Source organism: Onychomys torridus, chromosome 1, assembly GCF_903995425.1.
Source record: "Onychomys torridus chromosome 1, mOncTor1.1, whole genome shotgun sequence".
Taxonomy (NCBI): domain Eukaryota; kingdom Metazoa; phylum Chordata; class Mammalia; order Rodentia; family Cricetidae; genus Onychomys; species Onychomys torridus.
Window position 1 is genome coordinate 147,872,033 of NC_050443.1, and position 263,472 is coordinate 148,135,504.

At 41.6% G+C, this 263,472-nt stretch overlaps 4 protein-coding genes across 6 annotated transcripts; 2 read left to right on the forward strand and 2 right to left on the reverse strand.

Moving 5' to 3' along the window:
• The first annotated feature begins 48,897 nt into the window (after window positions 1–48,897).
• On the forward strand, window positions 48,898–138,040 carry Ric1 (RIC1 homolog, RAB6A GEF complex partner 1). Of its 3 annotated transcripts, none has more exons than XM_036209103.1 (26): window positions 48,898–49,289; window positions 64,705–64,812; window positions 75,533–75,612; window positions 89,248–89,355; window positions 99,132–99,274; window positions 99,395–99,528; window positions 102,025–102,116; window positions 103,236–103,324; window positions 107,255–107,399; window positions 108,667–108,715; window positions 110,615–110,767; window positions 112,880–113,083; window positions 117,644–117,682; window positions 117,966–118,076; window positions 119,295–119,384; window positions 120,101–120,261; window positions 121,183–121,321; window positions 126,046–126,174; window positions 126,631–127,359; window positions 129,202–129,360; window positions 129,448–129,584; window positions 131,233–131,519; window positions 132,217–132,408; window positions 133,791–133,968; window positions 134,119–134,307; window positions 135,262–138,040. In XM_036209103.1, the coding sequence occupies exons 1-26, from the start codon at window positions 49,146–49,148 to the stop codon at window positions 135,548–135,550; spliced, it is 4,278 nt and encodes a 1,425-aa protein (XP_036064996.1). In that variant the 5' UTR covers window positions 48,898–49,145; the 3' UTR covers window positions 135,551–138,040. The 3 variants fall into 3 exon arrangements, with proteins under 3 accessions (XP_036064996.1, XP_036064987.1, XP_036065003.1); XM_036209094.1 differs by having other exon boundaries at window positions 48,899–49,289; window positions 99,392–99,528; XM_036209110.1 differs by having other exon boundaries at window positions 48,899–49,289; window positions 99,392–99,528; window positions 126,046–126,162.
• LOC118597503 (UPF0461 protein C5orf24 homolog) lies at window positions 89,983–91,122 on the forward strand. The gene has a single exon (XM_036209120.1). It carries the CDS (start codon window positions 90,083–90,085, stop codon window positions 90,599–90,601), a length of 519 nt encoding a protein of 172 aa, XP_036065013.1. The 5' UTR covers window positions 89,983–90,082; the 3' UTR covers window positions 90,602–91,122.
• LOC118597510 (60S ribosomal protein L30-like) lies at window positions 94,921–95,358 on the reverse strand. The gene has a single exon (XM_036209134.1). It carries the CDS (start codon window positions 95,311–95,313, stop codon window positions 94,966–94,968), a length of 348 nt encoding a protein of 115 aa, XP_036065027.1. The 5' UTR covers window positions 95,314–95,358; the 3' UTR covers window positions 94,921–94,965.
• Window positions 138,041–140,830: 2,790 nt separating the features above from the next.
• Ermp1 (endoplasmic reticulum metallopeptidase 1) lies at window positions 140,831–187,829 on the reverse strand. Its single transcript, XM_036209138.1, has 15 exons — window positions 187,423–187,829; window positions 185,755–186,056; window positions 178,878–179,005; window positions 177,927–178,032; window positions 173,350–173,496; window positions 172,676–172,768; window positions 169,607–169,819; window positions 168,929–169,149; window positions 160,671–160,845; window positions 160,138–160,328; window positions 154,028–154,180; window positions 151,902–152,104; window positions 151,031–151,146; window positions 143,456–143,619; window positions 140,831–143,366 (listed from the first exon to the last, which is right to left on the reverse strand). Exons 1-15 carry the CDS (start codon window positions 187,746–187,748, stop codon window positions 143,202–143,204), a joined length of 2,703 nt encoding a protein of 900 aa, XP_036065031.1. The 5' UTR covers window positions 187,749–187,829; the 3' UTR covers window positions 140,831–143,201.
• Between the last annotated feature and the right edge of the window lie 75,643 nt (window positions 187,830–263,472).

A 263,472-nucleotide genomic window follows, 5' to 3' on the forward strand; every position in this document is an offset into this window, starting at 1 on the left:
CTAAATATGTTAATATATTAGACTATTTAAAACAGGTAGTCTCATAAATTGTTGATAGTGGAATAAATTGTCACAATGCAGCATTTATAGTATTTATAGTGTGGAGGCCAGGCCATTTGTCCTACAGTTTGCTCAAATAATTCTATTGCTCAAAATCTCTCCAAGGAAATAATACAAAGTATAGAGGAAGCCACAGGTATAGAAAGGTTCCCCCCCTCTCTCTGTGTGTGTGTATGTGTGTGTGTGTGTATGTGTGTGTGTGTGTGTGTGTGTGTGTGTGTGTGTGTACTTTGTTACAATATTGAATGAAATAGGCAAAATATAAAACTTTTACTTAGATTACTCAAGGTTAATGACTCTACTTAGAAATACTATTCCAAGAATTCTTCTAAAGAAAAGAAATAGAAGAGAGGGGAAGAACATGCTTTAGTTACAACATGTTTTCACTACAGTACTGTGGCCCCAAACTGGAAATCACCTGTCAGGCTCAGGGGAAATAGATTAGTCATAGTGAGTAGTGTTTGTGTGTTACAGGTTATCATGTAATCATGGAAATGTGGAAATGTCAGGCACTACAACTACCTAGAAATGTGAAGTCATTGTCAAATGTCATTTTTTAAAGATTTATTTATTCATATATTTTTATGTATACACCAGAAGGAATCTGATTCCATTACAGATGGTTGTGAGCCACCATGTGGTTGCTGGGAATTGAACTCAGGACCTCTGAAAGATCAGTCAAGTGCTCTTAAGCACTGAACCGTCTCTCCAGCCCAAATGTTATTTTAAGTCTCTGTATGTTGAGCACTTACTATGAAATCAGCACACAATTTGCATATCTCTCCATCCTTATAGGACCCTATGGGAGGAGAGGGTTCAAGCCTTACACAGATGAAAAAATGGGGACTAGGTTGCCAAGTAACTTTCCCAAGTTTACACACTTAGTGAGCCAGGACTCAAATGTAAGCTCACTGATACCAAAATCCCAGCTAAGAGACAAAGTTGTGTGTGCAGAAGGGGTGTGTATGAGAGACGGGGTGAGGGGTGGGTGGAGCAGTGGCTCAGTGGTCTGACAACTAACTATACTTGAGCAGCATTCTGGGTGCAATGCCAAGCCCAACAACTAGCATAAGAAATGCTGGAAAGGAGTACACCACACCATCAGGAGGGTTTTGTTCAAACGTAAGGGTGCATGTCTTCCTCTAGAGAAGTGATGCACATAATTTCTTATATTGCAGCTGCTGGCCTTCGTGCAAACTCTCATTTTCTCTAGAATATGTTCTCTAGAGTGTACTGACCACTGAAATGCTGTGGTTTTCAAAGACAACAGAATTACTCCCACAACGTTGTTATTATTGGGATGTTTCTCTGTCTTTTTTTTTTTTTTTTTTACAAAATTTGAGGGAAATTCCTCTATAAAATCCTTTGTAAAGATTGGTGGGGGAGGGGTGTTAAAATCTCAATTCCTTTCATTTCTCTTTCTTCTCTCTGCTTTCTCAGCTGCCTCACAAGACTAGTGACAGTGAATAGCTTTGTCCATGCCAGGAGACTGAGCTATACTTATTTTCCTACATTCTTCCTGTATTTGAGAGGATACACACACACACACACACACACACACACACACACACACACACACATAATTAACATTCAAAATTCAAACATTTAAATTTAAACATTCTTTACTCAGAAGGTACAGATATACTGGAGTTTTGGCAAAATTTTTACATGCCCAACTTGTGTTTCCCTCATGTGAAGAGCGAACTTGTGTTTTTCTGAGAATCTAAAGAGAAACTAAAAGATAAGCTGATTAAGTGAAAGTGTGAGCAGGCCCTGGGCTTGCCAGCATCCTTCAGCCTCAGAAGATGTCACAAGGGCCAGAGCACACATGCATGACTGAGCTGTGGCTGAGCATATGAGGCACATGTGACAGGAGTCGCATGCACCCCTCCCTTCCAAGTAATGCCAGGGGAAGCTGTCTTCAAGAACTGCCTCATGGTGGGGAATACAAGGGACCTTTCCACAAACACACAAATGTGTTTTTTTAGTGTTTTCAGAATGTAAAGAAGGGTAGGGTGACTCCCACAGGTGTCTGCTACGTGGCAGAAGTGATGTTTAAGGGCTGTTGGGGAGGCAATGCAGGCCCCGAGGGACAGTTGAAAGCCAGGTCAACAGAGCTCTTCTTTTCTGACTGAGCATCAGTGTGACAGGCAGGGTCAGCCACTGGACCATCTCAGCAACACTTTCTTTTCAAGGGTGTATAGGGCACACCTAATCCCCAGGGCCTATTACATTCTATCTTGTCATTTGAATTCTCCGTCAGCTATGTGTCATGGAGAATACAAAACATTGCCTTAGGTATGTTTCACACTGGGAACTTTAAAACAAACTACAGAAATGCATCACACACTGAGAAAGTTATATAAAAACCAAGACTGCATACAGTTGCGTGTCTGGTGAGTGGAAAGAGCCTCCATGGAATTCAAAACAGATGGGCGATCCTCACGGGAGTCAGTAACACAAGAAGCAGGGAGGGATGGAGAAATGTGCTGAGACTGGATGCTTTCCAGTGATGTGTGCAGAGCAAGTATTGAGAGCAGGATCAGCACTCCAAAAATTCATCCAGCTGCCCAGCCACATCCCTGGCCATTCGGAAATGCCAGAGAAGCATCCCAGAAATTCTTTGCTGAGGCAAGAGTTACTCTTGTGGTTGTTGATTATGAGGGCTTCTGAGGGATCCAGAGGAGAGATAAGTCCCAGAGGGGTGGTCGGGGCAGCAGGAGAAACTCAGGGTGCTTGGGAAAGTGGGCATTTTTCCATCCAGTTCTGTCTGTTACAATGGTGTAGCCACAGCCCTGGGCACTTGCTGGAATTCAGCCATGAACATGGAAGCTAGAGCACTGTAAACTTGGTTTTATACATGGTACTTCATTTGACCTTGCCTCTCTTTCCATCTGTTGGTGTAACTGTCTATCTTTTGTCCACAGAAGAACGAAAACTTCAGATGAAGGTGCAGGAGAGTTTGGTGTGTGTGGAGGGGCGGGTGGCAATAACTTCCTTCTTTCACTTAGTCCCAGCCCTCTAGGAAACTAGGAGCCCTCACTTTTATCTGATCCTGTCAGGGTTAGTGCAGGGCCACAGTGAAATTCTGAGCTTTGCTTTGAGCCACTAACCAGGGCAGGGAAAGGGAGATGGGCAGCTGCTTCAAATAAGCACCTATGAACAGACTCAGACTGCATAGAAAAGAAAGTGTGAGCATGTCAGGAAGTGTACTCATAAGTCCCAGCCTCCCCTGCACACTTCCCTGTTCCTCTGTCTTCCTGCCTCATCATTCACTGTTGGGGATCATTTCTTTTAAGCTTCCAAGACTGTTTTAGGTTTTAAGAAGCTCCATTCCTTAACTCCACTAGGGCAGTGTTGTATGAGGCCTTGGGGAAGGAGCCATTTTTTCTGAGATAGACACCAGGACTATTCAGAGAAATTTCGAACATGGGAAAGTCAACCTGTTGTCCTTTTTCATTTATCAAACCATTCGTTGGATGCTAAACAAAGTAGTAAACAGCATGGAACCAGAGAGAGTAAACAGCATCTCTGTCATGAGGGGCGTAGGTCCACCGCTGAGTATTCTCAGATGCCCGAATTGAGCTTTAGGCTGGAGAATGCAGAAACAGAGGAAAAAAAGGTTCTTTCCAACACACAGCTTCTAGCTGTGTCCACAAGAAAATAGATGAACCTGTTCTGCATCCCTTTCCAGTGTACCCTGACCCTGAGTCACCAAGAAGAGTGGTCAGAAACAGCTACTGGGCCACCAAAACCCACCGATGAACACCACAGGGGCTTCTTGGGAGCTGTGTGACCTAGTTTTGGATCAGCATATGGGTGCTTGTCCAGTGGGTGTCTGGGAGGCAAAGCCAGTAGGAGACGGGTCTCTCACTAGGCAAGGACCAGGAGACCATGGGACAGCATGGAACACTGCTGAGTCCACGTGGTCTGCACACTCTCTTCTCTCATACTGACGATTCTCATGGCGGTTTTTAGTTTTGTCAGTCACTCATGGGACAGATAAAGTTAATGGGCACGTGTAAGGAAGCAACACAGGGGCCATTAGCTATGTCTCCCAATGCTGGGACAGAACACTGAGAACAGTGTGGCAAAATGGAAAGAATGCCTTACAAAGTTCGCCCTTTATAAAGAGGCTTAGGCCAATGGCTCCTTTGTAGGACAGGGGAACAGTCAGAGAAAGTACAAGCTAACTGCATACAAGCAGCTGGTGGCAAATCACCGTTTCTACAAATATGCTTTGTTAAGTTTTGAACAATATTGTTGTTTCTGCGGATGTGTGCCTATGTCTATCACCTTTTTTTTTTTTACTTTTATTGATTCTTTATGGATTTCACAACATGCATTCCAATCCACTTATCTCCCTTCCCGTCACACCCACCCTCTGCCCTTGTACCTCCCTGACAAAACCAAACAAACTAAAAAGAAAAACAAACAAACAAACAAAATAAACCAAATAAAACTAAGAAACAAAAACAAAACAAGAAAGCAAAGAGAGAGAGAAGAATCTTGTCCTGGAAGCTGTAGCATCACACAGTTCACCCTTTAGTCTTCATCTTTATTTGCAAGTGTTCATTACCCTGAGCATTGGTCTGGCTCGAGGCCTCTGACTTCTGCTACGACACTGATAATGGGCTCTCACTGTGGCTCCTCTTGGATATCCTGTTCACCTTTTAACTTTATAAGGACAGGATGTGCCTGGCTCAACATTTAGCCAAGTTAGCAAAACAATAAGCATTGTTTTTGGTTTAAAAGATGTTTTGATGTAAGAGTTGGGATAAAACATATTTGACATAACTGTTTTTGCAAGAGGTTGGCATTGGAGGGTGGTAAAAACATGTTTGTTATTATAGAAAAACATGCTTGTTTTTGAAGTCTAAACAGAGACAGCTAGAGCTACTCAGAGCTGGCGGCTTGTGTGAAACCCATCTTGTGGTCGACAGCTCTTCTTGCACCAATGCCCCTTCCTTGTCTCAGAACCTGAAGCCAGGCTTCGGGAGGACCGAAGCAAGTTGAACGTTCCAACCAAGTGCCATGCATTTTTCTGGAACTCTCTATTTTCTGGAGGTCATTTACAGAAGTAAGCAGGAGTCACCAGAACAAAACTGGCAATGAGCTATATTTTCTCAGAACTTTTTTTTTGAGGCTTAGACAGGGAAGAGACATGAGAGAAGAGGTATGCTGTAGTAGTCCTCAAATGCTTAGTACCTCAGGGCACTGTAGAATCAGAGTTCCAACATCATTCAACCAACATTTGTGAGCACTTGCTGTATTCATAAAAGGCAGTGGTTATGTAAAAAGGATGTCTCTACTGTAAGTACAGTTTACGCCCTTAAACTCTTCTCTGGCATCTGAGACAGGGAGGCACAGCCTCACACTCGATGTTTGTCAGGGGCTAGGTCCCTGCCACACAGCAGAGGGAGGGGGCTGACGAGCAAGCCAAAGAATGGCCCAGGGAGATTTTTTTCTCCACTGATACTTTTTTCTCATTATGCCCACATCTCCTTCAATAGAATTTTGTTAAATATTAGGGTCTGTTTGGTGTCTAGGGATATTACAACCTGTGATTCCAATGGTCAGTGGTGGTTAGCTATAAGCAGGCAATTCCTGGAGAATTCCCTGAAATCCTTGGGGAAAAGTCAGAGGGACCTTATCACAGTTACACATGGAGATGGGGCTCAAGGTTTTTTGGACAATGATTAGAACTGTGGCCTCTTGAAACCTGGTCAACTTTAACAGGTGTCACACAGGTATCTGTGGGCGAGCTGAGCAATCCTCACAAAGCAGCAGGGCATGCTCATGTCACTGGGTGTTAAAAATCCAAATGACGCCGGGCGGTGGTGGCACACGTCTTTAATCCCAGCACTTGGGAGGCAGAGGCAGGCGCATCTCTGTGAGTTCGAGGCCAGCCTGGACTACCAAGTGAGTTCCAGGAAAGGCGCAAAGCTACACAGAGAAACCCTGTCTCCAAAAACAAAACAAACAAACAAAAAATCCTAATGACATCATTTGCTGGGAGACGACATCCTGAACACGTGAATTTGAAAGGCCAAAGTGATAGCCTTTAAACTCCTCATTGCTATTTTTCTTTAAAAAAATTAAAAATTACATGTGCATTTGTGTCTGTCTATATGTTGGTGTATATGCACGTGAGTGCAGGTACTTGCGGAGTCCAGAAGAGCCTATCAGATCCCCTGATGCTGGAGTTACAGGCAGTTGTAAGTTGCCTGATATGGGTGCTGGGATTCAAAGTTGTGCCCTTTGCAAGTGTAGTTCACTCTTAGCCACTGAGCCATCTCTCCAGCCATTATGCCTCCCTTTACCAGTCAGCTCTCTTCAACTCTTTTTTTGTTTTTGTTTTTGTTTTTGGTTTTTCGAGACAGGGTTTCTCTGTAGCTTTGGTGGCTGTCCTGGAACTCGCTTTGTAGACCAGGCTGGCCTCGAACTCACAGAGATGCGCCTGCCTCTGCCTCCCGAGTGCTGGGATTACAGGCATGCGCCACCACTGCCCAGCCCTCTAACACTCTTTTTGCAACCTATCACCCAAAATTGAGGAAGTTATCAAATATGAAATGTGGTCTGCTGAACACTGATTAGATGTTCTTCATGAATTATTTCATTTTATCCTTTGCACCAACAAGGCAAAACAGGTATAACTATCCTTATTTACTAGTGAGAAATGGATACTGAGGGGGCTATGTAACCCAGCTAGTAGGTAGCTAACAGTCCACACAAACACAGGTTTATCAAACACTAGAGCTCTCCACAAATCACATAAAGGATCTTAGGATTCTCCTAAGCAAAACATAATTAAGAAGAAAAGGGTGTTTGGAGAAATGTTTACTGTTTCTAAAGGTAGACTGCTGCCTGTCCACAGACACTGACCTTTGTCTGTAATGAAGACACTCAGATCTCAATGTTCCCTCTCCACTTAGGAAACTGCCAAAGGGTACAAGAGGTGGGGTAAGGCAGTTTCAGCCAGGTCATGACAGAGTCAAAAAAACCTTCTTGGATGATGTGCACAGAGAAGTGATATCTATTTGGAGGGGGTGTTTTCCTAAAAGATTAATAAAAACATGAGGTTTCAAACACAAGTTGTTTTATATATCTGATATCTAAGAGTTTATGTTCGTAAATATCCCTTGCCCATTCAAAATCCCATTAACAGACAATGGTGTATGTATGGCCCATAGGTAGGACACAATAGACATGATATGAAGTCAGGGCCACTGGATACAAGAGGGTGTGCTCTGATAAGTCCAGAAAGCAACTGCTAATGCCACTAACAGGCTAGAGTAGAACTTGTGTTCTGTTTTGAGACAGAGTCTCACTATCTGGTTTAAGTTCCATGGAATTCATGATCCTCCTGCTTTGTGTCCTGTGTGATGAGAGGTTAGGCCTATACCATCAGGCCGAGCCACACACCAAGAGTTTCATGAACCACAATAAAAATTAGAAAAGAAATAAAATAAGCAAAGAGGTTTCAAATAGCAACCTGGAGCATTTTTAACTAGTAGGCCCAACAGACCCAAAATTACTCTATCACGTTTCTCTCAAGAGTTTCTGAGCTCTGTGTCTGACCTCAGATCTCTGTAGAGCTGTAAGTGATGCCTGAGTGAAGATGTGCAAACCACACTTGCAAACAAACGCCAAGTCTCTTTCACTTCCATCCTTTGCACCACTTCCTCTAAGAAACACTTAGCCACCAGGCCGTGTGTGATCGCCATCTACCAGATAATTACATAAGATGTCTTCTCTTTCTTTTGTTTTTAGATTTTACTTTTAAAATATAACTCAAGTAGTATACAGGCCTGTTCAAACAAGTCTTCACTCACTGAAGACTTTCTAAAGTAAATAGAGATTTGGAGAGACTACATTGTATTTCTGATACTTGATGTGGACCTAAAACTGTTAGCTTTATTATAATAAAGATAATTAAATTTGCCTGGTGTTGTTTTAACTTCAGCACAGTAGCTGTACTGAAATCTACCGCTGTCCCAGCCAGAAATTGCAACTTTGCTTCTCAGGCCACAGCCTGGCAGGAATTCTGTTCCCACAGGCACCAGCTCTGTGGCTGCCCCTAAAGGGAGCTTTAACTAAATCTTTATCGTTTTATTTATGAATAAGACTCGTGATTCAAAGGCTGGGGTGGAAACGTGCTAGCTCAGAGAGGCTGAGTAGCAACCAGCAAACCCTATTCTCCTTGCTGGCATCTCTGAAAGACTCATGCTTCTGCCTCACCAAACCAGATAGGCTGTCCCACTCCAAGTCCCTCCCTGATTATTTTCTGTGTCTCTCTATCGCTCCCAGATGCCCTCTGATGTTCTATGGTTACTTCCTGTCAACTAGTTGCTAATGCAGGCTCCTGACCCAACGTTAATTTTATTTAATTAATGCAAATGCAAATTCGGAGTTCATGCTGAATATCCCCCAACAGCCTGAGGACAAGGTGGGGACAAAAATAGGTATTTTCATGTTTCTTCTCTAATTTCCCCTCTCCCTAGATATGCAACCACACTTTCAGATGAACATGATAGCTAAGGTGAAATGTGGAATGTGGGTGCAGAGCTATCAACTTGTGGTGAGCACCCAAATTGTGTTTTGTGTAGTTTCTTAGCAGAATTTGATTTTAAAACCCAAACAGGCACCACAAAACACCCTTTTTGTTACCTTTCTGTTACCATCCCTCTTTTGTGCTGACATGACCCTGTCATTGGTTGATGATACATTTGTAACCTGGGTTTTCTTCCCTAATTTCCCAGAGACTGTTTGAGATAGCAGAATTGTTTTCCTTTTGTGCCTCCTTCCCCAGAGCTCCTCCTTTGTGCACCTCAAACTTACCCTTCAACATAAACTTCTTGATTTCATATTTTTAGTCTGGAGCTTGCTATGAAGCTGAGGGTGACCTTGAACTCCTGATCCTCCTACAACTGGGATTACATGCCTGCACCACCATGCCCTGATTATCAGCTTCTGAGAGAAAATGCTGCTTTGTAGGGGTGCACTGGTCTTGGATTTCAGAGACCCATCAAATCAGACCTAACCCCTCAGTCAACTCCAACCACAGTATCACACAGGTGTTAAAGTCCTCACTGGATCCTAGATATTTTGTCTTTCAGTATTTCCTATGGAGAAAAACAATGAGACATCTACATGCAGAAGGTAAAGCCTTCTAGCTCAATTGATTTGAGTTTTCTGAGCTACCTGGGGCCAGGAAGGAAGGCCAAGCTTCAACAGTGGGGGTGGGGTGGGGGCCCTCAGGGTGGGCTCGGGTCTTTGAAAAAGTCTAGATGGTCCTGCAGGCACTCAAAGAAGCAGGTCTGAGCCTGACAAGTGGAATACACATGTAGGCACACACAGACCAAGTGTGAACAGTTGAGTAGTTGCATGCCAGTGAAGCTGGGCCAGTGGGAACAGGCATTCACCTTTCTTCCTAGCATGTACTTTAGGGCTGTGCTTGCTTTATCTTTGTTTTAGGTCACCCCCATCCCCACCCCAGCCTGATGCTCAGACACCACCTTCAGGCTGAACCGTTGTCAATCATTCCTCCTTCCGACTTTAGCACTTGCTGGAGTAAGAGGACAGAGCCTCGGAGGTGGGGATCCAGGCTACACAGGCTTGAGTACTAAGAACAAAGACTTCCGTTTTAATTAGCTGGTTGCTAAAGGCAAGTTAATGTATCTGTTTTCCCCAACTGGGAACTTTGGTTAATGTTACTGAGGTGCCCTGAAGATAAATCCACTCACAGGAGGCCTGTGGAAACAAAGCTAAGGAAAATACAGAGCTGCCAGTATCTAAAGAAAATCAGAGAAGCAAACCTTGAGTTCTCGTTGGCTCTCCCCCAAGACAGTGTGCTACTTGGTGTTTAATGAGCACATGAACTGCTGAGTATCTTAAAATGTACAGGATAATTCAGTGAGTCTTGGGTGAGCTCAGGATTCCGCAATTCTAACATGTTTCTTGGTAAAATAAGTTGCATGTGGAAGACCACACGAATCAGCAAGAACCTACAGTCTGGTCCTTGATCATGGCTATAGTGTCTCCCACCTCCAGCCTTCCACTCTGCACATGGCATTCTGGCCCTCATCAATGACTTGAAGAGCTCATAAAACATCATGTAAAACACCATACTGTTTTACAGCTGTGTGGTGCTGTGTATCTCCCATCTGCCCTTCACTCTCCTCTCTCTTTAGTTGGCAAGCTCCTTCATGTCTCAGCTCATGTGAAACCTCTGCCATTAAACCTCCTCAGGTTCTCTGTCTTCCCAGGTGGGCTCTTTCCTTGATGTTCACCACACTGTGGTTCTATGCTGTTTGTGTACCTGGGGCCATAACACAGTGTTGCTCACTTTGCACCCTATGTAAAGTCTCCCAGCCAAAGAGGCAAGAAAGGGCTGGCTTCCTCTCCCTTGCCAAGCCTTAGTCCTACTGAGATCTGTCCATCGGGATGGTGAGTGCTTTCTAACACACACAGACACACATGCGCACTGGTTGTCTGTATTTTTCTAGCAGTTCTATGTGAAGTCCTTGAGGAAAGACCAAGACTCACCTTTTCTTAGGACAGTGCCTGTCACAATGAAGTTTCATTGAAATGAAATGTTCATTGAATGAATGAATGAAAAGTGAGAGAAAGAAATGGAAAAGTACCGAGATGATGCGTAGAGAACAATTCCGTTTCATCCTAAAGGTAAACCAGCTGAGTGGTAAGTGAGACTTAGGGATTTATTAACATACAATAGAGAGTGGGTTGGGGATTTAGCTCAGTGGTAGAGCACTTGCCTAGCAAGCACAAGGCCCTGGGTTCAGTCCTCAGCTAAAAAAACAAACAAACAAACAAACAAAAAACATACAACAGAGAAAGCAAGATCACCAGAGCCCCATTTTGCTAAAAGGACTTTACTGGGAGCCAATGAAAAGAAGTAAAAATGACTATTCAGAATCTTAGGTGGACTCAAAACTAACATAGAAACCCAACATCAACCACAATTTTTCACATCTCTTTGGATCTAAGGGACGATGAGGGAGACTTGAGGTTTTAATTTGGGTGTTAGAGTCCACTGGGAGCAATTTCTACAGTAGAAAATGTGTAGCAGATGAGAAGAGTGTTCAGAGTAGAATCCTTAATTTCTTCATTGAAATTGAATATGTAGTTTTCCTTCACTTAGAAGGCTGCGTAACCAAAGCAGCAGCGGACAGTTGGTTTCTGCTCTCAGTTCCTGATTCGGAGGTCCTAACACCCTGGTTGTGAGCTGCCATGTGGGTACTAGAAATCAAACCTGGGTCCTCTGGAAGAGCAGCCAGTGCTTTTACTTGCTGAGCCATCTCTCCAGTCCTGCATCTGTTATTCTAATGAGGCACCTCCTAATGGTCACCTGGATACTTCACAATGGGAGCTGGTCCAGCCATGACTAGAAGCATGGCATTTCCAGTGGACCCCGATCTCTGAAAAGGGAAGTTGGGCAGGAGGTACAGTTATGAATCAGCCATACCCTAGACTGTGGAGTTTGGAGAGCTCTGGGTGATAAACACACCTACAAGCCAAAGGGTGGCGCAGCTCAGTTCTGCAGAGCAGAAGGTCCTGTCCTCGGCATTCTTGGAGAGTTTGTTCTTTCAGTTTATCTAGAGTCTTTATCGTACCTCATAAGACAAGCCAGTGGGAGCCCTGCACTGTTTCCCTCAGTTCTGTGAGCCACTGTAGCAGGTTACTGAACCTTGGGGGTAGGACTGTGGGAGTCCCATTTGTCATCTGAAGTTGATCCAGAATGCTAGAGGCCTGAATGCAGCATTTGCATCAGAAATGAAGTGAGTCCTGTGTGCATGCTAGATCCCAGAACTGTCATGAACTGCATTTTAAGATGCCCAGTTGGTATCTGCAGAGTTGGTCAGGTGGTAGCTGACAGAAGAAAACTACATACTTGATGTCAGGCATGTCGGGGGAGCAATGCAGTTTTTATTTTAGGTTAAATTTGGACACAAAATAAAGAATATATTGAACCATAATTGATGCAGTTGACCTAACTGCTGAGGTCCTTGGCTTTTTCAAGAGATGCACAAACCAGATGAATAAGAACTGTAATATAATTTTTTTTTTTTAAGAGAAAGAGGATTTCTCAGTGTAGCCCAGACTAACTTGTAGTTTATAATCCCATTGCCTCAGCCTTGGAGGATTACAGGTATACCCCACCATCCTGGCTTACTAGACTTCAAAAGGTTTACAAGATCTGCTTTGATGATCTTCTAACAAGACTTATATCTCTTATAAGTTTGGACCAAGATGTAGGCACTGTGTACGTACCTGGGACTTGCAGAAGGTACTGGATTTGCAGGGAGTTTACAGCTGTCAATGACATTGTTAAAAAATGAGGAAGTGCAAAGGGCTAATACCCCCTCAGCCAAAAATATCCAGAATTTTAGTCTGGGGCTGTGAAAGAGATTCCTCTGATAAATGAAGTGACATCTTGCAAAACCCCAGCCCAGGCTTCACTTTCTTCCAATGTCACATTCTCCTTCAGACCTGTTTCTGATGATGTGGTTGTGGTTTTCAGTAAGAGGAACTGAGAATGTTGAATACTGTATTTTACCATGCGTCTTCAGGATAAAATATCATTCAAATCAGAACCTTAATTAAACATACTCACATATAGAGAGAAGAATTTTGGGGTAAAATGTAAGAATTACCTTTTTTCCCCCTTCAAAGTTTAATCCCAGGTCTCTATAATTTTAAAACCAGTGGAGCAAATAGTGGAGAAGCTATGGGGCAGCCTTCAGCTCCTCGTGGTATCTCTTAGATCCGTGTATAACTCTTAGAGATTTGCATCTCAGGGACTCTCTAGTCTACTTTTCTAGGGCTTGATGTGTGGTCTGAGTGATATAAAATTATTGAGAAGAACAGAAATGAGGTCTCCAAGGTGTCACGCATTTTGGTACTATGACTTCCAAGAGCCCACTATGCCAAAGTCCAGACCTGAGGAATTGCAGTTTCCTCTTTTAAAGGCAATACAACATGCTGACTTCATCTGTTTTATTCTCTGGGCTATTTCTAGAAGGCAATGAACTAGTCAGTTTCTTTTTGCTTTATGAAAATAAGTGAAGGAACTGGGAAGATGCCTCAGCAGTTAAGAACACTTGCTGCTCCTGTTGAAAATTGGAGTTCAGTTCCTAGCACCCATGCCAGGCAATGCATACCTGCCTGTAAATCTAGCTCCAAGGGCTACAATACCTTCTCCTGGCTCCTGTAGGCACCAACAATCACATGTATATGCCCCCCCACACACACCCATAGTTGAAAAAATACCATTTTTATAAAAAGAAAATAAGTGGAATAGCAAATACTAATTTTAAAGAGCTTTAATTCTTTTTAATTACTTTAAGAATTATGTGTTGGGGAGGGCTGTGCTTGTGAGCACAGGTGTCCACTGAGGTCGGAGGCATCAGATCCCTGGAATGGAATTACAGGCAGTTGTGAGCTTGCTGACTGGGACACTGAGAACCAAAACCATGTCTTCTACAGAAGCAGTGTATGTTCTTAACCTCTGAGCCATCTTTCCAGTACTGGGGTTTCAATTCTTTAAAAAACACTTTGTTCATTTTGGAAATTTTAGGAAGCATAAGAGCATTTAAAAAAAAAAAAAAAAAAAAAGATCCCCAGAAATGTCATCACTAGGCCAAACTTACCAATGTCTTGCTGTGGCTTTTGAGATTACAGAGAAAATCAACACTGTATTCAGGATTTTCTAAGGGACCACTATTCTCAACACACTGAGGATCAGTGGGGTACTATGAGGAAAAATGATGCAGAACCTTTATGTCAAATGGAATTTAAGAAAATTAAAGAAATTTAAGAAAATATGACTGCTCACAATTACCCTCAATGGAGGTTCAAATTTCACCATGTGTCACTTCCTCTATATTTCTAAGCAGGTTAGAAATGTTGATGTATTTATTTATTGTTCTATATCTTGGAAAAAAAAGTAAAAGCACTCCCCTTAAATACTAGTACACACACACACACACACCCCCAAAATCCATTTGGGAAAGTTAAATTCTAGAACGATGTTTTTAATAGCTTTTTAAATTAGCATATAAAACAACGGGCTTCAGGCCTGGAGAGATGGTTCAGCAGTAAAGAGCACTGGCTGCTCTTCCAGAGATCCTGAGTTCATTTCCCAGCAACCACATGGTGGCTCACAACTATCTATATTGAGATCTGGTGCCCTCTTTTGGTGTGCAGGCACACATGCAGGGAGATCACTGTATACATAATAAATAAATAAATAAATCTTAAACCTCCCCCCCACAAACCAAAACAATGGGCTTTGTTATGCTGTGGGATGTCACTCTGTATGCTGTGAATGTATGTTGCTCCAATTGGTTGATAAATAAAATGCTGATTGGCCAGTGGCCAAGCAGGAAATATAGGGGGGAGAAGCAGACAAGGGGAATTCTGGGAAGAGGAAGGCTGAGTGAGGAGATGCCAGCCCACCATCCAGGGAACACACAGGTAAAGCCACAAAACATGTGGCGACATATAGATTAACAGAAACGGGCTAAATTTAAGTATAAGGGCTAGTCAGTAATAAGCCTGAGCTAATGGCCAAGCAGTTATAATTAATATAAGCTTCTGAGTGATTATTTTATAAGCAGCTGTAGGACCACAGGTGAGAGATTTCTCCTAACTGCTGGCTAGCTGGGACACAGAAAAACTTTCAGCTACAAATGGCACCAAAATATGAGGCAAGAGTTTCTACCTAAAACCCAAGAAACCTTTAAAAAAAAAAAAAGATTCTAAAACAGAGCTTAAAACAGCTCCCTAGTGTGTCTCTCAGGCCAGCCACAGCCTGCAGGCTTGAGCTATGGTATGGCAGGTTTGCAGCATGTGGGCTTGACCTGCAGCATGGCGTATTCCTGCCACTGTACACAGTGGCATCTGCAAGTCGTACAGCATGATGCAAGGTGGATATAGCTTTTGCTAGTACAGACAAAAAAAAAAAAAAAGGAAAGAAAAAAATTTGTTGGGCTACATGCTGCTGGATGAAAGCATAAACCCACTGCTTCCAAGAGTTGGTGGTACACATGGGTCCCAGAAGAAAGTGGGATATGATATGGAAATATAGGATACAGATATGATAGGATAAAAGGGTGGATTGTTGAATCTACTTTTAAAAAGCAACAACTTGCTTAAACTATTTTACAATGCTATGAATTTTAGTTTATTGATACAAATTTAAAGTTAATTTTGTTATACTGTATGTATATTTCTGCTCTTGTTTAAAGTATTTTGTTTGTGCAACTCATTTGAAATTGTAATGTATAATTAAGAAATGCAGATTATTTGATTATCATCTTTGATTATCAAACTTATAGTCATATTAGTTAAGTCTTCTAGGTATACATAGATATATTTCAATTAGGCAGGTAATCTTCAAACACTTCAAAGACCTACATAAAATGGCATTTAAAATGTTTTAAAAACTTGGACTTTTCTGGACAGTGAGACATGTCTGCTCCTGGCAGCACTGATTTACTTCAAAGAGAAAGATCGGCATTGAAGACACTCTATATGGAGTTTATCTTCTTCTTGACAAAAATAGCCATTTGGCCAGGTGGTGGTGGCACATGCCTTTAATCCCAGCACTTGGGAAGCAGAGCCAGGAGGATCTCTGTGAGTTCGAGGTCAGCCTGGTCTACAGAGCAAGATCCAGGATAGGCACAAAAGCTACACAGAGAAACCCTGTCTCAAACAAAAAACAAAAATAAAAGCCATTTGGGCAAGAAACTGTTCTTGCCTGGACTGCTTGACAAAATGTTGTATCAACATGCAGGAGCCATAGGAAGGTGAGCACTGAACTTTGCAAAGTGAGATGGCCCCTCTGGTTCCTGCTTCGCAGTGGAGACTGCCAGATATTCTACAGGACACATGGAGACGTGACTAAAAAACTCTAGGCCTGTAGGCTGAAGATGGATGTCCCAACGTTACAGAGGAACTTTGGATGACTGTCCATGTAGCCAGCTGTCTCTGTCATTTTAGATTTTTAGAAGTTGCTTACAATTCTCTTCCTATTTATATTATATCCTTTTGAGGTCTTTGATATAGTTGAAGACTAGATAGTTATAATTAAGGTTTTCCTTGGTTATGATAACAGATAAGGTAGATATGAAACCTTAGACTCACAAATATAGGATAGATAGGATATCTTCTTTAATTTTGCCAAATACAAATAGACTAGATATTATAACTATAATTCTTGTTTGATAACTATTTTGTTATATGAAATTTTACTATGTTAAAGTTAAATCCTTCCTTTTTGATTAGACAGAGAGGGGGAAGTGCTGTGGAATGTCGCTCTGCATGCTGGGAATGTGTGTTGCTCTGATCGGTTGTTAAATGCTGATTGGCCAGTAGCTAGGCAGGAAGTATAGGTGGGATAAGCAGACAAGGAGAATTCTGGGAAGAGGAAGGCTGAGAGAGGAGATGCCAGCCCTCTGTTCAGGGAACAGCATATAATGGCACACAGGTAAAGCCACAGAACATAGGGCAACATATAGATTAACAGAAATGGGCTGAGTTTAAGTGTAAGAACTAGTCAGTAATAAGCCTGAGCTAATGGCCAAGCAGTTATAATTAATATAAGTTTCTGAGTGATTATTTTATAAGCAGCTGCGGGACCATGGGTGAGAGAGATTTGTCCCAACTGTCAGCCAGAAAAACTTTCAGTTACATTGTTATGGCATTTTCATCCATAGTTTTTGGATCCTACTCCTTGTCCCCCCCCCCCCTTCCCGTCCTGTTCCTTACCCCAGTTCCCTCCAGTTCGGCTTTCATATCACATGTATTCTCTTACCCTCTTCTGTTCCCCATCATCAACTCTCCCCTAAAACCTGTTTTCTCCTTCTTATGGTCCCTTTCTAGGTTCATGAGTTTTCTACAAACACACAAAAAGTTAAATCTAGGGGCTGGAGAGATGTCTCAGTGGTTAAGAACAGTGGCTGCTCTTTGAGAGAACTTAGGTCCTATTTCCAGCATCCACAGGATGTCTTACAATCATCTGTATTCCCGTCCCAGGAGATCTGACTCTTTCTTCTGACCTCTTCAGGCACCAGGCATGCACGTGATACATAAACATACATGCATACAAAACACTCATACATGTGAAATAAAATTGAAAAAAAATCTAAATTAAAATCTAGGAGCCACATTTGAGAGAAAACATTGTTATTTGTCTTTCTGAGTCTGTGGGACTTCACTTAACATACAAATTTACAGTTGCAGGGCTGGAGGGATGGGTCAGTGGTTAAGAGCGCTAACTGCTCTTCTAGAGGATCCAGGTATAATTCCCAGCACCCACATGGCAGGTCATAACTGTCTGCAAGTCCAAGATCTGGAATACATACAGGCAAAACACCAATGTACATAAAATAAAAATAAAAATTATAAAATTTACAGTTGTATCCATTTTTCTTGTAAATGTTATGATTTTATTTTTTATAGATAAATAAAATCCTGTTGTATACATGTACGACATTTTCCTTATCCATTCATCTTACTGGTTCTGTTTCTCAGCTACTTAGTGTTGCAGTAAGAAACATAGGCATGCAAGTCTCTCCTGTGTGCCGGCTTGGAGTCCTTCAAGTGCACACGAGAAGTGGTATACCTGGACAATTGTGGTCCTATTTCTGTTTCCTGAGGAACCTCTGAACTAATTTCCCATCAGCAGTGAATAAGGCTCTTTCCCTACATCCCCACTGACATTTGTTGTCATTTGCATCCTTGGTATTAACCATTCCAGAATGTCATTTAACAAGCAATCCTAATCTGTGTTTTTAAAGATTTGGTTGGAAATATATTATTTATCAAACAAGTTAAGACCTTGTTCTAATGGTCCTGACCATCAGAAAAGTCCCCGTGATGTAGCTCCTCTCTATTGGCTGATTTACCTGGACCTCAGAAGACATTGGAAGTGATCTCTTTTGGATGGCTGAATAACAACTGCTGTGGATATCACTCTGTGTAAATAAAGTTCTGATTGGCCAGTGGCCAGGCAGGAAGTATAGGTGGGACAAGAGAGAAGAGAATTCTGGGAAGTAGAAGGTTGGAGAGAGACACCGCCAGCTGCCACCAGGAGAATCAACATGTAAAGACACTGGTAAGCCACAAGCCATGTGGCAAAGTATAGACTAACAGAGATGGTTTAATTTAAGATAGAAGAAGCAGATAACAAGAAGCCTGCCACAGCCATACAGTTTCTAAACAATGTAAGTTTCTGTGTGCTTTCTTGGTTGGGTCTGAGCGACTGTGGTGAGAGAGATTTGTCCTGACTGGGCCAGGCAGGAAAACTCCAACTACAAATGGCGCCCAACATGGAGCCTTGTGAGCCCTAGCTCAGGCCCAACCTACACTCAGCCGGCTGTGGTGGCACATGCTGGTAGCATTTACTGAAGAAGGCAGAGGCAGGAGGATCCCGAGTTGAGACCGTGTAGGAGAAGCTTCGGCTGGGGCAGAGACTCAAACAGTGTCGGTGTGACCATGGAGGCAGTGGCTGCTGCTTCGAGTTACCGGCTGCTTCTCATCGTGTTGGTGACTTTGGTGATACTGCTACCTGGAACAAAGAATTTACTGCTGCTTCTTCAGAGAAGAATTGCCAGGACCAGCATGTTAGAAGAAAGCATCGGCAAAGGTCAGTTTGGAAAAGGTTGGCAAGAGAAATGCTGGGGAGAAATTTCTGTGAAGATTTTCTCTTCTAGGGAAGAACGTTCATGGTTCCGAAAGATAGACAGACATGAGATTGTGATTGCTCCAAACCACAGAGGAAGCACCAAAAAAAAAAAAAAAAAAAAAAAATCTAAAGGGAACCATGATCATGCCTAACAGTGACTTTGAAATCTTCAAAAGGATGATGGGACTCCACAATGGACTATGATGCCACATGGACTATGGTAAAGCCATTAACACCATGGAAAGATCGACTCTGGACTACAAACTGCTCAGGACAATTTCGAGATGACTGGCTGAGATGATACAGCCTGACAGACTACCTGAACAAGGACTTGAAACAAGCCCTGCACTTTCTCACTATGCAGCGGCGGGACAAATGATACAGGACTTGACAATTAACCCAAAAATTTTCTTTTCAGGATCCCCTAAAGATGGAAGTAATTTTAAGAAGACGATGTCCACATCCCCAAAAGGTGGGATGGGAGGTTTTCGGTCGTTTAATGAGTTTTGGATATTGTCATTGTTTATGATGATTGGTTGCAAGTTGTTAATTGTTAATGGTCAGGAAAAAAGCTGAACATGAAGATTAGATTCAGAGGTTTTGTTAAAAAAAGAAAAGGAAAAAGAGAAAATAGATATGAGGTAGATCACTGAATCTACCCTGAGAAAAAAGATAAAGAAATAATAAGATAAATGGGTAGATCACTGAATCTACTCTAAAAAGAAAAAGGAGAAGATATAAAAATGACAAAAGGTAGACTACTGAATCTATTATGAAAAGAAAAGATAGGATAAGTAATGAAAAAATTTTGTCTGAGTTTATCAAATGTTACTGGACTGGACATTATAGATAATGGAGTTTTTCACCTGAATCTGTCAAATGTTAATGGACTAGACATCATTAATGTAATCTTGACTGTGTATATCGTATATACTTATTGGATATGATTTTTCTTGTATTAGTTATAACCTTTTTTTAATTTTAGACAAAAACAGGGGAAATGTGGTGGGTATTGTGTTCCCTGAAATATTGTGTGTTCCTCAAAATAAACATATCTGGGGTCAGAGAACAGACAGCCACTAGAACAGAGCCAGAAATGATGGCTAGAAAATGGGAAGAGTAAACCATAACAGAAGTTGGGCGGTGGTGGTACACACCTTTAATCCCAGCACTTGGGAGGCAGAGCTAGCTGGATCTCTGAGTTCAAGGCCACTTTAGAAACAGCTAAGCATGGTGACCCAAGCCTTTAATCCCAGAAACATAACCTTTAACCCCAGGGAGTGGGGGCAGAAAGAGAAAGGTATATAAGGCGTGAGGGCCAGGAACTAAGGAGAAAAAAGCATGTAGTGAGTAAAGCATTGGGCTGGTTAAGCATTCAGGCTTTCGAGCACAGTTCAGCTGAGAGCCACTGGGATGAGGATTCAGAAGCTTGCAGTCTGAGAAAACAAGACCAGCTGAGGAACTAGTGAGGTGAGAAAACTGTGGCTTGTTCTGCTTCTCTGATCTTCCAGCATTCACCCCAATAATCTGCCTCAGGTTTGATTTCATTAATAAGAACTTTTAAGATTCCTACTACAAACAACAGATAGCCAAATTTCTTACTGTACATCGTGAAATTGCCTCAGACCAATTATAGCTCTAAAGTTTATAGCTTTATTTAACACCAAAAATGTTTACATCGATACATGTGGCTTGCATGTAAAAACAGCAGCAGCCACCAAAGACTTAAGTTCTCCCCTTGTATCAGCATGAGTCTATGTATGATTCTTTTTCTCTATAACATCTTCTCCCTATGTGCCATATACCACTGTTGTTCCATTTTAAAATATATTTTTTGTTATTATTACTTTTAGTCATGTGTATGTGGGGGAAGGGGTATGTGTACATATATTCGGGTGGGCATAGGTGCCCCTGGAGGTCAGAAGAGGTTATTGGATTCTCTGAACTAGAATGAGAGGCAGTTGTGAGCTGACCAGCATAGGTACTGGGAATCAATCTGGACCACTTCAAGAGCAGTTATGCACTCTTAACTGCTGAGCCATCTTTCTAGCCCTGCTGTTTCCATTTTATATATGAGGCACAGAGAATGATGTGCTCAAAGTCACAGCTAATTAGCAGGCTTAGAACACCATCTCCAGAGTCCATACGTATTTGATCATCTTGGCTAGCAATTGATTTCCCCAGTTGGAAAATCATAGTTTCTTCCTTCTCAATAGCCTCCTTCAATATATCTGCTTGTGTAATAGAATGCTACATTCAATTGTGGTATTATGTTCCTAAAAATATTGTACAGGTAATAAACTTATCTGGGGTCAGAGAACAGACAGCCACTAGATACAGAGCCACAAATGGTGGCTAGAAAATGGGAAGAGTAAGCCATAGCAGAAGTTGGGTGGTGGTGGTGCACGCCTTTAATCCCAGCACTTGGGAGGCAGGGCCAGGTAGATCTCTGTGAGTTCAAGGCCACATTGGAAACAGCCAGGCATGATGACTCATGCCTTTAATCCCAGGGAGTGGAGGCAGAAAGGAAAAGATTATATAAGGCGTGAAGACCAGAAACTAGAAGCATTTTGGCTGGTTAAGCTTTTAGGCTTTGGAGCAACACAGTTCAGCTGAGACCCATTCTGGATGAGGACTCAGAAGCTTGCAGTCTGAGGAAACAAGACCAGCTGAGGAACTGGTGAGGTGAGGTAGCTGTGGCTTTTTCTGCTTCTCTGATCTTCCAGCATTCACCCCAATAACTGGCTACAGGTTTGTTCTTATTAATAAGACCTTTTAAGATTCCTGCTACATTCAATAGTGTGTTCTCATACAGCTCCCTTTCCCAAAGTCCATGAGAGAAGCTGGCTGTTAGCCCATGAAGTCTTGTGCACTCCTGACTGGAAGTGGCCTGTGGAGACTAACCCTTGTGTGTTAACAGGGAGGAGTCTCTCTGTTCACTTAGCATGAAGCATCTTTAGGTCGTGGCCTTCCCTTCCTCCAGCCTCAAGCGAGGAGATCTGAATATCAATTTCACACGATTTGTCTCCAAGAGAAGTCATGTGCTCCAAATGCAGGAAGATCTGGCCCCAGCCTTGATGCTGATTGTATTTTCACTGATAGGCATTTAAGGAAACAACTGACGATAAATTATAAGAAATTGTGTACTTGCTGATGCAGATAAACCTTCTCGGTTTTCATTTCTTCTGCTGGGAGTATGACCAATATTCAAAAAAAAAAAAAAAAAAAGCCTTCAGGTCATTGTATTGGCAATCCTGTTCTGTGGATGAGATGATATCAAATCTTGGGGTAGTAAAGCTGGAGCAGAAATTCAAACCCATACAGGTTTGTGTCATACAGGCAAGAAAACCACCTTGTCATGCCATGCTCATGATGACACAACTGATTTGTGATATATAATGTCATATTCTTGGAAGAACAAAGAGGAAGAAGAGGAGGAAGATGAGGGAAGTGGGGTGGAGAGAGAATAGAAACTAAGTAGTTGTCTGGTAGAAACAGCTCCTGGTATAAGACTCATGGCTTAGAGTGAACTTTAGACAGAGGAAACTTTAATTACTCACCCACCCCAATTCTAGGGCATTGGGCTCACATGGTGCCTTAAAAAGAGAGGTGGATTTGGTCTTTGGTCCCTAACCTGCTATGCTGCCATCTGTTTGTCCTTCAGTGGCTGAAGGGACCTTTTATCTTGGCAAGCTTCTTAATACGCTCATGAAATTCCTGTCTTTGCTCACAGATCCACCACAAGGACTCTTGCTATGATGTTTGGGTCTATAGCACTCAGGCCACGCCCACATAGACTCCAGCATTGCACTCAGGCCACGCCCACATAGACTCCAGCATTGCACTCAGGCCACGCCCACATAGACTCCAGCATTGCACTCAGGCCACGCTCACATAGACTCCCATCACAGAACTCGGGCCATGTCCCCATAGGCTCCATCATTGCACTCGGGCCACGCCCACATAGACTCCATCACTGCACTCGGGCCACCCCCACATAGACTCCATCACTGCACTCAGGCCACACCCCCACAGGCTCCATCACAGAACTCCGGCCATGTCCCCACAGGCTTCATCTGGGCTCTTACTGCTTGAAGTCTCAAGCTGTCTGTAGAATTGTGAAAAGTGAGACCAGTTCCCCAGCTCACAGAATCTGTTTCAAAGCTGTCTTCCTACCCTGACTCTCGATCCACACAGCTGTCACCCATTCAAGCCCTTCTTAGGGTTAGGCTGCCTTTTCCCCTCTTCTCCAAAAACCCAGTTCTCAGCACTTTTGTCCTAGTTAGTGTTTCTGTTGCTGTGATGAAACAATCTAACCAAAGCCATTTGGGGAGGAAAGGGTTGGTTTGACTTATACCTCGAGGTAACAGTCCATCACTGAGGGAAGTTAGGGCAGAAACGAGGCCGGAGCTGAAACAGAGAGCATGAAGGAACACTGTTTACTAGCTTACTCCTCTAGATTGCTTATACAGCCCAGGCCCCACCTGCCTAGGGATGGTGCCGCCTGCAGGGGGCTAGGCCCTCTTACATCCATCATCAGTCAAGACAATTAAAGCCCTTCTGATGGAGGCATTCTTCAACTTTACTTCCTTCTCCCCAGATGACGCTACAGTGGTCCCTGGAAAATGAAAATTAGATGTAAGGCAGTCTTAGAGGAGGCAGAAAGGGGAAGGTTGAAGCTGAGGACTACTCAAAAGAAATACTTCATAGGATTTAAGAACAAGTGCAATATGACATCTGGGAAAGAGATCAGTGAAGGTTGATGCTGAGATGGTTTTTAATCAACTCAGCGGGGTGTGGTGTGGATGTCTGAAGCAAGATGCTCCTAGTTTATTGGTGGTATTGATGGTGGAGCCTTATGAACCACAAGTCTAGTTTGAAAATGGTGAGAAGGATATTCTCTTGAAAGGATGCCCAACTAGCTAAGCAAGTAGGTGAATGTGTGGGTCTCACTGTTTTAAGTACACGTGATCAGGGAAATCAAAACAAAATTATAATGCAGGAAAGGTATCTCCAAAAACTCTCTTCCTCTCTAGGACCCATTTCAAGTATCCAGTTCCCTAATTTTTGGCTATACTTTGCTTTCAAGAATATCTATATCATTTACATGAAAGGCAAGGCACCAATGAGACAGCAGTGCATACCTCTGGTTCTCTGTGTGAGTGCCCACTGGTTGGCAGCGCTGCAGGAATCTGACAGTGCTGAAGTGGCTTTTACCCGTGCCAGACATTACTCCAAGCACTGAGCATTCCCATCCAACTATGAGAAATGAATCATTTTATATATGGAGAAACTGAGACACCAAGAAGCTATGACTTGCCCAGGGTCACACAGATCATAACCAATGGAGCAGAAAGCATACTCTAACACCGTGGCTCTGTGTTCATAGCCACTAAACTGCAAAAAAATGGGTGGAACTTTATGTGAATGGAATTTGGGGCTGGAGAGATGGCTCAGAGGTTAAGAGCACCAACTGCTCTTCCAGAGGTCCTGAGTTCAATTCCCAGCAATCACATGGTGGCTCACAACCATCTGTAATGAGATCTGGTGCTCTCTTCTGTATACATAATAAATAAATGAATCTTTAAAAAAAAAAAAAAAAGAATGGAATTTGGAACCAGATATAGTAGCACACACGTGGAGTCTCAGCTGCTCAAAAGGCAGAGGAAGGAAAATCACAAGTTCAAGACCAACCTGGGCAATACAGCCAAACCCTATTTTTAAAAGAAAAAGAGAGCTCGGTGGAGAGAGAAAGGAAGTGAGAGAGAGGAGGGGAGTGGAAATAGATAGTCCATGTGGGGTAATATCCTGAAAATTTTAGATCACAGATGTTAACCTACTACTTCTGAATATTGTAACATGGGCTTTGACAAGAATTAACCTGAGGAAATTTACTCAATCTCATACATTTCCTCAGACACACAAATGTCAGAGGACAGTGGTCTTTATACAGTGTACTCCTTATGACATTTATAACAACAGCCGTCTGGAAATAACTTACATCTCTACTCATATGGAGCTGGTTAAAAAGTAATCGTATTCCTACAAAGTAGAATATAATTCAGCCATAAATTGGTATAAGGAAGCTCTCTGTGTGCAGCTGTAGAGAGACCTTTAGAGTATCTTATGTGGAAATAAATCAAGGCGCAGCACTCAAGTATGCCATAATTTGAGTAAATAGTTGAAAGGAACATGTGTATATCTATGTGGTTGTATGGTTATAAATATAGGAAACCAGAAGAATTGGTTTCTTAGAAAGAACTGGGTAGGTGTGGAACAGGGAACTGAGGAAGGACATAGAACCTGGGAGCATCCTGGGCTCTTTTCAAAGGTGTGGTCAGGGCTAACAACAAAAGACAGGAACATGGTGGGTAAGTTTCGGAAGAGAATCTCTGCTGTCCAAAGGCCTGAGAAACAAGGAGAAGCAGGTATTCGTGAACCCAAATCCAAAGAAAGCTTTTAAAGAAGAACCCTAGCCACTGTGGGCCCCATAAGCAGAGAAGGCGCTGGGAGAGAGACCCACGCCACCCTTCCCTGCTCGCATATCTACCAGTGCCTCCTAGTGGGCAAACCATGATGTCGCGGGGGTGCGAGGAGCAGCCCGGGTTGTCTCAGCCTCTTTCCGCTGAGCCTCTGGAGCTGCAGTACAGGGGACAGAGGGCACACTGGGAACAGCCTCCAGCGCTTTCTCTGTTCACAAATACGAAGTAAGAAAAGTAGCCAGCTTTTGAATAGCAGGGTTGGGGATTTTGCTCAGTGGTAGAGTGCTTGCCTAGCGCGCACAAGGACCTGGGTTCGGTCCTCAGCTCAACAAACAAACAAACAAATAGATGATGATGATGATGATGATGATGATGATGATGATGATGATGATGATGATGATGATGATGATGATGATGATAAATTAATACTAAACAACAATAATATTTTTAAAACCCGCACGTGAAGAATTGGAGTTTCCAAGACCTCTCTCCCCGTCTAACATTTCTTTGAAGCACGGTTCGCCAAGTCTCAGTCCACGGCGCCACCTAGCGTCCAGGAGAAGCTTCACAGGCTCAGTCCCACTGCCCGTCTCCAAGCCTCTGGGCTGTGAGCAGTTTTCAATGCCAGGTAGACGCAGCTGGGAACGATCTTCTCCCCTAAACGGGGAAAATATTTTGAAATTTAAAGTACTTGGAGTTTTTTTTTCTTTTAAAACAACAGTGGAAAATTATCTACATTCAATTTTGGACTGGTTCAATATGATTTCTCTGGCGGGATATATTTCAAACTGCTTCTAAGATTTGAAGCACCTGTGACCCACCACTAACCATTCTGTGAGCCGCTTCGGAATCTGCCCTTCCCCACTTAGTTGGGTTTTTGTTTTTGTTTTGTTTTGCTTTAAGATTTATTTATTATGTATAGTGTTCTACCTGCATGTCTGCCTGCATGCCAGAAGAGGGCATCAGATTTCATTATAGATGGTTGTGAGCCTCTTGTTCTTAATACAGCGATTCTCAATCCTGGCTGCAAAATACTCGCGTGACAAGCTCCTACAGGAAACTTCATTCTTACTAGTTTGTGGATGGGCTGTTTAAAGCTAAAATGCCATAGTAGCTTTAGTGAGCCAGGAGCCTTGCTTGTGCTAAGGGGCCTCAAGTTAAGTAGGCACCATGCAGCTGGGAAGTACTGGCTCCCAGACTGGGAGGCTCCTGTAAAATGGTGTTCTAGCCCCATGCTCATGTTCCTGAGGCACCCTAGGCTCCCTACCAACTCTTCTCATTATCCCTGGGCCTGTCTCAGGGCTCCCTCCTCATTCTCAACGTTAGAATCTCTGACAACTTTAAAAACAACTTCTGTGATTCTTTTTCATAATAGAAAACTAAATGACAGCTTTTGTTTTGTTTCGGCATAGGGTCTCACTACGTGCCCAGGCTAGTCTGAAATTCTCCATCTTTTTACCCCAGATTCCATGAGTTCTGGGATTGTAGACCACCGTGCCTAGTGTAGACTATTCCTTTTAACTCACCAGTTTTTAGCAGTCAAAAAGTATATTTCTGTGTGGTATAAATTAAACACTCTTCAATATAGGGAGTGTGACTGCAGTGAAGAGACAGCCTGCAAAACGGGGGAAAATCTTTACCAGCTATGCATGTGGTAAAGGATTATTATCTAGATTACACAAAGAACAGCAAAAATTAAATACCCCATAAAACTAACTGCCAATGAATAAATAAATGGGCCAATGAACTGAACAGGAAATTTATGAAAAAAAAAAGAAAAAATAGCCAATAAAATTTTAAATATAACATTTTATAAAATATTTCATATCAAGCCATATTACAGGGATATAGAAACAAAAACAATATGGTACTGGCACAAAAACAGATATGTAAACCAATGGGAAAAAAACCAGAAGATCCAAATACAAATGCACATAATTACAGCCATCTTATATTTGACAGTGATGCCAAAAATACACACTGGAGAAAAGACAGCATCTTCAACAAGTAGGTGCAGGGAAAATTGGATATCCACGTGCAGAAGAATGAAGTGAGACACGTAATGGATCAAAGATTTTTTTTTCCGAGACAGAGTTTCTCTGTGTAGCTTTGGTGCCTGTTCTGGAACTCACTCTGTAGACCAGGCTGGCCTCGAACTCACAGAGATCCGCCTGGCTCTGCCTCCCGAGTGCTGGGATTACAGGCGTGCGCCACCGCTGCCCGGCCTGGATCAAAGATCTTAATGTGAAGCCTCAAATTCTTAAACAGCTCAAAGAAAACTGTCCTGCAAACTATAGGTAAAGGAAATGATTTTCGGAATTCAACTTTATTTGCTCAGAATTTAAGGCCAGCAGTTGTCAAACAAAACCTCAAAAAACTAAAAAGCTTCAGTACATCAAAGGAAATAATCCACCAAGTTAGAAGAAAGTCCACAGAAGGGGAGGCGAGTGTTGCCAGCCATACCTCCTAACGAGCATTAGAATATACAAAGAACTCAAAAAAACAAAACAAAACAAAAACCGAACATCAAGGAACAACTCACTTTAAAACTGGGCTATGGGGCTGAACAGAAAGTTCTCAAAAGAAATACAAATGGCTACTGGCCATGTGAAAAATCAGCATCCTTGGCTGCCAGGGAAACACGGATTTAACCTCCTGAGGATGCCATCTCACCCCCAGGCGTGCCTCTGATCAGGAAGGCAAATGACAACAGATCTGCTGTGGCTGTGGGGACATGGGACACTTCCATGCTGCTGGTGAAGCGCACACCGGTACAGCCACGCCAGAAATCAGTACGGGAGTTACTCCAAAGACTAGGAGAACATGACCCAGACATGCCCCTCTGGGCACATATCCAAAGGACTTTATATCCTGTTTCAGAAGCACTTGACCATCCGTCCGTCTGTCCGTCCATGTTCACTGGCACTTTGTTCATAATAATAAAGAAATAGGATCAACTAGATGTCTGCAGGCTGATGGATGGATAAGGAAAACATGGTGCATTTACTCTGGGGAATATTATTCCGTTGTAAAGAACAAAAGGAATCATGAAATTTTCAGCTAATGGGTGGAATCAGAAAAATTATGTTAAGAGAGATCACTTAGGCCCAGAAAGACAAATACTGCATGTTCTCTCTCATATGAGGATCCCAGCTTCAAATCTTTTGTCTTGTGTGTTTACCTTGGAGAGCAAGTGATCTAGAAAACTAGAGATGGGCCACTGAGGGTGGACATGGGAGGGGAGGTGGGGATAAGAAAATATGGTTAAAAGTAGAGAGGAAGAAGAATGGAGGCTGCCAGGTTAAGCATGGAGTGGGCAGAGCGATGGGGCAGTGCGTAAGCAAAGGAAGGATGTGTGAAAACGCTGTATGGAAACCCGTGATCTTCAAGTCCCAGGGCAAAACACAATTAGAGGGGCTAGTAGAACACATGTGACATAAGAGAACAGGAAGGAATGCTGGGGGTTAAAGCTTAAGTGTGGATGGAGGCAGGGGGATGAGAAAGAGGGAGTGGACAACATGTGAGTTAACCAAAACCGAGGACATACGAAAAAGATTTATGGAAAACCACAAGGATGTATGCTAATTTAAGCTTTTTTTTTTTTTTTTTTAAACAAACAGTCTGAACAGTGGTACTCTGCATCAGTGGATGAAGCTGCCCCCAAAAGAAAATGGGTTCTTAAATAAAAACCTCAGTGCCAAGCATAGACTATTATATTACCCTTTAAGTTATTGGTCAGAGAGGCCACAAACACCACAAGCTATTGCCACTGCTATTGGTTGCCACCAGAACCAGATGGTAAGACCATATTGCTGAGGACACCACACACTTTGTTTGCGGGACATAGAGAAATTAATCTTGACCAGGCAACTCTCTACCTACTGGCTAGCTTTCACAGTGATGGAAGATGCTATGTAGGCTGTTGGGGGAGAAAAGACAGCAACAGTCTTACCCAACACTGGATCCTGCACACTGCAATACCAACCTTCCAGATAAGACACACCCACTGCTGCAATAGTGACCTGGTTTTGAGGGGAGTGTGGGAGTTTGAATAAGAAATGTCCTATATAAGCTTGGACATTTGAATACTTGGTCCCCAGGTGGTGGTGATATTGGGAAGGTTTAGGAGGTATGGCCTTGCTGGATGAAGTATGTCACTGGGGGCAGGCACTGAGAGTTTATAACTTCATTCCATTTCCAGTCCCCACCACCACCACCGCCTTCACCCCTCTGCCACGCTTGCCTGCTACCACACCTCCCCACCATGATGGACTCTCATGCCTCTGGAACTGTAAGCCCAAATAACTCTTCTATAAGCTGCCTGAAAGGACCAAGCAGATGCCATAACAGGCTGCTCAGTCTTCTCTCAGAGACCAGGCCTCAATTTCAGTTTCCTGAGACTTGAGCAAGCAGTTTCTGGGAGGGCCTTGAACAAAAGACACAGTCCTTGCAGTAGCTCCCTTTCCACACGTACTCTGACTGCTCAAGGTTCAGCCAGTTGTTTGCTGTCTGGGGCCCCTCTCTATGTCCATGGTAGCTCAAGGACAGAGCCCAGACCACTGAGCCAGCCCCCATGGCAGCTCAAGGACAAAGCCTGGGACTTGTCCCAGACAGCCCCCAAAATGATAAATGTGACCCTCCAACCAATAAATTCAAAGGTTACATACCCTCACCCAATTAAAAGAGAACAGAGATAAAAATAAACCTCCCAGAAACACCCAAGCCAACCCCCCAACAGCCCTGAAGGGCTTGCAGTTTTCGCCTTTAAATAGCTAGCCACACAAAGAAAGCAACTCCTCCCTGCCTCACCGTATTGGGTGTAAGAACGAGTTCCCTGTCTAGACTTGTAAACTTAAACAATAAACCTTGCTGTTGCATTCTGGACATCCATGGTCTTCGGTGGTTTCTTTGGGGTCATGATCTGGGCATAACACTGCCTTGGTCATGTGTTTCGTCCCAGCAAAGAAAAGTAACTAATACAAGGGGGTAACCAATGACCTTCTAAATGGATTTGAGGCCTGCTTCACAAGAGGGATTTTGTGCCTGGTAGTGTGAAGCTGACGAGAAGCCCATGTCTAAGGAGGTCATAGGCCCTAGAAGTGAACCTAGCTGTTGTTTTCTAAATGGTCATGTTGTCAAACTGCCTTCTAAATATTTATATTTACACTCATAACTCTGTGCTGTTCTCAGCCCTGGCTGGAGAAGCTTCTTTTTGCAGTGGGCAGTGGTCAATGAAGAGAATCAAGACTGGTTAGAGAGCTAAGTGACTGAGTGGTCAGCCTCAGATGGGACATTGACATCAACCCCCCCCCCCCAATCCAAGGCTTAGGGAACACCAAGGAAGTGGGGGAGCAGAAGGATTGTGAGAGCTGAAGGATGAGAATAACTGGGTTGGGGCACTCATAAACTTATAGCAGATGTGATGACCTGCATAAGACCCACACGAGATTGGCCAGTCAGAACTCCAGCATGACGGGGCTCCTGAGACCACAACCCAGTTGGAAGCATAATTGGTAGTTGATGGATGATGAGGGAGGGGAAGTTGCTTTTCTGTGGGAATGTGGTTAGCGGCAGGTTGGCCACGCACCAGTAGATGGCCCTACACCCTTGAGCATATGGGCAGCACTAACTGTATTCAGTGGGTTATTAAATAGAAAAAAGGACATGGAGTTGGAAGTAAATATGGTGGGGGTGCATGGGAAAAACTAGAGGAATGGAGGTGGTAAGGGTGGATATGTTCAAAATATGTTGTATATACCCATGAACATTTCAATGATTAAATAAAAACAGTATTAAAAAAGAATATCACAATATGCAACTTGAGCTGACTTCACTAACTAAAAGCATAAGAATCAAAAGAAATTTCATATTACATCCTCTTGCAAGCCACAAGAATATATTATAGAGATCCAGCTGGATATTAAAGCTATACCTAGAAATTTCAAGGTATTTTTCTAGAGGCAAGCCATTTATTACGAAATATTTGGTGTTATAGTTTTTAATATTTCAGCTGTCTTCTGCTATGAAATTCTTGTGTGCCCAAATACTGTAGACCATTTGGCAAACAGCTAAACTTCTCAAATCTGCTTAACTTCTAGGTAACTAACTCCCCTGCTGTGCCCAGGCGGCAAGCAGGCTCCTAGATGCACAGCTTTGCTTCATGTGCAAATGAAGCTCAGACCATCCCCCTTCTCTCAGGCCTAGGGGCATGGCAGAGAGAGACTGACTGAGAACAATAGGACTTTTTGCAATAAGGACTGGAGCAGAATTCCATAAGCAGACACAGAACTCATGGCCAGAGAGAAGAGAGGAAGACAGAGGTTCAGTAGAGGGTAAAGCAGATCTCTTGGGGGGTTTATCAGGGCTAGGGGTAAGGAGTCAGGAAGAATACAGATGGATGATAAAGGAACAGAGGGCGAAGATCAGGTAAAAACATAGGCGCTTACTAAAAAACTATGAGGACAGGAAAACTGGGCACAGGGAGGAGCTGAATGTGAGGACGGGCTAAAACTGTGTAGATAGAATTGACTTAGAAGAACGAAGTGAATGGACTAAAGAACTCAGTGTGCTTAGATTCATTTGATATCCCTCAGATTAGTATCCTTAGCTGCTTTGTAGCATCTGTTCTAGACCCTGATAGAAATCTCCTCAAGGCAGCACTTGGGGGGAATTCCTTAACATGCTTTTTTGTGGTGTTTAGATTATTTAGCAATAAATGCTTTATAATGGGGGCTGGAGAGATGGATCAGAGGTTAAGAGCACTGCTTGCTCTTCCAAAGGTCCTGAGTTCAATTCCCAGCAACCACATGGTGGCTCACAACCATCTGTAATGAGATCTGGTGTCCTCTTCTGGCTTGCAGGGATATGTGCACTGTATACATAATAAATAAATAAATTAAAGAAAATAAATGCTTTATACTAAATCAGATCAATAAAAAAATCTAGTTTCATAAAATAACAAATTAGAAAACTATTGTTTAAAATTGCAATTTTTTTCACAGTGAAAATGATTTGCCACAAAAATCATTAAATGAGTAGCTCCACTACTGCTTTAATAGTTTAATAATTTAATATAAGTCGTGGTCAGCTTTCTAAGAACGTGGTTTCTTTTTAAATGAGTAGCTCCACTACTGCTTTAATAGTTTAATAATTTAATATAAGTCGTGGTCAGCTTTCTAAGAACGTGGTTTCTTTTTAAGATTCATTTTATTTTTGTGACTCTATGGGGGTATGGGTCCCAAGATTCATTTTATTTTTGTGACTCTATGGGGGTATGGGTCCTGAGTGCTGTCACCAGCAGAAGCTGGAGGAAGGTGTCACATTCTCTGGAGCTGGAGCTCCAAGCCATTGAGAGCTGCTCCACCAGGGTCCTCTGCAAAAGCAGTAAGTGTTCTTAACTGCTAAGGCCTGTGATTGCTAATGCACCCCCCCCACCCCCCCACCCCCCCACCCCCCACCCCCCACCCCCACCCCCCCCCCACCCCCCTTCCCCACCTCCCCCCCCCCCCCCCCGCCTTCTCTCCATCTTTGGTCTCTTTCTCTGTGTTTACAGAAATGATTTACTACTTTTTTCATTTTTAAAAGTTTTGTCACGTTTGAATTGATTTTGACCCGATTTTTAAGATGACTTACAATAAAATGACTTCACAGTCCTACTTTTATGAATACTGTACTCAGTGAGTTATCCTCTAGTACCACTTTTTAGCGCAGACCTCTCAACAGAGACACAAACTTCCCCTGCAAAGCGACATCAGTGCTGCCCATCAGCAGAGTTCCACAGGACTGCTTTCATTTCCTGCCCTCAGCCTTTGGAGTAGAGACCTGTGGACTCACTCACTGAGATCTGTGTATGTATGCGCAAAGCTAACATAACAGATCAGCTCTTAGAAAATGCTGTTTATGGTGGAGGGCAGTTTGTCAGGGATCAGATCAGTCTATGTATGGCCAGTGCTTAGGAAGTCACGCCCTCCAGTCTGTGCTAGGGGTAGACAAATCTAGGGAGATGTAAGATCCAGATCCTTTACATGAGCAACTTTCTTTCTAGTGCCAACTTTGGAAAAGAGTTTATTTTTTATTAAGAAAGACTACTCCAGGTGGTGGCGGCAGCGGCGGCGGCGGCGCACGCCTTTAATTCTAGCACTGGGGAGGCAGAGGCAGGCGGATCTCTGTGAGTTTGAGGGCCAGCCCGGGCTACCAAGTGAGGCGCAAAACTACACAGAAAAACCCTGCCTCAAAAAAGAAAAAGAAAAAGAAAGAAAGACTTCATGACCAGCCCTGGAAAAATGTTAACTTGAAGTCCCAACACTTAAGGGGCAGAAAGAAGAGGATCAGGTTCAAAGTCACGTAGCCACAAGAGGCCCAAAATAAGAAAGAAAAGCTGCAGTTAGAATCTTCATGATTGTGACAGGGATATAAAAATACCCCCATTGCACAGACATATATTACTCAATGTATTATGTAAACATTTACTTCAGACACTGTCTTTGAAGGGCTCTGGTGGACCCAAGCATGGCAAACATAGTGCCAACAGGTTTTGCTTTTTACCCTTCTCCCCTTGCTAAACAGTCAGATTAGATTCCTAAATTCCAACATCTATTCCCTATTTGCCCACTGACTTATTCCTGAGACTGATCACCAAGGTCCAACTATCAAAACATCAAGGTCCAGCAATCAAAATTCCTTATTTTGACTAACCAAATCAAAATACCCAAGCAGAAGTTACCAACGGGTCGTAGCCCATTCTTACAGACTTCTTTTCCCTCTCTAAAATCAACCCTTGCAAAGCTATTTGCCGCTGTTTCTGCCTGAGTCAGGTCCAGGCACTTTATCCCTTGGCCTTGTTTAATAAAGGATCTCTTTGTGTTTGGTTTGTGCTTGGAAAATGGTGTTTAGGTGTGGTCTGTGCCTAATCGGGGTCCAGAGTGGAGTACCCCGAAATATTGGGTCCCTTCAGTCTTAGGAGATTGAAAAGTCAGGGCTTTCTTCTTTTTTAAAATAACTTGCCCTCACCAAGTTTTGTTTAGTTTTATGTGGCATCATGAGGGTTTTTCCTACATTTTATAACCTCCTTCCAAATCTATTCCAGTGGTTGGATAAGCAGATGTTCAACAGCAGAACAAAACCTAACCAAACCTACCCTGCTTTCATATTGTGGCTTGAGTTTTCCCAAGTCTGGCCTTTGCTGACTGAGCATTGGGGGGAAAATGCCTTGAGTGTGTGAACAGTGTAATTTCATTTCAATTGAGGAATTTTAAATTCTTACTTATTGAAAGAGTGGTTATGGCTGGAGAGATATCTCAGAGGTTAAGAGCACTGGCTGCTCTTCCTAAAGGTCCTGAGTTCAATTCCCAGAAACTACATGGTGGCTCACAATCATCTGTAATGAGATCTGGCACCCTCTTCTGGCCAGCAGGCATACATGCGGACAGAACACTGTATACATAATAAATAAATAAATCTTAAAAATAAAAAAAGAAAGAAAGAAAGAAAGAAACTTTGTCTTGGAACCCCCCCCCCCAAAAAAAAAGAAAGAAAAAGAAAGGGTGGTTATGTTAGTGTTGGGCTGTTACAGAGGATGAAGTACAGCTTCTGTCTTCCCCTTCCTCTCTCTCACAAACATAAAACAAAAATAAAAACTCTCTGAATGGAGAGGTAAGTTGGCTCGGTGAATGGAGCTACCCAGAAGCTATTCCATCCTTGGAAGATCTGGGTAACTGTAGAGTCTCGTAAGGCTTGGGGCCACTGTCTGCTCTGCTGGTAATAATTCAATAACAATAATTCTAGCCACTAATTTGAGACAATTTCCTTGGACCAAGACCCAGGGATGCCATAAGTTCTGCTCACTGATGCCACCATAAATACTGTGCCAGTGGCAGGATTCCATCTTCTGACCCCTCGGGGTGCAGTGTGGCCAAGCACAAACATGGTAGGTCCTCTTCAGCTTTATGTTTCTGTGAGGTGACATGTTAAAATAATATGATAATAATTTGTAGTGGTACCATTCACAATTCCAAGTACCTTTACATGAATTACATTGTTTAAGCCCTACAAAAATTATTTATGGAACTTTGAACCTTAGATTAAAAATCTAGATTTTTGTTGCTGTTGTTGCTTTTGGTTTTTGTTTACTAAGCTGGGGATCAACCTCAGGGCCTCCTACAGGCTAGGCAATTGCTCTACCACTGAACAATAGGTCCAAGAACCTAGGCTATGGAACAAATCAGTATGTCCCTAGAGTTCACAAACCCTGGCTTTTGATAATGGGTCTCAGTGTACTTGATGTCAAACCAGTGTATTAGATATTGTTGGTGCCTTATCCATGCCTCCTGGGGCCTTTTCAGGGGCCAGCAGCACACCACCTTTCCTAATGGCTTTATGGGTTAACTAGAGCTCCAGCTGTGAGCAAGTGTGGAGATCTAAGGCCTCCCCAAAGCACCCTCCAACCAATGACCAGTGATCAGTTGGTACATTGATAGTCTAATGAGTTCTACACTGGTACCCAGCTCTCCAGAGTGACTGAGCCTCAGGTAGCCATAGCAGTAACATGCTTGCTTTTTTTTTTTTTTTTTTTTTTTTTTTTTTTTGGACTACATATATTAGCCACAAGAGGGAACTGCATCAGAAATAATAGGCTATCTTGACATAGTCCTCTGAGTATCTAATCCCCATTCCTGCAGTCTAGAATGCTCACAGTATGCTTGCCACATTTTATGCAATCAGTGTTTTCACTTGAAAAAAAAAACTAAGATAATTATTTGCTGTTTTTAAACAATCATTAAAGGGCGAACTGATCTTATCTGCTTGATCACTAGGGGACATGGACTTAATGACAAACTTATATTGGCAATGGCCAAGTTCTTTTTCTAGTTCACACATGGCTGGTCTGAACCTATGTGTTTCCCCTTTCCTGGTCAAGATAAAACCATGGAAGCAGTCTTGCCATCCTTACTCAGTTTTTTTTGTTGTTGTAACAACAGAAGAATCCAGAGAAAACTTAAAACACTGTGTTTGCATGGAGCTGGGGACCAGTAGGATGCAGAGGCTAGGATACTGTCCTTCCTGCCTCAGGATCCTGCAGATGGTGGCCCTCTGATTTGGAATTAAAGGCAGTGGTGGCACAAGACAAGACCAGGATCAAGTCCCAGGAAAGTGGGGCAGAAAAGGGGGAGCGTGTAATGAACTACATTGGCATCTTTAGGCTGTGCCTAGAACAGGGGACACTCCTGTGATGTTGTGTATGTTAAATGATCTGCATGAGCTAGAGTTAAAAGGTGATTCTACTGTTCAATGTTAATTTCTTGATTTCATTTGTAGTTTTCAACATCACGTCTGCATGATGTATTTACTCTTCCCTCTCATCCTTCCACATTCAAGTATGCTCACCACAGAAAGTTCTAGAGAAATTGCTAATTTTCAATAATCCACAAGACCCTTTGTTTTGCTAAGCATTAAAAGACACTATTTCCCAAGTGAATGTAAAAAATATGATTTCATTTGTTTCCTTACTGGAAGAATTAAGAGAAAAACATATTTAGGAATTGGAAAAACTAGTAAATCAAGTTGACATAAATTATTATGCAAGAAAAGAGTTTGTTAAATTGCTAAAAATTTAGACCCTGTATTCAAGTATAATCTTCCTCTGTAATTCTGTAAACTCCTATCTATTTTAAGCCTCAGTTTCTTCATCAGTGAAATGGGCTATAGCATTTATCTCCTATCATAAAAAGGATGAAAATTAAAGTGTATAGGGTGGACCTTAACACGTAATACAGACTGAACATATGCTAGTTATTATTATTTGTGCATCTACACCAATACACAAGCACAATACACAAAGGCTTTTTCGTGAGTGGGTATGTGTTTAAAATCCCAGTTCTCTGATCACATGGCCAAGATGTTCTGATTCGAGAAGTCTGGCATTTAGCTAGGGAACCTGCACATTTAACCTATCTGCAGGCATCAAAGATGCGGTGACTGCATGACTATTCCTTGAAAGGATCTCCTTGACAGGAAACAGAAGTCATCTTTAAATAATATTTACTATCCTTCTGATTGAAAAACACATAGGAGATACTCCAAATACAAAGTTAAAAATCATATCAATACTTTTTAGAAATGTGATTATAAATATTTTGATAGTAGTCTCTTAATATTATAAAAAAATGCCACTGAGGACAAGAACGATGCCTTTGGGGGGGCACTGTCAACCATTTGGCCACATTTTTAGGTACTTATAGATACACTGGGCATTCAGTTTTAGAGATATATTCCACTTATGTCAATTCTTTGGATTTTCTAAATGATTCTTTTATGCATGAAGTGCATATAAATTGACTCTGATATTCAATATCTGTTCTAAGAAGTCACATTTGTAAGATTCACTCAACTCTTTGGTTATAAACAACAACTATCTTTGGCACATGCCTTATAATCCTAATGCTCCAAAGGCAGACAGACAGGCAGATCTCTGTGAGTTGGAGCCAGCCTGGTCTACATAGCAAGTTCTGGGCTAGTCAGGACTACATAGTAAGACCCTGTCTCAGAAAGTAAGGTATAAAGCAACAGAGGATGGTAACTATATGATTATTATTATAAGATATTAAATAATTTTTACTATCTTCAAACTTGATGAAGAATCTAAAATTATATCCTCTAGAAACTCAGAGATTATCTCATGATCTATGACATTTTGTGCAGGTTTCTTGATGTCACAGCCTATCAGAGATAATAGCCATGGTTCACATTGTTTCGGGAACATTGTGGAATGTGTTTACATTAACATAGATGGTACAGGTTATTCCGTTCATGTAACCTTTTGATAAAATCAAAAGGCATGGTAAACAGAAGACATGTGAGGCTGCTGTGGGCAGAACACAGCATAATATTTTGTAGAATCTGTTTAATAAGCAGAAGGGGTATATGCTAATGAAAGAAGAAAGTATGGTAAGTGTGGTGGTTTGAAAGGAAATGGCCCCTAAAGGGAGTGGTATTATTAGGATGTGTGGCCTTGTTGGAGTGGGTCTGGCCTTGATAGAGGGAATGTGACACTCAGTCCACTTCCTATTACCTTCTGATCAAGATGTAGCTAGCACCATGTCTATCTGCATGCCACCATGCTCCCTGCCATGTTGATAATGGACTGAACCTCTGAACTGTAAGCTGCCACCTCTACTAAATGTTTTCCTTCCTAGGAGTTGCCGTGGTCATGGTGTCTCTTCACAGCAACAGAAACCCTAAGACAGCAAGTAATAAATAAACAAGGAACATTGTTGCTATAATTACTAAGATCATACTTGATGCATAATACATATGCTATACTTTTATAAGCAACTGTGAACACAAATTTGTTTACACCAGCATCACAGACACTGCAGTAAACACTGCATACACAATGATTACCATGCCACTACTTGATAGGAACTCTTCAGCTCTACCATCATCCTGTAGGACCACTGTTGTGGCTTAATTTTTTAATAAACCATTATTTATGCTGTAACTCTAATAACATTTCTCTAAAGTGTCCAACAAACACGTAAAACGATGTTCAACATCAGTAACCATCCGAGAGTCACAAATAAAAACAAGGATACTATGTTATGCTAGTAGGATGGCTGGGAAGATGGCTCAGTGGTAAGGTGCCTGCTGAGCAGCTTGAGGATCTGACTCTGATTCCCAACGCCCACGTAAAAACTGGGTATGGTGAGCTCCAAGTTCAGTGAGAGACCCTGTCTTGGAAAATAAGAGCAATAGAACATGACTCTGACTCTGTCCTCTTTCTGCATGTGCACACACACACACATACACACACACACACACACACACACACACACACACACACACACATGCGCACGTGAGGGAGGGAGGGAGAGACAGAGAGAGACAGAGAGAGACAGAGAGAGAGAACCTGATGAGAATGTGGAAAATTTTAACACCTCTCCCCACCAGCACTGTTGCTGGGACTGTAAAACAATGCAATGCTATGAAAAACAGAAAGGTGGATCCTTAAAAATATAAAGGTAGAACCATCCATATGGTCTGGGTATATGTCCAAAGGACATGAAATCAGAATCTCAAAGGTATTTGCATATCTGTTCATGGCATTCCACCTCCCAGTAGCCAGAGGTGGAAGGAACGCAAACATCCAGAGATGGATGGATGTGTTAATAGAATGTGGCATTAATACAGAATGGAATATTCTTAGATTTTAAAAAGCAAAAGATAACTTGTCACAGGCTACAGGGCTGGGACATTATGTTGAGTGAAATAAGCTAGTTTAAAAAGGCAAATACTGTAGTATTCTATTTATATAAAGTATCTAAGTAGACAAATTCATGGAAACAGAAAACAGAATGGTGGTTGTCACAGTCTTGGGAAGGAGGAAAATTAGACTTTTGTTTAGTGAGTATGGTTTTGTTTTGTAAGATGAAAAAGTTCTGGAGATGTTTCACAGTGTAAACATATTTGCACTACTGAGCTATACACTTAAAATGTAGGGTTGTAAATGTATTTATTACTATCATTATTATTTTGGAGACAGGATCTGGCCTGGAATTTCTGATCCTCTTGCCCAAGCCTCTAAAGTGCTGAATTACAGGCATGTAGCACTATATCCATCCTCTTAAGTATTTTTTAGTTTATTTACAATAAAACAATAAAAGTGGTCATGATAAAAGAACACAGTAGTCACTTTACAACATCTTGGATGTTATAAAACATGACATACAATTAATATTATGTGTTGGTCTATTTTAATTTTTTTCATGAGAACCATATATTTCTAGAATTATACTTCTTGGGATTTATAATACCTGAATAATCATATTAAACCTAGTGATAACAATAAGAGAAAGAATCTTGCTAGGTAGTTAAGGGAAAGAGACCTTGCAAACAAGCCATTCTGCTATGGCCAGAAGCATCTTTGGTTCTGTTGACAGTTCTGCCCCGTTCAAGAGCCAGACATGTATTGGCCATACACACTGCTTTGTGTCCTTGGATTTTTGTTTGTCCTTCTTCTTTAGTACAGCAACCTAATGAGCTGCCTGAAAACTCTGGATATCAGATACTTCATTAGTCCTTAGAGGTGTTCACAAGAACCCCAGTCCAGTTACTGGGACAGAGAGGCACATAGACACCTAGTGGGGATCTATGATTAGATAATCTGGCTGACCAGCTTACCTCCCCCCATCTCAGTCCAGTCATTTTTGAAAGCCAGTTGACTTCCTCCATGAGATGCCATGTTAACCTCTAGACAAAGCCTCTTAGCGGCTAACCTTCTCGTGGACTCCCTCCACCACACACGAGCTCTGTACACGTGCTCTCTGCAGTAATTCTGTTTTTAAGCTTTCTCTCTATAACTCCCCCTTTCAAAATTTACCCCGTGAAATTCAATCTTTGAGTTCTCAAAACAAAAGACTCTGAGTCACTGACTCATGGAAGCTTTGGGGACCATAAAAGCCTAGCACCCTAGTCCCCAAATTCAGCACAGCTGAGACAAGAATGTCTGTAATTCTCAAAGGCCCATTTCCTCTCATTTCATTCCTAGAAAACAAAAACTGACTGGAGCAGGACCCGTAACATCACAGAATGGTTTGTTACAAGAAAATATTGTATTTACCCCACGTGACACAGGGATAACACAACACATACAAAATTTTGGCTGAATAAAGAGGCAGAGAGGAGACTGAGAGAGGTGGGATGTGGTGGTTTGGATAAGAATGGCCCCGCAGGCTCATAAGCTTGGTCCCCAGTTGGTCAGACTATTTGAGAAGGAGGAGGTGTGTGTGGCCTTGCTGGAAGAGGTGTGCCACTGGGGGTGGGCTTTGAGGTTTCAAATGCTCACAACATTCCAGTTTGCTCTCTCTCTGCCTTATGATTGTGGTCTCAACATGTAAGTTCTAGGCAACCAGCCTCATGTCTGCCTGTCTGCCTGCAGCCATGCTCCTCACTATGATGATCATGGACTCACCCGCTGAAACTGTAAGCAAGCCCCCAATGAAATACTTTCTTTTATAAGTTGCCTTGGTCATGGTGTCTGCACAGCAACAGAACAGTGACTAAGAGGAGGGTTAACAATGTGTCCTTCCTCTTTTAAATAAAGGATACACATGATATTCAAGTCCGGCATTTTGCTAGACTGGAAAACTGGTTGAGACATGGGAAAACAGAATAATTGTTGTTGATGACTAAATTAAATATGTTACTAGCTAGTTTTTCTTTCCTAAAAAGACCTAGCAGGGTATGGTAGCTGAATCCTGTAGTCCTTGGGAGCTGGAGGCAGGAATACAGTGAATTTGAAAATAGCCCAGGCTACATAGCAAGACTGTCACAAAATTACAAATGACCAAAAGTATGGGGGAGGGGGAGTAGTAACTCTCCCCCTCACTTGGCTAGGATAAACAATAACTTCTTCACTTTGTTTTCTACTTTGGGCTGATGTCCCATCCCAGAAATCTCATTTGCACCCATTAAGGTTTATTAGTAATAATCATGCCTTTATGGTACACTAGTGATTCCAAGTAATATTTAACTGTGATTTGTGAGAAATATAGACAAGGTAGATTTATTAGTAGCATACCAGTTACATGCATATTGTTTCATATTGACATTTTCACTTTTACCATGAATCTGCCATTATTCCCTACATTTGCATCCTGGAGGAGCCCAGGTGATCACTGGGCAACATGACATGCACCTATCTGGGCATGATTTCCTCCTGAATAATCGAGGATGTGAGGAAATCACCATTGTGTCCTGCAAGAAGCTTTAAGAGATGGCAAGACTGTACTGTGTATCTAATGAAGTAGATTGAGATAGACCAGGTGAGGGCTATCCCTAGCCCTGATAAACTGTAGCAGGAGGACAGTTGTGCTCCTGGTGCCTCCCATGTCCCACCTCCTCTAGAGCAGTAAACAAACAGCTCCCCCGAATTAAAGACCTGAAGTCGGCTATGAGACAAGAGCGTAGGAACCCTCACCAAAGGAGGTGAGAATAATGGGGCAGAAACCAGGGAAGGCTTTACCTTAAGCTAAATGATGCTTGTGCATCATTTTTAAAGAAAGGAGAAGCGCAAGAATAATCCTTGGTTTCCAGAAGGAACTTTAGATGAAGAAGCATGGGCCACAGTCCGAATGGATATTGAGGAAGCAGCAATAACAAGGGGGAATGATTCCTGTTCAATTCTGGATCACCTGGCCTTCGATTCGGACTGTTATAAGATACTTAAGGAGGATATTAATCCTGAGGAAGAGATGGCTAATTCTTTGAATGACTATAACCAGGCTGATCAAACCTTAAAACTGGCAAAAGAACCAAAGAAGGAGGTTTTCCCTATGCAGGCAAAATCAAAAGTAATAATGGTGCCACCTATGCTATGACAGTTCCTCCACTGCATGAAAATGATCCTGAAACATGGGATGAGGAATTTGATAATCAAAAACTGAATTCTCTCCACTTTTTTTTAATGAGGACTTAGGAGAGCCTATGAAAAAGCTAACTTTACAACAGAGGCAAGCTAGGGAAATGAAATTCATTTAGCAAATTCTCCCTGGCCTCATCAGGTGCAATTTCAGCAAAATCAAAATGTTTATATGCACTAACCTCAAAACTCTAGAAGGAAAGATGGTGTTAGACAGTCTTTGCATATTATCTTGAGAGGCAAGAAAAGAACTACAACCATTTGAATTCAGACTAAAAGAAGCATTTGTGTATCGAGTGAATCCCTCACTGCCTTTAAACTTATTTTCCCACTAAATTGTTTCCCACAGGTATTATAGTACAAGAGGATAGACCTTTGGAATGGATCTATTTACACCATAGGGACCCTAATATCCTAATATTTACCTTACTCTTCTTTCTCAATTAGTACATCAGGGGAGGACCTTATGTCAACAATTACATGGGTTTGATCCTTGTTGTATGGTATTATCCCTAACAATCATTTTTTAAGAGCATTACAGAACTCCATGGACTTTCAAATTTCATTTGCAAATTACTATGAAGGATACAAAATCATTATCCAGCTGGCAAACTATCAGATCTCCTCTTATGAACTGAATTGGTGATCACTAAAATTGTCCAACCTTCCCCCATGCCACAGGCAGATACTTATTTTATTTATGGCTCATCTAATGGTACAGGAGGAATTCATGGTCCAGATATTCATGAATCTATTAATACTTTTTTTCTCTTCAGCCCAACAGGTGGATTTGGCTGTTTTAATGAATCTATCACAATTAATTCATGAATCCTTAAATATCGTTTCAGATTCTGATTACGTTGTGGAATTGTTTCCAGCAATAGAAACAGACTCATACTTGAGCACACCCTAACCTTCCTGGCTTTACTGCAGAAGGAAATAAACAAGCTGATGCATTAATCGGCCCTATTTTTACTTCTCCAGAAGAAAATTGGGAAGGGGTATGTGTCTGTCATTGCAGATGGCTCCTACTGAAATATCTTCTGGGCCCAGGACATCAATGACAATAGCAGAGGATGAGGGGACAGTGGGAGTCACCAGAAAGACAGAAAACCTCTAGCTGAAGGGCAAAAGGAGGTATCGACCATATCTTCTGTCAGAAGTCAAGTTAAGGCCTTGTGCACCAAGAAAGAGTTATTCTAATTAATAGCTCTATGTTTATGAATGGACCTTGGGACCATAATAGACTCATTCATCCATCTGATGAAGGGACTGCATTTAATTTTTCCTTGGGATTTAAATAACCTCCCACTTGCATAGGACATTATAACATCTGTAATCAGTACTATGGGCTTATGATCTACAAGATACTAGAACTACTAATAATATGGGTCTCTTTTCAAGCTATTCTCTAGATTTTTCTCATCAATACAATAATAATAACTAATAGTACTGGACAAAGTTTGGATTTCTGTTCTCAGTGGCAGAATATTACACAATGCTCTCACTGTTCTCATATTATAATTTGCTTGCTTATAGGATACTCATGCATCAAATGACAATTAGATTGATCTACAACATCTCAAATCAAAATCACTCTTGATATGCTATTAAAAAATAAAACACACTCCAAGAATGGAGTCACATGAGAATTCTGAGTGCTTGTAAGATACAAGAACATAAGACAAGAGTCTTCTGACTTCAGTTTCTTCAACACAGAATTGTTCTTGGAATGTGTTTTTGTGCTCCCCCCAGGTATGGTGGATAAGAGTGAGTTTACTTCAGCTGTTGTTAATCATGTGCCTCTATGGAGAAACATGTGCTTGCCATGTGTGGTTTGTGTGGTTGAGTACTCTTGTGAGTCTTCCTAACTCTGAGTATAAATTGCCTTTTTTTAATAATATTTATTTATTTATTATGTCACAGCATGTATGACTGCAGGCCAGAAGAGGGCGCCAGATCTCATTACAGGTGGTTGTGAGCTATCATGTGGTTGGTAGGAATTGAACTCAGGATCTCTGGAAGAGCAGTCAGTGAGCCATCTTTCCAGCTCCATAAATTGCCTTATACTCTAAAGTTGGCCATTGCATGGGATTTTAGTCCACCTCACTTTTAGGCCCTGCTCTCCCAGGTTCACACTGCCAACTAGAGCAGTAAACAGGGAAACTTTTGGCCTTTGGCAGTCTAACCAGACTAAAAATCCTGCAGCTGGAATTAATTTCAAAGCTCCAGGTTGAGTCTGAATCTTTCTGCTATGCTGTAATATTTTCAATTAAATCTCTGGCAAATTTTGAAAGATAAAGTGGGGGAATAACATAATGAATTCCCAAGAATTAATTCATCATGCAGCTTGAAAGTTTATCGACCTATAGCCAATCCTGTTTAATATATATTATATATCTTTTCATGTAGCCTGATTACTTCTATATTATTTTAAAGTAAAACACAGCTCAGTTATTCGTTATCAGTTTGCAGAAAGTACAAAGAATCAGGAGTCCATCCCAGAAACAAACGCATAGGATACAAGTGTAATAGAGGAGATGTTGAAAGCGTAATGAAGAGACAACAAACTGAAACTTCCTCATCAGTGGTTCTCATCATAGGCTCTTCTAGGGGTCCCCAGACATTAGAGATGGCATGCTCAGAACCGAAATCCAGCTGTGGCTTTGTCTCAGAAGCCTGTGACTGTATGCAAATACACACAGCCTACTTTTAGACTGGTGACAATCATTTTTTCTAATCCTTCTCTCAATACCGTGCCTGAAACTCTACATTACTGTATTACTGTCTTCGATTTGCAAGTGGTGCACAGCCCTACTTAAAGCAGGACAACTGGGACATCTCAGCCATTAACTAAGTTACTGTTTCATAAATAGTCTTGTTACAAAAGTAACACAAATTCCTTGAACATAATTTAGAAAGTACCCACAAAAATCCCGCCAGGCAGTGGTGGCACACACGTTCAATCCCAGCACTCGGGAGGCAGAGGCAGGCAGATCTCTTTGAGTTCAAAGCCAGCCTGGTCTACAAAGTAGTTCTAGGAGAAGGCACAAAAACTACACAGAGAAACCCTGTCTCGAAAAGCAAAACAAAACAAATTCAGCGTTGGGGATTTAGCTCAGTGGTAGAGCGCTTGCCTACCAAGTGCAAGGCCCTGGTTTCGATCCTCAGCTCAAAAAAAAGGAAAAAAAAAACCAAAAAACAAAAACCCCAAAGAAAACAATATATTAAGTACCCATGCTTAAAGGGCTTTTTAAACATCAACATTTTGGTACTTTTTTCTTTTCTTTCTGTTAAATGTGTTTCTTCCTAAACAGGAATAGTTTATGTAATAATTTCATTACTTCATAATACATGGTTAACATACTTTTATAACAGATATTCTCTAACATATTTATTTTTACAAAATATTACATTGTAAGTATAGACAATTCTATTTGTGTGTGTGTGTGTCTGTGTGTGTGTGTGTATGTGTGTATGTAATGTATTTAAGGTAGGGCCTTGTGTAGGTCAGGCTGGCCTGGAACTCATAATTCTTGTCTCTACCTCTCAAGTGCTGGGATTATAGGTGTATTAGTCGGGGTTCTCTAGAGGAACAGAATTTATAGAATGAATCAATCTATCCATCCATCCATCAGGGATTTATTAGAATGGCTTACAGGCTGTGGTCAGGCTAGTCCAACAATGGCTGTCTAGCAATGGAAGGTCTAAAATCGCAGTAGTTGTTCAGTACACACGGCTGTATGTCTCAGCTGGTCTTCAGTATACACCAGAGTCCCAAAGGAGGAGCTCTAATGCCAGGGAAGGAATGGCCCTGCCAGCTGGATCAAAAACAAGCAGACAAAGCACAAGAGCTTCCTTTTTCCAAATCCTTTATATAGGCTGCCAGCAGAAGGTGTGGCCTACATTAAAGATGGCTCTCCCTACCTCAGAAGATGCAGACCAGAAGTGGATCTTCCTACTTCAAATGATTTAATCAAGAAAAAAAAATCCCTCACATGTGTACACAGTCACTTAGGTTTTAGTTAATTCCAGATGTAGTCAAGCTGACAACCAAGAATATCCAACACCATAGATCTCCATCATGCTTGCCTTATGGGGTATATTTGAAGGCTAAAACTCAGTTCCTTAGAAAATAATTATAAGAAAAAAAAAAAAGGTCTGAGTGTCTGTCTTTTTCTATACACACACCATACAATGCCACTGGTCTTTATAGACATTGTTCCAAATTATCTTCCAACAGTTTACAAATGTACTTATTTCCATGCACCACTGTCAAAAGTACCATCCTCATAATACAAAATTTGTTAAATTTGATAGACTCAAATATGAACCCAGTAACTTTTATCAGTTTACTGGTGGCTCAAGGTAGTGCAGATAGTTTGACTAGAGTGGTGACATAGGAGAAAGAAAAGGGAACAGAAGACTGGAGCACTAGAATTGTTACTGTGTTTTACACTGCTAAAATATGATTTGCAAGTTAATTCTGTCACAATGAGTAACACGGAGTTTTAGAGTGAGATATTTTACCCAAGGGAGAAATGCCCAGAAGGTCTCCTTCTGTCCATATTCAGGCCATTATCACAATGCACCTCACCCTGGTCTAAAGACCACTGGGTCCTTGGAAGGAAGAGCAGTTCTCGGTCCATGTGACTTTAGGCACATCCACCACTTTGGTGCTATGTCTCCTTAAGAAAAGAATAGCATGATGCAGCAACATGAGCTTTTCTGTGGCATGAAATCAAATCATCCTCTTTAAATTTTGTAAACCTTGGTCTACAAAAGATCACAGCAGAGAACCCCAATCCTGAAGTTGGCAGGTAAGGTCAAAACTAAGACCAATGAAGAATTACTTAAAAGTCACCTATGACTGCAGGAAGACAGCCACACCGGTGAGAGGCCCATGAAGAGTCTGACGCAGAGGTAGAGCAAATATTCTGAGAGGAACTGCTACACATTTTATTTTCTGTCTGCCACCTGTTCACTGTCTAAAAAGTACTAGACAAGCACTTCCACAATTCTGTACTGGCAAGGCAGACCTCTCTGGACCTACTCATCCAACGGTGTAACTTCAGTAGATCAAGATTTCACCCACACTTTCATCTGAAAACTACTTTCCAGGTTTGCTATGCTTAAGACATTCCAGGTATGCTGTGTTGGGGGTGGAACACACCAGGAAGGAGACTCCACTGGCACAAAAGGCTGGGGAGCAGCGAGGCATTTCTTTGGTCAACTAATATGAAGAGTAGCAAGTGTGAGAACAATTAACGGAAAGTTACATTGCTTGTTATAAAATCCAGATTGTTACTTTGTTTTCCTGTTTGCTGTTGACGCTGCTACTTTTAAACCTTGGTTAACACACGTTTGAGAAAAGTAACTCAGAAAGATGAAAGGTGAACGTGAAAAGAGAAGTACTCTTTATTCAGCCCCCTCCCCCTCCAACTCCACTTCCTACCTTTTCCTTCATGCACTCAAGGGGTTATCAGGCCAATCTGCCAAAAGCTATAGTTATTTTTAAGGCTCCAAGTACCAAAGTTAAACAAAAGTTGACTACCCCGATACAGTTATCTCTAGTCTGGTCCAACTCAGAAAATTAAGTTCATTTCTTTTCCAGAACATAGTTTACTGGGAGTTGCAAAAGACACCATCTGGGCTTCGTCTAGCACTATAACTGGTAGAGGGGCAGAGGGATGCAAACTACATTTTATATATATACTGTACTAGATTTAGAACGCCTGAAGCCCCGAAGACAGGACTGAAGCATTTTTTGGCTACGTAGTTTCGTGAGCGACTAATGATCCTGCCTAGAATGCAAGCTCCGTAAGGGCCAGGACGTCCCCCGAGCGAGCTCTCGCTCGAAACCGCAGCACACAAAAGATCCTTGGGCACAGACCCCCGGAGTCGCAGGGATCCAGGGCCAATCTCAGCCTGGGCGTCACGTGACGCTCGCCCCGCCCCCCCGCCCCGGAGCTCGTGCCAATCGAGGGGCAGTCTAAGTGGGCCGGGCCGCCGGGACTGTCACTGACTGGGCTCGGTCGCCTCTTCCCGGTCCCCAGCCTCACGCTCTCGGTCGTCAGCAGGACGCACCGAACAGCCGGCGTCCAGCCCTGCCTGCGACCTGCGTGCTGACGCCGCGCGGCGGCCGGAGAGCACCGGGCGGAGCCTCAGGAGCCTCCCCGCGCCGTGCGGCGTGCTGACGCGAGCGGCGAGCGGGGCGGGCCGGCCTGGGCTCCTCCCGCCGCGGGCCCACTGGCCTCCCGCCTCCCCCACCCTCGGCCCGTCAGCGCCCGAGACTGCGTCGCCAAGCATCGCGTCGGCCCGGCCCGGCCCGGCCCCCGGGCAGATGCCCCGAGTTGCCGCTGTCGCCGCCGCCGACTCGGCCGGTGGCGGTGTGGGAGGTGGGCACCCGGCCCGGGGCCGCCGAGCGTGACAGACGCGGCCGGGGCCGCCGGGGGGCTGTCGGGGCCGCGCGCGGACCATGTATTTCCTGAGCGGCTGGCCCAAGAGGCTGCTCTGCGCGCCGCGGAGCCCGGCCGAGGCGCCGCTCCACGTCCAGTCCGACCCTCGGAGAGCGTTCTTTGCCGTGTTGGCCCCGGCCCGCCTCAGCATCTGGTACAGCCGAGTAAGTAGGCGCCGCCGTCCCGACTTCCCCCGAGCGGCCCCCGTCCCGTCCCGACTTCCCCGGAGAGGCCTGGATCTAATCCCGACTCTCCCCGAACGACCCCGGCCCCGTCCCGACTCTCCCCGAACGACCCCGGCCCCGTCCCGACTCTCCCCGAACGACCCCGTCCCCGTCCCGACTCTCCCCGAACGACCCCGGCCCCGTCCCGACTCTCCCCGAACGACCCCGGCCCCGTCCCGACTCTCCCCGAACGACCCCGGCCCCGTCCCGACTCTTCCCGAACGACCCCGGCCCCGTCCCGACCTCCCCCGAACGACACTGGCTCCAACCGGACCTCGGAACCACCCTGGCCGGGTTCTGACTCCTTCCGAACGACGACCCCTGGCCGGACTTCCCCCCGCGAGCGACTCCGTCCGGGTCCCGACTCCTTCCGAACGACCCCGGCCCCGTCCCGACTTTCCCCGAGCGATCCCGGAGCCCGTCGCGACTACTCCCGAGCGACCCCGGCTCGGTCCCGACTTCCCCGGAGCGACTCCCTCCGGGCCCTCAGCCCCTCTCGCCCTCGGGTGGGCTCCACGCACGGGCACAGTTTCCACAGCGCCCAGTCCCCGCGTGGCGCCCACCGCCGCGCGCCGGGCCCGGAGCTCCCTGGCTGAGTCCAGACTTGCCTGCCTCTCTGCCCTCGTTGCCGAGGAGCCGGTCTGTTGGAACGTCCCCCAGCCCTCTGGCAGCTGTGGCGTGCCAGCTCCCCGCTGCCTTTAAAGGCTGTTGTTTTGGGAGTCCCGGAAAGCCTGTGGGTCTTTCCCCGGTGTCAGACTGTTGTAACTAAAACTTCAAGAGCTGTTCGTTCTAGAGGCCTGGTAACTTAGCTGCCGGTCTCCTCCAAACATCGCGGACTCTATAGTTAGTCCCTTACTCCTTTTCTTGGCTCCTCTTGGACTCTGGGGAACTGCTGGGGGGAGGGGAAGGGGGGGAAGAATCGAGGAATTCACATCTGTCTGCGCCGCACCTGGAAATAATAAGGCTTGGAGAGAGCGTGGGGCAGAGTTCTTGGCTTTGAGTCCTGGCTTTTTCTTCCTCCTTGTGTCTTGATTTCCGAGTTGATAGGAGAAATAACTTGGAAATAAGTGGTGAGTGGCATGGCCCCTGTTCGGACGTTGCCGCTTGCTGGAAATCTGTCTGTAAAAATAACAGCATTCTAAGTTTAAAATTTGCCCCCTCCCCATTCAAAGAGGCAGTACTAACCGATTTCAGAGTGGTGTTCTCGTTGAAAGAGATTGAAGGTTGGTTGACCTTGCTCCTGGTACATGCATGAAACACTGGTTTGGGTTTGGTTAAATCCTTTAGATTTCTGCTTGTTACTGTTGGAATGCCGATAATGCCCTTGATTGCCCTCTCACACAGCTGTGGTAAAGCCGGTACTAGAATTTAGGTAATTTTGGTTTCTCCTCTATTTTACTATTGCATAGTTAGGCTGTAAATCAGACTGTCTGTCACTAAGTTTTGGCTGACCTAATTTTCAGAAAGGTATCAGAACACAGTAGGCTACTAAACAATTACAGTATCAGCAATATGATACTCCATTCTGTGCTTAATTTTTAAACATATGCGCTGTAGTTGGTATCTAAATGAGAATCGTTTTCAACATATGTGGCAGCTGAACAACTTTTATTTAGGTCTATCTGTTTAAAGTTAATAGTATGTCCAGAAAAGCATAATTAGAACTTGAATTTTACATTGTTTTCTAAATTTAGTAGTTTTGAGTGTAACACATTGTAAAACCTAACATTTTACTTTTTTTAACCTCTAAAGATAAAAATGTGATTTATGTAAGTTTAGCATGATAGACCGGAAGCCTGTAAGTTACCTTATTTCCCCACACCAAAAGAACATTAAAATGTATCCCAGTTGTCTTAGGGACATTGTGAATATTAATAAAATCTGTTGTTTGGATTTGGGGTTAGATGCAGTATTATGGGATTTAAATGTCTCCTCCTTTCCTTCAAACCCCCATTCTACACACACTGGTTCACAGAAGTGCCTTGATTCCTACTGCTCTCTAGTGTGTAAAACTTAGAATTTTGCATACTCACATACAGAGAAATAAAAAATGTTCCAAATTTAGATTTGGGGGAATATGTGGATTCAGAGGCATGGAGTGAGATAAATTTCTGGAATACCTTAGGGAGGCTGCACGGCACTCTATAGTTTTACACGGAACTGTGAGCACAAGCTTTGTTACTTAGAAGATCAGGTTTCAATGTGATGATTCTGAGGTCTGTGATTATATGGCCAGGTAGGTGAGTGGGGAACAAGAGCCAGGCTCCACCTGCGAGGTCTTCTCCTCTTGGGGTAATGTGTGCAGCAGCTCTTCTTATCCTGTGAAATGTTAATTTTCTCCTTCCTAAAGTTTACAAAATGTGTGTGTTAAAAATAAGGTTAGATTACAAAATATAATAGCAAAAATATCTCTAGGTAAATGAGAGGCTGTGAATGGACTTAAAATGGCTTCACTGAGTTTATGAATGAGGGTGTTAGTTTTATTTATTATTTGGAAGGTTGTAGTACATTTTGAAGAGCCAAAGGGTTCTACAGAGTTCATTGTTAAAAAAGCTGCTTTTAGGGTATTTGAAGGCAGTGAGAGACTCAAGAGAAGAGAGAATAAATAGATTTTGTGTTTCTAAATTTTGTTAAGACTCAATAAAGGGGCTGGAGAGATGGCTCAGAGGTTAAGAGCACTGACTGTTCTTCCAGAGGTCCTGAGTTCAGTTCCCAGCAACCACATGGTGGCTCACAACCATCTGTAATGAGATCTAGTGCCCTCTTCTGGCCTGCAGACATACATGCAGGCAGAACACTCTATGCATAATTGTAGTTAGAGTTTTCCTGCCTGGCCCACAGTCAGGACAAATCTCTCTTACCTGCCAGTCCCACAGTTGCTCAGACCCAACCAAGAAAGCACACAGAAACTCACATTGTTTAGAAACTGTATGGCCATGGCAGGCTTCTTGTTATCTACTTCTTCTATCTTAAATTAACCCATTTCTGTTAGTCTATACTTTGCCACATGGCTTGTGGCTTACCAGTGTCTTTACATGTTGCTTTTCATGGAGGCGGCTGGCGGTGTCTCTCTCCAGCCTTCTACTTCCCAGAATTCTCTTCTCTCTTGTCCCGCCTATACTTCCTGCCTGGCCACTGGCCAATCAGAACTTTATTTACACAGAGCGATATCCACAGCACATAATACATAAATAAATCTTTTTTTTTTTTTTTAAAAAAGACTCAATAAAGTAGGCTTGCATAGGAAAAAATGCAGTTTTAAAAGAGAAAACTAGCTTTGTGGAAGAAATGTGTATTTAGTCTCAACTGGTTGTTTCAATGTCCAAGAAAGTTGCTGTGTGTGAAATGTTGGTTACTCTTAAGACTATGGGAGCGTTAAACTAAAATCTCTAGAACTAAGTACATTTTATGGGTCTTCTAGTAAGCTTTGTGGACCTCTTATACTTCCCATTCTTATGTACTAAGTTGCTGTTTGGAATTCCAGTGTTTTAGAGTCGTATCTGTTCAGACTAGTTTTATAGCCAAATTTTGAAAGATACGTGCTTGGACTTGTTTATGAGCAAACATTTCTATAGCTACTCATTTTACTTTTTGATAAAGATTTTAAAATAGCACATTTCATCAATAAATTGGCTTTGCTTCGTTTTGGAAAATTGGGATGTGTTGGTAGGGGTTTGCTTTTTTGACATTGTGATTCCAATTCAGAATTCTAAATCTAGTCCAGGGGCCATCAAGGTCTAAACACATGGCTGAGATGCAGGAAAGTGCTGCCTGCCCTGGTGACCCACATAGCAAAAGGAGAGAGCTGACTGCAGGTCATTCTCACCTTCCTGCTTGTGCCCAGGCATGTCATTTCCACATCCACACATACACCCAGTAAATAAATAAATACCTACTGAAGTCTAATTGTATTAGCCACATTTTTGAAGCCCTAAATGGGTGTTTTAAAAAGATTTAGACCATGGCTTAGTGGCTCACTCTTGTGATCCCAGCACTTGAGATTTGGGAGGATGAGACAGGAATATTGCTATAAATTTGAGGCCAGCCTGTGCTACCTAGTGAGTTCTAGATCTATCTGGGCTAGAGTAAGACCTTGTCAAGGAAAGGGAGGGAAGAAAGGGCTGAAAGGAAGGAAAAAAGGGAAGAGAAAAAGAAAGATTTAGTATATGTGTTAGGATGAAGTGGTAGAGGTAGTGTTGATGGGATGATGTATTTGTCAGAAGTATTGAATTCAGCTTGGAGGATGGAGCTGCTCTATAAAATGAGATAGGATTCATGACTGATGAGTATAGTGAGATGAACTGCATTTTGTAGTATAATGGGCTATAGATATTCCTTTAATAGACTCCCATCATGTCTCCTGCCTGCTCAGGGGAATTGAAAACAAACAAACCCCCCACATGTTATGCTTTCTCCTTATAGACAGAATTGCCAGGTTGGGTGGTGCATGCTTTTAATCCCTGCACTCAGGAAGCAAAGGCAGGAGATCTCAGAGTTCAAGGCCAGCCTGGTCTACAGAGTGAGACCTTGTCTTATAACAAACAAACAGATCCCCACAAAACAAAATGAACCAACCAACCAACAACAACAACAACAAAACAACAACAACAACAACAACAAAACCAAACCAAACAAACCAAAAAACCCAGCACCATCAAACAAAACCGTATAGACACAATCACATTCAGCTAAGCCTAATGACATGAGCTGTAGCTATGAAAGTCTACAGATGTTAACCATGAAATATTTAGGATGCTTCCATTCTGAATTAGACACATACTCATCTCAATTTTCAGGGTACTGTTTTCAAATATTTAAATTGCTTTCAGAAGTATTTTTGAAAACTAATTGTAAAGGATAGCATAAATAGGCAGAGCATTGAAGTGACAAAGCAGCTTATGATATATAGAAAACATTCTGCCCAATGCTGTATGTTCGTATGATGCATGAAAGCTGGTTTGTTGTTTGTTTGGACACAGGGTCTCACTCTGTCACTGGCTGACCTGGAATTCACCATCACACCCAGAGAATGAAAATCTTTTGAGTTATCACTGTGAGTTGCAAATAAAAAGCTGAAATTGGCAAATCACCACTGTCATATAAATAATGTAGTTGAGGAACTCTGAGCAGAAACTTGCATTCCTGTTGATGTGTGCTAACAGTGAAAAGTCCCTGTTAATGTGCACATGGAAAACACAGTGAGGTAGATGTCTCAAGAACTAAGCTGTAAGGATATAATTAGCTACACATCCTCAGGAAAGCTGTTTGATTTCTATCTCATTTTCCCTAACATTCCCACTTCACTGTTTTAACTCCATTCTACTACTGCTGCCAGAGACCGTCCTTTTAAATTCACATGTCTGAAAGTCTTCTAGGGTTCACTTTTTGTTAAAGGGTAAAGTTCAAACTCCTTAGTTTGATATCAGAGACACTCCTACCCTGGAATGCTCTCTTGCCTCATCTCTGATCATTAGTATATTACCTATCTTTTAGCTTCTGTTGTAATCCTTTCTCCATGAGTCATTGTTTATAACTGGAAGTGTTCATTTGTTGATGAACTACTGTTTTGGGTTTTTTCCTTTTATTGAATGAACTGTGTATGACAAAATTGTAATACTTATGATGTATGTTTTTATTTACATGTATGTATAGTGATGGAACTACCACCTCACATAGTTCCTTTATGTGTGATGAGAACACTTAAGATCTGCTCTCAAGTTGTAGATATAACTCGATGGTTAAGAGCACTTACTGCTCTTGGAGAGGATCCAGGTTCAGTTCATATGCTGGCTGACAACTTGGTATAATTCTAATTATGGAGAATCTGATTCCCTCTTCTAGCCTCCATGGGCATAGGATACCCCATTTGGTGCATATACATGTATGCAGACAAATACACATACACATAAAAATCTTTTGAGCAGTTGCCCTCTGACCTCTACTGTTGTGTGATACTTTGATTACACTCTGACAATAAAGCTTGCTTTGAGTCAGAGGCAGAGCTAGCCACTAGCTGACCAAAATTAACCCTTGAGGTTTTGAAAGACTGAGGGCAGATAGGAGACAGGAAGGTACTAAGGCAAGGCTGAGATTCCTCAGCCCTTCCAGATTGAGGAATGGAAGAGAGGAGATCACTGGCTTCTCTGTCTCTTCTCTTATCATTCAGGTTCTTGACCAATATCTGACTCTCAATTTTTATATTGATAAAGAATAATTAGATTAAAAACATCACTCTACACATACATTGTGGCACATACATTTCCCCCAAACAACACACACACACATTACTATTGTGTAATAATAGTAAATTTAAAAATCTGTTCTGAGCAATTTTCAAGTATATAATAATATTATCTGAAGTTATCAAAGTCTGCATTAAATCATAAAAATTGACTAGTCTTATAACTGTGTGTTCGTATTTGACCCAAACACCCCATCTCCTCCACTCCCTACTTCTGGCAATCTCTGTTCTACTCTTGGTTTCCATGAGTTTTACTTCTTGAGAGTCTATATATGTAGTAGCTTATATAGTAAATGCCAATCTGGGTCTGGTTTATTTTATTTAACATTATTTCATTAAAAGTTCATCCATGTTATATTCAATGTCAGGATTCCCCCCCCCCTTTTTTTTTTAAAGACTGAATAATATCCCATTGTATATAAAGCACATTTCCTTTATCAGTCCATCTGTTGATGATCACTTAGGGTTGTTTCCATATTATGGTGATTTTGAATAATGCTGTAGTGAATATGGACGTACAAATAACTTTTAAAATATTGATTTCAAATCCTTTTTTTGTACATATTTGGAACAATGCCATTTTGGGGAAGGGGGAAAGCACAAGTGCACACACAGATAGGTAAGTAAGTAGGTTGGTAGACAGACAGACAGACAAATAGAGAAATAGGATCACTAAACTGTGGTTCTAAAAAAAAGATTTGTGAAGAATGCCCCATACCATTTTCCACACTTGCTATACCAGTTACAGTCCCACCAACAGTTTTGAGCAGTTCTTTTTCTATGTCTTCACCTACATTTTATCACTTCATCTCTTGATGAAAGCCATCCTGGTAGCTACAGAGCACTCTCTTATGGCTTTGATGTGCATTTCCCTGCTAATTAGCAATACTGGGTACCTGCTGGCTTACTGGCTGTTTTTTATGTCTTTTGTGGGGAAAAAAATGTCAGTTCAGGTCCATTGCTAATTTAAATTGTTTTTCTTTTTGTTGCTAGCTTTATGAATTGCTTATGTATCTTGTATCTGTGCTAGGTTTGTGTTTTTTCCCTTCGCAGAGATTGTCTTTTCATTTTATTGAGTGTTTCTATGAGTGTTTTATTCTTTTCCATTTGGATGTTTAGTTTTCCTAGCACCACTTGTTGAAAAGGCTGAGTTCCCTTTTGTTCAGTCTTAGAGTCTTTGTCAAGGATTAGGTGACCATGTATGGGGGTGGGGTGCTCGGTTTCTCTCTAGGACTTCTCTTCTGTTCCATTGGTCTCTGTGCTTTGTTTATATCTAAGTACCATGATGTCTTGATTACTGTAGCTGTATACTATATTTCGAAACCAGGTAGTATGAATGAAGTTTTGTTTTCTTTTGATTGCTTTGGCTATTTGGTCTTTTGAGTTCTGTATGAATTTTAAGATTGTTTTGTAAATTTCTATGAAAAATATTATTTAATTTTAATAGGGATTGCATTGGTTGTATATACATTTAAACAGTATCAATTTACCATCCATGAACATGGTATATCTTCCCATTATGTCATGTTTGGTGTCTTATAGTTTTCTGTGTCATGTGGTTAAATTTATGTACTATTTTATTTAATTATTATTATTATTATTATTATTATTATTATTATTATTATTGGTTTCTCTGTGTAGCTTTACGCCTTTCCTGGAACTCACTTGGTAGCCCAGGCTGGCCTTGAACTCACAGAGATCCACCTGGCTCTGCCTCCCGAGTGCTGGGATTAAAGGCGTGTGATACCACCACCTGGCTCTATTTTATTTTTAAATACGGTTTATAAATAAAATTGCTTTCTTAAGTTCTTTTTCAGTTTGTTTTTAGTGTGTAGAAACATAGTGGATTTTATGCATATATTTTCTATCTTACAACATTACTGAATTTGTTTGCTTATTTTAACTTTTTTCGTACTTGTGGGATCTATAAGGTTTTCTGTATTGTGGAGAAAGTTGCACTTCTTTCAACTTCTGCTTTGTATTGTAAGTTTTGCACTTAGGCTTTATTTTTAAAACTAAATTTAGACCGGGCGGTGGTGGCGCACGCCTTTAATCCCAGCACTCGGGAGGCAGAGGCAGGCGGATCTCTGTGAGTTCGAGGCCAGCCTGGTCTACAAAGCAAGTTCCAGGAAAAGGTGCAAAGCTACACAGAGAAACCCTGTCTTGAAAAACTAAAAAAAAAACAAAAAAAAAAACCCACTAAATTTAAAGCAGTAAAACCATCTCCTTTTATATTAGCCATGGTGCATTTCACACAGTACAGGCCTGTGACACTGGCTACTTAAGAGATTGAGGCAGGACAATCACAAGTTCAAGACCCTGCTTTTCAAGGAAAGATACTTTCTCATTAAAAAAAATTTTTTTTTAAAAGACTTACTTATTTTATGTGAGTGCTGTATCTGCATGTACACTTGCATGCCAGAAGAGGGCATCAGATGTTTGTGAGCCACCATGTGGTTGCTGGGAATTGAACTCAAGACCTCTGGAAGAACAGCCAGTGCTCTTAACTGCTGAGTCATCTCTCCAGCCCCTCCTTTCTCATTTTTGAGACATTAGATTGCTTTTTGGTGCTTTGAAATATGATTTCTTAGATCTTTCCTGTTGTCTAAAGGAGGGTTAATCTAATTATATTCCTTTACCATTACCTGAAGTCATTTCGTGGAAAAGAATTTTTGTATAGTTTTGCTTTTCCATTTTAATAGTGTAGACTGTTACCTAAACCCCACTTTTATTTAATAATACTCTACTTTTAGACTATCATTACAATTTATTATTGTTTGGTCAAAGTCCTATGAATCTTATGTGACTGGAAGATATTTGGAAACTACACTTTGGTATTTATAGTGTTAAGGTGAAAAATCATGTCACATTTGAGATCCCCTGGTAATTTTCCTTTGTTAGATAGCCCTTTTGGTTAAGCATTCCCTTTTTCAAGGTTCCCTGCAGTCGAGCATTAGTCAGGCCATTTCTCTGTAGTCTTGGGCACCACTTGAGCTTTGTTGATGTTACTTCTTTGGCTTGAACTGCACTACCTACCTAGATTGATTAATATGTTACATTGATGTCTGTCTTGGCTGTGTTTCCATTATTTTATTACTTAAGGCCTTCATGCTACCAAACAATGCTATGAGTATGAAAATGTTTGAGGAACTGAAGAGCTGCCTAGATGCATTATTATTAGATTGCTTAGAATTTGGTTATGTGTTGCTCTGTCTCCCTGGATTCCTACTTTCATACATTGCTTTTCCAGAGTAGATTATAATCTTTATAAAATTAGAATTTTGATCTAGTATTTATTGTATCTTATTAACCTTTATTAGGAATTGACTGAAATCTTTGTGTTTCTTGTTTTTAAAGTAAACTTATTTTTTAAAAGCAGATTTGGGTTCTCAACAAAATTGAGCAGCAAGAACAGAGAATCCCCACATATTGCCTGTATTACCTGCCCCTCCCTCAATAACTACTACTCATATCAGCATCTCTTGCTTGAGTGGTGCATTTGTTACAATCAGTGACCTCACACTGACCAGTGAGTATTATTCGACATCCATATATACCTTAGTGTTCTCAACATCCTGCATTTTATGGGTTTTGAGAAATGTATAATATTATGCTATGTGTTAGCCAACTTTTGTTACTGTTCCAAAATATCTGAGATAATGAGCTTAAAAGAGGGAAAGGTTTGTTTTGAGTCCAAGTTTTGGAGGTTTTTGTCCATGATCAAAAGGCTTGTTGCTTTTGGGTCTATGGAGAAATAGTATGTGATGATGAAAATACATGGCAGAGGAAGCCACTCCCCTCATAGCAGTCCCGAAGTGAAAGAAGGGACAGAGAGGAGAGACTCATGTCCCAGTATCTTTCTCAGGGGTGTGCTCCAGTGCCTAATTTCATTTCAGGGGCGGGGGACTTCTTTCTAAATGTTTCCCTATCTCCTAACAGCACCACACTCTGGAAATCAAACCTAAAATACATAGGCCCTTGGGGGATATTTATGACTCAGACTATAACATACAGAATATTTGCTGCAGTAAGTAATTCTCAGTGGTCTACCTACTTAGTTCCTTCTTCCAGCACTGGCAATCCCTATTTCAAAACAAACAAGCAAACAAACAAAGAAAAACCCACAAACAAAAACAAAAAAATTCTGCCTGTTCTTTTCCAAGTGTCATGTAATTGGAACTGTATAGTATGCTTCCCCCCCCCCCCCAATAATAATTCATGGAAGGCTTCTCCGTGTCTTCATGTCTTGGTGTCTGGATCTGCTGTAGTTAATCAGTTACTGTACTGAGGGGCTATTATGGTTACTTCTAAGGTTGACAATATTTATGAAACTACTATAATGTTTGTGTTCTACTTTTGTTGTTGTTCTATTTTAAACAGGGTTTTGCTTATTGTGTAGCCCAAACTAGTCCGTCAACCCAGGCTGGCCTTAAATTCATGGTCCTCTTGCTTCAGCCTCCTAAGTGTGTGTGTGTGTGTGTGTGTGTGTGTGTGTGTGTGTGTGTGTGTGTGTGTATACGTACGTACGTACGTACATGTTTTCAGCTCATTTGGATAATAAGTAAATGCAACCTTAGTAGAATTAGTGTGGTTGGTTTTGTAAGAAAGAGTCAGTTGTCTAAAGTGGATGTATCATTTTGCGTTTTCAACAGCAAAGGGTGTGAATTCCTGTTGTTTTATATCCCTTTGCTAGCATTTGGTATCAATCTTCTGAATTTTGATCACCCTAATAGGTATTTAATGGTATCTCATTCCATTGGGTTATTTGTTTCTTACTGAATTCTAAGTTTGTGTGGTTTTTATAGCAGTTCTTTATCAGTTATTTACAAACATTTTCTCCACTCTGCCCTCTGTCCTCATTCTCTTGATAGTGTTTCTCACAGATCAGTTTCTAATTTTGGTGAAGTTTATCTTATGAATTGTTTACTTCAGATATTGCACTTTTGGAGGGGGTCATTGCCATATCTGAGGTCATCTATGTTTTTTACTATGTTATATTCTAGGATTTTTACATTTTATACACAGGATTTTTATTAGTTTTGAATTCTTGAGGATTGTATAAGATATGCATCATGATGAACTTTTGTGAATCAATTTCCATTCTAGCACTATATTGCCTTTGCTCCTTTGTCAAAGACCAGTTAACTGTGTTGACTCTAGGCTCTCTTCTGTTTCCTTGATCAATGTGTCTATTCTTTTGTCATGTTTACTATAGCTTTATAATGATGTCTTGAAAGTAGTGTTAGCACTCCAACATTCTTCATCACTCTTTGTCTTGAAACTCATCTAAAGTTGAGTTGATTTACTGACATATCTGTGGTAGTTTGAATGTAATGGGCCCCATAATCTCATAGGGAATGGCACTATTAGGAAATGTGGCTTTGTTGGGGTGAGTATGGCCTTGTTGGAGAAAATGTGTCACTATGGGAGAGGGCTTCGAGGTTTCCTAGGCTCAGGATACTGCCAAGTGTCTCAATTGACTTCCTGTTGCCTGCAAGATGTAGGACTCTCAGCTACCACCATGTCTGCTTGCATGCCATGCTACCTGTCATGATAATGAACTGAACCTCTGAAACTGTAAGCTAGCCACCCCAATTAAATGTTTTCTTTATAAGCGTTGCTGTGATCATGGTGTCTCTTCACAGCAATAAAAACCCTAATGAAGACAACATCCCCCAAATAACGACTAGGATTTGGGCTAGGACTGCAGAGAGAATTCCTATCTCAACAGTATTGACCCTTCCTATCCATTAATATAGAATATTTTCATCTATTCTCTGATATCTTTCATTGGTATTTTGTATAATATTCCATATATATATATATATATATATATATATATATATATATGTAATTCTGTTAGATTTATAACACTAAATATTTCATTTTGTGTAACACAGTATAAATGGAAACATGCTTTTTATTATAAATCATACTTTTTCATTACTGGAATTTGTGAAGATGATCAACTCTTGTATTAATTTTGTGCCTTGCAGCCTTGCTTATTTATTTCAGAATATGCTGTTGATTCTTTCAAATTTTGTACCTGTTACTGTTGTCTGTGAATGCAGTTTAATATCTTCCTTCCCAGTATGTATATCTTTTATTTTCTTTCTTGGTCTTGTGACATTCTGTAGTCAGACTTTCTTTGTACTACCAGCTCTCAAATCATGACACAGAGACTTATTACTATGTTTCAAAGCTTGGCCTTAGCTTAGACTTGTTCCCAATTAGCTCTTAAAACTTAAATTGACCTGTTTATATTAATCTCTGTTCTGTCATATGGCTTGTTACCTCTCCTTCATACTGTACATCTGAATCTGTGTTGAATCCATGTCTCACTGGTGAATCCCACCTCTGTTCTTCCCAGAGTTCCTGTCTCTGCCTGGAAGTCCTGCCTGTTCTCTCCTACCTAGCATATTCAGCTCTTTCTTAAACCAATTAGAAGGTGCCTTGGCAGAGATACATCTTCACAGTGTACAAAAAGATTATCCCAGAAAACATTTGTTAGGAATTGTGCTACTGTGTTGGATAATAATAAATGCCTCCTTGCATGTTCCTCAGATGAGAAAGCTCGGAGTTTCTCATTACTAAGTGTAATAATAGGTGTAGGATTTTTGTAGCTGTTGGAGGTCTCCAAATAGATGTTATATATGTAAAGATGATTTTTGGCCTTCATAGATATCTTTTTTTTTTTCTTTTTTAGCCTATTTGGTTGGTTTTTGAATGTTGAACTAGCCTTGCATGCCTGGGATATTGTAGCTGAAGTTTTTCTGTGTCCACTCAGCTCCTGCAGCCGCTTAGACCCAAGTAAACACACAGAGACTTGTATTACTTATAAACTGTATGGCTGTAGCAGGCTTCTTGCTATCTAGTTCTTATATCTTAAATTAACCCATTTCTATTAATCTATAAGTTGCCTTGTGACTTGTGGCTTACTAGTACTTTTACATCTTGCTTTCTCTGTGTCTAGCTGGCAACCCTGACTCAGCCTTCCTGTTCTCAGAATTCTCTCTGCCTATCCTGTCTATACTATACTTCCTGCCTGGCTATTGGCCCATCAGCATTTTATTAACCAATCAGAGCAGTACATTCACAGCATACAGAGCGACATCCACAGCACTTCCTCTATGCAATCTCTTTCTAAAGAAGAAAAGGGGATAGTATAAATATGATAGGATGAAAGGGTAGATTAATGAACCTACTATTAAAGAGCAACAACTTGTTTGAAATGTTTTACATTGCTATGGATTTTAGTTTATTGATACAAATTTATAGTTGATTTTGATATATATATATATATATATATATATATATATATATATTTCTACTCTCATTTAAGGTATTATGTTTGTGTAGGTCATTTGAAATTGTAGTGGACAATTAAAAAATACAGATTAACAGTTAGCCTTCTGTGATAGTGAAACTTATAGTCATGTTAAGTTTTCTAGGTATAAATAGATATATTTCAGATAGATAGGTAATCCTTCAAACACTTTAAAAACCTACAGAATATGGCATTTAAAATGTTTTAAAAACTTGGGCTTTCTGGACAGTGAGACATGTCTGCTCCTGGCAGGATAATTTACTTCAGAGAGGAGGATGGACATCGAAGACACTCCATATGGAGTTTATCATCATCTTGACAAAAATAACCATTTGGACAAGAAACTGTTTTTGACTGGACTGCTTGACAAAATGTTTTATCAGTTGGGCTTTCAGGAAGGTGACCACTGAACTTTGCAAGGCAAAATGGTCCTTCAGGTTCCTGCTTTGCAAAAGAAACTGCCAGACATTCTACAGGACACAGAGAGAAGTGACTGAGAGACTCTAGCCTGTGGATAAAGACAGATGCCCCAACTTTACAGAGGAACTTTGGATAACTGTCTAGGCAGCCAGCTGTCTCTGTCATTCTAGATTTTTGAAAGTTGCTTATAATGCACTTGCTGTTTACTTAGGTAATATTATATCCTTCTGAGGTCTTTGATGTAGTTGAAGACTAGATAGTTATAATTTCCTTAGTTATGATAAAAAAATAAGATATGAAACCTTACACTCACAAATATAGGATAGATAGGATAACTTCTTTAATTTTGCCAAATACAAATAGACTAGATATTATAATTCTTTCTTGATAATTGTTTTGTTATATGTAATTTTACTATGTTTAAGTTAAAACTCTCATTTCTGAAAAAAAGAAAAGGGGAAGTGCTGTGAATATTATTCTGTATGCTGTGAATGTGTGTTGCTCTGATTTGGTTGATAAATAAAATGCTGATTGGCCAGTAGCCAGGCAGGAAGTATAGTATAGGCGAGATAAGCAGAGAAGAGAATTCTGGGAACAGGAAGGCTGAGTCAGGAGTCACCAGCCAGACACAGAGGAAGCAAGATGTAAAGGCAGAACTGAGTAAAGGTACCAAGCCACGTGGCTAAACATAAATAAGAACTATGGGTTAAGTATAAGAGGTAGTCAATAGTTAGCCTGAGCTAATAGCTGAGCAGTTTTAATATACGCCTTTGTGTGTTTACTTGGGTCCAAGCGTCCATAGTCTGCAGGAGCCAGGCAGGACCAGGAAAACTTTAGTTACAGGATATAGTTCACTTGGTGGTGGTACATGATTCTTTGTTGGATTTAATTTTCTAATACCTTGTTGAGAATTTTTACATTGAAGTTCATGAGAGATCTTGGTCTGTTTTGGTTTTCATGTAATAGTTTTGTCTCCTTTTGCTAGGATAATGTTGGATTCACAAAATGAATTTAAAAGGATCCCCTATCTACTATTGGCACATCTGCCTAGGGAAGGATGTAGAGAACTGATATAATTTATTTAAATATTTGTCTTAATTCACCTATGGGTGTATGTGGGCATGGTTCTAATTTGGAAAGTTACTAATTATTGATTCAGTTTACTTACTCATTCAGTAGATGTATATATGACTAGCAAATTGTTTTTCTTTTTTCATGATTTGCATGGAATACTGAAGGTTGATGATTTGATATTGATATGCTATAGTTTTAAAATATTGCCACTGTTTTCTATAAGTAATGCTCAAATTTTGTCTATCTATTTCTAGGATATACTACTAAAGTAAAATATATCTGTTTTCTTTCAGCCTAGTGTGTTAATCGTAACATATAAGGAACCTGCTAAATCATCTACCCAGTTTGGATCTTACAAACAAGCTGAATGGAGGCCAGATAGTACCATGATAGCAGTGTCAGTAAGTAGATCTTTCAAATTTAAGATTATTTGCTTAAGAAGTTATGAAGTTGCATTTAAGTGAGATATTCTAACATGCATTTAGTCTTTCGGGGTTTTTTATTTAATTTTTTATTTATTTATTTTTTTGTATGTGTGTATGTGTGATAGGAAAGCTGTACTGATTTCTATGGGCTCATGCTATTCTACTCCACTATATTTTCTTTGTTGACTTTACTACATTCTACCATCCTTGAACAATACTTGTGTCCCTTTCTTTGTAGTCTTCTGAGCTACCCCTCCCCAGCCTATAGATAATGTATGTTGGAGAAATAAGAAAATAAGTTTAGGGAACTTAGATTTTATTGCTGTGCCCTCTGTCAGTGGAGATCAAACTGGAGTCTTCTGCGTGCTAGGCAAGTGTTCAACCACTAAACTATACCACTGTCCTCTTACTTTTCTCTTAACTATTACATTAGCTCACCAGCCTGCCTGTTTCCACTCTCTTTCTAGTCTGTAGTATTTCCTGTTGACTGGGCTGCTCATCTGAAAATGTTCCAGATGACCAACAGTACCAAGTAGTTGTACTTGCAGAAGAGCTGGTAGACCTCACAACCACATACCAAACCCTGCCTGTTACAGATTTAAATGATCAATGCAAATCCAAAAATGCTCACGTGTTTATATGTTGTCTGGACTTCTTGAAGCTACAACAGCAGATTTGAGTTGAGTAGTGACGACAACAGCCATGTGTGATGTTCACAATGCTTTCCCCTTTGGTTCAGCACACTATGGATTATTATAACAGTCATAACTACACTGTGTATCAAGTGTTACATGTACTGTGACATTTTATATTATGTTTAGTACTAGTACATACTTACATCAAAAGAACAGAAGTGCTGGGCAATGTGAGGCAGAGGTAGGTAGATCTCTGTGAGTTCAAAACCAGCATTCTCTACAGAACAAGTTCCAGGACAGCCAAAGCTGTTACACAGAGAAGCCCTGTCTCAAAAAACAAACAAAAAGAACAGAAGAGAACATTGTCATGCTTTTAAAGCATTCAAGTCTAGATTATTTTTTTGTTGTTGAATTTAGTGGCAAATGTGTATTATATAGTAAATATTATATCAGAATTTGAAAGTACATGCATAGAAAAATTGCTAAATTCTTTAAAAAATTTTTTCGTTTTATTAAATTTTTTATATATATGGTATTTTGTCTGTGTGCCAGGTGTGTGCCTGGTGCCTGTGGAGGTCAGACATAGATACTGGATCCTAAATGGGTGTGAGCCATGATGTAGTGCAGGGAATGGAACTTGGGTCCCTGCAAGAGCAACAAGTGCCCTTAACCACTGAGCATCTCTCCAGCCCTAATTGCTCACTTCTTGATGAATTATCAAATGGTATAGCACTACCCTGTTGTAGTTTATTTGCAGGGCCAGTGCTGTGTGAAAAAGCTGAGAATTCGTCTGTATGTGTATAGCCTATACAGAGTAACTTCAGATCCATAAGCTGCTCAAAGAAATTGAGAAAATGAATTCAGTACAAACTGAAGTGGATTCCACTAAAATGGGTGTTGATTGAAAGCAAAAATAACATACAAAACAGAAAAAAACTTAGTTGGACAAATTCTAAAGCTTATGAAGACTTTTGTTTTACGTTTTCACCAGCGATAAAAGCAGAATGTCTTGACTTGTGTTGCCTGACAAGTGTTTGTGGCTTAGTGTGGTAAGGATTTGGTGGAAACTTTCTTAGCTTTTGGTTGAAATTAACATTTTTCTGAATTTAAAGAGTCACTTTCTGGTACTTAATAGGCAATGAATGGCTTTGGAAAACAGCTGGGATTAAACCTTGGGTCACACACAGGCTTCACCTGTTTCTTCCCATGTGACTTTGGGTTTCCACTGCTGTGATACAACACCAGAAACAGAGCAAATTGGAGAGGAAAGGGTTTGCTTCAGCTTACTACTCCCAGGTCACACTCTTGTCGAGGGAAGTCAGGGCAGGAACCTGGAGGCAGAAGCTGAAACAGAAGCCATGCTGGAGTGCTGCTCACTGGCTTGCTCCTTGTGGCTTTCTCAGCCTGCTTTCTTCTAGCATCCAGGACCGCCAGCCCAGGACTGGCACTGCCCGCAGTGGGCCTTCCCACTCCAGCACTAATTAAGAAGATGTGCTGTGGAATTGCCCACAGCCTAGTCTTAGGGAGGCATCTTTTCAGTTGACTGTCCCTCTTTCCAGATGACTAAGCTTTTATCAAGTTGATGTAAAACTAGCCAGGATACCATGTAATGGCTCTTACCCACTTCCCTTTTGCTCTGTGCTTCCTGACAGACTCTGGGACTTCCTTTGGTGTGACATGTTTATATACCTTCCTCTCCAAACTGTAAATGGGAAATTCTCTAGTTTATGCCAGTTGTCTCCTGACCTTTTGACCATACCACACCTGAATAACAACAGCCGTCCAGGGTTTCTTTTAGACCACTGACATATTTAAGCGTGTTGATTTAATGTTTCTGATTAAGAATTTCAATATTTGGACTTGCTTAGTGATAATTTTTGACATATCCTTTATTTCCTATGGTTGTGCATCAGGGTTTTAAATTTTAGTGACTACTGTGTCATGGTAACTCTGTTTTTTTGTTTTTTGGTTTTTCTAGACAGGGTTTCTCTGTGTCCTGGAACTGGAACTGTTCCAGGTGTCTTAGAACTCCTTCTATAGACCAGGGTGGCCATGAACTCAGAGAGCGATCTGTCTGCCTCTTCCTCTCATGCTGGGATTAAAGGCATGTGCCAATTGTGGTAACTCTGAAAAACAAATTCTTCTAGCTTTCAGAGGTTGGGTTGCTAAATTTCCCCCCAGCTATTTATGTGAAGTATTTCTTCTTGTGTCTGCAGTCACTATAGTTTCTCTTCTCTTGGCAGCCAGTTACCTAAACTTTCTTTAAGTTCTACAAGAGACATACAGGGAATAGTTTCAGTCTCCAAAAATAACCCTCTTGCAGAAACCACTTCAGTACCTGAGACTGCCCTCTCCTCCTCCTTGGTAAGCAGAAGCAATAGTCAACACCTATAATCCAGTGGTGGGGGACAAATATGACAGAGTTGGCCAAATATGGATAGCTAAATTGATAAAACTGACCAGCTCCATCAAGCTCTTTCCTGGGTGTTGTAAGTGTTCCATTTAGATTGAGAGTTTGATATTGTTTGAGCTCAATCTTGTAAGAAGAAACCAAACTGAAGCCGTTTTGAATAAAACTTCCATTTTGAATAAGGGTCAAATAAAGTTTAAGTTCCCAAGACCTCCCCAGACCTCCCTGGGTAAATGACATCCCAGTTAACAAGGTGTGAGATGTAAATAGTAGGCAAGCTGCCTTGCCACACTTGAGTAAATCAACCAATGAAAACATAGTAAGTGTAATACATAGGAAAATGATCTTAGGAAAGTTCCTAATCTCTGAATCCTGATTGGTGGAAAGTGTAACTAACCTGGCATAGATGTGTGTGGTTTTCAGGCTTAAAAGTGATGTAACATTTGCTTGGGGGGGTCGCAGTTTAGCTCCTGAGTCTGTTCCGTGGCCCTGATTGATCAGTAGCGGCTTGATTACAATAAATTTTTGTTATCCTCATTGACTTAGTGTGTGAGTTTGTTGGTTTCAAGCAGACCCCATAGCATTGTCAAGTGTAGTTGTTTTGATAGGTGAATGGATTTTTAGAATTTCCTCTTCAGTCTTTCATGATGTAACCCTCTAGGACAGTGGCTCTCAACCTTCCTAATGCTTTGACTCTTTAATACAGTTCCTCATGTTGTGGTGACCTACAACCATAAAATTATTTCACTGCAACTTGATAACTAATTTTGCTACTGTTATGAATCATAATGTAAATATCTGATATGCAGAATATCTATATGCAACCCCCAAAGGAGTTTCGACACTGGTAGAGAACCACAGCTTTTTGTTGGTGCTTTTGTCTTGTTTTAGGAAGTTTAGATGTATTTGTTACTAATCATAGTTGAAATTTATGAATAGAATGAAGAAGTTCCAGGAGTCAGATGCTCTCTAGAGTACATATAAGGTAGATTATGTGCAGTTACTGCCAAAGAAATGGAGTCAGTTTTATTTATAAACACATGGGAATGTTTTCCCTATGTACTTGCACGGAAATTTTACCTAGTGTTTAGTTGGATTCATTTATTTTTCCTTTACTTTTTTGACCAACCAGTAGATTTACTTTGATGTAAAAATTGAAATTCCTATGTTCAGTGGCAGTTGTGATTTTATTTTGGAAATAAAAGCTTGCCTGCTCAGTTTTTTTCTGGAATGGGTGCACCAAAGCGGAAGTACCCTGAGATGCTGGCTTATGTGTGCTGCCAGCTCTCTGTACCATCAGCTGAGAGGTTTGTAGTAATGTGCACGTACACCACATATACAGAATGAAAAGAAATAGGTTATGGAGAAATTCTATACTTTAATTGAAATAAAATCAGAATCAACTTTTTCTTCTTTTATCTCTGGACTTTAAAATTATATATATTAGCTTGTAGGTTTGATTAAAGAAGTATAACACTGAATTAAAGTAGTAACAATGTCAAAACATTGATCTGGTGGTGTCCTTGAACACACAGAGATCTGCCTGTCATGTGATTGGGATTAAGGGCGTGTGCTACCATTGCCAGACTTATGCTATGGCTTACTATTAGCTCTGACCCCCAGGTAACTTTATTAACATACAAATAAAATCACATTTCAGCACAAACAAAATATCACCATAATAAAGTAAAAAAAAAAAAATTTAATTCAAGTAAAGGAAATAAAGGCTCAAATAAAAATGCATCGTTTGAAGACTTGGAATATTTATATTAGGCCACATGAAATTTCAAAATTGAATTATTCCTGTCCTGTCCTTTTTTCCTCATTTCATTTTGAATAGTTTTTATTGCTATGATTTTATGATCAGATTTTATTTCTTCGGTATCTAACCTGTTGGTCCTGTGTTGTGTACTTCTAATCTTGCATGTTTTGGTTTTTATCCCAGAGTTATAGTTTGGTATTTTTAATTTTTCTAACCTTTTGAAGATAAAGAGCAAAGTAACTGGAGGTTGGAGAGGTGGCTTGGTGGTTAAGAGCACCTGTTGTTCTTGTAGAGGACCCAGGTTCAGTTCCTAGCACCTGCTTGGTAGCTCACAGCCATCTGTAAATAGCTCTAGTTCCAGGGGATCTTATGCCTTCTGACCTCTGGGTGCCAGGCACACATGTGATACACATATGTACAGGCAGGCAAAACACTCATTGTTTTGTTTGGTTAATTTTCTTCCCAGTTCTCTTTGCTAGTGTCCTGCATCTCTCTCTCTATGTAGTAATCATTTATTGTGTGTAGATGATGCTATGTGATGTGATCTAACTTTGCTGAGTGCTGGTACTTTTGCAGTCCTGTAAGTCTTTGTGGGATGCAGTTAGTTATTGGGAATAGTTTGATCTGTTCATGCCTTGTTCTATGCTGGCTTTTGAGAATTCTTAACTGTAGCATGAATCTTAAAGAGTCTTATTAATAAAATCAAACCTGAGGCCAGTTATTGAGGTGAACGCTGGAAAGTCAGAGGAGTAGAACAAGCCACAGTTTCCTCACCTTGCCAGTTCCCCAGCTGGTCTTGTTTCCTCAGACTGCAAGCTCCTGTGTCCTCATCCCAATGGCTCTCACCTGAACTGCTGCTCCAAAGCCTAAAGCCTAACCAGTCAAAATGCCGAACCAGCCAAGTGCTTCTAGTTTCTGGTCTTCACGCGTTATATAATCTTTCTCTTTCTGCCATCACTCCCTGGGATCAAAGGCTGAGTTTCTGGGATTAAAGGCATGGGTCACCATGCTTAGCTGTTTCTAAAGTGGCCTTGAACTCAGAGATCCTGCTAGCTCTGCCTCCCAAGTGCTGGGATTAAAGGCGTGCACCACCACCACCACCACCCAACTTCTGCTATGGCTTGCTCTGACCCATTTTCTAGCCACCATTTTTGGCTTTGTTCTAGTGGCTGTCTGTTCTCTGATCCCAGATAAATTTATTAGGGTGCACAATATTGTGGGGAACACAATACCACCACACTTAACTGTTCAACTTACTAAGGCATGGATCCTTTCTAGGATTATTGTACAAAGAGCTGAGGATAGCCTTCCTGAGTAGTCCACCTTGTGCCCTGTGAACTATGGTTTTTAGTCCTGTTTCTGAGACAGATGCTGTTAGCAAGACTCTTGAGACACCATGCACTGTTTCCGTTACCAGTTCCTTTTCTCTTCTTACCAAGTGCTTTCCTCACATCCCCGCCCTTACTGGTCCTCTAGAATTGTTGTTGTGAGTAGTTCTTTTCTGTCTAGGACTTTGTCACATAAATTCTATCTCTAAGAGTTTCTGTCTTCCAGAACTCCCAGCTTCATTTCCGCAGCTTGGAGAAGTCTACCAGGCCGTGCTTCAACTTCCTCTGTCATTGTTGTAATTTGAAAACCTTCACAGGGCAGTACGCTGTGTGAGAGGAATAGGGCTCACCTTTGTTTCCCACCTTCCATGGATGACAGGCCTTGGTGTATGCTTTGAAAGTCATTGTTGTTGTAGAATATTATTTGAAGGTGTGTTACTTTTGTTTATGTTGCATTTGTTTAATTCTGAAGCTGTGTTCCTGTCCCTGTCTAAAACACCTGATGGTCTAAAAAGGACTGAATAGTCAATAGCAAGGCAGGAGAAAGGGTAGGCGGGGCTGTCAGGCAAAGAGTATATATAGAAGGAGAAATCTGGGAGATGGAGGAGTGAGGAGAAGGAGCCAGAGGAGGAGGACTCCAGGGGCCAGCCACCCAGCTGCATAAGAAGCCACAGAGGAAGAGTAAGATTTACAGAAGTGCCCGGCGGTGGTGGCACACACCTTTAATCCTAGCACTCGCGAGGCAGAGGCAGGCAGATCTTTGTGAGTTCGAGGCCAGCCTGGTCTACAGAGTGAGATCCAGAAAAGTTGCAAAGCTACACAGAGAAACCCTGTCTCGGAGGGAAAAAAAAAGATTTACAGATGTAAGAGAACAGGAAAAGCCCAGAGGCAAAAGATTTACAGATGTAAGAGAACAGGAAAAGCTCAGAGGCAAAAGGTAAACAGGATAATTTAAGATAAGGAAAGCTGGCTAGAAACTAAGCCAAGCTAAGGCTGGGCATTCATAATTAAGAATAAGCCCTCCTGGCGGTGGTGGTGCACACCTGTTAATCCCAGCACCTGGGAGGCAGAGGCAGGCAGATCTCTGAATTCAAAGCCAGCTTGATCTACAAAGTGAGATCCAGGAAAGGCACAAAGCTACACAGAGAAACTGTCTCGAACCCCCCCCCCCCAAAAAAAAAAAAAAAGAAAGAAAGAATTAGCCTCCATGTGAGATTTATTTGAGAGCTGGGTAGTGAGCCCCACAAAAGAGTAAATACAAATAACAACCCATTGTTTTATATATAAAATGTTTATTATAAGTATTTTAAAAGTTATTTCAGATGGAAGCATAAATCAACTTCAATTTTAACCCAATTTTGTTGGAAGCTGAAATCTGGCTAGAAGTTAGACCCATAGTATAAACAATGTGATAGTGTTAGGAATATAACTTAAAAAAAAATTATTTGTGAATGGGGTGTGCATATCCACAGCATGAATAGAAGTCAGAGGACAACTTACAGGAGTCTGTGCTCTTCTTCCTCCATGATGGTCCCAGGGATCAAATTCAGACTGTTAGATTTGGCAGCAAGTACTTCATACACTGAGCCATCTTGCTGACTTGGGATTCATTCATTCATTGAGGGAGGGTTTCAGAACCTGTGTAGATCAGGCTGGTCTCAAACAGGGAGATCTGCTTGATTCTGTCTCCCAACTGCTGGGATTAAACCATGTGTCACCATGCCTATCTCAGGAAAAAAAAAATTTGATGAATGTTGTTCAGATCAAAAGATACTCATTACTTTATTTCAGCATCTTTTTAAAAAAAGATTTATTTATTTATTATGTATACGTAAGAGGGTGCCAGATGTCATTACAGATGGTTGTGAGCCACCATGTGGGTGCTGGGAATTGAACTCAGAACCTCTGGGAGAACAGTCGGTGCACTTAACCTCTGAGCCATCTCTCCAGCTCCCCTATTTCAGCATCTTTATTTCAGCATCTTTGTTATCTTACCATTTTCCATTTATATGTATTCATGTCTGTATGCACAATAGTTACATTATTGTCTTGGGAGAACAGTATATTTTGAAGTGATTTATATTTTTTCTTATTTTAAACATATGTAACAAAGAATATGAAAAATAAAATACAATTTATAGATCAGTGTGTGAAGAATTCGGATATTGCAGTCTGCTATTTCATTGTTATTTGAAATTAGTGAATTTTGGAAGGTTGTATTTATGTATGTGTGTATGTATGTTATCAGAGGGAATTAGATTGCTGCCTTAAAAGATTAAGCAATAGTTACATGCTTCCTTTACATTATTTTGGGGTCTTGGAGAAAAAGGTCATTATAATGGTGCATAGTAATAGATTTGGTGACTACTAAAGGGACATAATTTATTACCAAGTCTTTAAAAACTTGTTCTAAGGCAGAGCTGTTTATGAAATATTAGTAGTAGATGTCATTGAGATTTAGAAGTATATGTTTGGTATACACAGAAGTCTGAAATATTTACTTAAAATGATTGATACCAAATATCAAATAGTAAATCAAGGTATTATTTGTGTTTTCACTATTGTATTAGATGAAATACTAGCACAAAGTGATGCTTTATTCTTACTGACATTATTTTCTGTGTATGCTTTATTACTTTGGTATGTATGTTATTAGTATTTGATTGTCTGAAGTGTTGAACTTTTTGACTTTGAGTGACTGATCTTCCAGACAGTATTTGTATGTTAATGTTACTGTCTTAAGAACTGACCATTCTGTGTTGCCTTTCCCGCTCTTAGGAGACGGCAGTAAAGTTTACAACACTCATCATTCCTGGGTAGGATGTTTGTGGCTTTTGCCCTGGTTTGATTGGAAGCTATTTTCCTTTTGTTTTTCTTTTGCAAGAATGTAAAATTACCATAAGGAATTTGAAAGATAATCTTTTCTGAACAATCTTTATCTTCTTTGATATTCAGTATATTAAACTGTAGTTTTTGAAAATGTATTGCAGAAGGGTAAGTTTATAGTTAAAAGCAAACCCTGGCTGCTCTGGGAAATGTTTCCTCTGTCATTCCTTTAACTGAAAACAGGAAGCCAGTGCTGGGAAGAAATAGGAAACACTGGATAAGATTTCTTTGGTTTTGATTCTTTCTACTTTGGATTCAGCCTCACTTTGTAGTTAGAGTTTTCCTGCCTGGCCCAGTCAGGACAACTCTCTCTTACCCGCCAGTCCCACAGTCGCTCAGACCCAACCAAGAAAGCACACAGAAACTTACATTGTTTAGAAACTGTATGGCCGTGGCAGGCTTCTTGTTATCTGCTTCTTCTATCTTAAATTAACCCCATTTCTGTTAGTCTATACTTTGCCACATGGCTTGTGGCTTACCAGTGTCTTTACATGTTGCTTCTCATGGCGGCGGCTGGCGGTGTCTCTCTCCAGTCTTCTACTTCCCAGAATTCTCTACTCTCTTGTCCCGCCTATACTTCCTGCCTGGCCACTGGCCAATCAGAACTTTATTTACACAGAGCAATATCCACAGCATCACTTAACTTCTGAGATGATAGAAATTCAATGTTAGGGTAAAGAAGTTTGGGTAAAAAACTGCTACTTCACTCTATTGCTTGATTTTACAATGAAAATGTCTTGAAGGAGCAATTATACATGCATATTTATGTAAATGTAAAGTGGTTGTTTAAGCCCTATAAGTCACAGATGGACACCTCAATCACATAACATAACAATGTTTTTATGTTTTTGTTGTTGAGTTGGTTTTGTTTTTGAGATAGAGTCTCTTAGGGTAGCCCAGGCTGGCCAGAAACCTGCTTCAGTAACCCCAGATGCTACATTGTTTTTTAAAATACAATTTCTGTCTTTATAATATTTAGTTACTTTGGAAACTTAGATGTTTAGATTTGAACTTCAGATGTTCATATTTTGGAAATTAGATTGACTTTAGTTAGCTGATGTTTAGATTTTGAAATTTCAAGATTTGCTTTTCCCTCCTGTCTCAGAATATATTTTATAGTAAGAAATTTAAGATTTTTATTTTTAACTAACTAACTCTCTCTCTCTCTCTCTCTTGTCTCTGTCTCTGTCTCTCTCTGTCTCTGTCTCTGTCTCTCTCTCTGTGTGTGTATGTGTGTGTGTGTATGTGTGTGTGTGTAGCTGTTTTAAATTAAATGATAAATTTACTTGGGTACAATCTGACATTTTATACTTCTACTATTTGATAGTATTGCTCCATAAGCTTAGAATTATTATGTGCCCCACTTCTGTAGAGTTCAGAAAGGGCTGTGTATTTTGCACAGTACTCATCTATTGAGATATAACTTGTTTTAGAATGTCTATGTCCATAATATTCTACAAACTTGATTTCAGTTACATAGTTTATAAAATATTTTTAAAATTTGTTAAACACATTTTATGGTAGATTATATTAAAAGTCATTTTTCATATATAAAGAGACTATAATTCCTCAAAGGAGGCTTGAGATTTCTTTTTATATTCCTGGTATATAAAATTATAGCCTATGGTGGCAGTTACAACATTCTAATTTATGATTAATACACTTTCTCTTTCAGACAGCAAATGGCTACATCTTGTTTTTTCATATTGCTTCTTCAAGAGGGGAAAAATACCTTTATGAACCAGTATATCCCAAGTAAGTTCATTGGCTTCATTCTTCTAATACATGGCTTGCAAACTTCATATTTTTGAAAGACTGTCATTTGGGGTTGTCTAACGTCAGTAAGATGTTAAGTTGCATTTCTGAAATGATGCTTCAGAAATTGCCACTCTTTTAACTGTCATTTTTTTTAATTTAAAAAATATGTAATTAAATAAGTCAAGGAATACTGAGAGTTGTGTTATATCCTTTCTTTTGGTTTTTTGAGACAGGATTTTTCTGTGTAGCTTTGGGCCTTTCATGGATTTCACTCTGTAGACCAGGCTGGCCTCGAACTCACAGAGATCTGCCTACCTTACCTCTGCCTCACGAGTGCTGGGATTAAAGGCGTGCGCCACCACTGCCCTAGTGTTATATCCTTTCTTAGACATTCAGAATTACTACCAATATACTCCAAGTCAGATAATCTCTAGTCTTTATTAAAATGGAGAGCTGAGAGATAATATGAAAAGAGGCAAACCTTAGTCAATTACAGGCTCCTTTGCCTGTGTTTATATATACTCACATGGGAAAAAAAAACAATCCAAACAGGCAATAGTTACCCCCTAGGTAAACTTTGGGGGAGACATGGACTTTGGCTCTTTAAATCTTTAAACGGTGTCATTATGTTTTGCATATTTCCTTCATAGCATGCTTTATTTTTTAACAAAAAAACATCTTTTTTTTTTAAGCACAACATCTTTCTTTCTAAGGGCAAACCACTTCTATATCAAAAATTTGCTTGATGTCACGTGAGAGACTTACCAATATGATTAAGAGGAAACTCCTGAGAAGATTACAAAAATCTTTTAAAAAAATTTGTATTTTATTATATACAAACAATATATTAATTATGTAACATAATTATATAAATAATGTAATATACTAAAGCAGCATATTAAAAAACATCCTAAAATATAGATATTTCACTTGTGTATTATTAATCATTAGTAATTATCAGCATACTTATTTTAATTTTAATATTAATATTTAATAATATAACAAAAATAGTATAATTAGTAGAAATTAGTAATAAATATATTGTTTGTATAATGTATGATATATATTAAATATGTGTTAAGCATAGATATAACTAATATTAAAATTATATATATGCACACATTCATACATACATATATTTAAAAGGCCTTACTGAAGAAGACTAAGCTCAGTTATGCAAAGAAAATTAGTGGGATGAAGAGATGTGAAATGTGCCTGACACTGTAATACTATAAGGATTGTCCCAAATAGTAGTTGCACTGAGTTGTTCATCATTGTTTATATTAGATAAATGCTACAGCGGACCAGTTGTATTAGCATAATATCTTGATTTCACATTTAGTTTGCACATTATTTCAAACCTATAGATAAATTTCTTCTAGTGTAAGCAGATACTGCATTTTTAGGCTGGAAAGATGGCTCAGTTGGTGAAGGCCCCAGTCAGTCCCCCAAACCCACATAAAAAGTGCCAGGCATGGTGGCATGTGCTTGTCATCCCAGGACTGGGGAGGTAGAAACAGGCAGAACTTGCTAGAGCTTGCTGGTTAGCCAGCCTGGTCTACTTGGATTTTCTGATCTACACACACTTTGACACACAAAAGACAATGACATTTTGGGCTTTTCTTCGTTTCTATGAAGTGATTTCTGCCTATCTTATTGCCCATTTAATTTCACTGAACTTTTCAAAGTTCTCATTGTACGTAAAATAATTTAAGATAAGTTTTATATAATGGAATTAATGAAATGTGATCTTTAGGGTTTCTATTGCTATGATAAAACACCATAATCAAAAGCAACTTGGGGGAAAGGGGCTTATTTCCATTTCATGTCCTAGGAACAGTCCATTGTGAAGGGAAGTCAGGGCAGGAGCCCATACAAGAATGCTGCTTATTGGCTTGCTCCTCATGGCTTGCCACCCAGTTTTTTTATACCACCCAGGACCACCTGCCTAAAGGTTGCACACACACAATATATTGCACCCTCCCCCATCAATCATCAGCCATGAGCATGCCCCACAGGCTTGCCTACAGGCTAGTCTGGCAGGGACATTTTCTTAGCAGAGTCCCTCTTCCCAAATGACTCTAATTTCTGTCTAGCCAGCACAGTACTTCAGTGGTGTATCATCTTTTTATAATCAGTATATTCACATAGCTAAATCACACTTGTTACATTAAAAAATAATTTAATGATTAACATTAAAGTGTGTATAAAACTCAGAAAACAACCATCATGGACAACCAGGATGTCTGCTGCTAGATAGTGTTCCCTAGACATGACAGATGGGGAAAATGCACCCATGAACTCTCAACAGTAATGACAATACCAGTTGACATGCCAAAGTAGATGGGGGAAATTCCATAAGATCTGCCCCTAGATGAATAAATATAGGTGGCCAGTGATCCCTGGGAAGGGGAAAATCAGTTTCCTCCAAGGATGAGCTCTTGTATATATGTAACAATAATAAAATTTGGTACAGGGTAGAACATGAGAAGAGCTGGAAGGGGGAAGGGCGTAGCAGGAGTGGTGTAGCTGAGGATCGAACCCCGGGCCTTGGGCTTGCTAGGCAAGCACTCTACCACTGAGCTAAATCCCCAACCCCCTCAAAAAGTGTTTTTAAAGTAAGTTAAAAAGAAAAAAAAAATAGAAAATAAAATACACATAAGTTAAAAGAAAAAATAGAAAATAAAATACACATAATCTTTTTACTTTGCAAGAATATGACTTATAGTAGCTATTCTATGAATTATTGGTACAGATAGTGTTCTGTTGACTAAATCTGGCCTGCTGTATTTGTGTATTCCAGTACTTTTCTAGAGTTACTTATTTTAGTAAGTTTTCTGAAGAAATCATTTGTAAAACAAAAAGAGAATGCTAGCAAAAGTACCTTTTTGGGGAGTTGGTGGTTAGGGGTTCGTGATGTTTTGTTTGTTTGTTTTTTGAGACAGGGATTTTTTTGTGCAATAGTCCAGAGTCCTGGAACTCCCTCTTTAGACAAGGCTATCCTCATACTCAAGATCCATCTACCTGAGTACTGGGATTAAGGGCGCACACCACCACCGCCTGGCTAGAGTTCATGATTTTAAAACCTGAAAAGTTGTGATAATGTAATGGTCAGAGGAGAGTGAAAAAATTGGTTTTGGCGATATTGGCATGTGTATTATTGTAAACACTTATATAATTTAAGATACTTGTTGCCCAAACTGCTGCACAGTAAAGCTACCCAATAACACAAGCTGATGCAGTCACAGACAAGAGCCATGATTCAGACATGGTGTTGCAGTTCCACAGTCCGTACTCCTTAGTCTCTGATACTACATACTTCCCTGTTTGCTTCATCCAGCAATCTCCTATTTCTTAAAACTTGGGGAAAAAGAAATAGAAAAAAAGGAAGGTTTGCAATAGTTCCCAAAGATAGAGGCAGCATAACAAAGGCTGGCAGATAATTGTGTCTTCTTCAATTATCTCTTGTTTCTTCTCTCTCCATCTTAGGAGTTCATCACATCAACTTTATTTCTAAAACATCTCAGCTTTCCTGTATTACATGACAGCATCTTAACTTCAGACTACACAGGATTTCCATTACACTCCAGCTGGGCACATAGCTCAGATGCCTCCACCTAATATTTCTAGCATTCTTGTAGATGCAGGGAGGCAGTCTAACGTCTTTCATTTCAAATGTCATTCTTTGATATTCTGTTTGTCTTTTGTATCTTTTTAAGTTCCACCCTATATTAAAATATCTCTTTATCTTTATCAATAAAGCTGAAGGCTTTAACATTTTTTTTACATTGTAAGATTCTCAGTGAAATTTGTTGTTGTTGTTTTGTTTTTCGAGACAGGGTTTCTCTGTAGTTTTGGAGGCTGTCCTGGAACTCGCTTTGTAGCCCAGGCTGCCTCCCGAGTGCTGGAATTACAGGTGTGCGCCACCACCGCCGCTGGGCTCAGTGAAATTTTTGATGGAAACTTTGATGTGGATAAATTAGAAATAATTATGTTTAGCTTTGAAATTTGTTTTCTTAACTGTATTTAAATATGAGTTTAGGAGATTTTTAAATTGCTTATTTCTCATAATGAAAATAATTTCAACAAATGAGTTCTCATGTACTCTTGGGTTCTTTTGTAGTTGTGTGTTTGGTTGGTTTGTTTTGTTTGTTTGTTTTGAGGCATGGTCTCTATGCAGCCCTGGCTGTCTAGAAACCACTATGTCAAACCAGCTATTGCTCTTTTTGTTTGTTTGTTTTTTCAAGACAAGGTTTATCTGTGTAACAGAGCCCTGGCTGTCCTAAAACTCACTCTGTAGACCAGGCTGGCCTAGAACTAATAGAAATCTGCCTGCCTCTGCCTCTTGAGTGCTGGGATTAAAGGCATGCGCCACCACCACCCAGCCGTGCGTATTTTTTTTTAAAGATTCATTTTACTTACTTGATAAGTAAGTGGGACTAATGCCATCTATTCCATGAATTTGTCAGTGGGCTTAAATCAGCACTCTCAATTATACTTGAGCAGTGCTTTAGTGTTTTCAAGAGGTGGCATGTGTGTGTGTGTTTTCTTTGCCTTTAACTGTGCTGTATGTAAGTAGATGAGGTCTATATCTGAGTATTTCTTGAGTGCTGAGTTTACCTTTCTACGATTAAATCAATTTAAGTGGTTCAGTAGCAGCCTTAAATTCATGTTGTTTATACTATACTTATTGCCTCCTGCAAAACCAAATCTGAAATTGGTTTACCAAACTTGACTGCAAGTAATCCTTTATGTAGTCATTTGAAGTGGAAAACCTCGGATTCTTTATTTCTTTTCACTTCCTGTATTTGTTCAGTAATCAAGTTGCATTGACTAACTACACTTCTCCAGTGCTTCTAGAATCATCTGATCACTAGTTTTTCTTCTAGTCTCTCCTGCATAGTGAAATCTACCCTTTACGTTAATTTTTTCCAAAGTGAAGACCTAAAGATGTGATTCTTAAAAACTTTTATTGCCCTCTTGTTGCCACAAAATAAAGTCCAAAGTCTCTGGCATGGAATTTGGAACCTACATTTCTCATATGTAGACTATGGTGGAAGTCACAGTTTCTGTGTTTCTCTGTTCTTTGCCCTGGGTGGTATGCTTCCCCACCATCATTTTATGTAAGCGAGCCATCTGGCCCAGCTTTTGAACTCTGAGCAGCCATCTGCTGTGTCCTATAAAGTTTCTTCCCAACTCTCTTGTCCTCCTTTATATTCAGGGAGTCACTAGTCCTCCAGATACATTCCATAGCACTCTATAAAATTTTATAGTAGAAATCAATGTTTTATTTCAAAAAACTGAGAAGTGTATAAAGATTTAAAAATGTGAATTTTGCTTTTTTAAATTATAATCTCATCCCACTCTCCATTTGCCCTATATTTCTTTCTTTTTTTGCCCCCCGAGACAGGGTTTCTCTGTGTAGCTTTGCACCTTTCCTGGAACTCGCCTTGGAGACCAGGCTGGTCTCCGAACTCACAGAGATCCACCTGCCTCTGCCTCCCAAGTGCTGGAATTAAAGGCATGCACCACCACTGCCCGCCTTGTCCTATATTTCTTAAGTAAATAAATATCCATGTATAGAATTACTGGGTCGTATCACATGCCTAGTTATTTTAGTTTGGATACTGGCATCATCCTACAGAGTTGAGTATCTGATCTTTGTGTTTTCCTTTGGAAGAGTTTTGTGGTTTTCCTTTAAAGAATGATGAAGTTTGTTGTGGGTGACATGTTACTTGGAAAACTTCTGAACAGTTTGAGGCTTGTTTGTGTGCTTTATGAGGATGGAGTGAACCTTTACTTTAGACTGACAGTCTTCCACAGTCTCCCCTCTAGCTTGTCAGAACTAGAGCCCTCCTCCAGGGAATCCCAAACGTTACCGGTTTATCCTTTGTCTTACTCTGTGTGGTATTTTGTACAAATGGCTTCATACCCAGTGTTGTAAGAGGGTGGAGATTCTAGAGCGCTTCTTCAGTGTGACTCCAGCCTTCTTTCTATAGCTCTGCTCCACACATTTGTTTCCATGAATGTTAATCTTTTTTCTTTCTTTAACTTAGTGAGACTTCTGTGTTCTGCTTGGGTTCTCCCACTGTATATAGTAGTCTGGAAGGTGACTTTGGCTAGAATACTCTTTAGTTTTCTGCTTGTGACAAGTTCTCACTTTGTAGCCCAAGGTGGCCTTGAAATCGTTTTTCTGCTTGCTGTTGGATGACCTTTGTGTGTGTGTGTGTGTGTGTGTGTGTGTGTGTGTGTGTGTGTGTGTGTGTGTAATTTGTCAAGTTTTTTTTTTTTTAATTGTTTTTTGGCTGGATAATTTGGGACCATTATAATAATAAACATGACTACCTATAAGATCATCAGTTTGAACATTTTCAGTTATTTTCTACTGGAGAATATGTAGGCACATTTAAGATTATTCTATTTCATTCAGAAATACATTCATTAATTATGGGCATACTGGTAAATAATTACATTAGTATAGCTCAGTGAAGTATGACTTAGCATGTGTGAGGCCCTGCATTCAACTCCCAGCAGGTCTTTCCCCATAGAAAGGAAACCAAATCAGATTATCTATGACTGATGAAATGTGTGATGTAGAGAAAGAAACGGTTCTGAACTCCAGAACTGGGAAAGGAGAACCAAAGCCTTAAGTTTGGCTAGGATAGTCAGAACTCCTTAGATCAAGACTAGCACAGTTCAAGCCCATCTTATATTTGAGAATTCATGCTCATTACCATAACTATTTTTCACATGCCCACTAAGTTTGTGAGACTTTTGTTATAAACTTCTTCTGTTTTCAGATTTGTACTCAGCACTCCTGGCAGAGAGATTTGTCTTTTGCATGCGTATCTACATTTAGTCCTTTTGCATTAGTTACTTTAAATGCAAAGTGTAGCTTAACAATAGATTTTCATTTGAAAGGTTAGTGTTTTCCTAGTCATTTTCTTCTAGAGTTTCACTAAACCTTAGCTCTGTCTGCAGAATTTACACTGTTGTTGTTTATGGATGTGGTAGCTATCACATGTACTTTTTTTAGTGGCAAAGCCAAGGTTCCTTAACTAACTAAAGGTGTTTCATTTCTGAAGTATATGACTAATAAAATACAAAACTCATGCTAACATTAATAAACTAAAGCTGTCAAAATACATATACATATCTATCTTACGTGTGCAAAGATCACATGTCTGTCCAGTGTCGTGTCTTAGTCACCAGGAATAGGCAAGATCTGAGAAATGGGACTGCAGAGGGGATGCTGAGCAGCTAAAGGAGTTGTACAGTTCTGTTGCCTGGGTGCTTTCTATCCTGTGCTCAATTAAGACATTTAGTGAGTGTTAAGTATGTGTAAGATAAGTAGTAAGAACTCAATTTAAATTTTACCAGTATGAAGCTCACAGGTTAAGGGGGAGAAACTTAATTCAAATAATGCCCAGTGCACTGTTACCCAGGTGAGTACTACAAATGAGCAACTGATAAAAGAGCTTTAGGTGGGGGTCTAGGAAAGGAATGTATTTTGGAGTGTTACTGAGGAAATCACGTGTAAAATGCAGCATCTGAAATGAGTGCCAGGAGAGAAGCAAGACTGTATGGAGGGAAGCTTTCAAGACAGATTTTAACAGATAGATCTTAGAAAGCTAGCTGTGTGTGTGTGTGTGTGTGTGTGTGTGTGTGTGTGTTTATTATGGCCATTCCAGTAAAATCATATGACTTTGATTTACATTTTCCTAATGATTAATGACTTTACTGATCACATTTCATTTAACTGGGCATTGATATGTCTTCTCTAGATAAATTTCTACCCAAGTTTTCTCCTTAACTTTAATTGAAATATTTTTTTATTTTTTTCTGGGTTGTATGAGTCTTTCTGGCTCCACTTCCAGTTGCTGGGATTACAGGTGTATACCCCCACAGCCTGCTCTGGAGTTGTCCTTGATCACAGATTCAGTTTCATCACTTGATGTAGGTTTTCTTTTCCCTTGAGTCAATTTGAAAATTTGTATGTTTCTAGAAATTTGTCTATTTCGTAAAGATTACCTGTTTAACTTGTTGGTGCACGGTTTCTCATAGTATTCTCTACTAATTAATTTTATTTTGATAGAATGAATAGTAATGCCACCACTCTCATTTCTAAGTCGGGAAATCAGACTCCTGGGCTGTCAGTGGTTCCTCAAATAAAGGCACTTCCTGCCAATGCGAGTTCAGTTGCTGGTATCCCCATGATAGGAGAGAATTGACCCGCATGGTGTCATCTGATTTCTACACGTGTGCAGTGGTATGTGCACTGACATACACAGACAAAAAGGCCTAAATTATTTTTCAAGGAAATTAGAATCTTTTCCCCCTATGTTTTTCAATTTTGAGTTTCAAAAAAAAAAAAAAACCATCTGGTGATTTTAGTTGGTTTTTCACTATAATTATGTTCTATTTATATCTTCTCAGATAGTCTTTTGTTTTGTTTTATTAATAATAGTTTCAAAAGCTGGTCAAGTAGTGGTGCATGCCTTTAATGCCACCACTCAGGAGGCAGAGGCAGGTGGATCTCTGAGTTCGAGGCCAGCCTGGTACAACCAATGCTACACAGAGAAACTCTGTCTTGAAAAATGAAAAAAAAATTTTTTAATTATTTTTTTTATGTGTATGGGTGTTTTACCTGTATGTATTTATGTGTACCATGTGTATGCCTACATGCAATGCCTACAGAGCCCAGAATCAGATCTCTTGGGACTGGAGTTATAGTTTTGAGTCACCAGGTGGGAATCAAACCCAGGTCTACTGAAAGAGTAACCAGTACTCTTTAATATCTCTAGTCTCCTAGTTTTTTTGTTTTGTTTTTTATGTGTTTTGGTGTGCGTGTGTTTTGGTATGTGCGTGTGCGTGTGTGTGTAAGTGTGTGAAAGAGAGACAGACAGACAGAGACAGAGAATATGTGATGTGTATAACACATTGTATGTACTTGTTAGTGTGGTTGTGTGTGAGGGTGAATTTGGAGGCCAGATGTCTTTCAACCATCACTCTCTACCTTTTTTTTAATTGAAAAAATTTTTCCATACAATATATTCTGATCACAGTTTCTCCTCCCCCAACTTTTCCCAGATCTGATCTAGGTCCCCACCTACCCAATTCCACATCCTTTCTCTCTCTTTAGAAAACAATAAACAAATAAAAACAAGCCAACCATAATAAAATTAAAATAAAAAAAAATACAAAAAACACACATAACCAAAATAAACAAAAACAAAAAGCCAAAACCCATAAAAACACAAAATTGAAGGCATGTTATACAGGCAAAGGGGCAGTAAGACAAGAAATGCTCAAACAAACCAATATGAGACAAAAAGTCTACAAAAATACCCTTGAGTTCATTTTATGTTGGCCATCTACTGCTGGGCAAGGGACCTGCCCTTAAGTGTCATTAATATACCCAGTGAGACTGTATTGGAGATAACTAATTTTTTATTTGCTATTGGATGCCATTCGGCTTCTTGACTAGGGATGGGAGCCTTGTGACCATTTCATTCTCTCAATGTTAGTACCCTGTCTAGCTTGAACCTGTGCACACTTCCACGGTCTCTGAGTTCCTATGTGCATCAGTCCTATTGTGTTTGGAAAACACTGTTTCTTGGTCATTTATCCCTTCTGGTTCTTACAATCTCTTCTATGGTCCCTGAAGTGTGAGGGGTTTGAGATAGGTTTTCTCACTAAACCCAGAGTTAATTGGTTGGGCTGGGCAGGCTGGGCCAATGCTAGAGTTCCAGGCACATGCCGTGCCTAGCTTCTTCTCTTACATGGCTGCTGGGGTATGGAACACAGGTTCTAAGCTCAGCAGGCAGTTTATGCTCTGAGGCTTCTCCATAGCACCTCAAATAATGTATATTATATTCTGCTTTGAGCTTAATTTGATCTTTTTCTAGTTGTCTTTGTTGTTATCGTATGCATGTTTTTGTTTATTACTTTGGAGACAGGGCTTTACTCTAACCCAGACTGATCTGGAACTCACTGTGTACCCCAGGCTCATCTTGAATTCATGGCAAGTCTTCCTCTCTCAGCTTCTTGAACATTCAGATTAAATAAAAGCAAACAACAGATCAAACAGCAGAGACAACAAAAATCAATCATTTCACTCAAGTATCCCTTTGTTTTTATTTTCAGTAGTTTCAGGATATTTTCTAATTTTTCTTTCAATTTCTCCCTTAACCTGTTGGTTGGTTATATTGTTTAATTTTACATATTTGTAAATATCCCACTTTTTTGTCTCACTTCTAGTTTTAGTTCCTTAAATTTAGAGAAGGTTCTCCATAGCCCACACAGGCCTAGAACTCCCTGCAGTTAGTTTGCTTGGAACTTTAAGCAGTCTTCCTGCCTTAGCCTGCCAAATGCCTGAGGTTAAAGGTGTGAGCCACCTAGTTCTCAATCCTTTAAGTTTTATTTATGCATTTTGTGGCCTAACCTTTTATCCTAGAGAATGTTCAAAGTACATTTAAGAAGAATATATTTCACTGTTAAGTATTTGGTCCATAAAGGGATTATAGTTAATGTTCAAATTATCTTTCTTTTTGATTTTTCTGTCTATATACTGTTGAAAAATGTTAATGTTGGGGGCTGAAGAAATACCTCAGAAGTTAAGAGTACTTGCTGCTCTTCCAGAGGACTGGAGTTTGATTCCCAGCATCTACCGACAGTTCAAAACTGTCTGTAATTCCACCTCCAGGAGATCTGACTCCTTCCTCTGGCCTTCATGGGTACAAACACACATGTACATTCTTGCATGGACACGCATACACACATAAGTAACAATCAAATGTTTTCAAAGAAAAAGACTGGGAGTGGTCATGCATGCCTTTAATTATGATGAAAATGTCTTTGTTTCTGTGACAGTTTTTGACTTAAAGTCTCTTTTTTGTTGTGTTATACATATCCAGCCTTGATTACTGCTCGCACTGAGTATCATTTTTCATCCTTTGACCTTCAGCCAGTTTGTGCTAGAGCAGAGACGTTGATAGTTCAGCAAGGCCCACTCCACTCTGTGACTTGACCATGCCAGAAAAGTTAAGAGATAGTTGTGTGTGGGAACAATGGAGGTAGGGAGGCATCTGCCCTGATGCTGAAGTGCCAGTTGGCAAGCCCAACTACACACAGGGGCTTCTTGTTGACTTTTTAGTGCTAACTGTTAAATATAAAGAAGCAGAGATTACTAGCTGTTTTGGGAAAGTTTCCAGTGTAGGAGACTGGACAATAGGAAAGGGTGTGTGGGGGTGACTTAGAAGACATGCAGGAAACAAAAACATTTCAAAGAAATGATAGTTGGTTACTTTCAAATAGATAATTGCCTAGCGAAAGTGTGGGAGAGAGGTTCAGAAAAAATACATTCCAGCCAGGCAGTGGTGGCCCTTTAATCCCAGCACTCGGGGGGCAGAAGCAGACGGATCTCTGAGTTTGAGGTCAGCCTGGTCTACAGAGTGAGTTTCAGGACAGTCAGGGCTACTAAAAGAAACTCAGTCTCAAAAGAAGAAGAAAAAGAAAGAAATTCCACAAAAGCTTTGAAATTGAAACAGTTGAGGAACCATGTGTATGGTTATAGAACAAAAGACACAAGAGAGAAAAACAGAAACTAGATTAGTATGAGATTCATTATCTAACATGAGTTCAAGAAAAAGCATACAGGATATCAGCATAAACCCCATTAACATATTAAGGAAACTAAGTGTGACCATCACAGACCTACATAAAGATTGAACAGGTCAAGTGCTCAGTACAGTGATGTAGGTTCACATGCTTATGGAAAGACTATTATTTTGAAAGTTTAGAACCTACTTAAAAAGAAGAAAAAAGTAAGGACTTTGATATTGATGGGGAAAGGGACAGATAAAAATCTACAAATAAAAATGCCACTGAGAGTGAGAGGTATTTGCTCAGTGTTAGAACACTTACCCAGCATGCACAAGGGCCCACACTCTATTCCAAACACACATTTATACAGACACACACACACGCAAGCAAGTATGCATGCTTAAAAAACATTGCATCCTGAGGAGGGAAGTTATTTTTTTTCAATGGTGTAGCCATTGATAAATCTATGTGTTCCAGTAAATAACCTCCAACTAATGCTCATTCAAGCAACCATAACTAAACTTCGGGTTAGGTATGGATCAGAGCAGAAAGGGACTTATTAGGAGGATGAAGGTTTCCAGTGGCTGGGAAGGTGTGCAAAACTAAAATACACTGGTGATTAAATCTGAGTTACCAATAATGCATCAGTGTTTCATTAAGGAAAGAAAGAAATAAGAAGCACTTCCCCTTGGAGTCATTTAACTAAGAGCAAGTCCAGACTTGAAGCCTCTACTTCATGTTCCCTCTGTTAGAATCTGTGCCTGCCTGAGGGCTGTCTTGTGACTGTTTTCAATCTCTTTGTCCCTATGTCTGTGTGTATCTGTCGCAGTGTGTGACTGTTGTATGAGCTGTGTGTGTGAATGTGGTATCTGTCTGTGAGTGGTGTGACTGTCCCTAATAAGGGACTTTGCTCTGTATTTATTGAACAGCATAGAAAACATCACATGAAGAAGGAATAGGATACTTTACAGAAATCTTTAACAGAGTTTTACAAAGCATTAAGTTGCTGGCTCCATCTGGTCCCTACAAACCAGTTAACACATCATTGTTTATCAATCAGTAACCATAAATGGTTGTTTTCAACCTTTATGGTAAGTTTTAGGAAGTTGCTTTGAACTTCTGTATCTGCGGCTTTCAGCAAAGACATACCTGCATTATCTGGGTCAAGGGCATGGGGCAGTACATAAGATTGTAGCTATGCAATAGCTTAGGTTATAAAAGTTGACTGCATGGGAAATCCAAGACAAGTAAGGTTGATTGTTCAGTTGTTCTCTTAAAGGCAAATTAAACAAACAGCCGAATACACACTAGGCTAGAAGTCTTAAGTCTTACATGATTTCAAGATATGTTATTAACTTTGGCTGTGAGGTCCAGCAAAAATTCCAGTCTCTTAGAATGTAAGAGACACTTTTAGAATATTGTATCACCATAAGAAGGGGCATAAAAAAGGGTAATGGGTTAAAATGATCAGATTTTAGTATATACACACATGACATTGTCAAAGACAAAAAATATACCCAGACTCAGTAGCATACGATTGTAATACCATTTTGAGAGGTGGTGGCAAGAGAATAAGATTTGGCCTGGGTTACTTGGTGAGACATCCTAACAACACACACTGTGGGTGGAGACCCAAAGCCTTTAAGATACAGAGGGAAATATATTGCGTTGAACATGTGTAAGAGAATTTTTCTTGCATACAAGAGAAAAATATGCTGAAAACTTGTACACTTATCCCTTGCACTCAGGTTATCACCATTGTCCTTTTCACAGTTCCAAATATTGACCATTCTTTCAGATGTCTCCATTTTAACTCGGCGCTTTTTCAAGGTTGACTTATTCTTAGCAGAGCCTTCAGAGACTACTTTGGTTTTTCCTTTTTCATAAGTCTTCTAACACTATTGAATTTTAAGCATTACTTTTGAAAAAATGAATGATTACCATGTTAAATGTGACTCTGGTAAGTTACTAATTTTCTTTTTAGAGACTGCCACATTAGCCAAGTATACCTTATGCTTTTTCTCTTAGAGGAAGTCCGCAAATGAAGGGGATACCTCATTTTAAGGAAGAACATTGTGCCCCAGCTCTAAATTTAGAAATGAAGAAAATACTGGATTTGCAAGCACCCATCATGAGGTACAGTATGCTGGTTAAGATTGGAACTTTTTGACCACAAGAGTCTATGTTGGTTAATCACATGACCAACAAAAATTTGTTTTTGTGTTGAAATTTACATATTAAGTGTTTGTTGTATGATATAACATACTAAAAAAGATTCTGGTAGAATCATACATGTTGAGGAAAAGAGGAGCTGTCCCTTTCTACAGCCTCCATACATTTCTTGGAAGTGCATGTACACTTGAAAGAACATTAAGCTTTTGGATTCCAGTGTGAATAAAGGCTGTATGACAACCAGTGAAAAATACTAAAATACCGAAAATCTATTAGTACCCAATGGTTTTTTCAAGTGATTTTTACAATTTATTTCTATTTTCTTAGTTGTTCATGATTGACCTTTTAGTTGTTACTTAAGATAATTGCATATTGTGCCCTCTGAATTGTGATTAATATAAATAGTATACAGCTGTGAAAACAGTGAGGCTCATTCCCCCAGATAAACTGTTGAGTGAAAAGCAAGATATGTATAGTAATAAGAATATCTGAAGCGTGCGTGCGCGCGCGCTTGCGAGGCGCTCACGTTCCTGGGCTGTGGCGGCCTCTTCCTCCAGTGTCCTGGGCCCGCGGTGAGGGCTCCTGCGGGGGACTGGACTGGGCCGACAGGAGTGAGCCAACAGGTGGGAGCTTTCCTGCCTATGGTCGGCCCCTGGGCACGCTGAGGGCCGGGCTTCAAGCGGCCGAGAAAATGATGCATCCTGTTGCCGGCAGTATTCCAGCGTTCTGTGGGCCTGGCAAGCCTTCCTGCCTCAGTGAAGATGCCGTGAGAGCTGCTGGTCAGTTTGATATATATTCCTCCCAACAAAGCAAATACGGTCACACAGTCGGCCACAAACCATTGGTTTGTCAAAGGCAAGACCCATTAAACGAAACACACTTGCAGCCTACCAGTGGCAGAAACATAGACATAAAATATGAACTAAAGAAAAAGAAAAACCTCAATCGATCTGGTAAGCGTGGCCAGCCTTCGGGAACCACCAAGTCAGCAGGATACCGGACCAGCACAGGCAGACCCCTGGGAACTACCAAAGCTGCAGGGTACAAGGTCAGCCCAGGGAGACCTCCAGGTAGCATTAAAGCTCTGTCCCGGCTTGCAGACCTTGGCTGTGGCTGTGGTACTGCTGCCTTTCCTTACCCTATGATGCACAGCAGGGCGGTTCACGGGGTTCAGGAACCCGGAGGCGAAGTCAAGCCACCCAGTGAATGAGCCAGGCAGGACAGCACCTGTTAGGAGCAGACTGAGGCATTCCAAACAAAGCTGCTTGGTTTAGTTTGACTTACTACCCGGACTTCCCAGTTTTGTTCTTCTATTTGACCTCCCACTTCTTTTTCTTTCTTCTTTGCTCAGAAGTCACCACATGTTGACAGATGCACTTTGAGCAGGAGTAGTGCATGGTTTCTATATTGTACAAGGCTCAGACAACACTCAGCTAAGTCATTTTTGCTTTCTCTTTGGGCCATTCTTAGTGGACACTTCACAGGCTAACCAGCTGCCTCAGTTGACTTTCAGTTGTGAGCAAACCAGTGTGTAAGTTTACCTGGGGCATTCTGATGGGGCAGAACAGCAGCTAGTCAACAGACCAAAGGGCGTGGCCGTGTGAGTTAGAACTCCATGAAACAAGACAGCTGTTTGGATACGTTGGAATTTAAAACAGTTTCTTGATTCACATGACATTAGTTGACCATTACTCCTAATGTGTTGTTTAATACTTGCTTTGCAGAGATTATAGTTACAGGTTATATGTTTTTCAGTTGCATAAGTAATATTCAAGAAAAAGAAACCTTAAGGTCTGCATGTAACTATAGTCATCCTATTTTGTCTTTCATATATTTAGTGAATTTCAAAGTATTATATTTAAAACATTCATTTCTATTACTTATTTAGAATGGCTTTTTAGTTTTTCTGAGTAATTGTTATTATATTGCATTAGTACTTAACTGCATTTTCAGGTTTATATCTACCAAAGGACACAAATTAAGTGGTAGACTGCAAAACTGGTCTAAGAAAGGAGTTTCCTGGCTGTCAAGACCCAAATGCCAAGAAATGTAAGAACTCAGTGTGTGTGAACCCTGTAAAAGGAGTGCTGGTTAGTTTATAATGGCATTGTGGCTCTAGGAAGACTGCTTTTCTAAAAGAAATCTGTTCTTTCTAGTGAAGCTTGCAAGATAGAAAAGAGAAAAGTATTGGGCTCATAGGTGTAGTTACAGAGGGAAATCTTCATTTCTGAAATATTTTTAGTTGATACACATTTTACTTATTCTGAGTTTATTCTAAATAAAATTTTATGAACTTTAGAATTGAAAAGCTTCACTGGGCAATGGTGGTGCACACCTTTAATCCCAGTACTCAGGAGGCAGAGGCAGGTGGATCTCTGAGTTTGAGAGGTGTACATAGTGATTTCCAAGACAGCCAGTGCTAAATAGAAACCCTCTCTTCATAAAACAGAACAAAAGAGAAAGAAAAGCTTTCAAAAATTGTTTTTTACTTGCATTTTAAAATGCCTTTGATATTAAAATATAGATTTACAGGACTCAAAAAACTTCAAAAATAATCAGAAATTTAAAAGAACATGTACTTGTTGGTTAGGCTTGCTCTCAGTCCATGCAAATTGACTGCACGAAAATGCCATGTTTTAGACCTTTATCAGGAGACAAGCAGCAAACCTCAGGTGCCCCGGGACAGCTGACACAATAGCTGGGTGTCTGCTCCGACAATAAGAGGTGTTGCATTGCATGTGAGGACAGTGACCTCAGCAGTACTAGCTTTGCACAAACCATATGGAACAGCGGACAGTGCTGGGTGATTACACAGCTGGCTGTATCATTCAGGCAGCTAAAGTACTTCAAGAGTTTCTTCTTGCAGAAGCTTAGAATATAAAACTTTCAATAATTTACTCAGAACAGTATAACTTCTGACACACACAAATGCTTGCATCTTCATTCATGTGTTTATCAGTCACTTGAATATCCATCACTTAGCTATTTCTGAACATGTTCAGCAGTTGGCTGCTTAGAAATCCTTGCACGGCTAGTTCCTGAAGACAGTTGAAATATTCTACTGTAGAGTAATGTGCACCACTGTCTAGGATTTGGGTGCATGTTGTGTTTCATAGTAAGTCCACTTAACAGCCTTCCTGTTTGATTTCATTCATGGTTTTGTATCCTTCTGTTTCTTCCTTGCCCTTCCCACACCCACCTCCACTCACCTCCTTCCTCCAGCTCTCCAGCACATCTACTCAGTGGTGCTGTGCTGTGTTTCAGAAGACAGTAGGTGGATTATTGTATAATGAGTTTTAGATACATGTTCTTGAAATGGGGCATCAGTTTAAGGAGAGATGTTCATATCAGTGTTATTATCGGGAGCTCTGTCTATCCCAGGAAAGGGGGATGAGTGGCTACACTTGTGAATGGTGTCACTTAGGAAACCGAATGTACTGTTCCTGTGAGCAGTTACCTGGAACAGTAAATGTGTGCTCTGGTGAACATCTGGGTCTGCTTGCTTCTCTCCTGTGGACAGTTCACTAGGCCACACTGGAGAGACAGAAGTGATGACATGAAGTCTTCACATAGAAACTATTTTCATTTCTATCTGATCTAAAGACTGCATTCTGCATCTTTTGTAACATGGTCTTTTGTCATGACAGACACTGAAATAGCATGTTAATCAGTTGCCTAGATGTCAGTATATTCAGTTGGGGAAAACTGCCCCCCCACACTGTATAATTGTTTCTTGAAAGGTAAATTGCTAATTTTATACTGCGTGATTCTATTCTTCATAAAATAGGTTTCACTATTCTATATTAAAACTGTTTGTCAGAAAATGATCTACTATTCCAGTAAGTTGGTTTTACTCTTTTCTGAAAAGGATATTATAACATGCCTTTTATTGTTATATCAAATAAGAGGTTAATACAGATGAAATTTTCATTTTCCACAGGTATCACCTTGCTTAACTAATCTTTAGTAGGGGTGATTTTGATACTATCTTTGGAGTTTTGCACTGGATATAAAAAATATTGGCACAATATATTGAAAAATTAAATAATAGTTGGTTTAATTATTAATATTTGGGAACTTTTTAAAAAATCAGTGTTTAAATCAAACTAATGGTTCTTTGTATTTTTAATTTACTTTTTAAAAAGAAACATCAGTCAACATGTATTTATTGATTCCAAACTGCTGCTTGTGTGAATTTACATACATATTTTCATGAAATAAGAATACTGATTTCTTTGAGGTAAAATCTGGATCCATTTAATACGAGGTTAAGGGCGGCGCTTCATCCAGTGTAAGAGTGACCACAGTGATTTAGACAATGAAATTCTTTATACTGTAAAACGCTTTGAAAGAACAGTTCAGGGGGCTTGAGAATGATTCTGTCCGTCCCTTAGCTATATGCAGTAGCTTTTATGATCCGTTACAGTAAAATAATAATTCGGAACAATCTAGGGCATAAAAAATTTTGATGCTCTTTTGTTCTGTCTATTATAATGTCATTGGCTTTGCTCAAACTCTAAGGTGTATCTGAATCTTTGCTCTTCTCCCTTTTCCTTCCACTAGACAAATCTATGCTCTCACATACAATGTATTTAAGTTTTTGAGAATTAATGCTGTAGCAAGTCAGTTGTGTGATTTAATCAGGCCACTCTGATTCTTTGATTCAGTTTTCATTTTCCACAATTATGAAGCAAATAATAACCATTTAACTGAAATAAGCACGTTGTCCTCTGCTGTAAAAAGTCTGAATAGATACCGTGTATGTTTTAATGTCCATGAACTTGAGCTACTCATGTGCAATTATGTGTATGGGAATGGAGTAGTGTTCATGATTTGTATCTACATCATCATATGGATGTATATTTATTAAAGTTATCACTTTAAGACCGAAAAAAAAAAAAAAAGAATATCTGGTCTTAAAGGGTATTACAAGTTTGTTGTTCTAGGAGAACACATAAAAAAGCTAATGGACAGGGCTGGAGAGATGGCTCAGTCGTTAAAGGATAGGCTCACAACCAAGAAACTAATGGACAGATTTGGGGAAGAGATTTTTTTACTAGGTATCTTTTAAAAATATTGAGCCATGGACCTGAGTTACCTCCCAAGTACTCATATGGGGAAGTAGAGAATTGATTCCCAAAGTTGTCCTCTGGCCTCCAAACATGCACCATGGCATGCCCAAGCATCTCCCCACCAACCACTAGGTAAATAAATAATAAATGTGGAACAATTTTAAAAAATAAAAAGACTGAACATATAACTATAAAATGAATCTATTGGACTATATAAATGTAATTTTGTTTTGTTTTGTTTTGTTTTGTTTTTTTTGTTTTTTGAGACAGGATTTCTCTGTGCAGCTTTGTGCCTTTCCTGGAACTCCTTGGTAACCCAGGTTGGCCTCGAACTCACAGAGATCCTCTACCTCTGCCTCCTGAGTGCTGGGATTACAGGCATGCGCCACCACAGCCCGGCTCATTTATTTATTTATTTATTTGTTTGTTTGTTTATTTATTTGTTTATTTATTTTTTTAAAGGAGCTCTGGTAAAGTTTTATTAAAGAAAAACTTTCCTGGTTTACTTTTCACCAGTCTGTTCTGGCATGCTTCTAATAATATCAGAATCACCTGGGTCAATGATAACCAGTGTGCATACTCTGTAGTATTTTCCACATGCTGTGCCCAATTCAATGTTATTGCCACTGTAGTGATGAACACCAGTTTTAGCCAACATGGCATAGTATTCTATTTCAGATTTCCTCAAAGCTGGGCAGTTTTTGACGAGGATAACCAATTTTGCTTTGCCCTGTCTGATCCTTTTCAGAGTCTGTTTGTACCCCAGCACGTACTTTCCACTTTTCATAACAAGCTGGAGCCTAGAGTTGATAGACTCCAGAGACTTTTTTGTCTTCTTTGCGGCCACCATCTTCCTGCCTTAGGTGTGGGACAGCCCCCAACCAAGACCAGCTGCCAAGATGTAATTCCTATTTTTTAAAAGACCTTTCTGATTTATAGTTCTGACAAAGGGCTTCTTGCATTGTTTTTTTTTGTTTTGTTTTGTTTTGGTTTTGGTTTTTTTTGTTGTTGTTGATGTTAAAATAACACTGGAACAAACTGTACATGATTGGCATGCAAATGGTGAGCTGTTGTCATTGTCCTGTTTAGTCTGTCTTCTTCTTTAATCCCCCCCCCCCCCCCCCCCCGTGGAAAAGAATGTCTTTGTTATTTGCTTAAATGTGACTAAGCTGGAACAATTTAGTTTAGCTTATACACTGTGTTGATCAAAGATCGTTAATCACTTAGATTTTACTCAGGATGGAAGCCTTTTCCAGAATATAACTTGAGATGGCTCAGAGGGTAAGAACGCGTGCTGCATAAATATGAGACCTAAGTTCAAATACTCAGCACCCACATAAAAACATGTGTCATCATGTACTCGAGTGCTGTGGTGGGCAGACAGGAGAATTGCTAGGGATTGCTAGCTGCTAGCCTAGCTACAGTTCAGTTGAAGACCCTTTCTCAAGGAAGTAAGGCGTAGGCCTCCATATGTGTATCCATTCTCTCTCTCTCTCTCTCTCTCTCTCTCTCTCTCTCTCTCACACACACACACACACACACACACACACACACACACACACGTAAAATTTTTATAGACTATTACTTGATGCAGAAGGAATTTTAAATATATGTGGGTACCAAACTAGGTAGAGCAGTCCAACTTGGTTTTATGCCTCCACCTGGTGGTAAAGCCATGGAAATAGGAAAACTTTTGTGAAAAGAATTTCTGGGTCTGTAAGTGTAGCTCAATAGTAGGGCCTGTTTTCACCATGCTTAAATCCCAGTGTCAAGTTCTAGCACCACCAAAGGGAAGGGAGGAATTGCTTCCAACTGTATGACTGTGCTGGCAAGTTTCATGTCAACTTGACACAAACTAAAGTCATCTGAGAGGAGGGGCCTTAATTAAGAAAATGCCTCCGTAAAATAGAGCTGCAGGCAGTAGAGCATTTTCTTAATTAGTGATTGATGGGTGAAGGCTCACTGTGGATGGGACCACATTGCTGGTGGTCCTGGGTTCTATAAGAAAGCAGGCTAAGCAAGCCATAGGGACCAAGCCAGTAAGCAGCACCCCTTCCATGGCCTCTGCACCAGCTCCTGCCTTCAAGTTCCTGCCCTGTTTGAGTTCCTGTTCTGACTTCCTTCAATGATGGACTGTGATAAGTAATATAAGCCAAAGAAACACTTTTTCCTCCCCAACTTTTTGGTCATGGTGTTTCTTCACAGCAATAGAAACCCTAACCAAGACAATGACTTTCACCTCTGTAAGAGTAGATTCTGAAACTTTAGGTAGTTGGGAGTCTCAGATTTCTCTCAAACTAACAAAAAATTACATTAAAACAAAACTATTACCTGGTCTAATATAAACTTCCTGGAAATTCCCTATACATTGTGAAATGAGAGAGAAGACACTGAAAGATTATATAATCAGCTATTTTCTACTATTACAACCAACATAATTAAAATTGGGAATACTGGTTATAATGTTGCTTACAGGAGCAAAAGTACTGTTATCTTTTATTTTTGATTAAATAAAAAAGTAAAGATTAATACTAAACATGCATCTTTTGTTGTTGCTTGAATACAGAGAGAATGTTTAAAAGATTAGCCGGGCAGTGGTGGCGCACGCCTTTAATCCCAGCACTTGGGAGGCAGAGCCAGGCAGATCTCTGTGAGTTCGAGGCCAACCTGGGCTACCAAGTGAGTTCCAGGAAAGGCACAAAGCTACACAGAGAGACCCTGTATCGAAAAACCAAAAAAAAAAAGAAAAAAATTATAATTATAAGTTTTAATAATTGGTTAATCAGAAACACTATTCTACTTCAAGTTATGTGACAGCATGTGATTACATGCATCATATTTCTTACTAACTTATTGATCATCTAGAACTCGATATCCTAAGTTGAAAAATACCTATGCTTGAAATAATGAATAATCTGTGGAGCCAATGGTGCAATAGTCTCACTCAAAACATACCTGCAGTGTGTTTGTGTGTCTTTTATATGTACTTACAACTAAGGATGATATTCGGAATATTTTAAGAACCAGTACATCATGAAAAGACCTAATTTGTTGGACTTGACATTTGTTCTAAAAATTCAATGATAATTGGGTGGTTTAAGACAAGGCCCATTTTTAACCTTTTTGGAGAAATATTCATTACTTTATCAACTGACATTAGCCATTGTTTAACAAGTTTGTTTACTTTTAATTGAAAAAGATGAATGATATATCTTACATTTTCATGTAGGTAGGTGTGTGTGTGTGTGTGTGTGTGTGTGTGTGTGTGTGTGTGAGAGAGAGAGAGAGAGAGAGAGAGAGAGATAGATTGACTAACATTTGGTGGTTTCCCAGTTGTTCTCCATATTATTTTGAGATGGGATCACTCACTGAGCCTAGAGCTCAACCATTTGCCTAGACTGGCTGGTCAGCAGACTTCAGAGATCCAGCACTAGGTTTACAGATGTATGCCGCCACACGTGAACATTTTAAGTGGGTAGTAAGAATCTCAACTCAGATCCTTATGCTTGTGTCACAGAACAGAATCTCGCCTTCCCAGGGAGAGAGCATTGCAGAGAGTGAGAGACAATCAAACAGCCACATGACCCTGGCTTTATCCAGGCTGCTCTCCTGCTCTCCCAGACCTACAAGGAGGCAAGCATTACTAACTGGGCTGCTGTCTTCTCAGCCCTCATATAGTCTTCATCATTTATAACAGTTATTTTACGACATTATCTGCTAATCCAGCGTTGGGATTATATAACCGTCTATTTATATTGATGAACTTTCCTTTTTCCTCTGGTTCACATTTTCCTAACTCTATATCTGGTCAGTTTTGTTGCAGCGTTGCTTATTGTAATGTAGCGATTATAAGCTCTATTAATTTTCAGTATATTGTCATTACATGTGGCTACTGTTAGCAGATTGTATAGGTAAAGAATTTCTATTTTTGAGAACTTTATTAGACAATGCTAGAGGATTGTTTGTTCTATGTACATTATATGGTTCAGTTTGTCATCCTTTGGTTAGTTACGTCTGTTTTTCCTCTTTAGTGGCATCAATCACATTATGCTGACTCCTTACTCTTCTTTAATTTGTTGCCTCATTATTTCAATTTTTTAATATAGATTAAAAATTATAAACTTATAGACAGGTCACTACCTGTCTATAAGGATTTAATGATCTGCTTTGCTAAAGCATTTAGCTAAAGCTAAAAATTTTGTCATTTTTGTTTTGTTTTTGTTATTTTGTTTTAGGTGACAGTCTCACGGTGCAATTCCTGACTATCCTGGAACTTACACAGTGTATACCAGGCTGGCTTCAAACTTAGAGTTTTAAGTTTTCCTACCTTCCAGATGTTTGGGCTTGCTTGCAGAAGCTTACTCACTGTCTGCCTGCCTGCCCTCCCTCCCCACTACCCCCTTTAATGTCTTCTTTTCTCTCTTTCTCTCTCTCTCTCTCTCTCTCTCTTCTCCTTCCTTCCTTCCTCCTTCCCTCCCTCCCTCCCTTCCTTCCTTCCGCCTTGAACCCACAGAGATCTACCTGCCTCTGCCTCCTGAGTGCTACAAATAAAGGTGTGTGCCATCATACCTGGCTTGTAGAAGCATTTTTTGAAAGCAGTTATATTTATACTCATTGCTTTCCCAGTATGCTTTCTTAAGTTGACGTAAGTTGCTTGCTTCCCCCCAGTTTACAGTCTGTGCTGGAAGATCTCCTTGTGGCGACTTCTGATGGACTTCTTCATCTTATTCATTGGGAAGGGATGACAAATGGAAGGAAAGCCATCAACCTTTCCACAGTACCATTTTCAGTAGACCTTCAGTCATCTAGAGGTACTTATACTTTCCATATGAGGTGGAACCTGTTTAATATATGTCATTTGGTTTATAACCCAAATATATGAAGTAGTAGTTGATTATAACCCACTCTGTTTCCGTATTTTTCATTAGTAGGTTCATTCCTTGGCTTTGCAGATGTGCACATTAAAGATATGGAATACTGTGCCACACTTGATGGGTTTGCTGTGGTGTTTAATGATGGTAAAGTTGGATTTATTACACCAGTATCCAGTAGATTTACTGCAGAGGTATGGATTGTGTGTTCTGAATTATTTTATTTTGCATATATTAATTTTGCTTTGTTATCAAATCCTATGTTCTCTTAGTTTGCTTAATTTTTATTCAAACTATAAGACAACTTTAGGGGGTTATTAACTTTATCCTGTGGGAAATTACTATTTGCTTCAATCTTCTCCAACCCCAACACAAAATCTTCCCATCTTTCCAATAAAGTTAGTTTTAGTAAGGTTACTAGCCATTGTTTATATGATAGTCAGTATGTAAATTATGTTGATACCAAGCTGTAAAATATGTTAATGATTAGGTTTTCCTTTTCTGCTGATTTTTTATTTCCACATATTCTGTGTGTATGTGTGTGCCTTTGCTTATGCACACATGCATGTTTGTATATGTGCAGGGTGTGTGTGCTTGTAGAAGCCAGAGGACAACCTAGGCTGACATTCTCAGTCACTGTCAATCTTGCTCTTTGAACCAGAATCTCTCTGGTCTAGAGTTTACCAAGTAGACTAAACTGCTGGCCAATGAGTCTTCACCTTTGGCACTGGCATTACAAGTACATAACAACCAAAGCTGGCTTTTTACATGGGTTTGGGGGATCAAACTCGGATCCTCATGCTTGCACAGCCAGCGCTTCACTGAGTTGTCACTTGGCCTGCCCTCCATTAGCTTCTTTATACACTTCCCACTTAACCCCAAACATGGTGCGTTAGTGTCTCCTCCGTTCTTTAAATCACTAGGTGTTTATTTAATCTTCTTTAAGAAATTATACTTCCAAGTAGAGAGGACCCTAAGAAAGACACAGGGATCTCCCAACACAGAGAAATGGATGAGATCTACATGAACAAACTGGACGTGAGGGGGGGGGGTAATGAAGGGCAAGGGTCGAGGGAAAGAGAGCTTAGGGGAGCAGGAGATCCCAGCTGGATCAAGAACAGAAAGGGAGAACAAGGAATAACAGACCATGATAAATGAAGACCACATGAGAACAGGAAGAAGCAAAGTGCTAGAAAGGTCTCCAGAAATCCACAAAGACTACTGGCAATGGTTGAGAGAAAGCACGAACTGACCTATTCTGGTGATTGGATGGCCAAACACCCTAACTGTTGTGCTAGAACTCTGAACCAATGACTGATGGAAGCATTAAAAGAGATCCCGGCCAGGCCCCAGGTGGATTTCCGGGAGTCTAGTCAGCGAGAAAGAGGAGGGATTGTTTGAGCGAGAATTGTTGAGACCATGATTGGAAAAGCACAGGGACAAATAGCCAAACTAGTGGAAATGCATGAACTATGTATGAACCAATAACTGAGGGTCCCCCAACTTTATCAGGCCCTCTGGATAAGTGAGACAGTTGATTAGCTTGAACTGTTTGGGAGGCACCCAGGCAGTGAGACCTGGACCTGTCCTTAGTGCATGAGCTGGCTGTTTGGAGCCTGCAGCCTATGCTGGGACACTTTGCTCAGCCATTATGTAAAATTAAATTAAATTATAAAATAAAAAATAATTTAAAAAAGAATAAAATTTAGGATTTTTTTAAATGTAAAAAGAAAAGAAAAGAAATTATACTTCCCACTTAACCCCAAACTGATTGTCAGACCATTAGTGTCTTCTCCGTTCTTTAAATCACTAGGTGTTTGTTTAGTCTTCTTTAAGAAACTTCCATTGGAGCTTTCTGGACTACTCCAGACTGGTTGCTTTACAGTTTGCTTTAACGAAGATATATTTTCTGGTTTTTCTTCATCATCATCATCTCAAGAATCTCTTCTTTTAATTATATATCCTTTAATAGCTATTGATTTTTGACTTTTAGGTAGTAAATGTGTAGGTTTTGCTGCCATTTAAGACCCAGACTAAAATTGAATTTTTCTGTTTTGGTATTCTTTTCTTCTGCTCCCTTTCCCCTCCCCCTTTTGTAGCTCCAGTGTTCCTTATAAAAGAGTTCTGAAGTCTCTCAGAGGACCTGTAGACCTCACCTCCTAATACTCTGATATTGGAGTTCTGGAAGAACTTAAAAACTAGCAGGTTCAAAGTGGAAACTTGGACTTTTCTTTTTCTGTTTCTCTCAAAGGAGAAATGTTCAGCTTTCTATTGGAGTAGAAGTTGAGTCTTTGTTGTCTGTCCACATCGGGAGTGTGCTCAGAGAGGATCCAAGTCTTCTTCTTAACTAGCCTTTGAACCAACTCTACCATTCTTTTAGAGACACCCAAATTCCCAGCCCTTTTGTGTACCCAGTAGTGTGAAATGAGCTATTTCTAAGCATTCTTTACCATTTGTGTGCTTCTGAACTTCTAAAATTTGTTAGTGCCTTCCATTTTTTCTTTGTCTTCACTATTTTGTGCCTCTTGGGAGAAAATACTTACTTACATGATAGTCTTTGTAAGAGATTTCTCATGCAGGTGAAACCAAATGATACCTTGTTAAACTGAATCTTTCATTGAATGAGAATTATTTGAACTACACTAAGTTTAGGGGAACACTTTTTAAACTTTAACTCTTTCTTGTTATAGCAACTTCATGGAGTTTGGCCACAAGATGTTATTGATGGGACATGTGTAGCAGTAAATAACAAGTACCGATTGATGGCATTTGGTTGTGCAAGGTAAGATGCAGACTTTGACTCTGAGTTAAACTTAAAATATCTTAACATACTTAGGGACTTGATTATGCCTGCCACAATAATCAGTCATTTTCATATAAAATATAAGGAAAGGTGTTTTATTATTTTGAAGCAAAGGTAAAGAATAGATTTCAGAGCCTGAACATTTTAATTTGTAAAGTGAGATGAGATGTTTTAAACTGTAGAAAGCTGAGATACAAATAAAAAAGAATAAATAATGTAAAATCTAGAGTCTTAACTGTTAATCCTTTAAGATAATCAGGGTTAATATTGTCTTTAAATGAGTATGTAATTTTATTTAGTGAATATTCTTAAAGCTCACATATAAATTCAATTTTTTGCTGCAATTCATGTAATGGAAAGTTTTAAAATAAAATTGAAACCTGAACACTCTGACTTATGTTCATAATCCTAGCATTCAGGAGGCTGAGGCAAAACCATCAGGAATTTGAGGATATTGATTATAGCTAGGGTTACATAGTGAGGTCCAGACCAGTCTTAGTAAATTCCTTTAAAATGGAGGCTGGGGGAAGCTAAAAAGAAGGAAAAATTTTTATGTTCATGGATTTGATTTGGTCATATTCTATTTACAATTTAAAAATGTATGGTTATGAGTACATTTTCCCTGTGTTTCTCCTTTATCTGAACCTCATAGACATGCAAAATTACATTTGTCTCAAAGCAAGTTGAAGAGGAGGGTATCTGTGTAGAACACACATATGTACTTGCTGTCCATGTTAATGCACATTGTTAAAGTTCATTCTTTCAATGTTATAGATATGGTACTGTATGAATATACCAGTTTATTTTTCCTAACCTCATGTTGCTATGTGTTAAGGTTGTTTCTGTTGTTTTTCAATTATATACAGTAGTGTAGTAAACAATGTGTGTGTTTCCTGTAAGATGTTAGGAATTTCTTGAGTATTAGAAAGGGAATGGCTAGACTGTCGCCTGTGCATCTGTTGAGATTGACGAGATGATTACTAATTACTTACAGAATGGTTTTCTGCTTTGTACGCCTTTCACTGGAGTGTAGACTCCCATGATTATGCCTTTTCTATTTATTTGTCATTTTTTTCACTAAAAGTGTTGTTTTCACAGTGGTTCTGTGCAAGTTTATACGATAGATAACACTACCGGAGCCATGCTGCTGTCTCATAAATTAGAGCTTACAGCAAAACAATATCCTGGTGAGTATTTGTAACATCTCTCTTGATCTGTGAGGTTCAGTTCCAGCACTGCCCCACCTCCAGTGGATGGCTGAAAGCATAGGTAATACTGAACTCTGTATACTGTTTCTCCCTTACACATATAGTGAGTTTTGGTTATAAATTAGGCATAAGAAGAGATACTCTGTATATTAGTTACTTTTCTCATTGTTGTGACAAAATGCCTTACAAAAGCAACGTAAGAATGGAAGATTTGGGAGCTGGAGAGATGGTTCAGCAGTTAAGAGCACTGGCTGCTCTTCCAGAGAACAGGGTTCAAATCCTAGCACCCACATGGCAGCTTACAGCCATCTGTAATTTCAGTTCCAGAAGAAAGATGCCTTCTTCTGGCTTTTACAGGCATCAGATATTCAGGTGATCCATTACATGTAGACAAAACACCCATGCATGTAAAATATTTTGGGAAAAAAGTAAAGGAAGCATTTCTTTGGGTTTACAGTTTAAGGGGTACAGCCTCTCCAAACATGGTGACAAGGAAGATGAAGCAGCACTGGTTACAGTGTGTCTGTCATCAGGAAGTAGAAAGATGCATTCTGGGGTTCAAACTCGTCAGTCCCGGCCATCCTCAAGGAGTCTTTCTGGAAACACCCTCACATATGCCCAGAGGTGTTTTCTCACAGGATGACATGAAGATGAGCCCTCTTTGTAGTTGGAGAGCTTCTCTCCAGGTGCCACCAAGCCCTGTTAGTGCAATAACCCATTTGTAAAATAAACACACAGACATTCATATTATTTAAACTGCTTGGCCATTAGCTCAGGCCTATCATTGTCTAGCTCTTACTGTTATATTTAGCCCATTTCTATTAATCTATACTTTGCCACATGGCTCGTGGCTTACCAGTACCTTATCTCTTTCTTGTCAATGGCGGCGGTTGGCAGTATCTCCCTCCCCCAGCCTTCCACCTCCCAGAATTCTCTTCTCTCTATACTTCCTGCCTGGCCACTGGCCAAACAGCATTTTATTTATACAGAGCAATATCCACAGCACCTTTTATTTGATCAGCCACAGTGTGTACATGTATTGCACTATCACTGTGTGTCCTATAAACAACATAGTTAAAATAACCAACACCTTAAAAATAAGTGAGAATAAAATAGAATAATTAGAACTGAATAGACTCTTTATCTCAAACTTTACTTTTCTTAATTCTTAGGAGTATATGGGTTCTTGGCTTTGTCTACTATACCCTGCTTTAGCAGTAAGCCCTCAAGTATCATAGTACGAGTTAATCTATGATTATATTTTAGATCTTATTTCAGAAATCTCAAAAGGTTTTTAAGGAAAAGAAAAAGAAAAAAGCAAACTTTTTATAGCTGGTGTCCCTTTCTCTTAGCTCAGGTTCTTCAACTCTATTAGAATCTTGGCTGCCTTTTCTCCATTAGCAAATATAGCAACTCACTCTCTTTTACACACACACACACACAAAATAGTTTTTCAGTGTAAACCTATCTTCAATTCTATGTCACCATGCAGTTTCTAAGAAATGACTCAACATTTGTTTTAGGGGGCTCCTTGCTTAAGGTCTTCATGTGGGCTTGGCATTTCCTGGTGTGGTGTGTCAATCTGTTTTTTCTGCTCATATCATAAACTAACAGATTTAATGCCTTTTCTGTTTTAATAGTGCATTTGTTACATACTAGAGTAAAAACTTTTGCAATTTTAGGTATGACAGCAAAACCAGTACATGTTGCTTTTTCATCAGTTTCACATGAGATTTTTTTTTAAAGATTTATTTATTTGTTTATTATGTATACAGCATGTATGACTGCAGGCCAGAAGAGGGCACCAAATCTCATTACAGATGATTGTGAGCCACCATGTGGGTGGCTGGGAACTGAACCCAGGACCTCTGGAAGAGCAGTCAGTGCTCTTAACCGCTGAGCCATCTTTCCAGCCCCCCTTTTATTTTTTTCTTTAAAAGACAAGTCTTTGGCATGTTAGCCCTGGCTGTCTGAAACTCTTAGCCCAGGTTGGCCTTGAGTTATAGCAGCCATCTTGCCTTAGCCTCCCAAGTGAGATTTGTTCTTAGCAAAGTCAACATACAGTTTTTTCTTTCCTTAAGAACTTCCACCTTTTCTCTTTCTTTTTTTTTTTTCTTCTGTTTTTCTTTTTTGAGCTGAGGATTGAACCCAGGGCCTTGCGCTTGCTAGGCAAGCGCTATACCACTGAGCTAAATCACCAACCCTAAGAACTTCCACCTTTTGTAATAACAGCTTTTTCTTGTTCTCGTTTTGTCTATCTGAGCTGCCAGCACCCCCCTTTGTGCTTTATGACCTTAAGAAAAATAAAGGTTACTTGAATGCAAGGCTCTACTATACTGAAACAGCTTGCTTAATTGAATTTTGAATTTTTCACTTGTTGAATTTTTCCATTTAATACTTTGAGGCCACAATTAATCTTGGGTAATTGTTAAGTATGAAAAATGAAACCACAGATAAGGGGGACTACTGTGCTGGTAATGCTCCCAGCTTCCTTTTTATTTCCTTTTATTATTGAGGAGTGAGGGGAAGACACATGTCACAGTGTGCATGTTGAGGGCAGAGGGCAACTTTAGAGAGTTGGTTCTCTATGCGACCATGGGTTATAGGGATCAAGCTCAGGTCCTTGGACTTGGTATGACAAGCACTTTTTCCCACTAGTGTATCACACCAGCCCTCATTTATTTCTTTAGCTATAAAAAGAATGGTTGTGTGCCAGGCAGTGGTGGCACACACCTTTAATCCCACCACTTGGGAGGCTGAGGCAAGCAGATCCCTGAGTTTGAGGCAGGCATGGTCTACAGAGTGAATTCCAGCACAGCCAGGGCAAAACAGAGAAACTGGCTCAACAAAAACAACCAAGAAGGTTGTTTTATAGTCTGTCTCCATTAGTCCTAGTATCCAAAGACTTTGAGTCTACTTCTGCTGTGTCTTATTTCTTAGGATTTATTTATTTTAGGATATTTTACTGAAAGCTGGTGTTTCTTGACAGTTGTTTGTGGAAACTTCAGGACCTGGGTTATATTGTATTTATTTCTTTCAGAGGTCACTTGAGGGCTACTACACTATTCTGGACCATTTGTTGTATTCTCTGTATAAGTGCTTTGGTTTTTTTTTTTTTTTTCAACCACATTAATTATACAAATTATAAATCAGAATGAGAACTGAGTTGATATGTGACTATGGACTGTCAAGGGACTTTTTTTCTGTTCTGTGGAATAGATGAAATATGGAAAATTTCGCTGCCTCATCTACATGGCAGTTTATCTCTTACTCTCCTTTGTACCATGAATGCAGCCTTTATAATCTTGGCATTGCCAGGTATCTTTACTAGATTTCCTCGTGTGGGCAATCTCTGAACTTTATCCTTTGACTTTCACATGCTGTGTGAGTCACCAGTAATGACAGATTCTCAGAGTTTGACAGATGAATTCAGAGGGAGAGTACTTTGTCCTAACATTTGGGAAATTTAACATCATAGTTGTTTCAGTGTGAAAAATCATATAGGGTACTACTTGATGTACTGCCAAAGTAGATATTTGCTCCCAACATTCATTTTTATCATGCCCACTATGTATTTTCACTTAACTGTAAATACTTAACTGTATTTTTCTCTAAGAAGAATGTTTCTGCACCCTTACCCCCATTTTATGGAAGCTGAGAGCTTTGAAGTTTATTACCCAGTGGTAGTTAGTCAAGCTAGTCATGGCAAAACTAGCCTTCACTTCCTACAGTTCACCTGCATTCTGAGGTTGTTCTCATCAGATCAGGCAAACCCTCCATGAACAGAACTCATCTTAGATAACAAGTAGTCTGTGCCATAATACTTGTTCAGATTTCAACATAGAGCTTGTAAAAACTACTGAATATTTCCGAGCAATCTTTTTAACCCTTCTCACTATCTTTTCACAGACATTTGGAACAAAACAGGAGCTGTTAAATTGATTAGATGGTCTCCTGACAATAGTGCTGTAATAGTAACCTGGGAATATGGAGGTCTTTCTCTATGGAGTGTGTTTGGAGCCCAGCTGATTTGTACACTTGGAGGAGACTTTGCGTGAGTAAACAAAGAGAAAATCACTTAAAATTTTTCTTGGTAGCATATAAAACAGAGCTTAATGCATACATTTTCATATGTACACATCAGTGCAATGCACTTTGCCCATATTTTCCTTTCTTTTCACCAAGTAGTTCCTCTTCCTTTATGCAATGCTATCTGTGTATTTGAATCTGGATGTGTACATGATAGAAACATGCAGTATTGTGTCTCTATTTCCCCAGTCCCCACTGCCCTCTCTTATTTCCCCATCTCTTCTTTCTTCCAGGACCACCATTACCCCCTCTCCCTGTCATGTCCTATATTTAGATTCTGCATATGAGAGAAGATGGGATAATCTGTCTGTCTGAGTTTGGTATATTTCACTTAACAGGATCTCTAGCCCATTCATTTTTTCTTTATTCTTATACCAAAACCTTTTGTGAAGTTCAGATTTAATTTGTTGAGAATATGTTGATTCTCCAAATATTCACCCTCCTAAAACTGACAGTTGGTTAAATAAAAATGACTTTCTGGTCCCAAACACTAGGGGAAATACACTCCTTTTTTTGAGCTCAGTTAAGTATATGACTGACTTGCCGGGCGGTGGTGGTGCATGCCTGTAATCCCAGCACTCGGGAGGCAGAGGCAGGTGGAACTCTGTGAGTTCAAGGCCAGCCTGGACTACAGAGCTAGTCCAGGACAGGCTCCAAAGCTACAAAGAAACCCTGTCTCGAAAAACAAACAAACAAAAAAAATATTTAAGGCTGACTACTGGACTTGGTAGCACACACCTTTAATCCTAGCATTCAGGGATGCAGAATCAGGGGTCTCTATGAGATTAAGGCCAGCCTAGGCTACATAGTAAGGCTACCCTGTCTCAAAAAACAGTACTATAAAATATAAAACCAGAAGTGAAAGTTACTGTTCTTTTAAAATAGAAATATGTAATAATGCATGTGTTTCATTTTCATAAACTATTATGTATTTCTGTTTTAAAGGGGCATAGTCAGTTTGATATTTTTTGTTGTTGTTTTGTTTTGTTTTGTTTTTCGAGACAGGGTTTCCCTGAAGAGGCTGTCCAGGAACTCGCTTTGTAGACCAGGCTGGCCTTGAACTCACAGAGATCCACCTGCCTCTGCCTCCGCCTCCCGAGTGCTTGGATTACAGGTGTACGCCACCACCGCCTGGCCTGATTTTTTTTTTTTTTTTTTAAAGCTGAAGCTAAGTGGTATGTGTATTGTGTGTAACTGGAAGATGATCAAGTCAAGTTTCTGTTCTGTTTCAGTTATAGGTCTGATGGTACCAAAAAAGATCCCCTTAAGATAAATTCTATGGTAAGTACTTTCTACTTAAAAACAGGTGTAACCTATAAAATGCAGTTTTTTCCATTTTCCCCACATTGATTTCATAATATCAAAAAGCACTTTTATCTTAGCAGATTTTTTTTTTTCCTATATAGTTCATTTTTGGTAAGTTTATTGGTATGTGTAAGATGGGGTTTGCCGGGTGATAGCTGTGCATGCCTTTAATCCCAGCACTTGGGAAGCAGAGGCAGGTGGATCTCTATGAGTTTGAGGCCAGCCTGGGCTCCAGAGTGAGTTCTAGAACAGCCAAGGCTACACAAAGAAATCCTGTCTTGAAACATGTCCCCCACCCCTCAAAAAAGATGGGGTTTCTTGATCTGTAACCAACATTTGGCCTGAAACTATATAGGCCATGCTAGCCTTGACCTAACAATCTTCTTGTCCTTGCCTTTGGAGTGGCTTTGTCTCGAAAAATTAGGTAGATGACTTCTGATGAATGACATCATCTGGCTTAACACAACATACACACACACACACTCACACACGCACGCACACCTTCACATACCTCATATATAGACACACAAATGTAAGTTTTCATTATAATAATATTTCTGACACTATTAGCCAGTGCCTTTGAATGGCATGCATCAACTATTACTATCAGAAGTTTACTAGGTTGGTATTTGAGCCACAAACTAAGGATCCAAGCACTTATTTAGCTCCATGTTCAGAGAGACCTTGTCTCAGAGGAGTAAAGAAAAAGCAATAGAACAGAATATCAAAGCTCTTCTCTTGCTTCCATGTGTACCTGTGCACACACTGTACACACACAGGACACATACACGTGCTGTGCACACACACAGATGAAATAAACATTTTGTAGCAGTCTGAACCTCACTCACCATTTTCTTGGATTACAGATTATAAATTACTATCTTGAAAAATACTATGATGAAATCTAGTTACAAAATATTAATTCTGATTGGGCTTGAAGAAATACATTTAAATCTTCTCACTGTACACTTCCCAACTGAAGAAACCTCTATCTAGAGAAACCAGATAAGCCAAGACTTTTGTTACACTATTTTTGCTGTGTACAAAGCTGCATCGGTTGTAGATGCTTCTTCCCTGAGCCTCTAGTCGTACTCTGAGTTGTCTTCTATAAGAAATCTCTTTGTATTTGAGAAGCAGGTAAATTAAATTGGAATGCTTTAGAAGAATTTTTCAAATTGGAACCCTGAAATTGAAGCTGAGAGCATTATTTAGTGTTTTACCTTTTGTGTGTGTGTGTGTGTGTGTGTGTGTGTGTGTGTGTGTGTGTTTTTCGAGACAGGGTTTCTCTGAGTAGCTTTGGAGGCTGTCTTAGATATCACTCTGTAGACTAGGCTGGCCTCGAACTCACAGAGATCCACTGGGCTCTGCCTCCTGAGTGCTGGGATTAAAGGCGTGCGGCCGCCGCCGCCACCACTACCACCACTACCACCACCACCACCACCACCACCACCACCACCACCACCACCACCACCACCCCCCAATGTGTTTTACCATTCTAAGTAGAGGGCAATGATGATCATTTCCTCTGGAAATAGATAAGATGTACTAGATGTCTAAGAACCATAAGTTGTGGTTTTCTTATAATTATTTTATGTGTCTATGCATGGTGTGTGTATGTGTGGGCATGCTACCATATGGATGTCAGAGGACAACTTTATGGAGTTAGTTCTCTCCACTCTAACATGGGTTCTGGGGGCAGCTCAGGTTCTCATACTTCCACTCCAAATGCCTTGACTTGCTGAGCCACCTTTCCAGCCCCGGGTGTAATTGATCCTTGTCTCTGGTATTTGTCATGGTTTCTCTGTTTGCAATGTTTAACTGAAGTTATAAAGGAGATAAAAATAACTTTTTGTTGCTTTCTCTTATTTCTTCAAGAGCTGGGGTGCAGAAGGCTATCACTTATGGGTAATCAGCGGATTTGGTCCTCAACACACTGAAATTGAGTCTGACCTCAGGAGTATAGTTAAACAGCCCAGCATTTTGCTATTTCAATTTATCAAGAGTGTACTCACTGTAAACCCTTGTATGGTAAGTAATTAAAACTGTGGGGTTTTGTTTGTTTTGATTTTGTTTTAATGCCTCTTAGCAGAATTTTAGAGCCTTTTCTATGAACCACAGATTTGAATATAGTCCTAAATTAACTGTACCTTCGTTGTATATTTTCTGTGATTCATGTACTTCTATAAAACTTATTCCAAAATCTTATTTCTGAACATTTTTGTTTTATTCTTAAAAAAAATAAATAATACCCCAAGCAGCCTGAAAGAAGCAGTATTTACATGTAAACTAATTTGGATAATTTAGTCTTACTCTGAGTAAGATTTACCAAAGTGTATTACATTTAGATACTATTTAGAAATATTACTAGAGGCTCCACAGGATTTAAAACAAAACAAAACAAACAAAACATTCTAGGTGGTTGGGGGTGGCTTCCTTGGTAAAGTGTTTGCTTCACTCACATGCATGAGGACCTGAGTTTGATCTCCCACCCCCATTGTAAGGGTTGAGCATGACAGTTGTGCTCCCATAATCTCCGCTCCAGGAAGGTGGAAACCGGAGTCTGCAAGCTCCATGTTCAGTGATGGACCCTGTCTCGAAACATAAGGTGGGGAGTGATTGAGGAAGACCTTCACTTGACTTAACACACATACACACTTGATATAATAGCACACTCTTGTAATCCCAGTGCATAGGAACCTGAAACGAGAGGATCACAGGACAAAAACAAAAGAAGACAAGACAAAAAATTCTGTTTTCATGAAATAAAGGCTTAAACCAAAGAGTACATTAGGACTCCAGAACTTGAGTTGTGATCACATCTGGCACAAAAGTGTAGCTGTGATGTAAAAACAGCAATGTCCCTTTTACTCATTCAGCTGTAAATTTTAAGAAACTCTTTGAAGAAAATGTCTAAGAACCTGCTTTGTAAAATACTGCCCATAATTACAATAGAAATATTTTGTAATATTTGTGATAAATATTACAGAATGTAATATAAATGCAACATGAATTTTCCATGTTTACATCTCTGAATTAATATATATTATATGGTTATGTATTTTAATATTCTACAGTTATATGCTCTGAGTACATATCTCAGTACCTATTATCAATAGCTTTTTAAAGATATTTGGTGTAACCAATTAATTAAAGTTTACAACATATTAAAAATTAATATGAAAATAACACAGATCTCAGAACTCTATACTATAGTTGAAAATTAAGGATTCCCAGAAAAACAAGAATAGAGTATATTTCCCGCCACTCCCCCTTCCAGATCATTTTAAAATATCCCTCTGAGGCTGATGGGATGGCTCAGGGAGTGGGACTGGATTCTGAATCCCCAAAACCTACATAAAAGCCAGGTGGTCATGGCAGCCTGTCTGTAATCCCAGCAGGAAGGAGGTAGGGATGGGGATTCCAGAGCAAGCAGGCTAGTCTAGTCAGAGTAACATGCTCCAGGTTCACCAAGAGACTTGCTTCAGTATATAAGGTGGAAAAGAGATACTGAGGAAGAGACCTCAAGTCAACCTTGGGTCAACACATGCACACATGCAAACACATACATACATGTACAACACACACACACACACACACACACACACACACACACACACACAATAAAAATAAAAATAAAGCACCCTTGATTGTATTTTGGACTAAATGGGAAGGGATAGGATACCACTGTCTGATTTTGAATTTAAGAAATTTTCCCACCCTGAGAACACTGGCCCTCTAAAAACCAGGGCACAATGAACTTAAAACAGGAGCTATTGCATTTGTCTGAATATCCATTAAAACTTGCATGGTCAACTGTAAACAATGTGTACTTACGTGTAGTTTTTCAGGTGGAGTTCTTATAGCACCACCATTTAGATTCTACAGAAAGAAACTGTTCAAACATTTATAAACTTGGGCATTAGCAAAACACACTCTATAAAAACCTCATTTACAATAGAAATCACTAAATTATTGGCTCTTTTCTAAATATAATTACGTAGATTCTGTCATCTGGAGAAAATCTATATTGAGATATGGTATACATTCAATATTAAAACTAAAACACAGCATGTTACTTAATTGTCCCTACTCAATGCTGAGTATTTTTGTTTCCCCTTTTGCCCTTCTTTCTCTTTCTAGAGTAACCAAGAACAGGTGTTGCTTCAGGGAGAAGATCGCTTATACTTGAACTGTGGAGAAGCCTCACAAACCCAGAATCTGAAGAGTTCTTTGGCATGCACTGATCATATGCCAGATCGGGGGAAGAGCCCATTTGCAGATGGAGGTCTGGAGTCTCAGGGGTTAAGCACTTTACTTGGTCATCGGCATTGGCATGTTGTACAGGTCAGTGTTCATTTACTGACCACTAGTGACTCGTTCATTGGTAATGTATCACTTGGGATCAGCTTTTAATTATTTCATTGCTGTATTATCTCTCAGTGCTTTTTTTATGTTTTCCTTGCCCTTTTTTCTTTCCATTTGATACAGAATATATCCCCACCATTAATAGTGTCAAGAACTAGAAGTTTACTTCTTTTCCCCTCAGTAAAGATAATTTTATTTTACTTTGAGCCTCTGTTTTGCTTCCTCTAGCTCTGTGGATTTGCATAGCCTGAAGTATATCCATTGCATAGAGAGTAGTGATTTGACCAGTGCCCAGTCCAGCTGACTTTGTAATTTCAGTGGTTAATCACTGAACAGTGGACCCAAATTACAAACTTCTGAACGTTTGAGAAACTTGATGTTTATAATTTTATTATTATTTGATGTTTTTCCAGATTATGGTTTCATTCTGACACCATATTTAAATTAGATTCTTTTAGCAATTTTGACAGATTGATATTTGATATGGATTAATTCTGAATTTTGATGCCAATTAAGATTAATTTGGTATAGTAAGTAAATTGAAATTTCTTGGAAGAAATTTGTATGCATAGTTTCAAAATCCTAAACATTTTTCTTTCTCCTTTTGCTACTAAAGCAGATCAGAGCCTTTTCTTGGATTAGTTTTCTTTAGTCAGTTTCTTCATTTTCTTTTTCCTTTTCTTTCCTTTTAAGGTAGGATCTTGCTGTTTAGCTGGTCTGGAATTCTTGTCTCGGCCTCCCGAATGCTGGGACCATGCATGTACACTACCACCCTAGCCTCTTTTCATCAGTCTCTATGTCCATACTTCTTTGCCTTCTCTGCTTATAGCTCATTAGTTTACTTGAGCTGTCATGTTATTTTCGGTTGGTTTTGAGTGAAGATGATGAAAGACAGAAAAATGGTCATATTCTAGGAAGGGTTAAAGGAGGAACAGCTCCTGCATTGACTGGTAGTGTGCACTAAAAGAAAATGTATTTAACACTCATGAATAAACTCATGGAATCGAGCAACGTACAGACCATTGGATAATTAGTAACTTTTTTTAAAATATAAAACTGCATCAGCTACTTCCTTGACTAAAATTTTCCACTGCTCCCTTCTCTCCTATAGCCATTTCTCTGCTATTTTCATTTCCCCATACTTTGAACTATTCATTCTACACTGACCTAGCATCAATGCCAGTTCTGCCTAGCCAGGTCTGTGTTACCAGAGAGCCAAGTAGAGCAGAGGATCAAAGAAGGTAGGTCTGGAACTAAAAAATCCATCAGGCAATAACAAAATTGAATTTCCTTCCAGCTCAAAAATTCAGTGATTCTTAGCGGTCCCTGAGGCCTTCCACTAACCAAGCACACAGCACCGACTTTAGGACTTTGGGTAGCAGCAGGGCTTGTTGTTGTCTGATAGCTAACTGTACTCATTTCCAAAGATGAGATTTCCAAGTGTGGATTTACCTAGTCTTTTCCTTTCCTTATCCACCTCTGTTCTTTTAGTTTTAAATAAAGATAAAATGGTTTTGGTAAAATAGTTGTTAGATGATTAATTTATTTACCATAAAGGTAAACAAGTGGTTCACAAAAAAGTAAGGTAAAAATTCCAAAACTATTCTGCTTTGGAGACCTCATAAACCCTAATGAGAAAAAAAAATACTTTAAAAACTTATAAAAATATAAATAAAAATACCACAGTTGTGCTCCCAAGACCTTTACATTGTAATAGAATTTCAGTTTCAAATTTCATAGAATTTTGAGAGCTGGAAGGATCTTAGAGGTCATGTAGCCCAACTGGATCTGTACATGAGGAAACAGAAGCTCAGAAAGTTACTATGACTCATCCAGCATCACACAAAGGGGTACTGGCCAACCTAGCCTTAAAACAATCTACATTACAGCAAAAAAAATCCAATGTACTTTAAAAGTCCAGGGACTGAACGTTGAATCATATAATTGCTATTGACCTTGTACTGAAATTTATAATTTGCCCTTGTGGCCTTTTTTTTTTTTTTTTTTTTTAATTTAGCATTGCTCTGCTCTTTGCTAACACTGGAGCCTGGCAATTGGGCGCAGAGTGACAGTGATCTTTCTGGGTAGCAGTTATATAGTGCTAAAGCTTTGCCTCGTAAGCTTCCTAGTCATGTCGACTGCTTGGAGAAATGAGGGGTGTGCTTTCATTCCCCTTCCCTCTTATCCTCTCTTGTGGGATAAGACCACATTCCCCATTAAAGTTGATTTGTTTGTGTGATTTCTATTTTGTGTGCTTACTAGATAATTTGGAGTTCATCTAATAAGCTCCAGCAAATTCTGTGCTTTCTGCTCATCATCTGGAATACTGAACTATTTTTTGTTTGTTTGTTTGTTGAAGCCTTCTGTTTTATACAACCTAACTTCTAGATTAGAAGGTTTTGTTAGTTAAAGTGTCTCTATCCAAACCAAATGCATATACACTGTTAGAAGCAAAGTTAGTAGCTGGTAGTATAGACAATGGTTTTTTTTTTGTTTGTTTGTTTTTTAATTTAGTTTTCTTAGTTGCAAATTTAGAAAGTACTGGTCATTGGTTTCTAAGAGGTCTTTATTATTTTAATGTTCTAAGGCTACTGATTTTATACTTAACCTGTCTCTAATTACTTTGAAAGATTACCTGTCACAAATGTGGGAGGTAAATATCAGGCACTTCATTGGGGGAGGTTAGTAGTGAATTTTAAAGGCTATTTTGTTTATAAGTGATTTACTTGCCTTCCTCTAGTTTTATCAGGTATGGAAGATGTGGTATTTGGCAAAGATCTAACCTAAATCTTTTAGTCTTATTAGTTAGACAACACTAGTCTAAGCTGGAGAGTTTATCAGGAAAAAAGAAGGAAAACAGGTTCCATTTAAGAGGATTATAAGAACAGTGAGAGTCCGCTCTGTACCTAAGCACTGTCTCCTGGTGATGTGGCATGACTCCTGTGCCCTGACTTTATGTCTCAAGTTTATTTATTAGCTGCCTCTTTCTTTCCACTATTTCTAACACAACATTAAGTATATAGGACAAAGTTCAGATGACACATAGCTCAAAAAAAGGTGATACTAGGAAAAAATACATACTTTGTTCTAGTCATAAAATAATTCTGACAAAATTTTAAAAAACCATTAATTTTAACTGATATTTGGGTTTTGAAGATACATCATTTATAATTTGTATGTCATAGACTTTTGAAGGTTAAAAGAATAGCTTTTTTTTTTTTTTCGTAAAGATATACATTAGAGTGATAATTTGATAAGCTTTTACTGAGCCTTTGTGTTGGAATCACTTTTGCAGTGACATGCTAGCTCACATATCACATTTCATAGGAATGAATGAAACATCCAAGTTTGCAGATTATGGGTTCTTTGATTTTTATTTATTTTACCCAGTGTCATTGATAATGGGCTGCTTGCTCTGGTACACCTGTTCCATTCTTTTTTGAATAATTGAAAGCTATTAATTTAGATTTGTTTTTAAGGTGACGTACTGGATAACTGCATACTAACCCTTTATGAGTTAAGTTTATCAAGAGTGATAGAAGTGCTTTGGGTATATTGCTTTTACTTGATTCTCTGTTATTACATAATTTTATTTAATTTGATTATACGTTATGTGGCTTTCTGATTTGGATTTGTCTTTTGATATGTATCTGGCTTTTTTGAGTCAAATTAAAATAAATTTGAATAAATTGAAGTTCTTGTTTTAGGAACAGAAGACTCTTCCGTTGTTCTGTTTTTCTGTTAATTCATACTCCACTTCCTCCCTGCTCACAAAAGCCAGTTAGTAGCCGAGGAGAGACAAAAGAGTCTGTAGAGCTAAATCTGACTTCACATTGTAACTCACAGAATTTTGTCTAAGTTTGAAAGTTTCATACCAGGGATACAATGACACCATGAACAAAGGTGTACACTAGATATCATGGGTGCTTCAAAAGGAGACTTAATATCTGTACTATATAAGGGTTCTTGTGGATCAATGAAGTTGAACAGCCTAATAGAAAAACATAAGCATATCCATACAGGTTTGTAGATGCATCTCAAGAAGTAGGATAAAAAACAATCCAGTTTCTATTCTCAAGCAACAGAATTTTTGTTTGTACTTACATTGATTGATTTAATATGCATTGCTGTTTTAATCATAACAGTATAAAATTAATAAAGCTTTCCAGTAAAAACCAAAACTCTTGCTGAAGCTGTCATTTGTTTGGGGGTGGTCTGTGTCAGCAGACAGACTATAGTCTGCAGTTTGGGGCTGCCATCGTACAAGCCTCTTTGTCAGTTTGTATTGAGTTGAGTATTAGAAACAAGTAATGCTTTGGTGGAGGGAGGAAGTGTGGTGTCTAAACCTTGAAATGATAAGATAAAACATGTGAAATGTTGGTTCATAAACAAAGGCTCAATTCCAAGGGTTCTGCTTCTAAAGCCGCTACTTGGCACCGTAAACATGCAGGAAGCTGAATCTTATGCTGTGCTAAGTTAATGTTGTAAGTTGAAGTATATTTCCTAAGTCTCACCAAACTGATATGTTATTTTCTATAGATTTCCAGCACCTATCTAGAAAGCAATTGGCCTATACGGGTGAGTTGTTATTTTGTTGGTGTTGTAATAGTCATTCTGGGAGTTGAGCCCTTGTGGATTTATAAGAGTGAAATTTTAATGCTTGATCTGCTGTGGATTGCCTCTACACTTTTGTCAAATATGGCTATCAATATTTGCATTTTTAATTTAGCATTTTATATTTAAATCACTTAGCAAACATTTATGAGTAGTCTCTTCGCCTTCTATTTTGTTAAGTACTTTGTACCTAATAAAGTGTATGTATTTGTAGGAAAGAGGTTTTAATTTTTTTTTTTTTAAACAGTTTTCAGCTATTGATAATCTTGGACAGAATATCGCTGTTGCTGGCAAGTTTGGGTTTGCACATTACTCTTTACTCACCAAAAAATGGAAACTTTTTGGAAACATTACTCAGGTTAGTGGGTTTTTTGTTTTTTTGTTATTTAAAAAACAAAAATACATTTCAAGATACAAAGCATAAAAAAGGAAAAGAAACTGATAGTAAGGCTGGAGATGTAGCTCAGCTGTAAAGCACTTGCTAGATTCACAGGTTCTGGGAGGAACAGAGATGTGGGCAGAGAGACTTGACGTTTGATAATTGCCAAATAATCAGTTTTGATAAAATATTTGATAAAAGATCTTGAATTGAGATAGTTGGTTTTTATTTTTTGTTAAGATCATTTACAAATGCTGGGAGATGACTCAGCCATTTGTGGTTTCTATACAAGCAAGGAGACCTCAGTTTAAATCCCCAGAGAGGCCATGTAGATTCTGGGCGGGAATAGCAAGTCACCTGTAATGCCATCCTTGGGGGGTAGAGCTGGGGGATCCCTGGAACAAGCAGCCTGGAGAAAGTAGCCATATTAGTAGCCAGCGTTGGCTTTCATTGAGAGATGCTACCTCAAAGACTAGAAGAGCCATCAAAGAGTATTCCAGATATCAAACCCTGGTCCATATGCACCCTCCACATCTACACACCCATATATATGTACATACATAACATTTAACAGGCACATAAACATGAAAAGAAAAAAAAAAAGATTAGTAACAATAATTGTTTAACTTAGAGTTTAATATTATCTTTAAGATTGAGTTATCAGATGTGGTGAGACTAAATGTCTACAAAGTTAAAAATCATTCTGTGTGTGATATGTGCATTTGTATAGCAGGGAGGGAGATGGAGGGTCAGAGGGTGAGTGAATTAGATATTATGAAAAGAAACGAGGAAAATTAAAGTAGGTGTCTTTTGTGTATCAGGCACTTTAAAATACTTTTTGAATCTTAGAAACCCAGTTAGGACACTAATACTACCATTTGTTAATGGATTGGGATTCAGGCACTCATCTGAGGAAGAAGAAAGCCAGAATGTAAAGCAGATTGTTTTAGATGTAGGAATAATTATGCTGCTATCTGGTATTGAGATATTTTGAATGACACGGGCGTTTCTTTATAGGAATATTAATTTTTTTAAGATAGAATATGGTGCATTATTAATAAAGGCCCTGAAAAAATAATTTAGGCAAGAGATAATGAATCAGAAAAAAAATGTGAGCTTTCTAAGAATATTTTGTTACTTTATTGAAATTTTGGGTAACATAATTAAGGTAAATACATCTTAAAATTTTCTTTTAAGGAGCAAAATATGATTGTGACTGGTGGCTTAGCCTGGTGGAATGACTTTATGGTCCTTGCATGTTATAACTTAAGTGACCGTCAAGAAGAGGTAACTTTTTTTTTCCCTCAGAAATAATAGATTTTTAATTTTGGAGCTAAGCAGAATTTAATTTTACGTAGACAATAATCCATTAAAAACTAAACATTATTCCAATAATTTAGCATATTTCAGTAATGGAATTACTGTTTTAGGTTATTTGTGTTGTTTTTTTAAGGTGACAGTTTGAATTTGTAAGATGACCTTTTATATCATAACACCCAAGAGGCTGAGACAGGAGGATTATGAGTTCAGGTCCATTGTGAGCTAAATATTGACCCTGTCTCAAAAAGTAAATAAACCTTAAGAGGATAATCTTTTAGCTAGTAGGTAATCTATAAAGATTGGTAATAAAACACTAGAAACAAAAAATATATAAGTATGACTGTTCTTAAGGTTAGCTTTATTAATTTATTGATTTATATGTTTTTTTTTTTGAGGAAATGGTAGTCTCATTAGTCTGGTTTGAGTACACAGATCTGAAACATGGTCTCATATTACAATTACTCTTGATCACATTATCTTTGGTTATTTATAAAGAATTAGTTAGCCAAAATAAAAACATTATTTATTTTTTGATAAATCGTTGGTAATTCTTTCAACTCCTATTACTTTAAAGTGAGTTGGAGGTGGGGGGTGGTCTGTACATAAAAATATGACTGATACCAAACATTCTTGGGAACCATCTTTTATTTTTGTGTATTTCTTTTTTTTTCTCCTTCCTTCAGCTCCGAATCTACCTACGAACATCCAATCTGGACAATGCCTTTGCTCATGTCACGAGAGCACCAGCAGAAACTTTACTGCTGAGTGTCTTCCGGGACATGGTGGTGGTGTTTAGAGCAGACTGCTCAATATGCCTTTACAGTATTGAAAGAAAATTCGATGGGTAAGTCGTAACATGGAATGAGTCTCTTTCACTCCTGTTTATGTTTCCTCTGTTAGGTTTTCTAAAAGCCTTTCTCCATCCTCATATTTTGTTTCATTATAATGGGTTTTGATGATATTTAAGTAGTAGCTGTGTAGAAAAGAGAAAGTACTTGTACTACCTGCTTGGGCTTGTCTGGGGCGGTGCGGGGGGGGGGGGGGCGACATAATTTACCTGAGATAAATCTTATATACTTTTTCACAATTTATAAGTAAGTGGCTAATAACTATCCTACTCTCCAGACACATGGAGAAAGTGAAGGTGATGTTCTTAGAAAGACCATCTAATCCCTGCTGCAGTAGATGTTGTAGTCAGCAGCACACAAACTAAAATCCTGCTGCATTACATGTAGCCTTATATTAGTGACATCTAGTCAGCATACAGCATATAGGCTATACTTCTTGGGTTTTCTTTTGTTCTTAGAAGTATATTTGTTTAATAAGGACATGAATTGTATATTTGCTGAAGTACTATGAGGGGTCAGTAATACAAAGATAAAAAATTAAGACATTACTACTTCAATAGTTAAACTTTTGCCATTTTACAACCAGATAGTTGTCCCTGCCTGCCAGCTTCCACCCCAACTTCTTTATTTCTGTTCATATAGCTTCTTCCCTGCTGCTGGTTTTGGGGTATATTTGTGTTGTGGTTTTGTTTTTCCTGCTTTCTAGCATTTTACTGCCTTTCTTGTCGTATTTCTGTATATGTTCCTTAGGTCCCTCAACATTAATAATCCTGACAGAAGGGTATTTAGGGAGGAGAGGGCAATAGGGAGAAGACATTGGGGTGTGCTGTAGACATAAAATGTGCTGTAATGGTGGCTGAAAGGAGAAAAAAAATAGATGAACATTATTGAGCTATGAACATTTTTTGTTTTTACAGTTCAAATATTACGGCTATTGTTCAGGTTCTTCAGGAGGTCTCCATGTCACGGTACATTCCTCATCCTTTCCTGGTAGTGTCTGTCACACTGACATCAGTGAGTACAGAGAATGGGATCACCTTGAAAATGCCACAGCAGGTACAGTGCATTTCAGAGTTCTTCAGAGTTTACATTTCAGTCTTTAGTGTCTTAGGTCAATATTAGGCCTGTTTGTCAGCAATTCAGGCCACGTGTCTGCAATGTACCTTGCATGAAACTGCTGAGTTTTAGTGCCAAACAAACCAGTTTCTGGTCAACATTAAACAAGTAATTATACATATATCAACTATTCTGAGGGCATATACTAGAACCTGATAGTACTCTGTATAATCAGTCAGAGGAGTTTTATATACCATTTGAATTGAAGCCTGGAGCAGCAGTAGGAGTGTTCTGAGCAAAGAAGAGGAAATTCAGGCAGTCATGCAAAGGTTTACAGACAAGAGACAATATGATGAAGTCAGAGGGATAAAAGATTTTAGTGAGTAGAGCCTAGGGTATGAGAGAAGATAGGTCTTACAGATAATTTTAGTAGCTTTAGACTTTCATTTCAAATCTTAGAGTTTATTCTCTACAGAGGAAAATGAACGTGGAACAAAACTTCATGATTGTAGTGGTGTTAGTGGCCTGAGCATAGGGAGGGGGAAAGGGAGACACAAAGAAGGAAAATGAATTTAGCATGTAGGAGACTGATGGCAGTTAGGAGGGAAGAGAAAACAGAATCCCCTAGTTTGTGGGAGTAGTAACCAGGTACAATGGTGCTACCAACACCTGGTTGTAATTGTTTCCTATTCCAGGGCTGCTTCTGCTACCGCAGAGGTTTCAAAACTTTATGTCAGCTGGGAACCTGTTAGCAAAGGGAAATTCTTAAGATGGAGATTTGTCATCTCTTCTCTGCTCAATCCCCCTTTTTCTTCTAATTTAGGTATACATTAAACTTTAGCATTCTCATAAAATTATAGAATTTAACTGCTTTATTGGAGAGCCTCTTCCCACCGCAGTTAAAATTGTTATCAGCTACTATTTATAAGAATTCTGATTGAGAACAGCCTACTCATTTCTCTATTATATGGAATAATATAATTCACATTACCAACTATGTCATACTTGTTCTATATTCATTTACTGTTCTGGTCTCCCTCTTGAACTTAATAAATTGCTTTCTTCCTTACAACACAGCTCCAATTCCATCTGTAAGCTCTGTCATAGTAACCAATTAGTCTTGTTTCACACATTCCCACTACAAGATTTCAAGGAAAGGTGAGAATTAAAGAGTCGCCATTTTATATCAAAAGAAACTACTGATTCAGCAGTGATCGTTATTGGATGAAACTTGACCTCACACCCAAGCCTTAGATATCAGAGTATCGTTAAAAGTAGGGAAGAAACAAATTTAGTCTCTTTCCTAAGTTGGCATAATAGGAAGTTCATATGAAGACTTTTTACCAAAATCATTGAACCTAAATTAATTAAGTATCTAGAATCATCTTCCATTCTCAGAAATTACAGAGATAAAGAATTAGTGTAGTTCTACCACAAGGAAGAAGACTGTCAGTCCATAGGTTAGCCATACATGAACCACCCGATGTGGTGTTATGAGCTGCATTTATGAAGGAAATGCGGTCACCGCTGTCTTAGTTCTCGTCTAGTACTGTGATAAGACACCGTGACCAAGGCAGCTTTCAAGAGTTTAATTAGCTTATGGTTCTAGCGGATTTGAGTCTGTAATGGAGGAATGAAGGCAGAAAGCTGCTGGACAGCAGCTGAGAGCTCACATCTTGATCTACAAGCAGGAGGCAGAAAGAGAGAGAATGTGAATGAATGAATGAATGAATGAATGAATGAATGAATGAATACTGGGAATAGTTTGAGCCTTTTGAAACCTTAAAGCCTGACCATAGTGACACAACTCATCCAGCAAGGCCATACCTCTTAAACCTTCCCAAACAGTGCTATCAATGGGATCAGGCATTCTAATAGAGGATGGGGCCATTCTCATGCAAACTACCATATTGCTATGCTACAGAAACAAGCCTTTAAGCTTATTTGTACCTTCATTGAAATCAGCTATTAAGAAGCACTATTGTAATAATTAAGGATAAATATGAATTGAGAGAGAAAAACCAACAAAATTATTGTTTCATTAACATTGTAGTTTTAATGTAAATGCCTATACATTTTAGGATTGGATATTAGGTATCAGAGAATAGATGGCATAGTATTTTGCTTTAAAATACCTTGACAAGATTTAGAGAGGGAAAATCTTTGTCAGTCAGATCTAGTGGTGGTGATCAGTAGCGTCATTAATAAGGGGTGGAGCAGTTTGAGGGCTTTATAAAGAGATGTCTAACTTAGTGACGAGCAGATTAAAAAGTTGAAATGTAATAAGAGTTAGCCTGAGACCACGGCACTACAAAGTAAGTCTTGCTTTTATAATCATCATCCTTAAAAACAAATAATGAGACTGATTACAGTCAGATGCCTCTCATGAAAGAATCTAAGCTCCCTGTTAAACTCCATAGACTCCCATGTAGGATCATCTGCCAGGAATCTTGTAGGGCAAGAAGGTATTTTGACTTTTCTAAGCTTAGAATTTTGAGCATACAGGTAGCTCTTGTTTTTTAAAAACATGTGAAGTTGCCCCAGAGTATTATTATAATCATTTATAATAATGTGAATAAAAATATTAAGACTGTTTAGTAACAATAGCCACTTTGTGAAGAAAAGACAAATATAGTCTTCTATGGAAATAAGTGAAATATAGTGGTGAAATCTACCAGCTTAAAATGAAGTGAGGAGCTAGCTATACGGCTCAATGGTAGAGCATTTAGCTAGCATGCCCAAGGCCCATTATGAAAATTATTCATACTGTAGTAAATTCTAGTAAGTCCTTTCAAGGTGAATGCCCAGTGTCTTAATCCATGTGTCACATTTGTTCTCCTTTCCCTGCTGCCACTTAGCTGCATTGTCTCCTGAGTGCCTGACTTTTCTGTGTGCGCTCTCATTCCTATATGTTATTAGAAAAGTCTTCTTTTCTATGGCAGATATCTAAAGACACACGCTTTCTTGCACATTCTGGGCAAGTGTTGTATCACTGGGCTACATCTGCAGCTTGCCAGTTCAGATTCAAGCAAGAACATTAAGTACTATAAAACTCGATTACATAGGGTAGCTGATTTTTTTTTCTTTGGTTGAGCCCTAAATGATACTGAAAGCTTAAACTGATCCGGCAGGTATCGAAATCTGAGACACAGTACAACCGCAGACTAGTACTGGCCCTCTCCCTGTGAGTCTTCTTCAGCTTGAGTAGACTTAGGCTTCACTACTTCTGTTCAAGAAGAGCTCAGGTGATGTCCCCAGCCCTTTCCTTCTGTGTACTTTGAAAGTTCATCTACTTCAGCTTTCAGTCTTAGCATAATACTTATGCTAACAACTCTCTGCTCAGTTGTCACACACATTTCTATTTGAAAATTTAAGGTCTCTCCAGCTGAATGTGGGTGAGTGGGGGAAAACAGACTCATTTGCCATTCCCTGAGTTTTCCTCCTTGCCGATGTCCATGACTTTTCAAAAAAGATTTATTATTTGTAATTATGTGTTTTATGTGTGTGTCTACCTGTGGGTGTGTGCATGTGAGTGCAAGTGCTGGAGGAATTGAGAAGAGGAAATTGACTCTCCTGGAGCTGGAGTTACAAAGCCTCTGTGAGCAGTCAGTGTGGGTGCTGGGAACAGAACTCAGGTCCCTGTAAGCAGGAAATGCTCTTAACCCCACTCCACACCAACCTCAGGTTTTCCAAGACCTCACTTAGATTTTGTACCTTGGAACTATCTTTAGTTCAGACATGCTTTTTCTATTTTTTCATACCTAAGTCAGCAGTAAATTCTGTTCTTTTTGTTTTGTTTTGTTTTTTGAGAAGGGTTTCTCTGTAGCTTTGGAGTCTGTCCTGGACTAGCTCTGTAGACCAGGCTGGCCTCGAACTCACAGAGATCCACCTGCCTCTGCCTCCCGAGTGCTGGGATTACAGGCGTGCGCCACCACCGCCCGGCTCTGTTTGCTTTTTAACGCAAAATAATCTTCCCCTTTACAGGTGAAAATACTTGATTTATCTGATAGTTGGTTGAAAGCAGTGTTTCTCAAACTCTACTGGGCACTTGTTTAAGCAGGGTGGTGGAGTTTAACAGTAATAGTTGTAGACTCTTTACTCTGGCATTTGGTTGAAACGTCCATAATAAAATGGCAAACTAGTTCCTTATTCCTAAAATCAATATAGAAATTCATCCTGACTAAATAGGATTTTTTTTATGATACTTTTGTTTGAGAGGCATGTGTGGTGGTTTATGTCTTACTGCCCTTTTGACTGACTTTCCAAGCTTTCCTTGAAGATCTGTTGCCATGCAGCTAGAAGATTATTCTCGAGTTTCCCAATGGAAGGTCCTAGCTCATGTCTTCATTTACACTTCATGCTGAAGTTAGCATACTAACCCTTTCCTTACTACCCACGACTTCTTGACCTTCCAGGTCTCTCCACGTCCTTTTCCACCTTCTCTAGTGATGCTGGCTCCATGACTGAGATGACCTCTAGTTTAGTTCTTCCAGAATAATTCAATTTTTGTACTCATTGGTCACTAACTGCACAATGCTATCTATGCTTTGTTCCATCATAACCAGGAAACTTGTTATTCCCACAGTCTAGCAAAGTGGCTGTATATAGTGCAACCCCAGTAACTGTTGTTGGATGTTTAACCTTTAAATATTACTAGGTAGCGAGGGAATGCCAAAAACATGTCTATACATGAGTATGATGAGTTTCTCTTCCTGAAATTTCAGGCTCGTGATGCAGAGAGCATAATGTTGAACCTTGCAGGACAGCTCATCATGATGCAGAGGGACAGGTCAGGCCCTCAAATCCGGGAAAAGGACAGTAACCCTAACCAAAGGAAACTCGTGAGTAACAGTGTAAGGCATTTCAAGCCCTGAGAAGTTATAAGGCTAGGCTTTATGAATAGAGAAATGTGAGGAGAAAGCAGTGTGTTGTGATTTACAGGCAAAGAAAATATATAAAATAAAATATAAAAGTGGGCTAAGAGAGAAGACTGAAGGGCAAGTCCCAAAATAAGACAGTGTCTCATTTTCCAGATGTTATACTGCTTAGGCTCATATTTATAAATTTCACTTATTTATGTACTGGAAAATAGAGAGATTGGTACTTAGGGTTTTGTTTTTATATTTCAATGCATATCCTTGGAAAGATTACTGCTGTTATTATCTCTAATTCTAAATAAATGTCCCTACTTAAAAACAACAAGAAAAAAACTAATTCTGAAAGTTTACAAAGCTAGTACCTATGAACTTAGAACCTACATGTTTAATAGGAAAACCAACACCCAGCAATTCTTGTGTCTCCTCCTTCAGCTGCCGTTCTGTCCTCCAGTTGTGCTAGCCCAGTCGGTGGAAAATGTCTGGACTACCTGTCGAGCAAATAAGCAAAAACGTCACCTTTTGGAGGCCCTCTGGCTGAGCTGTGGTGGTGCAGGGATGAAAGTTTGGCTCCCCCTCTTTCCTAGGGATCACCGCAAGCCCCACTCTTTCTTGTCCCAGCGGATCATGCTGCCTTTCCATATCAACATTTATCCCCTGGCTGTGCTGTTTGAAGATGCACTGGTCCTCGGTGCTGTCAATGACACTGTGCTCTATGATTCTTTGTATACACGGACCAGTGCTAGGGAGCAGCTGGAGGTGCTCTTCCCTTTCTGTGTTGTGGAAAGGACTTCTCAGATCTACCTCCACCATCTCCTCCGTCAACTTCTGGTCAGGAACCTTGGAGAGCAAGCCCTGCTGCTGGCTCAGTCCTGTGCTGCATTACCTTACTTCCCTCATGTGCTGGAGCTCATGCTCCACGAAGTGCTGGAAGAAGAAGCTACCTCACGGGAACCCATTCCCGATCCTCTGCTTCCCACCGTGGCCAAGTTTATCACCGAGTTCCCCCTTTTCCTGCAGACAGTCGTGCACTGTGCCAGGAAGACTGAGTATGCTCTGTGGAATTACCTTTTTGCAGCTGTTGGGAACCCCAAGGACTTATTTGAGGAATGTTTGATGGCTCAGGATTTGGACACAGCTGCCTCTTACCTTATTATCTTACAGGTAACAAAGAGATAAGAATTAGTGATCTTAGTTTTAGAGGGGAAGGTATGTCCTATGATGGTGTTTATGGAATTAATGGTCATATTTTCTCTATTATGTTTATCTTTGAATTTTGAAGAGCTAAAGCTTGCCAACTGACCACAGATTTCCTTGAATGTTATAAAAGTTACATTACAAAAGTATTTTGGCTGTTTATCCCTAAATAGGCCTAAAACAGATTAATGATTTCAGAATATAATTTTAAGTAAGACTGAAGGCGTAAAGGAACACATACACACATGTACACATACACACTCAAGTATACACATACTTTGGCATGCATATGAAAGAGAAATCTCTAGTAGTAACCCTGAACTTCAACCTTGTTTGAGACAGTGTCTGTCCAGCCTTTCACTACTGTAGAAGCCAGGAGAGTTCTGTGCTTTTACAGATTCTCTTGTCTCCACCTTCCATATATCAGTAGGGCTCCATGATACTACAGAGGTATGGACTGCTGTGTCAGGCCTTTTTGTTTTGTACACATTCTGAATTCATATCATCAGGCTTGCATAGTATGAAATTTACCCACTGAGCCATCTCCTCAGCTGGATTTTTTTATTATACCTAATAGATATGATGTACATGTTCCATTAGAAATACTATATTGGACTAATGTAAGAAACATTAACAGTGAAAATGGTACTTTGGACATTAGTGCATTCACTACCCACAGTAATAGATTTTTTCTTACAATGTGAAATTGCTGAAAGGATTCTGAATGACTTTAACACAGCATCCAATCTTGGCTCTCCTATGGACAGCCAAGAAAGTTCAGGCCACAGTAATAACCTTCACAACACATTTCTCTCAGAACAGTGAGACCCTGGAAAATTAAATATTTGATAGAAGGGCTAGAAAGTTTGTTACTACTATAAATCTGATGTGGATTTCAAAGGCTACACTAAAGTTCTTTCATTTATACAACAAGCCAACCATAAACCCAGTTTGAATGTCAGACTGAAGCAAATTATTTACGACATTATTTAACTTCATGGCAATGAACTGAAACCAGAGCTCAAGCAGAGGCCATGGCCCTGCGCTTCTGGGATTCATTTGGCCGGTCAGTCCTAATGTTCATAAAAAGGAAAGTCAGAGTACCTGGGTTCTCCTGCTGACCCTTGCTGCTCTCCCCATTGTGGAGTTGGGGACTTTCCTCCACAGGCTGCCTAGGTTGGTGGGAAAGGGGCTCTCACTAAGCTCAGCCTGTTGGGCAGCTTTCGTGAAAGCAGGCAGGGCTGGATTGTGATGGAAGTGCTGCGGTGCTCAGTGTGTGGCGGTGCTCAGTGTGTGGCGGTGCTCAGTGTGTGGCGGTGCTCAGTGTGTGGCGGTGCTCAGTGTGTGGCAGTGCCACCTGCTCCTGTTGGAAGTAAACTTTGTGTGGGCTCTTCAGAAAACACTGTAGGAGACAGACCCAGTTTTTTGGAGTCAGGCAATACTAGATTGATTTTGCTTTTCTGTTGACCTTAAACAATTTAGATAACTTTGTTTTTTCTTACCCTGTAAAATGGGAATGATGTAACTTTTTACAGTAGAAAGAGAGAAAGGCATGTAGAGTGTAAGGTAGGTCTTGTTATCTAACATGTAACAGTGCTGGAGTGAATCGTAGAAGGAACACTACCTGAGCAGAGCGGCTGCTTCACTTTCCCCACACGTACGTACATCTAAATGCTCCTTTTAGACTTAGTATTCAGTTGCCCACAGCCAGCTGATTCTGTGGGCTGAGGGAAGTATCTAGAGAGAACTGCTGTGCCTTCCATACTGTATCATGTAAATGGACTGTCGTCATCCTTGTTGTTCTTACAGAATATGGAAGTCCCTGCAGTAAGCAGGCAGCATGCCACCCTCCTGTTCAACACAGCACTGGAACAAGGCAAGTGGGACCTGTGTCGACATATGATTCGATTTCTTAAAGCCATTGGTTCTGGAGACGCTGAGACCCCTCCCTCCACACCTACAGCTCAGGTTAGTTGCAGAACTGTACAGCTTCTTTAAGGCATATACCCACAGGCATCTTTGGCTAAAACTACTGTGTGCTGTGTGTGACCACAGGAGCCCAGTTCAAGTGGAGGCTTTGAGTTCTTCAGGAATCGGAGCATCAGTTTATCCCAGTCAGCTGAAAGTGTCCCTCCTAGTAAGTTCAGCTTACAGAAAACACTGAGTATGCCATCTGGTCCTTCTGGAAAAAGGTAAAAGAATAAAAACAATTACAGTTTTCAGAGCATTGCATTTCAAGGCATTTGTATAATTATGTCTTAAGAGAATATTTAATTCAGTTGCAAATCATTTTTTTTCATTTGCAAAAGGCTTAGAGAAGGCGTCTCCTTTTTCTTTCCTGTTAAGTTCACTCCTGTTCTGGGTGAGTTTTATGCCTTTATACTAAAGTAACTCTAGATGCATTTGTTCTAAATGTACTTAGTATAAATTACATCCTTCTGATGACAAAGGACCAGAATAAAATATTAGGTTAGCTAAAGGACTGGAGCATTCTGAGACCAAAGACTACATCTCTCATGAAGGAAAACTGCCTCTGGCAGTGTGGCTGTGGACTCAGTGATGGTGACAGATGGGTGGGAATTCCTCTGGCTTGTGAAGTCCTTGCATTGCTTCTGGTGTTCTCTGTTCTTGGCTCTTAGGTTTTCTCCTCCCTAGGTGTTTCTTTTATGTTATTTACACTTTTATACTCCGGGCACATATCAAGACTTAACATGTTTTATTATGATATTTTACTTTTTATCCTTTCTATGGTCGAGTAACAGCAATTTGCCAGCCATACTCTGAGTTTAAATATTGGTTAATACCTTACCAAAGGCTCAAATGCCAGGCACTGTTCAATGCATTTGCATGTTTAGGTCTTAATCCTTAAAACTCAGGGGTTGTTAATCATTGTGCAGGTGAAAAAACAGAGGCTCAGAAAAATACTTGATTACGTTCACATGACTAATTGGAAGTGGAGTGAAATCTGAATCTGAGAAGTCCTGCTTCCAATGCCAGGCTCTCTATTGCTCAATGCTCTGCTTCTCACTTCGAACCCACTACTCAATTACCAAACTGGCTGCACACTTACTCATATCTATAAGAGACGATAAACTACATTTACTTGTCATTAAGTTTTATAAGTTTTGTTTTTATATATCTATATAACTCAAGTAGAGAGGTTTTCTTTTATGTTTTCCCCTCTTTTATTGGGATTTACAAATGCATTATTTGTTTGCTCTACTTTTCCCCCTTCAATTATACACCACCCCTTCCTGGTCTGACTTCTTTTGTCTCCTATTTATTCTTATTCCATATATTCAATTCTACAAATTGATATTAAGAGATAACTTTGGCCAGGTGGTGGTGGCGCACGCCTTTAATCCCAGCACTCAGGAGGCAGAGCTAGGCAGATCTATGTGAGTTTGAGGCCAGCCTGGGCTACCAAGTGAGTTCCAGGAAAGGCACAAAGCTACACAGAGAAACCCTGTCTCAAAAAACAAAACAAAAGAGATAACTTTGTACCTGGCATGGTTGTGCACACTGTTAGTCCCAGCACTCGGGAGGCAAAGACAGGATGATCTAGCTCTGTGAGTTCGAGGCCAACCTGGTCTAGATAGTGAATTCCAGGACTCCATAGTAAGACCCTGTCTCAAAATTTAAACATTAAGAAAAAAAAAAAAGGTGACTCTTTGCCTTATGTTTAATAGGTTGTGGTATGATATGGAGAAGCCCTGAAGTTTTTCTTCCTGTTCAGGCACAGTTAGATCTCTTACTTCATTTCAACTTTTATCAATGCTACCTGAAAGTGTGTAGAGTTCTTCAGCAGGCTGTTCTTTAGCTTTCTTCTGTTTCTTACAGATGGAGCAAAGACAGTGATTGTGCTGAGAACATGTATATTGACATGATGCTGTGGAGACATGCTCGGCGTCTCTTAGAAGATGTGCGCTTAAAGGACCTTGGCTGCTTTTCAGCCCAGCTAGGCTTCGAACTAATTAGTTGGCTTTGCAAAGAACGTACTCGAGCTGCTCGTGTAGACAACTTTGTAGTAGCCCTGAAGAGACTTCACAAGGATTTCCTGTGGCCATTTCCCATTATCCCGGCCTCCTCTATCAGTTCCCCTTTCAAAAATGGAAAGTGCCGAACAGGTAATGTGGAATTCTGGTAGTTTTACAAAAATTGTATTTTATTTTAGATATTTAGACATGTTACCATTGGTAGATAGTCAAGGAACTCTTTTCATTCAAATTTAAGCAAATAAAAGCCAACTTTTTGTACATTAGTTAGAACATCCACCATTTGGCTAAAGATACATATCAAGTGGAAACTATTATCTCTTAAGTCTTTTGGGCTTGAAGTTTAACTCACAGATGTAACTGTTAAATTATGAACTGGTTGAAAACTGTCTGGATGTAGAAGCTTCTATATTGACCTTACTGCGGCAAAGACTCGACTGAGTTAGTAGGAGCCTCAAATGAGATAGCTAGCACTGCCTGACAGAGCTCATCCCAGGTGATGAGTGTCTGCCAATCGTGCCAGTTTCTGAACTTGGAGAGGAAAACGTGAAACCGTGTTTGAGGAAAAGAAAAAAGTTTGTAAATTCAGATATTTTTCGTGGTGTTTGGAAACTTTGGGTTTTTAAGAACCAAGGCAAGTCACTTAGATCAAGAGTAAAGCGTGGCCTAGGTACAGTAAGAGACGTAAGATGGCTCGGAGATAGTCTTTCCCATAATTTCACATCCCTAGTTTTGAATAACGATACCATATATGATAATTGGCTTTGAACTGATCATATTTGGAATGGCAATACACCTTTTCCTTCTTGCTTCTGGACGTACCATGCAGTGGGAGAGCAGCTGTTAAAGTCTCAATCAGCTGACCCTTTCATAACCCCTGAGATGGATGCCGGCATCCCTAACATCCAACGAAGTCAGAGCTGGCTCAGCAACAGTGGCCCCACCCATCATGATGCAGACCTAGCCTCATCCCCTGGACCACAAATGCAAGATGCTTTCCTGTCACCATTATCTAATAAAGGTATATATCTAATAAAGGAACAAACTTCTTGAGTTTTGTTTGGGAAAAGATTGTGTGCCATAGCATTTCCAAGATTTAGCATCACACTTTTTGAATGTCCTGAAGAATTAGCCTTTAAACATTTGCCTACAGAGATAGATAAGGACAAATTGGCTTCTTGATGCTTTACCATATTTATTTTAGTTATATGAAACACAGGTCAGCACTACGTAAATCTTTGCAATCAAGTTTTTTCGTTTATATTTATTGTGTGTGTGTGTCTGTTGTGTGTGGGAGAATACACATGTGGAAGTCAGAGGACAACTTTGTAGAATTCTCTCCTTCAATCTTTTTGTGAGTTTCTGAGATCAAATTCAGGTTGTCTGTCGGGCTCGTGTTGTGTGGTGGCAAGAGCCATCCTGTTGACCCTTTGCTATTAATTTTGGTAAGGAAATACTATCTTTGAATCCAGGTAATAAAATGTTGTCATCATCATATAAGGAATTCTATTTTGTAGAATAAGTAGACTTTTGTCATAAAAATGTACTTTGATCACTAGTTTTTATTTCATTAATAAAGTTTATGAAAATTCTTTTTCATTTGTTATATATAATTTTCATTTTACCTCTTGGCTTTCAAAGCCTGAACTACTTACTATGTGACCATCTATCTTACTGATGTCTGCTCTACAGTAATCATTAAACTACAAGCAGGAGAGTTTGGAAGCCATGCGTGCTGCTGTGGGATTGTAAAATACAAAAGCTTCAATAGAAATTGGGATTTGTTTTTGTTTTGTTTCATTTTTTTCTGTGGAGGAGGGGATAGCCAATACTTGGGATTGAACCTAGGACCTCCTGCATGCTAAATAAGCATGTGTCACTGAACTATAACTCAAGCCCTCCCCTTTATTTATTTTTTTTTTGGATTTGTTTTTTGTTTTTTATTATATTTTAAATCTTAAGATAGGGTCTTACTAAATTTTCAATTCTGCCCTTGATCCTCCTGTCTCAGCCACCCAAGAAATTGAGACTACATATCTGCTCTACCAGCCCAGATTAATTTTTTCCTGTTTCCTTAGTAGCCAGCTATTTACCTAGTCTTGGGCTACCATTTTGTCATCACTGTTAGTAAAGCTTCTCTTGTGGGTGAAGGCTTCTAACTGCTATTCTAATTATAAAATTAGAATGTCTTCTCATTTTAAGACATATAATTTCTTTTTATTGCCTTGCTAGCTCTTAAAATATATGTGTTATTCATATAATGGCTGTTTTAGCAATAGATTGTTTTCATTTTAAATTTTTGAGAAATCAGCATTTAGGAAATAATTAATATTTATAATGAAAGGCAGATACTCGTGTATGAAATGAAAAGCTCTTTTTCAACTTCTGAAACTTCTTCATCAGGTGATGAATGCAGCATTGGTTCAGCCACAGACTTGACTGAAAGCAGCTCCATGGTGGATGGAGACTGGACAATGGTGGATGAAAATTTCTCCACACTCAGTTTGACTCAGTCTGAGTTAGAGCACATCTCCATGGAGTTGGCAAGTAAAGGCCCTCATAAATCTCAAGTCCAGCTTCGGTGAGTTTCTCAGATTGTTGAAAACACAAAAAACCTAGCTATGGTTCTGTGTGCAGGTAGAAATTGGAGCTACTTTCTTAGTACTTACTGCCCTTTGTGTATCAACAGATCTCTTTCATAAAAATCATTCTCTTATTGCTTTATATGTAGTTATTTGCTGCACATTTTCATGGAGGCAGGATGTCTGGATTGGTGTGTTGTCATTGGCCTAATACTTCGAGAATCCTCAGTAGTCAGTCAGATTCTGAGTATTGCCCAGTCCTCAGAGATGGATGGAGAGATGTTACAGAACATAAAAACAGGGCTGCATGCTGTGGACCGATGGGCCGCTACAGACTGGTAAGTGCTGGTTTCCATCCCCACCTCACCCACCCCACCCCCAAAAAAACCAACTTATAACTCATTCATTTTAGAGGTGGTTAAGTGTGTGAAACTAAAAATGCTTTCATGTTTATGTTCTAAAGTCATTGTCTCTAACCATTGTATCCTCAGCCACTTGAATGGGTACTGTCCATTGACTAGTCGATAGTGTTGGTTAGTTTATAAGGTGGAAGCATATGCTGACTTTTGATTGACACCATACAAGTGGTGGAAGAATAAGACTGGGACTTAGAGGGTAGGTGTGTGGTTATATAGTGTAAAGTCTGCATGAAGAGACAGGTTATGGAGTCTAGATAACTTTCAACACTTGGTGACAGTTGCTAGCACTTCCAGATTAGAAGTAGTGGGTGGTAGTTGAGAGGGCATGTCTTTGTCAACAGTCATGTACAGATTTGGAGCTGTTTACTTCCCTTACTTACCAAATGTATTTCAGTTAGATAGTTTCCAAATGATCCCTTTGGGTCTAAAATCTATTATTCTTGTTTCTTTTTGGAATACTAATTTTGAACTAACAGTCCTTGCCCTTACTACTAAGAAAGTCTGCTAGGAGTTTATCCAAACACTTAACCAAGTTGTGCATGTGTGTATGCCATTGCACCTGTGTGCACATGCAGAAGACAGAGGTCAGCTTCAGGTGCCACTCCACAGGAGCTGTTCACCTTGCTTTTTGATAGGGTCTCTCACTGGGATCTGGGGCTCACTGATTTGGGTAGGCTGGCTGTCCAGCACGCCTCCAGAAACCTTATCTGTGCCTTCTCAGCACCACCACACCATCTTTTTATGGGGGTGCTAGGGCTTGAAATCAAGACCTCAGACCTGCACAAGTCTGTTATTGACTGAGCTTTCTCCCCAGCCCCTCTGCCAAGTCTTTGAATTATAACAGATGACAACTAATTTCCCCCCTTTACTCAGCCCTGGATATAAGCCATTCTTAAACATCATTAAGCCACAACTGCAGAAGCTCAGCGAAATAACAGAAGAGCAAGTCCAGCCTGACACTTTCCAGCCAATAACAGTGGGTAAGACTCCTGAACAGAGCAGCCCCAGAGCAGAGGAGAGCAGGGGCTCTTCCAGCCGTGCTAGCATCTCTCAGAGTGAGACTGGGAGTAACAGCGTGGTCAGCAGAAAAGAAGAGGACACAGCACAAGCAGAGGAGGAGGAGCCATTTCAGGATGGGGCTTATGACTGTTGTGTGTCCTGACAGCAGCAAGTGACATCACAGCAGGCAGTATTATCACAGCAGCATGCAACTGAGTACATTCTGACCTGGCTGAACGACTTAACAGGTAAAAGAACAAGGGTCAGAAACTCTTTTGTAAAGTATTATATTTTCATGAACGCTTCCACTAAATCTCTTTGACTCCAGAAAAAATGTGGTATCAAAGCATCTTTGATAAGAAAAATGTAAGCTGCACTAGAAAGTAATGAGCATAATATACATATACCTGTAGAGTATTTTGGTTTTATTCACAACAGATTGGTAGTTGTTAGTGTGTAGGGATTATTTTGCCCCAGGTGAGCTTTTTCACTACTTATAGCTTATATATTTTCTGGTTCAGTGTATGTCTAGGCTGGTTTTGTTTTTTGGGGTGGGTTGTTTTTTAACTTTCTTTTAAATAAATGCTAAGGTGCTTGCTGTAGCTCATCAGGTACCTGAGATACTTTTTGCTTCCTTGTATAGTCAGCTGGACTCTAAGCAGTCCTCTGAATAGATGCTACTCTTACACAGTATGGTTCATGGACAGAGACCCCTTGGATTTAGTACTCTGTTCTCTAGCAGTCCTGAACTGATGGAAGCTATACCTGTGAGTTAATGTGCCTGTTTGAGCAAGCTTAATTCCTACTCGATCAGTGTGGACAGAGGGTGAGGGGTTCTTGTCAATTATGCTTACACCACTAAATTTTTGTATCAAAGAACTGTATCTTTTTGTGAATACTCTTATGTAAATATACACAAAGGCACTGTCCATATTTTTAAGGCATGTATTATAATCTGTAAGGTTTTATGCTGGATTCTGCATGACTATACTCACTCTTGGAATAAAGACAAGACTTGTTCTTTCCAGAATGAGAGGTCTTCATAGAGACAGGTTTATTGGCTCAGCTGTAAAGTAGTAGTAGTCCCACTGATCATGGAGTGGAAGAGGTTTTGTGCAAATTAATGTAGTTTCTTATTTATTGCTTTTGTAAATTGAATAAAAATGGGCTTTTATGTAAATAGACTGGGATCCTGTATTATCAACTACTAAAAATTAGTTTGTAAATTCTTCATTGTAAACTTTAAAAATATTTTATGTATTTCTAGATATGACTTAAATTTTAGTTTTCATACATTATGAAGGCAGAACTACATATTCAGTTGCTTCAGACTAAACACACACCCACCATATGTAATTCTAATTATTAATAACAGTATTAATTTAGATAGCTTATTTGTACTGTGCAATTTGAACAAGGAATGCAATGTTATTTTTTATGAAATCTTGTTTATTTTTATAACAATGTATTTGATGTGGACCAAATCCGTACCACTATGTAAAACAGCCTCTTATAGTGCAGATATAGCTTAGAAATGAAACTTAGCCCTCTATTCTACTTTTTAAAGAGACAGATTTAGTCCTTTTAGGCAACAATCTTTAGAGGGAACCTAAAAATTATTTTGAAATTACTTCAAATTTCACCAACTATTTAAAATTATTGAATTTGGTAATTTACCGTTATTTACTTTCTACATTAGAAGTGCAATAATTTTACATAATAAAACTCCTGAGTGGGTAAAATATGTGACTCTGGTTACCTGGTCCTTCTGGTGCTACTTTATTTAAGTCGTCTCAAACCACCACCTTGTTCTGAACTTTAAAATACAGAATAAAGTTTCCTATGTAAGTACATGCAGTGCAGCAAAAAAAAACCACAAAAAAATAAAAAACTAAACTGAAATTTCTTCTCTCATTCCATTAGGGAGAAGAGCCAGTACTTCTTTTGTGTTATGTCAATTTCTAGTGTGACTGTTTAGTTCATAAAAACAGTTTACCATCATAAGCAGCAAATTTCAGATGTCTTACGGCTGCTGCTGAGTTAATCTCACTTTTTTTTGGGGGGGGGCAGTATTAAAGATGAGCCTGGCCTAACCAAGTGCTTCACTAGTGAGTCATATCCCCCCACCCCAACTTTTTTTTGAGGCAGAGCCTTGCCCAAGCTGCACAGCAATCTGTAACTTGTCAGCTGCTTCAGTTGCTGGGATTCTAGAATTGTGTGCTGCCTGCCCAGTCATCTCTCCTCACCTCTCACTCTGAACAACAGGATCGGCTTGTTAATGCTTCTCCTGTGGTTCGGACTGGGAATGACTCTTTGATGAAATGTACAGTGTCTAACTAATAGAACTAGGAAACACCAAGGCAAGAAAGTTTGCTTAAGAAAATTATTCTTTGGTGGTGAGATACTTTTTTTAAAATTTTGTTTTGCTGTATTGTTTGGTTCAAAACATATCAACTGTATAAGCCATATATTTAATGAGCTTAAATACTCAGCATAACTATTTGAAAGTTAATATATATGGTTAAATATCTTGCTGATACCAAAACAAATCATTTGGAGATTAAAAACAACCTTTGCTTGTAATTAAAGTTGCTGCTGCTTCTGTACTGTGTATCCCTCACCCCTTGGTAAAGGTAATAAAACTATTACATGAGCTTTTGTTTACTTATCTCAAGCTAACAGCACAAACAATAAGGGTATATATTAAATGCCACAAAAAATAACTTTCATTTTACAGTCCCACCATTTACATTCTCCTGAATGAAGTACAGTTTAGATAAATATATTTAAAATATTTATATGTAGATATAAAGTGGGAACATCTAAGTGTCTGATGACAGAATATTGAACCATTCATAACATGGGCGTACAAGTTCAAATATAGTGAAGAAATGATAGAAAATTATGCACACCATGTAATTACCAAAGAGAAGTGTACAGGAAACTACGTGTCTTCCCTAGTAGGTAAATTAAAAATGATTACCACAGTTCCCCATGTCCCTTAAATATGCTTTGCGGATTTCCTTATTCCAGACATTTCATAAATAGAAACATCTAGTACATGGGTGTTTATTACCTTGGCATTATGTTTTCAAAATTCTTTATGTATAGTATTGACTTTACTTTTTTTAAAGCTGAATAATGCTGTTGTGTAGATATGTTTACTATCCATTTTAAAGGCTACAATTTGAGTTTTCCATTTTAAGATTGTAACACTATAAACATTCACATAGCAGTTCCCCCTTACCTTGTTTTGTCTTAACTGAGGCCCAGAAAGTACTAAATCTAAAATACAGTTTCTAAATTTTCAATAGCTTTTATTATAGCACACTGTTATACCTATTTCTTGTTGTATATATAGGAGAAAAGTATGATGTATCACAGATCTAAGGCTTCAGGAACCCACTAAGGATCTTGGATCATATCCCCATAGATAAGGAAGAGGATTTGGGGAACCAGGCTTTTCTGTATGGATGTGTTTTCAGTTCTCTGTAGAAGTGGAGTTGCTGGATGATGATATAGTGACTATGTCCATGAGCATATACCAAGTTTTATATGCCAGGGTGCCTACACTACAGTTCTCATTAGCTGTGAATGAAAGTTCCAGCTTCTACCTAAACTTGTCATCTTAGTCAAAGTCTTTCAAGAGCTGCATGAAAATGGCTTATGTGTATCTTTTTATATGGTTAGTAGACACTTGGGTACCTTTGAAACCAAACTGAAAGTCGTTTTTATCTTTGGCTTGCCAGTGATTTTATATATTTTTGGATATGAGGCCTTACCCAAGTTGATGATTAGTATTTTCTCATTCTTTGATTTCCCTTCCTTGATACTATCTTTTGAAACAGCTTTTCTTGTTGATAGAAGTCCACGTTTATTCTTTCCTTGTTGCTGTGCTTTTATTTCAAAGCTAGGAAACTACAATTTAGCCCAAAGTTATAAATATTTATATCTGTGCTTTATAGTTGTAGCTCAAACACTGAGTTAATTTTGAATTAATTTTTGAATATATGTAGAACTCTAACGTTAATCTTTTGCATATGGATACTCAGTTGTCTGAGTACAATATATGGAAAAGACTTGCCCCCTCTATGAACTGTCAAAAACAGACTAAACGTGTGACCTTCTTTCTGGACTCAATTATAACGATTGGCATCTGTTACAATGATCTGTGTTTATGGCAGCAGCACACCGGATGATTCTTGCTTTCTATAGGAAGCTTTGGAAGTACAAGCAGTACATTTATTTATACATTCAAGGATCTTTTGGCTATTCCAGGACTCTTGCGGTTCCATGTGAATTTAGGAACATCTTTTCAGTGTATGTACACCCAAAGTGAGACTTGCATAGGAATTGTATGGAATATGTAGACAATTCTGAAGAATGTGGTCCTTAGTATGCTTCCCAAATCCAGGAATGTATCTTTCCATTTAGGCCTTTTATTTCTTTCAGCAGTATCTTGTAGGTTTTGCTTTTTGTTCTGTTTCATTCTTCATGGTATTCTTATAAATGGAATGCTTAATTTCATCTTTTGATTTTTTTTTTATATAGACAGTCATGTCATTTGCAACCAGATATAATTTTGACTCTGCATGTAGGATCTGAGTGTTTTGTCTTTCCTTGCCAAATTGCCCTGGCTGGAACCACCAGAATGATGTTCAAAAAGGAGTGGCAATGATGGACATCTTGTCTTCTCCCAGTCTTTTATCATTAAGGGTGATGCTCTGGGTTCTCACTGATGACCTTTACCAGCTAGAGGAAAGCCTCTTCTGGGATGCTCAAAGCAGAGCGTCATTTATTCTGTTAGTATGGTGCATTTCACTAGTCCTACTTGGTCAGGATAATTGGATTAAATAAATTCTCAATAATTTTTGCAGTCACATATGTTTTTAAAAGTTCAACATAATAGGCATACATACATGCATTGTGTCTTTATTGGCCCTAAAAGGAGAAGAACAAAAATTGTTGTTTCACCTTTTATTGAACTGCTGGGAAGGAATCCCCTTAGAAACTAAGTGTGGAGAAATGTCTTCGTCCTGATGCTGGCCTTTCCTTGGGTGCTGAGAATTACTGTGGGTCACAGACTGCAAGGTAACTTCTTTCCCTGCTCTTATCCCTAACCCCCAGTTTAAAAAAAAAAAAAAAAAAAAAAAGATAATCCTTTTGTGATTTCCTCTCAGTAGAGAGGATTTAAGCCTAAATATGCTCAGGATTTTACCATTTGCTAAGCAGGTTATTTTTATTTCTATGAAATTCAGATGCATCGTTTCATTCCAGGTAGAAATGAGCATTCCCATCTTGAATTCTTTGCTTATACCACTTGTTAAAATAGCAGTTATGCTTAAGTCATGTAGATTTATATATACATATATATATAAAGTCTAGGGACATAAAGTAGCCTTAATATATGGAGATAGAATAAAAGCAGTTGTGAAAGATCCACTTTTCCAACCAGTATGTTAAAAAGTTTATTTCAGTAACATCATAAGGCAACAGTTAACCCTCAGTAAGTCAGCAAAGCAGTGAAGGAAAGAGATAGACCAGACACATTCTTCTAGCAGCTTCCTGAGTCACATATGCTGGTTGTGGTCCAACCTCCTTCATGGCAGAACCTTGGGGAATCTTAGACATTTAATTACAGCTGCTAAAACTGGAAACATGTTGTAAGATAATCATTCTTAAATATTAAGAACTGAAATCACAATTCTTTATATTCCTACTATTGTGCTGTCTATATTTCCATTCATTGGGGGAAATGCATTACTAAGACCTTGAAAATATCTTTGTAGAAATGAATTACTCAAGTGATCAGATAATCTTTAAAAGAGAGGGTTACTGATAACTATAGGGTGTACTTATTAGAAGCCGAAAGAATACTGTATGTAATTACTTGACCATTTCTGGCCTCTAAGCATGCCCTGAAACTGAGCATCTTGTTACTGGATGCATAATACCAAAGTTTCATGTTAAAGAAAATCAAAACTGTTTGCATAGAGAAATAACCCAAAGGCAGAAAACCATGATTATGCCAGAAAGGACAATGGCACCCTGCCAAAAGTAAAGAAATCAGAGAACATCTTGTTTTTTAAATGCTTCCTCAGCATGCTGTTTTGCTTCCCCTCCCCCTATAATTTCTGGTAATCAATTTCAGATTAAACCAAGACCAGAACATGAGCCCATATTTTGAAATTCATTGAGCTATTAGTACTATTACTTATTTTCATCAGCTTTGGTTCTGTACAGGCTGTGAATCTTAAGTACTACCTGACAGATAATACATACACAGCAGGAACCAGCTACTTGAAGCGCTGATAGATATGATTTCTGTTAAGTCTAGCAAAAACAGTAGTTCCACTGTAGAGTGTCAATACATGTGGCAGTCAGCACATTACCATTCAGCTCTAGCTGCAGCCCTATGTCTGCATGGGCACAGATAGTTTTTAAGGAGTTAGAGATTAAGCAGACAATACAAGGAACATGATTAGAAACTGACATATCACACAAACAATTTTAAGGAGATTTTGTCCTGCAGTGCACACTTAACTATGCTCTTGCTAAAATTCAGATGTTTCTGAGGCCGCTCTGACAGACACCCTCCTGTTTCTCCTGTTTTGTTTCTACTTTACTGTGGCTTTGCTTTCAACTAGATCTTGGGTCATGTTTGTTGACTAACTCAAATTTTGTCTTTTTACATTTGTTAATGTAAAAAAGAAACTAGCATATTTTTAACTGTTCATCTGTCACCAATGGAACCTAGAGAAGCCACAAGAGGCACTGCTATGACATACTTCACAAGCTACATCCTTGTCTTCCAAGTGAAAAGCACCATTAAACCTTACTGCTGCTTTTATGCAAGATCTGAACACAGGTAAAGGTATAGTTTTTTCATTCTTATATAAACCACAACCTCAGTGTGAGGATAGCCAGTCTCACTGACCACAAGTTATAAGAACTTCTTCACTTGCTAGAAAACAGAAAACCCAATGCAGCAATAAAATCATGCTCTAAAGGATTAGCCTTGTATAACAGGATGCCTGTAAAACAAAGGGGATAAAAGTTCTATAGAAACCCCACTCTCCTCCCCTTCCACCACAGAATAGCCAGGCTAGCAACTCAGTGCTCTGGGGAAGAAGTGTAGGTCGTACGCACAAATAAAATAGCTCATGAACTGTGAGGAAATGTAGCTGAAAAATGTTCTCTTCCTAAATGACAGGAACATGTTTGAGAGGAAAGCAGACAATGAATGCTACCTCAGGAAAGCGGTCCAGAAGTGGCTTCCAGGACTGGGAGTCAGGCCCAGGGCTCAAGCTTCAGAACAGACACAAAAACACCCTAATGGCTGCCTGAAGAAATGTGGCTCTTGGGGCTTCCTTCATGACAGTCACTTTCCTGTGACTGCAGTTACAGACAAGGAGAGCCACCATCCCAGCGAGTGGTATTTCCCCCATCCACTGACAACAAATGGACGTACCTGTTTCATTAACAGCAGTCTAGCAGTGTCCATCTTTCCCGGTCTGCAAAGGAAAGCTACGGAAGTGGCATGTTGCTAGTCCTGGCAGTCATATAAATGACTGTATGGATGGCAGTATCCACGTGTGCTTAAGTGCCAGAAAACTGGAATTTTCAAGTGACAAAAAGGCCAGGTATCACTATCCCAAAGCCTAACCCATATGGTACTTGGCCTTGAAGAGTGTTATCTCAAAAGTTCTTTGAACATACGCTCATTAAAATTCATTGACTTGGGATATATAACATGTAACATGGGAGAGAAACTGCCCAATGGAATGTCCATGAGGCGTGTACTCGAAGCACTATTAAAACACAAAGAGACTGTAGGTGCAAACCCACGCAGAGGGGAATGTCCAGTCCGGAAACTTCTCCTTCAGAGCATCGAGCTGAGAGGATCTCTTGTCTTCCCCTGATACATAGTGGGCAGCAATGGCCACCGTGACCATTCCTTCTGGCTGTTCTTCTGATACCTGACAGAAAAAATCAGTTAGCCACCTTGGAGTTCAGTGTTCTGGCTTCAGAGAACTAAGTATTATCTGGGAGCCTGGGGAATTCCCACCTGTACTTCTATCCAGAACTGCCATGCAGAAGCCTGGAGTCCATGGGAATAAAAGACAAAGTAGTCCCCTCCTCTGCTTGTGACTGGAGTGCCATTGCCAAGAGACCACTGAGAAAGCGTTGATCCTTTGTGGGTTCGAACATAGAAAGACATATGGCTTGGTCCTATAATAGAAACATTTCCATCAGTCAACAGTGACAAGCGGTACAGTTAACCCCGGAACCATACTGTCATGGTTCATCTGTGCAGTGACTTTAGGTAGATTCTCCTCCCCAAGGCAGAAGGTGTACCAGCCTGGATGTTCAGTATCTAGTAACAAGGTTAAGTAACAAAAGGCAGAGCCTCTAAATGAGAAAAGTAACTGCTGATGTAGTTTACCTAATCCCACCCCACCCCAGAAATGGCTGTAGGAAGAGTTGAAAGGTAATCTGCCCATGGCAAGTTCCTTAAGGCCCTCAGTGTTTGGACTTCGGTAACTGACAACCTGACGCAAATCCACCCCCCTATTTATATGTTATCAGAAAAGTCTAGGATAATCTGGCCAAATATCTAGGTACTATTTAGTCATGCCAGATTGACACAAAATTAACCATCACATTTCCACAATGGACAATTCATCAGAAAGGAAAATAATTCTGATTTGTTTATTGACGAATAGCTTGAGATGCCTATGAGGCTTTATACTAAAGACCCAAAATGCTCTGCCAAGAAGTCTGGGGTCATTCTGCAAGCAGCAGAACTTCATTAAGTTTTCTTAAGTGAGAAGTGACAATCAACTGTAGTACATCAGCCAGCAGCACTATGAGGTATAGTGATATTTTATTTGTATTGAAATGTGATTTTATTTGTATGTCAATAAAGTTGCCTTGAGGTCAGAGCAAGCCAGAGCAGAAGCTGAGCAGTAGTGGGGCACGCCTTTAATCCCAGCACTTGGGAGGCAGAGCTATGCGGATCTCTGTGTGTTCAAGGACACAGCCAGCATGGCAAACACGACTTTAATCTCAATACCAACCATAGAAGACCTGGAGGTCTGTACAGACAGGCAGTGACGAGGATGTCATGTGGCTGGGTTTACAACCAATGAGAAAACAGAACAGAAGGTCTTTAAATAGACAAGACGCACAGAAGTAGGTCTCTTGCGGAGAGGAAGAACAGCAGAAGCAGTGAAGGGTAAGGTTTTCCGCTTTAGCTCTGACCTCTTGGTTTTTAACTCTGCAATCGGTTCTGTGTTTCTTATTTAACAAGCCGGATACATCTACAATGAGGGAAATCCTAGAAGACTCAACAAGGAAAAGGGAAAAGTCAAGTCTTCGGGTCAATGCGTCTCTGTCTGACAATGAACTGTAACAGTAAGATTTCAGTAAGGCTTCTTGAAATTCATAACCAGGCCAGGCAGTGGTGGCTCTTGAGAGGAAGAGGCAGGCAGATCTCTGAGTTTGGGGCCAGGCTGGTCTACAGAGTTCCAGGACAGCCAGGGCTACACAGAGAAACCCTGTCTTGAAAAAGAAAAAACAAAAACAAAACTCAAAAGTTACAGCCACCAAGTGGCACACTCCAGTGATCCCTCAGGAGGCTGAGAGGCCATGAGTTTGAAGCTAGCTTGTTCAAAAGTAAATAAATAAAAGGCAGAATAAGTTGTAATCATCTTAAGGAAGAAGCAAAGAAGTGTCACAGGACTTGCCTGTTGCTTTTGAGGCCAACTTCATGTACTCCTAAGGGAGTGAACTGAGGACATAGACATACTGCAAGTCTGAAGCAACCATTAAAATAAGTTGAATTTTGGACTGGAAAGATGTTCAGCTATTAAGAGCATCTGCTGCTCACTAAATTACCTGGCTAGCCTAGAGTTCCATATATAGACCATGTTGGCCCTGAACACACAGAAATCTGCTTGCCTCCACTGGAATTGTGTATAAACACACCCGGCCTGATTTTAATTGGCCTTTGTATTTGACTATACAAAGGGTTAAAAAAATTTTTTAAAAGATTTATTTATTTATTTATTGTGCATACAGTATTCTGCCTGCATGTATCCCTGCAGGCCAGAAGGGGGGGGCAGATCTCATTACAGATGGTTGTGAGCCACCATGTGGTTGCTGGGAATTGAACTCAGGACCTCTGGAAGAGCAGTTGGTGCTCTTAACCACTAAGCCATCTCTCCAGCCCTGAAGTTTTTATAAAATAGTTGGCCAAGTATGGTGGCACACCTGTAACCTCAGTACTGGTAAAGCTGAGGCAGAAGATTCATATGCTGAGGCAAGACTGAGCTACAGCGCAAGACCCTGTCTCAGGCAAATCAGAGGCATACCCTCCAGGCAATGCACTGTTGTCTGAAAGTGCAACTGGATTAGGTGCAGATACACATTGCAAACTCAAGGGCAGGCACTCAAAATCAAACTACAGAGGTTAGTTCCAGCATCCACATTGAGCAGTTCACAGTTGCCTTAACTCCAGTTCCTGGAGATCCAACACTCTCCTTTAGGCTTCTTTGAGTACCTGCAGACATATGACATACATTGACACAGACACATATATGCAAATACAAAACTTTGGGGTTTTTGTTTTGTTTTTTTGTTTTTTGTTTTTCAAAACAGAGTTTCTCTGGCTGTCCTGGAACTTGTTACTTGAATTCACAGAGATCTGCCTGCTTCCCAGGTCCTGGCATTAAAGGCATGCACCACCACTGCCCAGCACCCCAAAAAAATTTTTTTAAGAGTAGTTAATAGCTTAGTGAAAATTACATTAAGGCACAAAAAGAGTGGAAGACAAAAAGAACAAAAGAAAAAATATTAACCCTTTAAACTGGATAATAAAATACCCACCTAAGTACTGTCTATAAGAAATCCTCCTTATTCCTTGTTCTCCCCTTTCTGTTCTTGATCCAGCTGGGATCTCCTGCTCCCCTAAGCTTTCTTTCCCTCAAATCTTGCCCTTCATTACTCCCACTGTCGTTCAGGTTGTTCATGTAGATCTCATCCATTTCTCTGTCATTGGGTGATCCCTGTGTCTTTCCTAGGGTCCCGTTTTCTTGGTAGCCTCTCTGGAGTTGTGTAGCAGTCTAGTCATCTTTGTTTTACATCTAGTATCCTCCTATGAGTGAGTACATACCATGTTTGACCTTCTGAGTCTGGGTTACCTCACTCAGGATGGTTTTTTCTAAATCCATCCATTTGCCTGCAAACCTCATGATGTCATTGTTTGAAGACTACATGAGAACAGGAATAGGCAGAATGCTGGAGAGGTCTCCAGAAATCCACGATGATACATCCTCTGTAGACTGCTGGCAATGGTCGAAAGAAAGCCTGATCTGACCTAGTCTGGTGATCAAATGGCCAAACACCCTAACAGTCATGCTGGAACTCTCATCCAATAACTGATGGAAGTGGATGCAGAGATCCTCAGACAGGCCCCAGGTGGAGCTCCAGGTATCCAATTGTCGAGAAAGAGGAGGGACTGTAAAAGCGTGAATTGTTGAGACCAAGATTGGAAAAAGCACAGGGACAAATAGCCAAACTAATGGAAGCACATGAATTATGAACCAAAGGCTGTGGAGCCCCCAGCTGGATCAGGCCCTCTGGATAAGTGAGACAATTGAATAGCTTGAACTGTTTGGGAGGCATCCAGGCTGTGGGACTGGGACCTGTCCTTAGTGCATGAGCTGGCTGTTTGGAACCTTGGGCTTTCACAGGGACACTTTGCTCAGCCTGGGAGGAGGGGACTGGACCTGCCTGTACTGAATCCACCAGGTTTAAATGAATCCCCAGGGGAGTCTTGGCCCTGGAGGACATGGGAATGGAGGGGAGGGGCTAGGGGGAAGGTGGGAGTGGGAGCGGGGAGGACAGGGGAACCCATGGCTGATGTGTAAAATTAAAACACAAATTTAATAATAATACAAAAAGAAAAGAAAAAAAAAGAAATCCTCCTTAAATCCAAAACATATAGATTAAAAGTAATGGAAGGTGCTGGAGATAGAGCTCAGTGATGAGAGTATTTACCTAATATGTATATAGAACAAAAATAAATATAGGCAGAAAATACACAATTTTAAATTAGCAGTAATCAAAAGAAAGCTTTGGGGACCTATAGTTGACTCAATGAAAATTTTCACTGGTGAAAAGACAATTAAATAATGTCAAAAAGTGGTCTACAAGACATAACACTCAACTATATTCACCTACCTACCAGCATAGCCTGAGTATGAGTAAGACAAAACCTCACAACTAACTGAAACGGGGCTCACATGACAGTTACAGAATGTCCATCCATAGTAGCAGCTCACAAATGCTGCAGGCCACAACAATATACAAAGTAGGATTTCAGCTGACTATGACAGCTAACACCTGGAAGAAGCCAAGGTCAAGCTGAGGCTCAAGGAGCCTTGGTGATATTTGGCTTTTGATTATCAGCCGTTTCCTGTTAAGAGTTTCTTGGGTGCTAGTGTAGCTTTTCCATCATTTATAGGGCACCATTTCCTCTCTACTAAAGGAATATTTAGATCATCCAGACTACCTGTTTGAGAAGGCCTGGCGGATGTGCCAATTAAGCTTATCTTCCCGGTTGGGGATTTAGCTCAGTGGTAGAGTGCGCGCACAGCAAGCGCAGGGCCCTGGGTTCGATCCTCAGCTTAAGAAAAAAACAAAACAAAACCTTAGCTTCCTCCTTTCCCAGATCTTACCTCCAGTTCCAGATCTCCCTTTAACTATCACCTGAGGCATCTAGCTGTACACAGGTTGCCTAGCAACGGAGCACACTTTCCACACCCTGCAGATAAACGGCAGATAGCTTGGACAGATAGGAGCCACAGGAAAAAAGAAGGCAGGTTTATTTTCTACCAATCATGTTTAAGATTATAGTTGAGCACATAAGATCCCTCTTCTTAGATATTACCTGAATTCAGCCTTTAGTTAATTCATTTCCTTTTGGGGTTGCAAATGATAATTAATAGTTTTTGCCCCTCTATGTGATTCTTATCAGCCCCCCATCCCCCCACCCCTATTTGACCCTGGAAGCCTGGCTTTGTACTGCCAAGGGATTAATGCTTGTAAGTGTATATATACCGGGACTCCCAGGGCATGGGAGGAAGATTTGGAAGAATAAATGACTGGACTAAGAGCTCTGTGTGCTGAGATTCTATTTCCCGAAAATAGTCCTCACCGTTTGTAGTTTCTCTCCTGAGCCCCTGGGATGTATGGTATTAACGCTGGCCCCTCTAATATTATACAAGACACAAGGAACATTACCCAAGCCACTGAATCCTTAGCATACAGCACACCTTAATGCATTTACAATAGAAATCATGGAAACTGATTGCTTGGCTCAAAATGAGATTAAAGAAGAAACTGATGTCAGAAAAGAAGCTGGAATATCTGGAATTATTTGGAAACTAAAGAACACACTTCTGATAACAAATGGGTCAATACAGAAGCCTCAAGGGCTGGGATGTAGTTGAGTAGTAGAACACTTACCTTGCTTGGATGAAGTTCTAGGAACAAGTGTCAAGAGAAAGGGTTTTGTTTTAGTATTCTGAACTAAACACTAAAACATAACTTAAAATTTGTGGGATCTAGAGCCAATTTCATAAACTATGGTACATAGCACCTTGCAGGTTGTATAACTAAATGTGTGAATGCGGGGAGGTGGGGGAGATCAAGGGAAAGTTAGCAACAGTAAAAGGTTTCTGAATATGTGCACGTGCGTGTGCGCACACGCACACCCCACCACCATTGTGATAGTCTGCATGAGAATGGCCCCCATAGGCTTGTCTAGTTGAATGCTTAGTCCCCAGTGGGCAGAACTGAACTGTTTGACAAGGACTAGGAAGTGTGTCACTGGGGGCAGGCACTGAGGTTTCAAAAGCCCACACCATTCCTACTTAGCCTTCCCTGCTTTATGCTCATAGACCAAAATATAAGCTCCCAGCTGCTGCTCCAGTGCCATGCCTGTCACCGTGTTCCACATCATGATGGTCATGGACCCTGACCCTCTGGAACTGTGAGCCCCAAACTAAATGCTTTTATTTTACAGGTTGTCTTGGTCATAGTGTCTTAGCACTGCAACAGAAAAGAAATTAAGACAAACATCAGATGAATCCAAGGTCTTTCTAAAGCCTTCACCTATAATGTAGTCCATGACTTAAGCACAGCCTTGGATCTGAACACAATGTGAATACTTTGTTATGTATGCAGTGTACCAAATGCTGTCTGAAACATTTGCTTAGATTTGATATTCACTAGGTTATGAATTAGTGTTTATACTGTCTGCACAAAATTTTCTTCTCTTGCAGAAACATAACAGTCATATAGTCATACACTTACAATATTTTTACGTTCATTCATCAGCATATAAATATCAAATCTGACTGTCTTTGCACTGGAATGTGTTAGACTTTAATTTTTAGATTTGCTGTTTGAGTTCCTGACAAGTTTCATAAATGAACTTTGTCTTCGGATTAGGACACAATTTTACAATTTCTGCATTGGCCCTAACTATACTTCTGCCATTTGTACTACATATTTATTTGGAGTGGCACTCTCAGCACTGATGACTATAAAGTCAAAATACTGATCAACTTTTGGAAATACAGAAGATGCTCTAAATCCTACAACAGCAAGTACTCAAGATATAATTCTTCGTGTAGAAAATAAACGAGGACATCCATCTCCCACTGTGCAAACTTGCTTTTGTTGTTAGTAACTAGTAAAATTGTATGTACACCAAAGAACTTTTAAAATAGATTTCTCTGATTTATTATCAGTAAATGGTTTATTTGTATACATACCTATTTTTATTGCCCCAGAGCCAAATAAATATTTCTCAGGTGTAAAAAGTTGGAGGTATAAAAATTTTAAGGAACCTTAACCAAGAGTGTGAGCAGTATCCAAAAGGAAATTCTTTTTCTTTCTTTCTTTTTTTTTAGTATTTCGAGACAGGGTTTCTCTGTGTAGTTTTGCGCCTTTCCTGGATCTCGCGCTGTAGACCAGACTGGCCTCAACCTCCCAAGTGCTGGGATTAAAGGCCTGCGCCACTACCACCCGGCCCAAAAGGAAATTCATAACACTGAATGCATATATTAGGAATAACAATCTAAAGGAGGTAGTTAAGCTTCTACTTTACTAGACAAGAAAAGGAAGAGTAAATTAAATAAAAACAAGGAGGATAAAAGTGATCTAGAACAGAATTCAAAGAACAGTATCAACTAATCCAAAAATGGTTTTTGGGAGAAAATGAATAAAACTGATAAGCTTTAAAGTGTAGTTTCTGCTCAAATTTTTTGTAATCCTAAAACTGCTCTAAGCAATAAAAATATATTAGATTTTCTTGAAGAAGGAAGTTTCAGTTACTATTAGAAATACTATAAGGTATGACGGCACATGGTTCCAGCACTCAAGAGACTAAGGCAGGAAGATTGTGAATCAGAGGCCAGCCTGAGCTCTACAATGAGACTCTCAGAAGATGGGTGAATGGGTGAGTGGGTGGATGGACGGACCGACAGATGGATGGACAGATGGATGGGATGACATATATAGCAACTTGCTGAAAAGCTTAGGAAGTGGGGTAAAAAGAAAACTGTCTCACCTGTTGCTTCAAAGGTCAACTTTATAGAATCCCATGGTGTCTTCTCTTTGGATAGAAGTCTGAAATGAGCAGGATTTCTTGGAGAAACTTCTGGAGCCGGAAGATACCAATTTTTCCTATTGGAAAGGTAGTGTTAATATTAACTGATAGTAAAACATAACTCAGAGAAGAGTCCAGAATACACAAAGGGGTTTGAAAAACACGTAATGAATATGATAAATAAAATAAGTTCCTCTGATGCCCAGGCTGTGTAACAAATCCTTTCTAACTTTAAGATCAAAGAAGTTAAGGGCTGGGAGATGGCCAAACAGTTAAAAGCCCAGGCTGCTCTTGCAGAGGACCCAGATTCAGTTCCCAGCATCTACATGGCAGCTTACAGCCACCTGTAACTCCAGAACCAGAGATTCAATGCTCTCTTCTGGCCTCCAAAGGCACAAGGCACACACACTGTGCACATAAATGCGGGGAAAACATACATACACATAAAGCGTATTGTTTTTAAAAGAATAGGAATTACCCAGACATTTCTGCTACTCATCCTATTTCCTTGATTCAATCCTGAGATGCCCACTCTACGAACATCTCAAGCTGGGATGCAGCTGTAACTGTTGTTTGTATTATTTCGGGAGGGTACCCTTTCTAACTACTACTCAGGTTTCTTGAAGAGAGACTTCTTAAAACATTCTCCTGAGTCCATTATCTGACTAAAGAAATGAGAATTTTGTAGTCCCATTACAAACAAGCATTTTTTTGTTCTTTGTAAAGCATTACAAACAACACTTGACTAAGTTGATAAGTTTCAATTAAAAAGAACCCTGATACATTGACAGAATTTGGATCTGACCCCCAACAACAGAAAGTAATGACCAACCTGATCAGAAAGTGCACTGGCAGATACCAAGGGAAGCCACAGAGTGGGGCATTCTCCTCACAGTGAGCTCGGATTGTATCGTTGATCTCAGGAATGTGAGGTGTTATGTGAGACATTCCAGTGTAATCAAACCCATTGATCCATATTCCAGAGTCTCTTTTTACTACATTTCCTTCCAAGTTATGAAAAGTTCTACTTATGTGCTGAAAAGAACAAGACTAGTAAGGAAACTGGTTCAGCTACTTCACCCACATTCCTGCTCCAGTTCAGACTTGATTAGAAATGGGAAACAAAAAGGAGACTTAATAATTACTAGGTTACTGTTAGTGGGTTTTTTTCTTTTAAACCAGATGACAGATATGTAAATGACTGTTTTATTGTAAATCACAAATGTAGTTGAGTGTATATTTACATTATATATAAAATTTAGCTGGGCACTGGTGGCACACACCTTTAATCCCAGCACTCAAGAGGCAGGTGAATCGCTGTAAGTTTAAGGCCAGCCTGGTCTACAGAGCGAGTTCTAGGACAGCCAGAGCTGTTACACAGAGAAGCCCTGTCTTGGGGAGGGAGGTGTTTATATAAACTTGACCAGGAACAGTGTGTGTGCTTGTGTCTCAATTACGGAGAAGGCCGAAGTGAAGGCTCATTTGAGCCCAGGAGTTGAGGGAAGTCTAAGCAATACTGCAAGAGTCTACTTCAAAAAACAAACAGGGGCTGCTGAAATGGCTTAGTGGTTAGAGCATGTACTGCTCTTCCAGAGCACCCTGGTTCAATTCCACCCACACAGGTGGCTCCTAACAGCCTGTAACTCCAGCTCCAGGAAATCGACGCCTCTGGCTTCCTAGAGCACCTGCATGCAGATTCACATACCCACACAGATACATGTATATACATAATTCAAAGGAAAGTATCTTAAAAACCAAGTAACAAGAAATTAAATTCTATTCAAATGTAAGTAGAATTCCTTTCAGAAAAAGATTTAAAACACGGGAAGCATGTGTGTGTATTCCCACTCATTTCCTCCTCAGTGCATTACAGAAAGCTAATCCATACGCAGAACAAGACAGGTATGACAGCATACCACGTGTCAGGCTTAGTGCCCCAAAGGCTTACAGTGCATTTAAAATAGCTACTCAGCAGCAGCAGAAAACAGCCCGAAGTCAGGGAACAGCGCAGAAAGGGCTCCCATGGCATGGGTGGGCAAACTGAAGCGCATGTTGGAACTCAGGGTTATCAGCTTTGGGTAGAATACAGCTGCTTTCACACTACAAAAGCAGGCTATCAGTGGTAGAAACTTGCACAGCTGGCTTAAATAGCTATTATTTTACCCTTTATGCAGAAAAGAACCCAAAACAAATTACAGTTCTTTCAAAAATAAAAATGTAACTTTTCCTAAACACTACTGCCATAGTTAGAATTGGCATGCCACTGAAGATCACCTTAAAAACTTCTTCGCCAAAGGTATTACACAAAACGGACCACTGTCCTTTAAGACTACAACCAAGGACTATTTGGCTTCCTTTCAAAATCTCTCAAATTGCAATGTTTTTAATTTTTCAGTTCTTAAATCTTTACCTAAATGATGACTCAGTTGGCATTGTGTGACCACTCTACAACCTCTATTAACAAAAATGGAGACAAAGCTCTGGCTAAATACTACCACTTCTAAGAGGTTTTGGAAAAAGACCTGAAATCTAAAGAAAGTCCTAAACTTCATTTTGTAACCCCTTTTTAGGTTATTTCATCACATACTACTTTGAACGTTACTACGGCTCAATTTTACTAACAATTTTTAATTTCTATTTTATTTTGCTAGTAATAGTGTAAGCCTTTTAGTCAGCCTATAGATATTTATGCAATTTGCATTTTTAAATGCTCATGATTTCCACATGATATAATATATATTATACATATACACACACATATCATGGAAAGTGTATCTAGCTAATAAGAATGCCCACTGATGGTCAGTGTTTCTTGTTGCTTTATACACAAAGAACTCAAGACCAACTAACTTATGTCAACAGCAGAAAAGTCAGTTTTCCTGTTCACTAGTGAATCTCAAAACAGACAGGGCAAATTTCATCTCCTGATTCTCTCTGCTTATGAAGAACTGCCCTTACCTGAAGGAACACTCTCTTTGGCTTTGGACTTGCAGGATTGGAGCTGTATGGGAAAAAGGTTCCACTGCAGACAAGGAGGAACATGACTGCACACACCAGTGTCAGAGTCAGCATGGTTTTCTTTGTACTTTTCACAAGGTAGATGAATTTAATCTAAACACAAGCACAAAAACAGACAAGTTATACATTCCTACCATTGGGAGAGAGGTCTTCTAAATGACCTTTCTTAAGTGGATACTGTCACTAGGAGCCTGTGTACTATGACACCCAATAAACAAAGCAGTAATTCCTCAGGGATTTCCATCCTAAGTCAGAGCCTAGGAAAGGACAGACGCCTTCAACTGGCCAGGATGGAACTTTGTGACAGTGGCCGAAAGCAACAGGGAGAATGGACACAAAGTGCAATGATCTTGTACTCAAACATCAACGGAGAAAGAACCAGAACCCACTAGCACCAAGCCTTCCCATTGGCCGACAGATACCACTGAACTGAACCCAACCATGCCATCAAAGCTGCCAAACTGCCAACAGTAAGTTTTTATGCCTAAGCATGTGTTTCATTAAAATTCACATTCCACTCTAGTGTTTCTAATATGCTAAGAAGAGTTGGAGTCATATAAACTAGTTCTTAGATGGATCTTCTGAAAGTTGCATTTGAGGAAAAACTACACTATGAAATGGTCTTATCCTTTTCAGTTAACCACTGTCAACACTAAACAATGAGTCTGAACTTGGGACAGTGAACATGAATCAGTTGCAAGGTTGGCATCCAAAAACTATATTTAATTTTTTATTGTAGCCAAATCAGCAAATTGAAAGAAGAGTGCACACAGAATGCCTCTGCAGTCCCTCGGGTCTGAGGAACTATCTAACACTAGTTATTAGCTCCTACTGTTGTTTCTTCAGCTTCCTGCCTATACAAAGACACTTTCATTGAGAGGAACATAAAAAAATATATCAAAGTCCATGCAAAGTTAAAGACTCTTCATATCTAGTGTTCCCATATCCTTTTCCTAGGCAATTTCAACCAAAAAGTACTATTCTTGGATGGGAGATTGCTGTGGATATCGCTCTGTACAAATAAAATGCTGATTGGCCAGTAGCCAGGCAGAAAGTATAGGTGGGACAAACAGAGAAGAGAATTCTGGGAACAGGAAGGCTGAGGTAGGGAGATGCTGCCAGCCACTGCCATGATGAAAAGCAGGTGTTAAGATACTGGTAAGCCACGAGCCATGTGGCAACTTATAGAATAATAGAAATGGGTTGATTTAAGATATAAGAACAGTTAGCAAGAAGCCTGCCACGGCCATACAGTTTATAAGTAATAGAAGTCTCTATGTGTTTACTTGGTTGGGTCTGAGCAGCTGCAGGACTAGTGGGTGAGAGAGATTTGTCCTGACCATGGGCCAGGCAGGACCAGGAAAACTCTAGTTACAGGAAATCTTACTCTTGTTTACTACATTAGGAAATAATCACCCTAGACAGCAAAACAACTGTAACCCTATCTGCTCCTCTATCATATTGTCATGATGCCCATAATGTTTCAAATATCCCACCAAGTAATGAGCTTCCCCTCTAGTGGAAGCCTGGTAAATTTGGACATACAGAAGCTGTTCAGTTAAAGTTGAAGGAAGGAAGGGAAATGGAAAGAAGTGAGCATATATAAAATGCTTGCTACAGGGCTATAGTTCTGGCACTCCAAGCCCAGCTACTGCCAAAGCTGTCCTAAAATCCAACTTTAGCCTGCCATTTCCCACTGAAGTCCTCTCCTCCAAACTGTGAGACTCCTCTTCTGGGATTAGAAACGAATGGACTTGCAGAATGAAGGAGGAGGAGTGACCATAGAGTGTGCTTGGAGTCCGCAGTTAAGCACCTGTACAGTTAGTTGTATTCTTTGACCACTTTTAAGTTCTTAAATGAGTTTAGAATCAAATGAAGAAACTAAGTGTGGTAGCACAGTTCTGTAATCCCAGCACTTAGTAAGTGGAGGCAGGAGGATCAGGAGTTCAAGGTCATCTTCAGAAAGTTTAAGGCTAGCCTGGGCCACATGACACCTTATCTCAAAACACCAAAATTAATGAGTAGCAGAGCTGGGAAGATGGCTCAGTGGGTAAGAGCACTCAGTGTGCACACATGAGGACTTGAATTTTTTTTTTAAAGATTTATTTATTTATTATGTATACAGTGTTCTGTTTGCATGTATCCCTGCAGGCCAGAAGAAGGCGCCAGATCTCATTACAGATGGTTGTGAGCCACCATATGTGTGCCGGGAATTGAACTCATGACCTCTGGAAGAACAGCCAGTGTTCTTAACCTCTGAGCCATCTCTCCAGCCCCGAGGACTTGAATTTCAACCCACTGCACTCAGGTAAAAAGCCAGGCATGACTATCCATGCCCCTAGCACTGAGGGGTGGAGACAGGAGCTCACAGGTTGGCCATCCTACCTGAAAAGCAAGTTTCTGGGTCAGTGAGAGCTATTCTCGCAAGGGAAAAAGGCAGGGCATGGTAGGAGAAGGTACTTGATGTCATCTTGTGCCCTCAGAATGCCGTTCACCTTCACATTATATACAACACATATTAAAGGCAGGGGAGCACATCTAAAGGACCCGGGTGTAGCCTGTGAGTACTGTGACAGGGCTGTTTCTCATGAGTGTCCTGACACCACACCTATCATCAGGTTCTTTCAGCTCTCAGCCAATCGATAGAACCATGACACCCAACAAAGAATAACTCCAGGAAGTATGGTAAGTTATCACTTAAGAAGAATGTAACTGTTTTCTAAAATGTATATTTAATAAAGCCTCGATGGCTAAGAAACCTCTGAAGTAAAGTATATGGTTCAGTGCTCTATTACCAAGGAACAACTTCATTCAGTTAAGGAAGCCACTGTCTTCAACACTATGACAAATAAACAAGGTGAAGGATAACTTACAGCATCTAGGAGTAATAGCACCGTTTCACGTAGTAACGAAAGGAAATAAATTGTTTCGTTTTAGGGAAAGAATGGCTGTTTTGAGACAGGTTCTTACTACATAGCCTTGACCTCATCTAACCTATAACTCACTGTGTAGACCAGCCTGGCCTAGGACTTAAAAATGTTAGGATTACAGGTATATGCCAGTCTTCCTGCCTCTGCCTTCCAAGTGCTGAGATTACAGGTACATACCGACATGCTCAGTTGTAAATTTTTTTTAGATTCCAAGAGGCATTCTCTGAAAAAACTTTCCTAATAAGATATACTTTCTGATGATACACTTTGAACTCATTCTTCTGGCTTTCAAGATAGACATGCTCTGGGGACTTCCCTAATCTCCAGTTTCACAGGTTCATTATTTTCCCTTGTACATGATCATGAAATAGAATTCAAATATCCTGTACCTGAATCACCTTTGTAGGCACCAAAGAATTGAGTGATTCTCAACCTGGGGGTCAAATAACCCATTCACAGGGGTCACCTTAGACCAATCAGAAAACAGGTATTTGCATTATGATTCATAACAGTAGCAAAATTACAGGTATGAAGTAGTAACACAATAATCTTATGGTGGGGTCACCACAACATGAGGAGCTGGGTCACAGCAGTAGAAGGTTGGGAACCTCTGTTCTAGTAGGATATGTACAACAAAAAGCTGATTCATAATATAGCTGCCTTCAGACTCCCATTCACAGAGGACAGAACTCTACTCTCTCCTTTGTATTGTTGTATTGTTTGTTTTTTAGGACAGGGTATCAATATGTAGTCGAGGTTGGCTTCAAACTCATGATCTTCCTGCCTCAGCCTCCCAAGTGCTGGGATTACAGTTATGTTTCTCTGCCCCTGTCTTTATCTTCTGTGCCCAGGTCTCTATCTCCTGTAATCCTCACAACAGCAAACCTATCTATTAGTATCGTTTGAATAGGAAAATTTTCCTTCAAGTTTATGTGTTTGAACACTTAGCCCCTAGCTGATAGGTGCTATTTGGGGAAATTGTAGCAATTAAGGAGGCAAGGTCCAAGTGGACAAAGTAGGTCTCAGGTCTGTTATCCCTAGCTTCTTGTCACAATCTCACCTAGACTTGCCACAGGCTTCCACCACCAGAAGCACCACTCACTATGCCTTTCCCACTATGATGGACAGGACCCTCAGGAACCATGAGTCAAAATAATTTTTTCCCTTTTTAAGTTGTTTTTATCAGGTATTTTGCCACAGTGATAAGAAAAGCAAGAACACTTAACAAATACAGGGTGGAAGGGTTAATAATAAAACTAGAAGAAGTAAACAGCAAACATTAGGATTCCATCCACCTCTGTAAATGCCAGAAAGAGCTAATCATTACCTTGTAGGTTTTGTTGTTTGTCGGGAAGAAGGGTCACTTCAGTACTGGGGAACTGAGCCTAGGGCCTCATGCATGTGAGGCAGGCACTCTATTAGTGAGCTACAGCCCCAGCCTTTAATCTGTATCTTAAAGGAAGACAGTTGGGATGCCAGGTTTCTTTTAGTAAAATATAGCCAACAGCAAGTGGTATGCATAAGAATAACTTTTTTTTTTTTGGTTTTTCGAGACAGGGTTTCTCCGTAGCTTTGGAGCCTGTCCTGGATTAGCTCTGTAGACCAGGCTGGCCTCGAACTCACAGAGATCCACCTGCCTCTGCCTCCTGAGTGCTAGGATTACAGGTGTGCGCCACCACCGCCCTGCAAAATTTGAGTGTTTTGTTTTTTTGGTTTCTTTTTTTTTTTTTTTTGGTTTTTTTGAAAGAATTACTTTTTAATGTATGCAAAGCTTTCTTGGTAGCTGAAGAAATTCCTGTGGCTGATGTGGACTATGACTGTGGTATTCCCCTTACCTCCCTGGTCTTCAGAATCCAATTTCCACAGGAACCACCTTACTGCAGTGGTATGAAAAACCTCACTATCCTGTCCATGAACAACTAAGCTGTAAAGAACTCCAATCCCTGTCTCCACTTGGTTCCCTACCCTTGGATCTTAAGGCATACCTGTAGGTACTCAGTAAGTACTCCTTAGGAATTTGTACGGAAAAAAACACAAAACAGCTTCTTTCTCTGGGGAGCTTAGCACCAGCTTCAGAACATGCCAAAAGAAATTGCCTGAGGGTCTGGTCCATACTAATTCACCATGTCTCTTTCCTTTAAAGAGTCCCACGAGAAAAGAAGCTCTGACAAGCAAAGGTACGGCTCTGTCCCTGGTCAGCACAGTCACAGAGACAGACAGTCAGACAAAGACATGTTTGGGTGACACTCCAAGAGGCAAAATCCATGAAGTGGGAAGTAGTAAAATGATAATAAAAACGCCTCAGTGGCACACACACACAAACATTACTGAAACTACTGTGTATTAACATTGGCCTCTTATCTACCATCTTCAAAATACGCTCATAGGGACTATTGTAAAAGTTCAGGACCGGAACGTCTGGCTCACAGTCCACACTTGGTATATACTCCACACATTCGTATCTTTGAGGCCGGAAGGCTGCTTGAAAAGAGGACTTGGAAACTAGACATGAGGGCTTCCAGCACTTGGGAGGCGGAAGCAGAAGGAGCACCACCGCAGTCAAGGCCAGCCTGGGTTACAGAGTTCCAAACCAGAGTGAGAACCTGCCTCCAGGAGGAGGAAGGAAGAGAAAGTGAAAGAGGGAGGAGCCGGATAGCGAGGGAAGCTATACATTTTAAACATTAAAACTAACAATAAAACAGGGCCTCACCCTGCAGCTATGGCTCGTCTGGAACTCACAGATCCTCTTGTTTCTACCTCCTGAGTGCTAGGATTAAAGTGTACATCCCCATGTCCTACATTTTCTTAGCATACTGACTCCACAGACACTGACCATATCTTAATTTTTTCTTAATAAAGTATAAGCAATATAATTTCACAGAATCCAGTATAGCTAAAGTTATCACATATATAAAAAATAAAAATAGCCGGGCAGTGGTGGTGCACGCTTTTAATTTCAGCACTCGGGAGTCAGAGGCAGGTGGATCTCTGAGTTCAAGGCCAGCCTGGTCTCCAGGGCGAGTTCCAGGAAAGGTACAAAGCTACACAGAGAAACCCTGTCTCGAAAATCCTAAATAAATAAATAATAAATAAAATAAACCAAACCCAATTTTTCCTTACAAAATAGGAGGAGAGAATCATCACACAGACAGCCAAAATGGAGGCTAGTACAACATCCGGGGGTATTTCTGAACCGCTTCTTCCAAGGATAGGAGTAAACATCTCAAATACAGCCCAGATGAGATACAGTCCATAAAGATATGGGATAAACATCCCCAAAAGGTAAAGAGCAATAAATCTTCCTTGGACACCTGGGAAAAGAAAGAAAACAAACCTGTAAGATGCTATAAGATGCAGGGCTCATTTTCAGTGTTCACCTGCTTTGGCATCTGACAGAAACTGAGTGAGATGTGATCTAGTGCGATCAGACATTTTCATCAGGGACAATAAAATACAAATAATATGAAAGTAATACAATAGCATATGTTCAGAAACATGAGAATGGGATGATGGGGTATACAGTATAAGATAAATATTTGCATGGCATAAAAAATTACATATTTTGCAAATCCAATTGGTTAAATAAATAATCTCTAGGAGCCTTGCATTTTTAACACAGTTCCCATTTCTTTCAAAAACCAAAACTACCCTACCTTGCTTGTTGAAGTCCTTGTCCACACAAAGCTTTGTGAGCAACGGAAATGCTACCCAGACAGCACTCATGAACGCAGAGCAAAATCCTTGGTAAGTAAGAGCAGCAAGAAAAGCAGAGTGCACAAACAACGAGGTGTCAAAGAACACTTCTCCCAGATACTGGTTGCTGACATTCTGAAAGAAAGAAATGCAGTCTTGGTCAGTCATCCACAGAGATCTTTTATTACAATGTCTATAAGCCAACTGCATCCTATCTTCAGCAGGGCCCACCCTTCAAAGTGAGGAAGGGAGCGCGCACACTGCTATTCCTGCCAGATGTGACTGACTGCAGCTGCTGCACAGGACAAGGCAGCTGGACAAGACAAGAAGGCAAGGGCCACACGGCTCTTCTATCATAAGGCTTGGAAACGTCCCCCAATAAAAAGATTCCTAAAAACAGCCATCCCATGTGCTTCTTCTGTTTCTGCAACTTCCAAACACTGTTTCAGGCAATCTAGTGGTTCATAACATACCAGCGGCTGCAGCATCACAGAGCACATACAAACCACCTACCCTTCCCAGCAATGGCCACGGTGGACATGTGGCTTGATTTTCCTGTCTTTCTGAGTGCCACTCCGCCACCTCTTCTACTCTTGACACTTTCTTGCACATTTAGAGACATGGAGTCCAAGGGCACCTCATACTATTTGAGAAGAAAGCGCCTATGGAAGGTCAAACATTTTAACTTATGCCAAAGTGATTGCATAAATGCAAACCTTACATGATAACTATAATGCACAGATACCAAAGAGGAAATGGCTGGTCTGGAAGCTTCTTTTTTTCTATCATTCTCATTTCTGTCTTCAGGGACCACACTTTGAGTTGTTAAATACTTAGATGTCCAACCCAGTGTGAAGAGGCGTGGTCTTAAAATAATCCTAAGAATTCAACCTGAAGGCTAGATGGGCGACACATACCTGTGGTCCCAGCACTCCAGAGGCTAAGTCAAACACCCTCAAGTTTGAAGCCTGGGCAGGTTCAGAGCAAGATCTTACCCAATCTGCGAACACAGACTCTGCCTCAAAATAGCAAAAGCAGCGGGATTTCAGTGTGAAACCGAACGTACTCAAAGAGCGTAGTGAGGAGCACTGAAGTTATTGAGCATGTTTTACAGGAAATGCCAAAGCTGAACAAATGAAACAGTCTTCCATCTGTTTTCAGCCACACCTCTGTTCATCCCTCCCTCAGGCTTGTCCTTTTCCAATACAGTTGCCAGAGTTTTCTTACTAAATCACAAAACTACTCGACTCTGTCCTGGGAAGAATAGGTTAACTGATTTTTAGGGCCCGCTCCAGTTCCACCCTGACCCACTTTCCATGTGCTATGGTTTTTATTCCCTTGTCTTCACCACTTTTTCTTTGACTATGGCCCAAATGTGTCTTGCACATCCCCACTTCTGACTGGTCACCGGCCTGTTCTCTACCAGACACTTCTAAAGCCCCATTCAAATGTCACCATCTTCGTCGATAAAGGCTCACTCAATACAAAACCCATGTCTCTTGCCCCTGCATTCTCAAAGCACTCTACTTCACGTGCACAAAATACAAGAATCACTGTAGTTCTTACATCTTAACAAATGCAGCTGATTGCAGAGAAAGATATCACATTTTCATGGAGCACTCAGCTAAAAGAGTCTCTAAAACAATGAGGCACACTACTCAAAAAGCTGAGGCAGAGGAGCATGTGGTGGGTATTGTGTTCCCTGAAATATTGTGTGTTCCCCGAAATAAACATATCTGGGGTCAGAGACAGACAGCCACTAGAACAGAGCCAGAAATGGTGGCTAGAAAATGGGAAGAGTAAACCATAACAGAAGTTGGGTGGTGGTGGTACACACCTTTAATCCCAGCACTTGGGAGGCAGAGCTAGCCGGATGTCTGAGTTCAAGGCCACTTTAGAAACAGCTAAGCATGGTGACCCACCCACGCCTTTAATCCGAGGGAGTGGGGGCAGAAAGAAAAAGGTATATAAGGCGTGAGGACCAGGAACTAAGGAGGAAAAAGCATTTAGTTAGTTAAGCATTTGGCTGGAGAAGTATTCGGGCTTTGGAGCAACACAGTTCAGCTGAGAGTCATTGGGAGGAGGACTCAGAAGCTTCCAGCCTGAGGAAACAGGATCACCTGAGGAACTAGCAAGAACGCTTTAAGATTCATGTTATAGGAGCACACATTCAAGACCTACCTGGGAGAGAGTGTGAGTTCAGGCCCAATCTGAGGAAATTCAGTGAGACCCTATCTCAAATGTAAAAGTTAAAAAAGTGGGGCTTGGGAGGTAGTAAAGTGCTTCATATGCAAGGATGGGGACCTGTATTTCAACCCTAGAGCCCACATAAATGAGCTTGGTATAGTGGCACTCGCTGATAATCCCAGCTTGGGGAGGCAGAGAAATGCAGGTAGGTCCCAGAAAATCAGCCAGACAACCTAGCCCTCCTAAGCAAGCCCCAGGCCAGTGAGAGGCCCAGAATCAAAACATCAAGGTGTTCCTTTCCCCCTTGCTTGGTCCAGGCCTGCAGCCATCAAGAATGATGCAGTAACAATCCAGACGGGAGCTCCTGACTAAGTTGCCACAGAAGAAACAAATGATCACTGATGCCCTTTACCCAGGGAAGACAGAGTACCAAAGGCAGAAATTTGGGGAATAATAGACAAAATGTACAAAGCCACACCAGATGACATTTTGCATTTGGATACAGAACCCATTTTGGTGGTGGCAAGACAAACTGGCTTTAATATGATTAATGAGTATGATTTGGAATATGTAAAGAAGAATAAGCCTAAACACAGACTTGCAAGAAAAAGGCATGGTCCTTATGAGAAGAAAAATGTTCTCCAGAGAAAGAGCTCTAGAGCACAGCGAAAGGAACACAGGACAGAATGAGGATAGGACTGCAAAGGCCTGGCTGATGCTGGCAGACAGAGTAGAGAGTCTGCATCTCTAAGGAGAGGACAGATAAACTAGAAGCTTCTGTGTGAAGGGGACAAAAACAGATGATGGCTGAAGAGGAAAACCTGAGGTTGTCCTGACCTGTACATATGTGTATGCTCACCACACATATACATACATGAACACACGTACATAAATATACACCAAAAAATAGTAAAAAGGGGGCCAAGGATATAGATTAGTGCAGAGCACTTGCTCAAGCATGTACAAAGCCCTGGGTTCGATCTCTAGCACTGTCAAAGTAAACGCTTGCCTGAGAAATGGAAACTGAGCACATCATTCTTCCACTGTGCCTTCAGCACCGTGTATATGATCAGACCACGGAAATCAGTGAGAGGAAGTGGAATTTACTCAGCATTGCTATCCCACAACTACCCAATCAACAACATTCAACCACATTCGGATTTACATTGAGAACAGTCTCAGCGTGACTCTGGGAAACTGAAGCCACTCTGAGAAAAGTATGGTCTGAGTCATAGATGGCTCACGTCAAAGAACCTTTCTTCAATGGGGCATGCTAACATGAAGGGTTCCTCACATCACTTCACATTAAATGTCAGACAACAAAGACATCTAGTGAGAGGATGCTGGAGGATAATCTTCATGCATCCATCCTAATCCATGTCAGGACAAACTGACAAACTGGGGACTTGAAGGGTGTTTGAGGTTGGCTGTGGTTTGTTCTGTCTCTCTGACCTTTCAGAATTTACCCCAATACCTGGATATCAGGTTTGTTTTTTATTAATAAGACCATTTAAGATTCGTGTTACATTTGGCATCCAACATTTGTGGTAAGAATTCTCAAAAAAGCCACTTGCCTGTGGCCTTGTAGTCCCCAACTCAGGCCCGAGTGCACTCAGCCGGTTGTGGTGGCACATGCTGGAAGGATTTGCTGAAGGAGGCAGAGGCAGGAGGATCGAGTTTGAGGCCAGCCTAGGAGGCTTGCTGAGGAGAAGCTGCAGCTAGGCTGGGCCAGGCCACAAACGGCGGCAGGACCATGGAGGCAGCTGCTGTTGCTCTGAGTTGCTGGCTTCTTCTCATCATGTTGGTGACTGCAGTGACCTGGGGCAAAGTGTTTACAGCTGCTTATTCAGAGAAGAATTGCCAGGACCATTGTGTTACAAGAAAGCCTCGGCAAAGGTCACTTTGGAAAGTCTGGCAAGGCAAATGGTGAGAAGTTGCTGTGAAGATATTCTCTTCTAGGAAAGAACATTGTTGGTTCCAAGAGGCAGATATTTATCAGACTGTGATTGCTCTAAACCACAGAGGAGGCACACACACACACACACACACAAAGGAAGGAAGGAAGGAAGGAAGGAAGGAAGGAAGGAAGGAAGGAAGGAAGGGAGAGAAAGAAAAAAAGAAAGAAAGAAAAAAGAAAAGAAAAATATTTCTGCAGGGAACCATGACCATGCCTAACAGCAACTTTGAAATTTTCAAAAGGATGACGGGATCCCAAAATGATAATTCCACATGGACTATGATAAAGCCATTAAGCTGATTAACACCACCAAAAGATCTGCTTAGGACTATAAACTGCTCAGGACAATTTTGAGATGGCTAGCTAAGATGAACCAGATTCAGACTACTCAAACAAGGACCTAAGCCCTGCATTTTCACATTATGCACAGACCAGATGACAAATGATATAGCTACCTCTCCCAGGACTTGACAATTAACCCAAAATTTTTCTTTTCAGGATCCCCTAAAAATGCCTTCACCCACAAACAGCAGGAAGTAATTTTAAGAACATAACACTCACATTCCTAAGAGGTGGAGTGGGTGTGTTTTTTTGTCATTTAGTGAATTATGGATATTGTCATTGTTTACAATGGCTGGTTACAAGTTGTTAATTATTAATGGTTTTAAAAAAAGGTAAACAAAAGAGATTAGATTCAGAGTTCTCATTTTGAAAAAAGAGGCTATATAAAAGGTAGATTATTAAATCTATGCTGAAAAAAGGATACATAACTAATAGGATAAATGGGTAGATTGTTGAATCTACTCTAAAAAGGGAAGATATAGAAATGATAAGAAAAAAGGTAGATTTTTTTTAATCTACTCAGAAAAGAAAAAAGACAGACTATGAATATGATAAGATAAAAAGGTAGATTATTGAATCTACTTTTAAAAAGGAACTACTTGTTTTATGTTAATGACTGGACATTGTTAATATATATAATGGAGTTTTTTTTTTCTGAATCTGTCAAATGTTACTGGACTAGACATTGCTAATGTAATTCTTGACTGTATATATTGTATATACTTATTGGACATACTTTTTCTTACATTAGTTATAACTTTTTAATTTTAAACAAAAAAGGGGAAATGTGGTTGATATATTGTGCACCCCAATAAACTTATCTGGGGGTCAAAGAACAGAACAGCCATTATATTAAACATAGAGGTCAGGCAGTGGTAGCACATGCCTTTAATCCTAGAATTCTGGAGGCAGAGATCCATCGGATCTCTGTGAGTTCACGGCCATACTGGAAACACTTGAGATCTCATGTCTTGCTTGGAAAAGACACATGCCTTTAATCCCAGGGAGTGATGGCAGGAAGCAGAAAAGTATATAAGACATGAGGACCAGGAACAAAGCTTTTAAGCTTTGAGGCTTTTAGCAGCAGTTCGGCTGAGATCCATTCAGGTGAGGACTCAGAAGCTTTCAGTCTGAGGAAACAAGATTATCTGAGGAACTGGAGAGGTGAGGTTGGCTGGGACTTGTTCTGTCTCTCTGATCTTTTAGCATTCACCCCAATATCTGGCCCCCGAGTTTGTTTTTATTAATAAGACCTTTTAAGATTTGTGTTACAGGTGTCCATGGACTGTCCTGAAAACAAAGAGCTAAGATATCCCCCTTCAGTTACATTAGAAAATTAAACTATTACTTTCTCACTGTAGTTCATTTTTGGTCTATTATTTCATAACCATAATCCCTAATTTTTGCCAAACAGTTTTTACACAATTGAAATCATAACAATATGAGAATATTCTCTACAAATCAGTATGAATTATGTAAAACCATATTTCTCTTCCCATTCCTAATAATGTGGATTTTGTTTTGTTTTGTTGGTGCTTTTTTTGGGGTTGGGGGGCTAGACAAGGTTTCTCTATGTAGCCCTGGCTGTCCTGGAACTCACTCTGTAGACCAGGCTGGCCTCAAACTCAGAGATCCACCTGCCTCTGCCTCCTGAGTGCTGGGATTAAAGGCATGTGCCACCACCACCCAGCTCTAATAATGTGTCATTAATCTAGATACTAAGACCATACTTTGTCCAAACTTAGATCTTCAGATGTGAGTATAGATGCTATAGTAACTGCAGAAATGAGCAAAGTCAAAAGGGACCACTGCTGGGACGTGTCGGGTGAGGGCCGAGGAGCAATGGAAAGGGAACAGCAGGGTACAAGTAATCTGAGCAGAGAAATGGAAATGGGGGGGGGGGGACTCTAGCTGGGGACAGGGAGGGAGATAAATAGAGGAGGAAGAGGGTAAAATAACAGTAAGGATGTCTGGAAAAGTCTTATGGAATCATAATACAAACAACTATCTACCTTGCATATAAAATATACATATATAGTTTAAATAAAAATTTTTCATATAGGCTGACAGTGCTCCTCCAAGAGTCAAAGACCACCTAACAAAACCCCTAACACCAGGCTTCAGAAGCGCTCTTTTGAGTTTTTGGTCAGAGCTGCCCAAGAGAGTCTCAAAACATTACAGACTATTGTTATGCCCTTGGTTGCCCCACACAGGTGGAAGGAAAGTCCCTATTGCTCAAGACACCATGTACAGACAAGGACCATAGGCCTGTAAGCTTCCAGCTTCCAGTTCCACTGACCTGAAAGCCTCTTCCCTGAGGACTAGCTCTCATGGTACTGGAAGGCACCATGCAAGCTTCCAAAGGAGAGAAGCAAATAACAGTCCTGCCTACCCAGCTATGGTGCCCATGGAGCACAATGACCAGCATGGATGGTACTAAGGAAGCCCCAAGGGTACAGCAGTAACACACAGAGCTTGTAGTGACCAAGCTCTAACTGGACTCAAGACCTGCTCAGAGTGAAAACATGCCTGGTACTGGAGACCTAGCCAACTACCCAGGGCTTGTTAAGTCATGGATCTTGGAGACCTACAACCACTGTTTTATCAAACCAGCATAATCCCTAACTACACTCTAAATGTCCTTATACCCACATATAAGTGTAGTCCTCACCCTACATCAAAGAAACTTTGTAACAGATGGAGAGCATTAGAGAAAACCACAACCAATCCAAATGTAAAGTTGTGGAGCCCAGTCCCAGTGGATACATCTACAAACAACTCTAGATCCAAAGGCTCAGGAAACATTTCAGAAGTGGAGACACAAAGATTGTAAGGGCCAGAGGATCAGGGAGTTTGTTATGAGGCTATGTCTCCAGTAATGTCAGAAGCTACATACATAAAGTCTCACCAACGTGACTGTCTAAATATGAGCTTCACAATGACAATAACAATAGATATGATAAAGTGGATTGGCGAGAGGCCTCAACCCTACACAAAGAATGATAGGCACTAAGGAATGTTGGGAGAAAAATAGTCTTTAGGGAAGAGCACAATTAGTTATCCAATACTAATGGCCAACTCTATAAAAACATACGTGAGTAACAGTACCTAGACTAAAAAAAAGATGTATTTATGAACATATACTTATATGCACATAACAACAACTAAAGAAAATAGAGGCCATGAATTTGAAAGAGCAGGAAGGGGTATTTGGGAGGGATTAGAAGGTAGAAAGGGAAGGGGGGAAATGATATAATCTCAAAAAGTAAAGGAAAACCAATGGGAAAATTTTAAATGCATTGTTCTTTTAGGGAAGTGCTCACTGCATCAAGATGTGCCAGACATTGCCCAAGTACAGGCGATACAGCAGAGACTTCGGCCTTACAGTCCCCAAGAGAACAGTGAGAGTCACAGGAGGGTAACCAGCATGGGATGGTGAATGGAAACACAGTCACAGAAACACCAGCGGAGGGAGGCAGAGAGCCACACAAGCCTCACCATCACCGCCACTCTAGACACTGTGGAAAACACAGCTTTGTAAGTCACTTGAATTCTGCATCCCAATTCTCAGAATAAGAAAACGCCAGGAAATTAACACCGTGGCAGCATTTTCTATAACCATGCTGAACAATTTCTAATGGTTCTAAAAGACCAGGCACAATAAATTTCCCTTCTTTGCCTTCCATTCTTGACAGCAGCAAAAAGAAAACAACAAAGCCGTCAACTACTTACCACATAATAAAATCGTTTTGCAAGGGTGTGTATGAGTATGATTTTGGCCATGGTTGCAGTCCCATACAGGCCGACAGCGACATAAAAGTGGTTGTACCACGAGAGGGACTGTCCGAGGAGAGAGACGGACACTGCTATGATGAGGACGGTGACAAGGCTGGTGAACCAGCTAGTGAAAGTGATGGCGAGTCCGCACAGGAAGTCTCTGGTGTAGTCAGCGTCTAAGAAAGAGAGCACAGTCACTGTCACCAGCTCCATCAGCTCATTACAAAGCCAGCTCGTGCTAAAGGGGCCAACAGAAAACAAAAAGTGTACTACTGTAAGTGACCATCGTTAAACGTCCTGGTGCAGAGAGCTGTCAAACCCAAGAATGGGATAAGAGTAAATAAAGGAAGACAGTCAAGGACCACTGAGAGTCAAGGATATCTCACAAGAGCAATGCAGATAGCCTCCTTACCAGTTTCAGGGTGAGTGAATAAAAATGGTTGACTTCACCAACCCTGGAAGTATAATGAGCACATACCAATTCAATATTTATCTAGGAATTTTAAAAATAGAAATCAAGCACTATTCCCCTAAGATGCTGTACTTCCTGGGAAGAAACAAAACAATAGCTGAAATCTCTCCAGCAAATCTGACCCCCGTTCCAGTCCCCACACTTTAGAGGGAAGTACTTACTCCTGCGTCTGGGCTGCAGCAGCTTTTTCCCCAAGTACAGAACAACAGCCGTGACCACCATGTAGTTTATTATTGCGCCCACACGAGAAGGGTACGCAATGACAAGCAGGCCAAATACGTCAAAGAAGACCATGTTTCCATGTCGGTACTCAGACGAAGAAGCCAGCATGTCGGATGTAGCTAGGTATTTAAGAACCGCTAAAATGTTGTCACCTTTTAGTAAGAAAGATAAGAAGGTCTAGTAAACGAGTGGATGGTGGCTTACACACAGCCATGTAAAGCAGAAATACAAGTGCCTGGGAAGAATGTGAGCAGGCACCCTTCCTATCATGCACTGCACTCCCCATTTCTTACCAAATTTCCTAGGTTAGACCCTGCTCCTGCTCTTCTTCCTCTCCACTTAGAAGCTCAGCCCTGGCCCTCTGTTACAGCTATTCCCTAAGATGACTGAATAATGCCAAAGCTCCGTGCAGGCCTTTCTAGGGGGTACACTGTAACCTCGGGAGACCCAGTTCTAAAGGCCAGAATTCAGGGGTGAGACAGAAAAAAGCCTCTCGTGAAGCTGGTCAGCACAGAACAAGTTGTTAAAGCATGTTAAGAAGTATTAGGAAGGGGCAGCAAAGGCAGACTGACTGAGAATTCTAGGTTACAGAGCAAGTTCAAAGCTAGCCTGAGCTACACAGCAAGACCTTCTCTTAAACAAAAATAAGCCAAAAGGGCTGGAGAGGTGGTTCTGGGACCAGTGAAACGGTGCTTTCCTAGAATGCATGCACAAGGCCTGGGTCCCCAGGACTTCAGGGTTGCAAACCAGAACTATAACCATAAAGAGCACATGTGAGTCAGAGCAGAAGGGTGACAACTTCAGGCCAGCTGGCCTACACAGAGAAATCCTACCTCAAAACAACAACAACAAAAATTTAAAACCTTAAAAGGTGAGCTAGGTGTGGTAATGTATGCCTGTGATCCTAGCATCTAGAAGCAGAGGCCAGAAGCTGACAAGTACTAAGCAGTTGGGCTACACAGTAAGTAATAATGATAGGATCTAGCTAAAAAAAAAAAAAAAAAAAAAAAAAAAAAAAAAAAAAGAGCCTGTCCAGATTGACAGAACTATGTCCATGAAGAGGGGAAGAAGGTTCATTCTCTCTCTCTTTCTTTCTCCCTCCCACTCCTTCCCTCCCTCCCTCTCCCTCCCTCCCCCTCCCTCCCTCCCTCCCTCCCTCCCTCCCTCCCTCCCTCTCTCTCTCTCTCTCTCTCTCTCTCTCTCTCTCTCTCTCTCCCCCAGCATCCCTCCCTTTGTTCCTATCTTTATCTTCTGTCAACACCAGTCAAGGCTCTTCTTATTCCACTGAAATGACCGTCAGAATGCTCACTCCTCACCCTTTGCCCCATAATGCATGCCAGACCTCTAACACTTAAAATCACCTTAATGAGTTCACTTACAGACTCAGACCTGCAAGGGTTCCTTATTCCTTTAGTTTATTTCTGAATTTAAAATCTTTGAAATCACATTCTTATTTATTGGGGTGCTGCACCCCTGCACATATCTACAGGTCAGAGGGCTACTTTCCTGAGCTGGTTCACCTCCTCCACCATGTGAGTCTCAGGGGTCAAACTCAGCTTGTCAGGTTGGACAGCAGGTGCCTGCATCTGCTGAGCTAGCTCATCAACCATTTTTTTTTAATGCCAGGGTTGGTATGCAGGGCCTCACACATGTTAGGCAGCACCCTACCACCGAACCCTTGATGGTTTTTGAAGCCAACTATAATCTCCTTCCCCATATACTTCAACCTTCTCTTCTACTTCTGAAAATATTTCCTTCTAGTGTGAGAGCCTCCCACACCCATGCCCCGCCGCCGCCGCTTCTTCCCCATGTGTGCTCTTACTTCAAAGATCATCACCTCTCCACAGGCCAAATCCCCATCACCTCTTTAAGGCTCGGGTTCGCCTCCCTAAGGCCTCTAGATCTCTGGGAAGAACGTAACACTGCGCTACGTAAATGCCTCATCTGCCCTCTGTGCACCCTGTCATGGGCCCACGCTATCATTCCCTACTCTCTCAGCCGGTGCCACAAACCATGCCCGAGTCTACCTCCAATTCACAGCTCTCACTTCAGCTGCATTCTTTTTTTTAATAGTATTTGTATTTTATAATTAACTTCATTTCACATATCAGCCACGGATTCCCCTGTCCTCCCTCCTCCCCCCGCAGCACCCCCATCCACTCCCCATTCCCACCTCCCCCAAGGCAAGGTCTCCCCTGGGGAGTCAGCCCAGCCTGGCAGACTCAGCCAAGGCAGGTCCAGTCCCCTCCTCCCTACACCAAGGCTGAGCAAAGTGTCCCTGCATAGGTCCCAGGATCCAAAAAGTCAGCCCATGCACCAGGGACAGGTCCTGGTTCCACTGCTTTGGGAGCCGCCCAAACAGTTCAAGCTAATCAACTGTCTCACTTCTCCAGAGGGCCTGGTCCAGTTCCATGGAGGCTCCTCAGCTATTGGTTCATAGTTCATGCGCTTCCACTAGTTTGGCTATTTGTCCTTGTGCTTCCTCCAACCATGGTCTCAACATCTCTTGTTCATACAATCCCTCTTCTCTCTCTCGCCAACTGGACTCCCAGAGCTCCACCTGGGGCTCGGCCATGGATCTCTGCATCTGCTTTCATCAGACACTGGATGTTCTTCCATCTCCTAATCTTTCCAACTCCAAATCTAACTGGAGTTCTATCATGAGGTCAGCCAGGGCGCTGTCTCGACCACCACCAGTAGTCTACAGTACAGCTGCATTCTTTACTACTCAACAATCCTACAAGCCTGGGAGCTCCCCTTTCAAACCCTCACGGTATACCAGCATCCTTCCACAGCCCTGAGCCACTCCTTTCTGAGTCATCACAGTGACTATTTCTAAGCTTTTAATTGCTAAGTCAGACAGTAAAGACTAAATTCAAGCCCTAATCTTTCCAACTCCAAATCTAACTCATTCAACCACATACTGACTCTCAACCACACAGGCTATAGAATGTACTTTCTAGATATTCCATCACTGCACATCAAAAGCCAAACCTGTTAATACCAACCTGCTCTCTGAATGGAATCTATGAGAATTCTGTCCGCTGTGTCGTACTTGGTGTGATAGATGTATCCATTTTCAATAAAAGCTAAGTCTATTCCTAAGACAAACAATGGAAAAAGTCATCTCATTTTAAAGATCAGACTTGTGTTAGGGCTGTTTAACATATTAAATTCTAAAAGACCAAATGCCAAAGCAGGAGGCTAACTGTCTGTCATATTCATGATGTCATAAATCCTTTTCTGTTCTTACAAAATCTATAACTACAGTCTGTAATTTAAAACATAATAATTAAAGAAGCATTTTAAGTCACACATTAGGGAAGAAAGTTTGGAGAATAGAATTCAGGCAGTTAAGAGCAAGATTTACATTTCAAATAAACTATATAAGTCATCAAAGCAGTTGGAAAGGCAAGACAACAGGGGGGTGTCCGAGACCCTGAGGATCCCTGGCATCTTTGGGGAGGGCTGCTAACCCGTTCCCTCCACCCCACACTGGGGTCCACGCCATCCCACAGGCGCCATTTCAATCCCTATGGGTTGTTGAAGGGTAGCATCAAGAACTCTACTCTGGTGAGTCAGAAGATAAGCTTTCACAGACAGTGTCCTCTCAGAAGCTATTCCCATGTCAAGAAGTAAAGTCTGCTCTTGATACAACAGCCTGTGAGCGCTGACAGAATACCTGGAATGTTTCCAAAATCCCTGTAGATTCGGAAGTCAGTATCGGAAGGAATGATTCCACTCTGAAAAACCTCCTGAGCCACCACAGAAGCAAAAGGGTGTTTGGCTGCTGAAACATAAGCCTGGACCAACCAAGGGTTCTCAGGGCCTGAAATGAAACAAGACAACACAGTACAAGGTCAGTCAGAAAGCTCTGCTCAACATACCCACACGTGGCTGGCCGCATGGAGGAAACGTGAGCGACAGCTAACTAATGAGATTCTTTCAGGAGTGAGGAGAAATGTTCCAGGAGCTAGAGAGATTGCTCAGTGGTTAGAGTTTTTGCTGCTAATGAGGACAATAGTTCAGTTCCCAACACCCATGTCAAGGGGCCCACAAACACCTGGAGCTCCAGCTCCAAGGGATCCTATGACCTCTTCGGACCTTTTTTGGATGACTGCACTGAGAATGCACACACATTCACAGACATGAGTGAGTACACATGCATAAATAAACCTTTCCTTAAAATGCTCTAGAATTAATGATAGTGGTACACAACTATGTAGAAACACCTAAAAAGAAAACCACTGAATTTTACCATTTAAGTTGGTGAACTATAGGACATTGAAATTATATCTTGATATAGTAAGGTGTGATTTTTTATATAAATAAATAAATTTATAAATAAAGAAGGATACAGTTACAAAATATTATCACACTTAAGAAAATAATTGTTGTGAAACAACGCTCAAGAGGCCTTGGTGAGTTTGAGATGCCACGGGGCAGCGGCCAAGGGGTAATGGCAGAAAGTCTCGCCATGCAGACAGTGGCATCCATGTGGAAAGTTTCACTGGGGGAGGGGAGCAGGGAAGGGAGGGAGGGGGTGGAGAATGGAGGTGTACACCGCATGGGAATAGAAAGAAACAGGGAGAGAGTTTTCTCTTAAAGGGGATGATCTGGTCAGGATGCTGGGTGGGTTCCCAAGGGGCAGGTCTGAATGCCAACATTCCCTAACAACAATGTCAGTGTTCATGTGCATAAACACACACTATTAAAAATCCCAGAAGGATGCAGAGCAAACTATAACGCTGGTTTGCTCAGAGTGCTGCAAAGGCCATGAGTGTTTTACTTACAGGATTTCTTGTTCTCAGTTGGTAGAGCCCGGATTTTTCAAAATGGAAAATATATTAATGGTTTAGATCTGTTTAATTTTATAAGATTGTATTTTACTAACACCTTCAAAAACGATGTCAGGAAGCCTTCCTGACTTACTAAAGTGCTGGTCTGATAGGCCACTGTCTATGACATTAAGTAAGAATGATCATTCCAGCCTCCAAAAGCCCCCAAATGAGCATTCCCTCTCAAGTGACAGTGGAACTCTGGAGAGTACACACTGTTTTATCTGAAAAGCCAGGACAGAACAAGTTTCACTAGACAGAAAAAACACTGAGGACAGCCATCTGGCACACATTCGCAATCTACATCTGCTGGCCTAGGGGTACTTGGCCTCCTTGTCAAACATGGAAACACCACAAGAGAGCTGGGCATCATCTCTGGGTAGTAGAGCACAGAACGGGATGCTGGGATCATGACTTAGAGTGCACTTCTGGCAGAAGAAATCTATAAGACAGGCTGCTGCTCCAGCAGAGCCTGGGATTGTCCCAGCACATGAGACTCACTGTTCTCCTTCCTTGGAGTTCTCTGCTGCTCCGCTTTGATTTGGTAGCTGTTGAATATGTTCCTCCTATCCTGGATGATAGCCAAGAAGCTGGAGGTGGAGGGGGTGGATAGCTGCTACCTATCCCTATAGATGTTAGAGTTCAACTGCTTCTCGCTGATTAAAGAGAAAATAGAAAAATTTGAGAGCTAAAAAAAAAAAAATCTTGCTGTATCTCACTTTGTGATCTTGAATTTCTCTCTCTCTCTCTCTCTCTCTCTCTCTCTCTCTCTCTCTCTCTCTGTCTGTGTGTGTGTGTGTGTGTGTGTGTGTGTGTGTGTGTGTGTATGTGTATGTGTGTGTGTTTTGAGTCAAGGCTATGTAGCCTTGGCTGACCTGGAACTCAGAGAGTACCGTCTCTGCCTGCCACATACTGGGGTTAAAGGCCTACACCACTAACCTGGCAACCCTGAATTTCTTAAAGATGTAACTGAAGCACAATGCAGATCTATTTTTAATGTTAAGAGTATAAAGTAAGTTTGAGAGAGTACTGTTTAGGTCATAAAAAACACTTAGTAATTTCAAAACTTAAGCAAGACTGTCTTTTAAAGGTGCTACACAGTAAATTTCTATCACCTTAGTCATTTGCTCTAGCCCATCTCACCCAAAACACTACTCACCATTAAGACTCCTAGCAAATCAGTCATGGTAGGACATGGCTATAACCCCAGCACTCCGAAGGTAGGGGCAGAAGGATCAAGAGTTCAATGGCAGCCAGGGATACCAAGTAAGACCGTCTTGACTAAAACATCAACACAAATGCAGCTTTGCAGAAGTTTTGTGTGAGGCTAAAATGCACTGATGCTTTGTCCAAATTTCTAGCAGAGGCAGGACAAGAGACAAATTTTCCAACGTCAGGTCTTAACAGGCCTTGGCTGAGCAAATCTGTGAGCTTTAGGATAACAAATATATGGTATTTATTGATTATATCCTCTTATGTTCAAGAAAGCTTCAGCCTAAAATTTAAACTCTCTCCAGATATATAAAACCAGAGAGCTACTAAATAAAAATGGTTGCTTTCCACTTCTGATTTTTTCAATTAATTCAGTGATAGAACTAAATCCCTTAAACTGTGGGTAAAATTTCTCATTTTAATTAATAATTATCATTTTAAATCCATGTTGGGAGAATTCCTGAAGAGCTGCCACTGGTTTGATTCCAGAGTGTTAGCACCTAGCTTTGATCTGCCTTTTGTGATTGCTACCTCCTGTCTCCTTACCTCCTGCTTGAAGTCTTATCTAAGTTTCCTAGGGGTTCAAAGCCTATGCAGACTTGGTTTAAGAACAACCCAGAGCACTGTGGTATTCTTTTACTGGAATTTGCATTTGGCATTGTCCCTTTGTGTGGCTTAGATAAGAGGTTTGGGGTAGAAATTAACTTGTTAAAGGTGTGAACTGTATAACAATAAAAGGGCCCTTTGCTAAGCTACAGTGCTTCAGCCTGGAGAGACAATACCCCCTGCAGCTGGAAAAGGCTAAGAATCATTCTTGAGGTGCCGCTATGTCCATTCCATGGACCCATGTGAACACCCAAGCCTGATACACAACAAATCCCTTATAATCATCCATAATTAATAAAAATAACACTCACCATTATATGATGGTGATTTTTTTTTTAATGTTTTTTTCGACACAGGGTTTCTCTGTGTAGCCCTGGATGACCCACCAGGATCTCCCTCAGTAGACCAGGCTGGTCTCAAACTCAGAGATTCTCCTGCCTCTGCCTCCCAAGTTCTGCCACCACCACCCCACTGAATATTATTTTTATTACATTTTTTGTAATAACATATTGTAAAGCATTACATATTTTTATTACATTTTATATGATGTTTTCATTTGCTTCTCTGCTACTGTGATAAAACACTGACTAAAGGAACTTGCGGAGAGAAATGGGTTCATTTAGTTTACAGGTTACAGAGTCCATCACAACAGAAGCCAAGCTAGAAAATCGAGGTAGGAACCTGGAGGCAAAATCTAAAGCAGAGGCCAAGGATGGCTGCTTATTGGCTTGCTTCCTATAGTTTGCTCAGCCTGCTTCTTATAAAACTCAGGACGACCTGCACAGGTGTGGTCCCACCCACAGTGAGTTGGGCCCTTCCATACCAATCATTAATCAAGAAAATTCCCACAGACATGCCCACAGGAGAGTCTGATGGAGGCAGTTCCTTACTTGAGGTTCTCTCTTTCCAGTTAACTCTAGTTCATGCCATGTTGCCAAAAAATAGAGGAGACAACCAGCACAAACTATAATCCAGTTACTGGCTCTGAACCAAGTCTGAGCCTGAATCTCTCAGGTTCCAGTCATTCTATACCAACTATAAAAGCTTTCAAGTTAAACTCTCCCATCTCTATCTTCATCTATAAAGTAGAAGCATAGTGGTATGTACTCCTCAAGTTGCTTTGAAAACTAAATACATAATGTACATAAGATATTTCAAATAACATTTGCATATAATAAGCACTATACAGGAGCCACATGCTGATCACATTATTTTGTTTAAAAAAATTAACAAGGACAGGCAGGAAGACTGCTGTAGCTCAATGACCAGCCAGGCTAGCTGAATGGGTGAACTCCAGATTCAGCAAGAGGCCGTGTCTCAAAAAGGTAGAATGCAAGTGAGGAAGACACCAGATATTAACACCTGTAGCTACCACAAGCACACACACACACACACACACACACACACACACACACACACACACCCATACAAACATGTGCACATACCACACACGTACATACCAAAAAAATTCCACAAATACAAATTAAAATTAGCTCACATCTTAAAAATAAATCTCATTCCAGAGACTGCTCATTAAAGAGATTAATGACACTGTCATGAAATTAGAATTGCACTGAAATGCTTAGTGCACAGCCTCACATACCTGTTTGGAATACAAGTTCCTTCCCTCCAACACCTGCTGCCTCCAGGTTAAGAAATGCACGAATCAAACTGGCCCAGGGATGCTGAGTAATAAAACCATGACTGGCCTTGATGAGGAGAGAAACAAATGTAGGTTAAAAGAGGTTTTTATATTGTTTATTTGCATGGCAGAATGGCTATCTTGGAAAGGTGGGGACTATGAAAGCAAAATAAACATTTCTCAAAGGCAGACTCTAAGGCATCGTCCTGTATATAATGGTGCTCGGCTGGCCAAGTGGAAAGTCACTGTGAGAATATACAAAAGTTAAGAAAAGAAAATACAGGAGAGGTAATCCATATAGTTGGGCATTTCTGCTGTGTACCTTCCTCAAATCACCTCTCTGAAACACGAAGGTTGAAAGTCAGAAGAGAGTAATTATAACATTACAAAGCCCCTTGAATCCAACACTTTTCTGGGCATAGTGGTACATGGCTGTAATCCCAGCACTCAGAAAGCTGAGGCAAGAAGATCCCAAGTACCAGGCCATCATGGGAGACACAGCAAGCCCCTGTTTCAAAAAGCAAAGTGAAAACAGCCAGGCAGTGGTGGTGCACACCTTTAAACCCAGCACTCAGGAGGCAGAGGCATGCCTGGTCTACAGAGCTAGTTCTAGGACAGCCAAGGCTACCAAAGAAATCGTCTTTGGAAAAAAAAACCATAAAAAACAACAACAAACAAAAAGTGAAAACAAACAAAAGAATCATATACTAGCAAGATGAGCTGTTCTCAGTTGCGTTTCTAACATACTGAGCATATCTGCATTCATGGACATTTTTAAAGTACTGCTAAGTACAGTATTTGTTTTACATATTATTTTATGACATTACTCATATTACTAATAAAACACACCGTTACCAATAGTTATTACTCTCATTATTATCAACTCGAATGTTTAAAACAATAAAACCTTACTTGCAAGACATTTTCCTCAGCACCATTGAAGAGAAACACCACAGCATGCTGCAAGGGCTCTGACGACACTGACATGCCTCGGAGAACTTCAAGCATCACCGCACAGCTGACTGCATCATCGCTGGCACCTTGGAGTCAGAAAACAGATTCACTTCTCAGTTTCAGTGCTTACCACCACTGGTGTGGAATGCAGCTTTCCCCTCAGAGAAGCATCATGAGAGCTGCATGACCAGAAGCATAACTGTCATCATGGGGTGACATACGCCCAGCAAACACAAGGCCCGCTAAGATCCTAGTCTGCTCAATGACAGTCAATACCACTCAACAGCTGTGCTAACAAGTTAACCGGATGGGCCCGCAGGCCAGTGCAAGTTACCCTCTTCCACATCCTCTGGGATGCTCTCACTTCTGGTACTCATGGCTTCCTCCACTCTACCCCTTCCTTGACTTTCAAAATCACAAAAGCTGTAGCACTTCATGTTTACGGAGGATGTAACTCTCTGTAATGGATATTGACACTGGATGGAGTAACACTTTCTAAGGTTTTCTGAAGGGATAAAGTACTGGAAAAGCACAAAGGCAGCAGCTGAATGGCAGGACACAGAAGAGGGAACTACTGACTGGCCTGTCACAGCACTGAAAAGGTGTAGTCCAGTACTGCAGCCTCTACATCAGAAAATCATACTAATTAAAGATCATAAAAAGAGCTCTAGTGCTTCTGTATGCACTAATTTTGTGTGCAGGCGGGGTCGGGGGCACGACACTTACTACAATGCACACATTCAAGTCAGAGGACACTCTTTGAGATGTCATTCTTTCCTTCCATTCTGTGGGTCCAAACTCAGGGAGCTGGGCTTGGTGGCAGGCATCTTTAAGCACTGAGCCATCTTGCTGGGCCCCACGTGCTTATTTTAAAATTACTTAGAGGTAGTTAAAGAAACTAACTGGCTATTTGCCGACACTAAAAAGTTATCACTACATTTTCTAAGTGAAGTAGCTCATGATATTGTTAGCAAGTTCAAAAGGGTCCTCATCCTTCACCAGGGTTGACTGAAACATCGAGGAACCAATGCAGCAGAGCCACTTCAAAATAAGCAAGTAGGAGGGCTGCAGCAGGAAAGAAGGCTGGACTGGATGAGAGCAGGAGGCACACTGGAGGTCAATAAACTAGTCTGTTTTCTAGAGAGCTGATTTTTCTCCTAACAGGGAGTTTAAAAGGCATTGTGAGTAAGTAAACACTACCCTAATTCAGGCAGTAGCACTTCTAGGTGTACACACGGTGAGGCACTACAGCTTTCCGTGGGGACTTGAGAGCAGGCTGCCATTTACTACTTCCTGGTTTAGAAAGCAGACGGAAGACTCCACCTCACAGGTTTTGCACAGATTATACAACGCAACACCCATTGCCTGGCCCCTGGGAAAGATGCCACCTTAGTTTCCTTCTTTCTCTTTGAAAACTTAGGGAAGGCTCTGTAACCAGATAAAATAAAATGCTTGCTTTGAGGCTTTGTTAAATTCCAACCCTCACTTCTGCTCAAAAAGAAACAATATTAATGATACCTCTCTTAGTGATTATTGGACTGTATTTTAGTCATTAGTCAGAGCGAAACAAAATAATGGCTACCTGATTACTATTAATTAGAGCAGGGAGTATAAGCTGATATAGCTAATGTGTACCACTTTTCAGAAAACAGAGGAAATAAATGTTTTCTTTTTAATTTGAAACTGTTCTTTAAAAATAAAAGGCAAACAGTAACACTTTTCTTTATTCAAAGTAAAAGTGAAATTAAAGACATTTACCTTTATAGGGTTGATTAACAAATTAAACTTCCCCTTCATATTCCCCTATTTTAATGGTTCTAGTGTATTAGAAGAGACCCAGGAAAAGGTCAAAATACCTTTAAGAAAGTGAAAGTCAGAGGACAGTAAAAGCTGAGTGATTAACTGACATCCCTTTCCATTTAGAATCAACCCTGAAATTGAAGCCACCCCAAAATAACTCACATTTCTCTTTTACCAATGACCTGGCACCACACAGCAGACCTGAGACAATAAATGAGGTCTTCTGTAGGTAGCATTACTACTAATTGGTATCAATTCCTGAGTCCAGATACGTTGCTGAGAACGTTAAAATAATACTCACAGGAAAACAAACAGCTATGCAGGCCTTCAGTCCCATGCCTTGGATGGCTAAAGCCGAATTGCTGGTAAGACTCAGGCCACCCTAGACAACACTGGTCAGGAGGTCTCAATAATACTCCTGAAGCTGAGCACAACTCAGTGGTAGAGCCTTTATTTGCCCAGCCAAGTACAGGTGTTGGGTTCCAGCCCCAGCACGTGCACACACATACACAAATACTCACTCTTGTTTCAATAAGTTCATCCACTGAAAGGATTCAGTTGAGAACTATTTGGTGAGTGGGTGAAAAGCTACTCTTAGCTTATTATTAGTAGGTATTTCTTTCACACTATCACTATATGTACTATAAAGTTTTAGATAAAAATGTTTTCTAAACTAGAAACAGAGCATTGCTTAGCATGCAGGAAGCCACAGGTTCAATCTGAAAAGAACCAAAAGTCTCTTTTAGTCAATTAAACCATACATACATGGTGGGACACTCAGATCAGAAAATTCAAGATCATCCTCAGTTACATAGCAAATATGAGACCAGTTCAAGGCTACATGAGACCCTGTATAAAGGGGGGGGGGAGGCATTCTAATGGCTCTCCAAAGAATCTTTTCATCAGTGGATACCACATGTAAGCTGTACACCTGCCACTATGTGAAGAGCAGCAGAAAATGTCATTCAAAATATGTAATTTGAATACAAGGCTAAGAAATCCAGCAGGAGATACAATGAGGCTCTCTGCCCTCCTCCCATTTGCCTAAAAGCATTTGCCTATGCAGGTGTTCCTCCCCCTCTACCCAGAAGAACGAAGGTCAATCTTCAAAGACAACCTTAGACCCTGAAGAGCCTACAGAGAAAGCTTTCCTACTAGGCTTTCCTTCCCATACATGTCAACTCCACAACTTGCTGCCTGCAGACTCCAGGTCCTTTCTCCTTTTCTGCTTTGGTTTGGGTTTTTCCCAGCACTAAGGATGGAACTTGGGGTTGCACAGACCAGACAATTGCTCTCCCACTAAGCTATACCCCACACCCAGTTCTTTCCCTTTGTCTTGTCACTTTTCAAAAGAAGTTTGGTTCTTTGATGACAACAAGATTTAAGCCAGAGAGCTGAAGCACCTCTTTGAAATGGTTCATTTTCCTTGGTATATCTGCACATGGAAATAGCCATGTCTGCTTTTTCTTATTTATCTTTCCTTACAAGGATCCATCCATTCCACGTAAGAATTATGAGAGGTAAAGAAAAAATCAGGGTGTTTCTACATTTGTTTGATATCTATATATCCAGTCTTTCTAATACAATTCTTTTAAATAACCACAGCATTATGTGTCCCTTTCCAATTTAAGCATCTTAATAATGAGCACAGGGTAGCCTTGTCTAGTGTCCCTAGCATTAAGTTAAAGCACTTCTGCCTTTTTAAAAATGAATGTGTGGATACTGATTTCTGAAAAGCAAAGTATATATTCTAAATGCAAAGAAATTTCCAGTCACAAAATTGTTTCATCTAGTTAAGGCTAGTTTATGTCTTATGTAACTCTAGATGGTTATATTGGGCCTGCTATACATTCAAGTAATCCAGCATTATTGTTAAAATTGTTATCAAGTAAGATTTTCCTTGAGAGATGCTATCCTAGTATTTTGTTTACACTTAATCCTTTGAGCAACACTATTAGGAAATTAACTATCATTTTTCTGTTTAACAGTTAAAAAGTTAAAGAATAAGTTAGGCAATAAGCCCAAGGAGACCTAATGATTCTTAGATCTCCTTCTGGCCAGAAGGCCCAGCATCTACCCTAGCTCTGTGTGATCAGAGGTGACCAGCCAGAAAAGGGGTCTTCTTAAGTTTAAAATCTTACACCATTGTAAAGCTCTTCTTTCTATTCTTACCTGCCTATGTTAGCTGGTTTTTTGGGGTTGTTTTTTTTTTTTGTTTTTTTGCATGTTTTATTTGTGAATGTTTACATGAGTATATATATATTAGAGATAATGCAAGTTATTGGTTTTAGACATGAGGCCATTTATAAGAGTCATGGAAATTTACTTACATGATAAAAGATTTCAGGACTTAAGTACAATGAGCAGACTTTATATAATATCATTTCAATAGTGATTTTTGTTTCTCTCTATATACTTTCCAAAAACAGCACCATCTCCAAATTAAAAAAAAAATAGTCCTTGGAGCCAGGCAGTGGTGGTACACGCCTTTAATTCCAGCACTTAGGAGGCAGAGGCAGGAGGATCTGAGTTCAAGGCCAGCCTGGCCTACAGAGTGGGTTCCAGGACAGCCGAGGCCACACAGAGAACCCTGTCTTGGGAAACAAATCCAAATCCTTGGTGCTCTGCAGTTAAGAGAGTTTGCTGCTCCACCATGAGGACCAGTTCAGATGCCAGAATCTGCATCAGCCACCACTGCTCACGGATGCCCAAACTCTAGCTCCAAGGAATCTGACACCCTCTTCTGGCCTCCAAGTGCACCCACACACATGTGGGCATACACACACACAGATACATACACATAAATAAAATAAATAATTCATCAATACATATTTGTTTAAAAAGCAGAAGAGAATCCTTGGAGTCCACAACTACATCAGTACCTCCACATTCTGGGCAAACTTGATCTCCAACTTTCAAGCAAACTGAATCTCTCCACCTCCAAGCTACTGCTGTTGACCACAATGCCCTTCCTTGATATTTCAGTGGAAGCATAATGCCTCTTTTGGTTTAAGCTTGGCTACATTTACTTCAACCGATACCCTATAAAACAGCTAAGGGAAGTTTCCATTGCTTTCTCACCACTGCCCTTGCCAGTACAGCTTGCGCTCGGTGCTACTGCGAGGAGAAAGAGGTCCAGAGCTGGCCTCAGGACACATGGAAACAACTATTCAAACTATTGAAAATATGCTTCTGAGAAATCTTATTTATATTAAAAAAAAAAACAAAAAACAACAACAAGGCCAGGTGGCGATGGCACAAGCCTTTAATCCCAGCACTCGGGAGGTAGAGGCAGGCGGATCTCTGTGAGTTCGAGGCCAGCCTGGGCTATGAGTGAGTTCAAGGAAAGGCGCCAAAGCTACAGAGAAACCCTGTCTCGAAAAACCAAAAGGGAAAAAAAAAAAAGAAAAAAAAACAAGTTTCCAATGACTCACAGCAATGAACACTACCAAGTAAAGATATATGGACTAAAGGGTAAACTGTGTGACTCACCTGGCCATACTACAGCTTCCATGAAGATTTTTTTTTTTTTTTTTTTTTTTTTGGTGTGTGTGTGTGTGTGTGTGTGTTTGTTTTATTTTTATTTTTATTTTTTGGTTTTACTTTTAAATTTTGTTTTGTGGTGAGGTTGCAAGGGCAGGGGGTGGTGCTATGGGATGTTCTCTATGCTGTAAATGTGTTGCTCTGATTGGTTAGTAAATAAAGTGCTGATTGGCCAGTAGCCAGGCAGGAAGTATAGGTAGGACAAAGAGAGAGAAGTCTGGGAAGTGGAAAGCTGAGTCAGGAGACGCTGCCAGCCACCACAATGAGAAGCAAGATGTAAAGTGCCGGTAAGCCATGAGCCATGTGGCAACTTATAGATTGATAGAAATTGGTTAATTTAAGATATAAGAACTAGATAGCAAGAAGCCTGAGCCATTAGGCCAAACAGTTTAAATAATATAAGTGTCTGTGTGTTTATTTGGGTCTGAGTGGCTGCAGCCCTGGGCGGGACTGGAGAAAATTCCAGCTATAGGTTGGAGGTGAGGGGACAGGGAAATGAGTGGGATCAGATACATGAGGTGAAATCCAAAGAATCAATAAAAACTTAAATTAAAAAAAAGTATAGTGGTATTTTATTTGTATTGAAATGTGATTTTACTTGTATGTTAATAAAGTTGCCTTGAGGTCAGAGCAAGCCAGAGCAGAAGCTGGGCGGTGGTGATGCACGCCTTTAATCCCAGCACTTGGGAGGCAGAGCTAGGTAGATCTCTGTGTGTTAAGGACACAGCCAGCATGGCAGACACACGCCTTTAATCTCAATACCAATCACAGAAGACCTGGAGGTCTGTACAAACAGGCAGTGACGAGGAGGTCACTATAAATAGACAGGATACACAGAAGTAGGTCTCTGGCGGAGAGGAAGGACAGCAGAAGCAGTGAAGGGTAAGGTTTTCCGCTCTTGCTCTGACCTCGTGGTTTTTAACTCTGCAATTGGTTCTGTGTTTCTTATTTAACAAGACGGTTACATCTACAAAAAAGTTCGATTTAGTGGATTCACACTGATCTGACAGCTATGCATCATGTCGGTCACATCAAGTTCTCTATCTTGCCAGTGTCTACTCAGAGCACAGTGTTAAGTGTTCTACCAGTATGTCACATCCTCAGTGGGTAGAAACTGCTAGAAGTAATGTCCTCCAAACCACGGACTCCTTAAATGCAGGCTACTGGAACCCTGGCTGTGTAAGCACTTACAAATGGACAGACACCTTGGTAAACGAATTAAGCTACTTCAGTCTACCAAAAACATCTCGTGTTCTCATGGGGCTAGTGGGGTACTGTTTAATAATTATAATAACAACAGTAATAATAATAATGAACTTAAGAGAATATTAAATTGTTAGACTCTACACTGACAATTACCTTGCCTCCCATCACAATGAGAAAACGTTGGTCTAGGAAAAATGGTCCCCACAACTGCTCAAACAAGCCAGGGGTAAGTTTAAAACTTTTTGGGCTGTAGTGATTTTTAAATGACTAAAAAACAAGTCCATACCTGGTGAATTTGCCACTGAGTCAAAGTGACAGTTAGCCAGTACAGCATGCTGGGCTCCACCTCGGGGTTCCAGCTTTACCACAACATTAGTAATGTTGTCATAGTAGCTTGTAAAGCCTCCCAAGAAGTCAATGCTAAAGGAACCCGTAGGCCTTTGTATATCCACTGAAATTCTGTGGAGGCTGTTGCTTTGTACTTCAATGTGTTTGATCTGCTCCAAAAGGTACTGTACTGTCAGAATTTCATTTTCTGCACTTCCTGTAGTCCTGGGACCAATGGCTGTTATGTGTTCCAGATAATCCCTGGAAGAAATCAAAAGGATGATGATGACAATCTCCTGCAAACTTAAAATGAACACATCTTGGAGCAACTTCCTCTATGCTTCCCCCATACCTCAGAAAGTTTAGTTCTTCTGACTGCTCACATAAAGGAAAAAAAAAAAAAAAAAAAGCACTACCCTCCCCCATTTCCAAGATATGGTTTCTGGCTGTCCTGGAACTCCCTATCTAGACCAGGCTGGCCTCCAACTCACAGAGACCCACCTGCCCCTGCCTCTCAAGTGCCGGGACTTAAGGCACTTTAAAAACTAAAACTAAAAATAATTCAGACATTCCAAGAAAATTACCTGGAAGTTTCATCACTGCATATTGCATCCGAGGAACTAATGCTTTCATTTTTTTCCTCCATTGACTCCACATCAAATCAGTACCAAGACTAGGGCTTATATTCAGTATGTGTGTCTGCTGAAAACTAGACAGGAAAACACTACTTCACAGGCTACTTATGGATCGTTCCTTACTGGGTCTAAGTGGCAGAAACCGATGATGAGTAAAATCATGGAAAACAGTTAAGAAATAAGTTTTCCATACGTTACATCCAAAGAAGCTGCTTTTAAAACACAGCCGCAGTTCAACACTGTCTACTGGCTTCGGATTCATCTGGTTTAAGACACAAGTTACAATATCAAAGAGTTCACCTTCCCAAGTACATCCGAGGTCGTTTAAAAAGGTTGAACACTATACAATCCCTAGTACAGAAGAGCCACAGACCATCTGCGAACTTCAGACTAGTAGGCAAAATTCTGAATGGGTGGTCTCTAAGGAGTGTCCGCAGCTTTCGGATTTGGGGGCTGGGTGCTTGGGAAGGCAGCACACTCCATTACCCCTTTCCAACACCATCCCCCAAAGGCTTTATAATGAATGCAGTCTTGGTTACATACACCCCACCCCCGAATCGTTTTTTAAATTCAGAGAACTAACTGAAGTAAAAGAAGTGGAAGTTGCTCCAGAAAGAGGAGGGGAGGACGGATGACAGGAGCGTGCTAACATCCAATCATCGGCAAGCGGGGCAGAGTGGATGGTACAGCAGACTCGCTCCACCTGGCCACCCCGAGAAACCGAAAGGGAGAGAGAGGCTGCACGCCCCGGAGACCGGCAATTCAGACCCCAGAGGGACGCGCAGGACCATCCCACTTCCCACCCACGTGCGCCCAGGGACCCCGGGACTCAGCACACGAGTGCCCGGCACCGCGGCGCCACACTCACCCGCCTAGGGCTCACTGACCCGGGGCTCACGGGCGCGGGACTCACCGACCCCGGCCTCCCTCCCCACCCAGGGCTCCCCCGCCTGAGGCAGCAGCGGACGCGCCGCCGGGCCGGTCGGCCGTACCTGGCTTGGTGCGCGTCGAACTCGCCCTGGAGCCCTGCGGTCCGGCTCAGCACCAGGCGCTGCAGCGACAGCTGCACGAGCGCCCGCAGTGCGAGCAGGTAGAGTGCGAGCGCCAGCACCGTGCGCGCCTCGGACAGCGCGGTCCCCGCGCCCCGGCTTGCGCCTCCGCTCTCCGGGCTCCTCCTCCCCCGCGTCCTCCCGCCGCCGCTCGCATCCTCCTGCGCTGAGGCCTCTCTCTCCCGGTGCGGCGCGGCCGCCGGTCCCTCCCGACGCTCCGCTGCGCCGCGGTGCCGCCTCACGGCCGCCGACTCGGAACTCCATTCCATGGCCGCGACAGTGGCAGCCACCAGCCTCAACCGCCCCGGCCCGCGACAGCCCGGGCCGCCGCGGCCGCCGCAGCGCCTCCTAGTGAGCGGACGGAAACTGCAGAGGGCCAAACTTCTTCTGATTGGCTCGTCCGCCCTGCGGCGACCCAGCGCTGGAGTCCGGGCGATCTTTGGTGGCCCGGGCGGGGCTTGGTGGGTGTGCTTGCTCCTCTGCCTGGTGCCCTCAGAACGGAAAAGTACCCGTAAACCTAAGAAAACGAGCAGCCCCTACCAAGAGAAAAGAGCGAGGCCGCTTTTAGCAGAATGCACGAGGCATTTATCCTGCACTGGGCAGACGAAGACTCGGTTTGCCTCTGAGAAAGTAAGATTCTAGCTACAAAAACAAGAAGACTTCACATCCGGCTCTGGACTGTCGAACAGGCTTGCAATCCCGGCACTAGGGAGGATGGCCACTGGAGGATCCCTAATTCGAGTCCAGAGTGAATTGGATACGTATGGAAGACCCTGCCTTTAAATAGATAGATAGATAGATAGATAGATAGATAGATAGATAGATAGATAGATAGATAGATAGATAAAAATTTAAAAGGTTGCATGTCTAATCCCAGCACTCAGGAAGCATAAAAGGGAGGATTTACACAAATTAGAGGCCTGACTGGTCCACATAGAGAGCTCCAGGCCAGTTAGGGCTACAGATGGCGAAAGGGAGAAGGAGGAGGAACAAAGAGGAGGAGGGAGACACAGAAGCAGGTAAACGGGGCTAGTGCCCCCCTCCTCCAAACCCTGCCCCTCAGAAAGCCCGCCACCTCGGATCCATTGATCTGCCATGTGATTTCTCTTCTTCCCCCAAGATCACCCGGGAACGCCTTGCTCAGATTAAACCTGGTTTTATTAATTCGGCTTGATTTGGCTTATTGCATCAGCAGAGAAACCCATTACCGGGGATTCAAAATACTTATCAGAGCCATCTCCTTTTAACAGATAAAATAATAGCTATAATTTAATGAATAGCTGCTGAGTCAAGCAGTGTGCTAAGTACAGACTTTGAAAAGAAAACGTTTTTGTTCCTATTTGATATCTGAAGAACATAAAGGCAGCAAATGGAAAATGAATGGGCTCCCGGGACAGCCTTCTGTTCCACTGTTCCACGGGCACTCTGGAACGAAAGTTCTGAAAAGATGTTCTTGGCCCAAGAAGATGGATCACAAGGTAAATGTGCTTGTCCCCACCTTCCCCCAAAGCCTGACAACCAGAATTCTGTACTATGAATAAATGCTATGTAGAAGTGCTATGGTAGAAGGAGAGAACCAATTTCTACTAGGTGTCTACTGACCTACACACACACACACACACACACACACACACACACACACACACGTGCAAGCAAGCACTTGCAAACATACATATCATGCAAACACATCATATAAACACAATTGTGCTGGCCAGCCTTATGTCAACTTGACACACAAACTAGAGTCATCTGAAAGGAGGAAACCTCAATTGAGAAAATGGCTCCATAAAATTTGGCTGTAAGGAGGCTGGAAAGGTGACTCAGTGGTTAAGAGCACTGACTGCTCTTCCTGAGGACCGGACTTCAATTCCCAGCACCCACATGGTGGCTTACAACTGTCTATAACTCCAGTTCCAGGGGATCCAACCCTCTCACACAGGCATACATGCAGGCAAAACACCAATGCACATAAAATAAAAATAAATCATTAAAAATAAAAAAAAAGATTCACCTGTAAGGCCCATTTGATGCCATCCCTGGGATGGAGGTCCTGGGTTCTAAAAAAAAAAAAAAGTATGCTGAGCAAGCCATGTGAAGCAAGACAGTAAACAGCACTCCTCCATGACACATGCCTTTAATCCCAGAAATCCAGCCTTTAATCCCAAGGATGGCAGAAAGTAGAAAGATATATAAGGCATGAAGACCAGAAACTAGAAGCATTTGGCTGATTAAGCATTCAGGCTTTCGAACACAGTTCAGCTGAGAGCCACTGGGATGAGGACACAGAAGCTTCCAGTCTGAGAAAACAAAACCAGCTGAGGAACTGGCAAGGTGAGGAAACTGTGACTTGTTCTGTGTCTCTGATCTTCCAGTATTCACCCTAATAACTGGCCTCAGGTTTGATTTTATAAATAAGACCTTCTAAGAATTCATGCTACACCTCTGCATCAGCTCATCCCTTTAGGTTCCTGCCCTGAGTTCCTGTTCTGACTTCCCTCAGTGATAGAGTATGCTATGGAACTGTACGTTGAAATAAACCCTTTCTTCCCCACGTTGCAATTTGTCATGATATTTGATCACAGGAATAGAAACCTAACTAAAATACCTACAGAGAGACTGTTCCAGGCAGAGGGAGATGAGCAATCTTCATAGGCAACACTGAGAAAGACTGTAGTTAAAACAAAATGGGCTAGGAAGGGCTCTGGAAGAGGTTAGCTAAGAGCAGTAGCCAGGGGGCAGCACGTGGAGGGCTTCCTGGCTCCAGCAAGGTCTCTGGGGGGTTTGAAACAGAGCAGCACAAAAAGCCCACCGAGAACACTTGTCTAGTCGTACCCCAAGACCCCAGCCTCAACCTCAAGATAGCTCAACCAAAAACAGACTAAGAAAGCAAACACTGAACCTAGATTTGGGCTTCCCATCCCTGGTTCCCTGGTCCTTTACACAAAGCCTCATACAGCTTATACAGGATATCCCTTATACACCCTTATGTAGCTTTGATCTCTAGTTTTACTTGTGTGGAAAGAAGACTGAAGTAAATTGAAATGCGTACTCTAGTTCCCCCATACTAAACTGATGAGGAGGATAAGATGGAGGTAAAGGCTTTGCTAGCCCTATCTGATGGGCTGTTGATCATTGGGGCTAAGTTAGTTATCTTTCTTGGCAGACGATTATGTTTTTCTTCTGTGTCAGGGTGTTTCTTCTGAGACGGAGTTAGGCTGATGAACAAGCTCCAGAGCCTTTCTTTCTTGCTCTCTTCTTCTTGTTTCCCAGTCTCTTAGCTAAACTGAAGATGGCAGACCTGTGCCCTGTCAGCACACAGGCTGCTGCACAGCTGACATGCCTTAGATGAGCTCCACAGCTTACGGACCTCCTTCCTGTAAGGAGAACCTGCTCCCCAAGTATGGTTCCTTGAGCTGAAAGCTGATGGAACGCTTGTTACCGTGTGTTATATTATCATTAAAATCAAGTGAGGCATCAAGCCAACAAGTGAGAAGACCGTTGCAAAACCAGTTGCAAAAGACAGAAACTATGTCAACGCTAGGAAACAATGAGAGTGAGGTAGATGCAAAGGACAAGCCAGGAATCCCACATGCAAGCGAGAGCCTGCCTGTCCACTGCAGGGGGGGGGGGGGGGATGTCGCTGAGGCTGGTCTGGTGGTGTGCTCACTGTCACTGTATCGTGGATTTGTTTCTTGGCTTTGTCTCATGTATCCCAGGCTGGTCTCAAACTAGCCAGCGATTGATGACCTGAACTCTGATCCCCTATCTCTACCTCCCAAAAGTGTTGCTCATGTGCCATCTGCCTGTTTTCTGTATCACTGGAGATCAAGCCTGAGGCTTTGTGCCTTTTATGTAGGCACTGTACCAACTGAGTCACATCCCCAGCCCAGAAACTTTATAAACGAGACAGAGTTACATGGAAACGACTTAGCATAGAAAAGAAAGAAGAAATGTCTAAGCAGGTGGATCTCTGTGAGTTCAAGGCTAGCCTAATCTACAGAGTTAGTTCTAGGACAGCCAAGGCTACATAAAGAAACCCTGACTCAAAAAAAAAAAAATTAAAATAGACAGATTCCCATCAAAATAGAAATGTCAGACAACAGAAACATTGCATTATTGACTTCACAAGATTAAAAATTGTGTACATCAAAAACAGTCTCACACACACACACACACACACACACACACACACACACACACACACGGAATAATAGAGCTTGGGGAGATGGCTGAGGACCTGCACTTAACCCTACAGAACCCACCAAAAGGCAGGCACAGAGTGGCCTGTGACCCCGTGGAGGTAAGACAGAGCACAGGGACTCTCTGGGACTTGCTGGCACTGGCTGGGCTTTCAGTGTGCGCCTAGTGCACCATGAGACCCTGTCTGAAAAAGTAAGGTGCACACTCACAGGCACACACAAATGAAAGCATACACATACCAACAAGGAGGAAAAGAGAAAATAAAAGACAAGTGACCCAACACTGGGACAGAATTGACAAGTATGAAACCCAAAGCAAGGATCGTGTGTCTTGTTTGTATGTGTTGTGTGTTCACAGATTAGTAAGAGAGACTTTACTGTAAATGTGCATATACTGTTCATCCTTAGTATCAAAGGAGTAGATGCAGACATGTAACTTACGTTGAGTAGGTTAGATTTTAAATAACGAGCAATTCTTACAATTTTCATTAATAGAACTTACATGATGTTGGTAGGATATATTTTGAATAAATCTCTTGGAAAGCAATTATTTAAGGTGTACAGGGAGCCCTACAAGAACTCACAGTTTTGGGTAGTGATTTCTTACATAGAGATCTGTCAAAAATGTGCCTTTTAAAAAGAGACATGAAGCTGGACAGTGGTGGTGCATGCCTTTAATCCCAGTACTTGGGAGGCTGAGGCAGGTGGCTCTCTGTGAGTTCAAGGCCAGCCTGGTCTACAGAGAAAATTCCAAGACAGGCTCCAAAGCTACAGAGAAACCCTGTCTCAAAAAAAAAAAAAAAACCGAAACCAACCAAACAAACAAATAAATAAAAAGAGACATGAATTGTGCATGTGGTTTATGTCTATAACCCCAGTATGGGAAGTTTACCATGATCCTACATATGAGTTTTAGACCTGCCTGGGCTACAGAGTGAAACCTTGTTTCCAAGGAAAAAAGAGAGGGGGGGGGAGGGAGAGAGGGAGGGAGGGAAGGAAAGCAGGAGCAAGCCCAGCACTGTAAAACACTGAAAATAGAAAGGTGATTTTAGCATCTCGAAGAGAGAAGAAAGGTCAAACAAATCGTAGTATATTCAGTTTGGAACATGTAGATTTAGAACAACGTTGCTGAGTCGGTCTCATGAGTCGGTCTCATGTGGAGACAGGATGCTCACATCACAAACACCAAGAATAGACATCAGAACAACCATGTGTGCCTGCATGCACACACATTTGCAATAGACAGTGTCTTTGGTGATTTTTTCTTCTCTATTTCCTCCTTTTGTGTCTTGAGTTCAGTGTTCAGAAGCTGATGTTTAGAGCACTGTCACCTCAATTCTCAAGACAAATTATAATTAATTATAGCATGGATGTGATCCAACAAGGTAATAAAATTATCAAAAATTTGATAATTTTGGCTGGTAGTCTTCAAGTACTTCTGTCTCTTTTCCTCCTTCCTCCCTCTCTCCCTCCTTCCTCCTTCCCTCCCTCCTTCATCCCTCCCTCCCTCCCTTCCTTCCTCCCTCCTCCCTCCCTCCCTCCATCCCTTCCTTCCTTCCTCCCTTCTTTCCTTCCTTCCTTCTTTCCTTCCTTCCTTCCTTCCTTCCTTCCTTCCTTCCTTCCTTCCTTCCTTCCTTCCTTCCTCTGTCTCTGTCACTATCTCTTTCTATCTGTCTGTCTGTCTGTCTGCCTCTCTTTCTTCCATTTTGCTTTCTTCTTCTATTATTGTTTAAGTAAGATAGGGTCTTGGCATGTAACCCGACTTCACAGTGATCTTCTTGCCTCTGGCTCCTGATGCTGGGCAATACTTCACCTGGCCTTCTTTCTCTTTTTTCTGTCTTTTTCTTGTTTTCTCTGACAATATTAGGGATCAAAGCCAAGGTCCCACATGTCAAGCAAGTGCACAAGCACTAAGAACATCTTGAGGCTCAGGCAGATTTCTAATCTAAAAAATTTGAAACTTCAATAAATTGCTGAACCAATAAAATAACAGAAGGGAATTTTTCCTTCTTTAAATCCTGCCATTGGCCAGAGAGAATTGGTGTTTTTAAATGCCTCTGGCTTCTAGGTTTTCTTTTCCATCCTTTGTAGCCTATTAGAAAAGAACCCAGCAAACTAAATGTCTTTGGGCATTTATTTGAGGGTCACACATCCAGCTTGTTTGTATTTTTCCACTGAGCTCAGGGGAGGCAGATCACTTGATACCGAGAGTGTGTGACTCAGCTGTTTGGAGGGTGGGAACACTGAATTAGCCCCATATTGAAAATGGGCTGTTCAAGTCCACTTAAATATTCATGAAGTGTGTGCTTGCCAGAGCATATCTACCCATGCTTGCCCAAAATACCAGCCCTCCCCATAATCTCACTTAGCCTGTGAGTGAGCGGTGACCTTCTTTAGGTCCTTGCTGGCCCAAAATAGCTTCTGCAGCTGCTGTGTTATCAAGATGCTCAGAGGAAGGAGACCACAGTGGATCTTGCATGAAAGTATGACCAGTCTCTCTGTGCGGGAGACGGCAGAGCCAATAGCAGGAGAATCATCTGGTAGCTTCCTGTGTCTTAGACACCTTGGGCATCAGACTCTAAGGCCTCCTGTAGACTGTGATGCCTACTTAGACCCAAATTATCAGCCATGGTGTCCCCAAGGTCTTCCAGGACTTGGTCATATGTCCAGCAGTACATAGAGGCCAACTGTGCTGGAACCCAGGCCAGATGGCCCTCCATGAGCGTCATGAACATCAGGCCTACCATGCTGACTTCCTTCCTGCTCACCCTCCAGGCCTGAGGAACATGGAGCACCTTGCCACTCATGCTGTGCAAAACAGAGCCACTTAAAACTGCTTCCGCGCCTTGTGTTCCACTAAGCTGTAGAACGTCTGAGAACTAATTGCCTCACCTACCTGTGCTGTCATTTTCCCCACTGGAGAATTAAAGCTAATAGGATTTCTAAGACCCTTGACCACGTGCATGGTGAAGGTTCATCTTGTCTATTGCTATTCTTCTGGGGGAGGGGTGGACCTTAATCTGCATGGCATTATTGAAATGGAAAGAGTGTCTTTCAGATCCTCCAGTTTTCCCTCTGCAGTTGGCTAGATGGATGAAAAGAAGCAGAAAGTGGAGTCTGGAGAGAGGGCCCAGGGGTTAAGAGCACTTGTTGCTCTTCCAGAGGATCCAAGTTCTGTTCTCAGCACCCCTATTGGGCAACTCACAACTGCCCAGATCCAAAGACCCAGATATCCTGTTCTGGCCTCTCCAGCACCAGACATGAATATAGCACACAAACATACATGCAAGCAAAACATCCATACACATTAAAAAAGTTATTTAAAAAAGTAGGGGAGGGGGACGGACAAAAGGCTTGACCATGTCTTTTACAGAAACCTAGTCTACACTTGTTGAAAGGCAACTTGGGACAAGAAGAAAAGCTGCATGTGTAGCTTTGCTTGTTAAGTGCTCCTAACAACCTTGTTTAATCCTACACATGTGCTCATATCCCTACAGGCACTCACCTCTTCATTACTACCTTCTTTTTTTAAAAAATTAAGAAATTCTATATACCAACCACAGATCCCCACCTCATTCCTCCTCTTAACCCCCCAGCCTTCCCCTACTAGCCCATCCCTCCATTCCTTCCTCTGAAAAGGTAAGACCTCCCATGAGGAGTCAGCAGAACCCAGCACATTCAGCGGAGGCAGGACCAAACCCCTCTCCCTGCATCAAGGCTATGCAAGGTGTCCCACCATAGGTAATGGGCTCCAAAAAGCCAGTTCATGCACCAAGGATAGATCCTGATCCCATTGCCGGGGGGGGGCTTAAATAGAACAATCTACACAACTGTCTTGCCCATGCAGAGGGCCCTGTCCAGTCCCATGGAGGCTCCACAGGTGTCAGTCCAAAGTTCATGAGTTCCCTCTGGCTTGGTTCGGTTATATCTGTAATTTTTCCTCATCATGGTCTTGATGCCCCTTGCTCATAGAATCCCTCAGCCCTCTCTTCAACTGGACTTCTGGAGCTCAGCCTGGTGCTTGGCTGTGGATCTCTGCATCTGCTTCCATCAATTACTGGATGAAGGCTCTGTGATGACAGGGCATGGGGATAGGGAGAAACCTAGTTTGAGGAAGTTCCCAGGAATCCACAGGGAGGACCCCAATTTAGACCACTAGCAGTGGTGGAGGGAGTGTCTGAGCTGGCCTACCCCAGTTATCAGATTGGTGAATTCCCTACCTGTTACTACTACCTTCTTGATGATAAACCTCATAAAGAGAGAGACTTGTTTTCTTCCTTCCTCTCAAGGCTCAATTCCTTTTGCTACATTAGGAATTGATAAGCAAAAATCCAGAAGTTCCAAGAATACATCCTCAGTTTCTTCAATTCAAAATACTTATTCACAGACAGGTCTAGTGGCGCACCACATTTAATCCCAGCACTTGGGAGGCAGAGGCAGGTAGATCTCTGAGTTCAAGGCCAGCCTGGTCTATGGAGGCCAGGGTGTCTAGGGGACTGCCAGGGTTATATTGGGAAACCCTGTCTCGAAAAGCAAGCAAGCAAACAAACAAACAAAAACCTTTCTTCACAATATAACTCAGCCACTAGGACTGAGGTATTGGCACATGCTGTTGAGGCATCGAGCCTTGAAAATGTGATGTTAGCCAGAGCACAGAAGCTCATTGTCTTCTTCATCCACAGTAAGAAGGAGAGGCACACCACAGTTGGGGACAGAGGCAGGTGGAGGGGACAGAATTGATGCTTAACATCTATGAATGACTATTCAGAAGTGGAGAAAATGTTTTGGAACCAGACAGATGTGTCAGGCTTGAAGAATATGGGAATGTTCTAAATGGGTCACTTTTAATGTAGTTAGTTTTATATGATGTAGAAATATGAGAAATCTAGGCCTTAATGTAATGTCTCAGGGAGTAAAGGCACCCGCCACCAAGCATGAGGACCTGACTTTAGTCTGGTACCCTGACGGTAGGAGAGAACCAACTCCCATAAGGTGGCCCCTGATTGCTGTTGGTGCTGTGGTACATACCCCTTCCCCACTTCCCCAAAAGTGAATCTAGATATGGAAATATAGCTCAGTAGTAGTGTACTTGCCTAGCAGGTACAAAGCCCAGGATTTGGTCACCAGAATTGCATAAACCTGGCACAGGTGCTTGCCCATAATCCTAGCACTCAGGAGGAAGAGGCAGGAGGATAGGAAACTCACCCTTAACTTCCCAATGAGTTCAAGGCCAGGCCTCACTACAGTAGCCCCTCCAAACAAACAAACAAAATGTATCTTCTCCATATGATTCACAAATGGCTATGGTAAATAGAAGTCTAGAAGATTTCTTAGTTCCAGAGATAGACACCTGCCCAAGTTCATCTCAGTAAAGCTGGTGTCAATGTGCTGCTCCTGCTATACACTGATGCTAACAAGCACCCTGGATGTCACTAACTGAGTCTTACTCTCAGACAGCTCCAAGTACTACGTCAGAATGTCTGACCTCCACTTTTTAAGGAAAACAAACAGATCTTCTGCAGAGATGTTGATTCTTTTTATTTTATTTCACTTTATAGATACGGGTGTCTAGACTGCAAGCATGTCTGTGCACCATGTGTGTGTTTCCTGCCTGAGGAGGCCAGAAGACAGCGTTGGATCCCCTAGAACTAGAATTACAAACAGCCGCCATGTGTGTCTCGGGAAAGCAGCAGTACCAGTGACCACTGAGCTATCTTTCCAGCCCCGGTTGATTCTTTAGGAAAAGCAAAGGAAATTGGCCACTTTATAACCTAAAGGGCTGTTGTTTGTGTTTCATTTTGAGGCAAGGTCTCTCTGTGTAGCCCAGGTCGCCCTTGAACATCATCCTGCCTCAGACACCTCTTGTATGCTGGGATTAGAGGCAAATTGGAACACACCCAGCACAGTCATAGTTCTTAGAACCATTGTCTTCCCAGATCCCAGTAATACCTTAGCTAGGTGTCAGATTCATGATCGAGAAACTCCTGAAAGGCTGAGACCTCAAGTCCAGAGAGTTAGATGCAAAAGCCAGAGTGACAGGCCAGGTGGTGGTGGTGCATGCCTTAATCCCAGCACTCAGGAGGCAGAGGCGGGTGGATTTCTGAGTTCGAGGCCAGCCTGGTCTGGTCTACAGAGCGAGATCCAGGACAAGCTCCAAAGCTACACAGCAAAACCCTGTCTCGAAAAAATAAAACCAAACCAAACCAAACAAACAAACAAAAAGTCCAAGTGACAAATAGACTTCTATAGTTTATTACTATTCTAAAGTGCAATCCCATCAGCAAAGAATTGGTGGTTTATTTAGAAAGTAGAACAAAGCATTATCAGTTCCAAAGGGTACCCTACTCCTCACCCTGCTTCACTGACTAGATCCAAAATTGAGTCTAGGCTCAGCTCACACTGGACTACAGAAGGATTTCTGGTGGTTAGATAAAAGCCAGCATCCTCAGGAACCTGTAGCAGAAGGAACATATGTCTCTCCATTGGCATATATCTGTGGCACTTATTAAAGTCCACGCTGGCCTCCAGGTTCCTTCAGCCCCTATTCACCCATACTTGTTCTGTATCTCAAAGCTCATGCTAGCATCCATGCTAGCCTCCTGGCCCTTCTCACCCCCTCTACCCTAAACTCTCAGGCTGTTCCAGTTCATGGGCTTTCCTCTCCTCTGCTACTCATCTGCCTTCTAACCCACATGATTTTTCTATGCCACTACTTCCTTAGCCCTGGCCACGTCCAGTTTGCTTCTTTTCCACTCTGCTCTGGCCTCTTCCAGATGCCTCTAGATTCATTCTCTCTCTCTCTCTCTCTCTCTCTCTCTCTCTCTCTCTCTCTCTCTCTCTCTCTCACACACACACACACACACACACACACACACACACACACACTCACTAAAACCTTCCCCCTAGTCATGGAGCAGCCTTTTGGTGGTTTCTTTACTTCACCCTCTTTTACAAGCATGTATAAACCATTTCCTGATTTGGATTTTTGAGGTAAGATAACTAAACAAGGCAGCTTCAAGTTTCTGGGTGGGGGTGGGGTGATGTGGGTTGGGGGCTGGGGAGACAAGAACCTGGGTGAACTGCAACCCCAAGACCCACCTAAGTCACCAATAGCTGGTTATTGTTCTGTGGAATGTGGACTTACAAGATCTGAATCTTCTGTTTTTCCCAATAAATGGCTGCACTTGAGATATGTATGTGAAACTTTTGCTCTGTTAATGTTGGCAACTCTTAAAAAGAGAGGATCACTGTATGTGCCAAACACAGCAGGCTTACAAACTGGATCCAACTCACAGGCTGCCAGTTTGCAACCCCAAGGCCTTCACCTTTAAGCCCTGAAGGATATGCTTACTCACTAAAGATAAAATATTTCTCTACATGAGAATCAGCTTATAGACAGGAGTCTTATCTCAGGATTTGGGAGAAAGTGAACAATTCTAGCATTGATCAGAGAGCCATTCCCCCTCATATTCCAGTGTAGGTGTGGACGTAATCTTGTCAAAGGCTTCCTTCCCTCTGGTCTCTAGGTCCACTCTGTTTATTTTACACTAAGTGTGAGTGAGTGTGATGAGCCTGACATGCGTGCCAGTACAGAGCTCTGGGTTTCTAGCAGCCACAAATGCTCTGGAATGGCTTCTTCCCTCACCCATCTGGCTATACATATAGGGAACACACTGGGGCACCTTGTGAGTTATAGTGCACACACACACACACACACACACACACACACACACACACACACCCCTCTAGACGTTAGGCCAGGCCTGGAATAAATAGATGGATTTGTTCTTCTCCTGTGCTCTGGGGAGGAGGGAAGGGAAGACTAAATTGGAAAGGCCTAGAATAAAGTGGGTGTAAGTGATGGGACAGTAAAGAAACATGGCTGTTCCATGATTAAGGGCAAGATTTTTATTGTGGATGGGGGCAGGCATCTGGAAGAGTCCAGAGCACAGAAAAAGAGAAGCAGAGTGGACATGGCCAGCAGGGCTATCTTGGGAGCAGAGAAAAGTGAGAGAGTGGCAGACAACAGGAAGAAAGAACTGTGTGGGGGTCACAGGGGAGACAGTGTGCGAGTTTGGAGTTGGGGAGGCAAGAAGGGCCAGGATGCTGGAGTGGGGGGGGCTTTGAAATGTATGCCAAGTATAAGTAAATAGGATTTGAGGGAGCCTGGAAGTCAGCATGGGCTTTGCTATGCAACCACAGGTATATGTCAAGGGACATATGTCCCTTCTGCCCCAGGCAAGGGAAATGACTCCTTTTGGTAGCTAGGAACCCATTTCACAAGTACCTGAGGATGCTGGCATTTATCTAACCGCCAGAAATCCTCCTATAGTCCAGTTGGAGGTGGACCAAGACTGTCTTTTCTGGACATATGCATTTCCTGAGACCCAGCAGGTAGCTGTGGAAGCTAAGGAGCCTCTCCACCAGGGGCTAATCCTGCAGCCACAGGCTTTAATCTGAAGGGTAAACTGCAAACCATCTCTGAGAGGCAAACCGCAGCCAAAGCAGCATATCTGCTCCCGCATTAAGGAGAAACGCTCTAAAATCAGACGCCTCATCTTAGAAAACACTGACAGGCTGAGTCCCAAAGCTCCCCTCCTACAGCCTCCAGCCTAGATTCAGATACCTGTGTGTAAGGGTCCCAGGCTCCCCAGCCTAGGAGACCAAATTCAGCCTTTCTGAGAACTCACCACTGTCAGTCCACCTTGAGAGACTTATTGAGAGGTCTCGGGATCTGCTTGGAAGCATGCCCCTGGAAGAGGTTTGGGCATACAGCCGGCAGTCCTTCCCCTCTTTTTCTTCATTTACAGATGTATTTTTTTTTTCAACTTTACCTGCCTTACAACATACGCATAAATATATTTCCAGCTCTTCTAAAGTTACCATCTGCTACAGAAATAACCATCAACAATACCATGTTCTTCCCCTCCGGCCTACCATAAATTAGGGCTGGTTTGGGTATACCAACCAGCCTTCTGATTTTCTCCAGAGCCTGAGATGTGTCCTGGCCCTGCTGGTGTCTTAGATGGGCTTTCTGCCAGCAGGGACAAGGGACGTCCTCCCCATTCTTGTCCCCCCCCTTGAGGCAGCGCGGGGCCTTTGACCCTGTAACTTGGCATTTCTGTTCTCATCAATGTTTAGGAGTCTTTAGTTTTTGTGATCTTAAAACTATCTTTAAAAGTTGTTTATTTTTATACTTTTCATATCCCTGACCTATAACTTGTCCTAAGGGAATTCAACAATTATTTGTGCTCTTCAAAAATAATTTTTTTTTTTTTAAGCTTGAGGGTTAAGAAGATAGAAGCAAGCCAGAAAATGGGGAATCTTATTTCAGCCATTTCTGTCTTTGGTCACACAAATGATCGATCAACTGCTTGATCTGTGGGCTCCTCTAGACCTCCTCAGCTCTCTTCTCTCTCTTGTCTTAAGGCAGTGTCCTCTGGTTTCGAGTGGGGTCCTGTTATTTCTGCCATAGACCCTCTTCATGGAGGGAGGGAAAACTCGGCCTGGCTCTCTTTGAGTTCTGTTCTAGCCTCTTTAAAAAGGAAATTGATTTTATTTTATGGTTTTTTCGAGACGGGTTTCTCTGCGTAGTTTTGGTGCCTGTCCTGGATCTTGCTCTGTAGACCAGGCTGGCCTCAAACTCACAGAGATCCGCCTGACTCTGCCTCCCGAGTACTGGGATGAAAGATGTGAGACACCGCCGCCTGGCAGGAAATTTATTTTTACAAGATTTACTTAGTTATTGTTTGTGCGTGATGTGTACGGTTGCATGTGGGCCACAATGCAGGTGTGGAGGGCAGAGGAAGAACTTATGGGAGTCAATTCTCTCCTTCTGGTTCTGAGAATGAAACTCAGATTGTCGAGCTTTGCAGCAAGAGTCTTTATCCACCAAGCCTGGGCCCTGAGGAGTTCCTCCGAAGCCATAGGTCCACTGGTGCATAGGGGGACATTCCAGAAGGAGGGAAGGGATGGGGAGAATTCTGGTGCTCAGGCCCTCACAACATTGTGTAGGAAAAACAGAAGGAACTGGGGTTGGGGATTTGGCTCAGTGATAGAACGCTTTGCCTAGCAAGTGCAAGGCCCGGGGTTCGATCCTCAGCTCAAAAAAAAAAAGAAGGAGCCATGACGTACTATGAAGCTGAATGTGCAAATGTAGTCAAGCTGTGTTTCCTGGTGGACATAGAACTCCTGTGAGGTTGAAAGTAGGTAAGAAAGATGCAAGAAGATGATTGATAGGTTTCTGTACCCTGATAATAGATTTCTATGCCTGTGAAGTCCCGCTTGACCTGTTGAACGGGTTCTGAAGTGGGGGAATGTGGAACTGGGAAATGCTAGCTATGAAATATAGACGTAGATGAAGAAAAAAGACAAAGACACAGGATAGCTTCAGGAGGTTCTAGGTCAATACCGCAGATGTGGAGTTTATTACTCACAGCCTTTATATACCCAAAGGGGGGGGTGTGTGCAAAAAGACCTCCCCCTTCGAAGGACATCAGTGTAAACATCTTCTTAATACTCAAGCCATCTGGTGACCATGCCTTAAGGCAGAGCCTCTTGTAAATAGGCTTTGAAGTATAAGACACCTGGTAATCATGCCTTTGGCCAAAACATCCTATTATGTAGCCTTGCAATGGGGAGGGGACCTGGGGGGTGGGGGTGGAACACAGGACAAGCTCGGACTCTCTGACCTTGAGTCAAGATGAAAATAAGCCACAAGCTGGGGTCTCTGTGGACCCCCACATTGCTGACACAGTAAGCCAGATCAAGCCAAATTAAAAAGTAAAAGATAAGATTTTTGGGGGCAAAGCACTCCCAGGTGACACTTCAGACCCCAGAGATCACAGGTAGGGTGGGAGGCAGGAGAAAAATCACATGGCCTGTCTAAAGGAGGGGCTTAAGGGATGTTGAGTCTGCCACAGGCTGGGTTTGTACCCAAGTATGGTATGGTTTTAAGGTGGGGGTGGAGGGGGTGGAGGGCTGGGGAGTGGAAGGGCAAGTCTTGAGCAGCTAGCTAGCAGCTAAGCTGTGGAACTGGACTCTCGGTTTTTCTGAGAGGGCGGGTTTGGAGTGGGGGAATGGCCAGATCAAGCAGGGGTGAGCTGAAGATTACAGCTGAACAATGTTTTTGTTTGTTTGTTTGTTTGTTTGTTTTTAAAGATGGAATGTCATGGCATAGCCCAGGCTAGCCTGGTACCCACAAAATAGCCCAATCTGGCCTCACACTTTCAATCCCGCCTGCCTTGGCCTTGGCCTCCCTGGTAACATTTATACTTCTACTTTGCCATACTTGTGTGAAACAAGGCATAGAGTAGAACAGGATGAAAGGTGAGACAAGGGGCCAGAAAGCAGAAAGCAGCGTCTTTATCCGCGACCCCATTAAGGATAGATAGACAGTCTCACAGCAAAACAGGACTCCTGAGTGTAACGACACAGTGCACAGGAAGGACCTTGGTGGCTTTGGAGGCAATGTGCCCCATGGCAGGTGAGGCAGACAGAGACACCATGCAGGCAGGGCTCAGTGAATAGTTTTATTTTGGTAGGAGGAAGAAAACAGGGAGAGGGAAAGAGAGGAAGGGGGGAGAGAGGGGGAGAGGGTGCACACCTCTTGGGAATGGACAGGGAGAGAGGGGGAGGGGGCATTTTCTTTTTGAAAGGGGACTTTATGTCAGGATGCTGGGTGGGTCTCCAAGGGGCAGATCAGAATACTAACACTCCTCTGTTTTGATTATTATAAAAAGGCGAGTTATGGATGGCAAGTGTGTGTGGGGGAATGAAGGCTCTGAATTCTCAAAACTGCTTCATGTTTACAAGGGGAGAAGTGGGGAGAGGGGAAGTTGGGAGTCGGGGTCACGTGTGGCAGGAAATCTCAGGTGTCTGTTCCTTGAGGGATCTGAGAAGGTTGCAGCAGTGATGTTCCAGGAGCTTGGGGGAATGGCACACCAAACCAGGAGAACAGAAACTATGCCATCTGCTGTTTCTCCGGAGGTCAGGGGAGGAGTGAACCTGTAAGATATACTCAAAAGATAGACGGAGTCAAAACGGGGCTCTGGACACTGTTAGTTTTCCTCAGACCACATTTCTTGATATAGTAGCAGAACTTTTCCTAGGAACCTGCAGGTGTCTGTAAGACAGCTGGAATAGATTTAGCAAAAGGCTATGGCTTTAGGTTAAAAGGTATGAACATTTCCTGGCTTTGGCCCAAATGAAACATATCTTTAAACCTATAACCAGAGGAAATTTACTGAATGGAAGTAGCTGAGTAAGTGAAGGAGGAGGGAAGCTTCCTTAAACATCATCAGATCTGAAAAGGATATGTAAGTAAACAGAAATAAGACAGCGTTCCTACACTGAGAGCAGTCAATTGTAAAAAGATACACTGAAATCTGTTCTGGGAGTTTATCTGATCTGGTAACAAGGTAAATTATGTCTAGACCTACTCGTAGCCCTAGGAGAGGAGGACCTGTGAATTTTATATAGAGAACTGAGAAGGCAGCTGAAGCAAATTCATCTAATGGAATCAGAGATCTCAGAAGGATAAATCATATCTGAGTGCAGACCAACCAGCTTGCAAATCTGTTAAAAAAAAAAAATGACAGGGACCAGTCCATACCCAGTCAGCCATACCCAGGTCTCCACATCCTTGTAGGCAGAAGTATCAGAACAGCATCAATCCTTAGCCATCAGGACCATAAGGTGGGAGTTTACCCATGGAAAAAGAACATAGGGAAGACTGATCTTATTTTGTCTAGGCAAAAGGGGTGCAATCAATTCCCTGATGTCCTGCTGTTTGTCCAGTCTGGGCTGGGTCCTGGTGGCAGGTGTTACATTTGGGTAATTTGCCCAGAGGTTAGTGTTGCCATCATCCAGATGAAGACATCTTCTTCGGAGATCTTGGGTCACTGTTAGGGGAGTCTCTGTCTGATATAATAAGCTTTTTGATCAACATTTTTTTTTTTTTTTGAGCTGAGGACCAAACCCAGGGCCTTGTGCTTGCTAGGTAAGCGCTCTATCACTGAGCTAAATCCCCAACCCCTTTGATCAACATTTTAAATTCCATATTCTGCAGATCTCTGAGCATGTGAGGACTGCCTGCCTATTAGGTATGAATGACTGACTATTAACTAGTATTCCCTAAGTCTCCCATATCTTAGCAGCTTCTATAAGGCTAGGACTTGCTGTCTCCTGAGAAGGCAAAGAAGAGTGACAGGGGAAAGATCCCAAGGATGAATGAGAACAGGGGAAAAGGGGCTTGTGAGTCAGGGTGTGACCCAACTCTGAGAAAAGGACCCTCTAAGAAGAGGAAAAGGACCCTTTTGGTGGACCAGAAACCCCATCTTAATTGATTTATATAGAAATAATAATTCTTTAAGGTTATATAATACCTCTTTGTTCTGCATAGAAAAGGTCAAGTGTCTTATTGCAGTATTAGGTGCAGTTTCCTGGTATATCAGTGGGCATCAGGCAGACATTTGGTCCCCTAGGCCAGGGGTTTTTCTTTGACTTAGCCCTTATTTAGCCTGTTTTGGGGGTAGGTAGGGCAGGGACAATGCTCTTCTATAGCTGCTTCGAGCTGGAATGGGGCGCAGGTGGTCAGGACCCTGGCTAGTCAAAGGAAAGGAGGCAATTTGGGCAATGGGGGCATTTATCAGAAGCATCTGGTCATCTGACTTAGCCATAGAGACAGGGAACAATTGTTTGGCTGGACTGGTCCACATCAGCCTTCAGCAGGTTCATGTTTTCTCACAGGTTGAAGTCAGTAGCCAATGCCTGGATGTGTCAGTCAGCCAGATGGAAGCCCACTGAAGCAGATACAGACTAGAGACTAGAGTTAAAATTTTGCAAACTTATTCAGAACCTTAGGCTTGTAGTCTTAGTAATTGGAGACCAGGAGGAAGGAAAATGCCATCTTCAGGAGTAGACACTTAAGGCAAACTCATTTATGTGGAGTTCTTTTGATCTCTGAGGTTTAATGAATTTTTTTATTTTAAAAGGACATAAAAGTTTTAGATATATTAGCAAAATTACTGATTTGGGTTAAAAGCATGAACATTTTTTGTTTAGAGAGAGCCAGATGTAGGTCAGACAGAGATGTCTTTGGCCTGATGAGAAGTTTAAATTCATATTTTTGTAACTGGTATTTATATCCCGAATCATTTATCAAGAAACCTAAAAACTGCTGCTCCCAAGAAAGGGTTCAAGATCTCTTAAATGTCTTCTTACAATATCAAAAATAAAGTACATGGCATTTTAAAAAGATTGAAAATCTTTCAAGCATTAGTGCTGCTACACTACCCCAGCATAGGAACACACTGCCCCCCCCACCCCCCCCCCCCACCCCCACCCCCCACCCCCCACCCCCCGCGCCCATACCTGAGTCAGGAAGTGACTTACTGGTGCCCTTAGTAAAGGTGGTGGTGAGGCTATATGACCTGTCTGTCTGTCACCTTATTTAAGATGGTACCTGACCACATGATTGCCCTTATCAAATATGGCAACTGAGCCATATGACCTGTCTGTTTTGACCTTAGTAAAGATGGCACCTGCCTGAGCACACTTGAGAAAGCAGGCTTGTTAAAGGCAGGAGGGAGCAGACCTGCCACCGGTGGAGGAAGGGGCAAGGTATGCCTCCAAGCAGGCATGCCACATGCAGCAGAACTAGTGGAAAAAGTTTGAGGGAGGAAAGAGAAAGAGAGAAAGACCACACTGGAGTAGGGGGAGGCCCTGATGGCTCACAGAAGTCATACATGTCCCCATGGGTGAGAGGGGGAAAAGGTATCCCTACAGCCTGCAGCCATGGGTATCCCCAGGGCTAGAGTGGGGACGGAATGAGGACCAAGTCATTGAAGAGGGCCATCGCCACACTCAACAGGGGTCAGCTTAGCCTGGCTAAGCAGGAGTCTCAGCACCTAGGACTAGGATTTTCGAGGAGATGAGAATGAAAACGGAGCTCCAAGAGGGAATCTCATCCAGAAGACAAGGTCAGGAATCATGTCACAAAAGCTGAAAGGAGCTGTGGGAAGCTCCGGAAGGGGAACAACCCAGCTGAAACTTAGGCAGTTGCTGCTGGTGGATGGAGTGGTGATGTTAATATTTTGACCCACGGCTTGAGATCTTGTCCCTTGGCACCACCCTGTGTCCTGACAAAAAAGCTTCATTTTAAGAAAACAAAACAGAACAAAACAAAAAACCCTCCTTTCCTCTCTTCCACTTTTTTCTCTCCATCCCTATACGGTGTGCACTCTCAACTCCCCCACCCTCACTTCCTCTCTCTTCTTTCTGTCTTTCCCGATCTTTCTCTTCACCTCTCTATTATAATAATCTATTTCAATGCAGATGCAGAGCCTGGGTTGTGAATGACTTTCCATGGGCTGCCACCCGCCACTGCATCTGCCCAGCATGTTTTCTCCACACACACGGGACACCCTGGTCCAGTCAGCTGAGGTACCCCAAGTGCAATATCATAACATTGGTGCCATGATGCCAACATGCAATCCCACTGCTTTCTCCTGCTCGCTGGCAGCTGGAGGAACTCTAGAACCCTGTACCAACCACCATTTTTCTGGCTGGAGCACCGCTGGGGACTCTTCACCCTATCAGATTGGTAAGATTCTTCCCTCCCCTTCTGCCAGTTCCCATAAGTGAGGATTCCTCTGGTTTCGCTCACTGGTACCATGTGTCTTTCAGGCTTTAAGCCCTACGGCCCCTGTCCCTGCGACATATGGAGATGGCCTGTGCCCACTCAATTCCATGGCCCACAGCCTTTGGTACAACGGTCCGCTGGCTATCTTGCACCATTCATTGGCCCTGGATGATCCTCTGGGATGCTGGAGGTCAGTCCGCTGGACCCTATTTACCTCACTGTGGAAAACGCACTTACTCTCTGCTATCCCAGCTCCCTCTTCGTCATCCACACCCCCATGGTCCTCCAGTCTCTGCTAAGCAATTATGTCACCACCTGTCACCAGATTCCTTTCCATGGCATGTACACCCTTTAAAATTGCCCACCAGGCAAACCCCATTCCCTTTGCCTGCCCCTTGCCTCTAATTCCTCTCCTTGTCTGTAATTCTATCCCTCAAATCTTTTCTCTCTGTCACTTAAATCTGTTGCCAGGACCTCCTGTTCCACCCAGGGGCCTTGGTGTGAAGCCCCTCCCCCCCCCCCACTGGCTGCTCCACCACCCCACTGGGGCTCAGGACCAAGCCCCCCCCCCCCACTTCGGCAGCTGGCCTTCCCTCTGCCGCCTCCATATTTGATAAGGGCGATCATGTGGTTAAATGGTGCCATTTTAAATAAGGGCAATCATGTGGTCCGTCAGGTGCCATCTTAATTAAGGTCAAAACAGACAGGTCATATGGCCTCACTGCCATATTAACTAAAGGCAGCAAAAAGTCACTCCCTGTCCATGGCTGGAACATGGGTGGGCCAACCGGTGCTCAGGCCTTCTGTTCAGGGGGAGGTCAGGAAATTGCCTGTGCTGTGCATTGTTTTACAGGCTGAGGAAAGGCCTCTGGTCTTGGCCTGGCATTCCTCAGCGGCCCCTCTCAAGCTAGAATGGGCAGGGCCTAGAGACCTATCCTCCCCACATGCTGGTGATATAGCCAACTTGCCAGCTCATTTCATTGCCTGATTCAGTTGTGGGCAGGGGCAGCACACTCCTATGCCAGGATAATGTGGCAACAGTAATGCTTAAGAGATCTTTTTATAATGCCATGTACTTTATTTTTGATATTGCAAGAAGACATTTGAGAGATCTTGAACCTTTCCTTGTGAGCAGTTTTAGGTCTCCTGATAAATGATGCAGGATATAAATACCAGTTATACATACTTTTAAACACAAATCTGTAATTCTGCTAGAACTCAAGGGTATGAGTCTACATCTGCAGTTTTGCAGACACTCATTGTCTGCTCTTCTACAATATGGATTTCAGTACTGATTGATAATATTAATGTATCCAAAACTTTTATTTCCTTTTATAAAATAAAAAAAATCATAGAAGCCTCAGAGGATCAAAAGAAGCCATTGGACCCACTTCACAGAGGTCAAAAGAACTCCACATAAATAAGTTTGCCTTAAGTGTCTGTTCCTGAGGATGGTATTTCTCTCCTTCCTGGTCTGTCTTCCTTCCCAGTCACTAAGACCATGGGCCAAAAGATTCCAAGTAAGTTCATAAATTTTAACTCTGTCTCTAGTCTGTATCTGTTTCAGTGTGCTTCCATCTGGCCAACTGACGCATCCAGGCACCATCTACTGACTTCAACCTGTGACATATGGCCTGAAGGCTGATGGTGGATCAGTCCAGCCAAATCGTAATTATTTTCTTTCTCTACAGCTAGGTCAGATGGCCACATACTTCTGATAAAATACACCATCACCTGGGTTCCCTCCTTACCTTTGACTAGCCAGAGTCCTCACCACCTATGCCCAACTTCAGCTTAAAGTAGCTATGGAAGAGAATGCGTCATCCTATGCTCCCTGTTCCTGGAACTGGCTAGAGGGTGCCCATTGATGTACCAAGAAACTGGACCCAATATTGCAATAAGACACTTGACTTTTTTATGCAGAACAGAGAGGTGTTATATACCTTAAAGAATTATTATTTCTATATAAATCAGTTAAGATGGGGTTTCTGGTCCACCAAAAGGGTCCTTTTCCTCTTCTTAGAGGGTCCTTTTCTCAGAGTTGGGTCACACCCTGACTCACAAGCCCCTTTTCCCCTGTTCTCATTCATCCTTGGGATCTTTCCCCTGTCACTCTTCTTTGCCTTCTCAGGAGACAGCAAGTCCTAGCCTTATAGAAGCTGCTAAGATATGGGAGACTTAGGGAATACTAGTTAATAGTCAGTCATTCATACCTAATAGGCAGGCAGTCCTCACATGCTCAGAGATCTGTAGAATATGGCATTTAAAGAATATGGCAGAATATGGCAAAAATGCTTATTTATCAGACAGAGACTCCAAGATCCTAACAGTGATCCAAGGTCTCTGAAGAAGATATCTCCATCTGGATGATGGCAGCACTGACCTCTGGGCAAATTACCCAAATGTAACACCTGCCACCAGGACCCAGCCCAGACTGTGGACAAACAGCAGGACATCAGGGAATTGATTGCACCCCTTTTGCCTAGACAAAATAAGATCAGTCTTCCCTATGTTCTTTTTCCATGGGTAAACTCCCACCTTATGGTCCTGATGGCTAAGGATTGATGCTGTTCTGATACTTCTGCCTACAAGGATGTGGAGACCTGGGTATGGCTAACTGGGTATGGACTGGTCCCTGTCATTTTTTTTTTTTTTAACAGATTTGCAAGCTGCTTGGTCTACACTCAGATATGATTTATCCTTCTGAGATCTCTGATTCCATTAGATGAATTTGCTTCAGCTGCTTTCTGAGTTCTCTATATAAAATTCACAGGTCCTCCTCTCCTAGGGCTACTACTAGGTCTAGACATAATTTATCTATACAGATGGGTATGCCTCATTCACAGACTACCTGGTACAGGATAGACTGGTTTCAGATATAACTCCAGAGGTTCAAAGTTTTAATATTGATAAATGCAGCTTTGATAAACTTATAGAACACTGACTAAAAATAATTCTTAAGAGTCCTTAAATTTCTATGGATTTTTACCCTTTTTGCTATGATGTAAATCCATTCCAGCTGTCTCACAGACACCTACAGTTTCCTGGGAAAAGTTCTGCTACTGTATCAAAAAATCTGGTCTGATAAAAACTATCAATCTCCAGAGCCCATTTTACCTCTTCCTTTTGCAATTTCCCTCCTTCTGCCTGGGCTAAAGGGCTCCCCAGATATGCCAGCCCCTGTACCAGCTGGTACCAGCTCCAAGGGCACCATCCACCAACTGAGGATGCCAACTAGGATGGATACACCCCCACCTGTAGAGAAAATGGCAGCACTTCTAAAGAACACATCATTCCCCAAATCACAGCTGGTACCACCTCTCCAGGCTCACCTGCCCAGCAACTGGAACCTGGTTTCCCATGATGTCCCAATGAAAGGCTTACATGCTCACGTGTCTCACTCATTCACTCTTTCATCTTCTGTACAACCAGGGCACTTCTCTGTTCCATTCTTTCTGGCAGCTATCACTCGTCCCATGGCTACCCCCACTCATGAGGCCAATGATAACAATCTATTTTTTTTTCCTTCTAGTAATCTGCCCTCTTAGCTCCCTCAAGAAACAGACACCCGAGATTTCCATGATGATAGCTAACTAACTGAATGCTTCTTCACTCATGCCTCCCGCTGTGTGGGACTCCCGGTTCCCTCCTCCCCACTTCGCCCCTTGTCAGCTTGAAAACCGTCTCTGAAATTCAGTGCCCTTGTTCCCCACTTGCTTCCATAACTCAACTTATAATAATCAAAACAGAGGAATGTTAATATTCTGACCCACCCCTTGGTGCCACCTAGTTCCTGACGTAAAAGCCTTATTTTAAGGAAAACCCCTCCTCTTCCTCTCTCTCTCTCCCACTCTCTTTTCTCTTCATCCCCACGAGGTATACACCCTCAACCCCACCCTCTCTTCCTCTCTCTTCTTTCTGTCTCTCCCTATCTTTCTCTTCATCTCTCTATTATAATAAACTATTTATGCACGGATGCAGTGCCTGGGGTGTGAATGACTTTCCACACACTGCTGTCCACCACAGTATCTGCCCGGCATGTTTTCCCCTGCGTGTGGGACACCCTGGGGGACCCCCACATGCAATATCATAACAAGTGAGCGATTGGGTGAGCTGGAGCTTGTTGTGGGTAGACTGGGTCTAGGACCCTGGCGTGCAAGGGTCTACCAGGAGGACCTACCTGAGTTATGGCATCAATGTATTGATACAGCGTGTGAGAGGGACCTTGGTAGGTTTGGAGGCAAGGTGCCCCACAGTGGGTGAGGCAAACGGAGATGCCGCCCAGGCAGGGCTCAGTGAATAGTTTTATTTTGGTAAGGGGGAGGAAGAGGGAGAGAGAAGAAAGGGAAGACAGGGGACAAGGGTGCATACCTCACTGGAATGGGGGCGGAGAGGGAGTTTTGTTTTTTAAAGAGGACTTTATGTCAGGATGCTGGGCAGGTCTCCAAGGGGCAGGTCAGAATACTAACACTCAGTAACAGGGATCTGGGCTTAAAACTTGTCAACCTCACAGGATTAGCCTGAGAATTAACTGGTGTGTATGGAGCAGTGTTCTGAAGCTCCCAAGGTGCTGTCAAATGTAACCTGTAGTCATAGTGTATTGATTCTCCTGTGGGACAGTGCAAAATCCACCCCAGGAGAGTAATAACATCATGGAATTGTGTTTCCCAGGGACTGGGCAAGCCCTTGCTCCCGTGGGTGTGGAGGGAGGAGCATTATTTATTCTGTTATCCTTCAAAGTAACCGGCTAGGGTCCCTGGGATTTTGCCATCCTTTGTTTCAGTATCAATCACTTCCCTTGTTTTGACAGGATGTTAGCCCCTCTCTGGAAGGAGGAAGGACCTGTTTGTGTTGATGGAGACTCCTATTTTCCATTTCTGGAGATCTCACCTTTCACCAAGAAAATACTCTTGGGCAGAATACTGGTTATACCTGTTTGGCAAGGTGCTGGAGGCTAGTTACACAGGGAACTCCAGACAGACAGAGGCAGAGATGTGCTGTGTGGTGCATTCCTCTTGAAGCAGGGCTGACCTCTCAGTGCTCCCCATCCAGAGTCAGTATATTCTCTCTGCACCCACTCAGTAGGTACCTGTCTAGCAGCTCTCAGCCATCAAGTAGCCCAGAAGCCCAAGGGACAGACAGAAGGGACTCTGGAAGGTAGACTCAGCTCTTGTATCTAAGAAGCACTATTTGTGTACATGAGATGCTGGGACCCAGCCCAGGGCTTTGCTGGTACTAGATGAGAACTCTTCCACAGAGCTACACCAACCTGTTTTACCTGTTCTTAGAACTAAAGCTATTCACAAAATCTTAATTAAAACAATCTTATGAACTGTCATTATTCTTTGAAGACTACGGCTTTGCAGCACCGCCTGACATTTCCTGAAAATCAGGATTTTGTAAAAGCTTAACTAAATCCTAAGTATGAGCACTGAGTGCAGTGATGCTGGGATGCAGGTGACTGGGCACAGGCCCTAGGCTGACTTTGTTTTAACTAAGTTCACCCAGCTGATCAGCACGGATGTCAGGGATTCTGCCCTGGCTACCTCCCATCTGGCTGTAGGTATCCTGGGATTGCAAATGCATACTGCAGTGTCTGGTTTTCACATGCACTCTGGGGATCTGAATTTAGGTCTCATGCTTGTACAGCAAGCCCTTTCCTCATGAGCTGTCTCCCCAGCCCATGACCTCAGGAATTTTTAATAACCTTCAGTTATAGTCAACTTCATCCCATCATCTTTTTTTGTTTGTTTGTTTTTGTTTTGTTTTTTTCGAGACAAGGTTTCTCTGTGTAGCTTTTTGCCTTTCCTGGAACTCATTTGGTAGCCCAGGCTGGCCTCGAACTCACAGAGATCTGCCTGTCTCCGCCTCCCAAGTGCTGGGATTAAAGGCATGCGCCACCACTGCCCGGCCATCCCATCATCTTAACTGCTACAAGCCTTCTTGCAACAGCCCTCTAGCACTGTCTTCATCTCTATTTCTATTTTGGAACAGTCTTTCTCTTGTAGAACAAAACTGCATTTTACCATATATATATATATTTTTTTTTTAAGCCAAAAGCAATTTTTCCCACTAGAAATGTGTTTCTACACTTCAGGCTCTCTTTCTCATACTTGCTAGTTCCTTTCTTACTTACTTTCCTTTATAAAAATCCCTAGTGTCATTTGTGTGTTTCTCTTAATGTCATAAAAAACGAACAAACAATAACAACAATAAATAAATACACCTGACCACTTTTTGTCTTTTACAAGACAAACCTAGCTGGAAGGTGCCATTAAAGCCTAAGTGGCCCATTATTGGTCATACTGCTTTAATATCTAACTTAAATTCCAAGTTTCATTTGATTTAGATATGATAGGATGAAAGGGTAGGTTATTGAATCTACTTTTAAAGAGTAACAACTTGTTTGAAATGTTTTACAATGCTATAGATTTTAGTTTATTGATACAAATTTAAAGTTAATTTTGTTATATTGTATATCTATTTTTACTCTTGTTTAAGGTATTATGTTTGTACAGCTCATCTGAAATTGTAATGTATAATCAAGAAATACAGATTAATAATCTATGATAATCAAACTTATAGTCATGTTAGTTTTCTATATATACATAGATATATTTCAATTAGGTATGTAATCTTCAAACTCTTTGAAGATCTACAAAATATGGCATTTAAAATGTTTTAAAAACTTTGACTTTCCTGGAAAATGAGACATGTCTGCTCCTGGCAGCACCAATCTACTTCAGAGAAGATAATGGGCATTGAAGAAACTCATTATGGAGTTTGCTTTCTTTGTGGCAAAAGTTAGCCACTAGGGAAAAAACTGTCCTTGAGTCAACTGTTTGACAATATGTTGTATAAAATGGACATGCAGGACACATATGAAGGTGACCACTGAACTTTGCAAGACAAGATGGGCCTTCAGTTTCCTGCTTCGAAGAGAAGATTGCCAGATATTCTATAGGACACAGAGAAGTCACTGAAAGATGGATACCCCAACATTACAGAGGAACTTTGGGTGAGTGTCCAGGCAGCCAGCTGTCTCTGTCATTCTAGATTTTTGGAAGTTGCATACAATGTACTCCCTGTTTAATTAGGTAATATTATATCCTTCTGGGGTCTTTGATGTAGCTGAAGCCGAAATAGTTATAGTTTTCCTTGGTTATGATAAAAGATAAGTTAGATATGAAATCTTAGATTCATAAATACAGGATAAATAAAATATTTTCTTTGAATTTGCCAAATATAGACTAGATATTGTAATTGTAATTCTTGCTTGATAAGTATTTTGTTATATGTAATTTTACTAGATTAAAGTTAAAACCTTCCTTTTTGATTAGATAGAAAGGGGGAAATGCTATGGGATGTCTTTCTGTATGCTGTGAATATGTGTTGCTCTGATTGGTTGATAAATAAAGCTGCATTGGCCTATGGCAGGGCAGGATTGAGCCAGGTGGGGAAATCTAAGAGAGATAGGAGGAAGAGAAAGGAGAGACAGAGTGATGCCATCCCATCATCCAGGGAGCAGCATGTAATGGCACACAGGTAAAGCCGCGGAACATGGGGTAACATATAGATGAATAGAAATGGGCTGAGTTTAGTTATAAGAGCTAGCTAGCCAGAAAATTGAGTCATAGGCCATGGCCATGCAATTTGTAATTATTATAAGCCTCTATGTGTTTATTTGGGTCTGAGCGGCTACAGGACCGGGCAGGACAAAGGAAAACTTCTGACTGCATTCATTCATTGCACAAATCTGAATCTCTTACTCTAGAACATTTGCCCAACCATTTGCAGAAGAGACAAACAAAACTTGAACCCTCAGGTCAAGGTAACTTTCAGTTTTCTAGGTTGAAATTATGATGGATGTATTCTAAAGATGAACAAACAGGGATTGAAGGAGAGTTACCCATCTTATAGAGAAAGAATATGCTCAAGGAGAATGCATCCTTCTACTTGAGCCTCATCAAAAAGCCAGTGAATGACTGGGCCACCCTCCACCTTTCACTCAGGGACCTGGAAATCAAGTGTAATGTGACTGGCCTGACTTCAGGATTTTCTTGGCTAACAGAAACCAAGTTTCACATAGACACTCATCTTATTTTGTTTTGTTGGTACACAGTAAAAGTGCAGTTGCTTCTCTTAGGTGTACTATGAATTTCCTTCCTATAGGTCCTGAAGCAATTCATAGGAAACCCAAAAAGAAAAACCACATATCCTAGTCATGATGGTTTGGAGGCAAGTGACCACAAGGGAATCTTTAAGCTCTCCTCGGGATCCATTGGTGCATTATACCAAATGAATGCCTCAAAAACAAATGAACTCACCACTTGAGGTCTGGTAATACCTCTTTAATCTAATATTTACTAATTCAATCCAATGTGTTGACCTTATCACATGGCAACATGGATACCCACAGAATAGTACATGAGCATAAGTCACTCCTGCTCCCTTTAGAAAAGGATGGGGTAGCATGGAGAGCCAGAGAAAGGGAACTGAGGAATATAGCATCTAAAATAGGAAGGCAAGGGAGACCCAACAGGCAGTGCAGAAATGCACGCCATGAGGAAAGCTGGGAGTATGAAGGAGCAGGGAATTGCGTGATCACAATTCAAGGAACAGAAGTCCATGCTTTGCCATGATGAAGTCAAAGGAAATCCAATTGAAACCAGTAACAACAAGGAGATGTTGCCAGGATCTAGCTCACCCCTTTCTCCTAGGTCTCCTTGAAGTAACTTTAGCTCCCTGGACCTTGCCAACTCTGTCAAAATAATCCAGATGAGACACAGAGTGTCGTGTAGAAGAGAAGCGGAGGGGATTACAGAATAAAGTGAGCATTCTCAAAGGTGAGAATGGACAACTGTTAAAGGGACCATTGGGTGGAACATTCCAGGCCAGCTTTGACACTGTTTCAGAAGGCTCTGGAACAAGCAGCTTTTCCTGAGGTTCTTTGTCTTGAGCAAGTCATTGTCCAGCCTGCTTGGGTAGACTCTTACACAAGAGGGCACTGGGCTATCTCCATTATCTATCCAAAAGCCTCCAGCTCTATAATACTCTTATAAAAAGGCTTAGGCTCTTAGTGCTAGTGTTGGCTAGTTGCTGGGTTTAGGAAATTATTTCCAGGTATGAATTCAAGATTGCATATGTCCTCTTGTGGCCAAAGACATGACTCAAGTCCTCAAACCAATAATTAGTTGTGTAGTGCCAGCCTTTAAGTTTTACACCTGCTGATTATGAGGAAGGGGTCCATTTCCTGCTGATTTCTAACTAGCTACCCAGGACCTTGATGTGGAGATTATATTGGATTCCTCAAGATAGGGGTCATGAGAGACCTTATAAGGGAAGCAGGAGGCAGGGGAGTGAGGGATGGAAGCAGAGGCTAGGTGACACACTGCCAGCCTCCTGGAGCTGCAAAGAAGGATATAGACTGCTCTCCTCTGGAACTCCAGAGTGACCTGAGCCCTGCCAGTCATTGTACAGTGATGCATATACATTTGTATTTTAAGCCATCAAGTTTGTGGTCATTTTAGAGTCATTGCAGGAAACCCACACACCGTGATATAAGGAAGAATAGGAAGAAAGGCTCGTCAATGGTTTTAGTCAGTGGTTCATTTATTTGTTGCTGTTCACGTTCTGATTTCCATGTAGATATGGGGAACTGTAAGTTGTTTTGTTTTTATGCTTAGAGCTGAACTCTTAACCACTGAGCTAAATGACCTCTTTCTGCCTCCACTCCACACCCCAAATGCCCCAAACTTAGTTTTTGGAAGTTGTTGGTACTGAGTTCTACCAGGTAGTTTGGGACACTGTAAGCCCATGAGAGATTGAATGGACATTAGAGATAACCATCTGCCCCATTTTATGTACTAAAATCAGGGCCTAGGGAGAGGAACTGATTTGGCCAAGGAACATACTGTTTTTCAGGCCAGCAATAAAGCCAAGCCCCAGCCCAGCCCTTGACTAGTCCTCACTCTGTCCACTTCCCCTACCTTAATAGGGTTTTGTGTGTACTAAACACAGACATTTCACATAAACAAGGTCTTGGTCTGGTTGCTATTTGAAAGGTGATATTTCCAGCTAGTAGTGGTGCATACCTGTAATTCCAGCACTTGGGAGGTAGAAGCAGGAGGATTAAAAATTCAAGGCCATCCTCAGCCATGAGTTTAGTTTGAGGTCAGCCTGAGCTATATCAGGCCTTGTCTTAAAACAAACAAACAAACAAAAAAACAATCAAAAACCCAACTCTATTACCAAGTGATATCCAGGTTTCAATAAACTGTCTGTTGTTCTTGGTTAATAAACCCATGCTTTTGCATGGAGGAGGGGCATACAAGCTCCCATCCCTAGTTGAGAAACTATTGGTGATTGATGGTTGCTAGGAGAGGGAGAGTTGGTTTTCTGTAGAGGTGTGTCCCTGGTAGGTTGCATCCTTAAATGGATGCCCCCACACCCCTGCACGCAGGGGTGGTACTAGGTGGACTCAGTGGGCTATAAAGTTTTTAAAAAGTTGGAATAAGACATGAAGTAGAGAGGGGCGTGTGAGGAGGGAATCTGAGTTAGAAGGGAGAATGAGGGGAGTATGATTGAAATATGAAATTCTCAAAGAATAAATTAAAATATCATATTAAAAAATTAATCCCATGGTGTTACAACAGGATTACTTGAGAACTACATATGTTATAAAAATAGGTAAGTCTGCTAACCTTTCACACCTCGGGTTCCTATAGAAGGAGTTCTTATGCTGGTAAGTATTAGTCTAAATATCTTCTAGCCAAATCATGTATAAACTCACCCACATTCTCACACATGACAGCAGAAAACAGGCCAACGAACACTCTTCTACCATGCTCTAAGATCACATGCATCATTGTGCTCACCAAGCCCATGTGAAAATCATGGACTCAGAATTTCAGGATATTAATGAGGCGACATGGGTTTCAGTCCTGCCCTTCACACCTTAGGAAAAATTCATATTAGTGGCCACCAATGTACTTAATCCTTTTTAGTCTGCTTTCCCAAATATGAGTCATTTTCAGTCTACCTAAGTGCCTGTTATGTGTCACATTGATCTATGTGCTGGAAATGCAAAAGTGAATGGACTCCAGCCCTGGACCCATGGAGCTCTTTTCTGTTTGGGACTCAATAGAAAACCCATGTGACATGCTGAGATATTTGTGCAGCTGACCATTTCTCTAACCATTTCACCAATAAAGAAAGTGAACCACAGTGCTCACTGCTCAAGCAGGAGCCTGGAACTGTCTCACAGGCTGCTGGGGACAGGGCTGACCGGAATTGAGATCCTCCCTCAGTAAAATCAGTGGATTGGACCACTGTGTCTATGAATCCGCTGCATGAAAAGGCCCTGGAGCTCTTGTCTGCAGTACAGAGAATCTCTGAGCCTGAGATGCTTGGGAGGGGGTGTGGTCTGACCAGGTGACTGATGCAAGGTCCAGTATAACCCCCAGGGATCCAGCTGTCAGCACTTTTCTATTCCCACTGTACCTAAGACTAAATGGAGCCCATTTCTAATGGTCTATGTTCTGTTAATCTGAGCGGCGCCTCATTAATCATAACTTTGTAATGTTTCTCAGGTTATCTAAAGTGCCATCATAATTGGAGATGCATGCCCGTGTAAACATCGGTTTAGAAAACAACCCCGCAGCTCAGAGGCAGGGGGATCTCAAGACTTTGCCTATGCCCTTGCTGTGTGTGGACTCTAGGAGGAAGTTAGGGTCTGGGAAGTTAGTATTTGAAAATCCCAGAGCTACAGAACGCCAAGTCCATCCTTCACACACTGGGGACGAGGAAGTACTAAAGCCAGAGCAGGGAGACCTTGGCTAACCTGCCCCCTCTTGCAGGTCTCTCAGGACAGGTGCCTGACATTATTCTGAGGTGCTGATGTCAGGCAATGTCTCTGGGGTGTTTCTAATTTGTGCACAGAATGAATCTTATAATTGATTTATTCCCTTCCTGGTTCCTTCTGCTCCAAAGCTCAAGGCCAACTCCAAGCTTGTTAGCAATGATATAGCACTCCACGAACCGCATTTTGATGACCCTACCACTGTCTTTCCCTTCCATTCTTCTTCGATTCTATTAGCCTGCTTTTTCCCCCAGCCAAATGTTTATCAATCTATTCTGGCCTGTTATAAATTATTAAATTATATTATTTAAAGACATATGAATATATTGTCTCTCCCTTGAGTTGGAGAATGAAAAAGAAAACAGGCAATCTCAGCCCTGGGGAGGCTGTTGCAGGAAGGTCATGAGTTCAAGGACAGGTTGGGAGTGTGACCCCATTTCAAACAAGCAAAAGTTAGACAAAGATGAAGAGGAAGAGAGGGAAGTAAGATTGAGAGAAAGCACGTGTCCATAACAATCTATAAAGCGGAAGGCTCTGGATCTCACCAATTTTAAAGAAATGCCTTTTATAGCCAAGGCCTGGCAGTTGACCAATTCAGATACTAGTGTACAGGAGGCAGAAAGATGACAAATTCAACTCTTTTCTCACTACATAGTAAGTTTGAAGCCAGTCCCAGCCCAATAAAACAAAAACAAAAAAAAACTTCTTGGAAAACATGAGATGTCTTTAACAACAGAGCATAGTCGCTGACTGACTAGGAAATAAAAATTTCCCCTAATTTGTTAGGGCAACTTGTTAATGTTGCTTTGTGATTAATTTTAGATCAAATGTTTCAACTTCATTTCACTTCTTTTGTCCCCCCCCCCCCCCCCCCCCCCGCCCCTCGGGACAGGGTTTCTCTGTATAGTATTGGAGCCTGTCCTGGATCTTGCTCTGTAGACCAGGCTAGCCTCGAACTCACAGAGATCCACCTGGCTCTGTCTCCTAAGTGCTGGGATTAAAGATGTGTGCCACCCCCACCTGGCTTCTTTTGTTTCTTTAAAGTAAATTTTGGTGTGGCTCTATGTGAGGAAAAAGTGTATGTTGTGTGTGTGTGTGGTGTGTGGGTGTGTGTGTATGTGTATATGGTGTGTGTGTGTGGTATGTCTGAGTGTGTGTGGTGTGTGTAGTGTGTGTGTGTGGTATGTGTATGTGTGGTGTGTGTGGGGTGTGTATGTGTATATGTGGTGTGTGTGTGGTATGTGTGAGTGTGCGTGGTGTGTTTGTGTATCTGAGTGTGTAGTGTGTGTGTGTGTGTGTGTGTGTGTGTGTGTGTGTTACTAGAGATTGATGAATTCAAGGCCTCACAAGTGCTAGGCAAGTGCACTACCTCTGAGGCACACCCTCAGCTCTTACGTTTCTTTTTCTTTCTTTTCTTTCTTTCTTTCTTTCTTTCTTTCTTTTCTTTTCTTTTCTTTCTTTTTTGGTTTTTTTTTGTTTGTTTTTTTGAGACAGGGTTTCTCTGTGTTGTTTTGGTGCCTGTCCTGGATCTTGCTCTGTATACCAGGCTGGCCTGGAACTAACTCACAGAGATCTGCCTGGCTCTGCCTCCCAAGTGCTGGGATTATAGGTGTGCACCACCCTCACCCTTTCTCTATTAATTTTGAGAATTTTTCTAGGATTATGAGCAAGCACTACAACACAGACCTTTATGTGTAGTGAAGACCAAACATATGGATTCCCTCATGAAGGGCAAGGACCCTGCCAACTAGACTCCTAGCCCCAGAAACATTTGTTATAATTGTATATGTGAAGGGTCTCCAATTTCAAAGTCAAAACTAAATTTGAAGTCATATAGGTACTTATGGCCATTACCTTGATCTAAGCAATACTCATGCCTGCTACAAGAAGTCAATACACATTGACTAAGTTTCTGTGGCAAACCTACTAATTTTAAATACAAATAACACTATAAGGCTTCAGGGATGTCTTAGTGCTTAAGGGAGTTTCCTGTTTTTCTAGAAGACCTGAGTTTGGTTCCCAGAATCCATGTCATGAGATTCACAACTGCTTGTGTCTTCAGTTCCAGAGAATCCAAAGCTCTCTTCTGGCCTCTGAGAGCACTCACACACTTGTGGCACACACATACACACATACACTAAATCTGGGGCCAAGAGTGGTGGTACATACCATTAACTTCAGCACTGGGGAAACAGAGGAAGTGGATCTCAGTGATTTCCAGGCCATTCTGGTCTATAAAGTAGGGAGTTCCAGGTTAGTCAGAGCTACAGAGAGAGACCCTGTCTCTAAGTCTATATAATATGTAAGTTATATGATAAACATAATACATCACACACACTTTTTACAGACTCCTAAAATAACCTAGTAGACATTAAGGGTTTTTTTGTTTGTTTGTTTGTTTTTTAGTTTTTTTCAAGACAGTTTCTCTATGTAAGAGCCCTGATTTTCCTGGAACTCACTTTGTAGACCAGACTGGCCTTGAACTCATAGGGATCCACCTCCCCTTGCCTCCCAAGTGCTGGGATTAAGGGATACTGAGTTTTTAAGCCTTCCTTTTAGATGTGTTTCCAGCATGGGTAAGCAACAGCTTTCCATACACTCCAACACTGGAGTGAGAAGCTAATCGAAGAACACTGCTTTAAATAAACAGCTTGCAAATCTTAGGGATTTGTTTTTCATTGATCTATTTTTAACTCTCGCAGTGTAGGGGTGCAGCCACCAGGTGTGTGGAGGTCAGACAACAGGTCTGCAAAGTTATGGGCTCCAGGGATAGAACTCAGGCTTGCTGGGGCAAGTACCTCCACCTAGTCAGTCATCTTATGACCCCTGTTTATTTTTTTTAGCCTATTATATGTGCCTTATTAAGCTATCTCAAACCTGCATTGTGAAACAAGAAAGCTAAGAAAGACTTGATGAGCAACAAAAGGATCGTGTTCACTACTCTGAGGTGGACTTTTGTAATTCAAACAGAAACCCTTCCCTCTTTCAGAGTGAAGCAAAAGGCATACTCTTTTCCTCTGTCCCATTGGTCTAGTGGCCAAAGGCTCCGAATTAGACAGACAAGAGTTACATGACAGGAGAAAGGGTGTCCACTTTATCAGTGCTAATCCTTTTCCCCCAGAAAAGCCAAAGTTGGCACAAACATTTTCAGCAGAAGGTGACTGTGGAGAAGAAACCACACAAAGTCAAGGGCGTTTGGGTCTCTAGAGGTGGAACACTGTAGGGCAGCAGCAAGAAATATGTGGGGAAAGAATTGTTTGAGGTTGTTTATGCAAACTTATCTTAAGGCAAGTTCTTCAGCTCTGGGGCTTGGGCGATTATCCAGGCACAGGAGATGGAGGATACATTTATATTCTGCTTTAGGAGAAGGGAAAAAGGCAGAGTGCGCTCCCAGTGCTGGCTCTTTTCTTAAGTGCTTCCATCTCAAAATCATCAGTGTGCCAAAGTGGCATGTGTTGTGGAATATTATTTGAAGGTGTGTTATTCGGTTATGCTGTGGATCATTTGTTTAATGATGCAAAGATGTGTTGCATGCTTTTATGTTGCATTTGTTTAACTTGGTGAAACTGTGTTACTGTGCCTGATTGGTGTAATAAAGAGCTGAATAGCCAATAGCGAGGCAGGAGAAAGGATAGGCGGGGCTGGCAGGCAGAGAGAACAATAGAAGGAGAAATCTGGAAAGAGAGATTGAGGATCAAGAAAAGGAGGAGAGGCGGATGCCAGGGGCCAGCCACCTAGTTACACAGCCAGCCACAGGGTAAGAAGTAAAGAAAGGTATATAGAATAGAGAAAGATAAAAACACAGAGGCAAAAAATAGATGGGGTAATTTATGTTAAGAAAAGCTGACTAGAAACAAGCCACCTAAGGTTGGGCATTCATAAATAAGAATAAGCCTCTGTGTGTTAATTTGGGAGTTGGGGGTGGGCCTCAAAAGAGACAAAGTACAAAGACTAAAAAAACCCAAAATAACCAACAACAGGCATGTCTTGGGGTAGTATGTCCTGATCTGCTTTGTGTTATTCTTGACCTGAGATTGAACTCAGAGAGACCTGACAATTTAGTGCCAAGCTCCTATCATAGCCATGCATGTCCTGACAGGCACTGTGTTCTGCTAACTAGGAAGCAGCCACACTTAGCCACAGTGCCAAGGATTCTGCACCCATCTCCTCTGTGTTCCTAACTGTGACTTGGCCTAGAGAAACAAAGACTGGACAGTGGGTGTTAAGGGTGCCCTGGCAAGGGTTGTGGGCACCTGCTGGGTGCCCCCACTTCTTCTGCGGCCCACCAGTTCTCCAGGAAGATGTCTTCAAATTTGAGTGTACCTAAGAATCATCCAGAAGGTTTATGTAAACAGATCCTGAGGCCTTGTCCCGGTAATGGGCACTCCTAATGAGCCCCCAAGAGGTGACTCTAGTGTGGATCGGGGGCTACATTACCTGTCACTGGAGATGGGTGGGAAAAGACAGTCTGTGCTATGTCTGTTAAGTACACACTATAAGGAAATGGCTCATCTTTTCTACATATTGTCAACGTTAGCCGGGATTCTGGCTGGAAATAGACGGTGCCCTTAAAAAAGTTATGAGAGGCACTATTTACAAAGGTGTGGGCAGGGACATCTAAGGCTAGCAACAGGGGGACTCTGTCAGCACCCCTCTGCCTATAGAGACAAGGACAGAGTGTGACTGTAGGCAAAAAGCAATGCCTAGCATTTGCAAAGCTCAATCCAGATTGCATCTCAGCGTGACATGATAGACAGATGACAGATGAACAGACAGACAGACAGACAAGGACAACAGTCACATTTCCAAGAAGCTGTACCAGTAGGAGCATATTTTGGGGAGATAGGCCAAGCAAGCATATGTCAACTCAGGTGTACCCAACCTTTTAAAAGAATTTTTTATTGATTTTTTTATGGGTTTCACATCATGCATCCAATCCCATTCATCTCCCCACCCCTTCATATCTGCCCTCTGCCCTTGCAACCTCCCTGCAAAATAAAAGAAAAAACAAAAACAACAAACTATCATATCAGAAGAAAGGGGAGGAGGAGGGAGGGGGGGAGGGGGAGGAGGGGGAGGAGGAGTCTCTGTATGGAAGCTGTAGCATGACACAGTGAGTCACATAATATATCCTTCAGTCCATACACCTTTACTTGTAAATGCTCACTGCAATGAATCTCTGGCTTCTGCTACACCCTCTATGCTGGGCCCTCACTGGGGCTCCTCTTGGACATCCTGTTGCTGCCCTGTGTCATGGAGATCCTGTAGCTTTCAGTCTGTGGGTGCACCCTCCACATGCTCCAACAGTTTATAGATGAGGTGGATGTTGAAGTGGACCAGCTCATAGGCCTGGTTCTGGGCCTGGGTGGTAGCTGGGTTGGTCAGCCTGACAGCTTTCCCTCATTGACCCCACCAGGGTGAGGTCTCCAACACTGCCCTGGCTGGCTCACCCACTGAATCAGGCAGGAAGGAACAGGGCCGGCTCTCCTGCTCTCACATCCTTGGGGCTGGCTCACCCACACTCACAGTACCAGGGCAGCTCTACTGTTTCGCCCAGATGAGGTGCAGGGCCCTCTCTCCCAAGTGCTGCAGTCGGTGAGGTACAGGGCCAGCTCTTGGGCCTGCTGCAGGTGAGGATGGGGGCATGTTTCCCTCACCTATGCCACCACATGGCAGATGGGGAGGTCAGCCCTCCTGCTGTCATGCCTCCCAGGCAGGCTCACCTGCACCCCCAACAGGGTCAGCCCTATGGTGCTGCCCAGGAGATGTGCAGAACCCATTCTCCAGAGTGCTGCAGCTGGTGAGGGGCAAGGCCAGCTCTCCCACTCTCATGGCCTCAAGACAAGCTCTCCCATCCAACACAGGCAGTGAGGGATGGGGGATAGAGGAGGACATCTCTTCCTCCTCACCCACTCTACCATATGGCAGATGAGGGGTGATGCCCAACTGTAGTGGTATTTGCTCTGCCCATGACCTTGGACTATAGGGTCACATGCTCCTTCTCCGTACTGCCTGTAAGGTAGATTTGCTCTGGGGCAGGTCAGAGGATGACTTCAGCAGTCTACTCCGTTCTGTATTCGTGAGTGTATTTCCTTAATTTATATCTTTTTTTTGTTTGTTTTGTTTTTTTGTTTTGTTTTTTGAGACAGGGTTTCTCTGTGTAGCTTTGCACCTTTCCTGGAACTCACTTGGTAGTCCAGGCTGGCCTCAACTCACAGAGATCCACCTGGCTCTGCCTCCCGAGTGCTGGGACTAAAGGTGTGTGCCACCACCGCCCAGCCTAATTTATATCTTAATACATCCCTATTACCCATTAAATAGACTCTCATGGATTGATCGTAATACCCAACCTTTTGACATTGTAACACGATGCTGTCATCTCTGTAGCTGACACTAAAGAATTTTGCAGTTGAGTTATTTTTTAAAAGTCACATGAAGATGGCTAGATGGCTCAGTGAATAAAGAAATACCCAACCTGACAACCTTGGTTTGATCCCCAGACCCCATGTGTTGGGAGGAGAGAATTGACTTGTACAAGTTGCCCTCCTTCATGTGCCAGGGCACATACATGCCCTCCCTTTCCAAATAAACATTTTTTAAAAATTGCAAAGCAAAAACCACCTCACAATACTTTGAGTAAGTTTTCAGTTGTGTGTTGGGCTGTCTCCATAAAAATCCTGGGATGTCTGCACCTGTTAGAAGCCTGACTGGGGATTAAATGCAGTTAATTCTCACCACTCAAAGGAGTTACAAAATCATTACAGGCACTGTTACCCAATACTGGGTCATTGTTCCTAAAGTAAATACAGGGTTATAGGTCTCTGATCCCAGCATAAAAACTGTGAGCTAAGGTCAGTGAGATTGTCTGAGGGCAGAAGATTGTGGAGTGAAGGGCTCTGAGCCAGATCCTGGAGCCCAGGATGGAGCAAGCAGGGCTGGTGAGGGGCCAAGCCAATGCATAAGGGTGAGGATATTTCAGGTCCCAGTCTGAAAGTGTCACAGAGAGGGGGGCAGGGTGAGCACTATAGGGGTTCACAGTAGGGTAAGATCACATGGAACTGATGCTAACAAGGACTCTCGGGACTTGCAGAGAAGAACCAGTCATGATACTCTAGAACTATTGGCTTTCAGGCTACTTCCTTAAGAAAGGTAGGGCTCCTCTCATCCCTCCCTAGCCTCAGTACAGGGTGTAGAGTGCTATCAAGCTTTCCTAGGGCTCTTTCTTGGAGCTCACACCCATCTGTGTGCCAGGGAGGTCTACCTGTTCCTCTGGGGCATGTATCTGAGTTGTAAGGAAAGGAGCCCTCGATGGCTGAATGGGGTAAAACTGTGGGGAGAGGCTGAATGCCAAGGAGGGGTTCCATTCACATTGCACAAAATGGTCATCTTTGCCCTCCTGATGGTCCTAAGATCAAAGAAATATCCAACATCAACAATTACCGTCTCCTGCTCAGCACAAAGTAAGGATGTTCAGTGGAAGCTGGAAGTATGGATAGATGGATGAGAAATTCAGTTCTTACTGTTGTGAGGCTAGGGCTGGGGTGGGGAGATTAAGTTGATGAGTTTGCAAGATCCTTCCTATGTGTTCAACTCCACACTGGTCCTTTTATAAACATGAACTCATTTTATATATCTAATAACCCTGACAGGTGGGTGTTGGCTGTCCTGTTAGGTGAGTGAGACTGTGGGGCCTACAGATGCCTAGGAACCCATTGCACAGTCCAGGTACATTCCTGAGTGGAATGTAGCCTTACCTCATGCCTCTGTCTCCAGGCTGTATCTTCTCCTCTCTCTGTAGCTGGACTTTTCTCCAGTCCTGCCTGGCCCAAGGTCAGGACAAATCTCTCTCACCTGCCAGTCACGCAGCCACTTTGACAAAACCAAGTAAACACACAGAGACTTACGTTGCTTACAAACTGTATGGCCGCAGCAGGCTGCTTGTTATCTAGTTCTTATATATTAACCCATATCTATTAGTCTATAAGTTGCCATGTGACTCGTGGCTTACCGGTACCTTACATCTCGCTTGTTATGGTGGCCATTGGCAGCATCTCTCTGACTCAGCCTTCCACTTCCCAGAATTCCCTTCTCTCTCTGTCCCACCTATACTTCCTGCCTGGCTACTGGCCAATCAGTGTTTTATTTATTAACCAATCAGAGCAACACATTTGACATATAGAACATCCCACAGCAGATCTCTCACTGTGCTTTCTCTTCCCGTTTCTTCTTCCTTATTTGTAAGAAGAAACCCTTTTTAAAAATGTTACTGCACTCACTTTTTATTTTAATTTATTTATTTTAATTTAATGGGGGGCGGTGCACTTCATAGCCCTGGCTGGCATTCTACCACTGAGTTCTGATGATTGAACTCAGGGCCTCGTGTTGCACAGCAAGTTCCTTTACCTGTCTCGCCATCTCATTGCCTCAAGAAAAGAGCTTTGAGACAAGATCTTAGCTGTAGGCAGAGGCAAGAGGACAATAGTGAGTGTGAGGCCAGCATGGTCTACAAGCAAAACTCTGTTTCAAAACTCCAAACCAACCAACCAACCAACCAACCAACCAACCAACCAACCAACCAAAACCCTAGGCCCAGCCCAGATCACCTCTGTCTTAAATGTGCCTTATGGAGCTCTCCTGCAGGCAGAGGTGGGCCTTTGGTTTTCTGTGAGTGGTGGGCTCTCCCTGCTCTCCTAGGAGTGCCCTGTTCTATTCAGTCTTCCAAACACTTCCTCCTTCCCCATTGACCCATAATAGCTGTATGAGATGTTTATGGGAAATGAAAGTCTCTGTTTCGGACATGGGTTAACACAGGTTCAGAGGAATTTAATGACACCTGAAAACTATATAACCTTATCTTGAAACAAAATCAAGAATTTTTTTTGCTCTGGGCCTCTTTCTCCTGGCATGGAAGTGGCAAATAATTTCATCTTTTCCTGAGGAGATTATAGGGCTAAAGTCAGGTTCTGTGGCAAAGGTGACCAGCTAGCAATGTCTGCCATGAGTCAGGAAAGACATCAGTGGAGTACCCCACGTTTGGTGACCAGCTAGCAATGCCTGCCGTGAGTCAGGAGAGACAGCAATGGAGTACTCCATATTCGGTGCTTACTGCCCCAACTTATCATAACTCTTCCAAAGTTACGATCGGTGCATGTGTGTGGAGGTCATCGGCTTTCTCCTTCCATCATGTGGGTCCTGAGGATCAAACTGAGGTCATCAGATGTGGTGGCAAGTAGCTTTAAGCCCTAAGTCTCTTTACAAGCTCTGTTTCACCCACTTACTTCTACAACACTTGGCTGACAATGCACTAACTCAAAATGAGTGCATGGAGGACTAAGGAGCTGAGCTCCATTTGCTGATAAGGTAATCAGGAGCATGCTACAGATCATCCCTCTAGGTGTCACGAAAGTCACAAACACCCATCCCTCCCCCACTCCAACCCTCCCCACTACACACCACTCTGCCCCATTTTTTTCTTAACAAAAAAAAGCTTCCTATTTATTTAGCTTTCTGATTTCGAGTTTGTGCCTTCAACACCTTCACAATGATTTTCTGCTCCTCAATCAGGAAGCACATCCTATCCTGTAACAGGTACCCTTAGTATACATAGGGCCACAGCAAGCCCTGAGGACTGCCTCTTTGTTTTAGACAATCTCATAGGGGCTTTAGGTCTTATGACATGAACCCTGGATGTCTGCCTGGGCACACACAACATGTGGGCTGGGATGCTTTCCCAACCTTCTTGGTATAAAAGTAAATAATCCTATTACCAGGGGTTCGAGACGGCCTAGTTTTGTTAGAGGCTATATTGTAGGAAAGCCTACAATGGTTTTGTTAAATGCTGGACCATTCAGAGTACCTCTAAACACTGTCCCCAGAAGAGGAAAAAGAAACTATTTCTTTTGTTTAATCAGCAGTCACTGTTTATTAACTGATCAGATTATAATAACACCATAGTAGATATCTTAAACACGAGCAGTTTAAACACCTTTGGTCCACAATTTTTCTGAGAGAGAGGAGGTCTGGCTTTGTACCCCTGACTGGCCTCAAACTCACAAAGATCCTCCTGCCTCTGCTCCCGAGGGCTGAGCTTAAAGGTGTGTGCAACCTCATCTAGCTGGTTCACAATTTTAAAAAAAATGTTCTGTTTTTGTTTTTGAGACAGGGTTTCTCTGTGTAGCTCTGGCTGTCCTGGAACTCACTCTGTAGAGCAGGCTGGCCTCAAACTTACAAGGAGCCATCTGCTTCCAAGGTACTGGGACTAAAAGTGTGCACCACTATTGCCCAGAAAAAAAGTTCTTAATATACACACTTTTGTCTTCTAAGTTGACACATGGCAACTGCTTTTACATGTGTGTTAATGTAGGTTCAGAAAAGGCAGTTACTAATACCTATGAGCAAACAGCCACATGCTAACCCCAAAGACAAGGTGTTCCTCATGTTTTGATCATCCATGGTCATCCATGGGACACCACCTCTGTCCGGGGAGGAGGCGGGGTTGATGGCTTCAAGGTAGGCCAAACTGTCAAGTAAGATGACTAAGACAGTGACGGCAAAGGGGTCAGTGTTGCGTGGTTTGAGCAATAATAGAAAAAGGGAAACCTCAGATCAAAATGGCAAGTCTGAAGGGCTCTGACTACTTCTTCAGGTGCCATGCGCTTACGCGCACACACAGCTTCTCTAGACTGCTGGGGACCTTCAGATGCACTGTGGCTGGAGGACAGGTGGTGTAGTGCAGGGCCATGTCAAACATACATTCGAGAAGTTTCACAGTTCAGCTCCCGTTTCAAGCTCATTTCATCAGAAATGCTCCTCCAGGGCGCGCTGACGGCCTCCAGCAAGAGCTGCTCTAGGTGTCAGTGAGTTCTTGTCTTCTGGCACCTTCAGCTGGGGATACATCTGCTCCCAGCATGCTAAGCTGTATGGCCCATAACCTGCTTTCTCCTGTCTCAGGGAAGTCGTTGGAAGGGCTGCCTGCCTGGGCTACATCCACAGTACTTCCCTCTCAGAGGCCTTACCTCATCACCTCCTCTATTTTAGGTTAGGAAATCTTTGGTGTTAGAGGGGAGGGTTGGTTGCTATGGTTTGAATGAGCTCTCGGCTCACATAGAAGCCCCAACACGACAGTACATGCCTATACTCAAAGCTATTCAGGAGGATAAGGTAGAAAGGTTGCCTGAAAACAGGAGCTGAAAGCCAGGCAGGGCAACCCAGGGAGGCCAGCCACAAACCAACCAACCACACGTTGATATCCAAGCATTGTGGTATTGTTAAAATGGGACTTTTAAGAGATAATTGGAGTGGGAGGGAATTTGTTCCATTATCACAAGTGTGAGTTGGTTACCGGAGGGAGTTTGGTGCCCTCCATCTTTGCCACTGCTCTGTCTTCCAGGCTTCTACCATGTGATGATCCAGCAGGAGGCCACTGGCAGAGACAGCAGCCCCTTGATGTTGGACTTCTCAGCCTTCTGAACTGTGAGCCAATAAACTCTGCTCATCATCAACTCCTAGTCGTGGGGCTCTCTCCTGGAGGCACAGACGACTGAGGCAGGGACATCAGCAGCTGTGCTCTGGGCCAGAGTGTTCTCACTTTTCCTGAGGAGCATGGGCACACAATAGCCTAGGGAGTGTGTGTGTGTGTGTGTGTGTGTGTGTGTGTGTGTGCGTGTGTGTGCGCGCGCGCGCGCGCATGTGCGCATGTGTATGTTTGTGTGAGGTGTCCCAAATTTCCTGGGTGTTTTGTGTTATGACTTTGTTGGCTTTAGTGTTTTCTTTGACTGATGAATCTATTTCTTCTGTTGTATCTTCAACCCCCGAGATTCTCTCTTCTATCACTTGTATTCTGTTGGTTGTGCTTTCACCTGTGGTTCCTGTTTGTTTACTCAGATTTTCCATTTCCAGCATTCCCTCATTTTGTGTCTTCTTTATTGCCTCTATATCATTTTTAAAATCTTGGACTGTTTCATTCACCTGTTTAATTGCATTTTCTTGGCTTTCTTATTAAGGGATTTATTGATTTCTTCCAATTTTTTTGTTTGTCTTTTCTTCTAATTCTTTAAGGGAAATTTACATTTCCTCTTTAAAGGCCTCTATGATTTTCTTAAAGTCATTTTTAAGGTCGATTTCTTTTGCTTCTTCTGATTTGGGATGTTCAGGTCTTGCTGATGTAGCAACACTAAGTTCTGATGGTGCCATATTGGTGTTTATGTTGTTTACTGTATTTTTGCACTGGTGTCTACTCAACCCTTCCTCCACTATGTGCAAGTGCTGTCTGTGTCTGAGGGAGCCTCTTTTGGTCTGATTGATATTCTTGATCTAATCTGGGCTCTTGGCCCAATTGGTGCTGATGGGTTCTGTGTCTCAGGGCACAGATCTTAGTTCAGTGGGCACCAGTGGACTCTGTCTTAGGGAGCAGCTATTCCCAATCAGTACAAGGTGGGACCTGTTTTCTGTTCCCAATTGGTGCAGGGTGTGCTTATGTCTCTGGTTTTCACTGGTGTCACAGTGTGCTTATGTCTCTGGTTTTCACTGGTGTCACAGGGGCCTTAGTGAGGGAGTGGGGGAAGAGGCAGCTGGCCAGTTCCTGGGACTCCAATGGCTTGGGGGAGGGACATAGGATGTGCCCCCAGGACCTAGAGGCTAGGGATCTGGTCTGCCCAGTCCGGAGATGGGGCTTTACCTATTCCCAATCAGTGCAGGGTGGTATGTTTGTATGTGTATATGTGAGCATGTGTGTGAATGAGAGAGACAGACAGAGAGACAGAGACACAGAAACAGAGAGAGATGGACAGACACAGAGAGAGACAAGGACAAAGACAGAGAGACTCTTGTAAAAGAAAAATACTGCATATGAAAAAAAACGTCAGTAAATATGTCAAAGGTTATCCCAGAGATACAGGAAATTCTGGGGGTACCCTTGAGAGCGACAGGCCCTTTCTTGGCTCTTGATGAACTAAGCCAGGGTGCTGGGTGCTCATACTCACAGTAGGCCAGTGGCTTTCAGGGTCTCACCCCACAAATTTGAATGAAATTCATGGACCCCAGTGGCTGAATTTTAGGAAGAAATTTATGTTAGATTCCTAGGTGTGAATTTATAAAAGAGAGAGAGAGAGAGAGAGAGAGAGAGAGAGAGAGAGAGAGAGAGAGCGAGCAGGTGTGCCCCTATACTGCAGGAGTGGGTCCCTGGGAATGGGGTACCACTGAGGGTCACTGGCTTAGAGTTAGTAAGGCTTTACTTGATGAGGTGCAGAGATGGTATGAACTGGTTAACATAGTTCCCAATTACAAGGTGTCCAGGTACCTCTCAGTTTTAGTCACATCCTTACATATCATTTCTAGGAAAAAGCTTCTCATTTAGGGAGAAGAACAGAAACCAGACCCACCCCCTTTCTGGCATCCTTGGCCTCTAGGGTAGAGCTAAAGATGTTTTGGCTCAAACACTTCCAGTATCTCTGGCCTCAAAGGACAGAGTTGTCAAAGGGGACAAGGACATTTTTGGTGTTTATTCAAGGGGGGGTATCTGGTATCTTTCACTTTTGGGGTGTTCTACCCTAAACTATTTAGCCAGTTTCTATCACCTATTCTTACAGCCAGGATGCCATTATTGGCTTTTGCTGTGCTGGATTTGAAAGGAAATTTTAAGAAGATCAGCATTAAAGGAAACAGTATATAGACAGAAGTTTTCCTGTCTGGCCCACAGCAGCTTATAAAATAACCACACAGAGGCTTAGTATCAATTACAAACTGTTTGGTCTATGGCTCAGGCTTATTGCTGACTAGCTACTACATCTTAAATTAACCAATTTCTATTAATCTGTATACTGACACGTGTCTTATGGCTTTACCTGTACTCTTTACATCTTGCTTCCCTGGCAGCACTCAGTGTCTCCCCTGACTGTCTTCCTTCTGCCTGTATCTTTGCTTGGATTTCCCCCCTGGCTATAACCTGTCTTGCCATAGATCAGAGCAGCTTCTTTATTAACCAATGATAGGAACACATATTCACAGCATACAGAAAGACCATCCCACCGCACTAGTATAGTTGCTTTCTGTTTAAAAAACAAACAAACAAACATGGTTGGGTTTTCAAAATCATAATTGCTGAACTTTGTTTTCATTTTTTATTTTTGGCAGAGTTTTTGTGGGACGTCTTACCAATAGAATGTATCAAAGAGAAGAAAACCATCTGAACTTAAAGAAGAACAATATAAACAATAAAACATTTAGAAAACACCAGTGATAATTCCAAGATGTAAGTGATATTCAGAAATGACTAGATAAGCTGAGCCATCTCTCTATGTTTTGTTAACTTTACATTTTTAAATGCTGAGAAAGGAATGACAGCTGCAGAGAGACATTGGATAATAGGAAAAAAAAACCTGCTGAAATGAATCAGCTTACTTCAAAGATGTGTTGACCTCAGAATGGAAACCAGGATATGTGTTATGTTGGGGAAGAGGTTTTGATCTTGTTTCCACGGAAGAAGAAAAGCTATGGATATCATTAAAATTGATAAAGATTAGATTCGAACAGGAGGGACCTCTTGATTAGGAGAGGTGATGATTCATCAAACAGTGTGGCCTTTCAACCTGCCGAGAAGGGAAACTCTCCAAAGTTAAGGTTGGGGCAGAGGTTTGTTTTGGCTTTCCAGGAAGATAAAAGCATCCAGCTAAGGAATCTGGAGACCACTGGACAAATGAGACATCTGGAAAAGGATGAATCATCCAGAGAAAATGCCCCAAGAAAAAGAGCAAAATGGCTTAAATAGCACACTTCCAATAGGATAAAATCTCATAAATCTTACCAAATATTTGTTTCTATTGTTCTCTACAGACATATAAGGTAAATGGCCACCCAAATATGATAGTTAATAGAGTATTTTCTCTGAATTTGCCAAATACTACTGGACTGGGCATTGTGAAAGTATATCTTACTTGGTAATTGTTCTTATTGTATAGAGTTTTACTATGTTAGAGTTAAAACCTTTCCTTTTTCTTTAACCACAAAAAGGGGAAAATGATGCAGGAGAACTGTTTGTACAGCCATTTCATTGTGCCAATAAAGCCACCCTAAATCAAAGGATGGAGTTAGTGATTGGCTGACTGGGATTAGCCATAGAGTTCTTGCAGGACTGAGGAGGTCTGCTAGAGAGGACAAGAAGAGAAAGGAGAGATTTCCAGGGGATTTCCTTTGGAGATAGTTTGGGGAAAAACATGGAGAGGGTCAGCCAATTGACTCTCTGCTGTCCTAGGATTTATCAGGTCTTTATCTCAATTTCTGACTCCTGAGTACTTATTATGCTGGAACAATTTAGATATTCATTATAGACTTTAATGCCCACTCTTACCAACTGCCAGGTTCTCATAAACAAACAAACAACAAAAAGCCCCAAACAGAAATATCTGAGTTAAATGACATCATGGATCAAATCACCTTACCAGATATTTACAGATCATTCCACTCAAACACAGAATACCTATTTTTATCAGCTTTTTATGGAATAGTTGTGGTAGTATTGTGTTCCCCAAAATATTGTACACCCTAATAAACTTATCTGGGGTCAAAAAACAGAACAGCCACTAGATACAGTGGCTAGAAAATGGTGGCACTCACACCTTTAATCCTAGCATTCTAGAGGCAGAAATCCCTCTGGATCTCTGTGAGTTCAAGGCCGCATTGGAAACAGCCAGACATGGTGACATACGCCTTTAATCCCAAGAAGTGAACCTTTAATCCCAGGGAGTGATGGCAGAAAGCAGAAAGATATATAAGGCATGAAGACCAGAAACTAGAAGCTTTTGGCTGGTTAAGCTTTTAGGCTTCTAGCAGCAGTTCAGCTTGATAAGGACTGAGAGGCTTCCAGTCTGAGGAAACAGGATCAGCTGAGGAACTGGTGAGGTGAGGTAGCTGTGGCTTGTTCTGCTTCTCTGATCTTCCAGCATTCACCCCAATAACTGGCCTCAGGTTTAATTTTATTAATAAGACCTGTTAAGATTCATGCTACAAATGGTTTCTAAAATATATCATCTATTAGTTCACAAAGCAAATCTTAATAAATACAGGAAGATTGAAATAACTCCTTGTATTTGGTCTGACCACAATGGAATAAAACCTACAAGTCTACAGGAAGAGAAACCCTAGAGTACACACAATCTCATGGACATTAAACAACATACTGTTGAGTGACAGATTTTTCCCTAAAGAAATCCAAAGGAATATAAGAGAATTCCTAGAATCAAAGGAAAATGAAAGCAATATACCCAAACCTTTAGGACAGTAGAAGCTAGTCCTATGAGGGAAGTTTACAGTTATAAGTCAGTTTATAGTTCTATATTAAGAAATCAAAGAGATCTCAGATAAATAACAATGATAGGGTCTTTAGGGTCCTGCAAAAATAACAAGCCAAACCTTAAATCAGTAGATGGAAAGAAAACATTTCTCACTCCAGCCCTCTTCCACGCTGTTTCTTGAACCTTGTGGGAAGGGAATATATACAGTTTGAGTAATAAATACCCCTCACAGTCTCAGATATTTGAGCACTTGGTCCACAGTTGGTGACACTGTTTGAAGAGGTAGTGGACGTCTTAAAGGGTGGAGCCTTTCTGGAGGAAATGCATTAGGGTTGTGCTTTGAGAGTCTATAACCCCCACTCTACTTGTGTACTCTCTCTCTCTGATGCTTTAGTGCAGTGGAAATGTGATCTCTCGGCTTCTCACCCCTGCTGCCCTGCCTCCCACTGGTTACATGCTTCCCCACCACAGTGGACCCTCATCTCTTTGGAACAATTAGCCAACTCGTTCTTCCGTAGTTGTTTTTGGTCATGTTATTTTATCACAACAAAAAGTAACTGCTACAGAGTATAATAAAAAGATTCCATTTATGGCTGAGCACCCATAGTCGCTTGTTCTCTACATATGACCAGTCATGAGTCTGTACTGACCACCATCCACTGTGCAGAGACCCTTCTATAATTAGGGATGAGACCTTCCCTAATCTATGGTTCAGAGGTAATGCACTGCAAAGGCAGCTTGATATTACGTCCATTTAGCAAAGTAGTAGTAGCTTCACCCCTAGCACTTATGAGATCCCCAGCTATGGGTTCTTGGCCAGAATTACAGTACCAGGTATATGTTTCTTCCTGTGGAGTTGGTCTTAAAGCTAACCAGAAAGCACTTGCTTACCCCCATATCATGAAACTATGCTACCCATGGTTATATAGTGGCAGGCCAATTATCTAGGAAAATCTGTTGATGACTTGTTCCCTCCAGCAGCCTGCACAGACTTTCTGGTACTACCTGTGGAAGCTGGGCAGTAGAGAGGGACCATCCACATCAGTTAGAGCTTGATTTCTCCTAGTACTGTGACCAGTGTATGTAGCATCTTTAGGAGCAGGGTATCACTATCAAGTTTTGGTGGGCAACCAAGGACAACAGCAATAGCTTGTGTTGTTTTGAGAGCTTCTGCCCAACTCCCTCTGACCAAAAACTTGAGAAGTATATACACCCGGCACCGGGTCCTTCATTTGGCAACCTATAGTTCCTGGGAGGAGCACTATTCCCTGTATTGGGTGATCCCGTGTGCACATCTGTGTACTATAAAATAGTGGGTTCCAGATGGCTTCCTCAAGCATTCTAGGTGCTAGTTGTCCTTCTCCACCTCCTTCTTACCTCCCATCTCCTCTCCACTTGAACTTTACCCCATTATTTTTCTGTCCATCTTCATGTCTTCAACTATCTCCCCTGCCCCCCAAGATCTGCCTGCTCCATGTCTCCTTTCTGGTTTTCTGACTCCTAGAGGTATCCAAATGAAACACACAAAGTTAAAGACTTGTGTCACATCCATATTAAGATCCCCATATGAAGCCAGGAGAGGTGGTGCACGCCTTTAATCCCAGCACTCAGAAGGCAGAGCCAGGCAGATCTTTGTGAGTTTGAGGCCAGCCTGGTCTACAGAGTGAGTTCCAAGATATCCAGGGCTGTTACACAGAGAAATCCTGTCTTCAAAAACAAAAACAAAAAATCTAAATATATGAGAGAACACATTGAAGGGTTTTGTTTTTATTTTTTTGTTTTGGATTTTTCAGATATCTTTTAAATTTTCATTAATTTTAATTATTGATTTCCAAAGTTATCAATTTGTTATTGTCATGGGTATGGGGCACTATGGCCACATTTGGAGGTCAGGTAACAGCTTGCAGAGAATCAAACTGAGGTCTTCAGACTTGTGTGGCAAGTACTTTGACTTGCTGGCTCCTTGTGTTTTTTGTTTTGGTTTGGTTTGGTTTTTGAGACAGGCTCTTATCGTACAGCCATGGCCGATCACAAACTTACTGCATAACCCAAGCTGGTCTTAAACTCATGGAGTTCCTCCTACCTAAGCCTCTGTGCTGGGGTTACAGACGTGAGACACCATGCTGTTTCTCCATCCTTTGAACGGGTGGCCTGGAGCTTCAAAGACAGTCTCAGGCCAACTCATGAGGTCAGGCAGCAGCAGAGAGCTGGAGGATGCTGGCCCCTTGAGTCTGGCTCCTTGGGTGGCCACTCTGGGGAATGTAGGCAAAGGTCTGTTCTGGATATTAGGTGTCGGCATCTCTGTTGCTATGTTACGGTTATGGGATCCAGGAACTTCTGTGGCTCCCTACATTGGTTGGAATAGAAGCTGGAATAGAAAGGGCAACTGGAGAGTTTGCTCAGTGCTGTTGGGGATTCAAATAGGGTGCATGGAAGGTTGCCATCTAAAGAAAACCTCTACCCTGGAGGATGGCATAGCAGTCTCTATGAGCCAGCCAGACTGGTGTTCCAGTGGTGCAGGCAACCTGAGAATTTGTGATCTCAAGGGAGCAAGATGGTGGAAAATGAGGTCTCAGATTCCTGCCAGTTACACATCTATCTGGTAAAGGCTGAGGGAAATAGCTATTTTTAAAAAAGGAAGAAAGAAAATCTAATTAAAAAAAAATAAGATACTGCTCTAAAATGTTCCCATCTAATATAAAACAGTATGCCCAAGCATAATACCACACTTTAAATGTAAAACACACATTGCAGGGACTAGGAATGTAGCTCAGTGGTAGGGTGCTTACCTAGCCCTCATACAGTCTGCTATGGCATTGAGGTAAAGAGAGGAGGAACTGGGTGTGGTGGCATATGCATCTAATCCCAGCACTCAGGAGGCAGCAGTTAGTGGATCTTTTTTGAATTGGACCCAGTCTGATCTACATAGCAGGTTTCAGGTCAGTCAGGACTCCATACAGGACCCTGTCTCCAAAAAAAAAAAGCAAAACAATTATAAAAAAAAAAAAACCTGAACACACACACAAACCAGAACAGGTGAGTAACCTGCCTGTCAGCACAACTGCACAATGTTGTGGAATAATCTTTCTGTACACTGTGAAGATATGTCATTCTGATTGGTTTAATAAAGAGCTGAATGGCCAATAGCTACACAGAATTTCTGGGCAGAGAGAATGCTGGGAAGAAGAAAAAGGCACAGACACCAGGAGACAGAGAGTAAGCAGCATGGGTAGTATAGAGATGAAGTAATAATGCCATGAGGTAGAAAGTAAATTAATAGAAATGTGTTAATTGAAGTTATAAGAGCTAGTTAGAAACAAGCCTAAGCTAAGGCTGAGCTTTTATATTTAATATGTCTTGGTTTTGTTTTTTGTGAGCTGGCAGCCCAAAGAAAATTTGGACTATAGCATCCCTCTCTGAATTCTGTCCCCTGAGACCCTTCCTCAGGCCCACCCCATTTCAGCTCATCCCTAGCCCTGCTGCTGCTGAGCCCTGCCCAATCCCCAGCAGACTTCCACTACTGAGGCGCAGACCACACTATCCATAACTGGTGAGTGACCCTCCTGTCCTGTGGCCTACACCTTCTCATTTCAGCATCAGCACCACTGCTGGGCCCTGCCCCCAACTCTGGAGGAACCCCACTACTCTGGTATACCTCTTCCTGAATTCTGTCCCCTGGGACCTTTCCCCAGGCCCTTGCCATCCCAGTCCATCCCTGGTGCCTTTGCTAGGCCCTCCACCTAACCACAGAAGACTTCCACCAAGCAGGGCCAGGCCACACAAGTCAGAACTGGTGAGTGACCCACTTGTCAGCTGGACTGCTGCCACTTCCTGGATCCTGCCCCCTCAAGACCCACACTGCCACCCAACCCCTCCCACCTCATTATCCTCCCTGTGGTCAGCCCTTCCCCAGAACTCTGGCAGACTCCATAGGCCCAGACACAGTCAACACCACTTGAAAGAACAGATATTGTAGGCCCATCACCAGAAGAACATCAGCAGCAGCTCTACTAGAGGCCAGGCTGAGCCTGGGTATCCCAGAAGATGACTCAGGTTTTACTGCAGGCCAGGCCAGATCTAGAGACGCAAGAAGACTATGGCTTTACCAGAGACCAGACCAGATCTAGGGAACCAAGGCCCCCCAAAACCCCAGCAGAGACACCCTACTGGACTTGAAAACTAACCAGGCACTAAAACCCTTGGCCACTTAGGCCAGAAGACCAGAGAGGAAAGAAAAGCCAAGGAACAAAACACCCATCCAAAAAGACAAACACAGGAATTAACACCTATACCTAGATCTATTCAATATAGTACTTGAATTTCTAGGTAGAGCAATAAGACAACAAAAGGAGGTCAAGGGGATACAAACTGGAAAAGAAGTCAAGTGTCACTATTTACAGATGACATGATAGTATACATGAGCCACCCCAAAATTCTACCAGGAAACTCCTACATCAGATAAACACCTGTAGTGAAGTGGCTGGATACAAGGTATTTAGCTACACCCATGAAAACATAGACAATAGATAACCTCACACCAGCAAAACCCAAATAAGGGAAGCACACATACACACCATCACCACCACCACTACTGCCAACAAGAATAACAAAAATAACAGAAATTAACAATTACTTGTCATTAATATCTCTCAATATTAATGGATTCAATTCACCAATATAAAGACACAGGCTAACAGAATATGTATGAAAACAGGATTCATCCTTCTGCTGCATGCAAGAAAGCACATTTCAACATCAAAGACAGACATTACCTCTGAGTAAACAGTTGGAAAACGATTTTCTAATCAAATGGACCTAAGAAGCAAGCTGGTGTAGCTACCCTAATATCTAACAAAATAGACTTCAAACCAAATTTAATCAAAAGAGGTGGAGAAAGACATTTCATAGTCATCCAAGGAAAAATCCACCATGATGATGTCTCACTTCTGAAGATCTATGTCCCAAATACAAAGGCATCCACATTTGTAAAAGAAACATTACTAAAGCTAAAGTCACATATCAAACCCCACACATTAATAGTGGGAGACTTCAATACCCCACTCTCACCAAAGGACAGATTTTTCAGAGAGACAAATAGAGAAATAATGGAACTAACAGAAGTTATGACTCAAATGGACCTAACAGATATCTACAGAATGTTTCAACCAAACAACTTCTTCTCAGCACCTCATGGAACTTTCTCCAAAACTGGTCATGTACCCAGTCATAAAGCAAATCTTACCAGGTACAGAAAAAAAAAAAGAAAGAAAGAAAAAGAAAAAGAAAAGAAAAGGAAAAAAAAGGACAAATTACCTGTATCTTATCATGTTACCATGGATTAAATTTAGAGTTCAACAACAACACAAGCTACAGAAAGCCTACAAACCCATAGAAACTGAAAAACTCTTAACTAAATTATCACTGGGTCAAGGAAGAAATAAAGAAATTAAAGGCTTTCTAGAATTCAGTGAAAATGAATGCACAACATACCCAGACTTACGGGATACAATGAAAGCAGTTCTAAGAGGAAAGTTCACAGCACTAAATGACCACATAAAGAATTTGAGGAAATCTCATACTAGTGACTTACCAACACACCTGAAAGCTCTAGAACAAAAAGAAGCAAACTTACCCAAGAGAAGTAAATAGCAAGAAATAATCAAACTCAGGGCTGAAATCAATAAAATAGAAACAAAGAGAGCAATAAAAAAAAAAAAATCAATGAAACAGAGAATTGTTTCTTTGAGAAAATCAACAAGATAGACAAGCTCTTATCCAAACTAACTAAAAGGCAGAAAGAATATCTAAATCAACAAAATCAGAAATGAAAAGGGGGAACATAACAATAGACACTGAGGAAATTCAGGCAATCATTAGGTCATACATCAAAAACCTGTAGTTCACAAAATTAGAACTAAAAACTAAAAGAAATGGACAAATTTCTTGATAGATACCACATACCAAAATTAAATCATCAGATACAATCTGAATAGACCTATAACCCCAAAGAAAATAGGAGCAATAATTAAAAGTCTCCCAACCAAAAAATCCCAGGGCCAGAAGACTTCAGCATAGAATTCTACCAGACAGTCAAAGAAGAGCTAATATCAAACTCCTCAAATTGTTCTATAAAATAGAAACAGAAGGAACATTTCCAAACTCTTTTTATGATGCCACAGTTACCCTAATACCCAAACCACAAAAAAACTTGACAAAGAAAAAGAATTACAGACCAATTCCCCTTATGAACATTGATGCAAAAATATTCAATAAAACACTGGCAAATCAAATCCAAGAACACATAAAAAAATCATCTACCATGATCAAATGCATTTCATCCCAAAGATGCAGGGATGGTTCAACAATGTAATCCACCATATAAACAAACTGAAAGAAAAAACCACATGATCCTCTCATTAGATGCTGAGAAAGCCTTTGATAAAATCCAATACCCCTTCAATGAGAAAAGTCTTGGCGAGATCACGAATACAAGGGACATACCAAAATATAATAAAAGAAATATACAGCAAGCTGACAGTCAACATCAAATTAAATGGAGAGAAACTCAAAGCAATTCCACCAAAATCAGGAACAAGACAAGGCTGTTCACTCTCTCCATATCTATTCAATATAGTTCTTGATGTTCTAGGTAGAGCAATAAGACAACAAAAGGAGGTCAAAGGTATACAAACTGGAAAAGAAGTCAAAGTGTCACTATTTGCAGATGACATGATAGTATACATGAGCCACTCCCAAATTTCTACCAGGAAACTCCTACATCAGATAAACACCTTTAGTGAAGTGGCTGGATAAAAGATTAACTAAAAAAAAAAATCAGCAGCCCTCTTATACACAAACAATAAAAGGGCTGAGAAAGAAATCAGGGAAATAACACCCTTCACAATAGCCACAAATAATATAAAGTATCTTGGGGTAACTCTAACCAAGCAAGTGAAAGACCTGTATGACAAGAACTTCAAGTCTTTGAAGAAAGAAATTGGAGAAGATATCAGAAGATGGAAAGATCTCTCATGCTTATAAATCAGTAGGATTAGCATAGTAAAAATGGCAATCTTACCGAGAACAATCTACAGATTCAATGCAATCCCAATCAAAATTCCAAGACAATTCTTTACAGACTTTGAAAGAATAATATTCAACTTCATATGGAAAAACAAAAAACCCAGGATGACAAAAAGCAATCTTATACAATAAAGAAGGCCGGAGTTATCACCATCCCCAATTTCAAGCTCTACAACAGAGCTATAGTAATAATAATAATAAAAAAAAACCCAGCATGGTATTGGCATAAAAACAGACAGGTGGATCAATGGAATCAAATAGAAGACCCAGACAAAAATCTACACACCTATGGACACCTGATTCTTGACAAAGAAGCCAAAATTATACAACTGAAAAAAGAAAGCATCTTTAACAAATGGTGCTTGTATAACTGGATACTGCCATGTAGAAGAATCCAAATAGATCCATATCTGTCACCCTGCATAAAACTCAAGTCCAAGTGTGTCAAAGACCTTAACATAAATCCAGATACACTGAATTCGATAGAAGAGAAAGTGGGAAGTAGCCTTGAACACATTGGCACAGGAGACCACTTCCTGAATAGAAAACCAGTAGCACAGGCACTAAGATTGACAGTTAACAAATGGGACCTCATGAAACTTAAAAGCTTCTGTGAGGCAAAGGACATGGTCAATAGGACAAAATGGCAGCCTATAGAATGGGGAAAAGACCTTCATCAACTCCACATCTTCCAGAGGGCTGATCTCCAAAATACATAAAGAACTAAAAGAAGAAGAAAAAAGTGGGTTGGGGATTTAGCTTAGTGGTAGAGCACTTGCCTGGCAAGCACAAGGCTCTGGGTTCAATCCTCGGCTCAAAGAAAAAAAGAAAAAAAAAAAAAACTAAAGAAACCAGACATAAAAAACCAAACAATCCAATTAAAATATGTTAGACTGATTTTTTTTTTTTTGAGCTGAGGATCAAACCCAGGGCCTTGTGCTTGCTAGGCAAGTGCTCTACCACTGAGCTAAATCCCCAACCCCCAATTAAAATATGTTGTACAGATCTAAACAAAATTCTCAAAAGAAGAATCTCAAATGGCAGAGAAACACTTAAAGAATTGTTCAACATCCTTAGTCATCAGGGAAACACAAATCAAAACAACTCTGAGATTCCATCTTAGACCTGTCAGAATGGCTAAGATCAAAAATACAAATGACAGCTTATGCTGGAAAGGATGTGGAACAAGGGAACACTCCTCCATTGCTGGTAGGAGTGCAAACTTGTATAGACATGTTGGAAATCAATATGACAGTTTCTCAGAAAATTGGGAATCAATCTACCTCAAGAACCACCCAGCTATACCACTCTTAAGCATAAACCCAAATGATGCTCAATCATTTCACAAGAACACTTGCTCAACTGTGTTCATAGCAGCTTTATTTGTAATAGCCAGAACCTGGAAACAACCTAGATGTTCCTCAATGGAAGAATGGATAAAGAAAATGTGGTACATATATACAATGGAGTATTACTCAGCTGTTAAAAACAATGACATCAGGAAATTTGCAGGCAAATCAATAGAACTAGAAATAATCATCCTGAGTGAGGTAACTCAGACCCAGAATGACAAACATGGTATGTACTCACTCATAAGTGGATATTAGCTGTAAAGGATAACCATTGTCTTAGTTAAGATTTTTTGTTTTTGTTTTGTTTTTTGTTTTTTGAGACAGGGTTTCTCTGTGTGGCTTTGCGCCTTTCCTGGAACTCACTTGGTAGACCAGGCTGGCCTCAAACTCACAAAGATCTGCTTGTCTCTGCCTCCCGAGTGCTGGGATTAAAGGCGTGCACCGATGCCACCCCCCCAACCCCCCACCCCGCTTAGTTAAGATTTCTATTGCTGTGAAGAGACACCATGTCCATGGCCAACTCTTATAAAGGAAAACATTTAATCAAAGTGGTAGTTTACAGTTCAGAGTTTCAGTCCATTACCATCATGGCAGGGAACATGGTGGCATACAGGCAGACATGGTGCTGGCTACATCTTGATCAGAAGGCTACAGGAAGACCTCAAAGCCGGCCCCCACAGTGACACAGTTCCTCCAACAAGGCCACACCTTTTAACAGTGCCACTCCCTTTGAGATTATGGGGGCCAATTACATTTAAACTACCACAACCATGCTACAATCCATAGACCCAGAGAGGCCAGCTAACAAGAAGGGCCTAAAGGGCGATGCATGGATTTCCCTGGGTAGGGGAAATATATCTCCTGGGTGGACTGGGAACAGATGGGGATGGAAACTTGAGGGATTGGGTAGCAGGGTGAATGGAGGGGGAGAGTCTGAAAAAGATGACTGGAAGGGGGGGCATTTGGGGGCCAGGCAGAAACCTGATACAAGGGAAACTCCCACAAATCTACAAGAATGACTCCAGTTAAGACTCCTAGCAATAGTGGATATGTAGCCTGAACTGGCCCTCTCCTGTAGTCAGTAATTGGTGACTCCCCCAATTGTCATCAGAGAGCCTTCACCCAGTAACTGATGGAAACAGATGCAGAGACGCTCAGGCAAACATTAGGCTGAGCTCAGGGAATCCTGCTGAAGAGAGGGAGGAAGGACATCACAAGAAACAACCAAGAGCAACAACTCACCTGGCTCATAGGCACTCACAGATTGTGAACCAACAACCAGGGAGCCTGCATGGGACCGACACAAGCTCTCTACATATATGTGACAGTTGTGTAGGTCTTCTTGTGGGACTCTAACAACGGGAGCAGGAGCTGTCCCCAAAGCTTTGGCTGGCTTTTGGGACCCTACTCCTCATACTGGGTCACCTTGCCCTGCCTTAATACAAGGAGAGGTTCTTAGTATTACCTCAATTTGATATGCCATGCTTTGTTGATACCCAGGGGAGGCCTGCCTCTTTCTTAACAGAAACAGAGGAGGAGTGTATTGAGGGAAGTTGTGGAGGGGTGGTGGGGGAAGGGAGTGGGAGGAGAGGAGGAATGGGAAACTTTGCTTCGGATGGCAAATAAATTAATTAATTATTTTTTTAAAAAGAAGATAAAGTTTATCATAAGCAATTTAGAAAATATATCTTGTGCCAATTTAGAAAATATATCCAGCCTGACCACACATCCTGTGCTCTTTCCCAACCACATCCACATCAGACACAGAATCAATAAAAGAAGTTTACATATAAAATACAGCAACAATACAAAAGATCAAGGCAGTACCTCGTCCCCTGTGATGTTGTCCCCACCACTCTCTCCAAACCCTGCAGCCCTATAGAAATATTCTTCCGGATGAACTTCAGGACACAGGACTTAAAAGAACAATTGTGGTAGCTAATTTTTGTATTAATTTGACACAGACTAGAGTTACTGGAGAGGAGGGAGCCTCAGTTGAGAAAGTGCCTTCATAAGATTGGGCTATAAGCAAGCCTGTACAGAATTGTCTTAACTAGTGATTGATGTGAGAGGGTTCAGCACACTGTGGGTTGGGCCACCCCTCAGTTGGTGGTCCTAGGTTCCACAAGGAAGCAAGCTGAACAAGCCATGGAGAGCAACCCAGTAAAGTAAGCAAGGACCCCTCCATGGCCTCTGCATCAGCTTCTATCTCCAGGTTCCTGCCCTGTTTGAGTTCCTGCCCTGACTTCTCCCAATGATGAACAGTAAAGTGGAAGAGTAAGACAAATCAACCCTCTCCTCCCCAAGTTGCTTTGGCCATGATGTTTCATCACAGCAATAGAAACCTTAACTAAGGCAATAGTCATAAACTTCATCAAAGAATTCAAAGAGTGTAGCTGAAGTAAATTTCAACTACAAAAGAGTTTAAAGAAGACACAAAGAAACAGCTCAATGAACTTACAGAAAATATGCTGTGGGATATCCTTCTGTATGCTGTGAATATGTGTGGCTCCCATTGGGTAATAAATAAAGCTGCATTGGCCTATGGCAGGGCAGGATGAGGTTAAGTGGTACATTCAAACTGAAGAGGAGAGGAAGAAGGGTGGAGTCAGGGAGATGCGAGCCTGCCACCCAAGGAGCAACAGGATATCAGCAGACCAGTAATACCATGGTCACATGGCAGATTCATAGAAATGGGTGAATTTAAGATGAAAGCACTAGTTAGCAAGAATCCTGAGCCATATGCCATCGAGTTTGTAGTTAATATAAGCCTCTAAGTAATTATTTTATAATCAGTTGTGGGACAGTGGTGAGAGAGATTCATTTGGACTACTGGGCAAGGCAGGATTGGAGAAAATTCCAGCTACAAAAATAAATGTCCAAGAAGACTCAAATATAAAGTTAAATAAGATTATGACGGCAATCTAGGATTTGAAAACAGAATTCAGTAAAAGATAGAACTGTTAAAAAGAACTCAGGCTGAAATGAAGATGGAACTGAAAAACCTAATACTCCAACTAGGAAACTCAGGGGAAAGTCTCAAGTAGAATGGGCCAAGTAGAAGACAGAATATTAGGACATGAAGATAAAATAGAGGAATTAGACCACGCCAGCAAATATGATGAAAATTTAAAAAAAATAGAAAGAAACATGCAAGAAATATGGGATACCTTAAAAAAAAACCTTAGAATTATAGGCATAGATGAAAGAGATGAATCCCAGGTCAATGGCATAGGGCAAATCTTCAATAATATCATAGAGAAAAATGTCCTGAAACTAAAGACACACCTGTAGTGATAAAAGAAGCACATATAACGCCAAAGAGACAAGACCAGAAAAGAAACTTCCCATGTTGTATCACAGTAAAAACACTAAATATACAGAACAAAGGAAGGGAATTGAAATCTTCAAGAGAAAAACCACAAGTCACATTTAAAGAAAATCCCTTCAAAATAACAGCTGATTTCTCGATGGAAACTTTGAGAGCCAAAAGATTCTGGAGTGATGCATTCCAAGTTCTAAAAGGCCAAGGACTACTAGACTACCCTACCCAGAAAAATCATCCGCCATAGTGGAAGGAGAAAGAAAAGCTTTCCATGATGTTAAACAAGCTAACAGAATTCACGTCCATGAAACCAGATCTAAAGAGAGTTTTAGAAGCAATACAGACTAAAAAAAAAGAATAAGCACAAACAAGATCAGAAAGAAAACAAATGAAGCATAATTACTGGATCATGAAGTACAACTAAGAACACAAATAACAACAAAATGTCTGCAATCAACACTTTACAATAACTTTGAATATCAATGCTCTCAACTCTCCAATCAAAAGACACAGGCTGGATGAAAGGATTCATTCAAAAAACCAAAATCCATCTTTCTGTTGTCTACAAAAAACCAATCTTGGAAGGAGGGTAGAGTCAGAGTAGTCTCAAGCCAGATGCAGAAGAAGCAACATGAAGTTCATAAACATGAAGTAAATAAGCCTCGGGGAAGCACATAGATTAACAAAAATGGGTTAATTTAAGTTGTAAGTCCTAGTTAGTAACTAGCCTGAGCTATCAGCCAAGCATTTATAATTAATATTTAGTCTCTGTCAGTTATTTGGGAACTGGTAGGCAGGAAAGGAAAGTCTGCTGCCATTCTTGTCTCCACTTTCTCAGCTCCAGGACTGCAAGCATGCCCCATTGTGTGTGGCTTTTTTCATGTTGGTTTGGGGGATTGAACTCAGGTCCTCACATGCAAGGCAAGCACTTTACCAATTGAGCCATCTCCCCAGGCCAAAAGCACATATTTATCATTACCAGAAGCATAACTAGGAATCTTTTATTTTATCTGGCAACTCTAACTTTGTTAATTTTTATTTCTAAAAATAAAATAGAGCAGAACAATAATAATGAAAGAACAATAAATAGTTCCTGTCTGCTCCGCAGGAATGAGGGGTCATTTGCATAAATTCTCTGTAGCTGTACCCCCCTGCTTCTTGCTCACTCACTTTCTAAGAAAGAAACCCCAAACTCAGGATGAGCAAATTGCCTACATTCACAGAGCTCTGAAGCCTATTTTCCTTCTATACCATTGTCAACATCTGGCACAAACTGCTGAAAAATTTTAAACCTTCCCATTCTAGTTAGTATTGACTTCCTACTTGACACAGCCTAGAGTCATCTAAGAGAGGAATTGCCTAGATCAGATGGCCTGTGGGCCTGTCTAGTGGTGGGAATTGTCTTGATTGTTAACTGGTGTGTGTGTGTGCGTACACTTGAAAATAACTAAGGATAGGGGAAATAGAGAAAATTTCATGAGTTAACTGAAGGAGGGTGGGGACGGGAACATGAAGGATCAGGTTGGGGACCAAAGGGAGAGAGTACTGAAAGAGATTACTGGAAAGTGGGGGGCACATTTCAGGATCAGGTAAAAACCTGGCACAAGGTAATCTCCCAGGCATCTACAAGGAAGATCCCAGCTTAGACTCCTAGCAATAGTGGATATGTAGCCCAAACTGGCCTTCTCCTGTGACCAGACTAGTGTCTAGCCCAATTGTTATCAGAGAGGTTTCATCCAGCAACTGATGGAAACAGATGCAGACCCACAGCCAAACATTAGATTGAGTTCAGGGAATCTTGCAGAAGAGAATGAGAAAGGATTATAGGAGCCAGAGGGGTCAAGGACACCACAAAAAACTCACAGAATCAACTAACCTGGGCTTATAGAGGCTCACAGAGGCTGGACAACCAGGGAGCCTGCATGGGACTGACCTAGGCACTCTGCATATGTGACAGTTGTGTAGCTGGGTCCTCTTGTGGGACTCCTAACAGCAGGAACAGGGGCTGTCTTTGGCTCTTTTACTGGCTTTTGGACCCTCCTCCCCATACTGGGTCACCTTGACCAGCCTTAATAATGGGGAGGTGCTTAGTCTTACTGCAACTTGATATGTCATGTTTTGTTGATACTCATGGGAAACCTGTCCTTTCCTAAACAGAAACCAATGAGCAGGGGATGGGGGGGGTAGGAATAGAGAGGGGTTTGGGGGAGGGACCGGGAGTAAAGGAGGGAGGGGAAACCGTGGCTAGGATGTAAAATAAATAAATATATTTACTTAAAAAATAATCTCAGTTTTAAGCCGGTTGGTGGTGGTGGTGGTGGCGGCGGCGGCGGCGGCGGCTGCGGCGGCGGCGGCGGCGGCAGCAGCAGCAGCGGCAGCGGCAGCGGCAGCAGCAGCAGCAGCAGCAGCAGCAGCAGCAGCAGCAGCAGCAGCGGCCCACGCCTTTAATCCCAGCACTCGGGAGGCAGAGGCAATCAGTTCTCTGTGAGTTCGGAGGCCAGCCTGGTCTACAGAGCGAGATCCAAGAAAGGTGCAAAGCTACACAGAGAAACCCTGTCTCGAAAAACCAATAATCATCTTCATCATCATCATCATCATCATCATCATCATCATCATCATCATCTCAGCTTTAAAATTTATCTTATTTTATATGTATTGATGTTTTGCCTGTATGTATGCCAATACATCACATGCATGCTTAGTACCCATGGAGGCCAGCAGAGGGCATCAGACTCCAGGAACTGGAATTACAGATGGTTGTTAGCCACCATATAAGTGCTAGGGATTGAACATAGGTTCTCTGGAAGATCAGCCTGTTGCTGGTTGTTTCTGCTCTTTTGGGAGGCCTACCACCCAGATGCCAAATAAATCACACACAGAAGCTTATTCTTAATTATAAATGGCCGGCCTTAGCTTGGCTTGTTTCTAGCCAACATTTTTTAACTTTAAATTATCCCATCTATCTTTTGCCTCTGGGCTTTTACCTTTTCTCTATTTGTGAATGTCTTTCATTACTTCTTATTCCATAGCTGGCTGCGTGGCTGGGTAGCTGGCCCTTGGAGTCCTCCTTTCCTTGTTCTCCTTTTCTCTTTCTTTTCCCCACAGGTTTCTGATTTTATTTATTCTCTCTGCCTGCTGGCCCTGCCTATTTCTCTCTCTTGTCTTGCTATTGGCCATTCAGCTCTTTATTAGACCATCAGGTGTTGTATACAGGCAAAGTATCACAGCTTCACAGAGTTAAACAAATGCAACATGAACAAAAGTAGCATACCTTAATACAATATTCTACAATAGCAGCCATTGCTCTCAATCACCGAGTCATCACTCCAACCCCAAGAAACTCATCTTAACTTACAAATAGGAGTCACCCTAAAGTGGAAGACTGGAAAAAAAAAATCGTTAAGAAAATGGGACCAAGAGGCAAGTGAGCACTGCTTTAAACAAAAACTAATCAGAAGAAATTAAAAGGAACATTTACTTCTAATTAAGGGAGCAATTAAGCAAGAAGACATTACAATCCTAAATATATATGCACCAAACTCTGGTGCACCCAATTTCATAAAAAGCATATTACTATAATTAAAGTCATAGACTAACATCAACCCATGAAAAGTAGGTGGTTTCAGTACTCTACTTTCTCTAGAAGACAATTTTCCAGACATAAAAATAGTCAAAAATACTTTAGAATTAAATGACATCATATATCAAATGGATTTAACAAATATCTACAGAATATTCTACCCAAATGCTTAAGAATATACATTCTCCTCAGAAGCCCATGGAAAATTCTCTAAAATAGAGCACATCATGGGACACAGAATAAATCTTAACAAATTCAGAAATGGAAATAACTCTGTGTGTCCTACCTCACCATAATAGAGTGAACTTGAAACTAACAGGAACTAACAGGAATCCTTAGGAACTCCAAACTCATGGACAGTAAACAGACTGACATACCTTCGGCCCAACTAACCAAAGGAAGAAAGGAAGGAAGGAAGGAAGGAAAAGAAAGAAAGAAAGAAAGAAAGAAAGAAAGAAAGAAAGAAAGAAAGAGAAAGAAAACCTAAATGAACACAATCAGAAATGAGCAGGGAAATACGACAAGAAATGCCAAAGAAACCTAAAATATTATAAAGGAATACTTTAAAAACTTGTAATTAGGGGTTGGGGATTTAGCTCAGTGGTAGAGCGCTTGCCTAGCAAGCACAAGGCCCTGGATTCAATCCTCAGCTCTGGCAAAAACAAAACAAAACAAAAAACAAAACAACAAAACAAAACAAAACAAAAAAACAACCCCCCCAACCCCCCCCCCCCAAAAAAAAAACAACAACAACTTGTAATTAAGTTGGAAAATATAAAAGAAATAGCCAAAATCAGGGCCTGGCACACTGTGAGCAGTGCTACCCTTGGGCAGGTGGTCCTGGGTTCTATAAGAAAGCAGGCTGAGCAAGCCATAGGGATCAAGCCAGTAAGCAACATCCCTCCATGGCCTCTGCATCAGCTCCACCTCCAGGCTCCTGCCCTGAATTCTAGTCCTGGCTTCTGTTACCAATGAACTCAGATTTGGAAGTGTAAGCCAAATAAACTCTTCCCTCCCCATTCTTTTTTTGTGGGGGAGTGTTTATCACAGCAATAGAATGCTAACCAGGACACAAGGTAAAGAGATAAAGAAGAAGAAAACTACAGGCCCATATCCTTGATGAACATGTGTTTGGACTAGGCCCTCTGGATAAGGAAGACGGTTGTTTGGCTCAAACTGTTTGGGGGGCACCCAGGCAGGGTGATTGGGATCTGTCCCTGGTCTATGGGCAGGCTTTTGGAATCTGGTGCCTGTGGTGTGACACCTTGCACAGCCTTGGTGCAGTGGGAAGGGGATTGGACCTGCCTAGGCTCAGTGTGCTGGGCTCTGCTGACTCCCCATGGGAGACCTTGATTTGGGGGATGTGGGGATGTAGGGTGGCTCGGGAAAGAGGGCTGGGGGTCACATTGGAGTGAGTAGAAAATTTCTTAATAAAGAAAAATGAAGAAAAAAAATAAAAAATCTCAATAAAATACCTGTAAATTGAACACAGCCATATAACAAAAGAATTTCACACCATGTTCTAGTTGTCTTTACGCCAGAGATGCATGGATGATTCAACATATATAAGTCAATATACATATTATGTAAATGGACTTAAAGACAAAAAGCACATGAACATAGACAATAGATGCAAAAAAATAAAAAAACAGCCTTTGAAAAAATCCAATATGCCTTTGTGATAAAAGTCCCAGAGAGAGAAAGCCTGGACGGAACATACATACATCAACATAATAAAGCATATATGACATCCCCACAGATGATATTATCCTGAATGAAGAAAAACTTGAAACAATCCTATTAAATTCACGGAGGAGCCAGGGATGCCCACTATCCCCATCCTTTCCAATTTTGTGTGCTGAAGTACGAGTTGGAAGAATAAAGTAAGAGACAGAAGTTAAGAGGATACAAGCAGGAAAAGAAGTCAGATTACCCTACAAAATACGAAGCATGGGCTAGAGAAATGGCTCTGTGGTTAAGAAGACATATTATTCTTGCAGAGGACCCATGTTCAAGTCCCAGCTCCCTCATCAGGCAGCTCACAACTGCCTGAAACTCCAGCTTCAGGGAGCTGACCCCTTTCTTACCTCCTTGGGCACATACACAAACACACAATACATATACATAAATAAATAATAAAAAGTTTTAAAACATATAAAGCATAACCAGCCTTGGGCAATTTCAACTTCCCCTTTCTTTTCCCTACTATAAGGCTTGAAATCCTAAGATCTTGTCCTAAGGAGGACATCTCGTCTTAACCTCCCCCCATGGTAGGGACAAGAGTTCTGTCAAATGCTTGGGTTGTTCTCTCCAACCACAGTAACTCTTTTCCTGGTTATTTTGATCTGTTCACTGTCTGGGGGCTGTTTCTCCAGGTACTTTAGGCTATGAACAGGAACTAAGAAGGGTTCTGGGCAGGTTGAAAAGCCCTCTTTCTGAAACAGTTAAATAGCCTGTCCCTACATTTTAAAAACTCTACAAACCTCAAAATGTCCTTGAAAAGCAGGCCCTGTGGGGTCATAGACTTTATAACTGGACAGAGAGCCAAGGAGAGGGCTCCCGGGGACACAGGGAAAGTGATCTGTCTCATTAAAACACTCGATACTTGCAAATGTTTTACTAATCCCTTTCCTCTTTGATACTAAAGATGAAGAAGGAGCCATGAAGTACATATCTGTCTCCATTGGTGTCAGGGCAAGGCCACCCTTACAGCTGTACTCGGGAGTCCTCCCTCTCTGAATCCTGTGCTGGGAGGAGCTTTTGAAGGCTGTGTGCTTAAGAAAGAGACTATACTATCAATGACCATGCTTGGGTAGAAAAACGGGGGGAGTTATTTCCTTTTCAAACCAAACCCCGGAAAAATAAAATAAACAGAAGCGGACAGCTGTTGTCCTTAGTGCTGACTGACTGCGCCATTTTCCTTAATAGTGGAGCTTATTTTAAAAGCCTCAGGGATGAGAGCTGAGCAACACTGTGGTTCACTGGTCTCTCTACCTCATTACAGTGTGCAGGGTCACAGAGATACAGCGATAGAACCCCATCCCTAGAATAACTGCGAATGTGAGCAGACAGGGAGCACCAGGCTGTGAGGATGAACAGAGAGCTGCTGGCAGCCTTCCCTTCTCTCCTGCAGGGTGTCCAGATACACAATTCGGTTCCTCCCTCAGGGCTTTTTTAAGAACTAGCAAAAGCTGGTGAGGGACAAGTTTGGGCTTGATGAGCCTTGATGAACCGGGTCTAACTGAGGGCCGCTGTCTGAAGTAGAAGCAGTCTTTTGTCTCTCTTGAACCTTTTCCTGGCTTGTTTTGGTGGCAGTAATCGAAACATCTAAAGAATTCCCTTTCCCGTCATCAGCCTTGATAGCTGGTAACTCTCTCTCCCACCCAAGCCACTTCATACAGTGCTGGACTGGCCCTGAGACCCAAATTCCCACAGAGTTTGATTGAATATTATACACAAAGATGAAGATCCTTAAAGCTACTTTCATAGGGATGGTCATAACTTGAACAGTCTCGCTATGTGGTCCAACCTGGCCTTGAATGCTCTGTCTTCTTGGTTTTGTCTCTCAAGTGCCGGGATCTCAGGTGTGCATTATTTACTACACCTGGCCCTCCTAAGTTCTAGTTACTAAACATCTTCAATTCTGTGGTAACTGACCCTTCCCTCAGTAACCAGGTTCAAGTTTTCACTGCTCAAAACCAACAGATAAAAGAGTTTATTTGATGTCAGCTGATCCCAAATACCAGCCTCCCTGAGAGGCTGCATTCCCATTCTGCAGAGGAAACCTCTTCTGAACCCAAAGATGCAGAACCAGTCAATGCAGGAGCAAGCATTTGGTTCTGAATACGAAGCCACAGATGTCTCTTGTCTGCCCTTCATATATCAATCCAGTGTTCAGCCTGTCCAGAACATGCTGCTTCCTTGGCGTCTTACCTCAATATATTTTGCACTTCAAATGTCTTACCCACACTGTAACACAGGCAGCCCTCGAGCCCTCTAGTGGTGGGTATCTCAGTGACATAGAAAGTAGACTTGCTCAACCTTGGAGCCCTGTTACTCAAAATGGCTTAAGAAGTCAGTCCAATAGCCTTGTCTTAGGGTTTCTGTTGCTGTGAAGAGACACCATGACCATGGCAACTCTTAGAAGAAAAACATTTAATTTGGATGACTTGCTTACAGTTTCAGAGGTTCATTCCATTATCATTATTATTATGGTCATCTACAGGCAGACAATGTGCTGGAGAAGTAGCTGAGAGTCCTACATCTTGCTGGCAACAGGTCTTAGTGTCATACTGAGGGAAGCTTGAGCAAAAAGACCTCAAAGCCCACCCCCACAGTGGAACACTTCCTCCAACAAGGCCATTGCTACTCCAACAAAGTCATATCTCCCAATAGTGCCACTCGCTCAGGGGGCCATTTTCTTTCCAACCAGCACCTGCCTTGGTGGCAATACAGTCCCTCTGAAGACCAAAACCTGACCCCAGGTTTCTTTGTCTCTTTCTCATAACTGATGCTCTAGATTCAGAGTTCCCCATCCACCAGCCCTCCCCACATCTGCCCATTCCCACCATCACCCCACCTTGTGAGTGGCACTTACCTTCCTTCCGGAATGCCCCTTTCAGTGCCTGGTAAACCCCTGCTTTACCTTTCCAGGCTCCAGAAAAGCCCATTTCCTCTTGGCCTTCTCACCTCTCCTGCTCCACATGGAACCGATACTCCCATTGCTCTCTAGACAGGTTACAACCGCTCTGGGGCTGTAATCTGATGTCAGGGCAAACATGGACAGTGACTGTTCACTGTGACCACGGGATTTCACATTTTCATTTTCTCTCTGCTCACCTTGGGAGCAGAGCTGTGTCTCACCTATAAGCAAGCTGTTGTGCACCAGTTAGGCTAGACAGACAGCACCTTTCGCTTGCTTGCCATGGGCTGTCGCTTGGGCCTGCCAGGGAGGGAAAACAGGCTTGGAGAGCTTCCTGTTAGGTACTTCTTGCACCACTCACTTATCTGCCTCACACTGCCCATCATCATCAGAACCTCCCTGCCTAGGCAGTGGCATTTAGTTAGGCTGACACTTAGCTGTGACCCTGCGAACTCAGGCATACCTGGGGGTTTGCAGGAAATTCGGAGGCACCAGGCTTCCTCCAGCTTCAGTAAGGTGCCAGGCTCTGAGCTAGCAATTCTGTGGGTTTTTTTCTTTCTTCCCATTTTACAGATAAGGACTCTGAAGCTCAGAGGCGGGAGTCACTTAGTGAACTGGTGCAAGTAATAAACGCAGAGAGCTGGGATTCGGGGCCATTCGTGTTAGGAAAGGTGTCTTTCCACACCGGACCCTCACGAGACGGGCCTGGGGCGCTAGGGAGTGTCCAATAGGTGCAGCAGAGAGCTAGTCAGTGGCCTGGGAGGTATGTGGTCCAAGTTCTCACCTGGGACAAAGGCAGGGCTGGCATCCGGAGCTGGGGTGCGGGCAGCTTCATGGGAACTGCTCTCTCCGCGGTGGCTAAGCACTTTCTGTGCGAGCACGCACGAGCGTTACCTCATTTACCCTCACGATCCACCTGTGCAGTGGATTCCTGTAGCCTCATGTTCTTCAGATGAGTGAACTGAGGTGGTCAGAGTTTAGACTGAATAGGTGAGGAGCAGCCAGTTTGGGTTGCAGCCCCAGCTGTTCATGGGGGAGGGGGAGGAAATGCAGTCCCTTGGAAGTAACAAGGCTAGGGGAGGTCCGGTCTGGGCTGGCTCCAGTATGCTTGAGGCCAGTCCAAGGACAGTGACTAAGATCTAATCATCGAGGACTTCCCGGAGGTTATGTGAGTTCAAGACAGGATGTGGTAGGATTTTTTTTTTCCAGGCTAAGGTTCCCAGAGCATCCACACAGATCATTTGGGTACTGTAACTCTAAAGAATCCCGCACCTCAGAGGCTGCAAGGCACTAAAACCCCCAAAGATGCGCCTGTAGATCTGGTGATGACGGCTTCCTTGGATTTCACAAAACAGACCAGCTGGAGTATACACCTGGCATATGGCAGCACCATTAGCATGCTGCATCTGTCCATAGAGCCCCTCTGTGGGAGGAGTTGATGACAGTTTCCAAGATGGAAGACTGCCAGGATATACTCAAATTCTCTGAATCGGTTCATACCACCAGAGGATGTGACTAGCTTCACTTTGCCCTGAGATCCAAGACAGCACCTCCTTCGTCCGTGGTCTCAGTGGTCTCGCCCTGATCATCCAGGCACCCAGCTGGTTTGTAGAGTCCCCCTGGGTGCAAACATCGGGGCTCCTTAGCTCAGAACTGCAGCTCTCTTTGTAGATCAGTGATCATCACCACTAGCTGGATCACTGGACTTAACTCCGAGGTTTAGACTGAAGTTGCTGCCTCGGATGTGAAGATACCGGAGGTTCGCATCCCTCCCAATCTTTACAAATCTCCTGACACAAACTGGTCAGGGTGCATGTGCCTGTAGTAGCCCTTGGCAGAGAAGCAGAGGTTCAGTTCATCACTTTTTTTTTTTTTTTTTTTCCGAGACAGGGTTTCTCTGTGTAGCTTTGCGCCTTTTCCTGGAACTCACTGTGTAGCCCAGGCTGGCCTCGAACTCACAGAGATCCTCCTGGCTCTGCCTCCCCAGTGCTGGGGTTAAAGTCGCGTGCCACCACCGCCCTCATTTTCTATACTTAGTAAACTAAAGGCCAACTCTGGCTATGTGAAACCCTGTCTCAAAAAATTAAAAAAGAGGAGAGGGTGGAGAGCATAGCAGTGAAGAGTTCTGAGCCCTCTACCAGAGGACCTGGATTCCATTCCTAGTACCCACATAATGAATGGCTCACACCCATCTGCAACTCCAGTTCCAGGGTATGCAACACCCTCTTCTGGTCTCCTTGGGCACCAGGCACACTTGTGGCTCACCCACATTCACCCAGACAAAACACCTATACTCAAAAAATAAAATTTCTAAATATATTAATTTTTTTAGTTTTCAGTTTTTAATATAACTTTTTAATTTTAATATAACATTATGGATGAATTCTTTGAAAATTTCAATTATGCGTACAGTGTATTTCTATCATATTCACTTCCTGTACCCCCTACTCTTCCTATACCCCCCATTTCCCTTTACTATCTTTCTTTCTTTCTTTCTTTCTTTCTTTCTCCCTTCCTTCCTTCCTTCCTTCCTTTCTTTCTTTCTTTCTTTCTTTCTTTCTTTCTTTCTTTCTTTCTTTCTTTGGTTTTTCGAGACAGGGTTTCTCTGTGTAGCTTTGTGCCTTTCCTGGATCTCACTCTGTAGACCAGGCTGGCTTCAAACTCACAGAGATCCATCTGGCTCTGTCTCCCAAGTGCTGGGATTAAAGGCGCGCACCACCACTGCCTGGTGCCCTGCCCCTTTGCCAACTTTATATCCCTTTTTCCTGCTTGTTTCTTTTCACTGAAAATGGATTTTTCATACACTATCTCCTAATTACAATTTCCCCTCTCTCTACTCCACTCAGTTCCTCTTCTCTTCCCCTTCCCTCCAGACCCACTCCCTTTCTGTCTCTCATTAGAAAAGAACAGGTTTCTAAGAGATAACAGCCAAACATGACAAAATAAAATATAAGATTAAAGAAAAACCATCACATCAAAGTTGGACAAAAGCAAACCAACAGACCCTCAAGAGAAGGAAAAGAGTCCTAAGAGCAGGCACAAGAAACAGAGACCCACTTACTTGTTCTTACACTCAGGAGTCCCATAAAAATATTAAGCAATAGCTATAATGTATTCGCAGAGGGCACAGTACAAACCCATGTTGACCCTGTGCTTGCTGCTGCAGCCTGTGAGCTCATACATGCCTTGCTTAGTTGATTCAGAAGGCCTTGTTCTCCTGATGTCCTCCAGACCCTCTGGTCCTTACAATCTTTCTGTCTCTTCTTCTTTGGGATTCCCTGAGCTTTGAGGGAAGGGATTTGATGGAGACCTTCTACTAGACTTTCTTTCCATGTAGTGCCTGGCTGTGGGTCTCTGCATCTGCTCCCATCTGCTGCCAGAGGAAGCCTCTCTGATGATGACTGGATAGAGCACTGATAGGAGTCATTTTAATGAATTTTTTTCTTTTTTCAGACCAGTGGTGTTTTGTTTTATCCCAGGTCTCTGAGCTATCTAGTCTCTGGATCTTGGTCATCCATGCAGTGTTTAGTATGGGTTTCATCTCAAGGGGTGGGTTTCATTTCAAGGGGTGGGTTTCAACTCATGGGGTGTGCTTCAGGTCAAACCAGACAGTGATGGGCTGCTCCCACAAGTTCTGTGCCAGTTTCCCTAGGATATCTTATGGGCAGGACAGATTGTAGGTTTTTCAAAAATCTACTGACACACCCGATTCTGGGGGCCCAGCTCATGCTCTGGTTCTGCCTCAGTGTCTTTGCACTGTTGTTCCGCCTGAGAAGATGTTCCTCCTCTTTTTCTTCTCTTTTCTTTCTTTCTTCTTCTTCTTTTTTTTTTTTTTTAAAAAAAAAAACATGGCCAGGGATTGAACCCAGGGCCCTATAATTGCTCTGCCACAGAGCCACATCCCTAATGCCCTAAGGAAAAGCATGGTCTTCTCCTTGCTGCCATTTAGTTATTAGTTAATGTCTGCCCTTTGCAGAAAGGTGTAGATGGACTTTTCTGTTTTACCAGCTGCTCCCCAAATACCCACACAGAGATTTAGTATTAATTATAAATGGTCAGCCAATAGCTTAGGCTTGTTTTTAGCTAGCTCTTATAACTTAAATTAACCCATTTCTATTAATCTATGTGCTGCCCCAAGACTTGTTTACCTCATGTATGTACTTCCTATCCTGCTCGCTCTGTGTTTCATGGCATCTCCTCAGACTCTGCCCTTCTTCCCAGCATCCTTCTAGTCTGGCTCTCCTGCCCAATCTCTTCCTGCCCAGCTATAGGCCAGTCATTATTATTAATTATTATTAACCAATGAGAGTAATACATATGTGGTGTACAAAGATTGTTCCACAGCAGAAAGGCTTCCCCTAGGATCAACTCTCTTCTTTCTCTGTTTTGTGTGTCCCTTGCTAATTCTAGTGACAGTCACTAAGTTTCCAGTAGGCTCATAGTACTCTCACACAAAGCAAGCTCTTGTTCATAGCCCAGTATGGAAACTAGAATCATAGGCTCTGAGATGATATGGCCCTCAGATGTGAGGGGAAGGGATCTTTGTGGTCAGTTCATTCAAGTCCTAGCTGATGAAGACTCTTGTACTCCTTAATCTGGCGTGGGTTTGTCTGCCTGTGACGGTTAGGGAAGGCCAGTTAGCAAAGGTGACCACTATGCCATTGCTACATGCTGGATTTTGATGGTAAGTAGAATTATCTCTAGTTTAGTGGGAGTCTAAATAGGTCCACCTTGAAAAGAAAATTTTCACCTGTTTTTTACAAGTGCATGGAAACTCACAATCCTCAGTGGACAGTTAACCCCAGGGCCACCACAGACAAAGAGGACATGGACTGTTGGGGCTTGCTTTCCAGACCTCAGCCTACCAACTCCTCAGTTCTTTGGGGTGGAAGTCGGGCACCCAGTTAAACTTGGGCTTCAGATAAACTATGTACATATTTGGGAAGCAGATCTCATTATATAGCCCAAGCTGGCCTTGAACTTGTGATCTTCTTGCCTCAATGTCCCAAGTGCTATTACTGTAGGCATGAGCCACCATGCCTTGCTCAAACGATAGAATTCTTTTACTGTAACTTTATCCCAACAATATGTGAGACATTTAAAAACTGTTTTGATATGTCTTTAATAACATTTTATTAAAAATTTCATAATTTCATACAATATATTTTGATCATATTCCTTCTCCACCTCCTCCTGGACCCACCCTCTCACCCTTACCTCCCTATCCACCCTACTTTGAGTTCTCCTCCTCCTCTTCCTCCTCTTCTTCACTTATGGAGGACAGTTTAGGTTGCCCAACTACTCTTGGGAGTGGACTCCGCCCTAGAGTGTGATTATCCTATCAGGGTCAACACCATCAATGGAATCTCACTCTCTTTCCTGCAGCTATCAGCTAGTGGTGAGCTTTGTCTGATTTGAATAGGTCTTGTGCCCGCTGTCAGAATTTCTTTAAGTTCTTACGTGCAGCTGCCCTGTTGTGTCCGGAGAACACTGTCTCTTTTGATGCACCTATCACCTCCAACACTTACACTCTTTCCACCTTGTCTTCCTCAAAGATCCCAGAGTGGGACATGCAAGTTGCATTTAGGGCTGAGCACTCCATGGCTGAGGCATTTTTAGAGTAAGGAAAAAAATATATTACATTAGATGTATGACAAGAATACTTGTTTGTCTGAAATGCAAGTTTACCTGGACACCCTGTAGTTTATTGGGCAACCTAAAAATGAATGGATTCCCTGGGGTAAAGTGTTGGGACTGGGGAAACACAGACTACCAAAAGCTCTCTCTCTCTATCTGCCTCTCTCTGTGTGTCTCTCTGTCTGTGTCTGTGTCTTTGTTTCTCTGGCTCTGGCTCTCTCTCTCTCTGTCTCTGTCTGTCTGTCTGTCTGTCTGTCTGTGTCTCTCTGTCTCTCTGTCTCTCTGTCTCTTCTCTCTCTGTATCTCTCTGTCTGTCTCTCTGTCTCTGTCTCTCTCTCGTGTGTGTGTGTGTGTGTGTGTGTGTGTGTGTGTGTGTGTGTGTTCCCTAAAGGGTAAAATTAGTTTCTTTCATGCCAAATAAGGAATCACAGACAGCCCGTTAGGAATCTAAACTCATGACTATCATGAGACTCAAGATCAAGAATGAAAAAAACATTTTTTTTAGATTAATAGCCAGAGAAGCCGTCTTTACACACACACACAGCCAGTCAGTCAATCAGCGTGCAAAGGACTGTCTCCTCAAGGAAGGTAAGAGCTCTGGCTTCTTTCAGAACAGGGCTTGGGGGACTCCTCAGTCCCCACTCAGGGCTTTTTTGAATCTCAGTGTCAGCAGAATTCCCCTCTCCCTGCCCCTGTTTGTAATTGTCTCACTTCTGGGGTCCACAGTCTCTTAGATTCCCTCTCTGTCCTCCAAGGTTGCCAAGAATGGCGATGGGGGGTGGGGGGAGGGTGTTGCTGCTGACAGGAATACCTTTGCACTAGATGTAGTCTGCAGTCTGTCAACCAAAGGGACTTCTGCCGGCTTGCGTGGGTGAGGTGCACTTGTCCCGTAACGATTTGCCAAGGCTCTGAACTTGAGGTAGATGCACACAAAAACAATGAATGCAGGACTAATTGACCCTCTTGCCTGTCTACACAGGCTTCCCCCCATACTACCCACCTGAGATGATCCGAGAGATCAACTGTAATTTCTTTTTCATACCTGGGAGGGGCAAATTACATGCAAAATGCCCCCTGTGGAAAGGAGTCACAGGCTAATAAAGAAAGTCCTGATTTTTCTCCCATAATCCCTGTTCTTCAAAATGCAGCTAATTAATGTAATTCCATGGGGATAGGCCTTTAAAATGTATAAAAACCATTTAAAAAATCACCCCACAATAACAGCAATCACCCCATTGTTGCTTTTTAATGAGCTCACCTTAATTGTGACCACTGTAGTCTATGAGGTATTCATTTACACACATTTTAGGGTTTGGGGTGTGTGTGTGTGTGTGTGTGTGTGTGTTTGGGTTGGGTGTGGTGGCATACACCTTTAATTAACTCCAGCACTTGGACAGCAGAGGAACACAGATCTTTGTGAGCTCAAGGGCAGTCTAGTCTACATTTGGAGTTCTAAGGCAGCCAGTGCAGTGCAGTGAGGCTCAGTCTAAAAAACAAAACAACAAAAAGTTTTGAATTCTTAGCCATGAGACCTGGATAGACAGAAATAGAAATTGAATTGAATGGGAGGAGAAACAAATTCCTAGATGAAACGAGGTTTCATTTCACTGGTTTGTTTTGGGTGATTTGCACTTGGCCAAGAAGAACGGGTTCCCTTGTGGGTTTGGAAGATGCTCTGTCACAGCTACACACGCCCTGGCCAGCCTCAGGGTGCGGTGCTCCGGGAAACACATCTCACCGTGCATTGGAACCTTCTGCTTGGCCAGAGATTGATGACATGGTGATTTGGGGGAAAAATAATGCATCTTCTTTCCTTTCCTTTTTCTTTTTTGTTGTTTGTTTTTTGAGACAGGGTTTCTGTGTGTAACAGCCCTGGCTGTCCTGGTACTAGCTCTGTAGACCAGGCTGGCCTAGAACTCACAGAGATCCTCCTGCCTCAGCCTCCCGAGTGCTAGGTTTGAAGGTGAACCGCCACCACTGTTTAGCCTTTTATTTCTTTTAAAATTTATTATTATACGATGTGTGTGTGTGTGTGTGTGTGTGTGTGTGAGAGAGAGAGACAGAGACAGAGACAGAGACAGACAGACAGAGAGACAGAGACAGAGACAGAGACAGAGACAGACAGAGAGAGAGACAGAGACAGAGAGACAGAGAGAGAGACAGAGAGAGAGAGAGAGAGAGAGAGAGAGAGAGAGAGAGAGAGAGAGAGAGAGAGAGGAAGAGGGGGCAGTGCACATGAAGGGCTCAAAAGACAAAGATGATGCCGTGGAATCATCTTCTACCTTTACCTGGGGTTCTGGGGATCACACTCAGGTTGCCGGACTTGTGTAGCAAACATCTTTACACACTCAATCATCCCTTCAGCTCCACCTTTTGCTCTAGCAAC

Excerpts from the sequence above, each read along its gene's own strand:
- Ric1 (XM_036209094.1), top strand. The coding sequence starts at position 49,146 with ATGTATTTCCTGAGCGGCTGGCCCAAGAGGCTGCTCTGCGCGCCGCGG. Across the intron at positions 120,262-121,182 it reads ATTGAAAGAAAATTCGATGG|TTCAAATATTACGGCTATTG; the intron begins GTAAGTCGTAAC and ends TTGTTTTTACAG. Across the intron at positions 131,520-132,216 it reads AAATGGAAAGTGCCGAACAG|TGGGAGAGCAGCTGTTAAAG; the intron begins GTAATGTGGAAT and ends CGTACCATGCAG.
- LOC118597503 (XM_036209120.1), top strand. The coding sequence starts at position 90,083 with ATGATGCATCCTGTTGCCGGCAGTATTCCAGCGTTCTGTGGGCCTGGC.
- LOC118597510 (XM_036209134.1), bottom strand. The coding sequence starts at position 95,313 with ATGGTGGCCGCAAAGAAGACAAAAAAGTCTCTGGAGTCTATCAACTCT.
- Ermp1 (XM_036209138.1), bottom strand. The coding sequence starts at position 187,748 with ATGGAATGGAGTTCCGAGTCGGCGGCCGTGAGGCGGCACCGCGGCGCA. Across the intron at positions 186,057-187,422 it reads TTCGACGCGCACCAAGCCAG|GGATTATCTGGAACACATAA; the intron begins GTACGGCCGACC and ends GATTTCTTCCAG. Across the intron at positions 160,329-160,670 it reads CAAGGACTTCAACAAGCAAG|GTGTCCAAGGAAGATTTATT; the intron begins GTAGGGTAGTTT and ends TTCTTTTCCCAG.